Genomic DNA, 288358 nt, shown 5'->3' with positions numbered 1-288358 from the left:
GGCGAGGTTGTCCAGAAGGGTGGTGGAGTTGTGGTCGTTGTCCTTTTCAGGGTGAAAATTGAGGTCTCCCAGAAGGATGTAATCTTTGGAAGGGAGCGCGTGTGGAGTGATGAAGTCTGTGATGTCCTCACTAAATTGTGCGCGGGGTCCTGGGGGTCTGTAAAGGAGGGTGCCTCTGAGTGTGGTCTTAGGGTCGATGTGGATCTGGAAATGAAGGTGTTCAGAGTTGGCGAGATTGACGTCAGAGCTGGTTGAGATGTGGATGGTTTTCTTATGGACGATAGCGATTCCTCCTCCTGTGTGGCCGGTACGGTCCTTGCGTATGATCTTATAATCTTCTGGGATGGCAATGGTGATGTCTGGGGCGGAAGAGGCGTTCATCCATGTTTCTGTTAGGAAGGCGACGTCCGGACAGATGGTGTCTAGTAGATTCTATAGGTCAATGGCGTGCCTGTGGATCGAGCGGGTGTTGAGCAAGATGCAATGTAGGTGGCTGGGGTCGGGAATCTGTGGTGTGATCGTAGCGGAGTTGTAGTCTTTTGTAGTTCGGACTGGACTGTTCCCATGGGGCACAGGGTCAGAGCTGATTTGCATATCGCCATTGTCTAACCCAGGGTGGTGTGGAGTGCAAAAAAACGATGGATTTGGGCCCAGATCTTTGGACTGGGGTGAATGTGTGACATTGATCCACATTCTGTCCATCACCTGTTTTGTTTGCAATACCGCCATAAGTGCGCTGGGGATGCTCAGACGTGGGTCCCAGGCACTCCACACCACTGGAGTCAAGCTAGCCGGGCTGATGAGAGGTGTTACCTCGAAACCGGTCCGGTCAAAGGACATGGCTTTTGTAGTTCGGACGGGACTGTTCCCATGGGGCACAGGGTCAGAGCTGATTTGCATATCGCCATTGTGTAACCCAGGGTGGTGTGGAGTGCAAAAAAACGATGGATTTGGGCCCAGATCTTTGGACTGGGGTGAATGTGTGACATTGATCCACATTCTGTCCATCACCTGTTTTGTTTGCAATACCGCCATAAGTGCGCTGGGGATGCTCAGACGTGGGTCCCAGGCACTCCACACCACTGGAGTCAAGCTAGCCGGGCTGATGAGAGGTGTTACCTCGAAACCGGTCCGGTCCTCGGATGCTTGATTCCGTTCTGGGAAGGACATGGCTTTTGTAGTTCGGACTGGACTGTTCCCATGGGGCACAGGGTCAGAGCTGATTTGCATATCGCCATTGTCTAACCCAGGGTGGTGTGGAGTGCAAAAAAACGATGGATTTGGGCCCAGATCTTTGGACTGGGGTGAATGTGTGACATTGATCCACATTCTGTCCATCACCTGTTTTGTTTGCAATACCGCCATAAGTGCGCTGGGGATGCTCAGACGTGGGTCCCAGGCACTCCACACCACTGGAGTCAAGCTAGCCGGGCTGATGAGAGGTGTTACCTCGAAACCGGTCCGGTCCTCGGATGCTTGATTCCGTTCTGGGAAGGACATGGCTTTTGTAGTTCTGACTGGACTGTTCCCATGGGGCACAGGGTCAGAGCTTATTTGCATATCGCCATTGTCTAACCCAGGGTGGTGTGGAGTGCAAAAAAACGATGGATTTGGGCCCAGATCTTTGGACTGGGGTGAATGTGTGACATTGATCCACATTCTGTCCATCACCTGTTTTGTTTGCAATACCGCCATAAGTGCGCTGGGGATGCTCAGACGTGGGTCCCAGGCACTCCACACCACTGGAGTCAAGCTAGCCGGGCTGATGAGAGGTGTTACCTCGAAACCGGTCCGGTCCTCGGATGCTTGATTCCGTTCTGGGAAGGACATGGCTTTTGTAGTTCGGAATGGACTGTTCCCATGGGGCACAAGGTCAGAGCTGATTTGCATATCGCCATTGTCTAACCCAGGGTGGTGTGGAGTGCAAAAAAACGATGGATTTGGGCCCAGATCTTTGGACTGGGGTGAATGTGTGACATTGATCCACATTCTGTCCATCACCTGTTTTGTTTGCAATACCGCCATAAGTGCGCTGGGGATGCTCAGACGTGGGTCCCAGGCACTCCACACCACTGGAGTCAAGCTAGCCGGGCTGATGAGAGGTGTTACCTCGAAACCGGTCCGGTCCTCGGATGCTTGATTCCGTTCTGGGAAGGACATGGCTTTTGTAGTTCGGACTGGACTGTTCCCATGGGGCACAGGGTCAGAGCTGATTTGCATATCGCCATTGTCTAACCCAGGGTGGTGTGGAGTGCAAAAAAACGATGGATTTGGGCCCAGATCTTTGGACTGGGGTGAATGTGTGACATTGATCCACATTCTGTCCATCACCTGTTTTGTTTGCAATACCGCCATAAGTGCGCTGGGGATGCTCAGACGTGGGTCCCAGGCACTCCACACCACTGGAGTCAAGCTAGCCGGGCTGATGAGAGGTGTTACCTCGAAACCGGTCCGGTCCTCGGATGCTTGATTCCGTTCTGGGAAGGCCATGGCTTTTGTAGTTCGGACTGGACTGTTCCCATGGGGCACAGGGTCAGAGCTTATTTGCATATCGCCATTGTCTAACCCAGGGTGGTGTGGAGTGCAAAAAAACGATGGATTTGGGCCCAGATCTTTGGACTGGGGTGAATGTGTGACATTGATCCACATTCTGTCCATCACCTGTTTTGTTTGCATTACCGCCATAAGTGCGCTGGGGATGCTCAGACGTGGGTCCCAGGCACTCCACACCACTGGTGTCAACCTAGCCGGGCTGATGAGAGGTGTTACCTCGAAACCGGTCCGGTCCTCGGATGCTTGATTCCGTTCTGGGAAGGACATCGCTTTTGTAGTTCGGACTGGACTGTTCCCATGGGGCACAGGGTCAGAGCTGATTTGTATATCGCCATTGTCTAACCCAGGGTGGTGTGGAGTGCAAAAAAACGATGGATTTGGGCCCAGATCTTTGGACTGGGGTGAATGTGTGACATTGATCCACATTCTGTCCGTCACCTGTTTTGTTTGCAATACCGCCATAAGTGCGCTGGGGATGCTCAGACGTGGGTCCCAGGCACTCCACACCACTGGAGTCAAGCTAGCCGGGCTGATGAGAGGTGTTACCTCGAAACCGGTCCGGTCCTCGGATGCTTGATTCCGTTCTGGGAAGGACATGGCTTTTGTAGTTCGGAATGGACTGTTCCCATGGGGCACAAGGTCAGAGCTGATTTGCATATCGCCATTGTCTAACCCAGGGTGGTGTGGAGTGCAAAAAAACGATGGATTTGGGCCCAGATCTTTGGACTGGGGTGAATGTGTGACATTGATCCACATTCTGTCCATCACCTGTTTTGTTTGCAATACCGCCATAAGTGCGCTGGGGATGCTCAGACGTGGGTCCCAGGCACTCCACACCACTGGAGTCAAGCTAGCCGGGCTGATGAGAGGTGTTACCTCGAAACCGGTCCAGTCCTCGGATGCTTGATTCCGTTCTGGGAAGGACATGGCTTTTGTAGTTCGGACTGGACTGTTCCCATGGGGCACAAGGTCAGAGCTGATTTGCATATCGCCATTGTCCAACCCAGGGTGGTGTGGAGTGCAAAAAAACGATGGATTTGGGTCCAAATCTTTGGACTAGGGTGAATGTGTGACATTGCTCCACATTCTGTCCATCACCTGTTTTGTTTGCAATACCGCCATAAGTGCGCTGGGGATGCTCAGACGTGGGTCCCAGGCACTCCACACCACTGGAGTCAAGCTAGCCGGGCTGATGAGAGGTGTTACCTCGAAACCGGTTCGGTCCTCGGATGCTTGATTCCGTTCTGGGAAGGACATGGCTTTTGTAGTTCGGACTGGACTGTTCCCATGGGGCACAGGGTCAGAGCTGATTTGCATATCGCCATTGTCTAACCCAGGGTGGTGTGGAGTGCAAAAAAACGATGGATTTGGGCCCAGATCCTTGGACTGGGGTGAATGTGTGACATTGATCCACATTCTGTCCATCACCTGTTTTGTTTGCAATACCGCCATAAGTGCGCTGGGGATGCTCAGACGTGGGTCCCAGGCACTCCACACCACTGGAGTCAAGCTAGCCGGGCTGATGAGAGGTGTTACCTCGAAACCGGTCCGGTCCTCGGATGCTTGATTCCGTTCTGGGAAGGACATGGCTTTTGTAGTTCGGATTAGACTGTTCCCATGGGGCACAGGGTCAGAGCTGATTTGCATATCGCCATTGTCTAACCCAGGGTGGTGTGGAGTGCAAATAAACGATGGATTTGGGCCCAGATCTTTGGACTGGGGTGAATGTGTGACATTGATCCACATTCTGTCCATCACCTGTTTTGTTTGCAATACCGCCATAAGTGCGCTGGGGATGCTCAGACGTGGGTCCCAGGCACTCCACACCACTGGAGTCAAGCTAGCCGGGCTGATGAGAGGTGTTACCTCGAAACCGGTCCGGTCCTCGGATGCTTGATTCCGTTCTGGGAAGGACATGGCTTTTGTAGTTCGGACTGGACTGTTCCCATGGGGCACAGGGTCAGAGCTGATTTTCATATCGCCATTGTCTAACCCAGGGTGGTGTGGAGTGCAAAAAAACGATGGATTTGGGCCCAGATCTTTGGACTGGGGTGAATGTGTGACATTGATCCACATTCTGTCCATCACCTGTTTTGTTTGCAATACCGCCATAAGTGCGCTGGGGATGCTCAGACGTGGGTCCCAGGCACTCCACACCACTGGAGTCAAGCTAGCCGGGCTGATGAGAGGTGTTACCTCGAAACCAGTCCGGTCAAAGGACATGGCTTTTGTAGTTCGGACTGGACTGTTCCCATGGGGCACAGGGTCAGAGCTGGTTTGCATATCGCCATTGTCTAACCCAGGGTGGTGTGGAGTGCAAAAAAACGATGGATTTGGGCCCAGATCTTTGGACTGGGGTGAATGTGTGACATTGATCCACATTCTGTCCATCACCTGTTTTGTTTGCAATACCGCCATAAGTGCGCTGGGGATGCTCAGATGTGGGTCCCAGGCACTCCACACCACTGGAGTCAAGCTAGCCGGGCTGATGAGAGGTGTTACCTCGAAACCGGTCCGGTCCTTGGATGCTTGATTCCGTTCTGGGAAGGACATGGCTTTTGTAGTTCGGACTGGACTGTTCCCATGGGGCACAGGGTCAGAGCTGATTTGCATATCGCCATTGTCTAACCCAGGGTGGTGTGGAGTGCAAAAAAACGATGGATTTGGGCCCAGATCTTTGGGCTGAGGTGAATGTGTGACATTGATCCACATTCTGTCCATCACCTGTTTTGTTTGCAATACCGCCATAAGTGCGCTGGGGATGCTCAGATGTGGGTCCCAGGCACTCCACACCACTGGAGTCAAGCTAGCCGGGCTGATGAGAGGTGTTACCTCGAAACCGGTCCGGTCCTCGGATGCTTGATTCCGTTCTGGGAAGGACATGGCTTTTGTAGTTCGGAATGGACTGTTCCCATGGGGCACAAGGTCAGAGCTGATTTGCATATCGCCATTGTCTAACCCAGGGTGGTGTGGAGTGCAAAAAAACGATGGATTTGGGCCCAGATCTTTGGACTGGGGTGAATGTGTGACATTGATCCACATTCTGTCCATCACCTGTTTTGTTTGCAATACCGCCATAAGTGCGCTGGGGATGCTCAGACGTGGGTCCCAGGCACTCCACACCACTGGAGTCAAGCTAGCCGGGCTGATGAGAGGTGTTACCTCGAAACCGGTCCGGTCCTCGGATGCTTGATTCCGTTCTGGGAAGGACATGGCTTTTGTAGTTCGGACTGGACGGTTCCCATGGGGCACAGGGTCAGAGCTGATTTGCATATCGCCATTGTCTAACCCAGGGTGGTGTGGAGTGCAAAAAAACGATGGATTTGGGCCCAGATCTTTGGACTGGGGTGAATGTGTGACATTGATCCACATTTTGTCCATCACCTGTTTTGTTTGCAATACCGCCATAAGTGCGCTGGGGATGCTCAGACGTGGGTCCCAGGCACTCCACACCACTGGAGTCAAGCTAGCGGGGCTGATGAGAGGTGTTACCTCGAAACCGGTCCGGTCCTCGGATGCTTGATTCCGTTCTGGGAAGGACATGGCTTTTGTAGTTCGGAATGGACTGTTCCCATGGGGCAAAAGGTCAGAGCTGATTTGCATATCGCCATTGTCTAACCCAGGGTGGTGTGGAGAGCAAAAAAACGATGGATTTGGGCCCAGATCTTTGGACTGGGGTGAATGTGTGACATTGATCCACATTCTGTCCATCACCTGTTTTGTTTGCAATACCGCCATAAGTGCGCTGGGGATGCTCAGACGTGGGTCCCAGGCACTCCACATCACTGGAGTCAAGCTAGCCGGGCTGATGAGAGGTGTTACCTCGAAACCGGTCCGGTCCTCGGATGCTTGATTCCGTTCTGGGAAGGACATGGCTTTTGTAGTTCGGACTGGACTGTTCCCATGGGGCACAGGGTCAGAGCTGATTTGCATATCGCCATTGTCCAACCCAGGGTGGTGTGGAGTGCAAAAAAACGATGGATTTGGGCCCAGATCTTTGGACTGGGGTGAATGTGTGACATTGATCCACATTCTGTCCATCACCTGTTTTGTTTGCAATACCGCCATAAGTGCGCTGGGGATGCTCAGACGTGGGTCCCAGGCACTCCACACCACTGGAGTCAAGCTAGCCGGGCTGATGAGAGGTGTTACCTCGAAACCGGTCCGGTCCTCGGATGCTTGATTCCGTTCTGGGAAGGACATGGCTTTTGTAGTTCGGAATGGACTGCCTGGACCCTCATTCAGTCCGGTTGCTCCCCCACGCCACAGCTGAGCTACACGCTGGTATCGTCTGTATTCCTGCATTTCAGCTCCTAACGCTGCATTGTCCTTTATTTATTTAATTGCTAGCGCTGCACTGTCGCTCCATAGCGCTGAACTGTACTCTCTGAATTGCGCTGCACTGTCGCTTTAATTATTTATATGTGCCGCACTCTCGCCTTATTTATTTAATTAGCAGCGCGACGTCTCTGAGGCAGTAACTCAGACTTTTCAGCTGTTTTGTGCGTGTAAGACTCGTTTCACGCTGTGCATTTGCTGCCCCTGGCCTTTGACCCTCCATTTTGTGTTGTGGTTTTTCCCCTGGTCCGCCCCTATTCCCGCCACCGCCTCCTCCCAGCTGCTGCCCCTCCCACCCACGAGTAATACCCTTCCTCGCTCCCGAGCTCCCTGTGACCGCCTGGACCCTCATTCAGTCCGGTTGCTCCCCCACGCCACAGCTGAGCTACACGCTGGTATCGTCTGTATTCCTGCATTTCAGCTCCTAACGCTGCATTGTCCTTTATTTATTTAATTGCTAGCGCTGCACTGTCGCTCCATAGCGCTGAACTGTACTCTCTGAATTGCGCTGCACTGTCGCTTTAATTATTTATATGTGCCGCACTGTCGCCTTATTTATTTAATTAGCAGCGCGACGTCTCTGAGGCAGTAACTCAGACTTTTCAGCTGTTTTGTGCGTGTAAGACTCGTTTCACGCTGTGCATTTGCTGCCCCTGGCCTTTGACCCTCCATTTTGTGTTGTGGTTTTTCCCCTGGTCCGCCCCTCCTCCCGCCACCGCCTCCTCCCAGCTGCTGCCCCTCCCACGCTCCGCCCCCTCCACCATCCATTTATGACCAATGACCTAACGCGCAGCGTCCACGCGCAGCGACCGCGCCCAATCCGCGCCGAAGGTGCGCCAAAGGTAAGCCCGTCTACGCCCGTCCGCGCCTGGACCGCGCCTAGCGCCATACCCCCCGCCCCTCGCGCTGCCCAGCCTTCCCGCATTACCTACAATGCCGCCACCCTCCTAGCCCTTAACCCCGGTCGCGCCCCCAACTGTGTCCAAGCCGCCCCTGGACAAACCCATGGACCTTTCTCCTGCTACTCCTGCAAATTCAGCGGCACCGACAACATCTCCGCTACGACCACACCACTGACTCCCGACCCCAACCACCTACAATGCATCCTTCTCAACACCCGCTCGGTCCACAGACACGCCATTGACCTATGGAATCTACTAGACACCATCTCTCCAGACGTCGCCTTCCTAACGGAAACTTGGATGAACGCCTCCTCCGCCCCTGACATCACCATTGCCATCCCTGAAGACTATAAGATCACTCGCAAGGACCGTACCGGCCACACAGGAGGAGGAATCGCTATCGTCCACAAGAAATCAATCCGCATCTCAACCAGCTCTGACGCCAACCTCGCCAACTCCGAACACCTTCACTTCCAGATCCACACCGACCCCAAAACCACACTCAGAGGCACCCTCCTCTACAGACCACCAGGACCCCGCGCAAAATTCAGTGAAGACATCACGGACTTCATCACTCCACACGCGCTCCCCTCCAAAGAATACATCCTTCTGGGAGACCTCAAGTTTCACCTAGAAAAGATCAACGACCGTAACACCACCACCCTCCTGGACAACCTCGCCAACCTCGGACTTAAACAACTGGTCACTTCCCCCACCCACATCGCAGGTCACACACTCGACCCCATCTTCACCTCCAGCAATCATGTCTCCTTCAGCCACACTACGGATCTCCTCTGGACTGACCACAGCTGCGTCCACTTCACCTACAACAGGCCCAAACCCACCAACCACCTCCAACCAACTCTGCAAAGAAACTGGAACAAAATCACCACCGACCAGATCTCCTCATCGCTCCTTCTAAACACCCCAGCCCACTCCTCGGACCCAAACCTAGCCGCCGCCAACTTCACCCTATGGTTATCCAACACCGCCGACACCTTAGCACCACTGAAAAAACGTCAAAGCAAACCTGGCAACAAGAAGGCCTCATGGTTCAACGATGATCTTAAGAAGTCCAAGAAACTCTGCCGCACCCTTGAAAAAGCGTAGAAAAAAACCCAACCACCAGCACCAAGGACGCCTTCAAAAACGCCACCCGCACTCACCACCAACTAATCCGAAAGGCCAAGAAAACAGCATTCAAGGATCGACTTGACAACAACGCCCACAACAGCAAGGAACTTTTCAACATCGTCAAGGAATTTTCCAATCCCTCGGCCAACTCCAACGACATCACCCCCTCTCAAGCCCTCTGCGACTCCCTAGCCTCATTCTTCCACAACAAGATTGCAGACATCCACAACAGCTTCGACAACCAACCCGGAGCCCAACCCACCCAACCACATGCTGAACACTCTCCCCCCGCGAACACCCTTAACGACTGGAACCCAATCTCCACTGAGGACACCATCCGCCTAATGAACTCCATCCACTCAGGATCCCCCACAGACCCATGCCCTCACCACATCTTCAACAAAGCAGACTCCGTCATAGCACCGCACCTCCGAGACGTCATCAACTGCTCCTTCAACTCCGCCACCTTTCCGGAAAACTGGAAACACGCTGAACTCACCGCCCTTCTGAAAAAACCCACAGCGGACCCCACCGAACTCAAAAATTACCGCCCCATCTCGCTCCTCCCATTCCCGGCCAAAGTAATCGAGAAAGCTGTCAACAACCAGCTCGCCGCTTTCCTCGAAGCCAACAAATCCCTCGACTCCTCACAATCTGGCTTCCGAGCAAAACACAGCACTGAGACCGCCCTCATCTCAGCAACAGACGACATTCGAACTCTACTGGACAATGGAGACACAGTCGCCCTCATCCTCCTCGACCTCTCTGCAGCATTCGACACAGTCTGCCACAGCACCCTTTTACAACGCCTCACCAACATCGGAATACATGGAAAAGCACTTGAATGGATCACTTCGTTCCTCACCGGAAGAACCCAGAGAGTCCGCCTTCCACCATTCAAGTCCGAGGCCACCGAAGTCATCTGTGGCGTACCACAAGGATCCTCTCTCAGCCCCACCCTCTTCAACGTATACATGAGCCCCCTCGCGACCATCGCCCGCCAACACAACCTCAACATCATCTCTTACGCGGATGACACTCAACTGATCCTTTCTCTCACCAAGGACCCCAGCACCGCCAAAACTAACCTACACGAAGGAATGAAAGAAGTTGCTGAATGGATGAAACACAGCCGTCTGAAACTGAACTCAGATAAAACAGAAGTCCTCATCCTAGGTACATCCCCCTCTGCATGGGATGACTCTTGGTGGCCGGAAGCCCTTGGAAAAGCACCCATCCCGACAGACCACGCACGGAACCTAGGCGTTATCCTGGATTCTTCCCTTTCAATGAACAGACAAGTCAGCGCCGTATCCTCATCCTGCTTCAACATTCTTTGCATGCTCAAAAAAACATTTCGATGGATCCCCACCGAAACCAGGAAAACAGTCACCCATGCTCTGGTCACGAGCCGACTGGACTACGGAAACACCCTCTACGCAGGCACTACCGCTAAACTCCAAAAGAAACTCCAACGAATCCAAAACGCCTCAGCCAGAATCATATTAGACATCCCACGCAACGAACACATCTCTGGTCACCTGAAAGACCTCCACTGGCTACCCGTCAATAAGAGAATCACTTTCCGACTGCTAACCCACGCACACAAATCACTCTACGACATCGGACCAGAATGCCTCAACTCAAGACTGTCCTTCTACACCCCCTCCCGCCAACTACGTTCCTCCAGCCAAGCCCTCGCCACTGTACCTCGCATCAACAAGACCACCATGGGAGGCAGATCCTTCTCTTACCTGGCTGCTAAAACATGGAACTCACTCCCCACTCACCTTCGCCTTACACAGAACCACCTAGCTTTCAGAAATCAACTTAAAACGTGGATATTTGACAAGTAATCCTCCCCCCCTCCTTAGCGCCTTGAGACCCTCTGGGTATGTAGTGCGCTATATAAATTCTCTGACTTGACTTGACTTGACATGGGGCACAAGGTCAGAGCTGATTTGCATATCGCCATTGTCTAACCCAGGGTGGTGTGGAGTGCAAAAAAACGATGGATTTGGGCCCCGATCTTTGGACTGGGGTGAATGTGTGACATTGATCCACATTCTGTCCATCACCTGTTTTGTTTGCAATGCAGCCAGGCGTTGAAGCACAACCAGGCGGCACTCGGCTGCCTGGTTGGACCCCGATGATGAAGCATGACACCAACTAGGTTGGTGTGTGAGGGGTTTTTAAACAAAGACTGCTTGTGCCCAGCTGATACAGCTACACAGACAAGTGACATGGAACACTGACCAGGTTCCAATACTTCCTTCTTGTACGGGCCAGTCCTCATTGTTTTTCTCAAGTTTACCTCAGGGGTAGGGACTCGCCCCCACGACACCCTTGCTCTCTAACTTTGTTTCTTCCACAAAAATTCACTGTCAACCAGACCCTTTCAAGCGCAACCGACAATACTATAGGAGTCCCACAAGGTTCAACGCTATCTCCATCACTCTTTAATCTATACGTAGAACCTCTTACGGAAATACTTTGAAAAGCTAATGATAGCGCGCGGGATTACCTTAACCGGTTTCACCTAGGCCCCTGGCGAAAAACGACTAGATATCCCTATTACTTTAGTTACCTAAGTATAATATGCGCCATCAGGGGTTCTCTATTTTTAGGATTTTCACTTTGGGTCATTACCTCACTTTAGTAAAACCCTAAGGATCTAAGTAGTCATTTGTAAAGGAATAAAATAAGGCTAACATTTCATCATTTTATTCGGAATAAGACACCACACTTTTGCAGCTTAACGCTTTTTATCTAAAAAAGATTATATGAGTAAATGCAGTTTCACACCAATCGGTTAATTATGATATGTACAACAAATTATAAACATTTCCTGGGAGGAAGCAAAATTTGGTTAAGCACATACACCTGAAAACAAAAAAAACATATAGTTAACTCCCTATCTATCATAATTACCCAGTTCAGCTTCGGGAACAGCTTCAATCATGGGTACGTTCAGATTCGGGGACCAGACTCCGGTAAGGGCACATCTACACGGGACACTGCATGGAACTGCTACCAGGACGGGACAGGATACCACCCTCAATGGGACCGGGACTTCTCCAGGATAACGACTGCTACACTCGCGTAAGTTGCGTTAACCAGCAAAGCTTCTTCCGTCGATATTCAGTCAGGAAATCTATGGGAACTGCCAAGCCAACCATCTTTTTCTACAGCTGGAGCTTAGGACTTTCCTAGGACCTCGTACCTTCACCAGGGATTTTTAACTAGATGATTGTGCTCCGCTGGGCATTTCTTCTTGGCAGATATTTCAGGCAACCCTTGAGGTACCCAAGAGACCCCTAGATTCGATTAGCTTAGGCTAAGGGTGTTGCATGGCTCCTCCATGGGTTTCAACCTGAATTTAGGACTAACGGAAAAGTTACTTTCCGCCACTACAGGGATTACCACAGGGAATCATTAGAAAATTGCTGATACACCGACAAAGTGCTCCGCCTGCACTTAGTTCTCTGGGACCTCGACCAGGGCCATCAGTCAGAGTCCAGAGCCCTTCATCGACACTTAGTCTCCTGAGACCTCGACCAGGGTCCTCAGGTAAAGTGACAGAGTGCTCCACTACATCTGTTCTATTGGGCCTATAGGAGAGTCGTTGGGTCAGTGTCAAGTCAGCTAATCGGACCAGACGGACAATTAACATTGTGTGCACTGACTTTTATACTATTTTCTGGGGACCAGGTACCACCCATCCATGTGACACCACTAACTTTCTAGGCTTCCTATTGGCCCAAAACTAGGTCAGGTGTACGTCCCACCAAGACTTGTAACAATTTGGTTCCTCCCAGGTGCCCACTGAGTGTCACATATTCAAGTCCAGTGACACCACTACGCATGCGCAAAATCAAGAAGGTCACTGTAAGTTTCCCAGGGATGCGACTCCAGGGCATCTTTTGGACAACAGCCAGCATCTGGACCCAAGGTCGGTATCTCTCGGCTAGTCCAGGCCCGCGCAGCCGCAGTTCTCCCCAGTCGCCATCCTAACCTTGCTCTCAGCACATGGCGCAGCACATAGAAGAAACGGAAAGAAACAACAATGTTTAGACACATTTAAATGTACAGTTTTCCCCGACTTTGTAAGTTTATAGCATTTGTTAAGCAGACTATTATTCGTTCGCAAGCAACCTAGCAAGCAGCAAGAAGTTATTGTGTTATAAGCACATTCAAGCGAGCCCCCCCTACTGGGTGACTATAAACACGTGATTATGACTGACGCATGCGCAGGCTAAATCCCGCTCATTTGTCGGCCATTTTAGCTGTAAGCTTCACACACATTCAAACTACATGAGCAAGCGCCCGATTTGCAAAGGATCCGACATACAAAGGATCCTTTCAAATGGGAATTTTCATTAGTACTTTTTAATAGCTACTAACGAGAGGTTTCATGAAGCAAGCCGACTAGTTATTTCCAAACTTGCTTCATCACTAACTTGCTTTCCATATGTATGCTGATGACACTCAGCTATACATTAAGATTGCCTCGACTGATGATATAAAGACAATGAACCTAGCTCTAACAGGAACACTTCAATGGCTAACCAAGAACCACCTAAAACTAAATGCTCAAAAAAATGAATTCCTTCTGATTACCCCTAAAAAAAGAAAAACATCGATGGCAGGATGGTCCAACCTCATCACTGCTCTAAAGTGCACTCCGAAGATTGTGGAGTCAACTAAATCTCTGGGTATCATTCTGGACAAAAACCTTAATATGTCTGCACATATCAACACAATGGCAAAACAAAAACAGATTCTACTTGAGTTACTTACGAAAACTAAAACCTTTTTTAAATAAAGCAGACCTCAAGACAGCAGTTCAATCATTGGTCATCTCAAGGATAGAATATGGTTGCACAACCTTAGCTGGACTCCCTAAGATCTCAACAGCCCCGTTGAAAGCATGTCTTAATGCAGCCACAAGACTCATAACGGGATCCAAAAAAGTCGACCATATCTCCCCCCACTTAAAAGCTCTCAACTAGCTTCCTTTCGAAGCACAAATTCAGTTCAAAGTGGCATGCATCAACCACAAAGCAACACAAACAAGACTCCAGTCTACCTCGCCCAGAAACTTACGCTGTCGGGAGGGTCACGTTCCTCCAGGAGCAAGGCTTATCTACTATTGAAACTTGCGCGCTTCCATAAGAAAAGAACGTGTGACCGAGCATTCTCAGGGGCCGCACCGAGAATTTGGAACGCCCTCCCCCGACTTGAGAAGAATTCCAACCATCGCAAAATTAGAAAAAGAAGCAACATCGTTCTATATGAGGAAATTTCTCCCTTAATTCCTTAAAACTGTTCTTTATTTATTTCATCCTGCCTGGCGGGCACAATTTTCATACTACCAGCTTCACTGTACAATGTTGGTCTTTTATACCCGTTTTTATCTCATTGTTTTTAAAAAAATGTCTAAGACTTTATGGTAATCTATCAGTGAACTTTTTAGCCCCTTGGAATGACAATTACTGCAAACACTTATGTCTAGTAATATGTAAAGTTAGGATTGTTGTTTAAATGCTTTTGTAAAGAGCTCATGTTCGCGCTATAGAAAACACTAAAAATAAATTTTAAAAATAAAAATTTCAGATAAACCATTAGCTTGAGTTTACCTGGACCACTGCGGTCCCTTACAGAGGGATGGCAACTATAAATATATCATGATCGCAGTGGATTTGTGTTCAAGATTCATTTGGATGTGGCCTCGGCGCTCGGCTGACGCTCCAACTGTTATAAAAGATTTGCAAGTCTTTATCGGCCAATACGCAGTCGGCACGCTACATTCTGACCAGAGTCCTGAGTTTAGTTCTCGGGCTTACAAGGAGGCCATGGCCAATCGGGGCATTGCATTGCGGTACTCTAGTCCATCCCATCCTGAGGGAAATTCGGTAGTGGAGAGAAAAAACCGGGACATAAAGCAATCTATAACTGCTAGGGTATTAGGATCGGGTGACGGGTAGGTGACGGGTAGGTTAAACATCTAATAATTGTCCAACATAGTCTTAACAATCTGCCAAGAAGTTCTCTAGAGGGTATCACTCCATAGGAAGTCCTTTTTGGGACCAGAATGTTAGTAGCGGACCTCGATTGTCAGACTTCAATGGTAGACCAAAAACTCTTTGATATCAAAGATAGTTTGGCTGTCTTACAGGACTTAAATGAAATAAGAAGGAAACAAAGTAACGTGTTCCTGAAGCCAACCACCACTGAAGAGAAACTGACCGTCCCAACAAGGCCTGTCTGGATCCCAATGCTCGGTGATCTGGTCAGAGAAAAGATCGTGGACAAGAAGGAATTTGGGCATTCTTACTGACAACCAGTACCTGTCCTAGCAATCCACGGATCAAGAACAGTATTACTGCCGCCCCTTGCTGGAAAAAAGGAGAACAGGTTTGTGTCTATCAACCTGGTCATACCACCTCATGTGGCCGATCATAAGCAGTAGGCCAAGTGGACTCTGCCAATGTAGCAGACGCCCAGCTCTGGCTACTATCCAAGAGGTTCAAACTGAGAGACTCATCACCTTTGAAGAATCTGCAGTGCGAAATGAAGGACTAAGCAACAAAGCTATGGAACTTGTACCTCTTGAAACCCAAATAACGGTTCGTCAAGAAACGCCTGTCTACAATAAAGTAGCACCTGACTACACAAATGTTACAAGTAATCCTGAGGTTCCGGCGATTTTAACGAATCCCGATGCAATGTCAACAATTGACAGAACTGCCTTTGGCTATTTCATTAACTGTGATACATTTTCCGAGGATCCAAGCGAGCCTAAAACTGTGCCAGTGAAAAGATCTTTGGAAGAACAAGCAACAGACCCTTTTCATCACTTGGAAAAGACTTATTTGGTTTCACCATGGATTGTTGGGTGTGCTTTTTCTTCTACTTTGGTTGACTCTGGTAATAACTTTGGGAATTCTGATAAATGGAAGATATGTCACAATGGACACAGCAAGTAAGAACATCAACTTACTTCTCAAGCCACACAAATCATCCCATCGTGAACAAAGAGACTTGTCATCAGTGAACATCACAGCCGTTCCTATACCAGGGAGTATAGCTTGGGACAGAACTAATTATGACATGTTTGGCTCGTCAGAGCTGTTGAAGATTCTACACCAGTTCAAGATTTCCTTGAATGACTTAGTTTCATCTATTACCTTTTCTGATGATTGGGACTTCGAGACTGTTAATAATATGATGTCAGACTTTACAAATCATGAATACTTAGAAGGTTCATCAGATTTAATCACCATGGTCATCATTTCTTGCACAAATCTGCAAATCCTAGAAATGTATTAATGTATAACCAAAGGGTAGCTCCAAAAAGTTTTTTTGAAAATGTCCGTACTTTTCAGGGTTCAATGTATCCAATCCGGAATCATTTTACTTTAAAAATCTAAACAAAAACAGGAATGAAAGGTATGTTAACAAATATCAAGCAAATTTATTCTACAGTATTTTATGCTCAACTGTCTTCACTAGGTTTCGAATCTTGGAAAGACAACATTGGGACAAAAACTGTCTGGGGCACAAAAGATTGGCAAGTGCAGGGGATAGAAGCTTTATTTAGAGCCTGCTTCATCCCTGAGCAAATTAGGTTTTTGAATGACACTGTCCAACAGATGTCTTGTCTTGGGTTAGCAAAGATAAAAGACTTGAACAATCCATCTATACCTACACCTACACCTGTTAGTGATAACACTTCAATGGGGGGAGTCGACGTACATTCTATTTTGCATCACAACAGAACAGATCCAGATTGGAATAAATGGTTGATCTGGCCCACAGATACAAACAACTGTCAAGATAGATTCCTGAGTAAAACAAAGGGGTTTACATTCATTTGGCCAGAACCAAGATATATTCAAAGACAGCATCCAGGAATAGTAACAACATACAGTGTAGGGAAACTTTGCCTTGATTGGATACATAGATCTACAGTTAAGGATGTAAAGCAACACTTATCTTTACTTAAAGATGGCGCTGATCCTAGGGAATTGTTGCTAGGACCAAGAACACCGCGTCATAAACTTTTTATATATGCCGGTATCTTTGCTGATTATAATGAAGCGTGGAAAATTACGCAAGCAGAGACTGCAGAACAAATACGAGAAGTTGATCGTATTAATTTTGAAAAATCTCTCTCTGTGGTTGACAATGGGTTAACGACTCTGTGGTCCAGGATATATTCTTTATGTAGCATAGTGTCTTCTGCCATAGACATCATAGACCAGGACTTGCCATCTTGGTGGACCGTCTAGCCGCGGCAGGGATAGCTGGAAACGTGTTAGGCTGGCTAAAAAGCTTTTTAGCAAATAGGCGACAAGTGGTCACCTTAGGTCAATTTAGGTCAGAAGAAAAATGGCTCAGTTCAGGAGTGCCTTAGGGCTCCTGCCTGAGCCCGACACTTTTCAATGTATATATGGCCCCCCTGATTACTCTCATATCATCCTTTAATATCAATACCATCTCGTTTGCGGATGATACGCAGCTCATCCTGGTGATGGAGGATGACACAGGTGAGGCTGAAATGAAGCTCAAAAACTGCCTAAAAGCCATGTTCCAATGGATGAGCGTGAATCATCTCAAATGCAATTCAGGAAAAACTGAGATCTTGCCGTATGGAAAAGGTAATCTGTTTAACCCCACGTTATGGTGGCCGGAGGACGCCACCGTCCCCCCAAACACTGCTCGATCAGTCCGAAATTTAGGGATCAGATTTGATTCCTCTCTGAATTTTAAACAACAAGCAGTGGCCGTGGCAGGAACATGTTTCGGCATCATAAAGGGGCTCAGAAAATTCTTTGACCTAATACCACTCCCAGGTCGGAAAATGGGTGCAGTAGCACTTATGACATCACGCCTCGACTACTGCAACAGCCTATATGCAGGGACAAATAGGATGGTCTGCCATAAGCTGCAAATGGTGCAACATGCAGCGGCAAGACTGGTGCTGGGATGGAATAGGAGGACGTCAGCCACAGCAGCAATGGATATTTTACATTGGCTGCCGATTCATAAACGGGTTCTTTTCAAAGTTCTCCTAATTACCTTTAGGGCCTTCTATGGAAAAGGACCTAACTACATTCAGAACATGTTCAGACACTACGCTCCCACGCGTAGTTTGAGATCCAAAAAGGCTAACCTTCTCACCATCCCTAATTTCAGACTGAAAACGAGAGAAGGAAAGGCCCTGGCAGTTTTGGGTTCCAAAGCGTGGAACATACTCCCACCGTCCCTACGTCAAATTGCATCAGAAACAATCTTCAGAAAGACCGCTCAAAACATGGATATACAATCTATCCGATACCCTATGCAAAAACCTAATTTGAATACGCAGACCATTCTTCTACCATCAGCAAGGCTCGTCATTTTCTGCCTTTCCCTTCTAAAGCGCCAAGATGCTCCCTGGAGTGAAGGCTGCGCTATATAAGAGCTTTTTACATTTACATTTACTTGGTCATGTTGCAACATGGTCACTCGCAATTACGTTCTATCATGCTATTAGGCTGGATGTTGCAAAACCTTCATTCAGGCTATGTGCTGTGACGTTTAATCAATACTACTTCACTGTTTTCAGAATTCAATCTCACTGATAAACAGATCAAATTGGCACAAAGGGGAGCAGACAATACGGGGCTGAGCATTGAAAAACTGGAAAGATTGCCATTTACTGCCGCAGAAAAGCCAGTTATGGAATGGATTATAAATGGAACAATCACTCTGCCTGTTAGACTTTTCTATTTTCAATATTGCCTACAACATATACCAGCAGGCACATATAAAAGGTTGGGTAAAGAATACATCAAGACATCCTGGGAATTGCCGTACACATACAGATGTTGGAGTGGGGGTAGTGAAGTGTTTCTTAGCGGGGAAAATTGTGAAAACGAACTAAGCGGTTCTCTCCTTTGTCAGGGTATAAACTTACATGGGGCCTGCGATAGTTCTTCTAAAAACGTTTCCTGCCACCTGCAAGGTACACCAGCCGCAGTGATTGATCCAATTTTTGGACAACTCTCGAATGGGAGTTACCTTACATTGAATGATCGCAGCTGCTGTGGCATGTTGCCAGGAATACCATATCTAGTAACTGTGTCAGCCAGGGTCACTTGCTGTATGCAAGTATTGTTTCCTAAAACCAAGACAGCCAAGAGTCGGCACTTTGGCCTTTACTGAACATCTCTTCTATACGAATTGATACTTTAAGCAGAATGAAAGCCATTCTTTTGCAAAAAACTGTGCCACTGAACTCGGCCAAAGAAACCTATGATCTGCCAAGTCGCAAGGACTTCTGCAGAGTTACATGCCCTCGTAACTACAAATTGCCCTATACATTTCTCAGAAATGGTAAGTCGTATCTTAAACATGTCTGATACGATTGGTATTGTACATGTATTTAAGACCGTATTTTCTGGACTGTTAGCACCTTTTGAAGCAGTCCTAGTAATATTTCCAAACTTTGTGCACTCTGTGTTTGGCGGATTGCCTCTAATTTTTGGACTCGCTGCAGGAATACTATTTTTGCTCCTATGCTGCGATATGGCAAGTCATTTCACAAACGACACCTAGTTCTCCATGGAGACAAATCTACTAGCAATGAAGTGTCGTGAGCGCATCATCCAAATGTTGGGACTACCTCGTCTAAAAGAATTAAATACCACATGGTTTCTGTCATTCAGACCAATTTGGCAAGATTGCATCCTACCTGTTCTACGCTGCCTGCTATGCGGAGAAGAATGTGTGTTAGACACATGTTTCACACTCCCATCAGTCATGCCAATGGATGTTGATACTTTGCTTGATTCAGTAACGGCCCATGCACTGTGTTGTCCTCAGCGGCTACCGATTCTGATAACGGCATTCATTGAGATCTCACAGACGCAAAATGCTACTACTGTAATTCATGAATTTTTTCCCCGCGAGGTCATGAGCGATCGCGGAACGAACTTTATCTCCAAATACATGACGTCCGTGTGGCAACAGTGTGGAGTGTCCTACAAGTTTACCACCCAGTACCATCCCCAAGGAAATGGCCTAGTAGAGCGGTTTAACCAGACTCTGAAGGGGTTGATTGCGGGCCTAGAAGAGCCCCTCCGGCGTAAATGGGACGTCCTGCTCCCCTGCCTCTTGTTCGCCTACCGGGAGGTCCCCCAGAAATCCTTGGGGTTCAGCCCGTTCGAGTTACTCTACGGACATCCCGTCCGGGGGCCCCTCAGCCTAGTCAAGGAAGGTTGGGAGACGGCGCCCCGAGATCCCCCCCGGATGTGTTCCGATACATTCTGACCCTCCGAAACCAGACTAGGAAGTTTCGAGAACTGGCCGAGGCCAACCTGGAGGCGAGCCAGGAGGAAATGAAGCGCTGGTACGACCAGAATGCCACTCTGGTTGAGTTCCAGCCGGGCCAGCAGGTATGGGTCATGGCCCCAGTAAAACCTTGCGCCCTCCAAGACAAGTGGACAGGGCCCTTCAAGGTCATCGAGCGAAAGAGCCAGGTTACGTACTTGGTGGACGTCCAGTTCCCTCGGGACACCCTTCGGGTCCTTCACGTGAACCGCCTCAAGCCTCACTTCGTGCGGACGGAGTTGAGTTTACTGTTGGCCACCGATGACAGGGCGGAAGAGGAGTCAGATCCTCTCCCCGACCTCCTGTGTACCAAGGAGAAGGATGGCTCAGTGGAAGGAGTGAACCTCTCTCCATCCCTCACTCCCCAGCAACGCGAGAATTGCTGCCAGCTCTTGGGGCAGTTCTCCGACTTGTTCTCCCTTGTCCCCCAAGTCACCGGCTGGTGTGTCCACGACCTGGACACCGGAGACAGCCCGCCGGTGAAGCACAGAGCCTACCGAGTCCCTGATTGAGTCCGGTCCTGCATCCAGGCCGAGGTCTCGAAGATGTTAGCCCTGGGGGTGATCGAACCCTCAGACAGCCCCTGGGCCAGCCCAGTAGTGCTGGTCCCGAAAGCAGCTGCCCCTGGTGCCGCCCCAGAACTAAGGTTCTGCGTGGACTACCGGGGGCTCAATGAAGTCACCCGAGCCGACGCTCAACCCCTTACCCGAGCAGACGAGCTCATTGACCGTCTCGGGTCTGCTCATTTCCTCAGTCACTTCGACTTGACCTGCGGATACTGGCAAATTGCGCTCACAGAGGGAGCCAAGGAGTGGTCCGCCTTCTCCATCCCGGATGGGCACTATCGCTTTCGTGTAATGCCCTTCGGGATGAAAAATGCCCCTGCCACTTTTCAGCAACTAGCAAATAGAGTCCTGGCCGGGTTGGAAGAGTTCAGTGCCGCATATCTGGACGATATTGCGGTGTTCAGTTCAGAATGGGACGAGCACCTCCGGCACCTCCGGAGAGTGTTGATGGCCCTGCGCCAGGCAGGCCTCACAGTGAAAGCCAGCAAGTGTCAGATTGGGCAAGGTTCGGTGGTCTACCTGGTGGTCTACCTGGGGCACCAGGTCAGAAGTGGGCAGGTCGCCCCTCTGCAGCCTAAGATCGACGCCATCTTAGCCTGGGAACCACCCACCACCCAAACCGAGGTCCAAGCCTTTCTGGGCCTCACCGGCTACTACCGGAGATTCATCCGAGGGTACGGCAGCCTCGTAGCTCCCCTCATGGAACTCACAACCAAAAAGCACCCCAAGAAGGTGCAGTGGACCCCTGCCTGCCAGGAGGCGTTCAACGCCATGAAAGTAGCCATGTGCACCGCCCCCGTGCTCCAAGCCCCCGACTAATCCAAGGAGTTCGTGGTGCAAACCAATGCTTCCGAGCATGGCATTGGAGCCGTCCTATCACAAGTAAATGACCATGGCCTAGACCAGCCCGTAGCCTTCCTCAGCCGACGGCTATTGCCCAGAGAACAGAGATGGAGCACCATTGAACGCGAGGCGTTCAAAGTAGACTGGGCGCTCAAGAAACTGCGACCCTACCTGTTCGGTACCCATTTCAGAGTCCAAACCGACCATCGCCCCCTGCGATGGCTCATGCAGATGCGGGGGGAAAACCCCAAACTACTGCGATGGTCAATCTCCCTCCAGGGGATGGATTTCACCGTAGAGCATCGCCCCGGTACAGACCACGCCAACGCTGACGGCCTCTCTAGGTCCTTCCGCCTCAGCGAAGAGAACCCCCAAGAGGATGGGTAGTTCTCTCCGGCTTTCAGCTGGGGGGGACGCGTGTTAGACCCGGCCTCATGGCGTGGCCGTCCCTGACCCATAGCCACACACCCTGACCCGTGCACATCACTCAACCCCCGAGTTACACGGCTTAGCCGACCCTTCCCTCCCGGGGCACACACACACGACCCCGGGCCTCCCCATCCATGCCCTCCATTTTCCCCGGCACCACAAGGCCCGTGTGCCCACTTTCGTGCACTAATGGCGCCACCCAGACTGGAAGACAGCGCGCTCCATCGAGTGAGAGAGAGAGGAGCAGTTTCCCTCGCACCTCCAACCTCCCCTTGGGAGATGGGCTCCACGCCTGCTGTGTGTCTGGGACTCCTCCCGAACCTGCCCTGAAAGGATCAAAGGATGACATGGCTGGAAACCCCAACAAGCGACCCCCAGGTGCCAAGACCCCTGCCCGGACAGACTCCGGACATCAAAGAGGAGTTGGACTATAAAAGGGGTGCTCTGGGAATATCTGGCAGATTCGACTCTGGAACGACGAGAGCCCTACTGACGTAGTCACGGCTCCCCTTGGTAGAGAAGGACTTCTGCCGAACCACCTGAGCCCTGCTGAGTGACTCACGGCTCCCTTGCAACCTTGGAATACCTGAGCCCTGCTGAGTGACTCGCGGCTCCCCTGAAGATCGTAAGACCTCCGACATCGTGCTTGAGCCCTGCTGAGTGACTCGCGGCTCCCCTGAAGATCGTAAGACCTCCGACATCGTGCTTGAGCCCTGCTGAGTGACTCGCAGCTCCTAAGACTCTCTCGGTCCGGCTGGATCCCAAAGACCGCAACGTATCCCCCGGCTCGAAGATTGTGAGCTGTGCGCCGGATACACACCTGCATTGACTCTGATCCACAAAGACTGTCCCGCTACCCCTATCCCTACCGAGACTCTTGAGCCCTTGCGCTCTCTTGTATATTGCAACCTTACCGATCATAAAGATCCCACGATATTGATAGATAAAGATCTGTTCTTAAGAACCTACAGTGTGGTGTCTCTTTTTTGTGTGGTGCTTGTGCAGCGTGTACGATCCTAGATTCGAGACTCTTCCCCCTGAGGAGTCTCCCGCCAGTGCTCAGCTACGATACTTCGAGGGTGGGTCCCAGGGTGACCAGGTACATTTCCTGTCTCCCCTGAGGCCACCTTCTAACAACTAGGGGATTCAAAAAACTTTAGTCGGTTTTATAAATGGAAAAAACCATAAAAGTCATACATAGGACGCTTTTTTGCAGCATGCTGCTGGGGTTCTGGACAAGGAGATTGAATTGGCTATTAGAAGATAATCTCGCTCACTTTCTCACCGTTCCCTAGTGGTTTCTTCTGTTGCTCCGTATGCCGGTTCCCATACTCAGCCTCAGTCCCCTCAAGTAGGCTTGGTGGACATACCTCAAAAAATGCCTCAAGACCAGGCTGGGGGTATCGTCCCCCTTACACTAGTTGTTGTCACACGGGTCGGTGCCCAGTCGCCAATTTTTAAGTTAGCCACTGACATGACCCCTGGCAATGGGTTGGGCCCAGGAGGCGCTAAGAGTTAGTGCCCCTCGTTTGGGGGCCCTTATAAACTCAAAAAGAACATTGGCTCATAGTCATCTTCAGCAGTCCACCCAGTGCCTAACCTGGAAGCTATTTTGTTAGACATGCTCAAAGCAGCCTTGCTGTCAGCACTTGGAACTAAATTGGACCCCATCCTACTCCGACTTTCTACACTGGAGAGCAACTTGTCTGCACTGATAGCTGCTTGCAAAGGGACTGTGCCCTTCTCTCCACAAGTATCCCTCCTACAAGGCCTACGATCTCGACCACCATTTCCAGTCCCAGTAGTAATGGCACAGGAGCAGGAGACAGAGCAGTGTCTATCACGAAGCCGCCTAGTCACATGGTAGGTGATACAACACCACCTATTATGCCCAGGACTGATCCTTAGGACCGTCCAGCCAACCGGAGTGGGGAGGGGGGCACCCTGAGCCCATTATCTTTTCAATCTCTGCAATCTCAGGGTTTCAAAGTGGGCGGATTGTACAGTTTCGATGACAGTTTCTTCTGCCCTAAAGGAGGAGGCCTGGATCGATCTAGTGGAGTCTAGTACACTGTGTAATAGCTCAAAGTTCTGGGGCATTATTAACAGCCCATTTGTATCTGGAAATAATGCTAATTTACTAGATGCCCATATCACAGATGATGATTGGGTACATTATTTCGAGGGTATCTTCCAGGCGGATACCCCGCCAACTGAGGGCCAGGAAAGGGTGGAAGGCAAGTCGGAACTTATTTTCACCACGCAAGAGGTGAGAGGCGGTATTCTGAGTCCGTCTAAAAACAAGGCCCCCGCGTCAGATGGAATCCTGCCAGATCTCTACATCGCCCACATAGAAACCTGGGTGCCTGTCCTCACAGCTGTCATCAATACTGCAGTCCAGGTTGGACGCCCAGATTCTTGGGCTTTATCAATTATAGTCCGGCATTTAAAAAGGGAGATCGGGACAGTACCTATTGTTATAGGCCCATTTCTCTTCTGGACTCTGTGGTGAAGGTGGTGGGCCGCATGGTATTTAACACACTTGTATCCTGGGTTGATTAAAACATTTTTTATTTTGGATTTCCAAAACAGCTTTCGCCCAAGTTGTTCCACTGTGGAACAGTGTTTAAACCTGTACATGGTTCTGAACGAATACACTGTGGTTCATTCCAGCCCCATATACCTAGCCTTCATGGACCTGTCCTCAGCATTCGACTGTGTCATTAGGTTCAAACTCTGGCCGTTGATGTCCTCCATTGTCATTGACAGTAACATTGTTTTATTTCTGAGAGATCTTCACCGTGATTCAACCGCGGTTGTCCGCTATTCAAAGGACCTGAAAGTGTCAGCTTGACATGAAGAGAGGGATGCGCCATGGGTGAAGAAGTGTGGCTCATTGGTTAGAAGCAGGCAGACCCTGAAGCAGAGATCAGGCCCGGGACCAGGGTTCAATTCCCGACGCGGCAGGATCTGGGCAAAATGTCCGCGGACTCGATAATTCTCGCCTCGGCGCCTACTCTAATCATGGGTCCCACGCTGCAACTCTGGGCAATAGCTTGCTTAATCTCCACAACGGCCTTAACAGCGCTGGGATGCCTGGCTTCACCTTGGGGGTGCCCAGGAGGGGCATCTCACAGGGAGAGCCAGGAAGGTTTCCACAGCGGTATACAGCGCCGGGACGCCCCGTTGCTGGGGCAGCTGTGCACTTTACAAGTATACTACATTTACATTTTAGCACCCTTTCTTTTTAACCTATATATTAATTCCTTAGAAAAGGGCCTTTTGGCCACAAATGCGGATTGTCCCCAGGTAGGCAAGCATAGCCTACCAGTCCTTCTCTACGCAGACGACGCAGTCCTCTTGGCGAGGACAGCTAGGGGCCTTCTCGTAAAGCTAAGCAGTCCACTTTTAAACTCGGACTTTTGTCAATACCGAAGACTAGGCGTGGGCGGAATTTGCGTGAATCTCTGCGAAACGTTAAAAAAACTCAGCAAACACGCAGAAATTCCGCGAACACGAAGAATTCCATGTTTTCGATGCTTTTTTACTGTTTGCAATCGCTGTTTGCGCACCGGGGGGGGGGAAATATCTCACGAACACGTATTTTGAGAACGGTAACAAGCAAAATATTTTGCGAAGTCGCGGAACACGGAATTTTGTGCAATTTCACGTTCTCTGTGGAACGCAAAATTACCCAAATTCCACGAGCGAAACGGAATTTACCACCCAGGCCTACCGAAGACCAATGTTTTCTCCTATTTTGGAGTTTTGTTTGACGATTTCTTGAGTTGGTGCCCTTTGCTTACTTGGAAGAAAGGGGATCTTGTGAAAGCTTTTGCAGCTGTCTTTAACTTTGCCAGCAGAGTGGGAGGGAAGCCAATAGGGCCTCTTTTGAAGATATATGAAGCTAAATATATCTCAAAGGTTAGTTATGGGAGTGAGATATTGGGCCACATTGGGGTAGGGGCAGTGCAAAGTGCTGAAAACTCTTTCCTGCGATGGGCCTTTCAGTCCCACAAAGCACCCCATTTTATGTCGTGCACGAAGAGATGGGGATGCCTTTCCTCTCAGATGTACTGACTTTCCGTACCCTAGCATTGTGGCTTAATATTTGGGCAAGGCAAGAAAATACACTTCGCAAAGACGTCCTACGGGAATGCCTTTCACCGGACCATGTCTCAAGCATCCGATGGCTCCAGTATATAAGAGTTGGCCTTACCAGGGTAGGTGTGAACTATTAGCTAGCCCTGAGCGCATATGTTAGAGGGACCTTTCTCTGGTCAAAGAGTGTTCTTTAAGAATGAGCCGCTGTGATAGAGAGGGAAATGAGCTGTGTTAGCCTAGTGTGCATAAGTACATTGTGTCAAAAACTGTACCAAACAACAAACCTTATCTTCTTGGGCTTTAAAGCATCCACAAATGTTTTCTATTGACCCGGTTTCGGCCCAACCTCTTCCATTACCTCTTGGCACACCCTCGTGGCTCCCAGAGGCCAGTGCCTCATGCCCTGTGGCTGCAACAGTGAGTCTCCTCAGGACATGATGCACTTTATAATGTTTTGTAGTTTTTATGCTGCCCCTAGAAAGTTATTGATTACTCCCCTTTTTAAAAAAGGGGGTTTTAGGCAGGTGAGACCAGCTCTGATCTTTTAACAACTACTCTCTAATTACACTGTTTTGCATACGCTTAACTTTTTACTGGTCGCTGTTAGACTCAGGTCAAGCTGAGATGAACTTCTGTACTGTAATTCATGAATTTTTATCTTGTGTTTTGATTAACTTAGACATATTATATTTGTCAATTTGTAACTTGGAAGATGTTTTATCATTTTATATATGACTTTTATCGTTTTCTTTTATAAAACCGAATAAGGTTTGTTGATAATCACTAGGGGATTCATTTACAGTGTAGCATGGTATCCCTCACAATAACTCCAGAAGTCACAGTCCACACAATGTACATGCTTTGTTTCCCCTACTTCCAACCTTACATATAGCCCCAATCACCTGCCGAAACCTCTCCCTGCTGATGCCAATGTCGTCCTCCGTCATCCAGCAGACTATATTTTTGGCCCCTTTGAAAGTGCCCATTACAATAAAAATGCTGCAGTTGTAAATACATATCAATTACCATTTGTTGTGTTTGAAACATTTGATTTAATAATAAAACCTAATAAACATAAGCCGATTATTAAAGCAAAACAAAACATCAGTTGCTATACACATAAAGAGACAAAAGTTGTACATAAAAATCAAAACACTGTAACACAGCAAAGTTATGTAGAGCACAATTCTTAATTTTGGGTAATCTTTAAAGTTCAACAATAGAAACGTTCATATAGAACAAGAAATACTAATTATTTCCTTAAGCAATAAAGTCTGCACACTAAAATACTCCGAGAAATATATTGAACAATGAACATTTCATGTGTAATTTGAATTCAATTTGAATATTTTAACATCCCCAGCATTATTTGACTCATGATTACAACCTGAATGCTTTCTGGAAAGGAACCGCCTTATGGGGTTCAAAATCACATCTTTTCCAACAATAGGATTCAAATGATAAACTTAAATTTCAATTCAATGTATTGATTTAGGCCTTTTTGGAGATCAACAATTTTAAATATATACAGAATCCCTACATTTTTCTGAAATTGTCACCTAAACTTCAATTCAATCCACTTTTTGATTAAACACTTCCCATTCCAGCAAGCATCACAAGACCACTTGTTGTTATCTTTCTAATTAGTGATATTTTTTCGGATGGCGACAACAATAAATATGTTTAGAATTTCACCTCCGAAAGCAAAAACATACAATTTCTGAATCATGGTGCACAATAAAATGTAGGAACAGAAGGGCATATTTTGGTGTAGCATTCATTAAGGTTTGACCAGGCTTGAAACTAGAATTCCTGAACTTTTGGACATTTAAATGTCATATTTCAAAAGGGTTCCAACAGACCCAGCACGAGCTCCGCGAAAAATAGAAGATGAGTGAAAATGTGCTGATTACTAATCTATTGATGTAAAATACAGTGGTCAGGCAATGCTTGTGGATCTAATCTATTCAGATTTTAACTCTATAGTTTGTTCAATAAATTGACTGAGCATAATACTTGAAGGTCCATCTCTCAGATCAGTTCTATTATCTTTGGTGTTTGTCTGTACTAAGCGAGTGACAGAGTTAGTGGAGTGTTTATTGCTCTCGGTCACTCTACTTCTAAGCACCTAATACAGCTTGTAAAGTGGTTACTGTCATCTGCTCACCTACAATATGCTTAATATAAATAGTGCACAATTTGGGCGTTTGTGTCTGTCTACAACGTGGACCTGATACAAATAGCAGTACCCACAAGGTGGATGTTACAATTCAACAAGAGTCTAATACTTCCGCACAACTGACTTTGACTCTCAGAAAGTCGCACTGGGTGCCTTCTCCTCCAAACCAAAACGCCTGTGGTGTGGCGTCCCTCAGGGGTCGGCACTCAGCCCGCTCCTTTTTAATGTCTATCTAACCCCTCTTTTCACCCTGATTGCCAAATGGGGGGTCAAGGCAATCTGATATGCCGACGACACACAACTAGTTTTTCCCTATGTTGAGGTATCAGAGGCAGCTTTTAGACAAATAAGGGACTGCCTTCAAGATGTGGCCAAGTGGATGAATACCAACAAACTTAAGCTGAATGCATCCAAAACAGAGGTTTTATTTTTTGGGAAAAATACGCATCCTCCTTCAGACCTATGGTGGCCCTCCGAAATGGGTCCTGCCCCAGCCCCTGGTACCAATGCGAAGAACCTGGGAGTAAGATGGGACGTGAATCTCTCTTTCTCGTCGCACGTTCAGCAGGTTACTACTGGATGTTTTCACAAACTCAAGAACCTCCGGAAATTTCTGACTCTCCTTCCTGCTGAATGTCGCAAGACGGTGGTACATGCAACGATCACGTCCAGACTGGACTATGCAAATGGCCTTTACCTTGGCCTGCCCAAATATTTGGTGCAGCGCTTACAGATCGTGCAGAATGCGGCTGCGAGATTAATAAAACCAATCCCTTTCAGACATCATATCTCTCCGCACCTGCGCGAACTGCACTGGCTTCCAATAGCAAGCCGAGTAAAATTCAAAGTTCTTACCTTGGCGTTTAGAGCTTTGAAAGGTACCTGTCCTACTTACTTAAAACTCAGACTCCCCCGTTACCATCAGGAGAGACATCTACGCTCTAATTCTCGGCTTCAGCTAACCATTCCACGAGTTAGGAAGGCCAGACTTGGGGGCAGATCTTTCTCAGCTGGCACGGCGAAACTTTGGAACACCCGCCTCTGGCCATTCAGTCTGCCTCAACAGAAGCAAGTTTTAAGAAGCTCTTAAAGACCTGGCTTTTTGTGCAATAAACTTACACCATCCCACCTAGCTTCCTCCCAAATGAATGCACTCTCTTAGCGCCGGGACACCTCCTTGAGAGGTAGCTGTTCGCGCTCTACAAGCATCTGTATTATTATTATTATTATCAACATTACGGGGCATCAGTCTTGCTGGCAAGCCAACTAAAAACTTATCAGTATTGTATATATTATTATCAGAGACTATACTTGTCTCTTGGATACAACTTTACAACGGAATTTTATTAAATTTCGTACAGTTGTGTGTATATAATAAAACCTACCCACCATAATTGATCTATCTACTAATCTTTTTGGGTTCTGGAGTAGCATGCTACTCGCGGAAAATCGCTTCAACACTCCAGGGGTAGCAAGCGCTATATAAATACAAACCCTTCCCTCTTCTATCCCTCCACTATCTTTTTGAACCCAACTAACAGACCAACATGTCCAGCTCTCAAATTAATTTTATATTTCCTTATACTAATTTATCACTAACCATTTTTGGATCCTGGAGTAGCGTGCTAGTCGCCGAAAAAGCGCCTCAATGTTTGTCAGGGGTAGTTAGCATTATATAAATGTCAATACATTACAATTTCTGTTTACATCGTGCTGCACTAACAAGAGGATAGAAGTAGCGAGTGGCTTAGAGTTGATCTGCCCAGAACGAAGCATACTACAGAAAGTGTTTGAACAGTCTATATGTTGTGCTTATTAGGAAAGGAGGAGGCCTGGCGGTGATCTATCATGAATCAATCAGGGCTGCCTTTCAGCCTATCTCAATGGAAATGTGTGAGGCCCTGTCTAGTAATCTCAGGCTATATGACCATCACTCTTTTAAAGGGAGTTTAGTGTACAGGTCACCGGGAACAAGGACCTCCTTTCTGGTCTCCGTTGGCAAATTACTTGAAGAGGGTGTTTGCTCAGAGACCTATACCATCATGGGTGATTTCAATTTTTATTTGGAAATACCTACTGATCATGACAGTGATTTTGAACGATCTGATAGATAGTGCTGACTTGAAGCAGAGGGTAGTTGGTCCCACCCATGCGGCGGGACAAACCTTGGATGGTATTTTTTCCAATTATCCGAGTCTCCAATTCATGGATCTTGTACCAGTAGTATGGTCTGATCATGTAGCTATTCATTTTGAATTAAGACTGACAGAGCATTACATAAAAGATCAAGGCCCAAAAGACGTATAAGAACCAGAGCTTGGAATAAAATGGAGGGGACAGCACTGCAGGAGGTTCTTACCTCCACAGCGAATCAACTGCCACTGGGAGTGGAGGAGGCGAGCTTGGCATACACAGAATGACTGGAACAAGCTTATGAAATAATAGCTCCAATAAAATCTATGTGCCCCAATAGATCACAACCTACCACTCCTTGGTTCACGGATGAGTTAAGAAATCAAAAACTCATCTGCAAACGGCGTGAGCGGAGCTGGAGGAGAAGTTATAAGGAAGGAGAGGAAAAACTTTATTAACTCAGCCTGCAGCATTATAAACAATTCATTTCTGCCGCCAAACAAAAATTTTATGTAACTTGTATCAAAGCAACAAAAAATTCAGTTAAAGAGTTGTTTAGAACAGTTGCTGCCCTAGCCTTACCCAGGCCGGCTACAGTTCAACCAAGCCAGGAACTATGCGAAGAAATTGCTAGTTTCTTTCTGTCTAAGGTTGAATCCATGTTTTTGTCATTTAATATGCCAAAATCAGATGGGATAAGTATGGCTATGGAAAGCGCAAAGCCCATGAGAGATCACGCCTCCATTCTAGAGAACTTCTCGCCGGTGAATCCAGATGACATACAAAAATGCCTCAAGGACGTTAATTCAGGGTCACCTTATGACCCATGTCTGGTTGTGGTGGTTAAATTGGCATTAGATCCGATCATCATATCACTGTCATCAATATTTAATGCTATGTTTACATCCAGACATTTTCCAACACAATGGAAATTGGCTTCCATTTTGCCACTTCCCAAGAAGCCAAGCCTGGACCCTAAGGATTCAAACAATTTTCGCCCTATCTCAAGGCTCCCTCACCCAGAAAAATTGATTGAAAAACTTATGAACAGACAGCTAAGTTCCTTTTTGGCTGAGACTCAAGCTTTGGATCCCTCACAATACGGTTTTAGAGAGGAACACAACACTGATTCTGCTCTCATTAAAACCACTGAGGAGATTAGGGAAGCCGTTGACCAAGGAGGTAGGGCAGCATTGATCTTATTAGATTTGTCCTCTGCCTTTGATACGGTCCTTATTAGAAAAAACAGTGGCCCAAACCGGGATTGATTATTAGCTAAATAAATCATGTGCTCACAGTTGATCATTTCTCATGACTGGATGAGTATTAGAATTAATCTCCTCTGTAGATCTAATCAATAGAATTTGTTGAACAAAAAGCAACCACCTGAAAAAACTTTGTTTATTCCAAAAAGGAGTTTTAATAAATTACTCCAACACAGCGAAAGATAAATATATACATTTGTACATCATTCAAGAACGAACGGTAAAAAGGGGAGCAACTTGCTTCTAAAAGGGGTGCCGGAAAAAGAAGGAAAAAAGTGGTTTAAGGAAAAGGGTGTAAGCCTCAACAGAAAAGTGACATAGGGTTCGGGTAAATTGAAAAAACAAAGCTGCAAAAATTCAGCTGAGCAGCATATCTCATTAATCAACACCCCAACAAGTGATGTCCTTACGAGAACACCTAAAGTAACGGACGATGCCTTGTCTGTGAGCTGTATCTACTACCTCTGGTGTCACCACTTGATTAATTGTGTGGAACGCCCACGACCACTAAATTGGAGTTGGACTGTGGTCAAATACTTTTAACGTACATCCAGGTGTAGGAGGACCGTGATCATCCCATTAAAAAGGAATTTTGGGTCCACAGCTTTAAAACCACGGTATGAAGGTTGTGTCACACACGTCCTGAGGAAGACCCGCAGGTCGAGGTTCTCAGTTACCCCTGTACCCCAAGACGGGTCGAAACGTCGACGCTCCTTTCCATAAACAAATAGGACCACTGTTTTTCTATCATTATACATGCCAGTTGAGACTGTATAAATGACTAAAATGTAACAAGTAATCAGTGGCCTTATTGCATAATTAGCTGAATTTTTGCAGCTTTGTTTTTTCAATTTACCCGAACCCTATGTCACTTTTCTGTTGAGGCTTACACCCTTTTCCTTAAACCACTTTTTTCCTTCTTTTTCCGGCACCCCTTTTAGAAGCAAGTTGCTCCCCTTTTTACCGTTCGTTCTTGAATGATGTACAAATGTATATATTTATCTTTCGCTGTGTTGGAGTAATTTATTAAAACTCCTTTTTGGAATAAACAAAGTTTTTTCAGGTGGTTGCTTTTCGTTCAACAAATTCTATTGATTAGATCTACAGAGGAGATTAATTCTAATACTCATCCAGTCATGAGAAATGATCAACTGTGAGCACATGATTTATTGAGCTAATAATCAATCCCGGTTTGGGCCACTGTTTTTTCCAATAATATCGATTACCCAGGTCCAACAACCGTTTTGGGTTACCCCATTTTTATAATGGTTTGATACGGTCCATCATGTCATATTGATGGACCATTTAAAGGTTTATGGGATCTGCGGGAAAGCCTGGGATCTAGTAAGATCTCTTTTGATGGACAGAAGACAAACTGTTGCACTGGGAGACTACCAGTCCAAATCTTTTGCCCTGGACTGTGGGGTCCCACAAGGGTCTTCGCTCAGCCCAACGCTTTTTTAATGTTTATGTTTCTTCTCTAGCCCCAGTCATTAGTTCATTCGGGTCGATCTCACCTCCTACGCGGATGACTCCCAAATTGTGGTGTCTGTGTCACAAGGGAAGGAGGTGGGAATTGAAGGACGCTTCCAGGTCTGCATGTGGCAGTAGGAGGTTGGATGGCGGAGAACTGCCTAAAATTTAACACGGGCAAAACAGAGGTGATATTGTTCGGCAACAATACCAATTTTTGGACACCAAATTGGTGGCCGGACTCGATGGGTGATCTCCCGGTTCAGTCAAAAAAGGTAAACAAGCATTTGCAATGCAAAAGGTCTCGCATTAATTAAGTTTGAGCTAAATTTTGCAACACCAATTGCAACAAAAGTCTATAAATTGTAGGTCATAAAAATGTGTCTTTATTTTTGTAGCAATGGTGGCATGCTGAGCTTTAGATTGTTGTGTTTTAAAGGAAGGGGCGACCTACTGCGATTGCTACAATAGTTAATTGTGGATGCGCTAACAGCTGATGTGTGCACTGGTGGCTGGTGGTGTGTGTGCCTGTAGAAATTGTGCATTGATGGCTGGTGGTGTGCATGCCTAGTGGAAGTGTGCACTGCCGGCTGGTGGTATGTGTGCCTAGTGGAAGCGTGCACTGACGGCTGGTGATGTGTGTGCCTGGTGAAAGCGTGCACTGATGGCTGGTGGTGTGTGCCTGGTGAAAGCGTGCACTGATGGCTGGTGGTGTGTGTGTGCCAGGGGAAAGCATGCACTGACGGCTGGTGGTGTGTGTGTGCCTGGTGAAAGCGTGCACTGATGTCTGGTGGCATACTTTTCCTTTTTGATCGAATGACTGACTGCTTTTTCAGAGTTCAAATCAGTCACAATTGTCCCTTATTTATTTTCAATGCTAGAAGGTGAGCATCATTCAGCAAAATCAAAAACCAAAACATTGGCAAAGTCAGTAGCTCTCACCTATGCGAGTGCGGTTAGCTTTGTGTTGTGTGTTTAGCCGTGTTGTATAGCAGTATGCCGCATGGCTGAAAGTAAAGGGGGGAAAAGGAGCTATAAATGCATCATAGCGCTGCTATAAAATTTGGATAAAACACTGACAAACCCAACAGCTGTCAAATAGGCGGGGCCTATTGGCTTACCAATGCTTCTATTTTTTTTATTAGCTTCTTTAATTGCATTGGATTGTCAGCAAAAAAATTAGGAATATTTGGGACCATCTACAATTTAAAAAAGCCTCAAAGTAAAAAGATCACTTTATCCATGCACAGACTTTACGTCTCTGATCGGCACAAAGTAAAATACGATGCACACTGGTTCCATCAAAGAGCGCCATGAGGCCCCCAGTAGGCAATGTCTGAGCTTCATGTATAAAATGGGAAATCTTCAAAACGTGGGCACAAAACTGCTAAACGCCGAAGCTGCTGCCCGAAACTTCCAGATCGGAATCAATCCCTCTTCCTGCAGCTCCCTCGGACACATCGGAAAGCTCTGTCATTTATCGGAAATTGTTTTAGCAAACAATCAGTCTCCGTGGATAGTGGGGAGTCATTTAAAGCAATTAGAAGCAGCTATTTTAGGATTACTCACTGGCCACCTGGAATATCTTATTAAGTGGAGCGCAAATGTTCAAAACAATCACACGTCCCATCCCCAATCAATCCCCAAGCTCGCGTTAGGCCATTCCTCTTGGCTGACACTGGACACTGATGCAAGGTGGCTGGGCAAACACGGGATAGTCCGTCTGTAGACTACCGCTTTCGGCCCTCTTTCTGCACCACAAGCGGGTAAAGTGGCACGAGGGAGAGAACAGGCATGCTATGGGGCAGCAGAAACTGCAGATCACGGACATCACAAGTTTACTCTCAAACATTTAGGGAAAATGCATAAATAAGAGTCTCAACGCCTCACCATGGGCACGGAAAATCTTAGTCTGAAATCACTAGCCACAGGCCCGCACAAAGAGGACATTTAATGGTTAAGACAATTTACGAATTTTATATAAAGTTTTATTATTTATTACAAACCGTAAAACATAATCACAAAACGAGTTTGAATAAAAATATACAAAAAAAAAAAGCTGAGGATCGCTGGCCGCGAAACTGAAAGCGCGAAGGGAGCACACGAGACGCCGTTGCCGTGAGCGTGCACATCAGCTGTCCCGGCGCAGGTGAAAGCTGAAGATCGCCGGAGTAGACACGCCGAGCTCCGTGTCTGAATTGGAGCCTGCTGCCAAGACTGACCTGCTGCGGAGGGAGAGGGACACGCAGAAAGAGCCCAGTGAGTGGGGGGGGGCAGTGAGGTGGAGAGGGAGGGGATGTGTGTGTTTGTGTGTGCGCGTGTGTGCTTGTGTGTGTGTCTGTGAGTGCGTGCGTGTGTGCCTGCGTATGTGTGTGCATGCGTGTCTGTGTGTGTGTGTGTGAACAGCCTGCCGGAATCGGAGCGCGTGTTCGCGCGAGCGACCCGCTCCGATCCAATTCCTGAAGATGCTTGTGGCCATCTCTTGTCTCCTGGGAAGGTGGCAGGAGCTTTGTCCACGGTGCAGCAAAAGCTGCCGTTCCATCTAAGAAATACCACAGAACCTTTGGCCATTAGGAGGGGCTTAAAAACTTGGCTGTTCTCCCAATAAATGTATTCCCACAATTCCGCTCTCTCGACTTTAGGCTAGAAGGAGACCTAGATAGCGCCAGGACACCTCCGGGTAATCAATGCGCTTTAAAAATGTCATTAATATAACATAACATAACTGGATTATCTCACAGCTTTGAGTTAATTTTTAAATAACAACAAGGTCATATTTTCCTTTTAAAGTTAAGGGAAGGCTGTGATTATTTTATATTATTATCATCAGACTGCAGCTAGCAGAGTCTGATAATGTTAATGTTAATTTTTTAACCAAGTGCACGATTACCAAAAAGGCATCTTGGCACTAGTGTCATTTGAAACCTGACAGTACGGGATATAAAATACTTAGACATTTGCCTAGCAGTTAGATGCGAACATTAAACTATGGGCTGAAAAGAAACGTCTTAAGTTCCTTCCTTTTTTTTTAAAAACTTTTTTATTTGACAGACAAGTCACAAGTAAATAAGAAAAAAAAATATAACATACTTTAGAGTGACATCAGGGAAAACATCCATAAGTTAGTTAGAACAGCAGTCTTTAAATGTTACAACTTAGCCGAACAAAAAGACATTTATAAGAAAATGAAAAGCAAGTAAATTCATCTCAAAAAAACACTTAATATTTATACAAAGTTAACCCAAATCTTTTCCATTCTATCTACCGTTTTCCGGCTCCTATTCTTAGCAAGGGCCTTCTCCATAGTGTATATTTCATGAAGTAATATTAGCCATTCCGTCTGAGGTGGATTCGGTGAAATCCAGGCTCTAGCTACTACCAGTCTAGCACAAGAAATCGCTATGTCTAGCCAACTTCTATTATCATGGCCCCTCTCATGTATATAAAGTAAAACCATAGATGAGGTAAGTGGGGAGCTGATCAGTTGTTTTTCATATAAAGTAGTTTCTATTTCTCGCCAGAACAAGTTCAGTACTGGACAAGAATAGATCATATGAATAAGATCAGCTGCTTTCAAATCGCATTTAGGGCATTTGGTACGTTCATTATTTTGTGACCATTTGGAAATTTTCTGAGGGGTATGATAAAGTTGACTGACCGTTCTGTATAGTTGAAGTTTTAAACATGAGGAATGTATTGTTTTGTTAAGAATTGTGAAAGCATTTGAGATATTCTGGGGAGTCACATTAGTTCCCAATTCAACCGTCCATTTTTGAGAGAGTCGGGGACAATCATCCGAGTTATGCTGGGTTAACTGTTTATATCCTATGCTGATTATTGATTTCTCTTTAGAGCTATACAAAACTTCCCAAATATCCGAGCTGGTAATTTTTTTTAAGTTCATTTTCCGCATAAGATAGTCCCTTACTTGCAAATATTTAAGTGTCATTTCACTTGGTAACGAGTAAATTAATTGTAAAGTAGAAAACTGTAGAAACCCCTCGTGGCCATATAAGTCTCCCAATCTCTTAATCCCATAGTCGGCCCATTCTCTCCCAATTTTATCATTAAAAATACCTGGTAGCCCTGGGTTATCCCATAGTGGTAAGTCAGAGTGAAAAAAAGAAGTGTCACAAAACTTCATGACTAAATTAAACATCCCTACCGTGTCCCTTGCTGTCTTGAATTTGACTCGTTTGAAGAAGTTCGGGTCTTGTATTCTTGTTAAAAATTGAGATGAGTTTATACCTAACATAAATTGATGAAAAAAAAAGGTTTTATTCTTATTTAATAAGCTTCTGAAACGCCCTATAAAAGATGCAAAATAATAAGACTTAAAGTCCGGGAAATCCAATCCACCCTTCTCTAAAGGTAGTTTTAGTATCGCTATTGACCTCCTAGGTTTTTTATAGCTCCAGATAAAGCTGCTGCAAATTCCTTCCAGCTTCTTAAAAAAGATATTATTAACTCGAAGGGGAATAGAACGAAAGAAATATAAAAACTTGGGCAAAATGTTCATTTTTATCAAATTAATTCTTCCCAAAATATTCAGCGGAATTTTGTGCCATTTTTTAAGCATCACAGTAACTTGTTTAAGTAAAGGTTCGTAGTTCAGTTTGATTATTTCATTTATTTTAGAAGATATAGTCACCCCTAAGTAAACAGCCGAGTTGCAAAGCCCAGTAACTGATTGATTAGCTTGGTAGTTCATGATGGTTTGAGTTTTATTAAAGTTTAATTTGTAACCGGAAATATCTCCAAACTTTTCCGCTTCGTCTGTAATTCCTGCTAGAGCGTCTATAACATTAGTGGTAAATATGGCTAGATCATCGGCATATGCAGTGATTTTAAGAATTTTATGTTCATGCTCTACCGGAGTTATCTTCTCTTGGTTCTGCAGGGCATTTATAAAGGGCTCCATAGAGAGGGCAAACAGCAGGGGTGAAAGTGGACACCCCTGTCGAGTCCCCCTAGATATAGCGAACGTTGAGGAAAGTGCTCCCGCATAACTAATTTTAGCGTTAGGATCCCTGTATATAGCCTGTATACCTCTAAGGAAACGATCCTTAAACCCGTACTGCATTAACACTTTCCACAAATAATCCCACCCCACTCGGTCAAACGCTTTTTCTGCATCCAGTAATATCATACCGAGTGGGGTGAGATTAGTTGCAGCAATATCAAATGCTGTAATCGCCATATTAATGTGGGCGGTGGTATCCCTTCCCTCTATGAAGCCATGTTGTTCATCATTAACTAATTGCGGCATAATAGATGCCAATCGCCTTGATATTAGTTTAGAATAGGCCTTAGCATCGGCATTTATTAAAGAAATAGGCCGATATGACCTGCATTCCATTGGAGGTTTATTTTTTTTAAAAAAAAACATAATTTTCGCCGTTTTCCAAGATTCCGGAGCCTTGCCAGATGTGCCTATAGAGTTCACCACTGAGCAGAGCAGAGGAAGTAGCTCTTCGGCGCAGATCTTATATAATTCAATCGGGATCGTGTCCTCACCTGCCGCTTTATTAGAAGGAAGCGAGAACACCGCAAAGCGTAATTCTTCTAATGTATAATTAAGTTCCAAGTTATCCAAAATCTCCTGGTCTAAAAAGTGTCCCAAGGGGAGATTATCATTTAAGTAAGATTGGATCTGCTCTGGCCTAGCCCTACTCTCAGGAGTGTATAGTTCTTCATAGTATGAAGCAAATTGCTCCATTATATCTCCAGGCTGTGTATAAATAATACCATTAGGGCCTTTTATAGCTTTAATTAATGTAGAAGCTCGGTCTTCGGCTACCTTGTATGCCAAGAGCTTTCCTATTCGATCTCCAGATTCATACTGTGATAATCTGTATTTAAGTATCTTGCCACTGTTTTTTTCCTTAAAAGAGCTTTTCATGCCTGTACGTATATTTATAAGTCTACTTTCCAAAAGTGATATATCTCTGCTATTCCGATCCCCATCTCTAAGCTTGTCTGCCAGTAGTTTTTCAATATGTGAAATATTATCTGTCATTAACTTTGTTTCTCTTTTCCTTGTTGCATTTTGTTTAAATATATATTGTTGAGTTGTTCCTCTAATAAAGGACTTACAGGCATCCCAAACTGACAGCATACTAGCAGTATCTTTATTATATGTAATGAACTCCTCTATCTGTTTTTTAAGCATGGTTACAAAGACCTCATCTGAGAGTAGTATCTTGGAAAAGAAAAAGAGTGTCCTTTTTTTATGCCTGAGGCCAAATCAAATATAAATATTATAGGATTGTGGTCCGATGAAATTTTTGGCATGACCTTCATATCTCCTCTACTCAATAAATCGTCTGAGGCCCAAGCTAGATCAATCCTAGAGCAGAGTTTATGAGGAGCTGAGTAGTACGTAAATCCAGGTAGGCCTGGATATAAGCTACGCCAAATGTCTTTTATATTGTGTATTTTAGCTAGTTCCAGTATTGCTGCTCTTGTTTGACGCATACGTAGCCCTACTCCTTTTTTAGTTGTATCCTGTTGATAATTCAAAACACAGTTAAAATCTCCCATTAGAATAAGTTCTCCTGACCAAGATAATAATTCAATATTCAGCAAATCAAATAACCGTGGCTCATCTTTGTTGGGGCCATACACTGAACAAAAAACATATAAAGTGCCCTCCAGTCTTATTTGCATTATTGCCCAACGCCCTCCCTTATCTGCTGCTGTTTTAACAACTTCCCCTTGCCAATATCTTTTCTTTAAGATAGCCACACCTCTTATTGGTACATTTAAGGTTGTGCAAATCACCAATTCGTATCCCAAATGACTCAACAATTTTTTATCTTTATAACATATATGGGTTTCTGTAAGCATTATTATCTGTGCATCATACATTTTAAGTTCTTGATAGATTACATTTCTTTTAGTCTTATTGTTCAGACCAGATACGTTCCAGGCAAGACACCTGCAGTACGTCATTTTATATACAATAAATCAAAAGCCGCTTCCCTTTTCTTATTGCTCCATAAAGCTCTCTTTCTTGTTAAGTACATTATAGCTTCGCCTTGGCTTGTCTTGTCATTTTTGTTTTCCCCCCCCTCATTTCCCCCCCCCCGTACCAAAGAAAAACACCCCCCCTTTATACCTGCTGCCTTTTGGTAGGGCAGCCTCTCAGCGGTGCAGCCACCCGCCACTTTCCACCACCCTCATTAAGTATGCCATTTTTGCTAAGTTTAACTTATCTTATATCCCTTATCCTCAATTTTATCCTTAAGATTGTCACATTAATCAAACCTTTTCCACTAACAATCCCCTGAGGTATAGTATTATATAGCTTACACTTTAGTAAGCTTATCTAACACAATTTCTGCCTCCTTGACCTGATTGAAATAGTACGTATGCCCGGCTTTTATAACCTTTAAACATGCAGGTTCTTGGAGGAAAACCTGAGCCCCTGCGGTCTTGAAAGAGTCAATTAGTTGGCGCAGATTCCATCGTCTCTCCATAGTAGATTTACACAAATCGGAGCGAACAAAGAAAGTCACATCTTCCGTAGTAATCGGAGAATTAGGTTTAGCTTTTAAGGAAACAGCTTGTCTCAACAGAAAATTTCCAAAATAAATCAAAAAAGGACGAGGAAACTTATTGTCTCTGTTTCTATTAACTAAAGGCAGCCTGTGGGCTCTTTGAATCTGAGAATCCCAGTCCCAGTCCGCGAGATCTGGGAAAGCACGTTGGCATAGTCTGACTATATAGGCCCTGGGGTCCGCCCCTTCAGCCCCCTCCGGGATCCCAAAAAGTCTGAGATTCTGCCTTCTTTGCCTATTTTCCAAATCCTCCATCTTGGATTGTAAGGCCCGGATTTCTTCCTCGTGTCCAGTACTTTTCTGATTGTGCTTGGCCGAAGTCTCCTCTATTTGTGCCACCCGTTGCTGAAGTTCCTCCACTTCTTGGGTTACTTTGTTCATTTTGCCATTGACTTCAAGCAAGTATGACTGAATTTTAGAATTATCCTCCTTTAGTTGTGAAAAATGTTGTTGTGCCTCTTGTCTCTGTTCGGTCAGCATATGCAAAATTAGAGCCATAGAAGGGGTCTCCAAGGAGGAGACTTCCTGGTGTATTTCCTTCGTGATTTGCATGGCCTGATCAGTTTCTTCCTCTGTTGTGGCAATAATTTCGTTCACATTTAGGGCCATCTCAATACCATCCTCCCTTAAAGTAGAGTCTAGTTGTATATCTTGTACTCCTTTAGGATCGGCTACTATCAATTGGTTTGTAGAGGTGGGCGAGTCATCAGTACCGATATCTTGGATATCTTGAATATCTTGATTAGTTAGCAACGGAGTTGAAGGCCCCATGGAACTATTAACAACAAAGGGTGTCCAGGAGTCGCCATTCAATGTTTTTACTCGAGACCTTTCAACCAGTGACTATATAAGTTAGACTGTGTGTGCTCAGATGTGAAGAGACAATCAACTACTCATATATACGACATGCAACATGGGTAGGAATTTTTCCCATCAGTTGCCGTTCTGTACCACCATTATCACATCATATGGGTTCTCCTTACCCAGGAGTTAGTACACAAGATCAATCACACTCTAACAGGTGTGAGGACTAGGTAAGTAGGGAGACCGATGTCAATTGTGTATGTGATGGTATCAAATATGGTGTTTGAACAAATAGTTGTACACCTGAGGAGAAGCAGTGCAGTGAGTGTAAAGTGAGAAGTGAATAAAATTGGGTGAGACTGAGTAGAAAAGTGATTTATTAGTTTCTCTCAGACCCCAAGGTTAAAAACAAGTGAAAGTAGATTTGACAGAATATCTACCGGCAAGTGGTCAACATGTTTCTGCATACCAACGGAAGATTTTCCTATGCATTCGTCAGGACCTAGATGGTGCTACTGCTTGCATTTAAATAAGTGAAGATAAAAGGGAAAAATTTCACCTGAAAAGCAGGGGTAGAATCTCCACCACAGTCCAAAACTTGTGGGGATGGCGCCTCACCTCACCTGGCAGCAGCTCAGGTAGAATAGGAGCACCGCTCTGTTTTGCAAAATATAATCACAGGGACACTCAACCGATTCCGTTAAAACAAGGCAAAAGAACAATCATGTGTATCTCTGTTAGCGTGAGAGACAACCTTTATGCGTTAAAAGTATCACTGGTGCCGTACCGGAAAAGTTTTATGAGTACGGGCTTCTAACACTATAAGGCTACGGACTCGTAGCGGACAGGGCTACCTATCTAGATTACGTAACCGCACTCTTACCTCTCCGTCGGTGTCTCCAAGCGTCCCTCTGGGCTGTTCTGGGGAGGCACCGAACAAGAGAAAAGGGCGGGTATATGACTGAAGCCAGTGTGGTGCATGTTGGGAGTCGTAGTTTTTCAGATGACAAGGAAAACATGGAAAAGATGGAAAATGGCTCAATGATCTTATAATGACATCCACGGTATTGGTTCATTCAGGCCATCCTTGTCACTGTTTAGTTTATAGACCCATTTCTGCTCTATTTTGAACAAAAACTTTCCGACATCTGGGCAATGATCAGGTATCGTCGGCTGTTCGAGTATTGTCCACTTGAACTCACTAGGACCGTGGCCTTTTTCCAGAAAGTGAGCTGTTAAGCGAGTTGCTTGTTTTCGACAGCGAACTGTGCTCTTGTGCTCGCCAATTCTTATTTTGGTTTTTCGGGTTGTCATCCCCACATATCTCTTTCCACACGGACAAGTGATCATGTAAATTGTGTTCTCGCTATTACAGTTAGTGAACTTACGCTGTTGCCATGGGCGCATAGTTCCGATGTCCACACTGGTGGACTTAGTGGTTTGTGGACATGCTGAGCAGCTACCACACGGGTGATGTCCTTGTACCGGCGGCAGGTCCCAAAGTGCCCCCACCTGTCTAGATTGTTTGGTTTTTGGTCGAGTGTGGACTAGGTGGTCTTTTGTGTTAGGTCCACGTTTAAAGGCAAAAAGTGGCGGTGGCAGAGTTTCTCCACTGGAGTTCAAAATGGACCAGTGTTTAGTTATTATTTTTGACAGTTCCATGGATCTACTTGTGTCCTTTGACGTAGAGTCTCTGTACACGTCAATCCCTCAAACAGAGACCCTGGAAGTGGTGGGCAATATCCTTCAAGAAAGGGACCTACAGACAACAACTCCAGTCTCCTTCATTATGGAACTAGCTGAACTGGCAATGAAAGATAATTACTTCAAATTCGAGGATACCATCTACCTCCAGACCTCTGGCACCAGTATGGGCAGTGTTTTTGCGCCTAGTTTGGCGAATCTTTATGTTCATGTACTAGAACAAACAAAAATACTGCACCAAGACAACCCACACTATGTATCGCTTCGCCTTTGGAAGCGATACATAGACGATATCTTTGTCATATGGAGAGGATCTGAGGCCAGTCTGTTAGAGTTCCACAATTGGCTTAACAACTGTAATGAATTTCTGAACTTTACTCTAGAGTTCAGTAGAAAGGAACTACCGTTTTTAGATCTCTTGATAGTGGTCACAGAAGACAGCTTGAAAACAGAGTTGTACAGGAAACCCATGGCACGCAACGCTCTTCTGAGTTACGAAAGTTGCCACCCTCGGGCGCTCAGGGATAACTTGCCCTTTGGGCAATTCCTGAGACTCAGGAGAAATTGTTCGACCAAAGAGTCATTCGAAAAACACTCTGAGACACTCTCGGAATATCTACGAGAAAAGAAATATCCAGCCAAAATCATCCGCCAATCGAAGAAAAGGGCCTCCAACAATAACAGAGACGCCCTATTGGAGACTATTCCGAAAGAAAGATCTAACAGAATGACCTTTGTGAACACCTTTCACACAAGATCCAATGAGGTACGGAAAATAATAACTAAACACTGGTCCATTTTGAACTCCAGTGGAGAAACTCTGCCACCGCCACTTTTTGCCTTTAAACGTGGACCTAACACAAAAGACCACCTAGTCCACACTCGACCAAAAACCAAACAATCTAGACAGGTGGGGGCACTTTGGGACCTGCCGCCGGTACAAGGACATCACCCGTGTGGTAGCTGCTCAGCATGTCCACAAACCACTAAGTCCACCAGTGTGGACATCGGAACTATGCGCCCATGGCAACAGCGTAAGTTCACTAAGTGTAATAGCGAGAACACAATTTACATGATCACTTGTCCGTGTGGAAAGAGATATGTGGGGATGACAACCCGAAAAACCAAAATAAGAATTGGCGAGCACAAGAGCACAGTTCGCTGTCGAAAACAAGCAACTCGCTTAACAGCTCACTTTCTGGAAAAAGGCCACGGTCCTAGTGAGTTCAAGTGGACAATACTCGAACAGCCGACGATACCTGATCATTGCCCTGATGTCGGAAAGTTTTTGTTCAAAATAGAGCAGAAATGGGTCTATAAACTAAACAGTGACAAGGATGGCCTGAATGAACCAATACCGTGGATGTCATTATAAGATCATTGAGCCATTTTCCATCTTTTCCATGTTTTCCTTGTCATCTGAAAAACTACGACTCCCAACATGCACCACACTGGCTTCAGTCATATACCCGCCCTTTTCTCTTGTTCGGTGCCTCCCCAGAACAGCCCAGAGGGACGCTTGGAGACACCGACGGAGAGGTAAGAGTGCGGTTACGTAATCTAGATAGGTAGCCCTGTCCGCTACGAGTCCGTAGCCTTATAGTGTTAGAAGCCCGTACTCATAAAACTTTTCCGGTACGGCACCAGTGATACTTTTAACGCATAAAGGTTGTCTCTCACGCTAACAGAGATACACATGATTGTTATTTTGCCTTGTTTTAACGGAATCGGTTGAGTGTCCCTGTGATTATATTTTGCAAAACAGAGCGGTGCTCCTATTCTACCTGAGCTGCTGCCAGGTGAGGTGAGGCGCCATCCCCACAAGTTTTGGACTGTGGTGGAGATTCTACACCTGCTTTTCAGGTGAAATTTTTCCCTTTTATCTTCACTTATTTAAATGCAAGCAGTAGCACCATCTAGGTCCTGACGAATGCATAGGAAAATCTTCCGTTGGTATGCAGAAACATGTTGACCACTTGCCGGTAGATATTCTGTCAAATCTACTTTTCACTTGTTTTTAACCTTGGGGTCTGAGAGAAACTAATAAATCACTTTTCTACTCAGTCTCACCCAATTTTATTCACTTCTCACTTTACACTCACTGCACTGCTTCTCCTCAGGTGTACAACTATTTGTTCAAACACCATATTTGATACCATCACATACACAATTGACATCGGTCTCCCTACTTACCTAGTCCTCACACCTGTTAGAGTGTGATTGATCTTGTGTACTAACTCCTGGGTAAGGAGAACCCATATGATGTGATAATGGTGGTACAGAACGGCAACTGATGGGAAAAATTCCTACCCATGTTGCATGTCGTATATATGAGTAGTTGATTGTCTCTTCACATCTGAGCACACACAGTCTAACTTATATAGTCACTGGTTGAAAGGTCTCGAGTAAAAACATTGAATGGCGACTCCTGGACACCCTTTGTTGTTATAAGTTTTGTAGGGGCATGTGTCCAGTTTCGAGTCGTAAAACTTGCCCTTAGACCCTCCGTTAAATAGTGTGTTTTGTGCCCATGGAACTATTGCCTGATAAGCGTAAAGCCATTGTTTTTACTCCTCCCTTAGCTTTCATCCACTTACGTAATGGACTATCATCAATAATAGGTTTTCCACGGTTATTAGCCTGATTTATTGTAGAGGAAAGAGTAGACTGATTAGTATTTTTCTTGCTCCTTATTTTATTTTTAGCTTTCCCTCTTCCTTTTTTCCGTGTCACTGTTTTCCAGTTATCCTGTGGAGAACTCTCCATATTGTCCTCCTCCTCATCGATTAATTCCTCATATTCATCATTCGGCTCTACTTGTATTCCGTTGCTCTCTTCTACATTATCTTTAGAGGTTCTAATAGCTGGGACTAAGTTTTGAGTATCAGTTGCCTCGACTGGTGTAACTTCGCAGCTCATCTGGGTCAGGCCGACACCAGCGGAGTCACTTCTAATGTCAGAGTCTGGGGTTTGTGCCAGTGTCTGCACATGTGGCATCAGCTCGGCTGCTCCCTTTTCAATATCCATATCTTTCTCCTTATCCATATCAATATCCTTTTGAGCAACTGTATTGTCTTGTACCACCATCTCAGTCTCAGTCTCAGTCTCAGTCTCGGTTACACAAACCTCCTTTCCTGAAGCCCTCTGGAGATCCCTCCTCAAATCTATATCAGTGTCACCATTCTCAATTATTATCTGCTCAGTCTCTTTACTGACCCCTGCAGGCGCTGGATTTACAACTAATTTAACTCCTTTATCTTTGGCAGCATTATCTTTATTGCTAGCAGCTAGCATTAATGATCGCAATGATTGTTGCTTACCAGCCAAGTTTGCTGCTTTCTCCTGGCTCCCGGTATTGAGCAAATTCTTAACAGCATTAACAGCGGTAATCACCACCTCTGTTCCGTGAGGCTTAACTGGTGTTTTAGCTTTAGCTGCCGCCACCGCCGCCTTCTTCTCTGCTACTCCATTGACTGCAGCTGAGGCGGCATTCTCCTCGGAGTTTCCTGCTCCTTTCGTCCTGGTGCTCCTCGCATGAGTCTTGGGAGCCATGTCTGTTCTCCCTGCCTCCGACTCAATAATGCTCTCCGCAGACAAAGCAGCTCTCAGATCCCGCTTGTCCGGACAGCTGGCTAAACTCCTGACATCGGCGATTCCGATGATTCCCCTTGATCCTGGACCCGCGGAGCCAAGCCAAGTCAGCAAGGTCCAGCGAGCCCAGCATGCGCAGCCTGTCTCCGCTACTCGCTCGCGGACACCGCCGCAGCTGCAGCCGCTCACAAACAATAGCCGCATCCAGCCCTCCTGCGCTCTCTGAGGCTCGTGCAGTCCGTGGCAAGTCTCAGGTGAATCGTTCCGTTACTTTCCGCTCCGTTAGCTTTCCGCCCGTTGTGAAAAAAGCATCCGTTAATCCGCTATCCGTGAGGTGGTGGGAGCGGCGTTCTCAAGCTGCACCCGGCGGCACCTTCAATCTGCCATCCGACCAATCCATACCCATCCATCGCCTTTGACAGCGAGGGTGAGTGCAACTAGCGTTTTCCAGCGCTTTTTATGTAATGTCATTGTGTGTAGTAATGTCTCAGTCCAGCCAATGTTTTTCATGTCCATTTGTACCTTAGGAAACACTGCACTGATGGCTTTGTGTTTTCCTTTTTTCCTCCAGTACTCGAGAGCACGTTTGGACGGCTTTCAAAAACTCAATTGATTTTTCGCATATGGCACACCATTAAAGGGTGAGTGCCTTTGGAGTACTGACAATCAGTTCTGACCTTCATGTTGTTGGTTTGAAATACTTAGCCCTCACATTTGTTGTTACAGGTGTCCGCCCACACCGCTGGGGTTACATGAATGTAATGTAACTTAGCTCCCTCCCTTCACCTTCCCGACCTGATGAAGACCCGTCCATGAGGATATCAATTGCCCTTCGTATCCTTGGGTCGAAACGTCGACAATCTCCCCCTCTTCTTGGAGCCTGCATCTTTTGTGCCCCTGCCCACTCACCCCTCTGAAAATACGAAGCAACGAGCAAATTGATCGCCGCAAAGACAGCAAAAAAGATTGACATTTTTTTGCAAAAACTATTGAGGGCAGGCTCTTGTTGAACCACGCCAAGGATTATCTTAACCTTGGACTCAAAGAATTTGAATTTGAATTTGAATTTGAATTTAAAAATACTTATATAGCGCTCTTCTACCACGCGGTTTCTTGGCGCTTTTAGACTGCGAGGGGTGACAGGAGCACAGAGGGATCAGACCTTGTAGGCTTGGGAAAAGAGCAGAGTTTTGAGACCCTTCCGAAACTTAGTGTAGGAGGATGTCGTCCGGAGTTCTGTCGGAAGGGAGTTCCAGAACGCAGGAGCGAGAACTGCAAATTTAGTTCCTCCGGCCTTTTTCTTTCGGAAACGGGGGATGGTTAGCAGGGCCTGGTTGGTAGATCGAAGCTCTCTGCCAGGTATATAGGATTTGATGGCGGAGCAGATAAACTCCGGAGCGGTGCCCATTTTGGCCTGGAAGGTGGTGCAGCCAAGTTTAAACAAGGCTCGCTCTTTTACCGGCAGCCAGTGCAGTGCCTGCATTAAAGGGGTAACTCGATGGAATTTGGGCAGGCCGTGGATCAGGCGAGCTGCCTGATTCTGCACTAGCTGCAAACGGTGAATGGCGTAGGCTGGAGCGCCATTGTAGATGATGTTGCCGTAATCAAGGCGCGAGAGCACCATAGCCATCACTATGATTTTTAACGCAGGCAGAGAGAAGAAGCGAGAAATCTTCCTGATAGTTCTCAGGGAAAAAAAACAAGAGGAAACAACTGAGGTGATCTGTGAGTGGACAGAGAGTGAAGAATGGAGAAATATATCAAGGGTTTTGACCTTGGGGACTGGGAGCGGGGGGGCACCAAGTGAGGAGGGCCAGTGGGAAGGGGACCAGGGACTGCAACCACCTCCGGTCAAGACTAACTCAGTCTTGTCTGGATTGAGTTTGAGGTGGTTGCAGTTCATCCAGTCTTGGATGAACAACATGACAGACTGGACGTTCTGGGAGGAGGAGGAGGAGTGGGAAAGATTGAAAATTAGCTGGAGGTCATCGGCGTAATTAAACACCGTGACCTCGAGCTGCTGTAACATAAAAATGAGAGGGTAGATGTATAAATTAAAAAGAAGAGGGGAAAGTGAGGAACCTTGGGGGACTCCGCATACAACCTTACGAGGGGCAGCGGTGAAGCCAGCTAGGTGAACCGCCTGAGCCCTATCGCTCAGGAAGGACTCAAGCCAGGCGAGGGCCAGGCCCTCGATGCCCGCCGCCTTGACACGGGTGAGAAGGATGGAATGGTCCACCGTGTCAAAAGCGGCGGACAGGTCTAAAAGGATGAGGGCCTGCGGATAATTAGTGTCAATGCCCTCGCGTAGGCTGTCCATCACTGAGGTCACCACCCTCTCAGTTGAGTGGAGCGGGCAAAAGCCGGCCTGCCTGGAGGAGAGGCAGTGGTTGGTCTCCACGTAGGTGCTCAGGGTACTGGTCACGTGGGTTTCTAGGACCTTGCCCAGGTAAGGCAGAAGGGAGATGGGACGGCAATTGGAAGGGGAAGAAGGGTCAGCACCGGGTTTTTTTAAAATGGGGATGATAGCCGCAAATTTGTGGGCAGTAGGGACCGTTCCGTTGCTGAGCGAGTCGTTCAAGAGTGTGAGGGAAGGAGTGGGGCAGTTCAGGAAGATTTCTCTTAGGATGTGAGCGGGGGCAAAGTCAAGGGGAGAGCCTGACTTTACCTTTTGAAGCAGGGGGGAGAGCGTGGCCTTGGTTAAGGGAGGGATGGAAGTGAGTTTGGACGTGACAACGGGCAGGGAGGGGTTGGTAAATGTGGGGGAAGGGAGAGGAATATTGGCTTTGATCTTTGCGACCTTGTCAATGAAAAAATCATTGAGTGAGTCGCAAAGCGGTTGGGAAGGGGGAATTGAAGCCGCAGCCCTGTTGGACGAAGCAAGTTCATGTACTGTAGCGAAGATCTCCTTAGTTTGGGATTCCGCTGCCAGTATCCTGTTGGAATAAAACAGGGTCTTAGCATCAAGGATACCTTGCTTGTATGCCTTGAGCGCGGAGAGATAGATGTTTTTTTTTAAGGGGCAATATTCTCTTCTCCATGCACGCTCTGCTCTACGAGCGGCCAGTTTCTTTACCTTGAGGTCAGGAGTGAACCAACGGTTACCAGCATGAACTCGCTTGACCGTGATCCGCCTCAAGGGGGGGAAGTCTTCGCCAGCCCGGGTCAACCACCCATCGATAGTGGCCAGCTGATCCGAGGCGGCGAGGCCAGAGAGATCAGGGCAGGAGTTGGCTAGGGATGAGTGGAAAGATGACATGTCTGCCTTACCCCATTTCCTAACCCAGGTGTTCTTGGGAAGGGGGGGTTTAACCACTGGGGCTAAGGCAAGGGAAAACGAAACTAAAAAGTGGTCCGACCAGGGGCAAGGAGAAATGATAGGAGAGGAGGTGGGGATGTTCAGGGTCCAGACCTGGTCGAGTGAGTGGCCGTGCACGTGGGTAGGACTGTGAACATGGGGGGTGAAATTGAGGCTGGTCATAAGATCAGTGTGTAATTCATAAGACATAAGACATTGTGTAATTCATCGCCCCCTGACCATCTTGGTCCTTTTCTATCTTACACAAGCACAAATTTCTCACTCTATGCACTTTACCCTTTGGTAACCCCCTGTTCTACAAAAACTGCATATTTGTGTACTGTAGCTTGAGGAGGAATTTTATTGAGAATAAACAGTAGAGTCTTCTCTCCTCTACTTTTAAAACGATTGAAAAATTCCTTTTTTGTGTGTGTTGGACATCTGTTTGTTTTGGGCTATTATGTTTTCTCTCTTATGTTTCCAAAATTCTTCATTGCAGGATTAATTTCGCATGTGGAATAAGAATTGAACAAAGTTCTTTTGAAATAATATCAATAATTGTGTGTGGAGTTTACGTCTAGGACCACCATATCTGTAGCACTCAATACCCAGGTCCTAGGACTTTCTTTGGGTTACCCCGTATATAATAACGTCTGCCATAACACTGCCCTCTATCCTGCCACCCCCACCCAAACTGACCCCTACCCTCAAAACCCTACATGGCTACACTAAGATCTCTTTTCTGAGTATAACGTTTCTGGCTTTCCCCTCCTGTATAAGGCTTTAGTCCAGTGTGAATTCTCTCATGTGAAATGACATTGTATTCATGGACTAAACCTTATCTGACATTCAGAACACACATAAGGATTTTTTCCCCGTGTGAGTAAGCTCATGTCAAGTGAGAAGTAATTTGTAACGAAAACCCTGCTTGCATTTCGAGCACTCATAAGGTTTTTCCCCAGAGTGGGATCTCTCATGAAGCATAACTCTGTCTTTCAGATTCAAGCTTCTATGGCATAAGGATTTTCTCCAGTGTGGAGTTTCTCATGGTGAAATAGCGTTTTTCTCTGCAGCTTTCTGGCATTCAGAGCACTCATAAGGTTTTTCATCAGTATGGAGTCGCTTATGGTTAGTGAGGCTGTGCCAATCAAATAGGAATTTCTGGCATTCACAGCATTGATGATGTTTTTTCCCTGTGTGCGTCTGCTCATGTAGAGTGAGATTGCGTTTAAAATTGATGCTTTTCTGGCACTTGGAGCACTGAATTATTTTGATGGTGTGTTTTCTTATGACGCTTGTAACCATCTCTACCTCTGAATCTTGTCTGACATTTAGAGCACTGATAATTTTTTTTCTCCAGTGTGGATTCTCATATGTTTAGTGAGATTAGATTTAAGGCGGAAACATTTTTGACATTCGGAGCACTGATAAGGCTTTTCCCCAGTGTGGGTTCTTATATGCCGAGCGAGAGTATTTCTTTCACTGAAACATTTGTGGCATTCAGAGCACTGATAAGGTTTTTCCCCAGTATGGGTTCTTATATGCAGAGTGAGACTACTTTTTATACTGAAACATTTCTGGCATTCAGAGCACTGATAAGGTTTTTCCCCAGTGTGGGTTCTTATATGATGAATGAGACTGTATTTTTGACTGAAACATTTCTGGCATTCAGAGCACTGATAAGGTTTTTCCCTAGTGTGGGTTCTTATATGATCAATGAAACTCCTTTTTGCACTGAAACATTTGTCGCATTCAGAGCACCGATAACGTTTTACCCTAGTGTGGAATCTGACATGTGCAGTTAGAAGTGATTTAAGTTTGAAATCTTTTAGGCATTCAGAGCACTGATAAGGTTTTTCCCCAGTGTGGGTTATTGTATGTTGAGAAAGACTTCTTTTGTCTCGGAAATATTTCTGGCATTCAGAACACTGATAGGGGTTTTCCCCAGTGTGGGTCATTATATGCAGCGTGAGATATCTTTTTTCACTGAAACATTTCTGGCATTCAGAGCACTGATAATCTTTTTCCCCAGTGTGGGTTCTTGTATGCCGTGTGAGACTACTTTTTTTACTGAAACATTTCTGGCATTCAGAGCACTGATAACGTTTTCCCCAAGCGTGGATCTTTGTATGCAGTGTGAGACTACTTTTTATACTGAAACATTTCTGGCATTCAGAGCACTGATAAGGTTTTTCCCCAGTGTGGGTTTGTATATGCTGCGTGAGTTGTCTTTTTTCACTGAAACATTTCTGACATTCAGAGCACTGATAAGGTTTTTCCCCAGTGTGGAATCTCAAATGTGCAGTTAAAAGGTATTTACGGTGGAAACGTTTTGGGCATTCAGAGCACTGATAAGGGTTTTCCCCAGAGTGGATTCTTGTATGTTCAGTGAGTCTGCTTTTGAAACTGAAACATTTCTGGCATTCAGAGCACTGAAAAGGTTTATCCCCAGTGTGGGTTCTTCTATGCTGAGTGAGACTGTTTTTGTAAATAAAACATTTTTGGCAATCCGTGCACTGATAAGGTTTTTCCCGAGTGTGGGTTCTTCTTGTATGGCGCGTGAGTTCGCTTTTGTTACAAAAACTTTTCTGGCATTCAGAGCACTGATAAGGTTTTTCCCCAGAGTGGGTTAATGCATGTCGATATAGACTCGGTTTGATACTAAACCTTTTGTGGCATTCAGAGCACTGATAAGGTTTTTCCCCAGTGTGGATTCTCATATGCTCAGTGAGATAAGATTTACGCCTGAAACTTTTTTGGCATACTTTGCACTGAGAGTGGTTTTCCTCTGTGTGCATTCTGTCAAATTCTGTGAGATAAGATTTATGGCTGTATCTTGTTTGGCACAAGTAACTTTTTTCCCCAACTTGGATTATTTTCCCTCGATTGAGGCGGGTTTGAACAATGAATTTGTTCTCACAGTCCGTGTTTTTATAAGGTGTATTCTCTACATTTAGTTTTCTCTTGCTTATATGGCAAGAGTGTACATGATTTTAGAGTTGGGCTTGTTTAGATAATGTTCAGCATTTATCTCTAAAAGAAATTGTGTGTAATCTTCTTAACACTTGAATTGAGCAAAATATGTCTGAAAGCAGCCCTGTCACACCTGTCGAAATGTTTCTAGCAGATAATAGTCTTTAGGTAATAGCCTCTCCGGCAGCAACTTATTTTGTGACTGAAGTTTTTCTCAAATCTATTTGTATAGGTTCTTAGCAATGCAGTAATAAGGTGTTAGTCTGATATTTAATGATTAAACTGATAAGTACCTTTTTGCACTGACGTAATGGCAGTAACTGAGGGCATTAGAACATGCACAGTACTATTGTGGATCATTAGTCGCAGAACATCAGTTCCTTCTACCCTTTCTATGTTTGGTGTAAGGTTAAGGTTTGTAGTTCTGAAGATGAGGATTTATTTACATTAGCTGTAGCGCAACTGTGCTCCTTTAATCCATTTTTATACTTAACAGTTTTACATATCACTCATGCACAACAGATAATGTTGAGGTGATTTACATAGAATTACAGAACAGTACACAATAAAAAGGAAACAATCTGAGATGGTCATGAACACAATAAAGTGGTGAATTTTTAAGGTTTTCGCAAGAGTGAGCAGAGTGGGCCGTGGTGTTCTATCCAGAGGCAGATAGTCTCAAACTTGCGTAACAGGTTAAAAACCGTTGTTGAACAAAGGTGATTTTCCAATCTTTTGGTTGTTAACGTGTCAGCTTTGGAGTCTTCTTTCAGTGTCTTTTCTTTGATGGTCTCCAGAAGAACCTTTTGCTGTAACTTTCTTTTATGCAGTGTGTGTTTCCTCTCTGGAATTACATGATGCTTTAGATGAACGTTATTCTGTCATGCTGAGGCAATTTGTCTTTCTGATAATATTTCAGATGAGGATGCTGAAATGATCTTTCTATATTATTTCTGATGCTGTGTGCACAGATATGGCTTTGCTCTTGGTTAATGAAATGCAAAATTACAGACTTCGCTTACAGGTATAGTACTTTCCTCGCCACACTTAGATTTTTGGAAATTGTTTAAACGTAGAATGCTGGATGTCCTTCAGTTTTTTTAAATAATCCTTCTTATGGTACTGACATTCAGTTGCTTAGTGCTAAATCTTGCTTTCTTCGTCCGTAATTGCAATCACCTATAGTATTAAAATTAAATAGTTAATACATGTACAGTTCCAAAAATATAATTTACAAGCCAAATCAATGCAGAATTTTGAAAATGTTGAGCTGTTTTTCAGACAGAGCAGAGTGTAGAATGGTAGCCTGAGAGTACTTGGATGTAGGAATGAGGATTTGTAGAATTTTCAAAATTTTATTAAGCTCACAAAGGATACATGTCCCCTCTGGAGTTGTAACACAGAATCCCAAAGGTAGATATTAAAGTCATATGGACTGGCAGCAAACAGATATTAAAAAAATATATACTATTAATTAATTTGTAATGAAGATTTCTGGGATGGGAATGACTCCTCCACGGACAACAGGCGTTTTCCTCTGCCCTGAGTTACCACCTACTTGTATCTGGTTTCCTGACTTTTGGCCTCTGCCTCAAGCAAATCTATTGTGTGCTGCGAGGACTATGCCTAGACCTATCCCTCAAATATGGTCCAGAGTATGAATCAAGGGCAATGAAATTAAGCAGTACCTTCATGTGTTCATTTTATTCCACCTGATTATCAGTTGTTAGGTTTTTTTGCACCTGGATTTACTGGGTGCAGAAAACCAGGACACCATTTTTTTCCAGACAGAAAAATGAGACTGAAAAGGCGCATAAGACGCTGAGTGCAGCAGAAGCAGCCAAGACTTATGCTATGTTTTTTTACTAACTGGGGGAAACACAAAATTCTTCCCTCTGCTGGTGTTCACTGCCGTTGTCGGCCTGTGATACTGCGTTGAGTGCAGAGCGTATCGAGTAGAGCTGAGGGGCCGAGCCAAGCCGAGGAGGAGTTGACGAGGAAGCGGAGCAGAGCAGAGCGGAGCCTGAGACGACTGCCCGGCTTTGTTTTGTGACCGGTTCCCCCTCCCGAAGGTTTCTTCCGCTTCACCCGCGTCCTGTTATACGGGTGCTTTAAGTTCTACGGATCTGCAGGAACGGCCGCTGCCGGCACCGCGGTGCTAAGGCGCTGCTTGTGTGGCAGGCGCTGCTTGTGCGGCGGCCGCTGCAGGGTCAAAGGAGACTTGGCCTACGGTGCTGCTGATGCTGCGGCTGCTGCAGGGCACAGAGGCACAGAGGAGCACAGAGGAGCCTTGGCCTGCCGCCTGATTTTACGTATATACCAAGCATTGAGCAGGCCAGAGCTGAGGATTGGAGAGAAGTGCTTACATCTGCCGTCTGTAGTGGGACTGGCTCTGGATCCCGCTCATGTTCCTGAACGATTGCCAGCATTCTTTCTTGTACTCTTGACAGCGATGAATAGCAACGAACAAGCAATGAACAGTGAGTAGCGAGTGACAAGTGGCAAGAGGTGTGTTGCGTGTTGCGAGTAGGTAAGGTTGATCGGTCCGTAAGTCACGGAGCCATTGGAGTCTGTAATAAGTCTGTAATACAAAATCTGAGAAATTATGCAAAGGGGAAAGTGATATAGACTTTGACCCTGTTGAAGCACCCCTCGACCCCTGAATTACTCTGCATGCCTAGACTACAGCCCTACCGGGAGCCCGGATATTAATCAATTGATTGAATAATTAATTAATTAATTAAATAAGTTACCACTAGTACCGGCGGATTCTGTACTGAGGTGTGCTTTGGGGTGTTTTCCCTTGGAGGTGTTTGGAGGTGGTTTTGTACCATCAAAGCACCCCTTGGTCTTGTCACTGGCCCGTTTGATTCTCTGAAAGAAGCAAGACTTCTTCACCTTAGAGGGTGTATTATGAGGTCAGGAAAGGAGCAGCCACCAATAAAACAGACAGGTGACATATAGTCCTTTAAATCATCTAAGGTCAATCCGCTTCCTAGCAGCAAAACTATGGAATGCTTTACCAGCCTACAACAGTGAAGTGGAAGGTCTGCTAGACTTCAGGAAAGCTATCAAAACATATCTATTTCCCCTTAACTAGATTTCTCTGTATGCCTGCCTTGCAATCCCCTACTTTCTTCTTTAAGCTGGAATCAGCGCCGGGACGCCCCTTTGCTGGGGCAGCTGAGGGCTTTACAAGATTATGTAACAGAACATAACATTTAGAAAACTGGGAAAGTCACTGTGAAAGTTTGATTTTATGAAAGATCCAGCTGGTGCTATGCTAACTAATCCATGTGATCTTCAATTTCCAATTAAACCACTGAGTAGAACAAATAGGATATCCCCTAAGCAAATTAATGAATAAGGACGAATACAAAAGCAACTCAGAATCTCTGCAGCGTTGAAATACTCTGTATCAAAAAGACGTTTTGAATAGTAGTCCACAATTCATGAATTCTTGGCGAGGGACATGATTTTCAAGGACAACAAAAAGAGGAGTATAAGGACCTATCATTCATAAATGGGCAACACCATAGCCCAGGTACTCAGGTACCAGGAAGTGGGAACGAGGGAGCAATTTGGGATTTATTCTTTAAAACCTCGCAATTAATTCTGGAAGCTTTAACATATCAGTCCAACAAAAAGGAGGTCCAAATAGATCTCGAGCGCTATGGCATCCTCTGTTACCGGAATTGATCAGAAGATAACAATGGAAAATAATCTAATAGTAAGGGCACAATCCCAGCCAATATCTACGTATTATGAGTGTTGTTGTGCCCCACTAATTAACAAACTAGCTACCTTTCGGGATGTAAAAGGCAATTTTCCTAAAGTGGGAATTCAACCCATCAAGACCGACTGCCCCTCTAAAGATACAATAAAATGTAAAGACAATGTTGTTGTTGTTAAAGAAAAAATAGATGATAAAACAAAAGATCAAGAAGTGATAAACCTATGCTCGACACAATCAACAATGACAGACGCAGTTCCGGAAGTTCATTTATCAAAAAGAGAGAGGAAAAAACAACGGAAAGCAAGAAATAAAGCTTCTAAAGGTATAAAAAATACAAATGCATCAGATATAGTGAGATTGAACACTGGAAACAACCATGACCAAATATCATATGAGGGTAAACAAATGTCTCCAACAAAACCCTTTTACCCTCTATTTAATAAGGATCTATCGGAGGTACAAGCAGTTATGAAAAATAAATGCCTAAACAATCAAGATGATAGTATAAAAATGATAGAGAATGGGAAAATTCAGTCCTTAGAAATGCTGCAAGTGGAGGAAAGTAATAACAAGCATTTACAATGCAATGGGCTCGGCATCATTAAAGGTAGCGCTATTGGCATTGCTCATGACATTTCTTTTTTTTTTTTAAATCATCAATGTCATTGTCATTTACAATGCCAATAGCTACACCCTACACAGAACCACCCTCACACAGACACACTCAACAGCATCCTGCACTCTGTACTCAACAGCACTCTGCACTCTGTACTCAACAGCACACAGCACTCTGTACTCAACAGCACACAGAACTCTGTACTCAACAGCACACAGCACTCTGCACTCAACAGCACACAGCACACTGCACTCAACAGCACACAGCACTGTACAGCACTCTGCACTCAACAGCACTCTGCACTCAACAGCACACACCACTCTGCACTCAACAGCACTCTGCACTCAACAGCACTATGCACTGAACAGCACACAGCACTCAAAAGCACACAGCACTCTGCACTGTGCACTCTACAGCACACAGCACTCTGCACTCAAAGGCACACAGCACTCTACAGCACACTGCACTCAACTGCACTCAACTGCACTCAACAGCACTCTGCACTCAACAGCACTCTGCACTCAACTGCACTCAACAGCACACAGCACTCTGCACTCAACTGCACTCTGCACTGTACAGCACTCTACACTCAACTGTACTCTGCACTCAACTGCACTTTGCACTCTACAGCACACATCACTCTACAGCACATAGCACTCTACAGCACATAGCACTCTACAGTGTGTGTGTGGTGTGTGTGTGGTGTATGGGTGTGTGGTGTGTGTGGGTTGGTCTGTGGTTTTGTGTATGTGTGTGGTGAACGTACTTTTAGTGGTTGTATACTGTTTGTCTCTTGCACCGTTACACAGTGTCCCTACACACATACTCTGCTGACTCTGCACATCCACACTGTTCATTGGCATAGTCACACACTGTTCATCCTGGACACTCTCACACTTTTCACCCTGCACACTTACACACTGTTCACCCTGCATACTCACATACGCACACACTCTGCACTCACTCTGCACCTGCACTCACTGTACATGCACTCTGCACTGACACTTAATCAGCACTCACTGTACACTCCCATTCAGTATGCACTCACTCTGTACTCACTGTCACTCTCGCACTCACTCTGCACTCACTGTCACTATGCACTCAGTCTGCACTCACACTCACTCTGCACTCAATGGCACTTGCACTCACTTTGCACTCACTGTCACTCTGCACTCAGTCTGCACTCTGCACTCACTCTGCACTCACTGTCACTCTGCACTCACTCTGCACTCAGTCTGCACTCACACTCACTCTGCACTCACTGGCACTTGCACTCACTTTGCACTCACTGTCACTCTGCACTCAGTCTGCACTCTGCACTCAGTCTGCACTCACTGTCACTCTCGCACTCACTCTGCACTCACTGTCACTCTCGCACTCACTCTGCACTCACTGTCACTATGCACTCACTCTGCACTCACCGACACTCTTCACTCACTCTGCACACACTGTCACTCTCACACTCACTCTGCACTCACTGTCACTATGCACTCACTCTGCACTCACTGTCACTCTGCACCCAGTCTGCACTCTGTACTCACTCTGCACTCACTGTCACTCTGCACACACTCTGCACTCAGTCTGCACTCACACTCACTCTGCACTCACTGGCACTTGCACTCACTCTGCACTCACTGTCACTCTGCACTCAGTCTGCACTCTGCACTCAGTCTGCACTCACTGTCACTCTTGCACTCACTCTGCACTCACCGTCACTATGCACTCACTCTGCACTCACTGTCACTCTGCACTCACTCTGCACTCACTGTCGCTCGGGCACTCACTCTGCACACACTCACTGTTGGACCCAGCCTCGTGGCGTGGTCCTCTCTGATACCCGCAACCCAAGAACTACTGGTCGACCCGACCCCAGCCCGCCCAGAACTGTACACGACCCCTCTACACCGGACCTGAACCGATCTTCCGACTGCGTGCCTTCACCCGTGCACGTGACCCTCCGACTCCATGTTTGGCCACACCGGCCGCCCGGCCGCCTTCTTCCATTTCGGCAGCCCCTGGCTGACCCTGGTTGCAGAGAGGTGTGCGCGTCCTGACCCGCCCGGGGGGTAGAAGACCCACCAAGTACCCGAAACCAAGACTTCAATCACACCTCCGGCCTCCTCCCGAGAGACTGGTTCCCCTCACACCTCTGAACTATCCCTGGGGGATGGTTTCGATCACACCTTTGGCCTCCTAGCGAGCTGGCTCCAGACCTTGATGGGCGTCTAGGAATCCCTGGACGCACGGTCCAAAGCATCAAAGAACCAGCCTGTTAGACGGACCGGGAGGGTCGGCCGAGGATAAGGGGAGAGGTCTCCGGGGAGAGCCGCCTCCAGCGATCGTACAGACAAGTAACTTCCCCCCCACAGACGGACACCACACAAGGGTAAAGTTCAACGAGACTTTATAGGCAATTCTTTAAGTACGATGGAATGGTACAAGGAGGTCTGGACTCAGGGGTCCCCTCGATTCTGGTCTCTGGTTTGGGAAAAGGGTAGCGGGACAGTCTTGTTACCAAAAGGTGGAAATAGCTCTCAATCCTCGAGCTCGGCGTTCTAGATGATCGGGCCGCGGCGGAGCCAGCAGGTCCCGAGATGGACGAAGGAAACGACGGTCCGCGGCGGAGCCAGCAGGTCCCGATGAGATGATGGTTGCAAACGGTCCGCGGCCACGCCAGCAGGTCCCGACGACGATGAAGGATCGGAAGGTTACGAAGGTTGCGGCAGCGCCAGCAGGCAAGACGAAGGTGCACAAGGCAGAGCTACGGCAGCGCCAGTAGTCCGTCAAGGATGAGTTCTTCTTTGCGTCTCTCGACTCCAAGATACAACTGCCCTCCTGCTCTGGAGCTGCCCCAGTTATAGGGCTGATGTTCTTTGATGTCCGGACCCTCGCACCTGGAGGTCGGGAGGTCCGGGATGAGGGTGTCCCGACACCCAGCAGGGGGGTGGAGCCAGCGCCCGGGGAGGCGATGGCCGAGCGGCACTTGGCGGGGGAGAGCCATCGACACCTCTTTCTCCCATTGACTTGCCAAGTAGCCCGCTCACCTCCTGGGTGGATGGTGGTGCCGGGATGTCTGAGGCCTGGCTAGGCCCAGGGTTGAGGTCGATCGGGGGCCAGGCGGCCTCGTGGTGGAGTGTCCAAGATGGCGTCCCGGATGGGCGCGCGGGCCAGCAGTGGATCGGGCCCACGAGGTCGATATGTTCGAAGGCAGGGGTCCCTGAGGGGACGGAGGACGTGCAATGGTGGTGGGTGGTATTTGCGTGACCGGGCTCGGGCCTGGTCGGGCCGGGGGAGAGCGGCCCTTCATGTGGCCTGTCCAACATGCGTCCCCCCCAGCTGAAGGCGGGGAGAGTTACCCATCCTCTTGGGGACTCTCCTCGTCGAGGCGGAAAAACCGGGACAGGCCATCTGCGTTGGCGTGATCTGGCCCAGGCCGGTGTTCAACAGTGAAGTCCATCCCTTGTAGGGAGATGGACCAACGTAGTAACTTCGGGTTTTCCCCCCGCATCTGCATCAGCCACTGCAGGGGTCGGTGGTCGGTCTGCACCCGAAAGTGTGTGCCAAAGAGGTAGGGCCGGTGGCGGATAGGGGGGCTGTCCCCCGTGTCCACATCGTGCACACACCAGGAAGTGACACCTGGGGTGAGGGAGAACAGGCTGGCGAACTGTGATAGGAGGACTCGACACTCCTGGCGTTGCTCTTGGGTGAGGGCCTCTGAGAGTCGGACCCCATCCACGGAGCCGTCTTTCTCCCGAGTCCGTAGGAGGTCAGGGAGGGGCTCGGAGTCTTCTTCAGCCCCATTGTCTGTGGCCATCAGGAGGCTGAGTTCTGAACGCACAAAGTGGGGCTTCAGTCTGTTAGCGTGGAGGACCCGGAGGGGGTTCCGGGAAGATTCCATGTCGATGAGATAGGTGGCAGGACCCTTGCGCTCGACTACTTTGAAGGGCCCCGTCCACTTGTCTTGCAGGGCGCAGGGTTCGGTGGGGGACATCACCCATACCTGTTGCCCAGGTTCAAATTCGATGGAGGAGGCATTCCGGTCATACCACTTTGTCATGTCCTCTTGACTGGCCTCTAGGTTGGCTTTTGCCAGCTCTCTGAACCGCCGGGTCTGGTTGCGGAGGGTTAGGAGGTACCGGAAGACATCTGGTGGGTTCTTGAGAGGGGGCATCTCCCAGCCTTCCTTGACTAGGCTGAGCGGCCCCCGTACTGGGTGTCCATACAGCAGTTCAAACGGGCTGAAGCCCAGGGACTTCTGGGGGACCTCTCGATATGCGAAGAGGAGGCACGGCAGCAGCACATCCCACTGGCGACGGAGGGGCTCTTCCAACCCCCCGATCATCCCTTTGAGCGTGCGGTTGAACCGCTCAACGAGTCCGTTTCCTTGAGGGTGATAGGGGGTCGTGAATCGGTAGGTAACCCCGCACTGTTGCCAGAGGGACTTCATATATTTAGAAATAAAGTTCGTGCCTCTGTCGCTGACGACTTCTCGGGGGAAGCCCACACGGGAGAAGATCCCCATTAGGGCCCGGCCGACTACCGGGGCTGTCACAGTTCGCAGGGGAACAGCCTCGGGGTAGCGGGTGGCGTGGTCCACTAGCACCAGGATGAATCGATGGCCTTGTTTTGTACGCGGGTCCAGGGGCCCCACGATGTCGCTCCCGACCCTCTCGAACGGGGTGGTGACCACGGGAAAAGGTTGCAGGGGGGGTTTTAGTTTGCGGCCGCTCTTTCCACTGGCTTGGCACGTGGGGCAAGATCGGCAATGCTGGTGTACATCGTTCCTCATTTTGGGCCAGAAGAAGTGGGTCACCAGACGACTGTAGGCTTTATCTTGACCCAGGTGTCCCGCCAGGGGGACATCGTGGGCCAGGTTTAGCAGAAAGTCTCTAAAACGGAGGGGCACCACTAGTACTCGGCTGGCCCCCAGCTCCGCGATTCTTTGCTCACTGTACAGCAGATCATTGTCCCAGTAGCTCCAGTGTGTTCCGGAGGTATCCCCTGCGCTTTGGGCGAGCGCTTGCTGGCGGAGTCCCTCGAGGGAGGGACAGGTCTTCTGTTCTTGGCGAAATTGTTCTTGCGTGGGCCCCCCCTCTTGAGGCCACTGGTCGAGGTTAGCGAGGTCTGGGGGGACGTCACGGTCGGTGGTTTCGGCCGGGGCGACCGGAGGCGGCGGCGCCGGCCATTCGGGTTCCTCTGGGCGGGGGTTGGCACGGGCGGCCATGGACCGGGTGGTGACACACGCCCAGTCCGGGACGCCTAACATCCCCAGGTGTTCTCTTCGTTCTACGGCTGCCCACGGAGAGCTTTCAAGGTCATTCCCCAGGAGGCAGTCTACGGGGGCATCGTCTCGGACCGTTACCTTCAACATGCCGGTGACCCCTCCCCATTCGAAGGGGACGCAGGCCATCCGGCACAGACTTTCCGAGTTATCGGCGGAACGTACAGGGCAGAGAATGTTTGGTAGATACTGTTCTGGGGTCACCAGGTGACAGCGGACGGCTGTTACACTGGCCCCGGTGTCACGAAGGGCTTCGGCCCGGCGTCCATTGATGCTCACCCATTGGCTGTACTTCTGGGTGTTAGCGGGTAGGGGGACCCGCGGGACCATGTCTTTCCCCCCTAAGCAGGCTAGAGCCATGGCGGCTGGCTCCCATTCTTGATGTTCCTGTTCATATTCCTCTTGTTCCTCTGAGATCTGTTCCTCCCCCAGAGCAGCAGCTGCTACTTGGCGGGGTCTTGGGCTCTGGTACTGGGGGCAGTTTGGGTCGTTTGCATAGTGGCCGACTCGTTGGCATCGATGGCACGTAACATTGGCTCGGTATCCCGGTCGCGCCGGGGTGCTGCCCCGGTTGGCCGGGGGGGTGGTGCTGGTAGCGGGGGCGACCGGGGCGTTGTCTCTTCCTCGTCCTTGGCCCCCTCCTCCTCCTCGGGGACGGTGCTGACCGTTGTTGTTCCGGTTCTGTTCGTAGGACCCATTCCGGCCCACTCTGGTGATTTCCCACCGGTCAGCTTCGGCTGCGAGCTGCCGGGGATCCGTTAACTTGCTGTCGAGGAGGTGCTGGCGGAGTTCAATGAAGCAATTGTTCGACAGGTGCTCCCATACCATAAGATTGAACAGTTGTTCGTAGGTTGTGACCTTGCTTCCTTTGATCCAGCCCTCGAAGGCTCGGCTAAAGTAGTTTACATAGTCCACCCAAGTTGTACCCGGGATGCGGGTGCAGTCTCGGAACCTCTGACGGTACATCTCGGGTGTGAGGCCATAGCGAGTGAGGAGTGCAGCTTTCATATGGTCATAGGAGGTCATCTGGTGGTCCGGGAGCTGTAGCAGGGCGTCGCGGCCCTCATTGAGGAATCTCCCCCATAGACCGGCTCCCCAATCGCTTCTATCGATCCGGTGTGCAGTCATAGCGATTTCATAGGCCTTAAACCATTGCTGGATGTCGTCCTCTCGGAAGTATTCTCGAACGACATCCTTGGGGATGTGTACCTTTTTCTCTGTTGCCCCTGGGGTGTGGAGTTGCTCGGACACCCCTACTTCTTTATTCTGCTTGCGTAGGTCGATCTCAGCTAGTTTTCGCTCGTGTTCATATGCCAGTCTCTTTTCCTCGAGCTCCCTTTGTCTCTGTTTCTCCTCTCTTTCTTCTCGGAGACGCAGGTGCTCTAAGTTGATTTTTTGTTCGGCCAACTTAAGTTCAATGTCCATTTTGAGCCGGGCCATTTCCAGCTCGTGTAGTCTGGTTTTTTCTCGTTCCTGGATCTCGTCTTGCGAGAGACCCGTTCTTCGCTCTTCAGGGGCCGTGGTGGTTTTTGCTGCGATGCTTTGATCAGGGGTTCCGGCCGCCCCGGTTTCTGCCCAAGATTCCAGGGCATGCTTAAAATCGTCTTTGGTACTTAGTCCGGTGGTAGCGATACCTAGTTCGATGCAGAATTGTTTTAGTTCACGATGGCTGTACTCGTCCAATTTCTCCATCTGGAATTTCTCGGTTGCTCCGCTTTCTTTAGTCGTCATCGTGATTTCGTCGTGGGGTAAGCTACTCTCTGTACGATTATGCGGTGATTCGGATCGCGCCGCTGGCCACCAATGTTAGACGGACCGGGAGGGTCGGCCGAGGATAAGGGGAGAGGTCTCCGGGGAGAGCCGCCTCCAGCGATCGTACAGACAAGTAACTTCCCCCCCACAGACGGACACCACACAAGGGTAAAGTTCAACGAGACTTTATAGGCAATTCTTTAAGTACGATGGAATGGTACAAGGAGGTCTGGACTCAGGGGTCCCCTCGATTCTGGTCTCTGGTTTGGGAAAAGGGTAGCGGGACAGTCTTGTTACCAAAAGGTGGAAATAGCTCTCAATCCTCGAGCTCGGCGTTCTAGATGATCGGGCCGCGGCGGAGCCAGCAGGTCCCGAGATGGACGAAGGAAACGACGGTCCGCGGCGGAGCCAGCAGGTCCCGATGAGATGATGGTTGCAAACGGTCCGCGGCCACGCCAGCAGGTCCCGACGACGATGAAGGATCGGAAGGTTACGAAGGTTGCGGCAGCGCCAGCAGGCAAGACGAAGGTGCACAAGGCAGAGCTACGGCAGCGCCAGTAGTCCGTCAAGGATGAGTTCTTCTTTGCGTCTCTCGACTCCAAGATACAACTGCCCTCCTGCTCTGGAGCTGCCCCAGTTATAGGGCTGATGTTCTTTGATGTCCGGACCCTCGCACCTGGAGGTCGGGAGGTCCGGGATGAGGGTGTCCCGACACCCAGCAGGGGGGTGGAGCCAGCGCCCGGGGAGGCGATGGCCGAGCGGCACTTGGCGGGGGAGAGCCATCGACACCTCTTTCTCCCATTGACTTGCCAAGTAGCCCGCTCACCTCCTGGGTGGATGGTGGTGCCGGGATGTCTGAGGCCTGGCTAGGCCCAGGGTTGAGGTCGATCGGGGGCCAGGCGGCCTCGTGGTGGAGTGTCCAAGATGGCGTCCCGGATGGGCGCGCGGGCCAGCAGTGGATCGGGCCCACGAGGTCGATATGTTCGAAGGCAGGGGTCCCTGAGGGGACGGAGGACGTGCAATGGTGGTGGGTGGTATTTGCGTGACCGGGCTCGGGCCTGGTCGGGCCGGGGGAGAGCGGCCCTTCATGTGGCCTGTCCAACACAGCCGCCCAGACAATCGGCCGCCTGGCCCTCGGACCACCAGCCCCCTGCCTATGAGGGTCCGGACATCAAAGGGACCCTGAACTATAAGACAGCCTACCTCACATCCAGCAGGTAGTTGTATCCTGGACAAGAAAGCCCTGCTGATCTGATCGCGGCTGACCTTGTGGAGAAACTCTGAAACACCGAGCCCTGCTGACGCTGTCGCGGCTCTTCTTCGAAGCTACGGAACTGAATCACCGAGCCCTGGTGATGCTGTCGCGGCTCATCCTCGAAGCTACGGAACTGAACCACCGCGCCCTGCTGACGCTGTTTCGGCTCCCTCTCGAAGAGAAAGACTTGAACCACCGGAGCCCGGCTGACCTCGTCGCGCCCCACTCTTCAGAACGAGAGACTCTTGCTTCCGCCCTGAGCCCTGCTGACGCTGTCACGGCTCCGCTTGAACTACGGTGTAATCCAGATCGAGCCCTGCTGACCTCGTTGCGGCTCGAGGAGTCCTCTGGTGCGGCTGGACCATCGACGCTACCATCACGACAACTTCGAACCGAAGTGAGTAGGACAGCCCATACTATCGCCAGCCTCCGTACCCCCCAGTTCGAGGATTGAGAACTGTGCGCAGGGTACGCTATGTACTGGCCTACCATTGAGACTGTCCCGCTTCCCTGTTCCCTTGTGCTACAAGACTCTTACGATCCTCCGATCGTTGTAAATTGCTACCTTTTTACTTGTGATAAAGATTCTTGATAAAGATCCACGGTGTGGTGTCCGTTCGTAAGTGTGGTGTGCCAGCAGTGTGTACGGTCAGTCCTCCCCGGTGGGGACTCCCCTCGATAAGACTCAGCAGGAATTGGTGGAATGGAGGGTCTCGGCTGATTAGGAGAGTAATCCTGACCCCGGGGGTCGCCCCTTCCAACACTCACTCTGCACTCAGTCTGCACTCACACTCACTCTGCACTGTCACTTGCACTCACTGTCACTCTGCACTCACTCTGCACTCAGTCTGCACTCACACTCACTCTGCACTCACTGTCACTCTGCACTCACTGTTACTCACCACTCAATAAATCAATCAATCAATCAAAACATTTATATAGCGCACTACTCACCTGGAGGGTCTCAAGGCGCTGGGGAGTGGGGGGTCCGCTACTGCTCGAACAGCCAGGTCTTGAGCTGCTTCCTGAAGGCGAGGTGGTCTTGGGTCAGGCGGAGGTGGGTCGGGAGGGAGTTCCAAGTCTTGGCGGCCAGGTAGGAGAAGGACCTTCCTCCTGTTGTGGCTCTTCGGATGCGGTGGCGAGAGCGTGGCTGGTCGATCGAAGCTGGCGGGTGGGAGTGTAGCAGTTGAGGCGGCTGTTGAGGTATCTTGGGCCTTGGTTGTGTAGGGCTTTGTGAGCGTGGGTGAGGAGATGGAAGGTGATTCTCTTGTTGACCGGGAGCCAGTGCAGGTCTCTCAGGTGTCCGGAGATGTGGCTGTGTCGGGGGATGTCGAGGATGAGTCTTGCTGAGGCGTTCTGGATCCGCTGGAGTCTCTTCTGGAGCTTGGCGGTGGTTCCGGCGTAGAGGGCGTTGCTGTAGTCCAGTCGGCTGGTCACGAGGGCCTGGGTGACCGTCTTCCTGGTCTCGGTGGGGATCCACCTGAAGATCTTACGTAGCATGCGCAGTATATTGAAGCAAGACAAGGAGACGGCGTTGACTTGTCTGGTCATGGAGAGGGAGGAGTCCAGGATGAAGCCCAGGTTGCGTGCGTGGTCTGTCGGTTTGGGTGTGCTGCCCAGGGCGGGGGGCCACCAGGAGTTGTCCCAGGCGGAGGGTGAGGAGCCCAGGATGAGAACTTCCGTCTTGTCTGAGTTCAGTTTCAGGCGGCTGGTCGTCATCCACTCGGCTACGTCTGTCATCCCTTCATGTAGGTTGGCTCTGGCAGTGGCGGGGTCGTTGGTGAGGGAGAGGATCAGCTGAGTGTCGTCGGTGTAGGAGATGATGTTGAGGTTGTGTTGGCGTGCGATGGCCGCAAGGGGGCTCATGTAGACATTGAAGAGGGTGGGGCTGAGCGAAGAGCCCTGAGGAACGCCGCAGATGACTTCGGTGGCTTCTGATCTGAACGGGGGAAGGTGGACTCTCTGTGTCCTTCCGGCAAGGAAGGAGATGATCCACTCCAGTGCCTTCTCCTGGATTCCGACGTTGCTGAGGCGCTGCACTAGGGTGCGGTGGCAGACAGTGTCGAATGCCGCGGAGAGGTTCAGGAGGATGAGGGCCGCTGTTTCTCCGTTGTCGAGCAGGGCTCGGATGTCATCGGTGGCAGTGATGAGGGCGGTCTCGGTGCTGTGGTTGGCCCGGAAGCCAGACTGCAAGAGGTCGAGGGATCCATTCGTCTCGAGGAAGGCGGCCAGTTGTCTGTTGACGGTCTTCTCGATGACTTCGGCTGGAAACGGGAGGAGCGAGATGGGGCGGTAGTTTTTTAGTTCGGTGGGGTCCGCTGATGGTTTCTTCAGTAGAGCGCTGAGTTCGGCGTTCTTCCAGCTCTCAGGGAAGGTAGGGGTGTCGAAGGAGGTGTTGATGATGTCCCGCAGGTGGGGTGCGATGACAGCGTCGGCCTTGTTGAAGACGTGGTGGGGGCACGGGTCGGTTGGAGAGCCGGAGTGGATGGTGTTCATCGTGCGGATGGTGTCTTCGGTGCTGATCGGGGTCCAGGCGCGGAGGGTGGTGGTGGGGGGCGTAGTTGCGGTCGTGGGGAGCGTTGGTTGTGTGCTGAAGCTGTTGTGAATGTCAGCGATCTTGTTGTGGAAGTAGGAGGCGAGGGAGTTGCAGAGGTCTTGAGATGGGGTGATGTCGTTGTTTCCGGCGTTAGGGTTGGAGAGCTCTTTGACGATGTTGAAGAGTTCCATGCTGTTGTGTGCGTTGTTGTCCAGTCGTTCCTTGAATGCAGTTTTCTTGGTGGCGTAGATCAGTTGATGGTGTTTTCGGGTGGCGAGCTTGAGGGTGGTCATGTTGTCTGGTGTAGGGTCTCTGCGCCAGGCTCTCTCGAGGGCTCGGCAGTTCTTCTTGGAGACTGCAGTAACTCACACTATGTACTCATTTACCCTAATTTTGCAGTAAATGTACTTTACATTTGCACTTATTCTGCACTTACTTCTGTCATTCTGCAATAACTCGCACTCTGCACTCACTAGATGGATGTGCTTTGACAGTGTGTGTGTGTCATTGTGGCCGCCCGGCCAAACCAGTAAAGCTGCAGGACACGCAGACTATCTATCCGAACGCAGTGAGATAGTTCGTGGGGGTAATGCGCCTGCCCATGAAACACGTACACCATCTCTCCACGGTAGTCTGCGGTTGCCAAAGACCTCACTTTCACATCCAATGCATTAGCAGATTAAGAAAATAAGCCGGTTTGTTATTGGTTTTATGCTGCAGTGGACACATAACGTTTCTCAGGTGGCGTGCATGACAGATAATGAATTTGGTCCTGTAGAGGCAGCATACTAAGACACGCAGACAATCTATCCAAATGCAGTGAGATAGTTCAAGGGGTTAATGCGCCTGCTCATGAAACACGTACAACATCTCTCCAGGGTGGTCTGCGATTGCCAAAGACCTCACTTTGACAGACAATCTATTAGCAGCATAGAAATAAGCCGATTTTTTTCCTGTTTTAAACTGCAGTCGACACATCACGTTTCTCATGTGTATGTGATACTGGCCGCACGGCCAAGCCAGTAAAGCAACATAGTTAGTGGGGTTAATGCGCATGCCCATGAAATCTGCATGTTAGTGTCTTTTATAGAAAGGCAGTGATATACTTTGTAAGCCAGTGAAAATAGTACGCAGTGACATAGTTCATGGCCACGTACACTATCTGTCCAGGGTGATCTGCAGTTGCCAAAGACCTCACCTTCACATACAATACTATTAGCAGCAAAGGAAAAAAAGCTGATTTTTTATCGGTTTAATGCTGGAGTGGACACATAACGTTTCTCAGGTGGCGTACTCTCGTGTCTGCTTTTTTTAATAACTCATTTAACCACACACGCTAGATGGATGTGCTTTGACAGTGTGTGTGTGTCATTGTGGCTGCCAGGCCAAACCAGTAAAGCTGCAGGACACGCAGACTATCTATCCAAACACAGTGAGATAGTTCGTGGGGGTAATGCGCCTGGCCATGAAACACGTACACTATCTCTCCAGGGTGCTCTGCGCTTGCCAAACACTTCACTTTCACATTCAATGTATTAGTGGAATAGATAAATAAGGCGTCTTTTTTTCGGGTCTATGCTGCAGTCGACACATCACGTTTCTCACGTGTGTGTGATACTGGCCACACGGCCAAGCCAGTGAAGCAACATAGTTAGTGGGGTTAATGCGCCTGCCCATGAAACCTGCATGTTAGTGTCTTTAATAGAAAGGCAGTGATATACTTCGTAAGCCAGTGAAAACATTACGTTTCGTACCTGAACGTTACTGTCTCCAATACAAATGCACTTACATACTTTGTGGGGTAATGAAGACTGTGTGTCTCATTGTCGGCGTACGACCAAGCCAGCTCTTCAAAAGCCAGCACTTACACATGAAAGGATGCAGACGAACGCGCGCCCACCAAACTCACTGCAGACTGGTGAACGCGCCCCGAACATCTGGCCTCAATTACCGCTGCACCCTGACAGCACATAATTGACAATTTATTGAACTCCCCTGCGCGTAACCGCACAGAATATGCAGGAAGTGCACAAACTGAAATCCATATGGCCTATTGCGTGAAGGCTACTAGAAACACAGCACTGCGAGGACCAATTAGCACGCAGATGCCAAAATAAACTACGGAAAAATCTCGAGCACTGAGAAATTTTTACTTCACTATTCTGAGCCCCGTAACAAAACGGCTCGGAGCTCCGCCCCACTTCTGACAAAGTGGTGACGTAGGCCGAGCCCTAAAAAGGTGCAAAATAAGCAATCACTATTGGAAACAAATAGACCAAACAGGGAGAGTATCAGAGGGGATGAAACGAATAGAGATTTGTTAAAAATCTGGAAGGATATTAAATTACCACAAGATCTGGGAACCGAAACGAAGCAGTAACATAAACATCGACAATCATGGTCTCAAACTGTTAGTAATCATAATGGAAGGTTAATTGAGCATGCTCAAGTTAAAATAGCCTGCAACAAATTAAATTAAATAACCCAGATCAAAAAGAAGTGGTGCAGGTAATTTTTACACCGAAATATAAATCTAGGGGTAATAATGAAACAACCTGCAAACATACGGACCCAACACAAGATGGCAGGAGTATGCAAAGCATGTGCATCTACAACATACATGCCTCGAACAGAGGATTAATGGTCCCAAATCCCTGCCGTGGTATCTTGTCATGTTGTGGCTGAGTGTGCCATGTGATGTGGCAGGCTATACCGCTTGGTGGGATTTGGTCATTTTTGACAAGATGGAGGCAAATTTTGATTTTCTTTGTTTTTGGGATCGTGTGTGTTGGACCCGGTCTCATGGCGTGGTCCTCTCTGATCCCCGCAACCCAAGAACCACTGGTCGACCTCACCCCAGCCCGCCCAGAACTGTACACGACCCCTCTACACCGGACCTGAACCGATCTCCCGACCGCGTGCCTACACCCGTGCACGTGACCCTCCGACTCCATGTTTGGCCACACCGGCCGCCCGGCCGCCTTCTTCCATTTCGGCAGCTCCTGGCTGACCCTGGCTGCAGAAAGGCGTGCGCGTACGGTGTGCCCTGACCCGCCCGGGGGGTAGAAGACCCACCAAGTACCCGAAACCACGACTTCAATCACACCTCCGGCCTCCTCCCGAGAGACTGGTTCCCCTCACACCTCTGAACTATCCCTGGGGGCTGGTTTTGAACACACCTTTGGCCTCCTAGCCAGCTGGCTCCAGACCTTGATGGGCATCTGGGAATCCCTGGACGCACGGCCCCAAAACATCAAAGAACCAGCCGCCCAGACAATCGGCCGCCTGGCCCTCGGACCACCGGCCCCCTGTCCATGAGGGTCCGGACATCAAAGGGCCCTGGAACTATAAGACAGCCTGCCTCACATCCAGCAGGCAGTTGTATCCTGGACAAGAAAGCCCTGCTGATCTGATCGCGGCCCCAAGGGTCTTCCCGCCATAGGGGAGGGGGAGGTCGAGGTAAACAGCAAGGACCTCAGTCAGGGCCCCAGCGTAGCCCTCCCAGAAACCAGACCCCCCGTTCTCCTCCCACGACGAGAACGCCCCCGATAGTGAGTAAACCGGGGCTCTGCCCCAGCATAGCCTGCTTTAAATGCCAGCAGCCAGGGCACTTTGCCAGTGATCCCCAGTGCCCATGTTCCAGATATCCAACCCCACTGGCTCCTCCACCAGGCAGATATCCTCGGTAGCCCTAGAAGAGGAAGAGGTAGAAGAGCAGGGGGAGTGGGAGCCCGCAGCCATGGTCTTAGTCTCCCTAGGGAATAGCAAGATGGTTCCGGGAGACTACCTGCCCGACAACACAGAAAAGTACCGCCAGACAGTTAAGGTTAACGGGCGCAGCATAGGAGCCCTTAGAGACACAGAAGCCAGCATCACGTCAGTCAGGTACACGTTAGTCCCTGAGTCCCTGATCATCCCTCACGCCTCCTGCAGAGTGATAGCAGCCGACAACTCCGTCCGCACATGCAAGATAGCCCAGGTTCTGTTTGAGTGGGAGGGAGTCTCTGCCGACCTACGGATAGCAGTCCGCATGGACATGCCCGTGGACTGCCTCCTGGGGAATGACCTGGAGAGCTCGAAGTGGAAGGATGTAGAAAGGAGGACCCATCTAGCGATGTTGGGCCTGCCCCACTGGGCCTGTGTGAGCACCCGCGCCATGACGGCCAGAATGACCACCCCCGGGGACGAAGAGTCCGAGGTCCCTAGTGCAACCCCTGACGCCCCGGAGGAAGGCGAACGACCCGAGGTCTTCGACTGACCCTCCAGCGAAGAAAGCAACTCGACGACGGTCCCCACGGACCCTCCGTCGATCAGATCCCAACCCTGACCGATCTCCCCAAGCTGGCCCAGTGGGGAGGACCATCCCGAGAAGAGTTCTGCCAGGAACAGACCTCCTGCCCTTGAGGGGCCCCGGCGACAGGCCGCGACCCAGGCCGCCGGAGACCAGTCCGGCTCCCACTACCTTTACTGGGAAAACGGCCTACTCTACAGCGAACAGAAGACCGCCGAACTAGGGTCAGCATGAGTGCTGGTGGTACCCCTACGTTTCCGCGGCCTCCTCCTGAACCTGGCTCATGATGTGCCCCTGGCGGGACACTTGGGCCAGGATAAAACCTACCAACGACTCGTGACCCATTTCTACTGGCCCCGTATAAGTGCCGATGTGGAAACCCACTGTAAGTCCTGCCCCACGTGCCAGGCTAGCGGCAAGAGCGGAGGAAAGCGCAAGGCTCCCCTCCAACCCTTCCCAGTTGTCAGTACCCACTTTGAGAGGGTGGGAATAGACATCGTAGGACCCCCGGACCTCCTTAGGTCACCGGTTCATTCTTGTCCTGGTAGATCACGCCACCCGATACCCCGAAGCCATTCCCCTCCGGACGGTGACGGCCCCGGTCGTGGGCCGGGCCCTCATGGGGATCTTCTCCCGGGTGGGATTCCCGCGAGGAGTGGTGAGCGCTCGAGGCACCAACTTTATTTCCCGGTACATGAAGTCCCTTTGGCAGCAGTGTGGGGTGACGTACAAGTTCACCACCCCATACCACCCTCAAGGTAACGGCCTAGTTGAGCGGTTCAACCGCACCCTGAAAGGAATGATCATGGGTCTCGAGGAGCCCCTACGACTAAGCATGGGCGAATTTTGCGAATCTCGCTTTCGCGAATTTTGCGGATTTGCAAACTCAAAATCCGCGAAATTTTTTTTTTGGGTGTTTGCCGCTCTCTGTCACCACTGCCACTCTCTGACTACTCATGCCACCCTCTGGCCCACCCATGCCACCCTCTGTTTCATCACAGCACCCTCTGGTTGTCCAGTCAGTGTACATTATTGTGGCAAAGCAAAGCACACCTTCCCTGCCTCAAGTGACCTGAATTAATTTGGGGCTGATTAATGTGTCACAGAATATTTTTTTAGCTGGCACCTGCTTCCTTAGTGCTTCCTGATTAGTGATCTTTTGCACTTGCTAAGTGCTTTCATTGTTGCAAAATTAGTTACAACACCTGCCCTGCCCCAACTGACAATAATGAATTAGGGGCTGATTAATGGATTTGAACTTCCAGCCTGGCTCCTGCTTGTCTCCCTTAGCTGTAATTCAGGACCTTTGTGGCATATGTGTAACTATTCTGAGGTTCAGAGCAGGGTCACATAATAGTTGCAACTGGCAACTGAACTCTGGAGGGGCCCCTCAGGAAGCACTACAGGAAATGGCTACTAATGATGAGCCTGAACTTTTGAACCTGGTAAGTAGTTTCTGTTTTGCTAAGATCGTATTTCTGCAATTTAGCGCTTATTCGCGGGGCGCGAAGTTGTACTGGGAAGCCGCGAACTCACGCGAACAGTGCGAGCAAGCCATAAAATCCGCTGCTCGCGGATTTGCGGATTTTGCGGGAGATTCGCGAATCTCGCGGATTGCGAATTTACCGAAAATCCGCAAAATCCGCGAGCGAAACGGATTTTCCGCCCATGCTTACCTACGACGCAAGTGGGACGTCCTCCAGCCCTGCCTCCTGTTCGCATACAGGGAAGTCCCCCAGAAATCCTTGGGGTTCAGCCCCTTCGAGCTGCTCTACGGGCACCCCTCCGGGGTCCCCTCAGCCTGGTCAAGGAAGGCTGGGAGACAGCCCCCCCGAGCACCCCCCCGACGTGTTCTCCTATGTCCTGGCCCTCCGGAACCAGACGCGACGGTTCCGCGAGTTGGCCGAGGCCAACCTGGAGGCCAGCCAAGAAGAGATGAAACGCTGGTACGACCAGAATGCCACTCTGGTCGAGTTTCAGCCCGGCCAACAGGTTTGGGTCATGTCCCCAGTGGAACCTTGTGCCCTTCAGGACAAGTGGACCGGACCCTTTAAAGTCATAGAGCGCAAGAGCCAGGTCACATATCTCGTTGATACGCAATCGGCCAGGAATGCATTGAAGGTTCTCCACGTGAACCAGCTCAAACCCCACTTTGTGCGTACCGAGTTGGGATTACTCCTTGTCACTGGTGACGGAGAAGAAGAGGAAACGGACCCTCTACCTGATCTCCTGTGTGCGAAGGACCAGGATGGCTCCGTAGAGGGAGTGAGTCTCTCCTCCTCCCTCTCCCCCGTGCAGCGGGAAGACTGTCACCGGTTGTTGGGACAGTTTTCTGACCTCTTCTCCCTCACCCCCGGCGTCACCAGTTGGTGCGTCCACGACGTGGACACCGGGGACAGCCCTCCAGTACAGCACAGAACCTACCGGGTCCCAGACCGAGTTTGAGCCTGCATCAAGGCCGAAGTTGACAAGATGTTGGCCCTAGGAGTGGTCGAGGCCTTCGACAGCCCATGGGCTAGCCCAGTGGTCCTGGTTCCGAAGGCCGCCGCTCCAGGCACGGCTCCTGAGCTGAGGTTCTGCGTGGACTACCGCGGACTCAGCGCAGTCACCCGAACCAACGCACATCCCATCCCCCGAGCTGACGAACTCATCGACCGCCTAGGGTCGGCTCAGTACCTCAGTACCTTCGATCTAACCAGTGGCTACTGGCAGATCGGCCTCACGGAGAGGGCCCAAGAAAGGTCTGCGTTCTCCACTCATGATGGCCACTTCCACTTCAGAGTAATGCCTTTTCGGCATGAAAAATGCCCCCGCCACCTTCCAGAGACTCGTCAACCAAGACCTCAACGACATCGCCGTGTTCAGTGCCCACTGGCCCGAGCATCTGCAACACCTCTGGGAAGTATTGGAAGCCCTGCGCCTCGCAGGCCTCACCATTAAAGCTAGCAAGTGCCAAATAGGACAGAGCTCCATGGTCTACCTCGGGCACCAGGTCGGCAGCGGCCTCGTAGCCCCCCTCCAACCCAAAATAGACGCGATCAATTGGGAAAAAATGGGAAAAGGGGTTTAAGCACAATTGCACCTATCCTGTATACTGCCTAGTTTTTTTGTATGGTGCCACAGATCGGAGATTCTTTTCCCTAGATCTCCCAAAACAAGAAACTTGTTCTAACAAACAATTTTTTCAACAAATGATCCAGCACACAAATCAATGTATTAGGAATCTGTACAATAATAGTCATTGAACACAGGTCAAAAAAGCTAAAAGAGTTCAGTAGCAGAGTCTTCAGATGTTTTTTTGAAGTTTCTTCAATCATGTAGCCAACGCGTTTCGTCCTCCACGGACTTCTTCAGGGCAATTGGGGTGAACTCTTCTTAATATTGAGTAAATAACTGTACTTCCATCCGGAAAAAACTGCAGTGTATATTTAGATTTGTTTGTTTATTAGGTGAAAAGACATTCCAATTCCATTAGGTGAGAAGATAAGGGTCAGATACCCCAGTGTGACAGGAATTTGTAAATGTAGATCAGGCCGGCACCATCGCGTGGCGTCTTCTCTTGTGATTGCTCTCCTAACCACCCGAGACCCTCCTCTCCCACAATTCCTGAAGAGTCTTATCGAGGGAAGTCCCCACCGGGGAGGACTGATCGTACACACTGTTGACACGCCATACTTATGAACGGACACCACACCGTGGATCTTTATCAAGTATAAATCTTTATCAAGATGAAAAGATAGTAATTTACAACGATCGAGGGATCGTAATTGTCTCGGAGCACAAGGGAACGGGGAAGCGGGACAGTCTCAAGGGCAGGCCAGTACGTAGCGTACCCGGCGCACAGTTCTCAATCCTCGAACTGGAGGGTACATAGGCTGGCGATGGTACGTGCTGTCCTACTCACTTATCGGTTGAAGTACTTGTGAAGGTAGCGTCGATGGCCCAGCCGGACCAGAGGACTCCTCGAGGAGCGACGAGGTCAGCAGGGCTCAATCCGGAGGGCACCGGGGTGCTCGGAGTTCAGGAGGAGCCGCAACAGCGTCAGCAGGGCTCAGGATCGTAGCAAGAGTCTCTTCTTGAGAGGGAGCCGCGACAGCGTCAGCAGGGCTCGGTGATTCAGTTCCCTTAGCTTCAGGGCAGAGCCGCGACAACGTCAGCAGGGCTCGGTGGTACGGTTCCTTAGCTTCAGGGCAGAGCCGCAACAGCGTCAGCAAGGCTCGGTGGTACGGTTCCTTAGCTTCAGGGCAGAGGCGCGACAGCGTCAGCAGGGCTCGGTGGTACAGTTCCTTGGTTTCAGGGCAGAGCCACGATAGCGTCAGCAGGGCTCGGTGGTTCAGAGTTTCTCCTCCATTTCGGCAGCTCCTGGCTGACCCTGGCTGCAGAGAGGCGTGCGCGTACGGCGCGCCCTGACCCGCCCGGGGGGTAGAAGACCCACCAAGTACCCGAAACCAAGACTTCAATCACACCTCCGGCCTCCTCCCGAGAGACTGGTTCCCCTCACATCTCTGAACTATCCCTAGGGACTGGTTTCGATCACACCTTTGGCCTCCTAGCGAGCTGGCTCCAGACCTTGATGGGCGTCTGGGAATCCCTGGATGCACGGCCCTAAAGCATCAAAGAACCAGCCGCCCAGACAATCGGCCGCCTGGCCCTCGGACCACCTGCCCCCTGCCTGTGAGGGTCCGGACATCAAAGGGCCCCTGAACGATAAGACAGCCTGCCTCACATCCAGCAGGCAGTTGTATCCTGGACAAGAAAGCCCTGCTGATCTGATCGCGGCTGACCTTGAGGAGAAACTCTGAACCACCGAGCCCTGCTGACGCTGTCGCGGCTCTGCCCTGAAAGCAAGGAACTGTACCACCGAGCCCTGCTGACGCTGTCGCGGCTCTGCCCTGAATCTAAGGGACCGTACCACCGAGCCCTGCTGGCGCTGTTGCGGCTCTGCCCTGAAGCTAAGGAACCGTACCACCGAGCCCTGCTGACGCTGTCGCGGCTCTGCCCTGAAGCTAAGGGAACTGAATCACCGAGCCCTGCTGACGCTGTCACGGCTCCCTCTCAAGAAGAGACTCTTGCTACCATCCTGAGCCCTGGTGACGCTGTCACGGCTCCTCCTGAACTCCAAGCACCCCGGTGCCCTCCGGATCAAGCCCTGGTGACCTCGTCGCGGCTCGAGGAGTCCTCTGGTTCGGCTGGACCATCGACGCTACCTTCACAAGTACTTCAACCGATAAGTGAGTAGGACAGCACGTACCATCGCCAGCCTCCGTACCCCCCAGTTCGAGGATTGACAACTGTGCGCCGGGTACGCTACGTACTGGCCTGCCCTTGTCCCGCTTCCCCGTTCCCTTGTGCTCCGAGACAATTACGATCCCTCGATCGTTGTAAATTGCTATCTTTTCATCTTGACAAAGATTTATACTTGATAAAGATCCACGGTGTGGTGTCCGTTCATAAGTGTGGCGTGTCAACAGTGTGTACGATCAGTCCTCCCCGGTGGGGTCTCCCCTCGATAAGACTCGGCAGGAATTGTGGGAGAGGAGGGTCTCGGGTGGTTAGGAGAGCAATCTTGAAAACGGGGGTCGCCCCTTCCAACAGTGTGATATAGTGCGGTACCTATGATGTAAATAAATTACATTACTAATATACCATAAGGATGTTGGGTGAGTGTTATTAGGGCCGAAGCCTTGCTGATTATATGCAGAATAACAGGTCTGGGAGGTCACTACTGACTAAGGCAGGTTAGCAGCTGCACAGGCTTTGGGCATTGATCCTATTGAGGATAATATGTGACGTGCCACTGGTGACTGGAGCTGGCTAGCAACAACGCTGGCCTCTGGTATTCATTAAAGACAGGGTAACAATACATGTCAATATTGACTGGAACTGGTTGGCAGTAGATTTGACCTCTGGTTTTGAATATTTGCAGGATTTAAGGTACAGGGGTCACTACTGACTGGAGTTACTTAGCAGGATAATAGGTCTCAGGGGGCCAATACTGACTGGAGCCGGCTAAAAGAATAACAGGCCCAAGGGTGGTGGGGGTGCGAGTGGCACCAGTGACCGGAGTTGGCTAGAAGCATTGACAACCTTTGGTATTGATTAAATACAGGATTCCAGGTCACAGGAGGCACTGCTGAATACAGCTGGATAGCAGCAGTGGTGGCCTCTAGGAAGAAGGAATGGAGAAAGCATAACTGGATATACTGGTTTCTTCAATACCGATAATTGGTTACACATGAAAGCCACAACATGCATTGATATATTACATTACCAAATTACAATATTCTTATAATTATTTAATGTGTCTGTTCGCCTTAATATGCCTGCAAAGTTACATGATTCCATTAGGGCCCAGAACCATTTTATTTAGTGAAGTCCATCTGCACACTTTCCTGTATCTTGTAGTAAATTGAACATTGACAAACAGAAGTGTTATTTCCAGAAACAGTGAATTCTGCAGCTTGTCTGTGTATCTTTTATCTGCACCTCACGGACTCCTCACATTCCTCTCGAGAGAAGATCCTGCCTCCTACTCATTAGTGTTATTTCAGTAACTGTTTCTATCACCTGTTCATGTTTCGTTGACTTGTATTAGGAGAAAAGTGTATAAAAATACATTGTGTAGCATTAGCATTATATACTCCAACTTGCTATAGGGTGGATGCTCTCGTCTTTTGCAAAGACAATAGTCACTTCTTAGTTAGCTTGGCCTTTTGCTATTTTTGCATTAAATTTATGATAGATTTGTTGGCCTCCTGGTGTGTTGTGTTTTATTTTACATATCACAAGAGATGACGAGGAAAATGACAGTCCAGTAAACACATTCTTCATATAAATCAACTCACAGTATACTGTTCTGGAGGTTCAGTCCCACAGACATTATCTCTAACTGAACGCAGGCACCCTAGGAAGCATGTGCTTTTCAAGCAAGTTGCCCTCTGATGCGGCGTCCTCGCTATTAGATAAGTCAGTGTGTCCTGAATTTTAGGAGGGTTACCGTATGTAGTGCACTCTGTTAGACAGCGCTCACCTGTGGTAGTAAGATGGTAATAGGCACCTTATCACCTATGCACGGTGCAGGGCTTTGAGTTACAGAGCTCCTCACGCTGTGGAGAAGATTAGGTCACATTTACCCATTTTCCCATATTTGGTCCTGATGAAATGCCAACAGATTGCTCCATGACTACACAAGGCATGAAAAAAGTTGACCTGAAGTATAGACCCCAGCTTACCAGCAGGTCCATAGGTGTTCGATACTTTCACACAGAGATAGGGGCCATTAGTTATTCAATTTCTCTGCCACTGTTTTTAATCTACACATGGACCAGGAAGATCACATTAACTATATTGTGGCAACTGATTGATGGTTGATCTTATATTCAGGCTTTCACCTATCTCACATCTTATGACACAACATCCTCTGTCCTACTATGCTCATCCGGCGTACTTAATAAAAGATCTGCAACAAAGTGCCCTCTTGTGGTGCCTGCCAGGCACTGTGGTACAAAAGGGGGTGGTGATGGACGGAGCATCTGAGTCAATCAAACTCACACCCAGTCAAAAGATCTGGGTTTAATCCATCACCGTTCTTTAGCCCACTCTGCCACCCCAGTTCAGACATGGCCATATGTAAATCAGTCTGACCCTGTGCTTCATGGGAACAGTCCAGCCCGAACTGCCAAGCCATGTCTTCCCTGGACCGGAAACAAGCTTCCGAGGACCGGTTTCTGGCATTCCAGCCGTCTTCAGCCCGGCTTGCTTGAATCCAGTGGCAAAGTGAGCAAGGGACTCACGTCTGAGCATACCCTGCCACACTTATGGCGGCCAAAAGTGGTACAAAAGGGGGTGGTGATGCACTGTAGGAGTATAGCCCAGTGATGACGCATGTCACCTTCAGGTGAGTGATCGCTAGTTGCCTTAAAAGCACATGCTTCCTAGGGTGTCTGCGTTCAGTTACAGATAAAGTCGCTGGGACTCAACCTCTGGAACAGTATACTGAGATTTGACTGTTAAATTTTAACAAATGTACGTAGCAGATATTGGCCCTTCCTTGTTTCACAAAAATGATCGGATACCTGCCTCGGAGCGCATTTCTTACAGACGAGTATGGGGTTATCATGTTGCTGCGACAAGCTCCTTACCTGTGCGAGTTATCGGGAACGATGCAGGGGCAGACCCAAATCAGCCACACATGGAGATCAATGACAAATACTGAAGAATTAACTGAGCTTCCAAGCTGGTGACCATCACTTAATTGACCTTGAGAATAAAAGACACGTTTTTAGTATTCTGGTGACTCATGACCATAAAAAAGAAAGGTTATAAATTCAATATTGTGTGAAATACTTAAAAAATGGAACTGGATGTGCTGAATCGGATGTAGCCCCAGGTCATGCGTGACACCTTCCACCACTATTGTTTACGGGACTTGTAGTTTTGTAGTTTTGTTTTTCTCATTAAAAGGATGGGTTCTAAAGTCCCAGTGATCTAAGCGATGTTAGTTAAAATCAGAGGCCTGAGTGAGGGTGAAGCATGACACTGCTCTGTTTAGCAGTGAGATGAATGACAGTTCCCCAGCCCTTCCATTCTTTGACCTACAGAGGCTCGTTGGCCATTCATATTTTTTTGCAACGACAAAGAAACTTTTATTGTAGCTTCTGTCAACTGAAGAGATAAAACCCCTGGGCGTGTTTCATTAACTACTGACAAACATGAACAATCAAGAACATGAGTTTCTGGAAAACTATCAAGCACCCAATCAGAATCAGCCGCCCTTCACATCCAGGAATTCTAGAGGCTTCGGAGAGGATGAATTGCACGTGGTATAAGAGGAACACTACATGACTCAAAGCTCACTTCTCAGGGATGTACTGAAATGCCAGCCTCATGGCACACTTAGCCAGCTCTTCACCTCCTCCTCCTCAAACTGTTGACCAGCTAACAGGGCAAATGAGGCTGCAGCAAAGCATCGCTGGCTTGGTTCCACACCGGACCAGGCAAGGTGGTCAACTCCATACTCCTCCAAGTCAGCAAGCACTCTGGTCGAGCCAGTCCTAACCCTACATGAATGTTCCCCATCACAACTATTTTAATGGTACTAAGTTATGTTTCTGCCAAATGATTGAGTCAAAAATTGAAAGGTTTTACTATGAAGTGCTGAAAGAGAAATCATGAAGTTTTTCAATATTTCTGAGTCTGCCACAGTACACAGGAGCATTATTTCTTTACAGCAGCATATCATGTATGTGCCCTGTAGAAAGCACGTTTGAATGAAACAGGGAATGCATTGCAGCCAGAAATCCATGCAACAACATAGAGTGCAATATAACTTGTGCTATTATTCCAGCAGAACGAAATGCTATCCCTAATGTGTACGTCATTTTAAAGACAGAGCCAGGAAATGTATGGTCAAGTGTTGTTCTTCTGCCTGTTAAACGACAATCTCCATTAATGTGTCAGGAAATAAAACACTATGAGAAATCCTACTCTATGGCAGGGTGCTGCCTGCCACTATATTGCAGGTTACTTCCAACATAATCGGATTTATACATACATACACCAGGGTGCTGCCAGCTATCGGGTCTGCACACAGCAGTCTGGAGCCACTCAGGAAGGAGGTAGGCTCTACATTTCATCTTAAGCCCTTAGGTTACATTCACAGCCTGATAGGTCCGGAGAACTTTATCCGCGCTCTAACTACACCGAGCAGATAGACGTAGCCCATCATAGGCTGTGTTGTGTGCTGGGTGATGCCTGGCATCTTATTATCGTTGGCGGGAGGATGAAGCTCTGATAGGAGCTGCTACAAGAAGAGCAGAGAAACAGGACCACAGATCGCCACAGAGCGACAACTGCCCAGAAGCTGAAGAAAGAACTCTTGAACAGCAAACCTCCTACACCCTGGAGATTCTCCAGGGTAAGCAAATGATGGTAATGAAATGCAAACTGCAGCATTAAGGTCACACACTACAACATCTTTCCCTTTAAACCGAAGATAACAGCCTACAATAAAAAAACGAACCAAAAAGCAAAAAAACTAGAAAATACACTTCCAAATGCTTCAAAAGAGAAACAGTTAATACGAATGAACAATATTAAACTTTGTTGGTACCTTAGTAATGTGCTTACTTCTGGGCTTCACTCCATCTGCAGCAATAACGCTCTGAAAGGAGAAATTACTGCTGTGAGTCTCAGAGTCTACAGTGTTACTGGTCTCAGTCACGAAGACTGCGATGTCGGAAGATAACTTTCTCTTATTTGGCTTTATAGTTCCATCAGTCACGTCATCGCTTTTAGCAGACATGCTACTGTTAGCAGCATCATAACTTCAGGCAGACCAGCAATGCGGATATCGCCACTCACATTGGGTGAACAGACTCGTCTCTGCTACATACATCCACTCTGTTCTCAAATTTGCTTGGGGTGTCAAAATGCAAAGAGCTGCAATATATTCGTCACACTTTCCTGACTACCTTGTTTTAAAAAGTTGTGACATTCAAGCGTGATTCTTGGTTCATCTGCAAGCTGAATTTTTTTGGAGGTTCTATTGCCACACAATACTCGTCCCATATTCCAATTTGTCCACAGGGTGTTTCAACCCTGGTAGGTTATCAACGGCCTGTTTTGCAGATAATTTCAGATCGTTTCTGTAAGAAACTGAATTTTTATTTGTGGTAGATGAGGAACAATCACAACCGTTGTCAGAGTGAACTTTCAAAGCCGTTCAATTAATCTAGGATCAACCCCCTGGTACCTAATCACGAACAGGCAGGCTTAACTTAAGGTAATATGTAAAACATTTATGCAGAAACCAAACAAGTAAAAGTCAAAATGCAAAACAATAAAAAACCCAAACCGAAATAGAAAAATAAAGGAAAATGTATTGAACAAAATGACACTAAAATGACAAAATCCAATAAGGGGAATTAGATATGAACTATAACACTGTAAGAATCACAAGGTGCCAATGAATGAGGGGCCCGGGCATGGAGTAGTCTCTCTGGAGCTGACTGCCAAGTCAGAGGAAACCGGAGGCCACGGCCAGCAAGCACATAGTGCAGGAATTAGCCACAGTGGTCCAAAAAGACATCTAGTGCTCCAGGATCAGATAGGGCTGCTGGCCTACAGGGGGATTCACTACAGGTTCGGGCGCAAAGTGCTTAGAAAATTGAGAACAAGCAGCAGATGCCCAGCAGGGCAATAGCAGACGATTGAAGGCAGCAAGGCCCGGAAGAGACTGAAAGGGAGTGACAACTCTGGCCCTCACCATCATGCAACAGCGTAGTGGAGCTCAGCTGGAGGACAACCCGGTGACAGCCACCCATTGGGGCTGGGACCCCCATGACAAGGCAAGCCGGTCTGTGATGTGGTAAGATATATAGCAGCCATGTTCTCAGCGAGAAGCAAGAAGGATTAGAATCTAAAAAAGATGCTGACCAAGCTACCGATGACCGGCAGCGGAGAAGGGACGCTCTCCCCAACGACACAAATCAGCCAAGATGCAGACACCTCTGAAGCCCCAGTTACCCACGCCTTTTTAGAGTCGCTATTCGGTGTATTACGAGGCGACTTGCAGACGCTTGCAGACGCTGAAAAGGGAAATAGCGGGGGAAAAGAAGGAGATAACCGATGGAGGCCACACGTTCCCAAACGGCATCAACGTCCCGCCTCCATTGAGGATCAGGGGCAAGCCCAGGAAGAGGAGGTGGAGCATCTACAGAAAGAGATACTCCAGCTCAAGGCTCAACAGAGCGATCTCCAGGCACACACAGAAGACCTGGAGAATCGGTCTTGGCGAAACAACATCTGCGTTAAGGGAGTTTCACCTAAAGAAGAAGGGCCAGACATCACACAATACCTGCAGGGTCTCTTCAGGAGCACACTGGGCGCCCTCACCGGATATTTTGGCTTACATTCCAGACTTTTAACTAAAAGAGTGTACACTACGTACTGCCAGGGACAAGCAACCACTAAGATATCAGGACCACTCCATAGCTTTGTACCAGGACCTGGCTCTAATACCCCTTCAAAAGTGTTGGGTGTTCCGAGTGACAACCACGTGTCTTTGAAATCAAGGAATACCGTATTCTTTGGGTGACCCTTTCTGGCTGATTTTCATATGGCAGGGCAAACTCCTCCAGCTCAGATCCATGCAGGACATTTGCCAGGTTCTGGGCATCGAGAGTCCAATCCAGGAGGAGACAGAGGGCCCACAGAATAAAACTCCGTGAGAAAGATGGCATAAGGTCTACGGGAGGCGTAGCATAGAGCGAGCAACGAGACCGGACCCCAAGACCATGGCACAAGAAAGACTGGCAGTTCTGAAGACATTGTCGAAGGAGACATTCCCCCATGATGACACCGTGAACGACTGAGGGACAGATAAGTGGCATTTGCAAGGCTTGGTAGGCGGCGAAGAAGTCTGCGGGGAGCGTAGAGACACGGGGAGTATAGAGACATGTGGAACAGGCCACACACATTTCCAACTATTCCGACTTCCAAGGATGCGCACGTACGAATGGCGGGTCCTAGACAATTTGAGGTTAATGGGTTTCTAAGTTGGGGTTAGGGAGGGGAGGGTGGAGAACTGATATGCAGGTTAAAGGCATTGAAGAGAGGATCACGGGGCAATGGAGACCGGGCAGACGTTGGGAGCTCAGGGATAAGAGGGATCACAGGGACCCAAATACAGGCAAAAGCTGGTGCACTCACTATGACACAATATTTCCCAGCCCACACTGAAAATTCTCACTCTCAATGCGAGAGGTCTCAACAATCCCAATAAAAGGAGATCCATCCTTTCCTACCTGGATAACATGGAGGCATATGTGTGCCTCCTCCAAAAGACACAGCTCCTCTCCAAAGATTGGCACAGAATGAGGTCACAACTCTTTCCCCAGCTGTTCTCTTCATCTACCTTGGATAAGAAGGCGGGTGGCTATTTTAGTAGCCAAACATTTTAAGGGGACAGTGGGGGAAAAGGTGGCCGAAATCAAAGAGGTTGATGGGAGCAGGGCCATCGATAGTGTAGGTGTTGGTATGAGTATTTTTGATGCCGAAATTGTGTTGCAAACCGCCAGAGTTACTGCTCCCGCAATCACCCTTCACCCGATATACGATCAATCCAGGGGCTGCCTCAATTGCCCATAGATAGGAATGGGTCCCCCCACACCCTTATACCAATAACCATTTCAAATACAAGGGATGGTGCTAATAGTTTAAACAGGCCCAATGGCTCAAATCAGAACAGGCTGTCTAGTACCTTGTGCATTAATGTTCCTGCCGCCCCAAGTATGAATGGCTAATCAGGATGTCCTGAGTCTGCCGCCCGCTGCTTGCCCTTATGTGTTGGTACTGGCAGGAGTACCTACTTTAGAGAGGGATCAGCATGAGTCATGGGACCAGCTACGCAATAAATGGGCAGACTGGCTATCAAGGCATAGAAGCTTCCATATATCCGAAATATAGGATATTAATATGCCATGCAGGCTTGGGTGAGTCAGTGCATCTACAAAAAATATCAAAAGGTAAAGTATTCTAATTAACTTTCACAGACCTTCTTTAGTGAGACACCTACTAAGGTGTTGCGAATTCATAACACCTAATAGCACTAACATAAGCGCACTCCCCCTTGGTTATTTCTACAAACCAAGTCATGCTCCTTTCACCAACTATTCCTCTTGAATTACTACCTCTAATAGGGTCCAGGCCTTATCTGGATTAGAGACCCAAGACTGACTATCAACTTTTGGGGAAAATACTGATCCTGAGATTAGGTTACCTCATGCCCTGCCAGTAACTGAGTGTACTATTCCTACAACCCACTTATCCCCCCTATGCAAACGAAGGCCTCAGCAAGTTCAGACCTCCTCATCTTAAGCTGGAATGTTGCAAGGTTGTACTCTAAACTGGTTAGTGGAAACATGAATCTTATTAACATCTGTTTAGAGGCCCTGTTTGCACACCCAGTGGTTATCAGCGCCTTTACCAAACTCAGTGGAGCCATTAAATCCTTGCTGTCGAACCCATTCGTACAGTACTGCGCGAACCTAGATGGTTCAATCAGGAGTGCTCAATTGTCAACAGGAAGCTCCGCAAGGCCCTATCTCAAAGCCCTAGGTGTAGTTTAGTTTAGTTTATTGCTTGATTAATTAAAATTCTAGCAGTACACACAACAATATAAAATTTGTAAACGAATACATATATATGACATAATTTCATTTTGTCTTAAAAAGCGCAATGGATATACTTTAAAATCAAACGATATTCTGGTTAAAAAGTTCATACAGTTTGTTTTGCAGTGAAGGTATAAAGTTGAAGTAAGGCTAAGGGTGTGTCCCCGTCTGGGGGTGACGCCAATGTCCGTAAATCTAATAGTCTATTGTGAGGGCATGAACAACTGACTCAGAGTCAGAACGTAGTGGAAGTCTAAGGGAGTTGCCGGTTAAAAGAGCTTGGGTGTGCGCTACTGTGCTCAGGCAGTGGCAAAAAGCTTTATTTGGGCGGTTTTCATAAAGCGGACGAAGCTGCAGGTTAGTTTTACATTGGCCCCGCTGAAGCATGCCTTCACTGCCTGTCTGCACGTCCGAATGTGCATTTCATTTATATGCGGTTTTAACAGTTCTCTCCTCTCCCGGTCTAGGCCCTTACATATGCATAGGAGATGCAGCATATCTTCTTTGGTTTCTCCGCATAATCTGCATTGGTTAGATGTAAATGAACGTTTCCAGGGGGGCAAATGGGGTCTAACAGGAAGAATCCCCATCCTCAGGGCCAAGAAGCCTTCCTTAGATGGCCCAGGCCCTAGGTGTAATGATTTGGTCAAGCCCTTATGGTTAACATATAAGCAGGCTATTGCTAAAAGGAAGGAACAGTTATTAGGTGAGCACTGGGATGCGCTCATTAATGCTGCCAGCTTAAATAATGGGAATATATTTTGGACTACCATTAAAGAGTTAAGATCAATGGGACAACCGTTAACTGCCATCAGCTGCAACATAATGAGCGCTACCTGGGAAAGTCACTTTTTCACTATTTACCAAGAGCCTGCTTTTTAATCCGAACCTTTTATTAACAGGGTGCCCCTGGAGTCTCATTATCAATAAACGAGGTTGAGGAGGCTATACGTCAGAGTGCGGGCAATAAAACTCCAGGCCCTTATGGGTTGTCCATCGATCTTATTAAATATAAACCAGATTTTTGGGCCCCACTGTTGTTAAATATTTTTAATATTCTAACCAATGCCCAACTGCCTAAGACATGGTGTACCAGCACAATCGTTCCCATTTTTAAAAAGGGCGATTGCACACAACCTTGTTGCTGTAGACCGATCTCCCTCATAGATAACACCCTTAAAATTGTAGGCAGAGTTTTATACACAAAAATTTTAACCTGGACAGAGGACAATCAGATTGTAGAACAATTAATTAATTAATTCATTGTGTGCTTATATAGCGCAGGACTCACTCCCGAAGGGGTACCTCCGCGCTTCGACCGCTGCGAAACCCTTCCTGGCTTCCCTGAGAGATGGTCCCTTAATGGGTATCTCCAGGGTGAGACCAGGCATCCCCGGCGGTCTGGTGGGGCCGTTAGTCAAGATGAGGCAAGCTAGTGCCCAGAGTTGCCGAGTGTGATCGCTGATCAGAGTGGGCACCGAGGCGAGAGAATTATCGAGTCCGCTGACCCTGGTCCGGAAACCAACTAGGTTTCAGGGGTAACGTTTGGACAAACGAGCAAAGTCTTAATCTTAATTTGATGATAGGGAAGTACACTATTGCACAGCACTCGCCACTTTACTTAGCTTTTATAGACCAGTCCTCAGCTTTCGATGTTGTCAATAGGTCCCGTCTTTGGTCCATCCTTTCAGAATATGGACTGGATGAGGCCCTTGTTCATTTTTTTGGCCTATCTCCATACGGACCTGAAAACGCGGGTCAGGATTGGTGGTGGGGAGAAGTTTCCAATTACATCAGTGTAGATAGAGGGGTCAGACACTTATAAGGTCCCAAAGGCGAGACCTACTGGCTATGCCAATGCTTGGTCACCTGATGGGCATTGGCTGACCGCTACCTGGTTACTGAGGGCCTAGGGAGGTTGAGACATATTAGGGGGAGTTTTAGCCACATCAGATGATGCTGTGCACGCCCAAGCCTAGGTAGCAATGAGGCACAGTCGGTAGTGCTAACTGTGAGTGTGTTCTTTCACTTTCAATTGACGGGGCTGCCCCCCTTTAGTCTGGTGAAAGGCAAAAACAGAATCCAAGTCGATCTTCTCATCACACAGACTTTTCAGGTGAAAAAATTGTCAATGTTTGCCGAGGCCCTTCAAAATAGTTACCCAGCTCCAAAAATGAGGGTCAATGAACATTCATTGCAAAGACAGTTTTGGTGAGATGCACACCTTTTTTGTTGTTCGCTTCTAGCTTTCTCCATATTCATTCATTTTCAACCTTTGTTCGGCGTGCAAGCTTGCTCCGCGCTCCGCCCAATTGCGCTGCAATTGTGAAATCAAACTGAAGAGGAGCCAATTATGACCCCGTCAAGCTGCACAGCCGTGCCTTCAAATAAGTCCAATAAATCACTCATGTTATACCATATTTACTCCATTTTTATCAATCTTTTTATCCTTTGTTTTCTTCGATTTATTTTACTCATTTAATTTCTTTGTCAACGTCTTTTCACAACAACACAGGAGAAACGTGTTTCCACAGGTCACAATTTATTCAAGAACACCCAATGCATTTCGGGATTACCCTTCGTCAGGGGTTTACCTGGGAAAAAATATATACACAACTATCAATAAAATCCAACTTCTAAGTTTCTGTACATAAGCATCAAGCCAAGTGTAAAGCGTCATTTATCAGTGCTATCTACTACAACAGTCAAACAGTGTGCAACATTTCATTGCTCATTTTTCAAACTCCACAGCTCGGTCACAATACCCTCCTCAATTTAATACATCATGGAGCTCCCTTTTTGATGTGGAAAACTAAACCGTTAATATAATTTACATATTAGTGGATTGGCAATCGCATCCTTTGGGGAAACTTTAAAGTACATCAAGACCCCCAGTTTCCCCCTGAGCCCTCCATCTAAACTCTGTTCCAGTTTAAGCAATCGAATAATTAAACCCCATACTCCGCTTACCGTGACTAGTGTTCGTTGGCTATTTAAAAGCATCATTATAATCCGCTTTACGTGTTTTATCAGAACTTTCCCGTACCATCTCACGGTCTATCTGCGGTTACCCCCGCACTCCTTTACAATCAGTGTCATGATCAGTGGTGTCCATAGATAGAGGGCTCAATCAATCAATCAATCAAGACATTTGTAGAGCGCACTACTTACCCGGAGGGTCTCAAGGCGCTTGGGGGGGGGGGGGGGGGCTGCTACTGCTCGAACAGCCAGGTCTTGAGCTTCTTCCTGAAGGAGAGGTGGTCCTGGGTCAGGCGCACGTCGGACGGGAGGGAGTTCCAGGTCTTGGCGGCCAGGTAGGAGAAGGACCTTCCTCCTGTTGTCATTCTTCGGATGCGGGGGACGGCGGCGAGGGCGTGACTGGCTGATCGGAGATGGCGTTTGGGAGCGTAGAAGTTGATGCGGTTGTTGAGGTAGCTCGGGCCTTGATCGTGTAGGGCTTTGTGTGCGTGGGTGAGGAGACGGAAGGTGATTCTTTTGTTGACGGGGAGCCAATGCAGGTTTCTCAGATGTCCGGAGATGTGGCTGTGTCGTGGGATGTCGAGGATAAGTCTGGCTGAGGTGTTCTGGATCCGCTGGAGTCTCTTCTGGAGCTTGGCGGTGGTTCCGGCGTAGAGGGTGTTGCCGTAGTCCAGACGGCTGGTGACGAGGGCCTGGGTGACCGTCTTCCTGGTCTCGGTGGGGATCCACCGGAAGATCTTCCGTAGCATGCGCAGGATGTTGAAGCACGACGAGGAGACGGCGTTGACTTGTCTGGTCATGGAGAGGGAGGAGTCCAGGATGAAGCCCAGGTTGCGTGCGTGGTCTGTCGGTTTGGGTGCGGTGCCCAGGGCGGGGGGCCACCAGGAGTCGTCCCAGGCGGAGGGCGAGGAGCCCAGGATGAGGACTTCCGTCTTGTCTGAGTTCAGTTTCAGGCGGCTGGTCGTCATCCACTCGGCTACGTTTTTCATCCCTTCGTGAAGTTCGGCTTTGGCGGCGGCGGGGTCGTTGGTCAGGGAGAGGATCAGCTGGGTGTCGTCAGCATAGGAGATGATGTTGAGGTTGTGTTGGCGTGCGATGGCCGCGAGGGGGCTCATGTAGACGTTGAAGAGGGTGGGGCTCAGCGAGGATCCTTGAGGGACGCCGCAGATGACTTCGGTGGCTTCTGACTTGTACGGTGGTAGACGGACTCTCTGTGTCCTTCCGTCGAGGAAGGAGATGATCCATTCCAGTGCCTTCTCCTGGATTCCGACGTTGCTGAGGCGCTGCACTAGGGTGCGGTGGCAGACAGTGTCGAATGCCGCGGAGAGGTCTAGGAGGTTGGGGGCCGCTGTTTCTCCGTTGTCCATCAGGGCTCGGATGTCATCGGTGGCAGCGATGAGGGCGGTCTCGGTGCTGTGGTTGGCTCGGAAGCCAGACTGTGAGCGGTCGAGGGATCCATTCGTCTCGAGGAAGGCGGCCAGCTGTTTGTTGACGGTCTTCTCGATGACTTTGGCTGGAAACGGGAGGAGCGAGATGAGGCGGTAATTCTTGAGTTCAGTAGGCCCGCTGTGGGTTTCTTGAGTAGGGCGCTGAGTTCGGCGTGCTTCCAGCTCTCCGGGAAGGTGGCGGTGTCGAAGGAGGTGTTGATGATGTCCCGCAGGTGAGGTGCGATGACAGCGTCGGCCTTGTTGAAGACGTGGTGAGGGCAGGGGTCGGTTGGAGATCCGGAGTGGATGGAGTTCATCATGCGGACGGTGTCTTCGGTGCTGATCGGAGTCCAGGCGCGGAGGGTGGTGGTGGGGGGCGGTGGTTCGGTCGTGGCGTGCGTCGGTTGAGTGCTGAAGCTGTTGTGTATGTCCGCGATCTTGTTGTGGAAGTAGGAGGCGAGGGAGTTGCAGAGGTCTTGCGACGGGGTGATGTCGTTGATTCCGGCGTTGGGGTTGGAGAGCTCTTTCACGATGTTGAAGAGTTCCTTGCAGTTGTGTGCGTTGTTGTCCAGCCGGTCCTTGAATGCAGTTTTCTTGGTGGCGCGGATCAGTTGGTGGTGCTTCCGGGTGGCAAGCTTGAGGGTGGTCATGTTGTCCGGTGTTGGTTCCCTTCTCCAGGCTTTCTCGAGGGCTCTGCAGTTCTTCTTGGAGCTCTTGAGTTCGTCGGTGAACCATGGGGCCTTCTTGCTGCCGGGTCTGTTGGGCGGGGTCCTCAGTGGGGCGAGTTCGTCCGCGCAGTTGCTGATCCACTTCGTGAGGTTGTCGGCGGCCTGGCTGGGGTTCGCTGAGCTGGCGGTAGGGTGCTGGCTCAGGGAAGCGGCGAGCTGGTCGGCTGTGATCTTGTTCCAGCTTCTTCGAGCAACCTGTTGCTGGTGGTGGTGGATCGTCGTTCTTTTGAAGGTGATGTGGACGCAGCTGTGATCCGTCCAGTGGAGTCCGGTGGCGTGGCTGAAGGCGATGTCTTTGCTGGATGAGAAGACGGCGTTGAGTGTGTGTCCGGCGAGGTGGGTGGGGGTAGACACCAGCTGCTTGAGACCGAGGTTGGCGAGGTTGTCGAGCAGGGTGGTGGTGTTGCGGTCGTTGTTGTTCTCCAGGTGGAAGTTGATGTCCCCCAGGAGGATGTAGTCAGCGGAGGGGAGGGCATGCGGGCTGATGAAGTCGGCGATGTCCTCGCTGAATTGTGTGCGTGGTCCGGGGGTCGGTAGATCAGGGTGCCAATGAGGGTGGTTTTGGGGTCCGTGTGGATCTGGAAGTGCAGGTGTTCGGCGGTTGTCAGGGTGTCGTCGGTGTAGGTCTTGATGCGGATGGTGTCCCTGTAGATGATGGCGATGCCTCCTCCAGTCTGGTTGTCGCGGTCTCTTCGGGTGATCTTGTAGCCCTCTGGGATGGCGATGGCGATGTCGGGCGCTGAGGAGTCGTTCATCCAGGTTTCCGTGAGGAAGGCGACGTCAGGAGCTGTGTTGTCGAGGAGGTTCCAGAGTTCGATGGCGTGTCTGTGGACGGAGCGGGTGTTGAGGAGGATGCACTTCAGGTGGTTGCTGCTGGTGTTCGGCTTGGCGGGTGCTGGTGCGGGGCAGGTCCGGATGCAGGTGAACTTGCAGGCGTGGCAGCTGAAGGGTCCGTGGGTTCGTCTCGGGGTGGCTCGGTAGCATCCCGGGATTCGGCCGGTGTTGAGTGCGGCGGCATCGTAAGTCCGGCGGGTGGGCTGGTGTCTGCGGGGCCCAGGGGTCCTGGCACTGGGCGCGGTCCAGGCGCGGACGGGCGCAGACGGGCTTACCTTTGGCGCACCTTCGGCGCTCAGTCGGTGCTCCCGCTGCGCGCGTCCGCTGCGCGGTCGCTGGGGGGGCGTCATAAGTGAGGAGCCGGGCGGGCGGGTCAGCTGGGTGGCGGGAGCGGGGCGGCCAATGGGCAGGAGGGGGGCGTAGACGCCGGGGGGGCAGTGGCGGGAAGGAGGGCGGCTCGAGGGAGCGCACAGGAGGGGGAGGGCAGCACAAGGGGTACAGAAGGAGAGAAGGGGGTGGCAAGTTTAGCAAATGCGAGGGGGGGATAGGTTAAGGACTGGGGGAAACAGGAGAAGAGCAAGGGAGGCAAGAGATATAGCGGGGGGAGCAGGTGAGGAGGCGAGTGGGGCAAGAAAACAGAACGGGCGGAAACGGGATAAAATTACCAGGGGAGCTAGTGGGCAGTGCAAGCAGCAGGCGCACAGTAGCACCGGGGGAAAGCAGGCACGCCGCAGCAGACAAACAGCGGCTGGAACGGGGGTGTGCGAAGGCAGTGCGCGGCACTCAGCAGGGCAGCAGGGCAGGGTCCTGGCCACGGCAGGCAGGAGCAGTGGAGGTGGGGCGACCTCACCTGGGACAGGCTCGAGCGGTCGCTCACAAATTCGTATTGGTAAAGAGCCAGGTCTTCAAGGCCTTACGGAATGAGGAATGAGTTTCCAGAATCGAAATTGAAGGAGGAAGGGAGTTCAACAAATTGCCCGCAGCAAGCGAAAAGGACCTCCCCCCATCTAGATTTTCTGAATCTAGGCACAGTCACCGAATTACTTTAAACTCAATTCTCAGACCTAAAGGAAGCCAAGGAAGGCTATTGATGGTAGCCGCAACAGAGTGGAATTTAGGAAGGCCCATCACCAGCCTGGCAGCAGCATTCTGCACAAGTTGGAGTCGGTGTAGGAGACCCTTATTTATCCCTACATAAAGGGCATTGCAGTAATCCAATCTGGACAATACAAGGGCCACCACTGCCTGTTTCCGCGTGGAGGGGGAGAGAAATCGACATATCTTTCTGAGGGTTCTTATCACTCCAAAGCAGGTGGAGACTTCTATTTATTTGGGGGCCCAAGGAGAGGGAGGTATCAACTATTATGCCTTTATTTTTGGCTCTGAGGCCAGGGCGATGGCAAGATCCAAGCGTATCTGACCTCCAGGCCCTGGACAAAATCTCCTGATTGACTCCGAAAATTAAAATCTCAGTTTTATCCCCATTGAGTCTTAGATAGTTCTCTGCCATCCATGCAGCTACCGCCAGCATGCAGCTTTTAACATTTGCTACTGATGCTTCAACACTCTCAGGGATGGTAATCATGATTTGAGTGTCATCAGCATAGGATAAAATTGTAGGCCAAAAGATCTTACAACCCTGGCAAGCGGGGCTACATAAAGGTTAAAAGGGTGGGACGCAATGAGGATCCCGGGGAACTCTGCAGAACAGCCGTTTAGGAGCAGAAAGGAATTGACCCATCGTAACTCTTTGAGCCTGTTCCATGAGGAAAGATGAAAGCAAATTAAGGGCGGAGCCCTCAATCCTTATTTCCCGGAGCCCCCCAGCCAATCTAAGGGGAGAGATGGTATCGAAGGCTGCCGTTAGGTCCAGAAGGGTCAGCAAGGTGGTGTGACCTGCGTTGACCTGTTGTCGAAAGGTTAACGCAGTCTCGGTACTGTGCTCACTTCTGAACCCATGCTGCGAGCCATCGAGCAACTGATGGTCCTCCAGATAGGTGCTAAGATGGAGGTTCAGGTGTTTCCCCAAGATTTTAGCTGGGACGGGCAACAGGGAATTGAACTGTAGTTCTTTAGTTCCGCAGGATCCAGAGAGAGCTTCTTTAAGAGAGGTTTAACCACAGCAGTTTTCCAGGCAGTGGGGGTACTGGCCAGAAGTAATAATGGCTTTAAGAACTACGGTCAAAGTAGGAACAATAGCCTCCATTCCTAGTTTCAGGATCTTCAGGGGACAGGGCTCCATAGGGGAGCCGGATCTAATTCCCCTTAACATCCGCTCCGTGTCTTCTTGAAGTATAGGGGGAAAGGCGCTCAAGCGGCAATCCTTTGGAGGAGCTACCAGAGAATCCGAAGGACGATCGGCCTCTGACCCTCCGACATTGGATATCTCCAGGGAGGAATACATGTCCTTGATTTTGTCAGTATAAAAGCATGCCCTTTTATCACATAGCTCCTGGGAGACCCCGGTGTTGGCAGAGGCCGAGGGGGCTAGGAGGGAATTAATCACAGTGAAGAGTTCCCTGTGGGATTTGATGGATTCCGTCATCTTGGAACAGTAGATAATCTTTTCCTCATTAATAGCTAGCCTATATTCCTTCAATCTGAGTTTATGCAGGTCCCTTTCTCACGGCGCCATATTCTTTCCTGCTGTCGGCATACCTGCCTAAGGTTTCTCAACCTTTCAGAGAATCAGGGCGCCAAAGGGTGCTTTCTGGCCACATAATGCTCCTTAAGAGGGGCAAGAGAGTCCAGAGTGTCAGGTGTCAGTAGCGCCAACAATACTTAGCCACTAACCTTCAGGACGGCCAGCAGGAACGATGTCGTGAAGAGTAGTTCCCAATGTCCCCTAAACACTCCACCCACCACAGTGTAGTAGCGCACTATGGGTAGCGAAGTATTCCAAGGAAAAGGGGAAGGGACAAAATAATAAAGTAGCCTGTTCCGTCACAGGAATGTGCACCTTTCTAATCTCCCTCAGGAATCCCTGCATATAGAAGACAACAAGAACAGTAATGAGTAATACCGCAATCACTCCCCCTCTAGTTTATGAAAAAGCACACTCCGTTCCACTCACTTGAACAGGTCAAGGATCTCTAGTCCAAGAAGGCTCGTTGGGAAGCAGGGAGCTTTGGGAGGAAGGTTCCGTGGAGCGCTGGTCCCTGCGTGAGGCAAGCAAGAAATATGGACTGCGCTGGCTCCGCCTCTCCGGTTGCGCTCCTCTAGCCGGAGCTAAGTCACCAGACAGGGGGCTCACTTTGTCCTGTGGGTTCACAGGCCAATCCGAAGTGAAATGACCAAAATAATAATCACCAGAAACAAAGTGCAAGAAGGTCCTTCAGTTCGGTTCCAGAACCAGGACGTAGGAAGGAGGTGTTTCCGTGGAAACACAGTTCTGCTTGCAGGGAGGTTTAACTTCACTCTCCCAACAAGCGCGAAGGCATAGGCGTCTCCCGTTCCGCTCCTGGGAACAGAGACGCGGCTCTCTCTCTCTTTTCCGCGGAGTTCTGCGAACAAAGCAGGCAAGCTCGGCAAGCGCTCTTGCGCTTCAGGACCAAAGTTCCTCCTGATCCAGACAGAAACGCGAGAGGAAACACTCAGGAAACGGCAGCAATCCGAAACGGCAATCTGCAATCCGCTCAGTAGGCAGTTTGTCAAGCACTGTCTCTATTGGAGGCGGGGCTTAAATAGGAGTATTCTCCATCCTGTCGGCTTGCTCTTTGCCCCTTGGCCTTATGGGAGTTGTAGTCCCTACCACATTCGTACGTGTCATTCGCCACCGAGAAAGGTGAGGGTTGGGGGCTGTATGCTGACCCGTGATCATGACACAGAGCCGCTAAGAACCAGGTGTGGGAGACAGCAATAATTAGAAGACCCTCCTTATTTATGCGGCTACGGTTCCTCTTCATCTCCACCCTGTTCTTAAAATTGGGATCTGGGTGGGATTCTGCAATTCGCATAAAAAATGGAATGGCGTTTGATCAGACCAAGAGAGTGGGATGGGATCTTTCACCTCCATCCTTGGATCGTTAGAGAAGATCCCGTCCAGAATGTGTCCGCCGTATGAGAGGGGCTCCTCACCAGCTGAGGAAGGCTTCAGGAGTCCATAGTTTCCAAGAAAACCTGCGTTTCAGAGCACAGAGTTTTCTCCAAATGGAAGTTAAAATCACCCAAAAGAGTGACAGTGGATCTAGCCAAATAAGGCTCAATCCGATTGCTGAAGTCCTGATTAAACATTCCTCTGGGTCCGGGAGGCCGGTAACTGACACCTCCCACAAAACTATCAGTGGGTAGGATCTTCAAGGAGAAATATAGGGCCTGATAGGGATCTGAGGGAGTGGTGAGGGCCTCAGTGAAGCACGAGAAGGTGTCTTTATAAAGTACTCCCAAACCCCCCCTATCAAGTCTGAACAGAACATACCCTGAGGGGATGGCCTCCACCAGGACAGGCTCTGAGCAATCTCTAGCCCAGGTTTCAGTAGTAAATACCCAATCAGGACTACAGGAGGAGACAAAATCATTAAATTCTGCTCCATGTTTAATCAGAGATCAGAAGATACCCCGAAAAGGACTGTTTCATGGGTAAGGGTAGGGCTGACACGTATCCCCTTGGGGTTTCTTAGCTACCGCAAATGGAATGACTGTCTTACAGTTAACACACTCATATGCAGTGCACATCCTTCTGTCCTTGAAGCTCCAAGAGCTGTCCTCTCGGGTAAACAAGGGGCTTACCAGGGTCTACAATAAAAAGGACAGCGTCCCTGGTACAAGGCGTAAACTTGGCACAGATGGACACAGACAGGCGTGCCTTTGGCGCGCCTGCTGCGTGCGTGCACTGCGCGTCCAGCCCGGCATTCAGATTAAATGGCTGGGCCAGTCAGGAACAACTAGAGCGCTGCCCATCGATCTGGGACAGGAAGTGGAGTAGAAAAGCAAGAGTGAAACACTCACTTCCCTCTACACAATTGGCGAGCCGTGGAGGACCGGGGAAGGAGCAAAAGACCCCCACAAGCCCCCCACCTCTCTCCTCGAGATGAAGCAAAAACCAGAAGAGTGCCTGGAAAGAATGCAGTAACCGCACACAGGTAAGCAATTAAAATAGATTTTAAAACATTTCCCCCATTAGAACGAACACAATGATTCAATAAAATCTTAAAATCGCAGTCACTTTCTAAACGCAGTAACAGCGCAACAGCGTGGCAACTCTAATCAGGGTGAACCACCATCACGTGATGTAGAGGAGGAGAATAAAATGTGATAATAGTTAAGGAACTGCTGGGCAAAACTGACCTAAAAAGGAACTGGGCCTGCAGTGCACCCCCCAACATGTGGCTCCATCATATTATTATCAGAAGTTTGATAACAACAAGAATAGTGCACAGAGAGAGTCAAAAGTTGAAGTAAAGAGACAAAAAAAAACAGAGATCAAGAAAGGGAAGAGAGAAAGAAGAAACAGGGGAAAAGGAAACATAGAGTTATAGGAATCCTTACCTGACAATTATTTGTTTTGTTTCCCCAAGGGTGGCAGCCACGCTGCACTGCCTGTCATCCCAGAATACCTTGAAAGGAAGTAAAGAAATAATTTTGCATCAGACGACAAGCACACTTCATCACATTTTATAAATAACCGTCCTGGATTTACAAAACAACCGAGCCCAGGGAGAACCAGAGTCTGACTTTAGCCTCCTATCACAGCTATTGCTGTGAATGTTCCACAATTAACCACTGTGGTCCTGCATGCGGCTGTTAACTGTTCAAGTTTCACAGCAACAGCTTTGAAACAAAGGTTTCAGAGTACCGGAGGTGTTTCAACCCCCTCGGTCTCTGGGACACTGTTGTTTTATTGATTAACACATTCTGCCCTCATGGGGCAAACAGTGTAATGGCCATACAGTCAGCCTTAGCAGGCAGTACAGCCCCTTAAAGGACCGCTCCCTTGGTAAAGGCCCTTGCCTTTGGAGCTACAACAAGCTTCAAAGCTATATTTAAGGTTTCAAATAATTACTGAAGGCATAAACATGGTTACTCAGTCAGAGAAATAATTATCATAATATTTGCAGGAGAATCACAGAAAGGTAACCTCTAAAGTATATGAAAAGCCAGAATCAGAAATAACTCCAGCTGTAAAGTCAATAGACAGACCACCACAACAAATGTGTGCTTAGAAATAAGAAAACATTTTTATTATAATATCAAATAGCAAACTGATATAGAATCTGCTCAGTTAACAATCAAGGAAAAGTTCTTAAGTTTTTAGACAGAGAGAACACATTATTGACATGGTTCACGATGAGGTAAAAATGACAGCAATCAATGAATGTTCATGAAAACATGGCACAACAAAATGTAGTTTAATAAACCACACCCACAAAATGAATAATTAATTGTGACTCTTCCCCAAAAAGCCACAAGTCATTTTACAAGGTTATTCCTTAACATAATAACTGTATCTTAATCACAGTTTAAGTTTGTGGCCATTCATCATTGACCCAATTTGTACGGGAACATTTGCTGGCAGCTTATCAGTTGTTTATTAGAAATGCCTACAACTTGGACTACTTTCCCAAGAGGGGTGGGTTGGGAGCTCCCGTCAGTCTGACTGTGGAAGGGGAGGCACATTTATTGATTAAAAGAGATGCTGGATTCCCATTTACTTCTTCTACAAAAGGGCCACTCTGGGTGACCTCTAGGACTGGCCCAAGCATGCAATCCTTCTCCCGTCTCAGGCACCGTCATTGAGTCTGATTCAGTCCCGTAGAAACTCCTAGTGTAGATGCAAGAAGTGGAAAATCCTTATTAATCACTGAAGAATTTTGTTGAAATCCTGAATTTATTGAGAATTTGGCGTTCTATTCTGCACTGGGCTGTGGGACCATCGGGACTGAAGGCATGTTCCAATATATCTGCCTTTGATTCTGCATGCTCGGCAGAGAGGCCAGTTGGGCTGCGACCATTGACTGTGACATCCCATTCTGGCCATCTGATTCATGTTCCAGTTTCACAGCTTCCTGCAAACATCGCAAGGAGCGTGTCTTATTCTGCACACTACTAGTGTTTGAGGTATTTAAATTGCCACTGTCAGTAAAACCTACACCCTGAGCGGGGCCGGACTGGCCGTAACGGGCTTCGGGTATTTCCCCAAGAGGCTGGAAGAGTGGGGGCTGATTCTTCAGTGCTGGGAAACGTATTTGTTACTGGGGGCTGGTTTTGCTGTGGTGCTGCTATATCACCCCCAGCAACAAAAGAGGCAGGGGGCTGGTCCGTCAAAATTGTCAGGCCTGGTTTGGGCTCCCGGTCTGGCCCTGACCCAGAGGAACAACATTTCCTCCTTGCACATACTGAACATCATTACTCTGCACACCAACGCCGTGCATATCCAAATTCACACCAGCAACAAACCCAGAATCAAAACGAGAATACAATCCGTGAGAACCACTTTCGTCACCCGTTTGGAAAATTTTTGTCTGAGCGCTCATTATTTTTTCTTTGATATTTTTCTGCTTAGTAACAAAATTCTCACTACAGAACTTTGCGTAAAACAAAATCTCTTCCGGAATGTTATTCTGCAGCCCCTCACATTTTGCTGGATATGTGAACTAACCTCTGGATGCAACGCTAAAAGATGCGTCCTCTTTTACCCGGTCTTTGCCTTTGCAATATTGTCTGTAAATCTGCATTGATCTCTTTAATATATAATAAAATATTTTGAGGCGCTTCACTCTGTGGCTCTTCAATTGGCCAGTTTGCAAGCAACTTACACTCATTCCACAAATCTCTTAGGACAACAATGAACAAACTTAAACTCAGCTCTCGACCACCCCGCCTGGACAAACAGGCTTCATCTCCACTGCATCCCTCCTGGAGAGGCCCCACCTCCTTTGAACCACCCAAACACAGGACAGGCCTCACCTCCTCTACACCCCCCTGGACAGGCCTCATTCACCTCCTCTGAGCACCCTGACAGGCCTTGCTTCCTCTGCATCCCCCCCGACAGGTCTCGCCTCCTCTGCACCTATCTCCAAACAGGCCTCACCCCCTCTACATCGCATGGACAGTCCTCCCCTCCTCTTCACCTGCTGGACAGGCCTCACCTTCTTTGGGCCTCCCCCTGGACAGGCTTCGCCTCTTCTAACCTCCCCCCGACAGGACAGGTCTCACCTCCTCTGCCCCGACCCCCTCTCCACAGGTCTCACCTCCTTTGCCCCTCACCCCCTCTCCACAGGTCTCACCTTCTCTGTACCACCTGGACAGGTCTCACCTAGGCTGCACCCCCCTGGACAGAACAGGCCTTACCTCCTCTGCACCCATGGACCGGTCTAACCTCCTCTGCACCCCTGGACAGGCCTCACCTCCTCTGCACCCTTGGACAGGCCTCGCCTCCTCTGCACCCCTGGACAGACCTCCCCTCCACTGCACCCCCCTGGACAGGCCTCACCTACAATGCAGCTCCCTGGACAGGCACCACCTCCTCTGCATCCCTGGACAGACCTCACCTCTTTTGCACCCTTTGGACATTCCTAACCTCCTCTGCACCCCACTAGACAGGCCTCACCTATTCTGCACCCCCCAGCTCTGGACAGGCCTCACCTCCTCTGCACTACCTTGGACAGGCCTCGCCTGCAGCACCCCCTTCCCTGACAGGCCTCACCTCTTCTGCACCCCTGGACAGGCCTCACCTTCTCTGCACCCCTGGACAGGCCTCTCCTCATCAGCAGGAAGAGCTGATCTCTCCTGACGTCACTGTGAATGGGGGCGAGGAGGGAATCTGATCCATGGATTTATAAATTGCAGCCAAGTAAGTTAGCAGCTCTACTACCTGAGCAGAAACCTGTCCAGGCTCTCTCCTCCTCCTGGGGGGCAGATCTGGGGTGAGGGTGGCAGGGGGCAGATCTGGGGTCAGAGGGGGTCTGTGAGGGTCTGTAGATGAAGGTATCTGCAGACAGGGATCCTGCCTCCTCTGCAGCAGGCTGGACATACTAGGAGAGGCCGGAAATGATGTCAGCACCGCTGCTGATGCTGTCTCTGCCACCACTGACCCGGAAGAGGAAACTCTTCTTCCTTTCATCCAATGTGCAGCTCAGTGGGTTTCATCGTAGGTGAGGAGCGCCCTCTGGTGGCCGCTGACGGAACCGCCGTCTCCAGGCTCCAGCAGTGCCTACATTTCACACAAACAAGCATTTATACCTGTAAAGACCTGGGATTTCAGATGTCACAGACGTGAATGGTTTTAAGGGTGAAACAGTTCAAGTACAGGGCCTCAAACTTGGCTGCTGCTGTAAAAAAGTATTTATAGCTTCACTTCAGATGAGCATCTTCAAAACACTGATGTAAATGAAAGAGTATTTACAGAAAGGTGACAACTGGAAGTGACAGTCTATTTCAATGAATACATCTGTATTTTAATGAAGATATCTGTATTTCAATAAATATATCTGAATTTAAATGAATATATCTGTATTTCAATGAATATATCTGTATTTCGAAGAATATATCTGTATTTTAATGAATATATCTGTATTTCAATGAATATATCTGTATTTCAATGAATATATCGGTATTTTAATGAATATATGAGTATTTCGGTCACTTTTGCAATTAAACTGGGCAGCTTATTTATTCTTTTAAATAATTACTTGCAGTTTTTCAAATCCACAACTTGCTAGATAGCAAAGTAAACAGAGGTAAATACCATGGAGTTTTATACACCATATCAGTGACAATGAGGCATAGGTCATGTGTCAAAGTGACAATTGAAGGAACAGCTTATTTCTAATTTTCCTGTGTCTGTGGCTTATTCCTTATATTTGATAAGGTTTTATATCCTCGAACAAGACTGAATTGTAGGTTCTAATTAGGTTTTGAGTTTCTGGTTTAAGAGCACAACAGTCTCCTAAAATATTAAGATAGCGGCCTCTTCCAAGCTTTGTTGTTTTGCTTATAGTAACCACCCTCCTCTCTCAACAAAGATTCACTGACAAAAAATAAAGCAATTTATCTTTGAAAGAAGTAATTCCTTAGACAGAGCTATCAAGTATGAACCAGAAATGTTGCACACAGTTTGCATTGTATCATAAAATGAGTGGGTGTTACTAGTCTGAGGAACAGGGAACTGTCACTACTCGAAAATATTCTACTCCTTCACATAGGCCCCCATATCATAGTACCCTCGTCATCAATACACCATTGATTACTGACTGAGTCAACTCTTTGTAGCATTGTCATGCAAGCAGTCATGGGTGCCTCGACAGCGACATTAGTTCGGACATGCATACATCAGAGCCCTTAAACCTCACTCATCACGAGTGACACTCACACATTTGGAGGTTGGGCTGAAGTGTCACTCAAACCTGGCTCGTTCTTCCAAAATATGGGGATTAGCTAGAATTTCACACATGAGTATTCGGCACAGAGCAGACCCTCTGTCCCACATTTTAATGGCAAAACTTTTCCTATATTTCACCATGAGTATTGCACACAGTTCAGTGGAATGTTAAATTGAATGTCAATTTTAGTGAGACTTGGTTGTTAATTTTATCATTTTACATTTGTTCTGATCATGTCTATAAATTCAGTAATGTCTCTTCCTTTGGAATTGTCAAAGTCAAATGTTAAGTGACACCACTCCCTGTGTCTTTTTTAAGTATCTATTTTTTTATTGACTTTTCATACACAATGAGCATATAACAGGGATTGAAGTTTATCAATTCAGCAGAGTCCAAGATACTGTGTAAACTAGAACTGTTGAGACGACATTGATAACAGGAAAAATGATAAATAAAATAACATCTCCAGATAGAGGTGATGTGTCCTAGAAGATCCCGCAGAAGATCAGGGAAGGAGGATGAGGGGGAACAGGAGGGGAAGGGACATGGAAACAGGAGAGAAAAGTCAGGGTACCAAGCCCCATGGTCGCCCCCCAAAAAAACAACTCCCACTACGAAGGCCGTAGCCAGCTTACTCTTACCATGGGGAGTTAAATTCTGGAATATTGACATTTTGTGAAGCAAGGTCAGACAGGCCATGAATTGCAGTGCTACCCCATGGTTGGTCATTAAGTTATCCCAAACGGAGCCCAGTAGCACAAAGTACTGTACAGTCCACAGGAAATGCAAAATGTCACAGGCGAGTGCGCTACACCATCAGCACCTCCAGTACTGGAATCGTGTGCCATATGTGCTTTATAGATCCACTCCTGCGTCCAGTGCCAGTGGTGTAGGAACTTGAAATAACTGATTTCAACCTGACCTCCTGAGGTATACTGCCATGATCTTTCCAAAGGTCATGGGAGTCCTGCTCAGAGAGTGAGAGGCCCAGCCTCTGCTCCAGCAAACAGCATAGATTGTAGGCAGCAGTGCTTTAAAAAAGGCTGTCCACAGCTGTAACATACAATCTCACCTTAGGGCCTGATTCTGATGTGGTTAGGAAGGCCTCCAAACGGCATTTGCTATGTCCAAATCGGATCGGGAACGTGTCTTACCAATTGAGGGCCCTATTACGATGCGATTAGGAAAGCATTCCCACCTCGGCCCGATTAAGATGAGGTTAGGAACATAGGCTCCCATTGACGTCAATGGGAGTCCAACCAAATCATATCTGGAAGCATCCCGACGCATCATGCTCGGTTGGTTGGACTCTCCCGATCCGATTTAGTTGGAAACCATTCCCAAACCCATTTGGTCGGGAAGCTTTCCACACCGCATCAGAATCGAGCCCATACTGTCCCTGAATCCTTTCCACATCAGAGTATAACTCAACATTGGGGCAGTCTTAAGATCATAAGGGGGAGCACCCAGCATGTGCGCAGGCTACGCATAGGCTGTCGATACTGTCAGTGATGCTATTGTGGCAGCCCATAATCACGCATGAGAGTAGCTAAGGGGGCCAATTCAACGTCCCCTACTATATCGTCAACAGAGCGTATCCCTCTGGCCCTCCACTGTGTAATGGGAGTTCAGGTCATACTTGGCTCCAAGCAGCTCCTTGAGAAGAGCAGGGGTCAGCAGTGCGTTATACGTCTGAGCCAGGTGAAACGCAAGGTCAGTCAACCAACACTGTTATGCCTCACGGTAGCATTTATAGGCAGCCAAATCGTTCATCGGCCTTCCTGCCCTCTCACAGCACCTGTGCAGAGGAGATGGACCCAACGTTCTCCTCCAAGTACTGGCTCAGATATTGGAACCGTCTGTGTTTGTTTTCAGGGGCTTTATACCATGCTGTATACATACGCCAAGGGGCCTGAGGGGTTTTCAACAATCAAAGTTTATGGTCGAGTAGCAGAAGATCATGATCAGAGGTACTGTTTGGGAGGATCAAGGCGCAAACGTTTACAATGGGCGCAGGAGGTAAAAGTATAGTCCTCGTCCCTCAGGTGCGTCAATCACCATGGATCCATCAAGGCATGATCATCAATAATGTCAGAGAGGATGAACCGGTCTCAGGGCTGCCTGGTCGTATGGTTTCTGGACATGTCAAGGTATCATATTCCAGCACCCCCCCTCATGAATACCCTGGCTGTCCAAAGGAGAGCAGGAGTTTGGTCAGCCGCTGAGGCATAGATAGAGCCCAAACACAAAGACGCATTGAGAATCTGAACCTTAACAAAAATATATCTGCCCAGGGTGGTCCCGCCATGTCTGCAGTGTGCAAACCCCCAGGGATTTGTGAAAACAGATACCCAACCCACTCTCCCCATGTTCCAAAGGAGTAGGTGGGTATGTAAGGGTAGTCTGGATCCTGCTGGCATGTAGTACCGTACTCATCCAATCCCTTCTGAATGTATCATGTTCACTAGGTGACAGGTGTGTGTCCTGGAGCAATGCTACATCAAGGCGGTGCATCTACTGAAATGAGAGGATTTTCTGTCTCTTGAAAAAATAGGTCAGGCTGTTGACATTAAGGGGCATATTTACAAGGAAGTGGTGGAGCACGGAGTTGGCCTCCTTGGCTTAACGTCACGCTCTTCCCTTCTGAAATGCAGGACTACACCGTATTTACAAGAATACGGTGCAGCCCTGCATTTCACCCTGTGCTGGTGCTAAAATTAGCTGGCTAGCGCCAATGCAGGCAGCCTTGCACCATACTGCAAGGGTGCCTGCGTTGAGGGGAGCAGGCCTGCCAAGTACCGTGCATCAGGGGTAGACTAACACATTTCAATGTGGTGGTCCGCATCACTGTAATGAAATGCAAAGACACACATTTTTATGGCTTCCTGAGCTGTCAAGTGCTGAAGCGCTACTACAATAATTAGAAGTCAAACTGAGCAAAGCTGGCAGCGCACATTTAGGGGTTCTGGTTTAGCTACATTCAGGCATGTTATGTATGTTGTTATGTTAAGTTAATTTCTATAGCGCATGACTCACCCGGGGGCATCTCAGCGCACGCCTAGAAATTTGGCCCGAGGACTGAAAGTTAGAACAGAGTTCGAACAGGAATGCTTTTAGTTGTTTCCTAAAGGTGCTGTATATGGAAATTGTGTTTAGGGACAGCAGTAGTTTATTCCAGTATCTTGGGGCCAGATGCGAAAATGCTTTTCCACCAGTCTGACTCAAACGTATACGAGGAACCTGTAGAAGGCCTAGAGTACTGGATCTGAGATTTCTGTTCGGTGTATGAAAGGTGAGTTTATTTTGTAGATAGTAAGGGCCTCTGCCATTCAGCGCATTGTAAGTGAGACAACAGATTTTGAAAAAGGATCTCTTCCTTACAGGTAACCAATGCAGCTCTCTCAGCAAGGGAGCAGAAGGGGAGCCAGCAGGGCGGCTCAGTAACCAATGCAGCTCTCTCAGCAAGGGAGCAGAAGGGGAGCCAGCAGGGCGGCTCAGTAACCAATGCAGCTCTCTCAGCAAGGGAGCAGAAGGGGAGCCAGCAGGGCGGTTCAGTAACCAATGCAGCTCTCTCAGCAAGGGAGCAGAAGGGGCGCCAGCAGGGCGGCTCAGTAACCAATGCAGCTCTCTCAGCAAGGGAGCAGAAGGGGAGCCAGCAGGGCGGCTCAGTAACCAATGCAGCTCTCTCAGCAAGGGAGCAGAAGGGGAGCCAGCAGGGCGGCTCAGTAACCAATGCAGCTCTCTCAGCAAGGGAGCAGAAGGGGACCCAGCAGGGCGGCTCAGTAACCAATGCAGCTCTCTCAGCAAGGGAGCAGAAGGGGAGCCAGCAGGGCGGCTCAGTAACCAATGCAGCTCTCTCAGCAAGGGAGTAGAAGGGGAGCCAGCAGGGCGGTTCAGTAACCAATGCAGCGCTCTCAGCAAGGGAGCAGAAGGGGAGCCAGCAGGGCGGCTCAGTAACCAATGCAGCTCTCTCAGCAAGGGAGCAGAAGGGGAGCCAGCAGGGCGGGTAAGTAACCAATGCAGCTCTCTCAGCAAGGGAGCAGAAGGGGAGCCAGCAGGGCGGGTCAGTAACCAATGCAGCTCTCTCAGCAAGGGAGCAGAAGGGGAGCCAGCAGGGCGGTTCAGTAACCAATGCAGCTCTCTCAGCAAGAGAGCAGAAGGGGCACCAGCAGGGCGGCTCAGTAACCAATGCAGCTCTCTCAGCAAGGGAGCAGAAGGGGAGCCAGCAGGGCGGTTCAGTAACCAATGCAGCTCTCTCAGCAAGAGAGCAGAAGGGGCACCAGCAGGGCGGTTCAGTAACCAATGCAGCTCTCTCAGCAAGGGAGCAGAAGGGGAGCCAGCAGGGCGGTTCAGTAACCAATGCAGCTCTCTCAGCAAGGGAGCAGAAGGGGAGCCAGCAGGGCGGCTCAGTAACCAATGCAGCTCTCTCAGCAAGGGAGCAGAAGGGGCGCCAGCAGGGCGGCTCAGTAACCAATGCAGCTCTCTCAGCAAGGGAGCAGAAGGGGAGCCAGCAGGGCGGGTCAGTAACCAATGCAGCTCTCTCAGCAAGGGAGCAGAAGGGGCGCCAGCAGGGCGGTTCAGTAACCAATGCAGCTCTCTCAACAAGGGAGCAGAAGGGGCGCCAGCAGGGCGGTTCAGTAACCAATGCAGCTCTCTCAACAAGGGAGCAGAAAGGGAGCCAGCAGGGCGGCTCAGTAACCAATGCAGCTCTCTCAGCAAGAGAGCAGAAGGGGAGCCAGCAGGGCGGTTCAGTAACCAATGCAGCTCTCTCATCAAGGGAGCAGAAGGGGAGCCAGCAGGGCGGCTCAGTAACCAATGCAGCTCTCTCAGCAAGGGAGCAGAAGGGGAGCCAGCAGGGCGGCTCAGTAACCAATGCAGCTCTCTCAGCAAGGGAGCAGAAGGGGAGCCAGCAGGGCGGTTCAGTAACCAATGCAGCTCTCTCAGCAAGGGAGCAGAACGGGAGCCAGCAGGGCGGTTCAGTAATCAATGCAGCTCTCTCAGCAAGGGAGCAGAAGGGGAGCCAGCAGGGCGGCTCAGTAACCAATGCAGCTCTCTCAGCAAGGGAGCAGAAGGGACGCCAGCAGGGCGGTTCAGTAACCAATGCAGCTCTCTCAGCAAGGGAGCAGAAGGGGAGCCAGCAGGGCGGCTCAGTAACCAATGCAGCTCTCTCAGCAAGGGAGCAGAAGGGGCGCCAGCAGGGCGGCTCAGTAACCAATGCAGCTCTCTCAGCAAGGGAGCAGAAGGGGAGCCAGCAGGGCGGCTCAGTAACCAATGCAGCTCTCTCAGCAAGGGAGCAGAAGGGGAGCCAGCAGGGCGGCTCAGTAACCAATGCAGCTCTCTCAGAAAGGGAGCAGAAGGGGAGCCAGCAGGGCGGTTCAGTAACCAATGCAGCTCTCTCAGCAAGGGAGCAGAAGGGGAGCCAGCAGGGCGGCTCAGTAACCAATGCAGCTCTCTCAGCAAGGGAGCAGAAGGGGCGCTAGCAGGGCGGCTCAGTAACCAATGCAGCTCTCAGCAGGGGAGCAGAAGGGGCGCCAGCAGGGCGGCTCAGTAACCAATACAGCTCTCTCAGCAAGGGAGCAGAAGGGTAGCCAGCAGGGCGGCTCAGTAACCAATGCAGCTCTCTCAGCAAGGGAGCAGAAGGGGCGCCAGCAGGGCGGCTCAGTAACCAATGCAGCTCTCTCAGCAAGGGAGCAGAAGGGGAGCCAGCAGGGCGGCTCAGTAACCAATGCAGCTCTCTCAACAAGGGAGCAGAAGGGGCGCCAGCAGGGCGGCTCAGTAACCAATGCAGCTCTCTCAGCAAGGGAGCAGAAGGGGAGCCAGCAGGGCGGTTCAGTAACCAATGCAGCTCTCTCAGCAAGGGAGCAGAAGGGGAGCCAGCAGGGCGGGTCAGTAACCAATGCAGCTCTCTCAGCAAGGGAGCAGAAGGGGCGCCAGCAGGGCGGTTCAGTAACCAATGCAGCTCTCTCAGCAAGGGAGCAGAAGGGGCGCCAGCAGGGCGGGTCAGTAACCAATGCAGCTCTCTCAGCAAGGGAGCAGAAGGGGCGCCAGCAGGGCGGCTCAGTAACCAATGCAGCGCTCTCAGCAAGGGAGCAGAAGGGGAGCCAGCAGGGCGGTTCAGTAACCAATGCAGCTCTCTCAGCAAGGGAGCAGAAGGGGCGCCAGCAGGGCGGCTCAGTAACCAATGCAGCTCTCTTAGCAAGGGAGCAGAAGGGGCGCCAGCAGGGCGGCTCAGTAACCAATGCAGCTCTCTCAGCAAGGGAGCAGTAGGGGAGCCAGCAGGGCGGCTCAGTAACCAATGCAGCTCTCTCAGCAAGGGAGCAGAAGGGGAGCCAGCAGGGCGGTTCAGTAACCAATGCAGCTCTCTCAGCAAGGGAGCAGTAGGGGAGCCAGCAGGGCGGCTCAGTAACCAATGCAGCTCTCTCAGCAAGGGAGCAGAAGGGGAGCCAGCAGGGCGGTTCAGTAACCAATGCAGCTCTCTCAGCAAGGGAGCAGTAGGGGAGCCAGCAGGGCGGCTCAGTAACCAATGCAGCTCTCTCAGCAAGGGAGCAGAAGGGGAGCCAGCAGGGCGGTTCAGTAACCAATGCAGCTCTCTCAGCAAGGGAGCAGAAGGGGAGCCAGCAGGGCGGCTCAGTAACCTATGCAGCTCTCTCATCAAGGGAGCAGAAGGGGCGCCAGCAGGGCGGCTCAGTAACCAATGCAGCTCTCTCAGCAGGGAGCAGAAGGGGCGCCAGCAGGGCGGTTCAGTAACCAATGCAGCTCTCTCAGCAAGGGAGCAGAAGGGGCGCCAGCAGGGCGGTTCAGTAACCAATGCAGCTCTCTCAGCAAGGGAGCAGAAGGGGAGCCAGCAGGGCGGGTCAGTAACCAATGCAGCTCTCTCAGCAAGGGAGCAGAAGGGGAGCCAGCAGGGGGTTCAGTAACCAATGCAGCTCTCTCAGCAAGGGAGCAGAAGGGGCGCCAGCAGGGCGGGTCTGTAACCAATGCAGCTCTCACTGCAAGGGAGCAGAAGAGGAGCCAGCAGGGCGGTTCAGTAACCAATGCAGCTCTCTCAGCAAGGGAGCAGAAGGGGAGCCAGCAGGGCGGGTCAGTAACCAATGCAGCTCTCTCAGCAAGGGAGCAGAAGGGGCGCCAGCAGGGCGGGTCAGTAACCAATGCAGCTCTCTCAGCAAGGGAGCAGAAGGGGCGCCAGCAGGGCAGGTCAGTAACCAATGCAGCTCTCTCAGCAAGGGAGCAGAAGAGGCGCCAGCAGGGCGGGTCAGTAACCAATGCAGCTCTCTCAGCAAGGGAGCAGAAGGGGCGCCAGCGGGGCGGCTCAGTAACCAATGCAGCTCTCTCAGCAAGGGAGCAGAAGGGGAGCCAGCAGGGCGGCTCAGTAACCAATGCAGCTCTCTCAGCAAGGGAGCAGAAGGGGAGCCAGCAGGGCGGCTCAGTAACCAATGCAGCTCTCTCAGCAAGGGAGCAGAAGGGGAGCCAGCAGGGCGGTTCAGTAACCAATGCAGCTCTCTCAGCAAGGGAGCAGAAGGGGAGCCAGCAGGGCGGCTCAGTAACCAATGCAACTCTCTCAGCAAGGGAGCAGAAGGGGCGCCAGCAGGGCGGCTCAGTAACCAATGCAGCTCTCTCAGCAGGGAGCAGAAGGGGAGCCAGCAGGGGGTTCAGTAACCAATGCAGCTCTCTCAGCAAGGGAGCAGAAGGGGCGCCAGCAGGGCGGGTCAGTAACCAATGCAGCTCTCTCAGCAAGGGAGCAGAAGGGGAGCCAGCAGGGCGGGTCAGTAACCAATGCAACTCTCTCAGCAAGGGAGCAGAAGGGGAGCCAGCAGGGCGGCTCAGTAACCAATGCAGCTCTCTCAGCAAGGGAGCAGAAGGGGAGCCAGCAGGGCGGGTCAGTAACCAATGCAGCTCTCCCAGCAAGGGAGCAGAAGGGGCGCCAGCAGGGCGGCTCAGTAACCAATGCAGCTCTCTCAGCAGGGAGCAGAAGGGGAGCCAGCAGGGGGTTCAGTAACCAATGCAGCTCTCTCAGCAAGGGAGCAGAAGGGGCGCCAGCAGGGCGGGTCAGTAACCAATGCAGCTCTCTCAGCAAGGGAGCAGAAGGGGAGCCAGCAGGGCGGGTCAGTAACCAATGCAGCTCTCTCAGCAAGGGAGCAGAAGGGGAGCCAGCAGGGCGGCTCAGTAACCAATGCAGCGCTCTCAGCAAGGGAGCAGAAGGGGAGCCAGCAGGGCGGCTCAGTAACCAATGCAGCTCTCTCAGCAAGGGAGCAGAAGGGGAGCCAGCAGGGCGGGTCAGTAACCAATGCAACTCTCTCAGCAAGGGAGCAGAAGGGGCACCAGCAGGGCGGCTCAGTAACCAATGCAGCTCTCTCAGCAGGGAGCAGAAGGGGAGCCAGCAGGGGGTTCAGTAACCAATGCAGCTCTCTCAGCAAGGGAGCAGAAGGGGCGCCAGCAGGGCGGGTCAGTAACCAATGCAGCTCTCTCAGCAAGGGAGCAGAAGGGGAGCCAGCAGGGCGGCTCAGTAACCAATGCAACTCTCTCAGCAAGGGAGCAGAAGGGGAGCCAGCAGGGCGGCTCAGTAACCAATGCAGCTCTCTCAGCAAGGGAGCAGAAGGGGAGCCAGCAGGGCGGGTCAGTAACCAATGCAGCTCTCTCAGCAAGGGAGCAGAAGGGGCGCCAGCAGGGCGGTTCAGTAACATTCTGGCCGCCGTGTTCTGAATCACTTGAATTTAGTAAGCAGGGTCTCTCCCACTTCCGCCAACAGAGCATTACCATAGTCTAATTGGCGGATGACCAAGGCTTGAACTAAGGTTCTGCGGTGATTAGTGGGCAAGTAGGGAAGAATTTTGCGGAGTAAACGCATACTATAGTAGCAGGAGCTAGTAGTGGCAGCAATGTGGTCTTTCATGGTTAATGACTGATCTAATTTTAGGCCTAGATTTTTAACACATTATTTAGGAACAGGAGCTGGTCCCAATTGTGAGGGCCACCATTCATCAGACCAGCTAGCTAAGGCTTTCTCCGTTAGCATGACCTCTGTTTTTCCAGGATTCAACTGGAGGCAGTTCTGTGTCCTCCAGCTAGAGATTACAAGATTCCGCCGGAGAACCGCAATTTCTCTGCTTCTATCTTTGGGCCAATAGTAAATATAAGCTGAGTATCACCAGCATATGAAATTATCTCAAAACCTAGCTGTTCTACAAATTTTTCTGACAGATATGGCCCTAGCATGATAGTTTGCGTTCTGTCTGACAAAGTTCTGCAACCACTTCAAGGCTGTCCCTTGAATGCCACAGGAAGCTAGTCTCTCCGCGAGCACTAAATGTGAGATGGTATCAAGAGCCGCGGAGAGATCTAGAAGGATCAGTATCCTCCAATGTCTATTTTCTGTCTGAGCGAGGAAGTTACAGCGAGCATGGCAGTCTCGGTACTGAAGCCCGGTTGAAACCCGGATTGTGATTGATCCAGAATTTCGTTGTCTCCAGGCATAGACTTAGTTGCTTGTTAATTATACTTTCCAGCAGCTTGCCCAATAAGGGTACCAAAGAAATAGGGCGGTAGTTGCTGAGTTCTCGAGGATCCGCAGTTGGCTTCTTCAATATTGGACGTACGAATGCTTCCTTCCATGTTATTGGAATGGTACCTGATTGTATTGAATAATTATTGATATTTAGAATTGCTGGCACGCAACGAGTGGCTAATAGGGCCATTGTCTTTGGAGGACAAAGATCTTGGGGTGAGCCAGATTTTGAGAAGGAGAGAGCATTGGAAACTTCCTCAAGCGTGGTTAACTCGAAACAATCTAAGGTCCTAGCTGCCATTTTTTCCAAGGTCTTGAGAGGTGATCGATGAAAAGTTAGCATAAATATCAATTATCTTTTCTTGAAAATAGATTGCTAACGAATTACAAAAATCTTGTGTTTCCATAGGCAATTGTCTACAGACATGAAGAGATACGAAGTCTTTTACTATATTAAAAAGGGCCTTTGGGATGTTACTGGCACGTTCGATTTGATTAATAATAAATAGACGTCTGGCTGATTTTAAATTCAGATTACAGCTAGATAAGAATTGTTTAAACCGTAGTTTGTTTTGTGGGTCTTTACTAACTCGCCAAAGTCTCTCCAATCTCTTGCATTTGGATTTTTCAATCTTTAGCTCCGAAGTGCACCAGGGAGCTGATGGTGGACATTGGGGAGAATCCAAATCTGTCACAAAGGCGGTATTGAAATGAAATGAAATGAAAAATTCCACTTATATAGCGCTTAACCACCCGGAGGCCTCGCAGCGCTTTAGACTGATTACTGTGTCGGGCTACTGGGTGAATTAGTACGCTTTTGAAAACAAGTAGGTTTTTAGATCTCTCCTAAATGACATTCGGTTGTTATTTTGTCTGAGGGTTAGAGGCAGAGAGTTCCATAGTTTTGCCGCTGTGTGAGTGAAAGAGCGGCCGCCCCAGCGGGCTTTCTTGATTTTTGACATGGTTGCCAGATGCAATGAAGCCGAGCGAAGGTCTCTGGATGGTGAGTAAGGTAGCACTAGGGGGTACAGAACTGCCGGGCCAGTTCGATGGAAAGATTTGTGCAAAATGCACATGGCCTTAAACTGTGTTCTGGCAGCCACTGGGAGCCAATGGAGTTCTTTTAAGGCATTCCTCGCTGATTGCCAACGGGGGATGTTGAACAATAGTCGGGCGGCACAGTTTTTGGTGACTTGGAGTCTTTTAGTCACTGCTGCCAGGGCTCCTAGATATAGAACGTTTCCATAGTCCAGGCGAGAGAGTATCAGGGCCTGAACCATGACCCTTCTCGCCTGGAATGGAAGTAGGGGGAGCACTTTGCGGAGCATTTTCATTAGCCCCACACAAGTGGAGGCAGTTTTGGTAGCTTGGACTGAGAAATCCAGCGCTCTATCAAGCCAGATTCCTAGGCTCTTTATCTGGTCTTTAGGAGGAGGGGGGACACCGAGGCATTGGGGAGGGGTTACCTAGTAATATGATCTCAGTCTTCTCCCCGTTGAGTTTGAGGTGGGAGAGTTGCATCCACTTAGCGACAGCCTCCAGACAAGGGCCCAAGGTGTTAGACGAACCCTCATTGTGGTCCAGAGAGAACACAAGTTGGGTATCGTCTGCGTAGGTGACAATCCGCACACCAAAAGGGAGGACTATCTTCTCTAGAGGCTGCATATAGATATTAAAAAGTGTGGGGCTCAAGGAGGAACCCTGCGGAACCCCACAGCTAAGCAGATGCTTTGATGATGCCACCTCGCCCTCAAACACCTGAAAAAAGTGTTCCTCTAGGAAGAAAGTCAGCCAAGTCAAGGCCGCGCCCGACACCCCCATGCCCTTCAAACGGTGTAATAGTGTGGCATGGTTAACAGTGTCGAACGCGGCACTGAGGTCAAGAAGTATAATGGCTGTTTTTCCTCCCTGGTCCATTGTAGCTCTAGCTGCCTCTGTCACTGCCAGAAGGGCAGTTTCGGTGCCATGCTGGGGACGAAACCCCGTCTGGGAGACCTGTAGAAGATTGTTGGACTCTAAATAGTCCCCTAAGATTTTATTGATGTGTCTCTCCAACAATTTGCTCATCCATGGAAGCAGCGAGATAGGGCGGAAGTTGGACAGATTGTTCTGGTCCAAGTTCGGCTTTTTCAGCAGTGCCATTACCATCGCGCACTTCCATGTGGCTGGGACAGAGTTGGAGGTAATAGAGGTGTTAAGAGCCTCCAGAATGAACGGGCGAATAGTATCAATCACTTTCACTAAGGTCTGAGGAGGGGCTGGATCGTTTGGAGATCCTAAGGTGACTTTATGGACCAGTATATCTAAAATGCTGGGATCCAGAGGTGGAAAAGTGACTAATGAGCAGGATACAGGCAGATCAGAGTCCAAAGTAACGGAGGAAGCCATATCATTACTACCAGTTGAGAGTTGGGAATAAATGGCCTGAATCTTCTGGGAGAAGAAGGTGGCCAGATTCTCACAACGGACCTGTGCACCTTCTGATGGCAGGATCTCAGAAGGAGGGGAAATTGAAGATTTTGCAATTTTGAAAATTTCCCTAGGGGAGTTAGCTGCCATATTGATTTTGGTTTCATAGAACTCAGCTTGAGCAAGTTTTATTTCATTCTTGTATTGCCTTATTGCCACTCTATACCCCAATTTCTTCAGTTGAGAGCGGTCTTTCCTCCAGGCTCTCTCCGCTTTACGGCAGACTTGTTTCAACGACCTGAGGGCAGGAGAATACCAAGGTGCAACTTTAGATCTTTTTATCATTTGCAGGGAGCCCTTCGGGAGAACTTGATCTAATGTAGTGGAAATCCAGCTGTCAAAATTGAAAGCTGCTGTGTCGGAATTCCTGGTTTTTTGGGGTGGCTGTTCAGAGAGAGCCTGTTCCCATTTAAGAAGCGGAAGAGAGCTCCATTTCCTGCCCCAGTGCCTGTCATGAGTTTGTGGGGTAGAGGGAGTGTTAGTGGACCAAATAAGAGGAATTAAAAAATGGTCGGTCCAGGGTAGTGGTAGTGGTACTTCTACCGATAAGTTGTCTAAATTGCTATAGACGTGAACTAAAAGATGACCTTTATTGTGTGTCGCCTGAAAACCCTTTTGGGACAAATCGATGGCCTGAAGATTTGACCGAAGATTGTTAGCGGCAACATCAAGGGGATAGTCTAAATGCAAGTTTAAGTCACCTAGCAGAGTGAGATTAGCTGAGGTGAGCGGCTAAGTCTGTTATATCAGCGATGAAGTTGCTGAGAGAGCCCGGTGGTCGATAAACCAAAATACCAGAAAAGGTACTTGTGGGGGAGAACTCAAGGGAAAAGTGTAGACTCTCGCATGCTGAAGTGGACAAGGAGGTAGCACGACATCTATAGATATCTTTATAAATGATGGCCAATCCTCCACCCCTACCTGAAATTCTTCCAACGTCGTAGGAGCATCCTTATCCTTCTTTGGTGAAAATCCTCACTAAAGACTTCTACAGAAAGATTTCGCCAAGGTCTTGCGCCACTTGATTTTTCCCTGCACTTAAGTCTGAGCTCTTAGGGCATGGCTGATGGATAGAGAACTTAATCATTGAATAATCGGTCCAAGTGAGAGAATTTGGGAGGTTACAGGTGTAATGAACCAGATGGGATCAGCTCCTTGGAGCACCTCTAACCCAGCCGAAACGTAACCACCTCCCTCCTCAGGACCCATCTATCCAGGCACCTGGGTACCTACCTGAGTATGGGAACTCGCAATATACAAGCTCATATCATTAGAAACACCACTAAATCTATAGGGATTACTAAGAATACTCACTGATTACTAAGGACGTCCATGGTCTACACCACACTCATACCTCATAGTCTCGCGACCACATGGGTCCAGACTAATCTACCCTGGGGCAGTTCTGATTATGTACCATTACACACTGATCACCCTCAGTGCTCACTCGACACGCAATCCGGCGTGCCATACACACTGATCACCCTCAGTGCTCACTTGACACGCAATCCGGCATGCCATACACACTGAGCTACAGCCCCAGTGCTCTCTTTTTATCCGGTCCACAATCCGGCGAACCTACACACTGACCACAATCAGTGCTCTCACTAACGCCACTTTCCCTAGAGGCGATCTCATTACACACCGTATCCCCCCGGTGCTCTCTCAAGCCACAATCATGTGGGTATACACACTGACCACAATCAGTGCTCTCACTAACGCCGCTACACAACGACGATCACTTTCCTATGAATACCTTCAGCTCTCTCTCTCTCTATGTTGGGAAGTCTCTCTCACTATTCACTAAGGGTTCGCTACTACAATAATATTATGGGATGGCCGAATCACTTAGTGTCAATAATTCCCTAGCTCAAGGGCTCCTCTCTCTCCCTAATTAATCGGTGGCTACTTACCGAATCAGGGGTAGCATCTGTTCTGGCTGTAACACCTGACTAGAAGGAAAGGTTACCTGTGCTTTAAGAACAATAGACACACACTGTATGCAAGTGTTATTCCCTGATTTAAACGCTCCTATTTCCTTTTGATCCATCAGTTGCTAAAGCATCTGGTTAGAAGAAAGGCTAGCTTTATCATAAGAATAACACATGCACACTGGTTCACTAAGAACCGGGGTATCTTTATTACAATAACAATTGAATACACATACACAAATCTGCGGGGTCTCTATAACTAACAGGAACTTTAACACACCGCTGAAAGAAAAGGGATTAGACATATAATATAAGGACAAGGTTAATATTTGAAAAGTAAGGAACAATATCACCTAGGGAGTATGAAGTCTTGCTCTAGCTGTCAACTGGGCTTCTCTCTCGTCTGTGCCTTAGCTCGTCGTAGATTCTCTCCTGCACTCTTGGACACACATCTGCGCTGATCACTTTGCACTGGACTCCTCTACCCCACGAACTCTCTCCACCTTCCAACTTCAGTCTAATGGTTTCTGCCTCTCTGATAATCGTTCGCTCCACTAGCTTCTTCACTCTATCTGATTGTCTCCATGCCAATGTCCAATTCACTCCAGCTGCTCCCACAGATTAATCCACAATATAACTTCAGTCTCTTCTAAAAGGCATTACTTCAGACTCCAGCTATTCACAACTCCTCCTGATAAGTAACTGCTTCTGACTGCTTCCTTCAGTTCCAGCTCACTGACTGTCTGTCTGTCTTCTCTCTTTTCCAAGCATCTTCTGTCTCTTCTCCTCCTGCAACTCCACTCCTCTCCTCTTCTCCAATTCAACATAAACTCTTTCTGATTCTCCACTCCTTCTGCAACTCCACTCCTCTCCTCTGCTTCAATCCAACTCAACTGCTTTCAGCTCAAACTCTTTCCGCTCCTCCAACTCAACTCACTGACTCCGCCTCTGCACTTCACTATTATGGAATGCTGTTTCCTCATGGAAAGTTCCAGCCATCAGCCTCCTCCCACCAGGTCCATGCACCAGGCTCCTTGCTCTAGACGCTCCCACAGTGATCAACTGCTTGTTTCGTCTAGAGACCTGAGCCCAGGGACACTTCTTGATTAGATTCAGCTCTTGCCGGTTCTCTCCGGTTCGCTTAGGACGAACAACAGCTCAAAACCAAAATATTACCTTTCCCCTTCAAGCATCTCAGCCCTGCAGGGACAGAAAGCAAAATGGAGTCTCTCTAGTTCTGGGCCTTGTAGGCCTGAGAAGGATGAAATAACCCTTAGCTCTGTCAGAGTACCTACACAAACCATACTAATGTGTAATATAAAGTCAGGACCACAGGATCTACCCTCTACTATAGGCAAGATAGTGAAAGGACACATAATTATGTCAAAGCCAATAGGCAATAGATGGATTAGAGTCAAGAATAAGGGATCTATCATCATATAAAGCAGCTATCCTCTTCTAGGTCTGGAAAAAGGGCTTAAAAGGGCCAACACAAGGTAAGAATACAGATCCTAGATGTGAGCAAGCTTAAAGTCTTTATCACTCCGAAATAGAGCCAAAAAACCTGTCAAGACATTCCACCCTAGACTTTATCTTGCGAACATCTATAAACAACAAAAAAACTAATAAACAAACATCATCACAATCTATTAACAAAACCAAAAACCAAAAAACTCTCTAAAATAAATGACAACTGAAGGAAATTCCACCTAAAACTTGATGTAGGGAATACAAATCTAACAACCAACTGAAAACAAATCAAAGCACCCTTGACCTGAATGCTGAAATGTAACTAAGCTAAATGAGCCTCAACTTCTAGTGATAACTGATGAAATCTATTGATATAGGGACATGTTTGTAGAATGAAAACAGCAAAGGGCCTAAATGAGGCCTACCTACTTTGGTCAATTTAAGAACTAAATGTGCTTCAACTCCTAGTGATAACTCATGAAATCCATTGGTGTAGGGCCATGTTTGTGGAACGAAAATAACAATGGGCCTAAATGAGGCCTACCAACTTTGGTCAACTTAAGAAAGGATTTGGTGAAATCTAACAAATAAACATGACAAAGGGTCCTCAAGGTCTGGGCAAACAGTACTAATAGATGTAGGACATAACCTTACTAAAAGACACACCTCCCCGGACAACTTAAAGTCTAGTCAATAGTGATTTCCTGCTGCCTGCCTGTCTGCCGCTTTGCGTGTTTTGCACTGTTATTAATTATATACTGCTGTTTTTCATTGTGCTCGCGCGTCTGCCTCTAGCGCTCCGCTGTGCTCTCCCCTCCGCCTCCATTTTAATTGTTGTTGTCGTCCTCGTGTACCCGCCCCGCCTCCCAGCTGAGACGCCCTCCCACTGTCCTGAAATAGCGCTCCCCTGCTTGAGAGCGCCGTGACTCGCTCCTCTCTTTGAGCTGAGTGGTCGCTCCCAGTGTCCCCTGCTGGTACCTGGTATCGTAGCGCTGCTTTGCATCTGAAATTGACAATAGTGATTTCCTGCTGCCTGCCTGTCTGCCGCTTTGCGTGTTTTGCACTGTTATTAATTATATACTGCTGTTTTTCATTGTACCTGGTATCGTAGCGCCGCTTTGCATCTGAAATTGACAATAGTGATTTCCTGCTGCCTGCCTGTCTGCCGCTTTGCGTGTTTTGCACTGTTATTAATTATATACTGCTGTTTTTCATTGTGCTCGCGCGTCTGCCTCTAGCGCTCCGCTGTGCTCCCCCCTCCGCCTCCATTTTAATTGTTGTTGTCGTCCTCGTGTACCCGCCCCGCCTCCCAGCTAAGACGCCCTCGCCCCTCCCCCTCCACTATCCATATATGACTGTAGTTCCCGCGCGCAGCGTTTACGCGCAGCGACCGCGCCCAACCCGCGCCGAAGGAGCACCAAAGGTAAGCCCGTCTACGCCCGTCCGCGCCTGGACCGTGCCCAGCGCCAGACCCCCTGCCCCTCGCGCTGCCCAGCCCTCCTGCATTACCTACGATGCCGCCACCCTCCTAGCCCTCAACCCCGGTCGCGCCCCCAACTGCGTCCAAGCCGCTCTTGGACACACTCATGGACCTTTCTCCTGCTACTCCTGCAAATTCAGCGGCACCGACTACATCTCCGTTACGACCACACCACTGACTCCCGAACCCAACCACCTACAATGCATCCTTCTCAACACCCGATCAGTCCACAGACACGCCATTGACCTATGGAATCTACTAGACACCATTTCTCCAGACATCGCCTTCCTAACAGAAACATGGATGAATGCTTCCTCCGCACCAGACATCACCATTGCCATCCCGGAAGACTATAAGATCACTCGCAAAGACCGTACCAGCCACACAGGAGGAGGAATCGCTATCGTCCATAAGAAATCAATCCGCATCTCAACCAGCTCTGACGCCAACCTCGCCAACTCCGAACACCTTCACTTCCAGATCCACATCGACCCCAAAACCACACTCAGAGGCACCCTCCTCTACAGACCACCAGGACCCCGCGCAAAATTCAGTGAAGACATCACGGACTTCATCACTCCACACGCGCTCCCTTCTAAAGAATACATCCTTCTGGGAGACCTCAACTTTCACCTTGAAAAGATCAACGACCGCAACACCACCACCCTCCTGGACAACCTCGCCAACCTCGGACTTAAACAACTGGTCACTTCCCCCACCCATATCGCAGGTCACACACTCGACCCCATCTTCACCTCCAGCAATCATATCTCCTTCAGCCACACTACGGATCTCCTCTGGACTGACCACAGCTGCGTTCACTTCACCTACAACAAGCCCAAACCCACCAACCACCTCCAACCAACTCTGCAAAGAAACTGGAACAAAATCTCCACCGACCAGATCTCCTCTTCGCTCCCTCTAAACACCCCAGCCTACTCCTCGGACCCAAACCTAGCCGCCGCCAACTTCACCCGATGGTTATCCAACACCGCCGACACCTTAGCACCACTGAAAAAACGTCAAAGCAAACCTGGCAACAAGAAGGCCTCATGGTTCAACGATGATCTTAAGAAGTCCAAGAAACTCTGCCGCACCCTTGAAAAAGCGTGGAAAAAAGACCCAACCACCAGCACCAAGGACGCCTTCAAAAACGCCACCCGCACTCACCACCAACTAATCCGAAAGGCCAAGAAAACAGCATTCAAGGATCGACTTGACAACAACGCCCACAACAGCAAGGAACTTTTCAACATCGTCAAGGAGTTTTCCAACCCCTCGGCCAACTCCAACGACATCACCCCCTCTCAAGCCCTCTGCGACTCCCTAGCCTCATTCTTCCACAACAAGATTGCAGACATCCACAACAGCTTCGACAACCAACCCGGAGCCCAACCCACCCAACCACATGCTGAACACTCTCCCCCCGCGAACACCCTTAACGACTGGAACCCAATCTTCACTGAGGACACCATCCGCCTGATGAACTCCATCCACTCAGGATCCCCCACAGACCCATGCCCTCACCACATCTTCAACAAAGCAGACTCCGTCATAGCACCGCACCTCCGAGACGTCATCAATTGCTCCTTCAACTCCGCCACCTTTCCGGAAAACTGGAAACACGCTGAACTCACCGCCCTTCTGAAAAAACCCACAGCGGACCCCACCAAACTCAAAAATTACTGCCCCATCTTGCTCCTTCCATTCCCGGCCAAAGTTATCGAGAAAGCTGTCAACAACCAGCTCGCTGCTTTCCTCGAAGCCAACAAATCCCTCGACTCCTCACAATCTGGCTTCCGAGCAAAACACAGCACTGAGACCGCCCTCATCGCAGCAACAGACGACATTCGAACTCTACTGGACAATGGAGACACAGTCGCCCTCATCCTCCTCGACCTCTCTGCAGCATTCGACACAGTCTGCCACAGCACCCTTTTACAACGCCTCAGCAACATCGGAATACATGGGAAAGCACTTGAATGGATCACCTCGTTCCTCACCGGAAGAACCCAGAGAGTCCGCCTTCCACCATTCAAGTCCGAAGCCACCGAAGTCATCTGTGGCGTACCACAAGGTTCCTCTCTCAGCCCCACCCTCTTCAACGTATACATGAGCCCCCTCGCGACCATCGCCCGCCAACACAACCTCAACATCATCTCTTACGCGGATGACACTCAACTGATCCTTTCTCTCACCAAGGACCCCAGCACCGCCAAAACTAACCTACACGAAGGAATGAAAGAAGTTGCTGAATGGATGAAACACAGCCGTCTGAAACTGAACTCAGATAAAACAGAAGTCCTCATCCTAGGTACATCCCCCTCTGCATGGGACGACTCTTGGTGGCCGGAAGCCCTTGGAAAAGCACCCATCCCGACAGACCACGCACGGAACCTAGGCATTATCCTGGATTCTTCACTTTCAATGAACAGACAAGTCAGCGCCGTATCCTCATCCTGCTTCAACATTCTTCGGATGCTCAAAAAAACATTTCGCTGGATCCCCACCGAAACCAGGAAAACAGTCACCCATGCTCTGGTCACGAGCCGACTGGACTACGGAAACACCCTCTACGCAGGCACTACCGCTAAACTCCAAAAGAAACTCCAACGAATCCAAAACGCCTCAGCCAGAATCATATTAGACATCCCACGCAAAGAACACATCTCTGGTCACCTGAAAGACCTCCACTGGCTACCCGTCAAGAAGAGAATCACTTTCCGACTACTAACCCACGCACACAAATCACTCTACGACATCGGACCAGAATGCCTCAACTCAAGACTGTCCTTCTACACCCCCTCCCACCAGCTACGCTCCTCCAGCCAAGCCCTCGCCACTGTACCTCGCATCAACAAGACCACAATGGGAGGTAGATCCTTCTCTTACCTGGCTGCTAAAACATGGAACTCACTCCCCACTCACCTTCGCCTTACCCAGAACCACCTAGCTTTCAGAAAGCAACTTAAAACGTGGATATTTGACAAGTAATCCTCCTCCCCCTCCTTAGCGCCATGAGACCCTCTGGGTATGTAGTGCGCTATACAAATTCTCTGACTTGACTTGACTTGACTAGGGTAACCACCCTTGGAAGTAATCCCACTGTTCTAATTAAGAGTTGATGAATCAAAGTGAAAGTGTAATAACAGGAAAATAAGGATAACCCCATTCCTACAAAATAGCTGGTGTAGCACTATGCATATCAAGCAATAAAATCAAAGAAAATTATCTAAGTGTGGTGCATATATTGTTTAGCACCTAGTTCCTCACTGTATCACACTGTGGAACACATGTGTGCACCATCATTTCTTTCTCTTCCATTGGCAAGACTGTTTTGCAGAAAACAGGAAAACTATGAAATAGGTGAAAGATAAACAAGTGTATCAATAATGAAATGGCATAGCATACTAAAAGCAAAATAAATATGAACTATTTCATTCATGTGGCACTGCATAAACATCAAAACCATGAACAGAACTGTGAGACTCTTTTTTTTTTAAGTGGGGCCTGTATATGGTAACTGCAAAAGTGGCATAATGTCCATCTGAAATAGAAACATGGGAAAAAATGCAATGCTCAAAAACGCAGGCCAAGAATTATATTTCAGCATTTCATCATTAGGGATCATAGCACATGACTCGTGCAATACTGTAATTTAGGGTTCAAAAATATATATATTTTTTTTAAATTCAGTTCACTTTTTAAAAGATATTACTTTTGGCTTTATCAAAAAAAAGTTCGGGAAATCCAGATCATCGAAATTCTGTCAAGGCAGTCAACTGTGGAAAGACAGTCTGTTGATTCATCAGTGTAGGTCACCACCCTCCATCTTAACCTGTATCCTGTGCCAAGGAAGCACTTCCTCCGATCTGGTCATTAGTCACCAGCTTCCGCCGTTCATCCGCCACCATCCGGTCTGGTCTTGTTCCATATTCCAAAAACAACAAACTAACATAAAAATAAAAACAATAAACTAAAATAACAAAGGGAGTGGGAGGGGGGTGGGCCGACGCACACACCAAACACCACAACCCAACAACCTGAAACGAAAAAACAAGTATCATTAATCTAGCAAAAATACATTTTCCATTTAAAAAGCACCCCAAGTGCTTTTTATTGTCGAAAGAAACCTCCTAATTTATAAAAGAATTCTTCTAAATTCAAGGAATAATTTAAATCATATTCTTTTAAATTTGTTTGTGCAAAATCCAATCTTGTCATACACAGCCAGAAGGGCTGGGGCCTAGCTACTCCTAACTCATCTGAGAAACAGCCCCTCCCTTCAGAAAGATGTTCGCGCTCTGAGTTTTGAATCCGCTCCAATCAAAATAAGCAGAAGCCGGGCTACAGTGCGATGTAATTTTGAATCACTGCCAAATGCTGATCTCATTGCAGGAGCAAGCTACTGCCAACCATTCTGTCCAAGCATCTCTAATCTCTAGTCAGGGAAGCCTACTGGGCCGACTGTATTTATCTAACTCCAAGGGCCAAGCGTCTGCCAATTATTCTGCATGTGCAAGGATCCCTTATCTGAAGTCAATGAAGCTGTCTGCGCCGACAGCAAGGAAGAGCGACTTGACCCCCCCTTACATAAACATTTCTCCGCGGAAAGAAATTGAAACATAGCCAAGAATAACAAGCTATCTCTCTCTGCTCTCAGAAGTTACTTTGCTTCCACCCTTTCAAAAGTCAGAGCGCGAACAGATGCAGGGCTCATATCAGTCAAGGTCAAAGCAAATGCCTTGAAACTGAAAACATTACAGCCTTTCCCAGGGCAGAAGCACTGACCATTATTTTCCAACTAACTGAAGCAGATTTAAACGTGGTAAAAAGCAAATTAATAAAGACATATTTTTTGCAAGTAAGTCACACATGCTAGCATTTTAAAATAAATCTATCATAAAAACAGCTACTGGCTGAAAGGGAAAAATATTAGACCAACATTGCATGCAAACACATTACATTTTTTCTTTTCGAAAATAACATGTGAAATATTATCAAATTAAAACAAGGGGCAACATGTAATTTTGCATTTCATAACCAAGAATTCATAATTTAGTGTGCAAGCTTTTCTATTCTACCTATGAAAAGGGCCAGATTCATCATCATTTTTTTTTTAAATAGCCATGTTTTCTAACTGAGTGGGTTAACTTTCACATGCTATGCTAAAGGGCAGCTTGCATTGGAAAAATAATAATGTATATTTTCTAGAACACATTTTTTTAAAAAGCACACGGTTGCATTTCACTAATTAAAAGCACATTCTATGATGGGTCTGTTTTATTTTGTTCTCAACCGCGAAAGCATCAATTAAAGCACCCTCCGTGCAAACCCTTATCTCAATCCGACTGGTTGATTTATAACTTACCGACCTCCGAGAGTCAGACACATTAAATCATGTGTTCCAAGGCAAACCCACACACATTCGTGGACACATTTCAAATAGAATGTTAAATGAACACAGCTTTTCTCTCCATGCAAGATGTTACCATCCTGTCAGCAAGCTGACAAAGCACATAGGCAGAACCCAGCAACCAATGAAAGTCAAATCAAACCACCATTCATCTAAACACTCACTGACTTTTAGTGTCAGCTCACATAACCATGCATGTTAAACAGCATGTTAAAATAAATACTGCCGTCACAATCCAAGATATTAACCCTTTGGCAGCTCAAACACAATCATTCTCCAATGTCTGCAGTACAAGGGAAATTCAAGAACTTATCACTCCACGTTTTCAAATAACACGCGCGCACATCTACAAAACAATTACCCCAAGCATTTGAAAGAGATCCAGCTCTCTCCTGCCTAACGCAACAATAGCATGCTCTGTACAAGCCATATCCACATGGCGCTATTCACAAGCCATATTTACAAGAAAGTCAACAAGTCCAAAAAATTACATGCTCTTCACAAGGAATATATTCAAGGCGCAATTCACAAGGAACACAGCAAGTCAAAATGAGAACATGCTCCTCACAAGCCACATTTACATGGCGCTATTTACAAGCCATATTTACAAGAAACTCAACAAGTCCAAAAAATGACATGCTCTTCACAAGGAACATAATTAAGGCGCAATTCACAAGGAACACAGCAAGTCAAAATGAGAACATGCTCCTCACAAGCCATATTTACATGGCGCTATTTACAAGGAACTCCACAAGTCATATTACATTGAACACATTTCACATTGCACAGCATAAGCAAACGCAGCAAGCAATTTAATGGGAAATTTAAAAGCATTTTTCACACACATTTATACAATTGCATCATCACAAAGATGTAATTGGCTCCCTCATGTAATGTCACCCTTCAAGCCTGACAGTTCAAACACCAAGATGAAAAGCATTTCTTCCACCCTGCATAAGTCAAATGCCATGATGTACTGCAATCTCCGTACACTCCAACTGTTCAAGCCCATAGGTCAGGCACTACACCTCACCATGCAAGTCACAGACTGTTCCCAGATGTCAAATGTAAACGGTTTCAAGTTCAAATACATGACCAGGGCACCCTCCTCTGCGCAACATGTGCGAAGCTGTCGACTACGCCAGATGTAACTGGCGATTAGGGCACTCCCCCACAACTTATGGGAAACCATCCAAACACATGCCAAGGGCTCCCTCCTCTGTGCTTAATTCAAAACTGCCTGACTACGCCAGATGTAACTGGCGTTTAGGGCACTCCCCCACAACTTATGGGAAACTAACCAAACACAAGCCAAGGGCTCGCACCTCTGCGCATCTTGTGTGAAGCTGCCGACTACGCCAGATGTAACGACCGGGTTCTCAAACCAGATGGGATCAGCTCCTTGGAGCACCTCCAACCCAGCCGAAACGTAACCACCTCCCTCCTCAGGACCCATCTATCCAGGCACCTGGGTACCTACCTGAGGATGGGGAACTCGCAATATACAAGCTCATATCATTAGAAACACCACTAAATCTATAGGGATTACTAAGAATACTCACTGATTACTAAGGACGTCCATGCCCTACACCACACTCATACCTAATAGTCTCGCGACCACATGGGTCCAGACTAATCTACCCTGGGGCAGTTCTGATTATGTACCATTACACACTGATCACCCTCAGTGCTCACTCGACACGCAATCCGGCGTGCCATACACACTGATCACCCTCAGTGCTCACTCGACACGCAATCCGGCATGCCATACACACTGAGCTGCAGCCCCAGTGCTCTCTTTTTATCCGGTCCACAATCCGGCGAACCTACACACTGACCACAATCAGTGCTCTCACTAACGCCACTTTCCCTAGAGGCGATCTCATTACACACCGTATCCCCCCGGTGCTCTCTCAAGCCACAATCATGTGGGTATACACACTGACCACAATCAGTGCTCTCACTAACGCCGCTACACAACGACGATCACTTTCCTATGAATACCTTCAGCTCTCTCTCTCTCTATGTTGGGAAGTCTCTCTCACTATTCACTAAGGGTTTGCTACTACAATAATATTATGGGATGTCCGAATCACTTAGTGTCAATAATTCCCTAGCTCAAGGGCTTCTCTCTCTCCCTAATTATTCAGTGGCTACTTACCGGATCAGGGGCAGCATCTGTTCTGGCTGTAACACCTGACTAGAAGGAAAGGTTACCTGTGCTTTAAGAACAATAGACACACACTGTATGCAAGAGTTATTCCCTGATTTAAACACTCCTATTTCCTTTTGATCCATCAGTTGCTAAAGCATCTGGTTAGAAGAAAGGCTAGCTTTATCATAAGAATAACACATGCACACTGGTTCACTAAGAACTGGGGTATCTTTATTACAATAACAATAGAATACACATACACAAATCTGCGGGGTCTCTATAACTAACAGGAACTTTAACACACCGCTGAAAGAAAAGGGATTAGACATATAATATAAGGACAAGGTTAATATTTGAAAAGTAAGGAACAATATCACCTAGGGAGTATGAAGTCTTGCTCTAGCTGTCATCTGGGCTTCTCTCTCGTCTGTGCCTTAGCTCGTCTTAGATTCTCTCCTGCACTCTTGGACACACATCTGCGCTGATCACTTTGCACTGGACTCCTCTCCCCCACGAACTCTCTCCACCTTCCAACTTCAGTCTAATGGTTTCTGCCGCTCTGATAATCGTTCGCTCCACTAGCTTCTTCACTCTATCTGATTGTCTCCATGCCAATGTCCAATTCACTCCAGCTGCTCCCACAGATTAATCCACAATATAACTTCAGTCTCGTCTAAAAGGCATTACTTCAGACTCCAGCTATTCACAACTCCTCCTGATAAGTAACTGCTTCTGACTGCTTCCTTCAGTTCTAGCTCACTGACTGTCTGTCTGTCTTCTCTCTGTTCCAAGCATCTTCTGTCTCTTCTCCTCCTGCAACTCCACTCCTCTCCTCTGCTCCAATTCAACATAAACTCTTTCTGATTCTCCACTCCTTCTGCAACTCCACTCCTCTCCTCTGCTTCAATCCAACTCAACTGCTTTCAGCTCAAACTCTTTCCGCTCCTCCAACTCAACTTACTGACTCCGCCTCTGCACTTCACTATTATGGAATGCTGTTTCCTCATGGAAAGTTCCAGCCATCAGCCTCCTCCCACCAGGTCCATGCACCAGGCTCCTTGCTCTAGACGCTCCCACAGTGATCAACTGCTTGTTTAGTCTAGAGATCTGAGCCCAGGGACACTTCTTGATTAGATTCAGCTCTGGGCGGTTCTCTCCGGTTCGCTTAGGACGAACAACAGCTCAAAACCAAAATATTACCTTTCCCCTTCAAGCATCTCAGCCCTGCAGGGACAGAAAGCAAAATGGAGTCTCTCTAGTTCTGGGCCTTGTAGGCCTGAGAAGGATGAAATAACCCTTAGCTCTGTCAGAGTACCTACACAAACCATACCAATGTGTAATATAAAGTCAGGACCACAGGATCCATCCTCTACTATAGGCAAGATAGTGAAAGGACACATAATTATGTCAAAGCCAATAGGCAATAGATGGATTAGAGTCAAGAATAAGGGATCTATCATCATATAAAGAAGCTATCCTCTTCTAGGTCTGGAAAAAGGGCTTAAAAGGGCCAACACAAGGTAAGAATACAGATCCTAGATGTGAGCAAGCTTAAAGTCTTTATCACTCCAAAATAGAGCCAAAAAACCTGTCAAGACAACAGGTTAGATGATCAATATTAGAAAAGATTAGGTCTAGCGAGGGGCCAGCTGGATGAGTTGGGCCTGTAACTCTTTGGGTGAGTTCAATCATGTCAAGAGTAGAGAGGAGTTTATTAACCTCAGGGTTCGTATGATTTTCACCATGAAAATTAAAATCCCCCAACAAAAGAAATGTATTTGAGGAGAGCACAGGTATAGCAATTAGATCGATCAGTTGATCCGTGAAATTGGTGTTAGGAGAGCTCTTCCGGGGAACCCTCCCTGCTCCCGGGACCGACGTTACAGAGCCTAACAGCAACCTAGGTCTGATGCCGATGCCAGACACAATTCTGCCCTCCTGCTGCTGGGCCATGGCCGAGCAGGAGAAGGTAGTACAATAGGTTTCCTGTCACAGGGAGGTCGCTCCCCACACTGCAACAGCACCACCTGTCTGCCCGTGTCTCCCAGCTCGCTGCTGTTGCCTCGGACAGTTCAAGGCCCTCCTCCACCCGCAGGCTACCACCTGTGCCTCATCCCTGGTGGCCAGTGGTCGGTTGCTTTGTGTAATTGTATTGCTTGTTGTATTGTTTATTTTGTTTGCTTCATTCCCCCTGTTACCTCTTGCGCTACTTCGGTGCCCTTCTGCCTTCTAGCCGTTCCTCCTGTGGTTTCCCTGCTGCTGCGTCCCCAGCGGCCCTGCCCCCCACTCGCTACATTTCACCTTAGTGTATTTTGTATTGCATTTTGTTGGATTGTTCGTTGTTTTCCTTTCCATTCCTCCTTTTCCTCTTGTGCCATTTCTGTGCCTTTTTTGCCTTCTGCACCCTCGCCGTTCCCCATTTTCCCACCGCTGCGCCCCCTGCGGCCCCAACCCCCTGCTCGCCCATTCATGTGCCCTCACCTCCCAGATGCTCCTCCCTCCCATCTTCCCTTCTTATGGCGGCTGCTGCACGGTGAGGAAAACGACCCTTGACCCTTTCACAGGCAGGTGGCTCCCCACGCCGCAACAGCACCACCTGTCTGCCCGTGTCTCCCAGCTCGCTGCAGCTGCCTTGGACGCGAGTTCGGGCCCTCCTCCACCTGCAGGCTACCACCTGTGCCCCATCCCTTGTGGCCAGTGGTAGGTTGCGTTGTGTAATTGTATTGCTTGTTGTATTGTTTATTTTGTTTGTTTCATTCCCCCTGTTGCCTCTTGTGCTACTTCTGTGCCCAGTGCCCTTCTGCCTTCTCGCCGTTCTTCCCATGGTTTCTCCGTCGCTGCGTCCCCTCCGGCCCGCCCCCCCACTTGCTACACTTCGCCTTAGTGTATTTTGTATTGCATTTTGTTGGATTGTTAGTTGTTTTCCTTCCCATTCCTCCTTCTCCTCTTGTGCCATTTCTGTGCCCTTTCTGCCTTCTGTACCCTCGCCGTTCCTCCCCAGTTTTCCCGTCGCTGCACCCCCGCTCCCCCGCTCGCCCATTCGTCTGCCCCCACCACCCAGCTGCTCCTCCCCTCCACCGCCCCTTCTTATGGCGTCCGCGCCTGGACCGCACCCAGAGCCAGAACACCTGGCCCCAGTGAACGCCACGACGCCCGTCTCTGCAACTACTTTAGCTCCCTCCACGCACTCAACCCTGGACAATCATGCACCTGCTGCCTTGCTGCCCCGCAACGCACCCAAGGACCCTCTCTTGCCGGAACTGCAGCTTCACTGGCATCCGGCCCGCCAACCCTCCTACCAGGAAAGATCCCAACTACCTTAGATGCATTCATCTCAACAATCGCAACACTAGAAAGCATGTTAAGACTCACTTACCAGCCGGGAGGAGATGAAAACTGTGGATAAATGTTTTGTCTACGGGGCAAAGTAACATAATTAGGAACATTAGTTAAATTAGGATTGCTATATAAGATACAGTGCCAAAGTTCATAATGCCATCTTTGATGTAATCTTTCCCAGTTTTTCAGTGCAGGGCAATAGAAAAACGAATTTGCAGGAAGTTGCGCTGAGTGTGGCAATTCTTTACGATCCCAAAGAGATTCTATAAGGACAGTATCCACTTGTCCTAGCTCAAATTTACATTTTGTTACAATCAGTCAGGGAGCTTAGAGTCAAAGAACTTAAAGTATAAGTAAAAGATTCATATATTCATTTGAAATTTCAATGCTCCACGTTCGATTTCTGAAGAACGAATAAATCATTGTGGCTTCTCTACGTGCTTCTGGTTAACGAAACACGGCAGAGAACATAAACGGGATGCAGCTGGCAGCCGCAGCATGTACATGCAGTGTTCAAAGGCCTCGTGTAAGATGGCCGATCAGTTGAGTGGCGGTTTAGCTGCCGTTTGCTGTATGGTACAAGTGGGATGATACGAAGTATGCATCTAAGACTACCCAAGGTTTCAGTCCTGTTTTTCTATTACAAACTTACTTCAAATGTTTTGTTTGATTTAAGTTATTCCTGTAACTGTTCAAAACAAAGAGATTGATCTTGCGAACACAATTTGTCACAAGGGTAGGCTGAGAATTAAGAAAAACTACAAATCTCCTGGTTTTATAGATGCCATCTTGTTTTTTAGTGGATGTCACTGTCTGTGATGGTGAGACCGGGACTGTTCTTATCATGGAAATGCCATTGAGTGCGAGCTGCCCAGACCTTGAATAGAGAGTTCTCAACCACAATATTTTGGCAAAGAGGTGAAGCCACAAATAAATGAGTGAGGTTTGTGGCCGCCCAAATCAGTGAACGCCTTGTTGGGGGGGGGGTGGGGGGGGAGATTCACAAGGATTTTTTTAAAGCACTTGCGCTACTTTAACAGAGCCAGTTTCCAAGCACTCAAAGTGTTTACCGATAAGGGACTAAGGGCCAGATGCTGGAAGCTAAATACCGGTCGGTAATGGCCAAAAATCTGTGAATTTTCCGTTACAGACCGGTATTTAGCCCTTTCCAATGTATGAGGCTGTAAATAAGGATTCGGTAATTTTCCCGATTCGTTATTTTAAGGAATTAGTAAAATACTTATTCCTTATTTTAAGGAATCAGTAAATTACCGAATCCTTAAAACCTATGTAGGTAGTACTTAAGTGAGTGCATTTTTGCTTTAAGGATTCTCTATTTACCCCCAACTACAAGTTGGTGGTAAATAACCAATACCTTTAAAAAGCAATTATTTGCTTTTTTCAAAGTGCCATGTGGCAGACATACATGCCCTTAGGGCATGTATGTGAGCCACATGTGCACACATGCACGATTCAGGGGTGTAACAGGGTGTCAATGTGACACCCTGCCACCCTTGAATATGCTCCCACTATTACAGATTCGGTATTTACCGAATCGGTAATAGTGAATGGCGTCCTATTCATTCCAGGGCCATAGGAATAAATGGGAAGGTATTCCTCATTACCGAATCGGTATTACTGATTCGGTAATAAGGAATATTACCGAATCGGTAAATTTTACCTATTTTTTACCTACATCATATTTACAGATTCTAAAATACCGAATCAGTAAAATTCGGTATTTAAGAATCAGTAAATTGAGATTACCTACATCAGGCCCTAAAGGTATAATAAGGTGATAGCGATGCCGAAGATTTTATTTCATACCAATCAAGTTACTTCCTGTGTAGACTTGGCTCACCAAGTGCAGCAATAGCAGGCAGAAAAGGCTTACTTTAAGGTCCAGTACTGTCTAATCTATGTTTCTTCTAAACACTCGGGGATTCAAAACTTTATTCGGTTTTATAAATGGAAAAAACCATAAAAGTCATAGATAGGATGCTTTTTTGCAGCATGCTGCTGGGGTTCTGGACAAGGAGATTGAACTGGCTATTAGACAATTATCTCGCTCACCTTTCCACCCTTCCCTAGGGGTTTCTTCTGTTGCTCCATATGGTGGTTCCCATGCTCAGTCCCCTCAAGTAGGCTTGGTGGACATACCTCAAGATATGCCTCAAGACCAGGCTGGGGGTATCGTCCCCCTTAAACCAGTTGTTGTCACACGGGTCGGTGCCCAGTCTCCAATTTTTAGGTCAGCCCCTGACATGACCCCTGGCAATGGGAGGAAGCACCCCTCAGTTGGGGGCCCTTGTAAACGCAAAAAGAACATTGGATCACAGTCATCTTCAGCAGTCCACCCAGAAGTGCCTAACATGGATGCTATTTCATTAGACACCCTCAAAGCAGCCTTGCTGTCAGCATTTGGAACTACATTGGACCCCACCCTACTCTGACTTTCTGAACTGGAAAGCAACCTGTCTGCATTGATAGCTACTTGCAAAGGGACCGTGCCCTTCTCTCCACAAGTATCCCTCCTACAAGGCCCACGATCTTGACCACCATTTCCAGTCCCAGTGGTAGTGGCACAAAAGCAGGAGACAGAGCAGTGTCAATCACGAAGCAGCCTTTTCATATGGTAGGAGATACAATGGAACCTATTGCCCAGGACTGACCCTCAGCACCGTCCAGCCAACCGGAGGGGTGTGGGGGCACCCAGAACCCAGTACCTTTTCAGTCTCTGCAATCTCAGGGTTTCAAAGTGGGTGGATTGTGCAGTTCCGATGATAGGTGCGAAGGGCTGGAAGCCATGCTGTGGTACTGAAAATTCTGGACCCGTGTTATAAACATCGTCGTATCATGATGATTTTGGTATCGGCAGACCGGAAATGACGAGTACGCTACATACGCGCATTTTTCGGTATGTTCGAGCATTGGGATCACCCTTAAACCAGAGTTTCTGTTTCAGACCCTCGGGTTCCATTTTGTGAACGGCAGCCATTTTGTGATTGCCCTCACATAGCCAAAAAACTAAAGGCCAAACCCGAGTCCGAAGGACCCGTACACCTTTGCTGACTCCTCTGTGACCTGGGCAAGCTGACTCCACTGCCTAAAGCCAAACCTGTTCGGCCAGTGGCCGAGCGAGATTAGTATCAAGGCACAACATGTCATAAACCTTTCATCGCGCACAAACCATGCCTAATCTTACACGCACCTGTCCCTGTTTTCTTCTTTATGACTCGCTTTACGAGGAGGAGGTTCCCGTTTTTATTGGGGGTCCGCCGATATCTGATGGAAATACTGGACCTTGCAGGGAAATTGATTATGGGTTGGAGTTAATGAAATGTGGGCTTGTCCTCATGACTCTGCTTTTCCTTTGCAGTGAAAATATTTGAATGGTCTAACTGTAAAATAAGGAATTTGTGCCTAAAGCATGATATTTTGTATAAAAAGAGAAGGCTGGCTTAAACGTTCGAGCAGTCTCCTGAGAACCTACATGCTGTTGTACTTCTAGGATACCTGTTACTGGTTGCAACCAATAAATACGATCTTTGACTTCACCTAGAAGACTCTATGTTTCTGTAGTCCGAAACAGGAAGGACTCGAGGTCTTCGGGTGTGGTCCCCTGGCACCGCTGGGTTCCGAAAAACGCAGTACCTCAGTGCCCCCGGGGACTAGAATAACTATTATCCTAGTTTGGGCTCTGTTCATCTCTTACCAGTGTTCACGACGCTTGTTGTGGTGTTAGCTAGAGTACCATGCCTCAACCCCGGGACCAGGGAAGACTTTTACCAGCTGAACAATAAGGTGGTTCACTGGCTCAATTCCAACACTGACCCTGGGCTTAGGGTGGAAAACCAAATTCTCATGGTGCGCCAGACACAGTGGGTTGGTAGCGCCAAGAAATCCTGTATGGGGGACTGCATTATCATCAATTTTAACAATCCAGTCAAGGTAAACTGAATCTTAAGCACGTTTGCACAGTCTAACTACAGATGTTGGAACTCAGCAATCTTGACACTCCCGCTGGGATACTTCTACAGACCCAATTATTACCAACTACGGTCCCAGCGCGAGCGGCTTCAAGAGGTGGGCCATAGGGGTCGTGCAGAAGGGATTATAGTGGTAAGCACAGCAAATAGGTTTACTCCTATGAGCTTATAGGAAGATTGCAATTGACGATGTGAGGGTCCCTCGGACCCTGTGGCCCCCGCATCCCAGGGAAATGTATCGCCTCCAGAACAGGTATCGAGTGTGAATGGAGGGTGTAAATTTCTTTCTTGGAATATCGTGGGGCTGGAGAGTAAGATTGGGCACACCGAATGGTTGGCCCTTGTTAAGAGTTTTGATGTGATATGCCTCCAGGAAACTTGGGCTGGAGACAATAATTAGCACCTGGATGGCTATAAAACCCTCTTTGTTCCAGCTACCCCATCCAGGTCAGGGAGAGCCAAGAGGGGGCTTATCACCTTTGTTTCTCTAGCTGTCCTTGGCATCTCCGCTCCCTGTAGGAAGGAAAATGCTACTTACTAGTGTGCGTCTGTTCTTGGCATGTAGAGCTGCAGAGATTCACACTCTATGCATAGATCGCCATCTGGTGTGGGGCTCGGATGCTTGCACCTTGTTGTTGTCTTGGAAATAGTCTTTTTAGTCACAAGATAGGGGACTTCTCCTTTGGAGGATAGTGCGCATGGGCATCAACTCCATCCTCAGATTGTTTTTGGCCATGAAGGGAAATGATGGAGTTTGTAAGAAACAGAGATGTCCATGAGAATGTATCTAAGAAAACACTGGAACAGTTACAGGTTCTGGGGAGGGGGGGGGCGTGACTCTGCAGCTATACATGCCAAGAACAGATGCATACTGGGAAGTAGCATTTTCCGTTCGAGGCATATGAGTCGCAGAATTCACACTCTGTGCATATACTGTACAGCCAAGTCTCCCCTAGGGGTGGTTGCCTGCATCTGTTGCAGTGGTTTGAAAAAGTGTTTGCCTGCACATCTACACAATAGTGTTTGGTGAAGGTGTATGTAGTAGAACATGTTGCTGCCTTACAAATGTCTTCTAGGGGAATGTTCCCTAAGAATGCCATGGAAGCCCCTAGTTGGCGTGTTGAGTGCGCTCTAGGGGGAATTGTTAACATGCATTTTGCTTTCTGATAGCATATTTGAATGCATTTTACTATCCACCTGGCAATTCCAGCATTGAAAATTGGGTTGCCTTTATGAGGTGGTGAAAAAGCCACAAACAGTTGTTTTGTTTTTCTAAAGGGGTTAGTCCTGTCTATGTAAAAAAATAAAGCTCTTTTGACATCAAGCGTGTGAAGACCTCTTTCCGCTACAGAATCAGGGTTTTGGAAAAATACTGGTAACTCTACTGAATGATTAAGATGGAATGGAGAAATCACCTTTGGAAGAAATGTTCTAAGAACCACTTTGTTGGGATGTATTTGTAAAAATGGTTCCTGTACGGTTAAAGCCGGAAGCTCACTTACTCTCCTCAGAGAAGTGATTGCGACAAGGAAAACTACTTCCCATGTAAGGAATTGTAATTCGCATTTGTGTAAAGGCTCAAACGGGGGACCCATGAGCCTAGTAAGAACAATGTTTAGGTTCCACACTGGAGATGGTGGCAGTCTGGTTGGAATTATTCTTTTAAGGCCTTCCATGAAGGCTTTGATAGCAGGTACCCTAACAATGACAAATGTTGCCTGTTTTGTAAGTAGGCTGCAAGAACAGCTAGATGTAATCTGATTGATGAGTATGCAAGATTTCATCTTTGTAGATGTAGTAAATAGCAAATAATGTTCTGAATTGAAGCATCTAATGGGTCAATTTTGTTGTTATTGTAGTAAATGACAAATCTTTTCCATTTAGCTGCATAGCAAGCTCTAGTAGTCGGGCGTTTGGCTTCTTTAATAATATTCATACAGTCCGTGGGAGGTTCAGGTAACCGAACTCTAAGATTTCAGGAGCCAGATTGCTAGATTCAGTTGTGCTGGATCTGGGTGCCTTATCTCTCCATGGTTCTGTGTCAGCAGTTTTGGGGACAGATGTAGTTTTTGGTGTGGAATTATTGAGAGTTCGAGGAGTGTTGTGAACCATGGTTGCCGTGCCCATGTGGGAGCAACCAGGGTCATCTTGAGAGATGGCTGTTTGAGCTTGCGTACTACTAGTGGGATGAGTGGGAGTGGCGGAAAAGCGTACGCAAATCTCCCTGACCAGTTCATCCATATTGCATTGCCCTTGGACAACGGGTTTGGGAACCTGGCAGCGAAGGTGTGGCATTTTGCGTTTGAGTGTGTGGCGAACAGATCTATGTCTGATTGGCCCCACATTTGGAAGAAAGGTTGAAGGACTTGTGGATGAAGTTCCCATTCGTGTATTTGTTGAGTCTGACGACTTAACAGATCCGCTATCTGATTGTTTATTCCTGGAAGATGTTCTTCCAGGAGATATATGTTTTGTGTAATGGCCCACCTCCTTATACTTTGCGCTACATGAGACAGCTGCAAAGAATGTGTTCCTCCTTGCTTTTGTATGTAGTACATTGCTGTCATATTGTCCATCCGGACTAAGGCAGCCTTGTTGAGAAGATGTACTTGGAACTAGACATATTGCCAGTGGTTCTAGGTGATTGATGTGGAGCGCTTTTTGTTGAGTGGTCCACTTGCCCTGAATTGTGTGATTTGGGAGATGGGCTCCCCAGCCGGTGAGTGATGCGTCTGTTGTTAGCACTATTTGTGAAACTGGCTCTAGGAACGGCTGTCCTTTGGAAAGGTTTTGTGTGTTCAACCACTGCAGAGAGCGATGTGTTTGGCTGTCTGCCAACATCAGATCTGTAAGTTGTCCCTGAGCCTGATTCCAATGACATGCCAAACATGCTTGCAAAGGGCGCATCTGAAGTCTTGTGTGAGGTACAATGAAAATGCAAGAGGCCATCACGCCTATTAGATGCATAAACACTTGTGCTGGGAGAGAGTGTTGAGGCTGAAACTTGGTGATGAGGGTTTGCATGCTGGCTATCCTGGCTGGATTGGGGTATGCTAGAGCTTTGCAAGTGTCTATTGTAGCTCCTAGATACTGATGTACGTATGAGGGTTGAAGGTGTGACTTGGTGTAGTTTAGTGTGATCCCTAAGTTGTGTAATAGCTGGATCATTTGATAAGTGTGATGAACACACTGACATATGACTTGGCTTTTAGGAGCCAGTCTTCCAGGTATGGAAATGCTTGGATTTGCTGCCTTCTTAAGTGCGCTGCTACTACTGCAAGGCACTTTGTGACCACCCTGAGTGTTGTGGTCACCCCAAATGGAAGGACCTTGAACTGATAATGCTAGCCGTCCACTGTGAATCTTAGGTATTTCCTGTGAGCAGGGTGAATGGGAATTTGGAAGTAAGAGTCGTTGAGATCTAGTGTGGCAAGGAAGTCGCCTCTTTGAAGGATCTGCTGAAGAGTGATCCTGTGAAAATGATCTGATTGAACGTAGAAATTGAGAGGTCTAAGGTCCAGTATTGGTCTTAGTGTCCCGTCTTTTTTGGGGATTAGGAATTACAGGGAGTAAACTCCTGTTCATTGATGTTGTATTGGAACTGGTTCTATTGCGTGCTGTTGAAGCAGTGAAAGAATTTCTTGTTTGAGGAGTGTTAGATGTTCCCCGGACATTGGACGCTGTTTGGGTGGGAAGTTGAGGGGAGTAGCAGAAAGTTCCAGGCAGTAGCCATACTGGATAATATGTCTTACCCACTTGTCCAGTGATGGAATTCCAGACAGGTAGGAACTGTAATAGTCTCCCTCTGACCAGAGTGGAATGGGCTGGAGGGAAGTCACTGCTTACTAGCGGGGGAGGTGCGAGTGTTGTTTTTACCTCGACCTCTCCCTATGTTGTTACTTTCCCTGTGTCCGCCTCTAAAATATCCCCTACTGGGAGATATGTGTGTGGTGTTTTTGTATGAAGATGTAAATGTAAATGTATGAAGCTTATATAGCGCATGACTTACCCTGGGGCATCTCCGCGCTTGCTTAGGGAACCCGTACTGGTATTCCCCTGTGAGATAACCCTGGCAGGGTATCCACACGGTGAAAGCCAGGCATCCCACCGCGAGGGGCCGATGTGGAGATTAAGCAAGCTATTGCCCAGAGTCGCAGAGTGTGAACCCGTGAGTCGAGAAGGCACCGGAGCGAGAATTAACGAGTCCGTGGAATTATTGCGCCCAAGACCCGCCGAGGCGGGGAACTGAACCCTGGTCCAGGGCCGAACTCAAGCTCCAGGTCTGCCGCCTCTAACCCCTGAGCCACACTTCTCCACTGGAAGAGGAAGTAGTGTCTCTACCAATGGTCTTGGATTATCATCTGTAGAAGGAGCGGCGAAAGGAACCACGTGTGGATGGAGACTGTAATGCTCCCATAGATTTAGCAGTCTCCGTGTCCTTTTTTTAATTTCTTGGTGTCTACAGCCGGTCCAAAAAGGTGTTGCTGATTATACACCTGGTTGAGGATAGTTGTTTGTACCTCCTGTTTGTAGACAGAAATGTGCAACCAAGCATGTTGTCTGAGTAACACGCTAGTGTTAAAGGCCCTAGTGGCGGTCTCTGCTGCATCAAGGGCACACTTGATTGATGCATTGGTTATTAGTTTACCTTCTTGGATGAGATCATTGGCCTTGGTCTTGTATTGATCTGGTAAATGTTGCAATAGGGTTTCTAGTTGGTCATAGTGAGCCCTATCTTACCTAGCAAGCAATGCTTGTGTGTTGGCTATCCGCCAGTGATTAGCTGCTTGAGCAGCAACTCGTTTGCCGGAAGCATCTAATAATTTATACTTCTTGCCGGAGATGGTGCCTCACCAGAGGTCTGAGAATTAGCCCGTTTTCTAGCATTAGCTACCACCAGGGAATCTTAAGGGAGTTGACTTTTGATATAGGCGGGATCATTGAGAGGAGGTTTACATTTTTTGTCAATTATCAGATTGAGAATTCTAGCCCTAACAGGGTCTTTAAATATGTCAGGGGCATGTTTAATGACACCTTTTAACATTGGCAGGGTTTGTACAGTATTTAGTGTAGCTCAAAAGTGTCTGAATGCATTGAAACACCATGGTATGTAGCTGCCCTATTTGCCAACTTACTAAACATCTGGGGAGATGGCGTTGTTGGGTATGCCTGGGGATCAGGGAGGTCTGGAGGGTCGACCGAGTCATCATAATCGTCCCAGTCGTCCTGTGGTACATCTGTTGGTATCAGGGTCTGTAAAAGGGTCATTGTTGCCTCACCCATCCCCTAAATCATCATCGACCTGTGGTAATGGTGAGTTTGGTGGAAGTATAGGAGAGTGTGGAGGAGAGCTAGGATTGGTAGGAAGAAAAGGAGAAGAGTGTTGTATAGGTTTAGTAGCACCGTTTCTTTTCTTAACAGGCACTGCAGGAATGCCTGGTGTATCCAGTTTCCTCTTCTTGTGGGGATCAGTAGACACATGTCCGGTTTTAGGGTCTATGTGGAGTGTTTTTTTATTCGGATCGATAGGATCCGGTCGAAAAAGTTCTTCCTCTTCGGTAGACTTTTCGGTGCTGATCTTTTCGGGTCCAAGCGAGGTTTGGATTTCTGCTCCGGAGCCTTGGAAGGTATTTTTGGAACCTTTGGCTTCGATGTGGAGGCGGAATTTTTTTTCGGTTCCGAATGTGCTGATTTCGGATCAGATGCCTTTTCTTTCGCCGTCGATGCTGATTTCTTTCTGGGAGTAGGCTGTGCTCCCGACTTCAGTGCCGATGGAGCCTGTGGGACACTAACATGCGGCTTGCTCTGTCACGAGCTGCCTGAAGGCTTGTCCTTTGTCTTTGGAGCTGAGCCCGGGGGCGGGGCTTCTGAATATTGTTTTTGGTCAACAGACAAAGTCTTGACCAGGGCCTTCTTTTTTGTAGGTGGGGTTGGGGTTGTGGCAGTGGTACTCACTCGTTGATCTGGAGGGATGGGTGGTCTGAGTTGGAGTCGTCTGTTTCGGACACGATTTCCAGTTCCTCCGAATCTTCCTCCGGGACAGCGGGCCTTCATCAAAAATGTCCACCGGCACCAGAGCTGCTTGCTGCGCCATGATGTGTCGTCGGGCCCGGCAATCACGGATTGTCTTTTTGGATCAAAAGGAGGCGCAGGCATGGCAATTATTCTCGTTGTGCTCTGTCGAGAGACCCAGATTACAGACCTTGTGGTGGTCACTGTGTGGAGTCCTTTCCATGAGCCGTAGGCCCGAATGGCGTCGATAGGCCAAGCGGCCCGTGTCGACGACCGGAATGGGATATTTGAGGAGCGCGTCGAAGGTCACGCGATCAAGAAACAATACCGTCGAATGTTATGATGGTTTGCACGTCGAAAAGGTTTGGTGATATGGTGCCGAACCGGAAAGCAGAAGTTACATCCGAACCCGATGGTAGAAAAAAACAATCTGAGGATGGAGTCGATGCCCATGCACACTATCGTCCAAGGGAGGAGTCACCTATCTCGTGACTACAAAAGACTTCTTCAAAGACAATAAGGTGCAAGCATCCAAATCCAACACCAGATGGCGATCTATGCACAGAGTGTAGATTCTGCAGCTCAAATGCCTCGAACAGTGGATTTCTGTTGCAGTAACTTGGTGCTGAACAAAGTGAAGAGTCGACATGGCACACATCCTTGTGAGCCATGCCCACAAACCACTGCCCTGGCATACATGTCAAGTCAAGTCAAGTCATAAAATTTGTATAGCGCACTACATACCCAGAGGGTTTCAAGGCGCTTAGGAAGGGGAGGAGGATTATTTGTCAAATATCCACGTTTTAAGCTGCTTTCTGAACGCTAGGTGGTTCTGGGTGAGGCGAAGGTAAGCGGGGAGTGAGTTCCATGTTTTAGCAGCCAGGTATGAAAAGGATCTGCCTCCCATGGTGGTCTTGTTGATGCGAGGTACAGTGGCGAAGGCTTGGCTGGAAGAGCGTAGTTGGCGGGAGGGGGTGTAGAAGGACAGTCGAGAGTTGAGGCAATCTGGTCCGATGTCGTAGAGTGATCTGTGTGCGTGGGTAAGCAGTCGGAAAGTGATCCTCTTATTGACGGGTAGCCAGTGGAGGTCTTTAAGGTGACCGGAGATGTGTTCGTTGCGTGGGATGTCTAATATGAGCCTGGCTGAGGCGTTTTGGATTCGTTGGAGTTTCTTCTGGAGTTTAGCGGTGGTACCTGCGTAGAGGGTGTTTCCGTAGTCCAGTCGGCTCGTGACCAGAGCGTGGGTGACTGTTTTCCTTGTTTCGGAGGGGATCCAGCGAAATGTTTTTCTGAGCATGCGAAGAATGTTGAAGCAGGAAGAGGATACGGCGTTGACTTGTCTGTTCATTGAGAGTGAAGAGTCCAGGATGACGCCAAGGTTCCGTGCATGGTCTGTCGGAATGGGTGCTTTTCCGAGGGCTTCCGGCCACCAGGAGTCGTCCCAAGCAGAGGGGGATGTGCCTAAGATGAGGACTTCTGTTTTATCTGAGTTCAGTTTCAGACGGCTTTGTTTCATCCATTCAGCGACTTCTTTCATTCCTTCGTGTAGGTTAGTTTTGGCGGTGCTGGGGTCCTTGGTGAGAGAAAGGATCAGTTGAGTGTCGTCCGCGTAAGAGATGATGTTGAGGTTGTGTTGGCGGGCGATGGCCGTGAGGGGGCTCATGTATACGTTGAAGAGGGTGGGGCTGAGTGATGATCCTTGAGGCACGCCGCAGATGACTTCAGAGGCCTCGGACTTGAATGGAGGAAGGCGGACTCTCTGGGTTCTTCCGGTGAGGAACGAGGTGATCCATTCAAGTGCTTTTCCTTGGATTCCGATGTTATTGAGGCGTTGTAGAAGGGTGCTGTGGCAGACTGTGTCGAATGCTGCAGAGAGGTCGAGGAGGATGAGGGCGACTGTGTCTCCATTGTCCAGTAGAGTTCGAATGTCGTCTGTTGCTGCGATGAGGGCGGTTTCAGTGCTGTGTTTAGCTCGGAAGCCAGATTGTGAGGGGTCGAGTGATTTGTTGGCTTCGAGGAAGGCGGCGAGCTGGTTGTTGACGGCTTTCTCGATGACTTTGGCCGGGAATGGGAGAAGCGAGATGGGGCGGTAATTTTTGAGTTCGGTGGGGTCCGCTGTGGGTTTTTTCAGAAGGGCGGTGAGTTCAGCGTGTTTCCAGTCTTCTGGGAAGGTCGCGGATATCAAGGAGCAGTTGATGACGTCTCGGAGGTGCGGTGCTATGACGGAGTCTGCTTTGTTGAAGATGTGGTGAGGGCATGGGTCTGTGGGGGATCCAGAGTGAATGGAATTCATCAGGCGGATGGTTTCCTCAGTGGAGATTGGGTTCCAGGCGTTAAGGGTGTTTACGGGGGGAAGATGGTCAACAGATGGTGGGGTGGGTTGGTTTCCGGGTTGGTTGTCAAAGCTGTTGTCGATGTCTGCAATCTTGTTGTGGAAGAAGGAGGCTAGGGAGTCGCAGAGGGTTTGAGAGGGGGTGATGTCGTTGGAGTTGGCCGAGGGGTTGGAAAATTCCTTGACGATGTTGAAAAGTTCCTTGCTGTTGTGGGCGTTGTTGTCAAGTCGATCCTTGAATGCTGTTTTCTTGGCTTTTCGGATCAGTTGGTGGTGAGTGCGGGTGGCGCTTTTGAAGGCGTCCTTGGTGCTGGTGGATGGGTCTTTTTTCCAGGCTTTTTCAAGGGAGCGGCAGAGTTTCTTGGATTTCTTAAGAACATCGTTGAACCATGAGGCCTTCTTGCTGCCAGGTTTGCTTTGACGTTTTTTCAGTGGTGCTAAGGTGTCAGCGGTGTTGGATAGCCATAGGGTGAGGTTGGCTGCGGCTTCGTTGGCGTTAGAAGAGAGGGCTGGGGAGTTTCGAAGGAGCGATGCGGAGATTTGGTCCGTGGTGATTTTCTTCCAGTTTCTTTGCAGGGTAGGTTGGGGGTGGTTGATGGGTTTCGGCTTGTTGTAGGTGAAGTGAACGCAGCTGTGGTCGGTCCATAGGAGGTCCGTAGTGTGGCTGAAGGAGACATGATTGCTGGAAGTGAAGATGGGGTCGAGTGTGTGACCTGCGATGTGGGTTGGGGAAGTGACTAGTTGTTTAAGTCCAAGGTTGGCGAGGTTGTCCACGAGGGTGGCGGTGTTGTGGTCGTTTATCTTTTCAAGGTGAAAGTTGAAGTCTCCTAGAAGAATATAGTCTTTGGAGGGGAGCGCGTGTGGAGAGATGAAGTCCGTGATGTCTTCACTGAATTTTGCGCGGGGTCCTGGTGGTCTGTAGAGGAGAGTGCCTCTGAGAGTGGTTTTGGGGTCGATGTGGATCTGGAAGTGAAGGTGTTCGGAGTTGGCGAGGTTGGTGTCAGAGCTGGTTGAGATGTGGATAGATTTCTTATGGACGATGGCGATTCCTCCTCCTGTGTGGCTGGTACGGTCTTTGTGAGTGATCTTATAGTCTTCAGGGATGGCAATGGTGATGTCTGGTGCGGAGGAAGCGTTCATCCATGTTTCCGTTAGGAAGGCGACGTCTGGAGAGAGGGTGTCTAGAAGGTTCCATAGGTCAATGGCGTGTCTGTGCACCGAGCGGGTGTTGGGAAGGATGCATTGTAGGTGGTTGGGGTTGGGAATCTGTGGTGTAGTCGTATCGGAGATGTTGTCGGTGCCGCTGAATTTGCAGGAGTAGCAGGAGAAAGGTCCATGGGTGTGTCCAGGAGCGGCTTGGACGTAGTTGGGGGCGCGACCGGGGTTAAGGGCTAGGAGGGAGGCGGCATCATAGGTAACGCGGGGGGGCTGGGCAGCGCGAGGGGCAGGGGGTCTGGCGCTGGGCGCGGTCCAGGCGCGGACGGGCGTAGACGGGCTTACCTTTGGCGCACCTTCGGCGTGGCCGTAGCGCGTGGACGCTGCGCGTGGGGGCATTGGCCATAAATGGATGGTGGAGGGGGCGGAGCGTGGGAGGGGCAGCAGCTGGGAGGCGGTAGCAGGGAGGAGGGGCGGGCCAGGGGACACACAACAAGATGGAGGGTCACAGGGCACCGGGGGCTAAAGGCTAAATTTATTAAACCAACACAGCGCGAGGCTGAAATCAGTAAATGAACACACCGCAAGGCGGAATTAATTAAATAAGTGCAGCGCGAGGCGGAATAAAAATAAATAAACACAACGCAAGGCGGAATTAATTAAATAAGTGCAGCGCGAGGCGGAATGAAAATAAATAAACACACCGCAAGGCGGAATTAATTAAATAAATGCAGTTACAGCTCTGTAGTCTCGGCCAGATCGTCAACAGGAGCTGGGATCAGGGAGCATGGGGGGAGCGACCGTGCTGGAGGAGGTCCAGGTGATCACATCAGTCACCTCTCTAGCTGGGTGCCCTATGCCAATGGTGAGTGTACAGGTGCATGAGCCCTATATCCCTACAGTGCCCAAGTCTATTCCTGGGCATTGTAAGTGCAGTGCTGCCATTAAGAATATATGGTGCTGGGAGCTTGTCATTACGAACTCCACAGCATCATAATGGCTACACTGAAGACTGGGAAGTTTGGTATCAAACCTCTCAGCACATTAAACCCACACTGATGCCAGGGTGGTATTTAATGTAAAATGCACAACAGATGGCATCTTAGAGATGCCCCCTGAAACTCGACCAACTCCTAGTGACCTGACTGAGTGGCTGCTTAGGCTGCCACCACCAGACATGTTTCTGGACGCCTGGGTCGAGAGCTTGCTGCTCTCGGGGGCCTGAAACAATGCACATCCTGGGAAGAGGTGCCAAGCTTCCTCCCCCAGGACAGGCAGGGTTTACGAAGGGGCAGCTTCAAAGGCATGCCACCTTTGTGAGACTCTCCAGATCATTTGCCGCTTTCAGCAATGGGTACCCACTGGTTCTACCCCCCACTTTGGGCAGGAGAACCGGCAGGAAAAACAAGTGCCGAAGAGAGGTGTGCCCACCTCTGCCAACTCCACCCCTAAGGTGGGGGAGGCGAGGTGAAGCACAACCTCCAGTCCCCACCATCTTGAGGATTGGGGGACCCAGCCAACCAGGGACAGGCTTCTGCCCCCCTCCCACTGGAGAGTCACAGAATAAGGGTTGTACCCACCCCAGGGAAGGGACCCATTGGTCCCTGCCCTTTGCATACCTGTAACACCCCTAAATTTAGTATTTAGTGGCAGCCTGAACCTTCCTTCCTGCGATCCAGCAACAACAAGAAAAGAAGAGAAGAAGGATGAGAAGCCGTGCAGAGTTAACAAGAGGACGAAGTCCACTGACTTGGCCCCAGCCCTACAGGCCTGTCTCCCCTTGAACCTGCTCCTGCGAAACCACAGCCTTTCCAGCAGCCAGCACCCTCACAGACCCCAGAGGACCTGCCTGCCTTCACTTTCAAGACTGTTTCTCGTGTGAACACCTGACGTATTTAAACTGCAGAGTCGGGTGCCAGCCAGAAACCGAGAATCCAGCCCACTCCACACGAGCCGAACCCGACCCAAGCTCGAGTGGAAAAACACCACAAGGAGGTCCCCCCGGTGATCCTGAACCGAGATCCGGCAACCCATGACTTGCCTCAAGCCTCCAGAAGACGGCTGTAGCCTCATTCCAAAGGACTACCCCTACCAGGACCGGAGTGGGTAAGAAAATCCGATGTACAAAGGCACCCCTACACCCGACGCCCCACGGCCTTGTGTGCCCAACCCAGCGGTGCCTAACCAACCTATAAGATCCCAACTTACCACTCAAAGTGGTGGTCAATCCTGGAAGATCCTCGTCCACAAGCCTGCAGTGTTTCCTTGTCCCGGAGAATCTCCATTGAAATTAACAGGGCACCCAACCTCAAAACAGCCCCTGCGCCCGGCCGCCCTAGTGCCGCTGAGGGTGCATCTTTGGTCCCCAACTTGCCCTGAGCTAAACCCTAGGAGCTCTGCTCCCACAATCCTGTGGCCTGCTTGCCAGCCGCCACCAAACGAAGCCCCCCTATCCTCCATAGGATAACATTGGGCCTCAACACTCTGCACCCGGCTGTCCCAGTGCCGCTGAGGGTGCAACAACAGTGCATCACTGACCCTGGGAGGCCCCCTGAGTCTAACCCCAGAACCTTAACTACCACAGTCAATTACTTACCTTAGATCTCTTAACCTGTTTTCCCTCCATAGGATAACATAGACACTTTTTCTCTAAAATGTTTCGAAGTGTGGCGTTTTGAAATCTAAAAATATTTCTTTTAATTGCACAAATAACCAAAACTGGTTTACTTACCTGTTTCAAGGGAATGTCCCAGTGCTGAATCTAGGTATCCAAAGCGATACAAAATGGGGATGATGGACGGAGCGGTTGAGCAAATCAAACACTCACCCCCAGTCAACTGATCTGGGTTTAATCCATCACCATTCTTTAGCTCACTCTGCCACCCCAGTTCAGACATAGCCATATGCAAATCAGTCTGACCCTGTGCCTCATGGGAACAGTCCAGACCGAACTGCCAAGCCATGTCTTCCCTGGACCGGAAACAAGCATCCTGGGACCGCTTTCGAGTTCATAACCCTCATCAGCCAGGCTATCTTGAATCCAGTGGCAAAGTGAGCAAGGGATTCACGTCTGAGCATATCCTGCCAACTTAGGGTGAACAACGAAATACACAAGGGGATGATGGACGGAGCATTTGAGCAAACCAAACACTCACCCCCAGTCAACTGATCTGGGTTTAATCCATCACCATTCTTTAGCTCACTCTGCCACCCCAGTTCAGACATGGCCATATGCAAATCAGTCTGACCCTGTGCCTCATGGGAACAGTCCAGCCCGATCTTGAATCAAGTAGCAAAGTGAGCAAGGGACGTCTCAGCATACCCTGCCAATTTAGGGCGAAGAAAGCGGTACAAAAGGGGATGATGGACGGAATCTAGGTATCCAGCACTGAGTTAGAAAAGTTACACGAAAAGTAACTTACATGCAATTTATTGTAGAAGCCCATTCATTTCAATGTACTGCTCCAAAAAGTGTGGAGTTTTGAAAACTGAAAATATTCTTTAGAAATCATGCGAATAACCAAAACGTAATTACTTACCTGTTTCTAGGAAATGTACCAGTGCTGAATCTAGGTATCCAGCCCTGAGTTAGAAAAGTAAAGCAAAAAGTAACTTACCTGCAATTTAGTGAAAAAGCCAATTCATATCAATGTACTGTATTTGCTAAGTGTTGCATACTACTTATCCCCTGAAATCAAACAATTTCCACTGAATAATTGAACTGTGTTCATACAAGTAAATGATTACCGCAAAGTATTTTTATGCTTTCCTGTGCCAGGCTTGCTTGGTTCTAGAAATAAAACAACAGTATATTTTTTTATACAAAAACAATTGGCCTAGAGTTCAGTTCTTGAGTGTGTGAATACATTTGCTGACTGAGTGTGAACATCAAATGCTTAACACTGTCCTCTGATACTGCCTTACTGCTCGACCAAGCTACCACTTTAGAGAGTAAGGTTCTATCTAACTTTAACCTCTGTCTACCTCTGGAGACCCTTGGACTCTATACACACTATACCTCACTTTGGTGCAGTATACAGAGCCAGTTTCTTACAAAACCTCACTCTATGTCTCTCTCAATTTACATGCGATGCTGTTGCCCAGTGGAAGGAGCAAGCTGCTCTGGTAACTTTTTCAACGCTGGAGTTACACACCCGGATGAGAGAAATATAACTCTGCTGGGGTCTGTACTTCAGCATAGCATCTTGAAAAGTCAGAGTTAACACTACATTTTTTTAACAGGGGATTTTAACACTCATGTGTAGGGACATCATGCAAGGAGGAGTGGAGGCTATGGGCTGTGCATGACAAGCAGTCTTACACATGGAACATACTCCCCAGGCTGTTGAGCTTAACTCCATTTTGCTTGAATTTGATCTAACATCTGTAATAAATAAGCTGCCTCCGGGGAATAACAGACATTACTCCCACCTTTATTGGGAGAGGGTGTGAGATTGTTATTGATTTCACCTTTGTATATACCCCCTTTTACTCTCAGGTTACCGATTTTTCTGTGCAAGCGAGTGAATGCAGTGACCACAACCCCATTTGTGTCTCAACTGGCTGGACCCGAACACTCGGACACACCAAGGTGGGCGGGGGGCTGGTGTCCCCCTTAAAGAGGTGGAAGCGGGAAGGAGCATAAAGTGGGGGTGTATTGTCCCAGAGCTACTCCACGAGTCCCTTTTAACTCGGTGTCGCAGCAAGTTTGGCACCTGTCTCGACGATGAGGCAAGTGCTACGGACATCATAGGTGCATTTGGATCCATGTCTACTGTCATAAGGAACTTTCTTTGGGGCCTGTTAGCAACCAGGTTCACGATGGTTTGACTCGGCGTGCTCCCAGGCTTCCAGGAACCTGAGACAGGCCTTGGGTGTTAAGCCCCGAGACCGGGTGGCGGTCAAAGGACGACGAAGAGCATATAAGGCTGCTCTGGCAACTCGAGAATCTGTCCTGAAGGAGGAGGCCTGGATCAATTTAGTGGAGGCTAGTACACTGCGTAATAGCTCAAAGTTCTGGGGCATTATTAACAGCCCTTTTCTATCGGGAAATAATGCTAATTTACTGGATGCCCAAATCACAGAGGACGATTGGGTACATCATTTCGAGGGTATCTTCCAGGTGGATACCCCTCCAATTGAGGGGCAGGAAAGGGTGGAAGGCAAGTCGGAACTTACTTTCACCACGCAAGAGGTGAGTGCCGGTATTCTGGGTCTATCTAAAAACAAGGCCCCCGCGCCAGATGGGATCCCGCCATATCCCTACATCGCCCACTTAAAAACCTGGGTACCTGTCCTCACAGCCGTCATCAATACTGCAGTCCAGATTTGCCGCACAGATTCTTGGGCTTTATCAATTATAGTCCCGGCATTTAAAAAGGGATAACGGGACAGTACCTATTGTTATAGGCCCATTTCTCTGCTGGACTCTGTGGTGAAGATGGTGGGCCGCATGGTACTTGACACACTTGTATCATGGGTTGAGGAAAACAACTTTTTATCCGATATCCAAAACAGCTTTCGTCCAGGTCGTTCCACTGTGGAACAGTGTCTAAACTTGTACATGGTTCTGAACAAATACACTGCGGCTCGTTCCGGCCCCATATACCTAGCCTTCATGGACCTGTCCTCAACATTTAACTGTGTTAATAGGTCCAAGCTGTGGCATTTGCTGTCCTCCATTGGCATTAACAGTAACATCATTTTATTCACCGTGATTAAACTGCGGTCGTCCGCTATTCAAAGGACCTGAACGTGTCCTGTCAGCTTGACATCAAGAGAGGGGTGCATCAGGGGTCCTCTTGGCGAGGACAGCTAGGGGCCTACAACTTCTTCTGAATTCTTTTGCCCTTTTTATGGAGGACTTGGACCTGTTGTTTCATCATGCCAAGTCGTTCATTATGCAGGTGGGACCTCGTAAAGCTAAGCAGTTCACTTTTAAACTCTGACTTTCATCAATACCGAAGACCAATGTTTTCTCCTATTTGGGAGTTGTGTTTGACGATTCCTTGAGTTGGTGCCCTTTGCTTACTTGGAAGAAAGGGGATCTAGTGAAAGCTTTTGCAGCTGTTTTTAATTTTGCCAGCAGAGGGGGAGGGAAGCCAATAGGGGCTCTTTTAAAGACATATGAAGAAAAATATATCTCAAAGGTTAGTTATGGGAGTGAGATTTTGGGCCACATTGGGGTAGGAGTAGTGCAAAGTACTGAAAACTCTTTTCTCCAAAGGGCCCTTTCTGTCCCACAAAGCACTTTGTTTTATGTCGTGCACAAAGAGTTGGGAATACCTTTCCTCTAAAATGTACTGGATTTCCGCCCCCTGGCTTTAAGGCTTAATATTTGGGGTAAGCAAGAAAATACACTTAGCAAAGACATCCTACGGGAATGTCTTTCACTTGACCGTGTCTCACCCATTCCATGCCTCCAGTGTATAAGAGTTGGCCTCTCCATGGTAGGTAGGAACTATTCGCTAACCCTGAGGGCAGATGTAAGAGTGACTTTTTTCTGGTCAAAGAGTGTTTTTAGGAATGAGCCACTGTGATAGAGAGGGAACAGCGAACCTTATCTTCTAGGGCTTAAAAACATCCATAATCATTTTCAATGACCCGGTTTCGGCTCAACCTTTTCCATTACCTCATGGCACACCCTCGCGGCTTCCACAGAGGCCAGTACCTCATGCCCTGTAGCTGCAACAGTAAGTCTCGTCAGGACATGATGCACTTTATAATGTATAATGTTTTGTAGTTATTATGCTGTCCCTAGAAAGTTATTTATTATTCCCATTCTAAAAAAACAGGTTTTAGGAGGGTGAGACCAGCTCTTATCTTTTTACAACTCTTCTCTAAAGACACTGTTTTGCATACGCTTTACTTTTGTATGGTTCGCTGTTAGACTCAGGTCAAGCTGTGATTAACATCTGTACTGTAATTTATGAATTTTTATCTTGTGTTTTGATTAACTTTTACATATTATATTTGTCAATTTGTAACTTGGAAAATGTTTTATCATTTTATGTATGACTTTTATGGTTTTCTTTTATAAAACCAAATAAAGTTTGTTGCTAATAATCAATAGGGGATTCATTTACAGGGTAGCATGGTATCCCTCACAATAACTCTAGGAGTCACAGTCCACACAATGTATATGCATTGTTCTCCCTACTTCCAACTTTACATGTATCCCCAATCACCTGCCCAAACCTCTCCCTGCTGATGCCAATGTGGTCCTCCGTCAACCCGCAGACCATATTTTTGGTCCCTTTGAAAGTGCCCATACAATAAAAATGCTGCAGTTGTAAATACATATCAACTACCATTTGTTGTGTTTGAAACATTTTATTGAATAATAAAACCTAATAAACATAAGCTGATTATTAAAGCAAAACAGAACATCAGTTGCCATACACATAAGAGACGAAAGTTGTACATAAAAATCAACAAACTGTAACTTAGCAAAGTTATGTAGAGCACAATTCTTAATTTTGGGCAGTCTTTAAAGTTCAACAATAGAAAAATTCATAAAGAACAGGAAAGGAAAGAAAGAAGGTGGGATACAGTGGTTTCATTAATGCAATGCTTCCTACATATAGAAAAACAAATACTAATTATTTTCCTTAAGCAATAAAGTCCTCACGTTAAAATACTAAAAGAAATATATTGAACAATGAACATTTCAAGTGTAATTAGAATTCAATTTGAATATTTTAACCTTCTCAGCATTATTTGACTCATGATTACAACCTGAATGCTTTCTGGAAAGGAACCGCCTCATGGGGTTCAAAATCACATCTTTTCCAACAAAAGGATTAAAATGATAAACTTGAATTTCAATTTGATTTATTGATTTAGGCCTTTTGGAGATCAACAATTTTAAATATATACAAAATCCATACACTTTTGTAAAATTATCACATAAACTTGAATTCAATCCACCTTTTGAATAAACACTTCCCATTCCAGCAAGCATCACAGGACCACTTGTTGTTATCTTCCTGATTAGTGATAATATTTCAGATGGCAACAACAATAAATATGTTTAGAATGTTACTTCCGATAGCAAAAACATGCCATTTCTGAATCATGGTGCACAATAAAATGTAGGAACAGAAGGGCATCTTTAGGTATAGCATTCATTAAGGTTTGACCAGGCTTGAAACTAGAATTCCTGAACTTTTGGACATTTAAATGTCATATTTTAAAACAATTCACACAGACCCAGCATGAGCTCGGTGAAAAATTGAAGATGAGTGAATTGTACTCACACAACATGTGTTGATTAGTAATCTATTGATGTATAATACAGTGGTCCGGCAATGCTTGTGGATCTAATCTATTCAGATTTTAACTCCATAGTTTGTTCAATAAATTGACTGAGCATAATACTTGAAGGTCCATCTCTCAGATCAGTTCTATTACAGTTTTATTTGTGATAACACTAAAAGAGATCAATGATAAATAGGTTTTAAAAGCCATGGGTGGAATTGATCCTTGGTCTAAATCTAGATTATTGTCTGCAATAGAAACCAGTACAAACAGATCAAATCTAAACGCATTGAACATTTTATTATAGAGGTTTAGAGTAAACACAGATGACACACATTGTTCCTGAAACTCAGAAAATGTAACGAAAGATTATGATTACAACCTATTTTATGTCCAGAGACATTTGCAAATATATTTAACAAAACATTAAAGCTGGATCTCAGAAATTCAGCCTTTAAGCATTTTGTAAGAGTTATGTGTGATGGTTTTTATTTGATCGGAAGCAACACTAACACTAAAATAGGTACGAGCACCGGTTATCATTCAACTAACATTATTAACAAACCTAATTTGGAAGGAATTGAGAAAATTTGACTCATGCACCAAGGGTTTTATTGTTCAAAAATGCACTGGTTTGGTAATTCACAGAGTTTGCAAATGCTTAACCCCTTTTTGAAATGTACTAAGCCCATTTAACTATTAAGAATTTGGAAGGGGAATGTTAATAGTGTACCTTCTAAATACGTAATACATTCTTGAGGTATGTATTAAGCTTTGAAACAATACGTGGGCTGAAAAACAGTAACAGGAGGTAGTAACCCAAGGGGACATTTGTGAATCTGAAAGTAAAATGGGGTGCATTAAAAATGCCTTTATTTAAAAGCCATCACAGACACAGTAGTGTGCCGACTCCACAAGCAACCACTTTTACCAAATGGATTATTAATACATGAACCTCAGCATTTCCTATACATTGCTGAAATGTAGTCTCTCCTAATTTTTGTCATGTGGTGTAAATATTTGTTTCTATTATTTTATTTCCCATTTCAATATTGTCATGAAATGTACCTATTCTTTTTGTCTAACATATTGAAATATCTTTATCACAATTTTTGGGGCATTCTAAAAAAAATTTTCACTCTCTAACTTAAAGCTTCCTAAGAAAAATACAGATGCGTAGTCCTGGTTTCTCCTAGATCATTTAGCTTTCTCACTAAACCAAGCACAATATTCAGTCAGTCATAAGCTTTTATTCGATATGCAAGATATCTTATAAGCACATTTACAATACAATCATTACAGTATACAAAAAAAAACATAGCTATAAGAAGTCAGTATAAGAACTCATTAAAAAAGATAAAAGGACATGATGTGCCCGTTAATAATTTAGCTAAAAAAGGGATTAAACTGCTACTGACAATCTCTTACAACGAATAAGCCAAAACTGTTTTAAAATTTTTGCTGTTCCGCACACAATAGAGGGGGAAGTGTCCGTAGATAGGATACGCAAGGCTTCTAGGTGGCTACGTGTGCCCATATTTCGGCAAAGAGGTTTCAACCAAAAACTCCTAGGCCTTGCATAATCCGGGCATTCAAATAGGAAATGCGCGATGGACTCAACCCTACTCGGGCAACATGCACAATTGGGGGAAGTACGGGCCGCTGATGTCCATTTTGATACCACAGCACCCAGCGGGAGGGTTCCAACTCTAAATTTAAAATAAAGGGCTCGGTCAAAGGGGAGGGTGATCAGGTCTAGGTAGGGTTCAAAGGCCACAATATCTTTGATTTGTAAGAAGGACTTGCAGTGGTTCGAGTTTGTAATGAGGCGCTCCGCAGTCCATTTCCAGAAAAGCGCCTTGACAACTTCTTTTGGAGGGGCTGAGCGTGATGACCAACAGTCCCCTAGTCCGATCTTTTCCAAAAGCTTTTTAGTTTCTCTTAACCATCTTATCTTAGCCCAACCCCCCAGACTCATTATTTCCCCCAGGCCGTCAGCGTAGGATTTTAGCTCTTCACCCCTCCAGATTCGTGTCCATAGCAGGAGCGGGCGAAGCTGGGCTTGATCTTTGATGTTTTTACAGCCCGTATCCAACACTGGTACAGATGGTGTGCTCAGTGGAATAGAGATAAAGGATTTTAGCAGCTTACTCTCCGCTATCGCTAGGGCATCCAAACGGCAGTGGCCCCATAGTTCTGCCCCATACAAGGCTGATGTCACTACTTTGGCCTTGTAGATGTCGATTACTGGGGTAAGTGATCTCCTAGGTGAGGCCCGGAACTCCCTCATGAGAGCTCCTCCTACTCTCCTATGGTTGAGGACCATTTTATCGATGTGATTTGCCCAAGACATCCTATCCGTAATCCGAATACCGATGTAATCGAATTCGGCCACTTTCTCTAGGGGAACCGAGTTAAGTGTAGGTGGGCAGCCCAGTTTCCTAGGTGGGTTTAGGACTAGGTATTTTGTTTTGTCCACATTTATTATTAAACCTTTAGCAGCACAAAACTCCTGGAAACGCGTTAGCAATTTCTGTAGGCCTTGGGGGGTCTTCGAGATTAGAAGCGTGTCGTCACACTTTGGGATTTGTGCTTAACTGCCTCAACTAACTTTGCCTTATGAACCCTACATGTTTGGGTGTACCAACCAACAACTGGTTTTTTAATTTCTTTGTTACCCGACTTGTTAGGGTGTGAGGTAAACACGTTAGTTAAGGCTTCTACCAAGGAGACAAATAGCCCACTGACACTACCCGCCCCTTCTGGGGATGTTCCGAGGGTTGTTACCGCATGATTTAAGAGGGTTTGAATTTCCCCTACCTTTGCCTCGGAGAGTACCAATTTCGCCCATTTTATACGTCTGCCACAGGGGGAGACTTCAGACTCATCCGGGGGTGCGGCTACCGGGTTAATGTTGTCCTTCCTTAAAGGGCGCCACCACTGGCCCATACTTAAAGAGAGTGAGTTGAGGTCACTTTCAGTCATGGGGACCACCTGCATGTCCCTTACATAAGACCATAGGTATACGTCTATTAGGAAATAATCTAACCTAGAGGTGTGTCCTGGTCTATTGAACGTGTGGGCACCCCCCCTATCCGAGGGTGTCCTCCCATTAGCTGCCCTTAAGTTAAATTCGAGGCTCAGGGAATATATCTGGAGCGCCACTTCTGTCCACCTTCTAATCGGTGGGATTTCCAGTACCGGGATCCCCAACCTGGTGTCCTCCTCGTCTTGGTCGAGGGAGACGTCCGAGCCCAAGGGCTCGAACGTACAGTTCATGTCGCCCGCAACCAAAGTACGAGTCTTATATGGGGTGTTATTTAACAAGGTCTCGAGGAGAGATATTACAGGAGACTTTCTCCCGCCCTTGGTTCCCCGGGCATAAACATTATAAACATTTAAGACAATTCTACCCCTTTGATCTATTAGGGTGATGTTTTGTATGTCCGGGCAACCTGTGGGGGACTCCACTACTCTGCAGTCTAGAGAGGCTGCGACCCAAATGAGGAGGCCACCCGAAGGTCGCCCCCTCCCTGTTTCCGAGACTTGCGCAGGGGAGGAATAGGAAGAAAATCCCACCCTATGAACCGGCACCAAGCTCCATGTCTCTTGGAAAAGGCACAGGGAGTGCTCATCAACCCAAGCAGTGAAATCCGGTAGAGCCAGTTTTCTTGCAATCCCTGCGATATTCCAGCTGAAAACCTTAAAGGCTAGGTACGTCACAGCTGGAGTGTCGCTGGGCGCTAGAATACCCCTGTCTGTGGTCCTCCTCGAAGGTATCTGAGGGTAGCAGGGATCTTGGGGGTGGCTATAGAGGCTACTATCCCACTTGCAAGATTTGTTTGGGTGGGTGGTACTCCTGCTGGCTCTTCTCTACTCCCGATTTCCAGTCAGCAAGGCCCTAGTGCCCACAATTGGTTCTCCCTTGTACCCCCCGTAACCCCGGCCCAGTTTTGACTGAAAACAGGGGAATTTAAGCTTCCTCTAGTTGGGCTAACAATTTGCCTGGGGTAAAAATAAGAAAGATCAACCACTTTAACCCCCGGGGCCCCCATACTTTTAATAGGAGTACAAATCGAGGGGACTACTCTAGGGTCTTGAAAATTTATAATTATACAATCCCCCTCCTGAGTTTTTTTCCCCTGCCCTACCCACCCCACTCTACGGACACTTAGAATGATACCATCCACACCCAACGGGATTGGCTTATTTGCCTTCAGCCAATGGATACACTTATTCTTAAGTGACTGGTGGTTTTCCGACTGGCCTTCCTTTAAAGGGGGCACGTTAACCATAACAGCAACAAAAGGCTGACAGTCTGGTGGAAGGTTTACTGGAGGGATCCTTCGTGCTGGATTACTAGGGGCCGGTAAGGTGGTAGATGGGGCAGTGGGTTGGGATACAGATCTAGGGGCTTTCCCTATCGCTAAACCGTTGGATTTGTTGCGTGTGCCTACATTTTGGGAGTCTTCCGTTTTGCCACTAGCTATCTGTGGCTGCTTTGGTGGAAGAGACTTAGGCTTATTTTTGTCAGGCTCTAAGTGTGTTGGTAGCCCCTTATGTTTTGGCCCTGCTTTGAGACGGGGAGGAGATTTAGGAGCAGGGATTAATGGACTATTAGAAACAACTTTATTTAGACATATTGGGGGCTTAGGGTCTCTCTGGGATGGTGGTTCTTTCCCCTTTGTGCCCGTGTCCTTGTTTTCACTCACTCTAGTTATTTGTTTAAATGTGGTTTTGAGTGAGTGGAACCCGTCAAGGGTTGATTGCTCTAATTTATCTATCCTCTCCCCTAGACCCTTGACCTGTGTTAATAGCGGTTTCAAGAGACTATATACCTTCTCGAAGATATTTTCAACTGTTACTGAATCAGTTAGCTTAGAGACCTTGGGAGTGTTAGCTTCTGAGTGTAGCCCCTTGGGAGAGATCAGCACATCCCCTTCTATGTCAACTTCATTCACTATAGACCTACCCCTTGTGTTTCTCATACCAGATCCAGAGGGCTTTCTTACTCTTTGATAAAGAGCGGCCTGTCTCACTAGCCTACCCTTTTTGCGTTTTCTTGGCTTTTTACTTAAGGGCCTATTCTCCTGCCTAGTTTCGGGAGTTTGGATGATGAGGGAAACCCTATCTGACTCCCCTTCTGGTATAACTAAGGAGGGGGTGAGCGGTTTTGGAGGCAGAGGATCGCTGGTAGCTTCATTTGGGAGATTAGGTGATAATGGTGAAGACAGTTTACTAAGGCCACCATCTTCCACAGTAACTATAGGGAGAAGTGCGGCCAGATTTTCCAGCCTATCTATAGTTTGCTCTATACCAGCCAAATGGGGGGGGGGGGTCTGTGGAAACACCAGGGACACTAGGTGGGGTAACAGAGTGAACCCGGACACTGGCCGGTGTAAGCGACTGGGCAGCAGCCCCCAAGGATGAGCGTCTTGAGGGGAGGTAGACCTCGGATAGACGCCGTTCAGACATAGCAATCTCCTTTTCAATCACCGCCGCCACCCTGGTGATAAAGCGGTCAATAGTTCCTATAACAGGGCTCGCGGCATTGGACCCCCTTTCGCCTTCACTCCTAAGAAGCTTTCCAGAGCGGGTAGACATGATTGTGGGGAGCAGCAAGGGAACTCACACTGGGCGTATGTACTCACTGCTGGTGGAAAGGAAAGGAAAGGGACGTGGCCCAGCCCAGCCTTGACAGCCCCTGACTGCCACAGACTGCTCGCCCTTTGCTCGGGCTTCGCTCGGCGTCCCGCTCGGCGTCCCGCCAAGCCTCGAGCTGATCTATAAGTAAGTAAGGGGCGTTGCAGGCGGGGGCGTGTCTGAAGGTGGGCGCGTCCGCCTGTGCAGCTGGGGAAGCAGGGACTCCTGGTCTTCCGAGTCCCTGCTCAGCGCCGACCCGCTGGTCCTTCCAGGCGCCTCCCAGCAACCAGCACTTAGTCCTCGCTTCTCCCTCCTCCTCCAAGCCGCGAAGCGGCACCCGCGGAGGGGGTGCGGCGAGAGGCAGCGGCAACACGGGCAACACAGGAGAGCCCAGGGAGACGGGCCCAAGAGCACAGGGTCTAGCAGCAACCTCCACAGCGTCCAGGTGTGTCCCCACAATATTGCTTTGAGAGAGGTGGTTATTGTAGGCATACGCACTGGGGTTAGTTTAGAAAAGACAAATATAGAACTTCCTTTATCTTTAGAAATAATACTTGCAAAAGTTTATGTCCAATAATTTTAGATAATTTACTGATAAAGATATCAGATAAAGATCCCCTAATTTCTTATACCTTGTGGTATCAAAAATCTGCTAGAATTAACAGACTTCTCTTCTAGATAAATCCAGGTATAGAAGGTATTAAATGCAATTATCAACTTTCTGTTATTTTAACACATTTTCTCAGTGCACAGAGTATATTTCCTACATTGATCACAACATTTCAAGCAATGGTCTGTGCTTAAACGTACAATGAAGGGGTAAAAATGTATTTCTACCACAATCAAGAAATCCTTGGGTCTATGAGGATTACTGTTGCAAATGAAGACCTAGCTAAGATGAAATATCCCTTTAAAGGGAAGATTTCCCTCATCCACCATAGTTGGCATGCTTCCTCATTCGGAATCTCCTCCCACCGTTATACCTAGTTACAGTACAGGGTACAGCCCCCTCACTGAGAGGGAGGAGTTCAGGCATGTATGTACGAATGGTATACGAAATACCACAAACATTTGCTCAGGGTAGTAGGGGCAGCAGGGTGAAAGTTAATAAGAGGTCAACATGTTTCAGCCTATTAACCCTCCAAAGAGGTTTTTGCGGCTTTCTTCAGGACCTAATAAAAAGTGCTGCTGCTCATTGTACTCAAATAATAACAAGCATTGGCATAGCCAATAGGTCTCGCCTTTGGGACCTTATAAGTGTTTAGCCATGCTGATCCAGTAACAATGTGAAATAATTTCTCTTAAAAAAGAAGACTATAAACTAACTAAGCTAGACGCGACTTTATAACTGGTTAATCAAACGTCAAATGGGCAGACCCATAAGCAGAGGACGGCCCGGGACCAGGGTTCGATTCCTGGCGCGGCAGGGTCGTGGACCAGGGTCAGCGGGCTCGATAATTTACGCCTCGGTGCCTACTCCAGTCAGGGACCACACTCGGCAACTCTGGGCATTAGCTTGCCTCATCTTCACAACGGCCCCCCCAGACCGCCGGGGATGCTTGGTTGCACCTTAGAGATACCCATTAGGGACCATCTCTCAGGGTGAGCCAGGATGTATTCCCCAGCAGTCCAAGCGCGGAGATACTCCTCCGGGAGTCGATTCTAGCGCTATATAAACCCACAATTAAATTAAATTAAAATTAAATTAAATTTCTGGAGGTTTAGTATATATAAAGAACTCCTTTTTCTATGGAGTGTCATATACAATTGATGCTCTAAATTTTGGTAAGAGTACACAATGTCAAAAAATGCAATACTGCTTTTATATCAATTTAATTTTGAAAGCTTGAAGTGAAAGAAAATTCTAAATGTCATTTGCTTATGAGTAGGTGCTAATGACTATTTCCAGATGACAATGTAGTTAGCAATTTTTTGTAAAAGATGTGTTAGAAGTATGGGTAGGGAAAATGGCTATTTTGGCCAAAGGCTCCCCTTTTTTTATGCATGCTAGTTATAATTTGTACACAGAATCACAATTTTTTTATGTGGTACACTGTAATGTTAGATGAATCTGTTTTACCCTTTTGATAAGCAACAGGTGACGATGAACCATTTTTTCGTCCCTGGTTTTAAATGGATTCAGGTTGGAACAGACAAGGTGTTGGTTGATTGCCTCAGAAAATAGTTGTTTCTCACATGCTGCTTTCATGCGACTTAAATCCCTTCAGTCGAAGAGGCGGCTGCATGCCTGCAGATATGGCCAGATCAGTACTTGGCTGGTTCAGTTCACCAGTGGGGCTAGAATAGAAGCTGTTAAGGGCAGGGGCTTAGCTTCCCATTGGTGCAGCAGGTGCAATGGCACCAGGTCCTAAATGCCTTAAAGGCCCACTGAACTCTGATATCTGCTGTTTGTCACAGTTAAAACAAAGGCCTGAGGGGCCCGCAGAACAATGATTATTGCTGTTTTCCACAGTCCAAACAGAGGGCAGGTGTCATATTTCCTTTCTTGCCTTAGGGCCCAGGGCACACTGGCTAGGCCACTGGTTAAGGATGCAGTGGGGAAGAGTTGGGGAGACAGGTGGATTATTTAAATAGCTTGACGATGACTTCATGCCTGGGTATTAATAAATATTAAGTATTAATTGCAATTAAGGACTGAAGCAGGAATAGATCTCATAATATAGGGAGGCCTACTTACAAATGCAGCTAGATAAGCGGCTGCTTTTTAACATCTCACTTATCACCTCTCCTAATTTACATTTGTATTTTAGATGCAGACTTAAATGTGACCTAAGAATATGTTTCTCTATCTTTAGGTTTCAAATGGCCCATCTTTCCATATGCAAGTATCAGACAGATCGGGAACGCCCAATGGCTCTCAACTTCATAAAGCCACATTAACCACTGGTCTTGAAATGCAAATGGCAGCATTAGGCACGCAGAGGTGTAATCTACGTAATCTCATTATGTTCAGGGTACAGGAGCGTGTTTAGGGCATTATGTTCAGAATTACAGGGAAGATGCACTGCCCCAGACTACACAACGGTGAAGTCTTCAGCGGGTGCTGTCATGTCACACAGGGGGAGTACACCAGATTATGCTGGAAAAAGCAGGTGGTGCCCCAACGTAGGTACAGTTGTAAACCACCAGTCTACTTATAAAGTAAAACATCTGGCAGCTATTAAACGAGGTGGCACGTTTCCCATGAAGGTGGTTGGGGTCTGTCACCATCCTGTCAGGTGGGGGTATAGAATCAGTGTGCCTCCTAACTGCTTGTTTGCCTTTTCGCCCATGTCAATAATACAGTGCAGTCGCAAGACAAAAGGTTTTCCATTTGAATGTGGCCATGCCCAATACAAAGGAAAGCATGCCCGCTGAGAATCTCTCCTACGTGATCCACACTACATACAGGGCTATGGAAGTGTCTGCAGCCTCTTCTGTAGAACAAAAGCCAAAATGACCATGGGACGCAGAAAGAGGATGCACTCTGATGCTTCGATAAATGTCATGAAGTTGTCAGACATGACGGCCGCTACAATCTTTAATCAGGTGGCATAAAGGTTGGGACGATAGCCACGCTTCTGCCATTATATTTAGGAGCAACACATCATTGGGCCATATGGACAGATATAGGATATCAAAACGAATGGGAGATAAAAGCTAATGAGACATAGGTTTGTACCCCGAGCCTGCACTGATTTTGTGACATAAAAAGTGGGCCATACCGCTTTATTTAGGGTAGCTCTCTCTACACTCTATAGGCCTATAGATTGTGTACTGTAGCGGGGTCCAACTGCTGAATTTACTGATATTGGACAAGAATAGTGGCTCTTTATTTTTTGTCCCCTGGGCAAGTGTGTTTGTGTAATCTGGAAGAGGTCCTGAAGAAGGTGGCTTTTACCACCGAAACGCACGTCGACCAAGTGCGGAATCTCATACTGTGGTTTGAGATTTATCTACTGGCAGAGATTTCTTTGCCAACTAGATCCAGCCCTTGTACGGATTTTGTTTGTATGTGTGTAGTGAGGGTATGATTGTGTGAGATTGATTGATGCTGAGTGGTGTTATCCAGGGGTGAAATTGTTTTATGATATGTAATCTTTTTTGTACATTGTTGTGTTTTTCATTATGTGTATATTTAAATGCTTATCTTTGAATCTGTAATGAAATTTTATGTTCAATATATATGAATTATTTATGAACATAGACACAAGGTGGTATAAACCTCTATGAAAAAAGAAAGAAGAATAAATGATATATGAAAAGAAATAAAAGAGAACATCTTGTGAAAGAAAAAATTAATAAAAGTTTATAAAAAAGATAAGGGAATATTGTGTGTTTGTCACCCATGTTCTGTTCAAATGAATGTTATAAAGTAAATGAGAATTATATCTTTGCTAAATCATTGTGGTCAATGAGGGAAATGTGTTTTTCTTGTGTTTCTTCACTCCCCTCTTTCCCTGACCTGCTGTAGTTTTGAGGGGGTCCCATTAATTTTGCTACTTGCACTCTGATGCTTCATCATGTACGAGGGCCTTTGGTGTTCGTCTGTACTAAGCGAGTGACAGAGATAGTGGAGTGTTTATTGCCCTCTATGTCACTCTACTTCTAAGCACCTAATACAGCTTGTACAGTGCTTACTGTCATCTGTTCAAATAATAAAATAATGCAGGGCTTAAGAGCAGACACAAAAGTATACTTTGCAGAAAATATAGGCCCAGTGCAGTCAGGAGTTGTTGTGTGGGAAGCATACAAGACAGTGCTCCGAGATAGGGCTCAAAACCGGATATCCTCGGGGAAACGGAAAGCCCAAGAGGAACTTCATAACCTGGAAACCCAAATAATAGACCTAGAACAATGGTATCTCTCAGGAAGGGACCCACAGGTGCTATGGCGCCTGACTGATATTTAACAGCAGTATAAAGCCTTAGTGATGAACAAAGCAAAAGCATAGGCACTTGTGACCCTGCGTAGGTTGTATGATGATGGGGACAAGTCCGGAAAGCTCTTGGCATGGCTGAGCCGTAAGGAAAGGGACGACAGATGGGTTGAAGGTGTGGTTGAAGGACGGTTGCAGAGGGGGGACCTCCAGATCGTCCAGGTGTTTGCTTCCTACTTCCAGGAATTCTATAAAGCCAGGGAACTGGGCGGCTCGGCCGAAATTGCCACCTCCTTGTCTAATGTTCACACTCCGACCTTAACGTACGAAGACAAGGAGACCCTTGAGGCTGACATATCGGTCGCGGAAACTAGATGGGCGATAACCAGGCTCTGGCCAGGGAAGTCCCCGGGTCCAAATGGACTCTCGGCTGAATTTTTAAAAAAAGGTGCTGATCTGTTGACGGCCCGCCTCCTGGCGCTCTTTAAGGACGCTGCCCAAGATGGTATCCTCCCATCTGACCTGCGTATGCCCACGATCGTGCCTATATATAGACAGGGCAGGGCCCCTGAGGACTGCGCATCTTACAGACCGATCTCCTTCCTGATCTGGAGGCTAAGCTTCTGGCGACGATCTTGGCTCTTCGCCTGCGCCAGATGATTTCAGGCCTGGTACACCAGGACCAGACGGGTTTCCTGCCAGACAGGATGACTAGGCAAAATCTAAGACGGACACATAACTGGCTCATGGAGGTGCAGGGACGGGAGGATCTGCTGAAAAAGCGTTTGACGCGGTCCACTGGCCCTTTCTGGAGGCGGCCCTTATTAAATACGGTGTCGGCCCCAACTTTAGGAAATGGGTGGGACTTCTATATGCGGAGCCCAGGTTAAGGTGAACGGGATACTATCTGAAGACTTTCCCATGAGGAGGGGGACCTGGCAGAGATGCCCCCTGTTCCCACTGCTATTTGCCGTCACTATTGAAATTGTGGCTTGTGAGGTCCGCCAGACAGACGAGATACGGGGATTTCATATATCAGAGGCCGACTTGCAGGAGGAGAAAATGTTGCTCTATGCAGATGATATCCTGCTGTATGTGGCCCAACCAGCCACTACAGTCTCTGCACTCTTCAAACTCCTGGACAGGTATGGCTCCTTCTCGGGATACATGAACAACTGGCATAAATCGGTCGTATATAGCCCACGTCGGGAGGAGGAATGGCCCCCTCTACCGGGCGCCCTCCAGGTCACTCAGACGGGGTTCGCATACCTGGGAATCTACCTGACTACAGACAAACACATTTCCTATCTAACAAACATCCAACGAGTGCTAGGGAATTTTATAGATGATGCCCTTAGATGGAAGACCCTCCCTCTCACGATATTAGGCCGAGCCGCAATGTTTAGGATGATCACATTTCCCTGCTTCCTGTATGCCCTACAGAATGAATACTTCCCCCTTCCCAGACAGACGTTTAAGGTGATCAATGCAGAACTACGCGCTTTGCTGTGGTTAGGGAAACAACCAAGAATAGCTCTGGATACGCTTGAGAGATATCAGTACAATGGAGGGACCTCCCTCCCGGATGTTGAAGCATATTATTGGGCTGAACACTTGGCGCCGATAAAGGAGTGGCTCCATGCACCTGCGGATCACCGGATGTATAGACTGGAAAGGCCCACCATGGCACACCGTACCAGCCTACACTATTTATATGGGGGGTCGGAAAGAGCAGGTTACTCCCAGCCACGCCGACAACTCTAGAGGTCTGGGATAGGGTGACTAGGATGATGGGGTGGTCGCATAAGCCGACCAAGCAGACGCCAATATAGACCTGCACGTGGTTGAAGGAACTCCACAAACTCACGGGTTTTAGAGGGTGGGATGCTATGGGGATCTCAACGTTGGGGGACCTGGAGGCAAGGGGAGAGCTTAAAACATATGGGACCCTGGCGGTGAAGTATGGACTATGTCCTGCGCAGTTCCTCAAATATACGTAGCTGCGCCATGCCCCGGAAGGCTGAGGCATCGCTCACCTCCCCATTGCCAGAATATGCCCCGTTAGAGGGCCGTTTGTTACAAGAACAGGTACCTAATAAATTAGTATCTTTGACATATAAGACCCTGAATAATAACAAGCCAGATAGATTAGGGAAACTGAGAGCAGTATGGGAACAGGACATGGGCGATATGGACACAATAGATTGGACTGATGCACCATAGAGAAGTCGGGATTAAATTCCTGCTGCGCCTCATCCAATATAAGATACTCCACAGGGTCTCCTACGACAGGACCAGGTTGCATCGCATGGGCAGAGCCAGTGACCCCTGTTGTCTCGGATGTGGACACCTACAGGGGACCTTGTATCATATCATCTGGGACTGCCCCATTTTTCACACTTATTGGACACAGATACTGGGAGAACTGAGAAGGTTTTTTCGAGGCAACGCTCGCAGTGGACCCAAAATTTGTTTTATTTGGGATAACTACTGATGTGGATTTGAGCCGCCCACATCTGATCTTTGTGGTGGCAAAAAGGGAGCTAGCACGAGCGTGGGGGGCACCATCACCTCCACTAGTGGGAGACTGAGGAGGGGGATGGATATGTACATGGCGGCTGAAAGGGTCACCTACAAAGCCATGGGTTCTCCCCGGAAATTCCGCAGAGTATGGGAAAAATGGAGAAAGTAGCATGTTTTCGATGGGGGTCTGGGACCAGATTGACGCACTGAGAGTCCTGCTGCTTGAGGCTAAGTTTCATATTGCTGGAAGGCCGGCTGTGGGACCTAGACCTATGGAGCATTCTTGGGGGATGGCTGGATCTTGTTGACTTGCTGTTCATGACGTTGTCACTACGGATGGTGGGTGGAGGAGCGGGGGACGCCTGGGAGTGTGGATAACTAACTGTGACTTGCCAACTGTGTTTATGTTGATTATAAATGCAAATAAAAAAATATATTTTTAAAAGTATACATTATTATCAGAGACTATACTTGCCTCTTGGATACAACTTTACAACAGAATTTTATACATTTTCCTACAGTTGTGTGATCATAATAAAACAACCTACCCACCATAATTGATCTGTCTATTCATCTTTTTAGGTTCTGGAGTAGCATGCTACTCGCCGAAAAGCACTTCAACACTTCATCAGGGGTAGCAAGCGCTATATAAATGCAAAACCTTCCCTCTTCTATCCCTCCACTATCTTTTTTAACCCAACTAACAGACCAACATGTCTAGCTCTCAAATACATTTTATATTTCCCTATACTAATCCACCACTACTCATTTTTGGATCCTGGAGTAGCTTGCTACTCGCCGAAAAAGCGTTTCATAGTTTGTCAGGGGTAGTAAGCGTTATGTAAATCTAAATACATTACAATTACAGTTTACATCGGGCTGCACTAACGCCAGGATAGAAGTAGAGTGGGGATTAGAGTTTATCTGCCCAGAACTAAGCATACTACAGAAAGTGTGAGATCAGTCTATATGTGGTGCGCCTGGCAGGTAAAAACACAGCATACAATATTTATTAAAGAGTCTATTGGCTCAGTCAAGGCTTCTATTTTTAATACAATTCATGTTTGCAAGCACAAGGATAGGAAAAAAGCTTTCTAAATATACAAAAGTAAATTGGATGAGTTTGAAAAACGTTTCGGCCACACCCATCTCCCATATAGCAGGAAGGATACACTGTGAATGCAATATCCTCTGTGGAAATGTGCGCCTTTACAGGAGTTACATTTGAATTATCAGAAACATACCTCCTCCCAAAAAGAAAATGTTACTGGGAAAACTGGAAAGTAAATGTAAAGGAATAAATAAGCATTGTATCAATACAGACATTTGAACAACTGTGCTAGCGTTACATTTCAAAGCTATTCAGTCCAGAACATACAAAACCGTCTGAATGGGACACAACCATATACTGTATAGTCAATGTCTGTTATTCTTAGTATAGGAGAAAAATAAAATAATTTTAGACAAGATTCACTACAATAACAATATACTGTAGAAGGGTTAATCCGCTGATGTCGGGAAATGTTCCTCAACTCACCGTGGCATGCAGCTTAGGGTGACTCTCCGCCCTATAAAATATTTATAGGAAGGTGAGCATGGTAAGAAAATAAGTCTTCTGGAAGGCTGTAACAGTTCTAGGCATTTCACAAACAAGTGTAAAGATAAAGTGTGCCCATGTAGAATAAAAACCGTCCAAATACTTATAGGCGGTTTCTGCAATAGTGATTGAGGTCTTTTCGTATGGCTGTGAAGTAGGCCAGCAGTAAGACAGCAAACCACAATAGGTTCCTAATAGGTTCCCCAAGCATTTATTGAGATGTCACTAAGGTCTATCGAGACAAGTTGGCAGCATAATGGTGTTGAACACTAGGGGGAGACACGCCAAGACCGCAGAGGCAGTCTTGTGTCTGCCTTGAAGTTTGTGTATCAATGCATTTGATGGGAAGGTTTTTCCCCAGTGTGGGTTCTTATATGCAGAATGAGACATCTTTTTAAACTGAAACATTTTTGGCATTCAATGCACTGATAAGGTTTTTCTCCAGTGTGGGTTCTTATATGCTGAGTGAGATTGCGTTTTTCACTGAAACATTTGTCGCATTCAATGCACTGATAGGGATTTTCCCCAGTGTGGGTCCAAGTATGTTTAGTGATACTTCTTTTGTCATAGAAACATTTCTGGCATTCAGAGCACTGATAAGGTTTTTCCCCAGTGTGGTTTCTTATATGACGAGTGAGACGGCTTTTATCACTGAAACATTTGTTGCATTCAATGCACTGATACGGTTTTTCCCCAGTGTGGGTTCTTATATGCAGAATGAGACATCTTTTGAAATAGAAACATTTCTGGCATTCAGAGCACTGATAAGGTTTTTCTCCAGTGTGGGTTCTTGTATGCACTGTCAGCCTGTTTTTGTCAATGAAACATTTCTGGCATTCAGAGCACTGATAAGGTTTTTCCCCAGTGTGGAATCTCAAATGTGCAGTTAGAAGTGATTTACGTTTGAAATGTTTTGGGCATTCAGAGCACTGATAAGGATTTTCCACAGAGTGAGTTAATGCATGTCGATACAGACTCGCTTTGAAACTAAACCTTTCCTGGCATTCAGAGCACTGATAAGGTTTTTCCCCAGTGTGGATTCTCATATGTTCAGTGAGATAAGATTTGCTGCTGAAACTTTTTGGGCATTCAGAGCACTGGTACGGTTTTTCCCCAGTGTGGATTCTCATATGTTCAGTGAGATAAGATTTACTGCTGAAACTTTTTGGGCACACTGAGCACTGGTAAGGTTTTTCCACAGAGTGGGTTAATGCATGTCGATAAAGAAGTGCTTTGATACTAAACCTTTTCTGGCATTCAGAGCACTGATAAGGTTTTTCCCCAGTGTGGATTCTCATATGTACAGTGAGATGAGATTTACAGCTGAAACTTTTTGGGCATTCAGAGCACTGATGCGTTTCCCCAGTGTGGATTCTCACATGTGCAGTGAGACTAGATTTAAGGCTGAAACATTTTTGGCATTCAGAGCACTGATAAGGTTTTTCCCCAGTGTGGGTTCTTATATGCTCAGTGAGATAATATTTATTGCTGAAACTTTTTTGGCATTCAGAGCACTGAGAGAGGTTTTTCTCAGTGTGCATACTCTCAAATTCAGTGGGATGAGATTGATGGCAGAATCTTTTTTGGCACAGATAACTTATTTCCCCAACTTGGGTTATTTTGCTTTGATTGAGTACGGGTTTGAACACTGAATTTGTTCTCACAGCCCGTGTTTTTATAAGGTGTATTCCTAGAGTTACATTTAGTTTTCTCTTGCTTATATGCTACGGTACGAGTGAACCCGATTTTAGAGTTGGGCTTGTTTAGATAATGTTCAGTATTTATCTCTAAAAGAAATTGTGTGTAATCTTCTTAACACTTGAATTGAGAAAAATATGTCTGGATGCAGCCCTGTAACACCTGTCGAAATGTTTTCCGCAGATAATAGTCTTTTGTTTATAGCCTCTCCGGCAGCAACTTATTTTGTGACTGAAGTTTTTCTCAAATCTATTTGTATGGGTTCTTACCAATGCAGTGATAAGGCGTTAGTCTGATATTTAATGATTAAACTGAGAAGTACCTTTTGCACTGACGTAATGGCAGTAACTGAGAACATTAGAACATGCACAGTACTATTGTGGCTCACCAGTCACAGAACATCAGTTAATTTTACCATTTCTATGTTTGGTGTAAGGTGTAGTTCTGAAGACGAGGATTTATTTACATTAGCTATAGCCCAACGGTGCTCATTTAATCAGTTTTTACATATCACTCCTGCACAACAGATAATGTTGAGGCGATTTACATAGAATTACAGAACAGTACACATTAAAAAGGAAACAATCTGAGATGGTCATGAAAACAACAAAGTGGTGGATTTTTAAGGTTTTCGCCAGAGTGAGCAGAGTGGGTCGAGGTGTTATATCCCCAGGCAGATAGTCTCAAACTTGTGTAACTGGTTAAAAACGGTTGTTGAACAAAGGCGATTTTCCAATCTTTTGGTTGTTAACGTGTCAGCTTCGGAGTCTTCTTTCAGAGTCTTTTCTTAGATGGTTTGCAGAAGAAACCTTTTGTTGTATCTTTTTTTATGCAGTGTGTGCTTCCTCTCTGAAATAACATGATGCTTTAGATGAACGTTATTCTGTCATGCTGAGGCAATTTGTCTTTCTGATAATAGTTCAGAGGAGCATGCTGTGATTGGTCTTTCTGGGATTATTTCTGATGCTGTGTGCACAGATATGGCTTTGCTCTGGGTTAATGAAATGCTAAATTTGAGACTTCACTTACAGGTATAGTACTTTCCTCAGCTCCCACTTCCTCGCCACACCTAGATTTTGGAAATTGTTTAAACTTAGGATGCTGGATGTCCTTCAGTTTTTCAAAATAATCCTTCTTATATCACTAACATTCAGTTGCCTGATGCTAAATCTTGCTTTCTTCGTCCGTCATTTCAATCACCTATAATATTAAAATTAAATAGTTAATACATGTAAATTTCCCCAAAAATAATTTACAAGCCATATCAATGCAGAATTGCAGAATTTTGAAAACGTTGAGCTGTTCTTCAGACAGAGCAGAGTGTAGAATGGTAGCCTGAGAGTGCTTGGATGTAGGAGTGAGGATTTGTAGAATTTCCAACATTTTATTAAGCGCAGAAAGGATACATGTACCCTAGGGACTTGTAAAATAGAATCCCAAAGCAGAAATTAAAGTCATATGGAGTGGCACCAAACAGATATTTAAAAAAGAATACTATTAATTTTTAATGTAGATTTTTGAGATGGGAATTTCCCCTCCACGCACAACAGGTGTTTTCCCCTGCCTTGAGTTACCACCTACTTGTAGCTGGTATCTTGACTTTTGCGCTCTGGCCTCTGCCGCACGTAAATCTATTGTGTGTTGCAAGGACTATGCCTAGACCTATCCCTCAACTATGGCCCAGAGTATGAATCTAGGGCAAAGAAATTAAGGCGTACTTTCATGTGTTCATTTTATTCCACCTGATTATCAGTTGTTAGGTTTTTCTGCACCTGGATGTACCGGGTGCAGAAAAACAGGACACCATTTTTTTCCAGACAGAAAAATTAGACTGAAAAGACGCACAAGACTCTGGGTGCAGCAAAAACAGCCAAGATTTATCCTGTTTTTTTTACTAACTGGGGGAAACACACAATTCTTCCCTCTGTTAGAAAATACTTTCCTCTTCCCTCCCCTGCTTCACCCATATCCCCCAACCAACCACATGCATATATATATATACCACCTGCTTAAAACAAGTGGTAAATAAAAGCAGAAAAACACTATGAAAAACACTATGAAATAGTGAATGGCATGTGGTATGACAGGCAGGAGAATCTGTTCCTCGTGGCAACTCCCCAGTCCATAGCGCCAAACTAGTTACTGCTCGTAACTAGGGAAAATGTACCACAAAACAATTACATGAGACTTTTCAGCCACCCCAGTACTGTGCAACTTCTAACAAGGGACTATGAGAGGTCTTGGACCGGTCCTGTGACCTGGAGGGTCACACCAAGTGTGCCCTTATTTAAGGCAGAGGACTGTCATGGGTTTACCAGATAGAGCGGTGGTGGCAATACACCCTGTTGTAAGGATCAATAGCCTGATGAGATCTTTGCATCAGTGGAGGGGCTTTCTACTGACACACCCATGTAATGCTCCATTTCTATGCCTGTGCCCAGACGTTGCGCTAACATCAAGTGCATGTTTAGGGTGTTGGGTGTGTGTAGCATAAATGCAATGTGAGAGTGCAACAGAGTAAACCGCATCTCCTGCCTGCCAGTTGTGTATACAAGTGGGACCATCTAACCCTCTTTTATACCCTAGTTCAAAGTCCTCTGTTACCAAGGAATAATGTGCTCTACAAAGTACTCAGGTGCCTGCTGTGCCACCAGGGATGGTGTCAGCCTGACAGTCTATCTAAGTTGAAGGGACATCACCTGCAGGCTGAATTACTTAATGGAGAAGCTGTGTACCTGTCCTGAAGAGCCTAGAAGTCTGCCTAGAAGCCTGCCTGTCTGGTAAGAAAGGGAAGGGAGTTTGACTATCCAGCAGGAGGACAAGGCTGTCCTGGAAGAAGCAAGGTCCAACAAATCCCCGTTATCTGTAAGGCGGGCCGGAAAGCCATCCAGCAGGACCAGCTAGTCTGAGGGTCTTCCCTCCCCCGCCAATACTCTCCCAACAGTTCAAGGCAGAAAATAAAACTTTACGACAACGTGATTGTTGAGGCCCAGTAGGACGATTGTGTGCTGCCAACAGGCCCATTCAAGGTTGCATTTGCCAAATTCCTAACACAACAGAGTCTGAATCTACTGACTTCCTGGAGAGCCTTGTTGGGCTTTTAGCTGCTGAATTTCTGACTACTCTGTGTCAGAGGTCCATGAGGGACTACAACTACTCCAGTGTCGAACACCCTGTCTGAGCTTACGCCTGTGGTCCAACCGGCCACAATGTGGGCTCAATTGCTGATGGTCAGGCCTCCAGAGGGGGCTGCACTTACAGACAGGCCAGCTGTGACTGCTACCTTGGGACTGCTGATCTTCAGGCAACTGCAAAGAAAAGACAGAGTGGGTTCCCTACTGAATGCAGCCCTACACCCAGGACAAAAGCACTCCACAAAAGCCTGCTGGCGGGTCACTGCTCTCTCGAGTCTTTGGGCATGCCATTCAAGTGTCGGGAAACAGGAAAGAAACCCAGACAAGACTGACTCATCCTGTGAAAGGGTAAGACGCTTACGACAGAGCATATACGCATTGGGGTGACTGTAGTGACAGAACTGCACCTTTACTATATTCATGATACTCCTAAATGCCCCTAGAGGGGAAGAGGTGATCAGAACCGGACGCACCTGTCTGCAGCACATGGTAGTCTGGCATGCCTGCACTATCTTTTCACCCAGACTGTCCATAAAGATGATTTTAGAGCTGCTACGCATATAGCAGTGGGATCACAGACCATTCGCTGGTGGAGGTGCAACTCGATGGTCCGGTTGTGGACTTCATGCTACCCCCAAGTGTTGATCCATGATGTTTAAAAGACAAGACGTTCAAAGCTCGTATGAGAGATGGAGCAGACTTCTATTTTAAGGAGAACAGGCTGCCTGTTGAATCAGCTTGCGTGCTATAGGATGAATTCAAGCCAGTGATCCTTGAGGACACTGACAACAAGGGGACGGAAATACTGGGAGAGACTTCCTGAAAGACCTGACCCTGCCAATGCTAACGAATGAGGACCGAGACGCACTAGAGCAAGACCTGACAGTAGACTAAATAAATAAGACAATAAGAACCTTGCAAACAGGGCCTAATGAGCCCCCCATAGAATTATATACAAGCATGATGGATAAATTCAGTGAGTACCTCCAGAGTAGATTTCAGACTGCCTGAAAATAAGGGTGTCTCCCAGAGGACCAAAGAATGTCTGAGGTGGTGGTCATCCCAAAAAAGGAAGAACCAGCAACTGAGTTTGGGTCTCATAGACCTATCACTCTGCTTAATTTTGAGACTAAGGTCCTTGCGTAGGCCCTGGCGATCTGCCTGCGGACAGTAGCTTTATACCACACCAGGGAACGCGCTTAAATCTCCGACACCTTAATGGAGTACCACATGCAACAGGGGATTCCTTTGCTCTTGTATGTGGCCCTCTAGTGTGCATGCACGCCAATAACACAGTCACCCGAGTCTTTGCCGTCCAACAGGGATGTTCCTTGTCTCCTATGCTCTTCACACGTGCGTAGGTTCGCCAGGACCTCTCATAAGGGGTATTCCAGTTGAACAGGAGTGGGATGAGAGAATCTCCCTCTATGCTGACGTTTTGCTGTAGGACACGTAATCAGCCTTCTCGAGTGAACAAACCCTACACATTTTTCACATATTTGGAGAATATTCAGGATATAAGATCAATTGGAAGAAGTCCTTAATATTCCTGCTGGAGGCAGGGACCCTGCGGCTGCACTCTAGGTGCACAGTTCGGTGGCACTACATGGCTTTAAATATTTGGTTGTGTTCATTGCAAGAGAACCACAGGCAGGAACATACTCTCGAAATTAGACTGGCTTCGCAGGGATGCCCCACAATTGCGGGCGCTCCAGCTCTCCTTATTGGGCCGGGTGGCCCTATTTAAAGTGATGACCCTCCAGGGCCTCATGTACATCATACAAAAAACGTCCTTTAAGATCCCACCAGACATTTTCTTTCAAAAGATAGGCTGAGAACTTTTGCTCCTGTTGTGGGATGGTGGCACGTCACGCTGAGTAAGGTGAAGAGGGGAGTTTATTAAGGTGGGCTGGCGGTCCGGAGCATTCTCAAGTATTACTGGCCCACGCAGCTGGTGGCAGTCAACAACTGGGTTTTTGCGGACTGTGAGGAACCTGCTTACCGGGTAGATAGATTGGCCATGGGCAAGAGAGGTTACCCCACCCCGGTGTTGTATCGAAGAAAGCTTGAGGGCACCCTACCTACTCGTAGCCAAACAGTGGTAAGGGTGTGGAGAGAGGCCACCAACCTTCGGAGAAGAGGGAGCGTCCGAAGACGAATCAGCGATTCGACGCCTGTCCGGCACCGTAGAGTCCGCCGCCTAAGGCAGGATGTCATCACCATCGGCACCAAAGGAGACGCCGGACAGGGTTCCTCCAAGTCACGCAGCGCCGGGGACCGGAGCCAAAGTGGCTAAGGGGCGGTGCCAGAACGGCACCAACTCGACCTCTGACGAGGCAGCCGCCTGCGTGGAGGGACGAAAGGGACCAGGGGAGTGACAAGAAACCGTCCACCAGCCTCGACCCAGAATGGGACGTAGGTGGTCTGCTGACCCATACGGCGCCACCAGGGTCGATTAAACCTCCAACTCGACCTCCGACAGCCACCTGCATGGAGGGCCGAGAGGAGCCCGGAGGGGGACGAAGGGTCCCCGTCCAGCCTCTACACAGAGCAGGACGAGGAGGTCTACCGACCCCTGTGGCGCCGCCTGGGCCAACAGGCACCGGCGCCGTAGTGGCGTCAGCTCAGCCATGGACAAGGCTGTTGCCTGTCTAGAGGGCCGAACAGGGCTCAAGGATGTGACCCGAGCCCCGCTGACCTCCCGCGACACCACAGGGACTCCCGCAGGAGTTTACGGTGAGGCAGAGGCGCCGTGGTCCGAAGGAGGGAAACCCAAAGGGCCAAACCCCAACAGCACCACATCCTCCAAGCCTGGAGATGTGCCAGGCGGTGCTGAGGTGCCACGGAGGGCCTCGCACAATGCAAGGGATCCACTGGTGTCCTAGGAAAGGAAGGAGAAGGAGACGCCAGCGAGGCCTGCAAAGCCGCCACATATGTCTCCATCTGGGCTCTCGACGCTCCCTCACAGTTAAACGGTGGATAGGAGGACGACACGGGGCTGCATTACCCGCGGAGAGCCCATGCCCCGGCAGGCCGAACACCAGACCCCGGGGACAAGCTGCAACACTTACCCACTGGGGAGCGACGCTCGTGCGACATCGGAGAGGGATGAGGACGGCCGCTTCTGATCCATCTGCAGAGGCTGATCGAGGAGATGAAGCCGATCTTGAGAGACGCGCCGAGAGTAGTTTCTTCCGGCGCTCCCGTCGCGACTTTGGCTTCAACTGTTGGCACGACAACGTAATTCTACGTTAAGGAATCTGCGGCAAGTAGTCTCTATCCAATACTGAGGCTTGTGTGCCTAGTACAGGTTTAATCTTACGGTGTGTGTGTGGGTTTATTTGAACCTTGTGGTTTAATCTGCACTTGTTGTTTATGCGGTGTTGTCACATCCTTGTAATTATAAAAGGTATGTTACTAGGTGTCTCTTGCCCGTGACTTCTGAGAAAGTAATGGTTCACAGTAAACAGCAGCAACATTCGAAAGTGTCAAGAGCCTGATTTACAGTTCGCTGGCCAGGTTATTCAGACACAAACGTGACGGATATCCTGGCCGCCGTATTACAAGCACTACTGAATATAATAAAGGGGAGCCTTGTTTCTTTCTATTGTTTTTATTATCTTTATTTTACTATTTTTGTTCTCTTTCTTACTCCTTTTTCTGTTTCTCTCTATTCCTGGTTTATCTTTCTTTCATTTGTTAATTTAAGAGTGCTCTGCCTCCTAAAGCATTTTATTCATTCATTTGAATTTCTTCTTTCCTGTCACGGGGATGACTGCACAGATATCCTTATAAGTAGGATCTTATGAATTCTGCATGAACCTTTTTACTAATGGTCCTAGTTGAAGGTGTCATTTAGAAGTTAAATACATGTGTCTGATGTGAGGTAGGGTGGGTATTTGTGAGAATGTGTGTGAGAGAGAGGGACAGAGAGAGAGTATGTGTGTCTGTCTGTCTATGTCTGAGTGTGTGTGAGTACTTGAGGGTGGGGAGCCGGCTCTCACTATACTATGCCAAAAAGAGGTATAGTGTGCAGAGAGTCCAGTGGATCCCCAGAGATTTTACAGAGGCTAAAGTAGATAATAATAATGCTCTTTTGTGGTAGTGTGGGGGAGCAGTTAGACAAAAACAAGCCTAGTTTTAAGCATTTGGTGTACACACAGTGGCAATAAATGACACACACTCAATGAATAAATCTGAGACCAACTTATAGAATGACACTTGGGTAGATTTATTTTGCGGAACCACAGAATTTCATCTTGAATAAATATGTTGTGCAATAGAAATTCTGTTCAATATAAAAAGTGGACAATTAGTGCAATTTCCGGGCTTTGCAATGTTAACCTACGGGGTGAAGAAAACATTCAACATATGTATAGGCAACATCTACTTAAAAGACCATTCTTCGGAAGTTAAGGTTAGTATTGGACAAGGTCAGTTCAGAACCAACAGTGCACCACCAGCGGCACAGGGGAGCTTAGGTGCAAGTGCAAGTTCAAGGTTGGAAACCCAATACAAACTAAGGGGGACTGGGGCAATCGGACAGAGGCTGCTTACAGGTAAGTAACAGCGGCTTGGGGGAACTAGTCTCTGGGGGTTGAGGCCAACACTGGACATGGCCCAAGGCAGCCCCATGACAACACCACACCACCAGCGGCACAGGGACACAGGGTGCAAGATGCCAACACAGCATCAAAGACAGGCCAAGTTGGAAAAGGTCTGCAGGCTCAGGCCAGGAGGCCGGTCAAAGGAAACCAAAAGCTGTCATGGTAAGTTTCGAATCTCGGGAACATAGCAACACCCTTTGTCCTCTTCACCAAAGCCCAGGACGGATGGTTGCAGCGGTGCCTTTTGGTGTCAGAAAAGGCATACCAGAGCACATCAAGGTTGAGGGGTCTCCTTGCAGAGGCTGCTGGTAACGTCAAGGAGTCCAGACGACGTCCGCTCATGGTGGACGCTCGCTCTAGACTGACTGGGAGCGATCCCCTAGAAAGGAGCTAATCTAACTAAGGGCTGAGCCCTGAATGCCAGCCTCCTTGACATGGTCCACCAAGATATATGAGATAACAAGGACCCCCTGACAAAGTAAGGAAATCATAGGACAGGGTAAAGCACGGTGTAGATATCTTCCTAGACAGACAAGGTTGCTAAACGTCTATGATTAATTTGTCATTCCAAAGGAGAGAAAATGCAATGTCAAGCAAGTAGGGTTTATATATAAAAAGATCTATGTTTATTAAAAAATAGAAGAGTAAAAACACAGTAAATGCAACAATTAATTTTTGACACAAAATATACAATCAATCAAAATCACAGTTAAAAATAAGGGGATGTCTTTATCTAATCCAATAAACAGTAATATGGCGAGATTGATTGGGGTTAATTCCGACGCGCGTTTCGGCGCTTTAGCAGCGCCTTCTTCTGGGAATCAAGCCACAGATTCCTGTATTTATAAGGACCAGCGGTCTACGTGTTGTAGAGCTGGTACTTCTTTTTTATATGGAAATCTTTTCAATACTTGTGATTTAGAGGATTTTATATTGTACGTTTCGATATGATTTCAATATTCTTGATATATACATCCTTTCGATGAGGGTCTCTGATGCTATAATTTAGTAATGCAGGAACACTTCACGGAGAAGAAGGCCTTGATAACTCTTATGTGATAAATAAGGTGATTCACTACAGGGTATTCCTTTTATGGCTTAATAAATTCCATGAATCAATTAAGTATGAAACGCCTAATCTCCGGACAAAAGTTCTGTTCCTGGCTGCAGCCAGGAACAGAACTTTTGTCCGGAGATTAGGCGTACTTACATCCTTACATCAGGAACGCCAGTATTGACTATTCTCACATGATTTGATTCGTGGAATTTATTAAGTCTGTGGAATGACAAATTAATCATAGACGTTTAGCACCCTTGACTGTCTAGGAAGATATCTACACCATGGCTAATCAAGATACCATGGTCGACAGTGTCAAAGGCGACTGAGAGATCCATTAGCACCAGGGCCTGAGGAGTACCCCTGTCAGCCTTCTCTTGCAGGGAGTCCAATACCGCCAGTATTACTGTCTCCGTTGAGTGAGCAGGCAAAAACCAGCTTGGTGTGAGTCGAGATAGTTGGATTGTTCAATAAAATTGGACAGGCACTTCACCACATGAGCCTCCAGTACCCTTGCCAGGTGTGGGAGCAAAGAGATTGGGCGGTAATTCAACAGGATCTGGGGGTCTGCCCCTGATTTCTTCAGAAAGGGAACCACAATTGCCTCTTTAAAGGCCTTAGGGTCACAACCCTAGAATAGGGACTCATTCAGAAGAGAGAGGGCTGGACCCGGGAGGCCGGTGAAGGATTCTTTTAGGATGTGTGGTGGGCAGCGGTCCGTAGGGGATCCAGATTTTACTTTAGACAAAGGGTCCTGGAACACCTGTGTACAGGAGTTCTCTGTAATCTTCTCTTCTGGTGCAGATCGGTAGTGCCCGGCTCTTCTTAGGTCGTCCGGAACTGAAGCTCATGGACTGGGGATGCCACCTAAAAACTAGATTTAAGGGCGTTACAAGGGAGGGACGGGTAGTGTTCAATGGGCCCTTTGCGTGGGGTGTCTAGGCCGTCTAACATGCCCACATTCTGTGAGAGGAGGACACAGTCCTATCCCTAAGTGGATAAGTCCCATCATCTTCAAGGTGGTGGGCACTGAAAAGTGTACTTGACCTAGCCTCCAACACCCGAGGGGTGTAGTTGGCAGAGGGGGGCACATCTCCTATTCTACCAAAGGTTTCCGGCCTGTCCTGTCACCAAAAAGGGGGTAAGGACAGGATGGAGGCCAGCTCCTTCGAACAGGAGAGGCTGGGGTCGCATTACAAAGGGGGCAAGACCTCTGAAGCTCCCCATCACGGATGGCTCTTCCTGTCCAGTGGGAGATGTGAACACCTCCACCCAGGAAAGACATTGTTCTCAGCTTCAGAGTGCGTAGACACTCTCCCCTGAGGTCAGAACACACTCTGGTGGTAGCAGGCTGGCTCAAGCCAGTCAATGATCACACTAAGGATTGGTAGGTTTCAGGGGGCCCGTCTAAGGGGCCCTCTGTGTGCAATTTATAGTAAAATCTACACTGGAATCAGTGCAAGTTTATTATGTTGAGATGCTTGGTGCCAAACATCACATATTTCAGTGAAGCCGTCATGGAGCTGCAAACTCATAATGACGAGTGTCCAGCCTATGTACGTACTATGACTTCCCTGGTCACTCACAATATCCAGGAATCGACTAGGATATAGCAGGGGCATCAGGGACATTTAATGCAGATATGCCCTCACAGGGGGGAGGGGATGTGGTGCAGCAGCGAGAGCTGCTGACTCGGGAACTGGAGATCCGGTTTCGAGTCTCTGCTTCAGCGCAACATCCTGTGATTCTGGGCAAATCACTTTATCACCCCGTGACCATAGACAGAGTCTGGAAACCATGACAGGTGATGAGCGGCACAATATAAATCTGTGAACTTTAACTCACTGCCTAAGATATGGGTAAGAACCCCTCTAGCAGTGTTCATGGGAATGGTACACAGGGATGTGTGCCAGGTCGGCTCTTCAGTTTTGTCAGTAGGTGATGGAGTCTGAATTTAATAAGTGTCCCACTCAGTAAGCAGGGATCTATCACCCACTCCCCTTCTTCTCTGTCGTCAGTTGTGTGCGCGTCCTCCGGTTGATGAGACATCGATGCCACGGAGGGGGCGGCCTGATGATCGATGAAGGCAGAGGAAGAGGCATCTGTAGGACAGATGAGGCCGACTCCGAGGGAGGAAATCGGCGGTAGTAGTCATCAAGCACATGTTGCAAATTAGTGATGAGAGACATAGACTCTTCTCTATATATAAGGAACTCACGATTCCAACGAGGCTGGAAGCTCAAGATATCCACTCGAAAGAACTGTGTGACTCCATTGCTGACTTCTTCATGAACAAGATAGATAAAATCCATGCTACCTTCATGAAGGATGAAGCCAGCTCGAGTAAACTTGGAATAGCCAATACAAGCAAAATGGGGACTCCTGGTCTCACGTGTTTTGTGACACCGGAGAAACAGGAGTTACTGTGCATCGCAAAAAGCATACAATCTGGCTCTCCAAGCGATGTGTGCCCGCCGACTCGCTGTTTAGGAGTCATGGAGACCACAATAATTGATTATATTAGTCTTATTGTGTCGCTCTCCTTTCAAGAATGCCAGGTATTAGATGCTTGGAAAACAGCCCAAGTAATCCCCCTTAAGAAGAAGGCCAACATCCACATCTCCCAATTTCAAAACCTTCGCCCTATATCCCTCCTCACTTTCTGCGCTAAACTTGTGGAAAAAGTAGTTAACAGACAGATCATGAGCTATCTGAAAGAACACTCTCTCTTGCACCCCACACAATCTGGGTTCAGAGCGGGGCACTCTACGGAGTCTGCCCTACTTTTTTCCACTGAAAGTCTGAGGCACATAGTGGACGACGGAGAGACAGCAGCGTTGGTACTTTTAGATCTTAGTGCAGCCTTCGACACCGTGCTGCACTCAACGCTGCTGTCTCGGCTATCTGACATGGGAGTAAAGGGGCACGCCCTTGCGTGGATGGAGTCCTTCTTGGTTAACAGGAACTTCCAGTTGCACTGCCCCCCCTTTAAGTCTTCCCTCAGGAAGGCGAGTCATGGGGTTCCTCAGGGTCCAAGTTTGAGCCCGACTTTATTTAATATCTATATGGAACCCCTGGCTCGCATGGTGGAGGCTTATGGGGTGGGCATTGTCAGTTACGCTGATGACACCCAGTTGATGTTCAAGCTCACACCCGACTGCAGAGAGGACGCCACCAATTTCTCCAACTGTCTCTATTTTGTGGCTGTTTGGATGAATAATAACTGTCTCCGCCTTAATGGCGACAAAACCGAGCTGTTGGTGGTAGGAAAATCCTCTTCCGCATGGTCCCATATGTGGTGGCCTGCGGAATTAGGCAGCCTGCCCTGTCCTGCAGTCGTGGTGCGGAACTTGGGCATAACTCTTGACTCTAATCTTTCTTACATGCCTCATGTCAGCAAAGTCACAGCGAGGTGCTTCAGCGTTCTGAAGGTTCTCCGGAAGGTATTAGATCTTCTCCCCATGGACTCTAGAAAGACCATTGTCCATGCCCTAGTGACTCCCCATTTGGACTATGGGAATGCCCTGCTACTAGGTTTGAGCAAAAAAGGACTTTACCAACTTCAGCGTGTTCAGAATGCCGCAGCACTTCTGGTGCTCAAGCTTCCTCGTAGAGCCTCAGGGAAATCTGCCTTGTCCAAACTTCACTGGCTCCCCATTGAGGAACGAATTAAATTTAAGTCCTTATGCTTTGCCCATCGTATCGCCTATGGCACGGGGCCAGAATATCTAAAAGGCCTTCTCATAACACATCGCCCCACCAGAAATCTGAGATCTTCTGGAGCTATGTTGTTTAAAATTCCTAAAATCACCAGAGCCAGGATGGGCGGCCGTTCGTTCAGATATCTGGCTGCTAAATGCTGGAACGAGCTCCCACTTGAGATCCGCATGGAACCCTCTGAAATCAGGTTTCGGGGAAAACTTAAAACGTTTCTTTTTCCACGTACTTAATCCCCATCTTCATGTATGAATTGGCATACCCGTGCTCCCTTCTCTGGCATCTTTTCAGTATTCAGTGCGGGGACACTCTGTTTCTGAGTAACCAGGCGCTTTACTAATGGCTTTAAATTAAATTAAATTAAATAGACATCTGCACAGTTGGATTCTCAAGTGGTGGTTGAGTATTAGGCTCAAGGTAATTATCATATCCTTGGTCATCATCAATATCTTGTCATTTGATGAGAAGCTCGGAAGGAGTACGAGCAGCACGGAACCGGTCATCCTCTTCCGAAACCTCCTCATTAGCCCCATAGTCAAAAAGCTCCACAGAAAGATTTGGAGATGGTTGAATTGGCAATAGATCCAAAGAAGAGTTCCTACGTTAACATTGAAGTAGGAAAACATCCGTCGTTCCTGGAGGCGGCAAAAGTGTTGCTGAAGATTTCAAGGGGACTAGAGACATCAAAGCTGAAGGTGGAACCAAGGATGCCGCCGCCGACTCAGCGGTCGACGACGAAGGGCGTGGTTGAAGTTCCGTAAGTAAAGGCGTCTGTGCTGTCGACGAGGCAACCGTCGACGAGGCAACCATCGATGAAGCAGGTGGAGCCTTGAGAGCCATCGACCGAATCGTCAGCGACCAGAGACAGACCTCTTTTTTGTCGACGACGAAGTGAGGGAGGTGGCAGACGAGTAAGGCTTCACCGACATCATGACAAACGTCGACAGAGAGGACGCTGACGACATAATCATTGTAGGTTGAGGAGAAGAGAAGGTGGAAGTGGTCGTTGTAGAAGTGGCGACGGAAGTCATTGTCGACGAGGAACTCATTTTTTAGGTAAATTTGTTGCAGGAATAGACTAAGACGCCTGAGACTTAGAGGCAGATCTCGGAGGCATAGAGGGCATAAGTAGTCCCTTAGAAGGAGCAGGAGCCCTTTTTGAGGAGGAAGTCTGGCCTTCATGAGTAGAGGTGTGGACTTCCTTGAGCACCTTAGCCTTAGCAGATACTGTCTCCGCCTCACAAGCCCTCTTCTTAGAGATGACAGTCCTGAGAGCGGAATCACTCTCAACATCTGATAAGGGATCATCCTTGGTCTTGAGTTTCTGTAACCACAGAAGTAGACGTCCCTCTCTGTCTCTTAAAGTCTTTTGAGGAAAAGTCCTTTAGATTTTACAATCTCTCACCGGATGTTCAGGGTGGAGGCAGTAGATACACTTTTTGTGGGGGTCTTCGGAATGAAGCCGGAGTTTCCCACAAGACTCACAGTGTCTGATGAGTGACCTCTTTGTAGTAGACAAAGCAGTGAAGATATTCTGACGAGTTTCTGAAGGGAAAAGGTAGAGATACTGAGCAGAGCTCAGGGAGGCTCCCTTCACACGACGTGCGGTAGAAAATCTGAGAGCCTGAGCCTCTGAGGAGAAGGTTCCAGAGGGTGCTGTCGCCTGATTGGCTGGAGTTTGGACCATATCTAATGACTTGGACAAGTTATTAAAGTGGCAACTACCCATTGTCTGTATCTACTCGGGTCCAGAGATATATCCACACTCAGGATCTTAGGTCTTCCCATTTGAATCCCCTAGCTACTTTGTCCTTTAAACGCTGAAATTGGGGGGACTAAGATTTGCGGTCCTGGCCCCTCAATTTTGGAATTCTCTCCCTCAGGACATTAGATCGATGATATCATAACCTCAATTTTGGAAACTATTAAAGACCTGGCTCTTTCACCAGGCTTATGAATGAATCACTTAGCGGCAGGACTCCCTTGTCCGCAGCGCCATGAAACCTTGTGGTGTGCACGCGCTTTATAAGTATTTTTAACATAACATAACATTTAACATCGTCTAAATGGGACAAGCTGGAAAGTCCATCTGCATTGGCAGTCCCAGGTCTCTGTTTCACTTCAAAGTATTTTCCCTGTAGGGAGATGGAATACTTTAGCCATTTGGGATTTCCACCTTTCATTTGCATTAACCATCGGAGAGGCCTGTGGTCGGTTTGAACTAGGAAGTGAGAGCCAAACAGGTTTGACATAAACTTCTCAAGGGACCAAACCACAGCAAAGGCGTCCATCTAAATGGCAGTTCAATGCTGCTCCCAGGGGATTAGCCTTCTACTGATGAAAGCCACTGGCTGATCTTGCCCTTGGTCATGTTTTTGGGATAGCACTGCTCCTATGTTCAGAGGCATCAGTCTTTACAATGAATTGCTTGACTGACATAATCTGCAGATTTCAGAACAGCTGCAGAGCACATCGCTTCCTTCAGCGTATCAAGAGCCTTTAGACAGCTCACAGTCCAGTTCACTATTTGTCGGCATTCTTTTGGAAGTCAGTCTGTGAGGGGTGCCACAATGGTGCCATAATCTCTCAAACCTCCTATAGTACCTGGGAAGCCAAGGAAGGTCCTCACTTGAGTCTGGGTAGTTGGAGCCACCCAGTCCAGAATGGTCTAGATCTTGGGTTGTAAGGGTTGAACCTGGTCTCCACTCACAAGGTGATCCAAGTATGCAACCTTTTCCTGCCCTATCTGACACTTGCAGGCCTTGATAATGAGGCCTGCACTTCTCAGAGCCTCCAGTACTTTCCTAAGGTGGATCAGGTGCTCCTGCCAGGTGGAGCTAAAGACAGCAATATTGTGTAGAAATGCTGCACTCAATGATTCCAATCCAGCAAGGGCTTAGTTCACCAACCTTTGAAAAGTGACAGGTGCATTTTTCAAACCAAAGGGCATTACTGTGAACTGGTAATACCCATCTAGGGTTAAAAATGCAGATATTTCTTTTGCTCCTACAGTCGTCAGACCTATCAGCCAGTACTCTGGTGTGAGAACAAACATACTCAGATACTTGGCTGCTCCCAACCTGTCAATAAGTTCATCTGCCCATGGAGTTTGGTATGCATCGCTTTTGGTCACATCATTCACGCCCCAATAGTACTCACAAAACCTCATTTCTTTCTTACCATCCTGGCTATGAGGCTTGGGGATTAAGACAACTGGGCAGGTCCAGGGGCTCTCAGAAGGCTTTAGAACTCCCAATTTCAGCATCATGCTTACTTCAGCTTTGATGCTCTCTTTCACATGTTCAGTCTACCTGTATGTTTTATTCTCGACAGGTAGCCTTTCATCGGCATCTACATCATGGATACACCAGCGAGACTGGCGGGAGGTCAAAAAGAAGAGCTCAGCAAACTGATTTAGGACTTGCCTGCAATCAGCCTCCTGATGGGCAGGTAGGGTGTCTGACAAGACCACACCTTCCACTGACCCATCTTTTGGAGTGTTGGACAGGTCAGGGGCAGGTTCACTCTTTGCTTCCTGATCATCTGGAACCATGAGCATGGTCACATCTGCCATGTCATAGTAGGGTGTGAGGCAGTTGACATGGATGACCCTCTTATGATTCCTATTAGAGCCAGGGTCTACCAGGTAGGTGACCGCCCCTTTTCTTTCTAGGATAGGGTAGGGTCCACTCACCTTACCTAGCAGAGCCCTAGGAGCCACAGGACCTAAACCCCACACCATCTGCCCAGGCTGGAACTCAACCATAGCAGCCTTTTGGCATTACCAGAGCTTCTGGAGCAAAAGCCAAGCACAGAGTCCACTATATCTGCTAAGGTTCTACAAGAGGTTTCTCCAATCCCTCCTTCACAAGGCACAGTGGTCCCGACAGGAAACCCAAACAGAAGCTAAAATAAGGAGGACCCCACTCCCTTCTGTGGCCCTTCCCTATAGGCAAACAGCAGGCATGGAAGTGAGACATCCCATCTTCTTTTGAGTTTTTCAGGAAGTCCACCGATCATGCCCTTCATGGCCTTGTTAAATCTTTCAACAAGGCCATTAGACATAGCAGAGTGGCTTTGGCCACACTGAACAGGACTTATGCAGCCGGGGGGTTGGAGGTCCCACATTTGGACCCCTAATATTTTGCCGTTCAATTGCAACATGCAGCTCGATGGCTCAACACAGACCCTAGTTGGGAAATGCGGCTCTTGGCGGGAATGGTGGACGCTGGTTGTCTTCCAGAGCTGTTAATGGATGGAATCGGGAACACCGAGAGATACTCCATATATTGTGCGACAGACGGCCAGAGTATGGCAATGGTTTGTAGTGAGAGTACTTAAGCGCGCACCATTCCACAGGGAGCTCCCAATCTGGATATTAAAACCAATCAGGCAGATGGCGCTCAGTATGTCCTTCCAGGCATGGAGGGAGGGGGGCTGCGAGCAATAGGGTGAATTGTACCCAGATGAGACTTATCCCCTTTAAACATGCCCGCAAAGAGTTTGGTCTAAGCCTGAGGCAATTTTAACAACATGTGGTGCTTGGCAGACACAACTAAGCACCCCTGGCCATGCTATCCGACAGCTCCGCCGCATACTCAAACCCTTGAGATACTGCTAACGTATGGAGCGTGTTGACACCTAATTATGCATCTTTACAGAACAATGTGATCAAGTACAGTAGGCACCACACACAGGCCTTACATTCCAATGGAAGATCAAGACTGGCAGCGGGCCTATGAACTAATACGCATGGTTTCTAGTAATGCCTATTTTCGACTGATACATTATAATTTTCTGCAAAGAACCTACTTAACGCCACAACACCTTCATCGAATGGTGGGGTCTTGCCCAGATATATGCTTGCGCTGCAACACTGTGGGGTCTGATTTCTTACATTAAACATGGTCCTGCGATGAAATACACTCCTTCTGGCAACTAGCTGTCGAAGAAATGGTTCATGCCACATAATAAGTATTGAGCTGACACCCACATACTGTTTATTAGGCCTCTTTAGATGCCAGAAGGGCGCAAGATAACCTATACATTTGGTCAGTTGCCTATGAAACTGGCATGACGTAGAATTGCATTCACAGTGCTGCCCCAGATTGCCCCAACGATTGCGCCCTGGCATAGAGATGGGCCTCTTCTTCTATGGCAGACGCTTCCATCTCGGCTTATTCAGATTCTTCCCCGAAGATATCCAGAGTGTGTTGAATGCTTTGACGCTGCCTCTCTCGTCATCGAGTCTGGGTATAGTTGTCTTGGACCAAAACGACTTACAAGCGACGCAGGCTTCCTTCTTGTGCTCTGAGAGAGGCACAGGTTACAAACTTGATGTACGTCGGTGCGAGGGTACTTGTCGTGGCACCCAGGACAGAAATGGAATGGAGTCCGTTCCATTTGCAGATGGCTGGCCCAAAGCAGCATGGCCCGACGGTTGCCCACGAGGTTTTCTATCAAAAATGGAGAGTTTGCCGATCAATTTGAAATGCGGAGAACACGGAAACGCGTACTGAAACAATACCGTTGAGGGTAGAGTGGACTGCGGGGAACCCAAAGAGCGGTTTAGGAGCCCAGCAATACACATCCGAACCCGTTTGGGGTAAAAAATAATCTAACAATGGAGTTGATACCCATGCGCACTATCACCGAAAGGAGGAGTCACCTTACCTCGTGACTGGAAAGACTTCTTCAAAGAAGAACAACTTGCAAACATCCAGACCCAACACAAGATGGCAGGAGTATGTACAGCATGTGCATCTACAGCACACAAGCCTTGAACAGAGGATTAATGGCCCCAAATCCCTGCCGTGGTATCTTGTCATGTTGTGGCTGAGTGTGCCATGTGATGTGGTAGGCTATAGTGCTTGGTGTGATTTGGTCATTTTTGACAAGGTGAAGTGCTGAACGGTTAGGCAAATTTTGATTTTCTTTGTTTTTGGGATCGCGTGATATAGTGCGGTACCTACCGTATGATGTAAATAAAGTACATTGCTAATATACCATAAGGATGTGGGGGTGAGTGTTATTAGGGCCGAAGCCTTGCTGATTATATGCAGAATAACAGGTCTGGGAGGTCACTACTGACTAGGGCAGGTTAGCAGCTGCACAGGCCTTGGGCATTGATCCTATTGAGGATAATATGTGACGGGCCACTGGTGACTGGAGCTGGCTGAAAGAATAAGAGACCCAAGGGTGGTGGGGTGCGAGTGGCACCAGTGACCGGAGTTGGCTAGCAGCATTGACAACATTTGGTATTGATTAAATACAGGATTCCAGGTCACAGGAGGCACTGCTGAATACGGATGGCTAGCAGCAGTGGTGGCCTCTAGGAAGAAGGAATTGAGAAAGCATAACTGGATATACTGGTTTCTTTAATACCGATAATTGGTTACACATGAATGCCACTCCGTGCATTGATATATTAAATTACCAAATTACAATATTCTTATATTAATTTGATGTGACTGTTCGCCTTAATATGCCTGCAAAGTTACATGATTCTATTAGGACTCAGAACCATTTTATTTTGTGATGGCCATCTGCACACTTTCCTGCATCTTGTAGTAAATTGAATATTGACAAACAGAAGTGTTATTTCCAGAAACAGTGAATTCTGCAGCTTGTCTGTGTATCTTTTATCTGCACCTCACAGACTCCTCACATTCCTCTCGAGAGAAGATCCTGCCTCCTACTCATTAGTGTTGTTTCAGTAACTGTTTCTATCACGTGTTCATGTTTCATTGACTTGTATTAGGAGAAAAGTGTATAAAAATACATTGTGTAGCATTAGCATTATATACTCAAACTTGCTTTAGGGTGGATGCTCTCGTCCATTGCAAAGACAATTGTCACTTGTTAGTTTACTTGGCCTTTTGCTATTTTTGCATTAAATGTATGATAGATTTGTTGGCCTCCAGGTGTGTTGTGGTTATATATCACAAGAGATGACGAGGAAAATGGCAGTCCAGTATACACATTCTTCATATAAATCAACTCACAGTATACTGTTCTGGAGGTTCAGTCCCACAGACATTATCTCTAACTGAACACCCTAGGAAGCATGTGCTTTTCAAACCAGTTGCCCTCTGATGCGGCGTCCTCGCTATTGGATAAGTCAATATGTCCTGAATTTTATGAGGGTTACCGTATCTAGTGCACTCTGTTAGACGGTGCTCACCTGTGGCAGTAAGATGGTAATAGGCACCTTATCACCTATGCACGGTGCAGGGCTTTGAGTTACAGAGCTCCTCACGCTGTGGAGAAGATTAGGTCACATTTACCCATTTTCCCATATTGGGTCCTGATGAAATGGCAACAGATTGCTCCAGGACTACACAAGGCATGAAAAAAGTTGACCTGAAGTATAGACCCCAGCTTACCAGCAGGTCCATAGGTGATCGACACTTTCACACAGTGATAGGGGCCATTGGTTCCTCCATTTCTCTGCCACTGTTTTTAATCTCAACATGGACGAGGAAGATCACATTAACTATATTGTGTCAACTGGTCGATAGTTGATCTTATATTCAGACTTTCACCAATCTCACATCTTATGACACAGCATCCTCTGTCCTACTATGCGCATCCGGAGTACTTAATAAAAGATCTCAGACAAAGTGCCCTCTTGTGGTGCCCGCCAGGCATTGTAGCGCCGGGCTGGTGAGGAGTATAGCCCAATGATGAAGCATGTCACCTTCAGGTGAGTGAACGCAACTTGCCTTAAAAGCACATGCTTCCTAGGGTGTCTGCGTTCAGTTACAGATAATGTCCCTGGGACTGCACCTTCGGAACAGTATACTGTGATTTGACTGTGTTTTATTTTAACAAATGTACATAGCAGATATTGGCGCTTGCTCGTTTCAACAAAAATGATCGGATACCTGCCTCAGAGCGCACTTCTTACAGACGAGTATGGGGTTATCATGTTGCTGCTACAAGCTCCTTACCTGTGCGAGTTATCGGGAAAGATGCGGGGGGCAGACCCAAACCAGCCACACATGGAGATCAATGACAAATACTGAAGAATTAACAGAGCTTCCAAGTGACCATTACTTATTTGACCTTGAGGATAAAAGACACGTTTTTAGTATTCTGGTGACTCATGACCATAAAAAACAAAGGTTATAAATTCAATATTGTGTCAAATACTTTAAAAATGGAACTGGATGTGTTGAATCGGACGTTGTCCCAGGTCATGCAGGACAGACACCTTCCACCACTATTGCTTATGGGACTTGTAGTTTTGTTTTTCTCATTAAAAGGATGGGCTCTAAAGTCCCAGTGGCCAAAATCAGAGGCCTGACGGAGGATGAAGCATGACTACTCTGCTTAGCAGTGAGATGACTGACAGTTCCCCAGCCCTTCCATTCTTTGACCTACAGAGGCTCGTCGGCCATTCATATTTTTTTGCAACGACAAAGAAATGTTTATTGCAGCTTGTGTCACTGAAGAGATAAAACCCCTGGGCGTGTTTCATTAACTACTGACAAACATGAACAATCAAGAACATGAGTTTCTGGAAAACTATCAAGCACCCAATCAGAATCAGACGCCCTTCACACCCAGGAATTCTTGAGGCTTTGGAAAGAGTGAATTGCACGTGGTATAAGAGGAACACTACATGACTCAAAGCTCACTTCTCAGGGATGTACTGAAATGTATGTATGTATGTATGTGTGTTCTTATATAGCGCTCCACTTACCCTAGGGCATCTCGGCGCTTGCATTGGGAACCCGTCCTGGCTTTTCCCTGTGAGATAACCCGTACTGGGCATCCCCAAGGTGAAAGCTAGGCATCCCGCTGCGGGGGGGGGCTGTTGTGGAGATTAAGCAAGCTAATGCCCAGAGTTGCAGAGTGTGAACCCGTGATTAGAGTGGGCACCGAAGCGAGAATTATCGAGTCCGGGACACTTGGGCTCAGACCCTGCCGCGTCGGGAATTGAACCCTGGTCCCGGGTCTGACCTCTGCTTCAGGGTATGCCTCCTCTAACCAGTGAGCCACACTTCTCCATCAAATGCCAGCCTCATGGTACACTTAGCCAGCTCTTCACCTCCTCCTCCTCAAACTGTTGACCAGCTATCAGGGCAAATGAGCCTGCAGCAAAGCATCGCTGGCTTGGTTCCACACCGGACCAGGCACGGTGGTCAACTCCATACTCCTCCAAGTCAGCAAGCACTCTGGTCGAGCCAGTCCTAACACCACATGAATGTTCCCCATCACAACTATTTTAATGGTACCAAGTTATGTTTCTGCCAAATGTATGAGTCAAAAAATGAAAGGCTTTACTATGAAGTGCTGAAAGAGAAATCATGAAGTATTTCAATATTTCTGAGTCTGCCACAGTACACAGGAGCATTATTTCTCTACAGCAGCAAATCATATATGTGCCCTGTAGAAAGCATGTTTGAATGAAACATGGAAGCATTGCAGCCAAAGATCTGTGCAACATCATAGCAGAGTGCAAGATAACTTGTGTTATTATTCCAGCAGAACGAAATGCTATCCCTAATGTGTACGTCATTTTAAAGACAGTGCCAGGAAATGTATGGTCAGTGTTGTTCTTCTGCCAGTTAAAAGACTAACTCCATTAATGTGCCAGGAAATAAAATACTATGGGAAATCCTACTTGTTGGCAGGGTGCTGCCTGCCAGTATATTGCAGGTTACTTCCAACATAATCTGATTTATACAAACTCCAGGGTGCTGCCTGCCGCTGTGTCGCAGTTTACTTATAACATAATCTATAATGTAATTATACATGGATACTCCAGGGTACTGCCAGCTATCGGGTCTGCACATAGCAGTCTGGAGCCACTCAGGAAGGAGGTAAGCTCTTCATTTCATCTTAAGCCCTTAGGTTACATTCACATCCTGATAGATCCGGATAACTTTATCCTCGCTCTAACTGTGCTAAGCGGATAGACGCAGCCCTTCATAGGCTGTGTTGTGTGCTGGGTGATGCCTGGCATCATTTTATCATTGGCGGGAGGATGAAGCTCTTATAGGAGCTACTACAAAAAGAGCAGAGGAACAGGACCACAGATCGCCGCAGAGTCACAACTGCCCAGAAGCTGAAGAAAGAACTCTGGAACAGCAAACCTCCTACACCCTAGAGATTCTCCAGGGTAAGCAAATGATGGGGGCACTAGGTGGCGCCCGAGCGGAATGGCCTCACCTCTGTGAGGCTCCCGCAGTCCGACGGAATAAACTTTATTTATCCTGTTTAAACTATCCTCTGCTGTGCTGTTCCTCATCTCCCCTGCATGTCTATTGTAAGGGGCATCTGCTGGCGAAAAAGAATTGGCATTGCTGCAGTCATTGTGAAGCTGGGAGCGGGTGGAGCCTGACCGCGAGAGGACACTGGGAGCTGACCCCGGCACGGGACCGTGCAGAGCAGTTACGCGAGTGCCGTGTCTTCCACGTGGGCGGTTGGCCGCACAGTAACGGAAGAAGCGCATCGCAAACCGGACAGTGTTGCGGCGTGAAGACAACAGCGGTGAGTCGCTCCAAATAACGTTACCCCTTCTGAGCGGTTGGACATAAACCCCGAGGCCAAGACTGACTGAGGGGCTGTGTGCTCCACTCAGGAAGCGCGATCCCGGGAGGCGGCCATTTCTTTTGCGAGCGCTGGAAGTAAGCCCTGAAATCGGGAAAATAGTGGTGGCTGCTGAAGATACCAGGGACACATTAGAAGGGGGAAACTGCGGACAACCACGGCATCCACTGCAACATTGCAAGGGTTACTGGCCAATGAACTGCGAGCCTCAAAGGGCGGATATATCAGTGGCGGCAGGCGTGGGCTACGCAATAACCGGTGCTTGCAGGTACTTTGTAGCCCGTGACTGCAATGAACATTAATTGATTGCGGAGAACTGCTGCGCACATCCACTCTGCCTGTGTGCAATTGTGCAGTTGTCAGCTACAGTAACATGGAATTGGTGTCCTAAAAGGACCGACAAAAAGCACAACACTGCAAATCAGGCTGGCCCTAGGCGGATATGGGCAAAGTGCATCTAGAACGTGGGTGACCATCGGAGCTGTGACGCCCTAACAGTGCATGAATTGCGGTATACATCTTTTGAGTTGCGGGCTGTAAACAACAGACTGGCAGGAAATATTGTACATGGGAAGAGGTCTGAAGACCGGCACGGGTGGTGATAGCGCGGAGTGGTGATTTGGGCCTAACTTGTTAGGGTTCCCCCTCTGAACGTTGCTGTGCGTGGAAGCAAACTAGCCACTGATAACTGCGGCACACATACAGAGAAATTGGGCGATCTGCACAGTGATTGAACACGGGATACGATAACTGGTGGTTGATGCACAAATACTACTGAACGCCTACAAATCGACCCGCGCATGGTGGGCAGCTAGATTTCCAAATATTTGTGGTGCCGGAAGAGAAGTCTAGTGCGCTGTAAGTGCCTCCCAGAACACAGTGTGAGGTGCAACGATTAATACAGGCGGTAGAGGGGGGAAAAAAATAAACGCACTGTGAGACGGCTGGGCGCAGAGAAGCCATACGAGAAGGGTGGAGGCATGGGGCGACCAGACGCAAGGCAACCTCGCCTCAACTTTGAGGCAACAAAGACCAACTCCAAACAAGCATTTACAATGCAATGGTTTCGCCTTTGTTAAAGTTAGAGCTATTGGCATTGCTCTTGACATTATTTTTATTTATGTATTTTTTAACATAAATAAATGGCATTGTCATTTACAATGCCACTAGCTTTATCTCTCGCAAATGACACACACAGAGCCCCCCCCACACACACAGCCACACAAAGCTCCCCACACACACAGCCGCACAAAGCTCCCCACACACACAGCCGCACAAAGCTCCCCACACACACAGCCACACAAAGCTCCCCACACACACAGCCACACAAAGCTCCCCACACACACAGCCACACAGAGCCCTCCACACACACCCACATGGCACAAGCAGGCAACAGGGGCACACTGAGGCACAAGCAGGCAACAGGGGCACACGGACGCACAAGCAGGCAACAGGGGCACACTGAGGCACAAGCAGGCAACAGGGGCACACGGAGGCACAAGCAGGCAACAGGGGCACACGGAGGCACAAGCAGGCAACAGGGGCACAAGCAGGCAACAAGGGCACACGGAGGCACAAGCAGGCAACAGGGGCACACGGAGGCACAAGCAGGCAACAGGGGCGCACAAGCAGGCAACAGGGGCACGAAAACTGAGGCACAAGCAGGCGACAGGGGCACACGGAGGCACAAGCAGGCAACAGGGGCACACGGAGGCACAAGCAGGCAACAGGGGCCCACATGTCAGCTGTTGGTTTATATAGCTGGATGCAAGAACAGAAAGCACAGCAAAAACCAAAATACTGGTTGGGTGATACAACCCCCCGCTGGAAGTTGACAGGAGTTGGGAAGAAATTGTTGAAGGAACTAGCACAAAGCTCTGAGCAGCAGAAAAGGTATCCATATTACCACAATACACAGAAAATTCAGGCTGACGGCATGAAATGAAGGAGACCAACTAACCACCACTACCGAAGATTTTACAGGAAGGGGTGAGGGGATAGTAAAAGTTGCAAGTTGAGGGAACCCAATGCGAAGGTAGGAGAAACAGGAGAAGGAGGTAAATTGACAACTATTCAGATTCAGAATTCGAGGCTACAGGGGATAAATCTCCGGCAAAGTGCCACTCAAAATGATTACAAATTTGGATTTCTAGAGACACGTATTTTGTGTATTGAAACAGAGGAATTTAATTATTCGACTGAACTGTCATATAAAAATCCATCTACGCGACTACAAAATTATGCCTTTAAACAGCAACATAAAGAAAAAGACTATTCCCTATAGTGTCTGGAAGAAAAAAATGTATTAAATCTTTCATTTTTTGTAAAACAGGTTTAACTATTCCAGGAAGAGTACAGAAAAAGGATAACGCGCTACATACAGATAAATAACCCAGCTAATTGTTCCTCTTTTAGACAAATAGTACAGTTCAGTGGATTTAAGCCTCTGATGCATCAATCTGTCGTACACAAGTTTGAATCTCAGTAGACAACAGGTGATTTTCATCATTCCCAAGTCACAAATTACCACAACTGGCTAACAGTAAGAACTACTTTCAGCACTAGGGAAACGTCACCCTGTAGCAGAAAGTGCAAAAAAGTGAAAAATTGACATTACTCATACCTGTACATCACAATTCAAACTTACTTCGTGATAGAACTTACCATCACCTATGTGCCTATTTTTCTCAATTCAAACCAATTTCTAAGAACCCACAGCTCCTGTCGTACTCTGCACTGACATGTCGTAGAAAATTAGGGTGGTGGTGGCGAGGGTAGGTTGGCACAGGTTCCTGTCACTAGGGGGCATGTTGCTCCTGAACGGGGTGGTGATGGTGGCGAGGGTAGGGTGGCAGAGGTCCCTGTCGCTAGGGGGCAGCTGCTCCTGCAAGGGGGGGGGGGGGTGGTGGCGAGGGTAGGTTGGCAGAGGTTCCTGTCACTAGGGGGCATGCTGCTCCTGCACGGGGTGGTGATGGTGGCGAGGGTAGGGTGGCAGAGGTCCCTGTCACTAGTGGGCATGCTGATGGTGGCGAGGGTTGGTTGGCAGAGGTCCCTGTCACTAGGGGGCATGCTGATGGTGGCGAGGGTTGGTTGGCAGAGGTCCCTGTCACTAGGGGGCATGCTGCTCCTGCACGGGGTGGTGATGGTGGCGAGGGTAAGGTGGCAGAGGTTCCTGTCACTAGGGGGCATGCTGCTCCTGCACGGGGTGGCGAGGGTAGGGTGGCAGAGGTCCCTGTCACTAGTGGGCATGCTGATGGTGGCGAGGGTTGGTTGGCAGAGGTCCCTGTCACTAGGGGGCATGCTGATGGTGGCGAGGGTTGGTTGGCAGAGGTCCCTGTCACTAGGGGGCATGCTGATCCTGCACGGGGTGGTGATGGTGGCGAGGGTAGGGTGGCAGAGGTTCCTGTCACTAGGGGGCATGCTGCTCCTGCACGAGGTGGTGATGGTGGCGAGGGTAGGGTGGCAGAGGTCCCTGTCACTAGTGGGCATGCTGATGGTGGCGAGGGTAGGGTGGCAGAGGTCCCTGTCGCTAGGGGACAGCTGCTTCGGCACAGCTGTAGTTGGAGAGGGGTTGGCAGCGTTCTCTCAAGCTAGAGGCCTGCTGCTCCTCCAGGGGGCAGGCAGTGGCGGGATAGGGGCTTCGGTGAGGTCCCCGTCACTAGCCCGCTGCTCCTGCCTCTGGAGAGCACCGTTCACCGCCACGAGGGGGCTGATGCTGCAACTAGGAGGCTGCACTGACAAAGCGCACGAGGCTGAAACTGGTTTGGGGCCGCCTGTTCTCCCTTCTAAAAAAGGCCTGATCGGGCAGTTTGGACCAACTGTTCCACCTGGAGCTGGATTAAGTGTGCTTTGCATATGGCTGGTCTTTGTCTGGAGTGACACAGTGGACGAAAAACCGAGGGACTGGGATGGGGGCTCGCTGCAATTACTAGTGGCGGAGATTAATTCAGGCACACTAGACTGCCCGGGACTTTTGGTTTTCTTCGTGTTGTTGTGGGTGTCGATAGAATGTTTTCTAGGTGCGAGCACAGAAAGCTTCAGCGTTCAAGACCTATTGCTAGCACTCAACACATGCGCACACACCAAACACTTACTCAGAAAGGGGCTTTTTTCCTGAAGGGGAAAATAAACCCTGGGCCTGCAGCTACAAGCAATGCAGGCTGAGACACAAGACCTCCATGAAAGATCAAGCTACTGACAGTTGATTGATTGCAGTTAGGAGTGTACGCTGTGCAAAATACACGGAGGCCTTCCTGGGGTCACAAGAGCGTCAGGGAAAAAGGAGACACAGGCACAAACGTCAGTCTCGACACTGCCTCAAGACAACGGGTCCTGGTCTTGGTACTGGATTCCTGCCTGCAGGCCCTAGGCAGATCTCGGGGCTGCCTGGGTGCAGAGGGCGGCAGTTCAATAGTTGGTATGTGGGCGGGGGCAGGATGCAGCCAATGGGAGCATCCCTCAGTGTCCCTCCTGCCCAAGAAATGGCCTCCTTCACACCGTGTCCCTTTGCACTGTGCGACAAGACACTCGCGAGGAATGTAAACACTCGAGTCTCTGGCCTGATCGAAACTAGAGGGTTCAAGGTGTGCGCGCATGCGCAAGAGCCTGCGTGACGCACAGAGGTGAGAACAAGGAGCATTCCAACACACTCAATTACCAGAAAGGGACCATATATCTAAAACCAACTAAACCAAGCACATTTTTGATGAAATACCCCACGATTAGCACTAGTGCAAACCATTTGCAATAGCTTACCGCTATATACGGGTTTTTGCTGACTCTTTGTGCACTGAACACAAAAAAACCTACCCGATTTTAAAATGGTTTGTCGCAGACGCACCATCGTCCTATTAAAGCGATTCAGGTGAGATATCGCGGCAAGATGCTCGCTTCTAGCCGCCTCGAGTATCTTCAAAGCTGCTAGGACCCACCCCTTCCAACTGACTTTCTGCTGTTCCCTAACACATTAAAGCTGCTATGCGCCACGTCATAGCAGTTTCTAGCCGCCTTGTCATTCTGCTGAGCTGCTGGGCCGCACGCCTAGCCATCCATCCATCATGCTTGCAGCGAAACCATTGAGTGCTTGAACACAAAAAAACCTACCCGATTTTAAAATGGTTTGTCGCAGACGCACCATCGTCCTATTAAAGCGATTCAGGTGAGATATCGCGGCAAGATGCTCGCTTCTAGCCGCCTCGAGTATCTTCAAAGCTGCTAGGACCCACCCCTTCCAACTGACTTTCTGCTGTTCCCTAACACATTAAAGCTGCTATGCGCCACGTCATAGCAGTTTCTAGCCGCCTTGTCATTCTGCTGAGCTGCTGGGCCGCACGCCTAGCCATCCATCCATCATGCTTGCAGCGAAACCATTGAGTGCTTCCCAGCCGCTTTGAGGACAATCACCGGGCTTCTAGGCGCCTCGATATCTTCCCAATTGTTTTGGCCAGATAGGGGCGGGATGCCCTCAGCAGAGGGCAAGGGAGAGTTAAGGGTCCATCAGGAGGCCTGAGCGCACAACAGCCTTAATCCCCTGCTCCTCAATAGAATGATTGACGGGCAATCAGTGCTCTAAGCGCTAAGGTGACGGAGGGCTTGGCAAAGTGCGGCCTTTCTATTGATGACGTCACCTCTCGTCGGGTTCCCCCCCGTTCTCATTCAACACATCATGAACTCAATTCGGGTCAGAGTTCAGCGGTTGGGCGCTTGCTGACGGTTGTAGAGGACCCGCCTCCCACGTGCACGTAACTGAGCGCCGAACCGGCCTTCCTAACCTTGATGAATTAAGTACATGTACACTTAAAAAAAAACTACATCACCACCAGCTTCGAAACAGCAGACACCATTTCAAACAAACATTGGCAAACTGGGGCGCGGTTTCCTTTTTTTAATGGAAAATGTATTGGTAGCACGTCCCGAATAAAGAAAGAGAGAAATGCTTCCGCCTGAGCAGAACAATCCATGACTTGCAAAAGAAAGTTCCATTAAAAAAAATGCATATAATATGAAAAGAACGGGTGGGTGGGGGTGGGGTCAGGCAGGGATACTAAAATGTTAGAACAGATCGCAACACTTGCCCGGCAACGTCCTCCGCTTCTTCCGGGGCTCCCTCCAGGCAGGCCACGGGAGCCCCGCGTGGGCCGCCATACTTCCTGTGGGCCGCCGTCTTCCTTCTTCCCCTGGGCGGCGGGGGGGCGGGCACTTCCGGCCGGCCGCGCTAGGATTGGCCGGCCGGCCAGTCACGGGGCGGGAAACGGGAAGAAGAGACGCAGTAGTGCCGGCAATGCCGGACCAGACACGGGGGCGTTCCCGGCGTCCCGTGACGTCGGCAAAAGCCAAAGAATGTCGGGAACGCCCCCGTGTCTGGTCCGGCATTGACGGACAGGCCCCTCGTCCAATGGCAAGGCTCCGTTTACGGAGCCAGCCAATCAAGGACGAGGGCCGAACCAAGCCACACTACAGATCTCAACAGGATTTCGCCTGCGCCGAAAAGATGCGCAGAGCGCATCTCTTCGCAGGCGAAACCTAAAAAGCACCAACAGAGGAAGAGGGTGGAGCACCTGAGGCGATGGGAGAATGTGACCCGGGCACAGCCAATGACCTCCACACCATATTAACTGAAATGAGACAAGGGTTTGCAACGATTGCTGGCAAAGTCAACACACTAACAACACGCATGGATAATATAGCACGCAAATTGGGCCATTACGATACGAGGCTGAAGGAAGCTGAACAGCGCATATTGGATTCGGAAGATGTCTCAGAACAATTAAAAACAGCAATGGTACAAATGGATAAACTTATGCACATCATAGATGCGAAGAACGAGGACATTGAAGCTCGCAGTCCAACAATGTGCGCATCCTAGGCGTGCCAGAAAGCACTAATACTGGGCGCCTGGAACTCTATGTTGAAAAAATGCTGACGACTATTGCTGGAGAAGGAACCCTTTCCGCACAATTCATAGTGGAAAGGGCACATAGATCGCTTGGGCCAAGACCGCGACCAGGAGCAACTCCGCGTACCATAATTGCACGCCTGTTAAACTACAGTGACAGGGATGTGGTGTTAAGGATTGCCAGAGAAAAGAAACAACTAAACTACGAGGGAGTGGCCTTCACCATCTTTCCTGATTTTACGGTGCGGGTACAAGAGGAACGGAAAAAGTTTAATGTTATAAAGCAGAAACTGAGACAGGAGGAGGTGGACTACGCTCTACTGTACCCAGCACGACTACGAATCACATATCAGGGCCAACAAGTCATACATACATCGCCACAGTCGGTGGAAAAATTCCTTAAAACGTTGAAGCGCAGGAAGACGGAGTCTTCGGCACAGGAGGAGCTGGAAGAAACATTGATGTCAGACGTTGAATGGATATGGATCAAACCAGAACACAATGTACTGCACAGTGGAGAATGCTGGATCAACGCTATGAGAAAAGAATGGAGGGGCATATACTGCGGCCGATAGTAAAGTATGACAAATGATATGCAGGGCGAGTAGATGTATGGTATTAAGGAATATTTCTGCGGGGGAGAGATGGATGTAGCATGTGAAATAATTCTCTAAGTTACTTGTTTCATTACTGATTTGACAGTCGGACGCCCGCGCTGGTTCTGGGGTACAAGTGGTCCCCGGCGTCACAGCAGGGTGTAAGGTGTGCCACCTGGGGAGATTGCCCTGATGGGAATACCCCAATTGTTTCATGACTCGGGACTGTTCGGGGAGGGGGAGAGGGTTGGGAGGGGACGGTCTGACATGATTGGGATATGTCAGTGGGAGGGGGGAGGGAAGGGGGGGTCTTGTTATGGCATTGTACGAGTTCCGTTACAGGTACATTTCTCTAGACAGGTACAAGATGTGGGAGACGAGGCAATGTTTGGCCTTTTGTTACTGCTATGTTATAACATGTCAGAAAACAATGCCAAATGATGATGAGGCATCGAAGATATCCGTATTATCTTGGAATATACGAGGTCTGAATGATGCTAGGAAAGGCAGGAACATGTTAGCGTATTTAGATCGGCACCAAGTGCAAATAGCGTTACTGCAAGAAACGCATCTACATCCACGCTCCAGTCACACATTCCCGAGCAGGTGGGCATCAATTAGGAAGTTCTGTTCTTACTCCTCATATGCTAGAGGTACAGCTGTGCTGATTAAAAAATCAGTGCACTTCAAGGTACTTGGATATATGCTGGACTCTGAGGGGCGATTTGTTGTAATATGGGGCAGACTCGGCACTGACACGGTTACGATTGTAAATTGCTATGCTCCAAACGTAGACATGCCTGAATTCTTTACAGTACTATGGGGAAAGATGGTAAACATAGGGTCAATGCATATTATATGGGGAGGGGATTTCAATGTAGCTATGGTACCAGGGATAGATAGATCTGATGAATGTACACAATACAACAGACGGGCCAGGGATGTGTTGCAAGGAATTATGGATGAGGGTGGGCTGATTGACAGCTGGCAGTTTGTTCACCCTATGCACAGAGAAGGGACGCATTTCACGACATATTCTAGCACATGGGCTCACCTCGATTACTGCTTATTATCTCGGGGTCTGAGTGCAGATCTGGGGAAAGTTGTACATTTGGCCAGAACATATTCAGATCACTGTCCAGTTTTGGTACAATTACGTATGCCTGGCTATGGTAGACCATGACCCACATGGCGTCTTCAGCCCGCAGCACTGTTAGACAAAGTCTTTATAACAGAATTAGGCGAGGAGATTGCAGCATTCTTTCCTAGGAACAAAGGATTAGTAGACAGTGTAGAAACGGTCTGGGAATACTGCATTTCTAAAAGCTTCGGGGTTCTGAGGGACATTCAAGGTACTATACGGAAGTTAGAGCGGGAATTGAGAGGGTTAGAGGCACAGATGACATGGGGAGCTGGTGAGAGGATACATAAAGACTTTAGGGACAAGTTGTCGCAATATGAAGAAGAGGCCGCTGGGGAGGCAAAATTCAGGGGAAAGCATTGGATTGCACAAAGATATTGTGAGGGGGAGAGACCGGGCCGAGCATTAGCAGAAATCACAAGGAATCCACGATTTGGTACACACATATTGGAGATTGATAAATCAGATGTCAGGATATGTCAAGACACTGAGGGAATTCTAGAAATGTTTATGGCGCATTATGGGAAACGGTACACTATGCAACAAGCAGGGGAAGTAAGATTCGGAGATTTCCAGGATGATGTTGCACTGTGTTGGTTAAGTGACGTGCATAGAACATTTCTTAGTGCTCCATTGGAGTTGGACGAGATAAGGGAAGCTATCATGTCACTAAATAATGGAAAAGAAACTGGGCTTGATGGGCTGCCTGCCGAGTTTTACAAATGTTACATAGACATTATGGCCCCTGTGTTGAAAGAAGTGTTTGACGAGTCGTTGGAGATAGGGGTATTGCCTTGCTCGATGCGCGAGGTAGTGATCACCTCCCTTTTAAAACCTGGAAAGGATCCCACAGAGTGTGATTCCTACCGCCCACTGTCGCTTATTAATTGTGATGCAAACATTTTAGCTAAGGTGCTGGCGACCCGGCTTTCTCTCCTAATGACAAAGATAGTGCTCCCAGATCAGGCTGGGTTTGTCCCTGGCAGCTCCACCAATCATAACCTACGCACCTTTTTTTTCCTAATCCAAACTATAGCCCCGGAGTTTACAGTAGCCGCCATATTCCTGGATGCTACGAAAGCATTTGATTCAGTTGAATGGAATTACCTCTTTACCGTCCTACACAGAATGGGGTTCCCCAAACTATTTATAGCATGGATCGAGTTGCTTTATACCAGACCCACTTCCAGAGTGCTTATCAATGGTGGATTGTCTACCCAGCTATCCATCACCAGGGGCACCAGACAGGGGTGCCCTCTTTCTCCACTGCTCTTCGCCATTGCGATCGAGCCATTAGCATGTCAAATCCGACAACTACATAGGGCAAGTGCGTTCAATTGTTTCCAACGACAAATTGGGGTATCATTATATGCGGATGATTTAACATTACATGTCCCAGATCCTCAGTCCAATCTTAATCCACTGTTGCGGGAATTTCTGGTGTTCGGGCACCTATCGGGCATACAAATAAATTGGAACAAATCGCAGTTTTTCCCACTAACCCCTGCAGTGTCACGGTTCCAGTTGGATTACCTGCTGAAATGGTGCAGCTCAGACCTCCGCTATCTGGGAATCCAGGTATCTATGGAGAGGGCAGAGACTATCAGATTGAATTATGGTACAGCAATTACCAAACTGTTTGATAATGTAACACGCTGGATATCATTGCCACTGTCCATGGCGGGCAGAGCGTCGCTTATTAAAATGGTGATACTGCCTCGTTTTTTGTACCTCTTCCAAAATGTCCCATATTATCCAGGTGCTTATTTTTTTTAAAACGTTGCGATCGGAACCGGCTGAATTGGTCCGTCATCACTCAGCTATATGATAAAGGGGGCTTCGATGTACCTGATTTTTAAATATATTATATGAGTGCGCAGGCGCACTACGCCTATCACTGGACTGCGCCAACACCATTTATGCCGCATTTGGCTGTTGAAGACTGGGTTGCACAACCCCTTTCTCTAAATGGCCTTATCCATGGCCCTGTAGAGGCTCTGGAGACACCGTTTATCATGGTGTCATGCACAATAGACGCCTGGAGAAGGATTGCAAAAATACTGAACCTACTATATTCGCCATGCATGCCACTTGCATATCATCCCCAAATAGAGCTGCTGCAGGAAACAGGTTTTCACATAATGTGTAGGCGCCTTAAGATCACCAAACGGGGAGATCTGTTTCTGGACGGGCAATTTCGAACTCGGGAACAGATGTTCCAGGAAGTGCAACCCACACCGTTAGAAATGTTCTACTATGTTAGTTTAAGACTGTAGTACCACAATTTCCGGAAGAACCGGAGACAGTGATGCCGCTACATGCCATGCTAACCTCATCAGATGGGCGACAGATAGTCTCCAGAATATACAGCAATATTAGGAGGCAACGCAAAGGCATCGAGAGTAATGCTTGCAGACACTGGAGTGCAGATACAGGCAATGACATTTCTGAAGCGCAATGGAGCTCCTGTTGCGGTATCACTGCCAACATTTCGTCCAGCTGCAGACTCAAGATCATTCATTTTAAATTCCTGCAGAGGCTCGATTACACACCAGTTAAAAAACTGAGATTTAAATTGACAGACAATGATAGATGTGAAAGGTGTAATGCAGAAGGAGCGGGATTTATGCACTTGGCGTGGGAATGCCCAGGGGGATATGAATACTGGACCCAGGTGCATGCAGCCTTAAAAGATCATGTTGGAGGGTACGCTCGATAGAAAGCCACTCATTATGCTCCTAGGATACACGATGCAGACACCCAAGCCCACGAGGACATTTCTTGATATCGCTCTATTGCTTGCGAAACGCAGGGTTGCATGTCGCTGGGGGAGAGGGAGAGCACCGAAAATGTAAGGATTGGTTAAATGATATAATATATTGCCAAGAACAGAACACTGCATATGCTGAAACACAGCCCATAACGAGTAGGCCTAGAGATATATGGGGCTCATTGCAAGTGTACCTATTAGCCAACTCGGAACAGCAAGGCAGTGATAAGATGGATGGCGGTGATGATGCTATAGGGTTATAGATTTGAATGTAATATGTATCCGCTTCACAAATGAGGTGTGGCGACATTGGAGCTGATGATGTGCCATGTAGCTTGTAATTAAGGACTAATGTACCTATATGCATGTACATTCTGCTAACGATTAATTACCGATGTATTGATACTACTGCAAGGTGATACAATTAGGATTGCACCCTGGAATATGAACACTGAACTTTGGACTCGCTAAGTGATGTAATGTAATGTGAGGTGTACTGCTGAAAGCTGGCATTTGCCGCCTCCGAAGCTTAACTGTCATATCGCTAATTTTACTTCTGTCTTTTAAATATATGAGATTGTACCTGTGTTGAAATTGAAAAATGAAATAAACAAAGTTACAAAAAAAAAAAGTAAGCAAATGATGGTAATGAAATGCAAACTGCAGCATTAAGGTCACACACTACAACATCTTTCCCTTTAAACCAAAGGTAACAGCCTACAAGAAAAAACTAAACAAAAAGCATCACAACTAGAAAATGCATTTTCAAATGCTGCAAAAGAGGAACAGTTAATACAAATGAAAAACATTAATCTCTGTTGGTACCTTAGTAATGTGCTTACTTCTTGGCTTCACTCCATCTGCAGCAATAACACTCTGAAAGGAGAAATTACTGCTGTGAGTCTCAGAGGCTTCAGTGTTACTGGTCTCAGTCACGAAGACTGCGGTGTCGGAAGATAACTTTCTCTTATTTGGCTCTATAGTTCTACCAGCCACGCCACCGCTTTTAGCAGACACGCTACTGTCGGCAGCATCATAACTTCTGGCAGACCAGTAATTCGGATCTCACCACTCGCATTGGATGAATATTCAACAAGCACGGTCTCGGCTTACCAAGCAGCACAAAAGTATCGGGTCTCATAACCATACTCAGAGGCACAGCTAGCTCTGCCGCCACTTGAGCACACCCAAACACCTCAGCACTTAAGAACCAGTCCCAGGGGAGACCATCTGTGAAGTCCTTGTTAACTTGCACCTCTCCTGGGTGAGCACAAGCAGCATCATGGACAGCGTCTAACACCGCTGCCACAAACATTCATCAACATCCAAATCCTCGTCACCCAAACTACCCAAAAGTGGCTTTCTAGATAAGCAGCCAGCCCTGTAGTGTCTGTCTCTGTGCACTAATTTGATGCCAAAGTTGTAATTTTAAAAACAGCCTTTGTTACATTACAGGGGCTTGACTGACACCATTATTGGGCATTCTGCAGATTAAAACAGCATCCTCTTAGCTTGCAATAATGTCCATGTTTCGCCAAACACTGGCAGCATGGAAGAATGGCAACAACTGTTGTCGCACTTGAGTTTGATTTTTAAAGTCACGCCCCAATGTGCGTATGCACGCTAAGCATTGTGGTTCATGCAGTTCAGCCTTATCACAGCCATAGTGAATGCCGCTTATACTTCCCAGAATTCAATTGTTAGAAAAGTGCATTAAGCAGCTTTTGTAGGTGATGTTAAGCTCTGCATTATTTTTCGCCTCACCCCAAACGGACACGCCGTTCCACACGCACCTTTCAAGTTTCTAGGCACGGACCTGCATGTTTGCAGTGGGACGCCTTCCTGGCCGGAGCAGGCCATATATATTCCATATGAAGGTGCCCCAAAGTGAAGGGGCCACACACGACGTCGGTTTATCCTTTTATTGGGCAGACTGCAGATTAAAACACCATCCTCGTAGCTTGCAATATTGTCCATGTTTCGCCAAACGCATTTCGGGTAAGTACCCTTGACCTCTGTGTGTGCTGCTGTCTGCCATTAAAAGGTTAAATTGGAAGATTGGCCTCTTATCGCCCATTAGCACTCCTCAACACTGACTACAAAGTTTTTGCATCACTATTGGCAAGGCGTCAATCTCCCGTAGTGAAAACATTGGTATACTCTGACCAAAACGGGTTTGTTCCAGTCTGGTGCACTTCTCTTAATATTCGTAGATTTTTTAGGATACAGCAATATGCAACGCATAGTTAGCCTAGGTCGGGTTGCTTAGTTCTTGTCCTGGAGAAAGCCTTTGACTCTCTTGAATGGCCTTATCTGGCGGCAGTCTAAGGCAAATTTGAACTGGGAGATCACTTTTTAAATATGGTTCACCTATTGTATAAGCTCCCCACTGACCGAGTCCGCACCTGTAGGTTGATCTCGGACCCAATCAGGGTTAGACGTGAGACACGCCAGGGCTGACCCTTGTTCTCGTTGCTATTCTCCCTAGCAATGGAGGCACTGGTGATTATGCTCCGAGGAGAAGGGGAGGCATGAGGCATTCCGTTAGGGGATGGGCTACATACTATTTGCCTGTGCGCGGATGACCTATTATTATATCTTCGGAATATCACTGCGATCCCGACGTCCATTGCAGATATACTGAGAGCTTTTGAGGAAATGTCTGGACTCCGGGTTAACTGGACCAAGTCGGAGATGTATCCCTTCAGCGCTGCCACAGCAGAGGAAGCTGTGATCTTAAATGGCTCACCTCTCACATGGTACCCCACCACGTTTAGATACCTTGGGATCTTTGTATATTGGATGCCTGACGACCTGTTTGAGGGTAACCTGATGAGAGCAATCTCGGCACTCTGGGCTCTGGTGCGCTTCTGGAAGACACTTCCCCTAAATGTTATGAGTCTATTGCGCTGTTGAAAATTATTGTGTTGCCTAAGCTGCTGTATTATTTTTCAAATCTCCCGCTCTATGTTCCGCCCAAGCTATCGAGAGTTAGAATAGCTCCTCCGGGATTTCATATGGAATAACGGGAGGCCGCGAGTGGCTCCGTGTAAATTGCACGCTCACACTGGCTGGGGAGGACTGGCTGTCCCTAATATGGCACTGTATTATTTGGCTGCCCAACTCCAATGGGCAACAAAATGGCTTGCTGGTCAGAATCTGGAGGACACGGCGGCCATGGCACGGCCCTGGACCCACTCTCAGATCTGCCATCTGTTTCACCCCGTTGCGAAACTTCCAAGGCCAAAACAACTACATCTCGGATTGGCAATACAATGTTATAGGAGAAGCTTATATATCACCCATGCGACCCTCCCATATGCCCCTATATTTCCGCTGCTCGGTACATGACGTGGCAGGCTGGGTACATCAGAAACATCTCTGATGATCTGGCACGCTGCGGGTTTGACCACGCTGGGTGATCTTTACAGCGACAGTGGGCTATTGCCGTTTGCGACACTAGCTGAAGACGCTGAGTTGCCGGCAGGTCAATTCCTTTTACACGCCTCCTTCTAAAAGCACTATCAGCTGTCTGGGGGGACTTAACGGTGGAACCACCGACACACTTGCTACTTCAATACCTGCATGTAATGGGGGAAGGATCCTACGTGGTGCACTGGTTAGTGGAAGCGCTCCTCATGCACACACTCAAGCCCATGTTGCGACTTCGTGTTAGTTGGGAAACAGATAGAGGTCAGCCATGGACTGATAAGGAATGGGATGCTGTGTTAGCAAGCTCCAGGCACATACCAAGAAACTCCAGATTCAAACTTGTACAGATGTTTATCTTCCAGAGGGCGTATCTCTCGCCTGATAAGATAAATAGATATTTCCACATTGCCACCTCTGCATGCCCACGCTGCTAACAACCAGACGCGGATTTACTACACATCTTTTGGGCATGCCCATCCCGGCAGCAATATTGGCGGGGGTAGTTACTACGCTAGCCTTATGCACAGGCACGCCCTTACCGCTGTCTTGGGAGATTTACCTTTTAGGACTCTATGCCAGATCAAAATACAATAAAATCACCTCAAGTTTCCGGGATCTGGGTTTAATTGCGGCAAAAAGACTAATAACCAAAAAATGGAAATATGCGGAGAGATGGTTGGCTGGAAAAGTTCACTTGTAACATGGGCACAGGTGGAGAGCACGGCGCTACATAGGGAGGAAACGGCAGGGCTTCGTAAATACCCTATAGCGCAGGACTGGGACTCTATGCTAGCTGCCCTTCGAAGCGGTGCCGCGGTGAACGATGAAGGGGTGCAACCTGTTGATCTGCAATAGACATGATAGTACCCAGTGTCATGATTACAGGACGATGTTGTGCCCAGCCATGAAGACAATCATGTATTCATAAAATCCCTGGTACATCAGTAGTAACCATCAAGGTCCGGCACACTTTTGGGAGGGGAGGTGCTAGCCATTCTCATTATGGCTGTACTTAGGCACATGCCTTTGTTTAGCCCCTGCATAGGCGAACCATAAGATAATAAGGTGCTGATAATTAATCATTTCATTTCAAAAATCTTTATTTCGATCACAGATCATAAAAGATGCATAGTATTTATACACAGTAAAAAATGATTAAACATAGTGTGATCCGATGATTAAGAACATTTTAAGAAAAAGGGAACATAGGGTACAGTAAAAGCAGTAAAATTTTCAGGGGTACTGTTATATCAGTCTTTTCAGCGCTCGATTCCGGATGAACCACATAGAGGTCAAAAATTTTGAAAGGGCGAAAACCACAATGGGAGAGAGGTCTGACTTTAAAATTCTATAGGCAGGTTGAAAAGATCTGAAGCCCAAGTTTTTAAGTAGCGGGACTAGCCAGTATCTCCTACTCCTCTCGTAGCCCTTGCAGAAGAAGACGGCATGAACATCGTCTTCTTTCTGATGAGCACACACTGGGCAGAGTTCTGTGGTGGATCGTGATTGCCATGACGCTGTGAATGAAGCTAGAGGGAGGCATCCATACCTCCACTGTAGAAGTAATTTTCTCGTTAGTGTGGGGGAGATTGAGTCAAGAGCACTTTCAAGATTATAAGAGTCTTTCACTTTGAGGAACGAATGTGTCAAGGATCCTTCTCTCATGGCATCGATAGCTTTTGTCAACATCAATTCATAATATGCTCTCACGAGTGCTTTCTTTGGAGTCTTTACACAAAAGTTTAGGGGATCCCTCCATAGTTCCGGGAAACCCATCTCCTCAAGCATTGCCCTGACATAAATCAACCACGGAATTCGTTTGGCGTTCCTTAGCTCTAGAAATTCCTGTAATTCCTCTCTGTAGCTTATAAGGTCTGGGCTACACCACAGGCGTCTCCAAAAGGTTAGCGGTTTGAGTCCCAGCTCTTCTGTTATAGATCGAATTCCCAGGTCTAGTCTGAGGGGGAGTAGGGGGGTGCTCTGAGGTAGAGCGACAACCTGTCTCAGGAACTTGTTTTCAATTAGCTGTAGTTTTGGGAGTTTGGAATGCCCCCACAATTCACCCCCATATGTGACACCCGCCCGGGCCTGGGTTTTGTAAATATGAATAATTGGGGTTAGTGGGCGATAAGAAGATTTATTCGCCAGACGCATCGTGCCACCCGCCAACTGAGCCAGTTTGATGGTCACTTTGGTCTGGTGAGTCGTCCAAGTTAGATGTTCGTTTAGAGTAATCCCCAAGTATTCAATATTATGCACACGTTCTAATTGGACAGTGCCTAGCCTGGGTGGGGCTCGATTATGGGGGTTTGGATTTAAGATCATAAATTTAGTTTTTTGTGGGTTGATCTCCAATCCACGTTCGGAGCAAAACGCCAGAAAGCCATCCAAAATGCGTTGAATTCCCATAGGGGATTTAGACAGCAGCAGGGTGTCATCTGCAAACATAATTGCAGGCACCCTGCTGCCTGTCAACTTTGGAGCATCGGTGTTGGCAATCCTGTTTAGGTGGGCAACAACCCCGTTCACAAAGAGGCAAAACAGGGTCGGTGCGAGGACGCAGCCCTGTCTCACCCCTCTGCGAACGGGGAACCTTTCGGTTAGCTTGCCACCTTTGCCACACCTTACGCGGGCATAGTTGTTGCAGTGGAGTCTCATCAGGATTGCCAAAATATCCCCAGGGACGTTTAGCTCTTCCATGACCCTCCACAGCCTTGCTCTGGGTACCAAATCGAAGGCGGCACGTAAGTCTACAAAGATGGTATATAGAGTGCCGCCCTCGATTACAGCTGTTCTCCAGTAGAGTAGGTTTAACCTGAAGATTTGATCTATGGTCGAGACACCCTGCCTGAAACCTGCCTGATAGGGGGACAGGATGTCCATCTCTTCTATCCAGGCCTGTAGACGATTCAAGATCAGTCTACCAAAGAGTTTCTGGGATATGTCGATGAGGCTAATAGGTCGATAGTTCGAGGGAAGCAGAGGGGATCCCTTTTTATAAATTGGAACCACCTCAGCTCCCCTCCAAGTATCGGGCACCTCCATTCCCCCCAAGATGGCATTGAATATCATTGTGAGGTAAGGTGCCCATATCCCAGGTTCTTGTTTGAACAAGTCCCCTGGCACCCCGTCTAGTCCCGGGGCTTTCCCTGCAGCTAAACCTTTTATGGCATCTCTCACTTCTTTTTCATTGAAGGGAGCTCCAGTGGCGCTGGATGTGTATTTTATTATATCAGTGTTTTGATCCCCCCCTCCCTCCGCATACAGGGCTTCAAAATGACTGTGCCACACCAGAGGGGATATATTGGGCTCTATTGCGGAGGATAGGTCCTCCGTGCCATTCGCGACTATACGCCAAAATTTGCGGGAATCTCTTGTTGTTAGTGCTTTGGTGAGATTTTCCCAATAGTCATGGTCCCATTCGGCCCGGGCGTTCTCCAGGAGAGTTTTATAGATTTTTCTCCTGGCACGGATTTCTTCTCTGTTAAGGCGTTCTTTTATGGCATGTAGCAAGAGGGTTTTAGCTTCCCTACAGGTGGCGTTGTACCAAGACATCTTGGGCCTTGGACCTTTCCTTTTCCCGGAGGAAAAAAATAAGTCCTCTTCTAAGGAATTAAGCATATTGGCATGTATTTGTGCAAGCTTGTCTCTGCTAGCATTGTCTTGAACCTCATTCCCAACCTGGAAGGCAATCTCTAAGAAGGGGATGATCCGTTCATATAGCCGGGGTATCCTGTCTATACTGTTGGCCAGTTTCTCCCACTTGACTTTCCTCCGATTGTTTTCTAGTAGGAGGCCCTCCTTATCTTTGCCTGATCCGTGGGGTGTAACCTCACCCCCGGGCAGGGAAAGGGTCAATTCCAGTGCGTTATGGTCACTATCCATTCTTTCAGTGACTTCGAAGTCGACTATTGCTGGCCACATAAATAATTTAATCATTATGTAGTCCAGTCTAGATTCACTGCCAGTTTTGTTATAAGTATAAAGGCTGGGTATATCTGATCTACAACGGCCATTGCAGGCCCTTAGACCTAGATTGAGGGTAAGGGCAGTTATCTGCAGGGCCAGGGGAGTCCAAGCCCTCGGAGGTGGTGCCACCGTCTCTGGGATGAGCCAGCATGAGTCTTCCTCATGGGAGGGACCATCACGCAGTCCAGGCAGGGGTTCGTAGTGGCAGTTAAAATCCCCTCCTACCACGCATGCAAGTTCACAAGGGATGTCTTCTAAAAGCCCTGCTAGCTCATCTATAGTACCTGATTCTTTGTGCATTGGTACTGGCCTTGAGTATATATTGATAACTAGCAGCTTCGTGGAGTCAGGCCACTCAAGTAGAACAGCCAGTAAGTCGTCCGAGGCGGTTTCTAGATAAGAGGCCTGACATCCTAGGTCCGTAGCTACCCATGTCGTGAGTCCCCCTGATGGCCTGCCATTTCCCCCCCATTTGGCAGCTTTAGAAAAGGAGGCAAAGCCCGGGAAGGATATTTCCTCACGCGCCCAGGTCTCTTGAAAGAGAAGTATGTTTTTAGAGCTAATATAAGAGCCCCACTCTGTGCAGTCAATTTTACTAGCAAGGCCTGCCACATTCCAAGAGGTCACTATTATTTGCGCTAGAGCAGTGGTTGCTTGACCAGGAATGGCGGAGTTATTGGAAGTAAGCTCAATGGGCGCCTGTTGGATTGTAGGGGGATAATTCATGCCCGTAGGCTTATTGACAGTGGGTGTAATTAGGTTCGTCGTACCACGAACTTGACTAAGTTCAACTATGCTGGGTGCATCGGGAGGTGTCCTACTCTCGTTCGTGGGAACTGCCATTAGAGCATTCCGCTCCTCAACCTCCTGTCAGTCCACTGTTTCTAGGCTACTATATCTGTTGTGCGTAGCGAGATAGGCAGGGTAGTGTATTCTATAAGGCCCAGGGATTCCTCTCATGTGGGCACCACCTCCCCCCCTCCTTCTCGGGACAGTTTCCCAGCCAGCCTCATTACCGTATGAAGAAAACTGTTCTAATGGTCTTCCTCTGTGTTGCTGATGGTCCAATCTCTCCCTGTAACAGTTTTCCCTACCCTCCAACAGCTCTTGATGATACCCCCATCTGTAGTCCTCTGTGTTGTAGAGATTGGAGGGGTAGAAAAATGAAAGAGGGAGTGGTTGAACTACGGTACCAGAGTCCTCATCGGGAGCCCAAGTGCAAATGTACGCGGCAGTGTTCGGGTCTCTAAAAGTGACCAGAATACAGTCTCCCCCGATTGATTTCTCTGTATAGCCCACCCACGGTACCCTCCTAGCCATAGAAATATCACTAGTTGTTCCTCTCGGAAGTGGTCTGTTTTCCGAGAGCCAGTTAATGACTTTGTTCTTCAGTGAAGTCATAGATTCGAAGGTGGAGTGGTTTAATTCCGGTACCCCTGCCAGAACTAGGGTGTAAGGTGCTACCTCAGGAGGGAGATTTATAGGCTTAGATCTACGTTTGGGGTTCAGTTTCTCTCTAGTCTGTGGTGGATTACCTTTGGTGTTAGTCGGTGGCAAGGCCTTATCTTTTACTGCCGAGTTTATTTTTGGACTGGCAGTCGCAGTCTGTGGTGTTAAGATAGGGGCCTTGTTGGCCTCAGGTGGTCGCAAAGTATTATTAGATATGGATTGAGCTGGTTTGGGGTTTGTAAGGGGGGGCTTATTGTTTGTTACTGTGGGGGGTCCATTGCCCCTAGGGGGTTTAGGACACGACCCCTCTTTCGCTATCTTTGTCCCATTGTTATCAGTTTTCCTAGAGTCGGCCAATTGCACTGTGGCCTTTTCGATGGTGACTAATCTCGCTTCGATTTTGATCAGTCTAGCCTCGAGGGGACTTAGCAAGGACCTAAGGAGAGTGCCTATGTCCTCTAGTGTAATGTCATCAGAGGTAGTATCTAGTTGCACATTGTTGGTGGACTGTGGTAGTGTGGTTTGGTTGACAGTGCTGGGGGAAGTAAGCATTGCTGATCTTTCTAGCATTGGTGCAGAGGTGGCCCCCTTCCCCCCTTTACCTCTAGGCTTTTTAGGTGTGGGTGCTTTGATCTTATCATTGTCTATGTTTGGTGTACCCTGCTTCCTTTTTTTTGGTATGGCCCCCTCTCTAGTCCCCCTATTTCTATCTTTATTAGGTTCTGTGACTTTGGCTGCGTCTGTGTTCTCTGTTAGGAGCGGTTGGATGGTTTGGGAATTAGGTAGAGCCATAAGGCTCATATCCTCAAGATCGCTTGGAGCCTCAATGGTAAACTCTGGGTTATTAGTTGTGGAATTGGATAGTGAGCGGGTTACCTGGTCAATGCTGTTACTAGTAGGTAAACCCGATCTATCTTCCGGTGTTCTAGCTTGAGCCATCGGGCCCATTGAAGATCTCCTTACCCAGTCTATTTCTTGGGAGATTCTTCGCTCGAGGACCTCAATTTCTTCAATCAGGAGAGAACCCGCTTTGGCAAAGTAGGTGTCGATAGGGCCTTTGACCACTCCCGCCGCCGCCAGGGAAGATGTTTTACTCCTAGTTTCCCTTGTAGTCATATTGGTAATGTTTCAGACACCTCGGTATGGCAGGCAAGAGACAGGGCCCGGACCGGACTCTCTCGTACTCGAACGGCCTCAAACGGCCCGCTCTTTGCCCGGTCTTCGCCCCGGCCTGCGTCCCGCGTGCGTCCCGCGGTGCGGGAGTGCACGAGTCAGAATATACGAGGAGGTTGGGGGCGTGGCCGCCGGGGGAAGAGGCACCAGCTGTGTAGAGCAGAGGCTGCTGGACCTCGCAGTCCCCCGGCAGGCTCAACGCGTTGCTGGCACTTTTAGTTAGCTCACCCGGCCTGTCCTTTACTGGGAGCGCATGTGCTCTCTGCCGACCGCAGAGCCGCTCACACCAGCAGGAGACCGGCCCGGGGAACAGCTGAGCGGCACCCGCGCAGCGGGTGTCGCGAAAGGTGAAGGGCGAGGAAGAAGGGCAGTCAGGCAGGAACCACCGTCTCTGGCAATCCTTGGCGCAGTGAAGAGTCCGCTGAAAAGCACCCACCACAGCCGATGGAAGCAGCGATTGAAATGCTGAAGGCTGGGGGCGTGGCCGCCGGGGGAAGAGGCACCAGCTGTGTAGAGCAGAGGCTGCTGGACCTCGCAGTCCCCCGGCAGGCTCAACGCGTTGCTGGCACTTTTAGTTAGCTCACCCGGCCTGTCCTTTACTGGGAGCGCGTGTGCTCTCTGCCGACCGCAGAGCCGCTCACACCAGCAGGAGACCGGCCCGGGGAACAGCTGAGCGGCACCCGCACAGCGGGTGTCGCGAAAGGTGAAGGGCGAGGAAGAAGGGCAGTCAGGCAGGAACCACCGTCTCTGGCAATCCTTGGCGCAGTGAAGAGTCCGCTGAAAAGCACCCACCACAGCCGATGGAAGCAGCGATTGAAATGCTGGAGGCTGGGGGCGTGGCCGCCGGGGGAAGAGGCACCAGCTGTGTAGAGCAGAGGCTGCTGGACCTCGCAGTCCCCCGGCAGGCTCAACGCGTTGCTGGCACTTTTAGTTAGCTCACCCGGCCTGTCCTTTACTGGGAGCGCGTGTGCTCTCTGCCGACCGCAGAGCCGCTCACACCAGCAGGAGACCGGCCCGGGGAACAGCTGAGCGGCACCCGTGCAGCGGGTGTCGCGAAAGGTGAAGGGCGAGGAAGAAGGGCAGTCAGGCAGGAACCACCGTCTCTGGCAATCCTTGGCGCAGTGAAGAGTCCGCTGAAAAGCACCCACCACAGCCGATGGAAGCAGCGATTGAAATGCTGGAGGCTGGGGGCGTGGCCGCCGGGGGAAGAGGCACCAGCTGTGTAGAGCAGAGGCTGCTGGACCTCGCAGTCCCCCGGCAGGCTCAACGCGTTGCTGGCACTTTTAGTTAGCTCACCCGGCCTGTCCTTTACTGGGAGCGCGTGTGCTCTCTGCCGACCGCAGAGCCGCTCACACCAGCAGGAGACCGGCCCGGGGAACAGCTGAGCGGCACCCGCGCAGCGGGTGTCGCGAAAGGTGAAGGGCGAGGAAGAAGGGCAGTCAGGCAGGAACCACCGTCTCTGGCAATCCTTGGCGCAGTGAAGAGTCCGCTGAAAAGCACCCACCACCATCATTATGCTCAGATATGAAACGGCGACCCGACTTACATAGTTTAGATGGCAGTTAGTAGTACTGTACGTTTCAGTTTTGATTATATGCTTATTGGATGTACAGGTCTTATTGGTATCCACGAGTGACTACCTACTGCGAAATGCCAATCTATATTATTTCCCTTATATTGTTGTTCAAGTCCGAACAACAGGTTATTTTTCTGTGTTAGGATAGAATGTACATCAGATATTGTAGTACTGGCCCGATAAGATATGTAAGGATTATGCTATGTATGGCCTTGTTTCTGATTCATAGACCAAGAAGTAGCAGCACCGGCGAGTAAAAGCACACTGAGATTTTTCCATATGTGTCCAACATAATGCATGTATCTGGCAGCAGGACTGCAGTGTTGGTTTTATGTTCTTATCCTTGAGACTTGCACCATTGAATGTCACAGGGGTTCTATAATTTTGCGGTGGGCAACAGAAAGTACTGTATAAAACTATGATGCCAGGTATGATAAAATCAGAAAATACCAATAAAGATATTTAAACAAAAATAAGCATATAATAAGGCCACCTTCATCAGGACCCACAGATTATCACACAAAAAAGTTCTCAAACACCCTGGGAAGACCTGGAAAAAACATGTATGGAAACGTCCATTGGTTACTAGCCCAAGGCGACACAAAACCTTTATATATAGACATTGATTGGACGGAACACATGCAAAGTGTGATACAGAACACACGCGCCACCTTATACCCAGAAAAGATAGTGTCATCAAACATCAAGGTCATCCTAATGTGTTCATCCTATAAGGCTCACTAAGGCACAAAATAACACACAAATTGTTAATCTGTGCCACCATAATCCCTAGAGTTATAAAAAAGCAAAGGGGGGAAAACCAAGAGCTTACCCCATTTGTCCTCAGATACTCACTGTAATGTATCATGTATCAAAGAGCACACGGCTCATCACTTAAAGGTTAGTGTGCCCCAATACTCTGTAAACGTTCAAAGGTCTGCCTGGTTCCTAGCAGGGAGAAGAGCACACTGCTCATCACTTAAAGGTTAGTGTGCCCCAATACTCTGTAAACGTTCACAGGTCTGCCTGGTTCCTAGCAGGGAGAAGAGCACACTGTTCATCACTTAAAGGTTAGTGTGCCCCAATACTCTGTAAAAGTTCAAAGGTCTGCCTGGTTCCTAGCAGGGAGAAGAGCACACTGCTCATCACTTAAAGGTGTGTGTCCCCAATACTCTGTCAACGTTCAAAGGTCTGCCTGGTTCCTATCAGGGAGAAGAGCACACTGCTCATCACTTAAAGGTTAGTGTGCCCCAATACTCTGTAAACGTTCAAAGGTCTGCCTGGTTCCTAGCAGGGAGAAGAGCACACTGCTCATCACTTAAAGGTTAGTGTGCCCCAATACTCTGTAAACGTTCACAGGTCTGCCTGGTTCCTAGCAGGGAGAAGAGCACACTGCTCATCACTTAAAGGTTAGTGTGCCCCAATACTCTGTAAAAGTTCAAAGGTCTGCCTGGTTCCTATCAGGGAGAAGAGCACACTGCTCATCACTTAAAGGTTAGTGTGCCCCAATACTCTGTAAACGTTCAAAAGGTCTGCCTGGCTCCTAGCAGGGAGAAGAGCACACTGCTCATCACTTAAAGGTTAGTGTGCCCCAATACTCTGTAAACGTTCAAAGGTCTGCCTGGTTCCTAGCAGGGAGAAGAGCGCACTGCTCATCACTTAAAGGTTAGTGTGCCCCAATACTCTGTAAACGTTCAAAGGTCTGCCGGGTTCCTAGCAGGGAGAAGAGCGCACTGCTCATCACTCAAAGGTTAGTGTGCCCCAATACTCTGTAAACGTTCAAAGGTCTGCCGGGTTCCTAGCAGGGAGAAGAGCGCACTGCTCATCACTCAAAGGTTAGTGTGCCCCAATACTCTGTAAACGTTCAAAGGTCTGCCGGGTTCCTAGCAGGGAGAAGATCACACTGCTCATCAATTAAAGGATAGTGTGCCCCAATACTCTGTAAACGTTCAAAGGTCTGCCTGGTTCCGAGCAGGGAGAAGAGCACACTGCTCATCACTTAAAGGTTAGTGTGCCCCCATACTCTGTAAACGTTCAAAGGTCTGCCTGGTTCCTAGCAGGGAGAAGAGCGCACGGCTCATCACTTAAAGGTTAGTGTGGGCCAATACTCTGTAAACGTTCAAAGGTCTGCCTGGTTCCTAGCAGGGAGAAGAGCACACGGCTCATCACTTAAAGGTTAGTGTGCCCCAATACTCTGTAAACATTCAAAGGTCTGCCTGGTTCCTAGCAGGGAGAAGGAGGTGATCTATCACGGTCAGATAATTTTAAACCTACGTATAACCCATCTCACCCATCAATAGACAGCTTTCTTACCAACAATATTATATTTTTTTTCCCATAGTTCCTTTGATATAAATTTGGCACCTACGGAACACCCTGTCGTAACATCGGGTTTCCGCCTAGAAAACGACAACTTGTCCGAGGATTTCATTAGACCAAGGCATCCTTTTATAGAGTGGTTAAAAGGATTCTCAATTAAGGACTTAGGGCAGTACAAAATACCTTGAATAAATGGAGGTACTCCCAACAGGAAGATCTTCTAAGAGTAGCGTCTCTGTGTACACACACAGCCGGAGGTCCAGAATCTTGGCTCCTTTTGTAACTTAGTTTTGATACTGTCAAAGAAAATAAAAATAAAAGAGGAGGAAAGTAATATCTAACCAAGCGTGGGACCCAGTCACATACCAAAATACACTAAGATCTAGGACTCAGGCATTGAAATGTAAACCAGCCCTTCAGATATTCCTATATGTCTACTACTCCTATAGCAAGACTGAATCAATAATAATGTTTGTCATCCCACTTTCTCAAACTGCATAGTGGTTAACCCATCCAGCAGGTATGTCGTAGAGTGGTTACCCATATTAAACCACCAAATAGGTGGTAGTGTTTGATAACATCCTCAAGACTCTAGTATGTTTCTTATACCGAACATGTCCCACGGGTTTTAAAAGGCAAGCTAGTAATCTGCCCTCCATGCCGGTAGTGATTTGCGACAGTTTACTATCCTCCGCTAGACTGTACATACGGGCTGGCCTCCCATAGATTTTGCCCCTGTCGTACCGCTTCCCATTTTTTTATTCATACAACACATTTGCCTGTTTTACCTCTGACTGCCCCCACCTTACACGGAGCATTCATGAAACCCCCCCAAAAATACGATACCGAAACTGACTGGATAACCCACGGCCCAAACTCACCTTCAACAGTGACTTGAGTCTCATCCAAAATAGCGTGGCAGATCTGGGGTCTGAAGGGGGCAGATCTGGGTTCTGAAGGGGGCAGATCTAGGGTCTGGGGGGGCAGATCTGGGGTCTGAGGGGGCAGATCTGGGGTCTGAAGAGGGGCAGATCTGGGTTCTGAGGGGGGCAGATCTGGAGTCTGAAGGGGGGCAGATCTGGGGTCTGGGGGGCAGATCTGGGGTATGATGGGGCAGATCTGGGTTCTGAAGGGGGGCAGATCTGGGGTCTGGGGGCAGATCTGGGGTCTAGGGGGCAGATCTGGGTTCTGAAGGGGGGCAGATCTGGAGTCTGAAGGGGGCAGATCTGGGGTCTGGGGGCAGATCTGGGGTCTAGGGGGCAGATCTGGGGTCTGAGGGGGCAGATCTGGGCTCTGAAGGGGGGCAGATCTGGGATCTGGGGGGGCAGATCTGGGTTCTGAGGGGGGGCAGATCTGGAGTCTGAAAGGGGTAGATCTGGGGTCTGAGGGGCAAATCTGGAGTCTGGGGGGCAGGGGGAGATCTGGGGGGCAGTTATGGGGGGTCTGTGGGGTCTGAAGATGAAGGTAACTGCCCAGACAGACAGAGCTCCTTCCTCCTCTTCAGCAGGCTGGACACACCAGGAGAGGCCGGAAGTGATGTCAGCAGCGCTGCTGGTGCTGTCTCTGCCGCCGCTGACCTCCTGAATGTCATGTATGTTCCTTTGCAGAAGTTTAAAAAATGAATACATTGCTGGTATTTCACTGAGGGAGGGGGCAGAGCTGGCATGAGGGGCTGAATCTGAGACTCCTCAAGAGCACACCAAGCAAGGGTGAGGACTTGGACTGTGAGTGTCTTAAAAACACCCATGTCTTTGTCTTTACAGGCGCCAATGCTTGTTTCCCTGCCGGTGCCTGGAGGCGGCGGTTCCGTCAGAGGCCACCAGACGGCGCTCCTCTCCTGCAGATGAACCCACCTGAACTGCTCATGAGATGGGAGAAGAAGGGTTTCCTCTTCCGGGTCAGCGGTGGCAGAGACAGCGCCAGCAGCGGTGCTGACATCACTTCCGGCCTCTCCTTGTGTGTCCAGCCTGCTGCAGAGGAGGAAGGAACCATTGTCTGTCTGTGCAGTTACCTTCATCTACAGTCCCCCCTCAGACTCCAGATCTGCCCCCCTCAGACTCCAGATCTGCCCCCCCTTCAGACTCCAGATCTGCCCCCCTTCAGACCCCAGATCCCCCCCCCCACACCAGATCTGCCCCCCTCATACCCCAGATCTGCCCCCCAGACCTGTCCCCCCCATACCCCAGATCTGCCCCCTTCAGACCCCAGATCTGCCCCCCTCAGATCCCAGATCTGCCCCCCTCAGACCCCAGATCTGCCCCCTTCAGGCTCCAGATCTGCCCCCCTCAGACCCCAGATCTGCCCCCCTCAGACTCCAGATCTGCCCCCTTCAGGCTCCAGATCTGCCCCCCAGACCCCAGATCTGCCCCCCTCAGACCCCAGATCTGCCCCCCTCAGACACCAGATCTGCCCCCCCAGACCTTAGATCTGCCCCCCTCAGACCCCAGATCTGCCCCCTCAGACCCCAGGTCTGCCCCCCTTCAGACCCTAGATCTGCCCCCTTCAGAACCCAGATCTGCCCCCTTCAGACCCCAGATCTGCCCCCCAGACCCTAGATCTGCCCCCTTCAGAACCCAGATCTGCCCCCTTCAGACCCCAGATCTGCCACGCTATTTTGGATGAGACACAAGTCGTTGTTGAAGGTGAGTTTTTGAAGTGGGTTATTCAGTCAGTTTCGGTAGCACATTTTTGGGGGGGTTTCATGAATGCTCCGTGTAACTTGGAGGCAGTCAGAGGTAAAAAAGGCAAATGTGTTTATGTATGAATAAAAAATGGGAAGTGGTACGACAGGGGCAAAACCCATGGGAGTCCAGCCCGTATGTACAGTCTAGTGGAGGATAGTAAACTCACAAATTACTACCGGCATGGAGGGCAGATATTACTAGCTTGCCTTTTAAAACCCGTGGGACATGTTCCGTATAAGAAACATACTAGAGTCTTGAGGATGTTATCAAACACTACCACCTATTTGGTGTTTAATATGGGTAACCAGTCTCCGACATACCCGCTGGATGTGTTAACCACTATGCAGTTTGAGACAGTGGGATGACAAACATTATTATTGATTCAGTCTTGCTATAGGAGTAGTAGACATATAGGAATATCTGAAGGGCTGGTTTACATTTCAATGCCTGAGTCCTAGATCTTAGTGTATTTTGGTATGCGACTGGGTCCCAAGCTTGGTTAGATATTACTTTCCTCCTCTTTTATTTTTTTTTTCTTTGACAGTATCAAAACTAAGTTACAAAAGGAGCCAAGATTCTGGACCTCCGGCTGTGTGTGTACACAGAGACGCTATTCTTAGAAGATCTTCCTGTTGGGAGTACCTCCATTTATTCAAGGTATTTTGTCCTGCCCTAAGTCCTTAAATGGGAATCCTTTTAACCACTCTATAAAAGGATGCCTTAGTCTAATAAAATCCTCGGACAAGTTGTCGTTTTCTAGGCGGAAACCCGATGGTACGACAGGATGTTCCGTAGATGCCAAACTCATGTCAAAGGAACTATGGGAAAAGAAATATAATATTGTTGGTAAGAAAGCTGTCTCTTGAAGGGTGAGATGGGTTATAAGTAGGTTTAAAATTATCTGACCGTGATAGATCACCTCCTTCTCCCTGCTAGGAGCCAGGCAGACCTTTTGAACGTTTACAGAGTTTTGGGGCACACTAACTTTTAAGTGATGAGCCGTGCGCTCTTCTCCCTGCTAGGAACCAGGCAGACCTTTGAACGTTTACAGAGTATTGGGGCACACTAACCTTTAAGTGATGAGCAGTGTGCTCTTCTCCCTGCTAGGAACCAGGCAGACCTTTGAACGTTTACAGAGTATTGGGGCACACTAACCTTTAAGTGATGAGCAGTGTGCTCTTCTCCCTGCTAGGAACCAGGCAGACCTTTGAACGTTTACAGAGTATTGGGGCACACTAACCTTTAAGTGATGAGCAGTGTGCTCTTCTCCCTGTAGGAACCAGGCAGACCTTTGAACGTTTACAGAGTATTGGGGCACACTAACCTTTGGGTGATGAGCAGTGTGCTCTTCTCCCTGCTAGGAACCAGGCAGACCTTTGAACGTTTACAGAGTATTGGGGCACACTAACCTGTAAGTGATGAGCAGTGTGCTCTTCTCCCTGCTAGGAACCAGGCAGACCTTTGAACGTTTACAGAGTATTGGGGCACACTAACCTGTAAGTGATGAGCAGTGTGCTCTTCTCCCTGCTAGGAACCAGGCAGACCTTTGAACGTTTACAGAGTATTGGGGCACACTAACCTGTAAGTGATGAGCAGTGTGCTCTTCTCCCTGCTAGGAACCAGGCAGACCTTTGAACGTTTACAGAGTATTGGGGCAAACTAACCTTTAAGTGATGAGCAGTGTGCTCTTCTCCCTGCTCGGAACCAGGCAGACCTTTTGAACGTTTACAGAGTATTGGGGCACACTAACCTTTGGGTGATGAGCAGTGTGCTCTTCTCCCTGCTAGGAACCAGGCAGACCTTTGAACGTTTACAGAGTATTGGGGCACACTAACCTTTAAGTGATGAGCAGTGTGCTCTTCTCCCTGCTAGGAGCCAGGCAGACCTTTGAACGTTTACAGAGTATTGGGGCACACTAACCTTTAAGTGATGAGCAGTGTGCTCTTCTCCCTGCTCGGAACCAGGCAGACCTTTTGAACGTTTACAGAGTATTGGGGCACACTAACCTTTAAGTGATGAGCAGTGTGCTCTTCTCCCTGCTAGGAACCAGGCAGACCTTTGAACGTGTACAGAGTATTGGGGCACACTAACCTTTAAGTGATGAGCAGTGTGCTCTTCTCCCTGCTAGGAGCCAGGCAGACCTTTGAACGTTTACAGAGTATTGGGGCACACTAACCTTTAAGTGAGGAGCAGTGTGCTCTTTGATACATGATACATTACAGTGAGTATCTGAGGACAAATGGAGTAAGCTCTTGGTTTTCCCCCTTTGCTTTTTTATAACTCTAGGGATTATGGTGGCACAGATTAACAATGTGCCTTAGTGAGCCTTATAGGATGAACACATTAGGATGACCTTGATGTTTGACGACACTATCTTTTCTGGGTATAAGGTGGCATGTGTGTACTGTATCACACTTTGCATGTGTTCGGTCCAATCAATGTCTATATATAAAGAGTTTGTGTCGCCCCGGGCTAGTAACCGATGGACGTTTCCATACATGTTCTTTCCAGGTCTTCCCAGGGTGTTTGAGAACTTTTTGGTGTGATAATCTGCGGGTCCTGATGAAGGTGGCCTTATTATATGCTTATATTTGTTTAAATATCTTTATTGGTATTTTCTGATTTTATAATAATTGGCATCATATTTTTTTACAGTACTTTCTGTTGCCCACCGCAAAATTATTTAACCCCTGTGACATTCAATAGTGCAAGTGTCAACAATGAGAACATAAAACCAACACTGCAGTCCTGCTGCCAGATACATGCATTATGTTGGACACATATGGAAAAATCTCAGTGTGCTATTACTCGCCGGTGCTGCTACTTTATGGTCTATGAATCAGAAACAAGCCCATACATAGCATAATCCTTACATATCTTATCGGGGCCAGTACTACAATATCTGATGTACATTCTATCCTAACACACAAAAATAACCTGTTGTTCGGACTTGAACAACAATATAAGGGAAATAATATAGATTGGCATTTCGCAGTAGGTAGTCACTCGTGGATACCAATAAGACCTGTACCTCCAATAAGCATATAATCAAAACTGAAATGTACAGTACTACTAACTGCCATCTAAACTATGTAAGTCGGGTTGCCGTTGCATATCTGAGCATAATGATTCATTATCTGCACCTTATTATCTTTTGGCTCGCCTATGCAGGGGCTAAACAAAGGCATGTGCCTACGTACAGCCATAAAGACAACGGCTAGCATCTCCCCTCCCAAAAGTGTGCAGGACCTTGATGGTTACTACTGATGTACCAGGGATCTTATGAATACGTGATTGTCAATCAATCAATCAATACATTTATAGAGCGCGCTACTCACCCGTGAGGGTCTCAAGGCGCTGAAGGGGGGAGGGGGGTCACTAACTGCTCGAATAGCCAGGTCTTGAGGTGTCTCCTGAAGGTGAGATGGTCCTGGGTCAGTCGTAGGTGTGCCGGGAGGGAGTTCCATGTTTTGGCTGCCAGGTAGGAAAACGATCTTCCTCTGGTGGTGGTTCTGCGGATTCGTGGGACGGTGGCGAAGGTCGAGGTTGGCGTAGCAGAGCTGGCGGGTGGGGGTATAGAACGAGAGGCGGCTGTTGAGGTATTCGGGGCCTTTGTCGTGGAGCGCTTTGTGTGTGTGGGTGAGGAGCCTGAACGTGATCCTCTTGTTGATGGGGAGCCAGTGCAGGTTTCTCAGGTGGGCGGATATGTGGCTGTGGCGGGGGATGTCGAGAAAGAGTCGTGCGGAGGCGATCTGTATGCGCTGTAGTCGTTTCTGAAGTTTGGCTGTGGTTCCTTCGTATAGGGCGTTTCCGTAGTCTAGTCGGCTGGTAATGAGGGCTTGGGTGACGGTCTTTCTGGTTTTCGTGGGGATCCACCAGAAGATTTTTCGGAGCATGCGCAGGGTGTTGAAGCAAGATGATGAGATGGCGTTGACTTGCTTGGTCATCGTGAGGGAGGAGTCCAGGATGAATCCCAGGTTGCGTGCGTGGTCCGTGGGTGTTGGTGCGGAGCCCAGTGCTGTGGGCCACCAGGTGTCGTCCCAGGCCGATGGGGATTGTCCGAGGATAAGGACCTCCGTCTTGTCTGAGTTCAGTTTCAGGAGACTGAGCTTCATCCATTCTGCGACGTCTTTCATTCCGTCCTGGAGGTTGATTTTGGCTATGGCTGGGTCTTTGGTGAGGGAGAGTATCAGTTGGGTGTCGTCGGCGTAAGAGATGATGTTGATGTTGTGTTTGCGTGCGATGACAGCGAGGGAGCTCATGTAGATATTGAAGAGGGTTGGGCTGAGCGAGGAGCCTTGGGGTGCGCCGCAGATGATCTTGTTGGCTTCTGAGCGGAAGGGAAGGAGGCGGACTCTCTGGGTTCTGTCGGAGAGGAATGAGGTAATCCAGTTGGATCCCGGTGTGGAAGAGGCGGGTTATTAGGGTGCGATGGCAGACTGTGTCGAAGGCTGCCGAGAGGTCTAGGAGGATGAGAGTCATTGTTTCTCCTTTGTCCATCATGGTCCTGATGTCGTCTGTGGCTGCGTTGAGGGCGGTCTCGGTGCTGTGGTTGGCTCGAAATCCGGACTGGCATGGGTAGAGCGAGTTGTTTGCCTCGAGGAACGCAGTCAGCTGTTTGTTGGCGGTCTTCTCGATGACTTTAGCCGGGAAGGGAAGAAGAGAGATGGGGCGGAAGTTCTTGAGGTCTATGGGGTCTGCTGTAGGTTTCTTTAGGAGGGCGTCGATTTCTGCATGCTTCCAGCTCTCAGGGAAAGTGGCTGACGTGAAGGATTTGTTTATGACGTTCCAGAGATGGGGTGCGATGATGGTGTTGGCTTTGTTGAAGATATGGTGGGGGCATTGTTCAGAGGGGGAGCCGGAGTGGATGTAGTTCATGACGTTGGTGGTGTCTTCGGTGCTGGTGGGGATCCAGGCGCTGAAGGTGTTGGTGGGGGTTGTTGGTTCGGTGACTGGAGGTGGAGTGTGGGGTCCGAAGCTGTTGTGTATATCTACGATCTTCCGGTGGAAGAACGTTGCAAGGAAGTTGCAGAGGTCTTGCGACGGTGTGATGTCGTTGTTGCTGGCGCTGGGGTTGGAAAGCTCTTTGACGATGTTGAAGAGTTCCTTGCTGTTGTGGGTGTTGTTGTCCAGCCGCTCTTTGAACTGTGTCTTTTTGGTGGTGCGGATCAGCTGGTGGTGTTCGCGAGTGGCGTTCTTGAGGGCTGTCATGTTTTCTGTTGTCCGTTCTTGGCGCCAGGTTTTTTCGAGGGTGCGGCAGGATTTCTTTGAGTCTTTGAGGGCATCTGTGAACCACGGGGTTTTCCTGTTTCCGGTTTTGCCTGGGTGGTTCTTCAGTGGAGCGAGGTCGTTGGCGCATTTGGTAATCCACTGTCAGAGGTAGTGGGCATCGAAGTTGATGTCGGCGGTGTCAGTTGGCGGGTTCTGTTTCAGTCATGCGAGTAGCTGGTCTGTGGTGATTTTGCTCCAGCATCTGCTGGGGATTTGTTGCGTGCGGTGGTGGGATGTAGTCTTTTTGAAGGTGAGGTGGATGCATCTGTGGTCGGTCCAGTGTAGTCCGGTGGAGTGGCTGAAGGAGACGTGGTTGCTGGCGGAGAAGATGGGATCAAGCATGTGGCTAGCGAGGTGGGTGGGGGTGTTCACCAGTTGTTTGAGTCCGAGGTTGGCAAGGTTGTCGAGCAGGGTGGTGGAGTTGTTGTCGTCTTTTTTCTCCAGGTGGAAGTTCAGGTCCCCTAAGAGGATGTATTCTGGTGAGGCTAGGGCGTGCGGGGTGACGAAGTCGGCGATGGTTTCGCTGAATTGTGTGCGTGGGCCCGGGGGTCTGTAGATGAGCTTTTCTCTGAGGGTGGTCTTGAGGTCGGTGTGAATCTGGAAGTGTAAGTGTTCGGCGGCAGGGAGTGTGTCTTCGGCGTTGGTCGTGATGTTGATGGTGTTTTTGTAGATGATGGCGATTCCTCCTCCGGTTTGCTTGATGCGGTCCTTCCGGATGATCTTGTAGCCGTCCGGGATGGCTATGGCGATGTCGGGGGCCGAGGAAGCGTTCATCCAGGTTTCCGTGAGGAACGCGACGTCTGGTGCTGTTGGGTCGAGGAGGTCCCAGATTTCGATGGCGTGCTTGTGGAGGGAGCGGGTGTTGAGGAGGATGCACTTGAGGTGGTTGTTGTTGATGTTAGGTCCGGGCGGTGGTCTGCAGGTTCGGAGGCAGGTGAATTTGCAGGCTTGACAGGTGAAGGTTCCGTGTGTTCGCTTCGGGGTGGCTTGGTAGCAGGCGGGTGGTCGTCCGATGTTGAGTGCATTGAGGGTGGTGGTGTCGTATCTCAGTCGAGGTCCTCTGCTCCGTCCGGGGCCAGGGGTTCTGGCGTTGGACGCAGTCCAGGAGCGGACAGGGGCAGACGGGCTTGCTTTAGGCGCGCCTTCGGTGCGCCGGCGGCGCGCCCGCTGCCCGGCCTCCATATGAGGGGCTGTGGGAGGGAGGAGCAGCTGAGAGGCAGGAGCGGGGTGGCGAATGGGAACAGCGGGGGCGGCCGCAGGGGCACAGTGGCGGGAAAATAGCACAGAGGGAGGTGGGGGGGAGAAAGGGCACAGAAGCAAAAAATGGGGAAGGGGGCTCAAGGGCACAGAAAGCAAAAACGAAGGGAAGGGGGCACAGGACACAGAAGCAAAAAACAAGGGAAGTGGGGGCTCAAGGGCACAGAAAGCAAAAACGAAGGGAGGGGGGCACAGGTCACAGAAGCAAAACGAGGGAACGGGGCTCAAGGACACAACACAGCAGTACAGGGGAAAAAGCGAGATGCAGTTGGCAAGGGCTCACGCAGCAACAGGCAGCGGGAGCAGGCTACAGTGTCACTGGAGGTCCGTGTGGCGGCTGGGGGGCAGCCTACCTGTGGACAGGACAAGGGTCTGCATGTCTGGGCACAACATCGACCTGTAATCATGACACTGGGTACTATCATGTCTATTGCAGATCAACAGGTTGCACACCTTCATCGTTCACCGCGGCACCGCTTCAAAGGGCAGCTAGCATAGAGTCCCAGTCCGGCGCTATAGGGTATTTACGAAGCCCTGCCGTTTCCTCCCTATGTAGCGCCGTGTTCTCCGCCTGTACCCATGTTACAAGTGAACTTTTCCAGTCAACCATCTCTGGTGGCTCTGCATGTTTCCATTTTTTGGTTATTAGTCGTTTTGCCGTGATTAAACCCAGATCCCGGAATCTTGAGGTGATTTTATTGTGTTTTGATCTGGCATAGAGTCCTAAAAGGCAAATCTCCCAAGACAGCGGTAAGGGCGTGCCTGTGCATAAGGCTAGCGTAGTAACTACCCCCGCCGATATTGCTGCAGGGATGGGCAGGCCCAAAGCATGTGTAGTAAATCCGCGTCTGGTTGTTAGCAGCGTGGGCATGCAGAGGTGGCAATGTGGCAATATCTATTTATCTTATCAGGCGAGAGATACGCCCTCTGGAAGATAAACATCTGTATAAGTTTGAATCTTGAGTTTCTTGGTATGTGTCTGGAGCTTGCTAACACAGCATCCCATTCCTTATCAGTCCATGGCCGACATCTATCTGTTTCCCAACTAACACGAAGTCGCAACATGGGCTTGAGTGTGTGCATGAGGAGCGCTTCCACTAACCAGTGCACCACATGGGAGCCTTCCCCCATTACATGCAGGTATTGAAGTAGCAAATGTGTCTGTGGTGCCACCGTAAAGTCCCCCCAGACAGCTGATAGTGCTTTCAGAAGGGAGGCGTGTAAAAGGAATTGGCCTGCCGACAACTCAGCGTCTTCAGCTAGTGTCGCAAATGGCAATAGCCCACCGTCACTGTAAAGATCACCCAGCGAGGTCAAACCTGCAGCGTGCTAGATCATCAGAGCTGTTTCTGATGTACCCAGCCCGCCACGTCATGTACCGAGCAGTGGAAATATAGGGGCATATGGGAGGGTCGCATGGGTAATATATAAGCTTCTCCTATAACATTGTATTGCCAATCCGAGATGTAGTTGTTTTGGCCTTGGAAGTTTTGCAACGGGGTGAAACAGATGGCAGATCTGAGAGTGGGTCCAGTGCCGTGCCATGGCCGCCGTGTCCTCCAGATTCTGACCAGCAAGCCATTTTGTTGCCCATTGGAGTTGGGCAGCCAAATAATACAGTTCCATATTAGGGACAGCCAGTCCTCCCCAACCAGTGTGAGCGTGCAGTTTACACAGAGCCACTCGTGGCCTCCCGTTATTCCATATGAAATCCCGGAGGAGCTATTCTAACTCTCGATAGCTTGGGCGGAACATAGAGCGGGAGATTTGAAAAATAATACAGCAGCTTAGGCAACACAATAATTTTCAACAGCGCATTACGACTCATAACATTTAGGGGAAGTGTCTTCCAGAAGCGCACCTGAGCCCGGAGTGCCGAGATTGCTCTCATCAGGTTACCCTCAAACAGGTCGTCAGGCATCCGATATACAAAGATCCCAAGGTATCTAAACGTGGTGGCGTACCATGTGAGAGGTGAGCCATGTAAGATGACAGCTTCCTCTGCTGTCTGCTGTGGCAGCGCTGAAGGGATACATCTCTGACTTGGTCCAGTTAACCCGGAGTCCAGACATTTCCTCAAAAGCTCTCAGTATATCTGCAATGGACGTCGGGATCGCAGTGATATTCCGAAGATATAATAATAGGTCATCCGCGCACAGGGAAATAGTATGTAGCCCATCCCCTAACGGAATGCCTCATGCCTCCCCATCTCCTCGGAGCATCATCACCAGTGGTTCCATTGCTAGGGAGAATAGCAACGGAAACAAGGGACAGCCCTGGCGTGTCCCACGTCTCACCCTGATTGGGTCCGAGATCAACCTACCGGTGCGGACCCGGACAGTGGGGTGCTGATACAATAGGTGAACCATATTTAAAAAGTGATCTCCCAGTTCAAATGCGCCTAAGACTGCTGCCAGATAAGGCCATTCCAGAGAGTCACACGCTTTCTCCAGGTCAAGAACTAAGCAACCCGACCTAGGCCAACTATGTGTTGCATATTGCTGTATTCTAAAAAATTACTAATATTAAGAGAAGTGCACCGGGCTGGAACAAACCCGTTTTGGTCAGGGTGTACCAGTGTTTTCACTGCGGAAGATAGACGCCTTGCCAATAGTGATGCAAAAACTTTGTAGTCAGTGTTGAGGAGTGCTAATGGGCGATAAGAGCCCAATCCTCCAATTTAACCTTTTAATGGCAGACAGCAGCACACACAGAGGTCAAGGGTACTTACCCGAAATGCGTTTGGCGAAACATGGACAATATTGCAAACTAAGAGGATGGTGTTTTAATCTGCAATCTGCCCAATAAAAGGATAAACCGACGTCGTGTGTGGCCCCTTCACTTTTGAGCACCTTCTTGTGGAATATATATGGCGTGCTCTGGCCAGGAAGGCGTCCCACTGCAAACATGCGGTCCACGCCTAGAAACTTGAAAGGTGTGTGTGAAACGGTGTGTCCGTTTGGGGTGAGGCGAAAAATAATGCAGAGCTTAACATCATCTACAAAAGCTGCTTAATTAATCTAACAATTTTAATTTTGGGAAGTATAAGCGGCATTCACTATGGTTGTGATAAGGCTGAACTGCATGAACCACAATGCTTAGCGCGCATACGCCCATTGGGTCGTGACTTTAAAAATCAAACTCGAGTGCGACAACAGTTGTTGCCATTCTTCCATGCTGCCAGTGTTTGGCGAAACATGGACAATATTGCAAGCTAAGAGGATGATGTTTAATCTGCAGAATGCCCAATAATGGTGTCAGTCAGGCTCCTGTAATGTAACGAAGGCTGTTTTTAAAATTACAACTTTGGCATCAAATTAGTGCACAGAGACAGACACTACAGGGCTGGCTGCTTATCTAGAAAGCCCCTTTGGGTAGTTTGGGTGACGAGGATTTGGATGTTGATGAATGTTTGTGGCAGCGGTGTTAGACGCTGGCCATGATGCTGCTTGTGCTGACCCAGGAGTGGTGCAAGTCAACAAGGACTTCACCGATGTCTCCCCTGGGACTGGTTCTTAAGTGCTGAGGTGTTTGGGTGTGCTCAAGTGGCGGCAGAGCTAACTGTGGCTCGGGGCATGGTTATGAGACCCGATACTTTTGTGCTGCTTGGTAAGCCGAGACCGTGCTTGTTGAATATTCAACCAATATGAGTGCTGATATCCGAATTGCTGGTCTGCCTGAAGTTGTGATGCTGCCGACAGTAGCGTGTCTGCTAAAAGCGATGGCATGACTTGTGGATCTATAAAGTCAAATAAGAGAAAGTTATCTTCCGAGACTGCAGTCTTCGTGACTGAGACCAGTAATACTGAAGACTCTGAGACTCACAGCAGTAATTTCTCCTTTCAGAGCGTTATTGCTGCAGATGGAGTGAAGCCCAGAAGAAAGCACATTACTAAGGTACGAACAAAGATTAATGTTTTCATTTGAATTAATTGTTCCTCTTTTGCAGCATTTGGAAATGCATTTTCTAGTTGTGATGCTTTTTGTTTAGTTTTTTCTTGTAGGCTGCTACCTTTGGTTTAAAGGGAAAAATGTTGTAGTGTGTGACCTTAATGCTGCAGTTTGCATTTCATTACCATCATTTGCTTACCCTGGAGAATCTCCAGGGTGTAGGAGGTTTGCTGTTCCAGAGTTCTTTCTTCAGCTTCTGGGCAGTTGTCGCTCTGTGGCGATCTGTGGCCCTGTTTCTCTGCTCTTCTTGTAGCAGCTCCTATCAGAGCTTCATCCTCCCGCCAACGATAATATGATGCCAGGCATCACCCAGCACACAACACAGCCTATGTTGGGCTACGTCTATCTGCTCGGCGCAGTAAGAGCGCGGATAAAGTGCTCCGGACCCATCAGGCTGTGAATGTAACCTAAGGGCTTAAGATGAAATGAAGAGCTTACCTCCTTCCTGAGTGGCTCTAGACTGCTGTGTGCAGACCCGATAGCTGGCAGCACCCTGCAGTATGTATGTATAAATCTGATTATGTTGGAAGTAACCTGCAATATAGTGGCAGGCAGCACCCTGCCATAGGGTAGGATTTCTCATAGTATTTTATTTCCTGACACATTAATGGAGATTGTCTTTTAACAGGCAGAAGAACAACACTGACCATACATTTTCCTGGTTTTGTCTTTAAAATGACGTACACATTAGGAATGGCATTTCTTTCTGCTGGAATAATAACACAAGTTATCTTGTACTCTGCTATGATGTTGCACAGATCTTTGGGTGCAATACTTCCATGTTTCATTCAAACATGCTTTCTACAGGGCGCATACATGATTTGCTGCTGTAGAGAAATAATGCTCCTGTGTACTGTGGCAGACTCAGAAATATTGAAAAACTTCATGATTTTTCTTTCAGCACTTCAAAGTAAAACCTTTCACTTTTTGACTCAGTCATTTGGCAGAAACAGAACTTAGTACCATTAAAATAGTTGTGATGGGGAACATTCATGTGGGGTTAGGACTGGCTCGACCAGAGTGCTTGCTGACTTGGAGGAGTATGGAGTTAACCACATTGCCTGGTCCGGTGAGGAACCAAGCCAGCGATGCTTTGCTGCAGGCTCATTTGCCCTGATAGCTGGTCAACAGTTTGAGGAGGAGGAGGCGAAGAGCTGGCTAAGTGTGCCATGAGGCTGGCAGTTCAGTACATCCCTGAGAAGTAAGCTTTGAGTCGATGTGGTGTTCCTCTTATACCACATGCAATTCATCCTCTCCTCTGCCTCAAGAATTCCTGGGTGTGAAGGGCGGCTGATTCTGATTGGGTGCTTGATGGTTTACCAGAAACTCATGTTTTTGATTGTTCATGTTTGTCAGTAGTTAACTAAACACGCCCAGGGGTTTTATCTCTTTAATGACACAAGCTGCAATAAACGTTTCTTTGTTGTTGCAAAATAATATGAACGGCCAACGAGCCTCTGTCGGTCAAAGAATGGAAGGGCTGGGGAACTGTCAGTCATCTCACTGCTAAGCAGAGCCGTGTCATCCTTCACCCTCACTCAGGCCTCTGATTTTGACCACTGGGACTTCAGAGCCCATCCTTTTAATGAGAAAAACAAAACTACAAGTCCCATAAGCAATAGTGGTGGAAGGTGTCACACATGACCTGGGACAACATCCGATTCAGCACATCCAGTTCAATTTTTTAAGTATTTGACACAATATTAAATGTATAACCTTTGTCTTTTTATGGTCATGAGTCACCAGAATACTAAAAACGTGTCTTTTATTTTCAAGGTCAAATAAGTAATGGTCACCAGCTTGGAAGCTCTGTTAATTCTTCAATATTTGTCATTGATCTCCACATGTGGCTGGTTTGGGTCTGCCTCCTGCATCTTTCCTGATAACTCGCACAGGTAAGGAGCTTTTAGCAGCAACATGATAACCCCATAACCCCATACTCGTCTGTAAGAAGTGCGCTCCGAGGCAGGTATCCGATCATTTTTGTGAAACAAGGAAGGGCCAATATCTGCTATGTACATTTGTTAAAATAAAACAGTCAAATCACAGTATACTGTTCCGGAGGTTCAGTCCCAGCGACATTATCTGTAACTGAACGCAGACACCCTAGGAAGCATGTGCTTTTAAGACAAGTTGTGTTCAGTCAAGTCAAAGATTTATATAGCGCGCTACATACCCGGAGGGTCTCAAGGCGCTTGAAGAAGGATGGGGAATTACTTGTCGAATATCCAAGTTTTAAGTTGCTTTCTGAATGCTAGGTGGTTCTGAGTGAGACGAAGGTGAGTGGGGAGTGAGTTCCAAGTTTTAGCTGCGAGGTAGGAGAAGGATCTACCTCCCATGGTGGTTTTATTGATGTGAGGTACGGTAGCAAGCGCTTTGTTGGAGGATCGTAGTTGGTGGGAGGGGGTGTAGAAGGAAAGTCGTGTGTTGAGGCATTCGGGTCCAAGTTCGTAAAGTGCTTTGTGTGCGTGGGTTAGGAGGCGGAAAGTAATCCTCTTATTGACGGGGAGCCAGTGGAGGTTTTTCAGGTGACTAGAGATGTGGTCTTTACGTGGGATGTCTAGTATGAGTCTGGCTGATGCGTTCTGGATGCGTTGGAGTTTTTTCTGGAGTTTTGCAGTGATACCGGCGTATAGGGTGTTTCCGTAGTCCAGGCGGCTGGTGACCAGTGCATGGGTGACCGTTTTTCTGGTTTCGGTGGGGATCCAGCGAAATGTTTTTTTGAGCATGCGAAGAATGTTGAAGCAAGATGATGAAACGGCGTTGACTTGTCTGTTCATAGAGAGTGAGGAGTCCAGGATGACGCCCAGGTTCCGTGCGTGTTCCGTCGGGATAGGTGCTTTTCCAAGGGCTTCTGGCCACCAAGAGTCATCCCAGGCGGAGGGGGAGGTACCTAAGATAAGGACTTCTGTTTTGTCTGAGTTAAGTTTCAGACGGCTGTGTTTCATCCACTCGGCTACATCTTTTATTCCTTCACGTAGGTTGGTTTTGGCAGTGTTAGGGTCTTTGGTGAGTGAAAGGATCAGTTGAGTGTCATCCACGTAAGAGATGATGTTGAGGTTGTGGTGGCGTGCGATGGTCGCGAGGGGGCTCATGTATACGTTGAAGAGGGTGGGACTGAGTGAGGACCCTTGTGGTACGCCGCAGATGACTTCAGTGGCCTCTTAGTGGAATGGTGGGAGGCGGACTCTCTGGGTTCTTCCGGTGAGGAACGAGGTGATCCATTGCAGTGCTTTCCCTTGGATTCCGATGTTTCTGAGGCGCTGTAGAAGGGTGCTATGGCAGACTGTGTCGAAGGCAGCGGAGAGGTCGAGGAGGATGAGGGCGACTGTGTCTCCATTGTCCAGTAGTGTTCGAATGTCATCTGTTGCTGCGATGAGGGCGGTCTCCGTGCTGTGTTTGGCTCGGAAGCCGGATTGTGATGGATCGAGGGATTTGTTGGCTTCGAGGAAGGCGGCGAGCTGGTTGTTGAAAGCTTTTTCGATGACTTTGGCCGGGAATGGTAGGAGCGAAATGGGGCGGTAGTTTTTGAGTTCGGTGGGATCAGCTGTGGGTTTTTTCAGGAGGGCGCTGAGTTCGGCGTGTTTCCAGCTTTCCGGGAAGGTGGCGGAGTTGAGGGAGCAGTTGATGACGTCTCGGAGGTGTGGTGCTATGATGGAGTCTGCTTTGTTGAAGATGTGGTGAGGACATGGGTCTGTGGGGGATCCTGAGTGGATGGAGTTCATCAGGCGAATGATGTCCTCAGTGGAGATTGGGTTCCAGTCATTAAGGATGTTCAAGGGGGGTGCAGGTCCTGCAGAAGGTTGGGTGGGCTGGTCTCCGGGTCGGTTGTCGAAGCTGTTGTGGATGTCTGCGATTTTGTTGTGGAAGAAGGAGGCTAGGGAGTCGCAGAGGGCTTGAGAGGGGGTGATGTCGTTGGAGTTGGAAGTGCGCTCTGAGGCTGGTATCTGATAATTTTTGTGAAACGAGCAAGCGCCAATATCTGCTATGTACATTTGTTAAAATAAAACAGTCAAATCACGGAATATTGTTCCAGAGGTTCAGTCCCAGAGTCATTATCTGTAACTGAACGCAGACACCCTAGGAAGCATGTGCTCTTATGGCAAGTTGCGTTCACTCACCTGACGGTGACATGCTTCATCATTGGGCTACACTCCTCACCAGGCCGGCGCTACAATGCCTGGCGAGCACCACCAGAGGGCACTTTGTTGGAGCTCTTTTATTAAGTACGCCGGATGAGCATAGTAGGACAGAGGATGTTGTGTATAAGATGTGAGATTGGTGAAAGTCTGAATATAAGATCAACTATCGACCAGTTGACGCAATATAGTTAATGTGATCTTCCTGGTCCATGTTGAGATTAAAAACAGTGGCAGAGAAATTGAGCAACTAATGGCCCCTATCACTGTGTGAAAGTATCGATCACCTATGGACCTGCTGGTAAGCTGGGGTCTGTACTTCAGGTCAACCTTTTTCATGCCCTGTGTAGTCATGGAGCAATCTGTTGGCATTTCATCCGGACCAAATATGGGAAAATGGGTAAATGTGACCTAATCTTCTCCACAGCGTGAGGAGCTCTGTAACTCAAAGCCTTGCACTGTGCATAGGTGATAAGGTGCCTTACTACCACAGGTGAGCACTTTCTAACATAGTGCACTAGTTACGGTAACCCTCCTAAAATTCAGGACATACTGACTTATCCAATAGCGAGGACGCCGCATCAGAGGGCAACTGGTTTGAAAAGCACATGCTTCCTAGAGTGTTCAGTTAGAGATAATGTCTGTGGGACTGAACCTCCAGAACAGTGTACTGAGAGTTGATTTATATAAAGAATGTGTATACTGGACTGTCATTTTCCTCGTCATCTCTTGTGATATGTAAAATAAAACACAACACACCGGGAGGCCAACAAATCTATCATACATTAAATGCAAAAATAGCAAAAGGCCAAGCAAACTAACAAGTGACAATTGTCTTTGCAATGGACGAGAGCATCCACCCTAAAGCAAGTTGGAGTATATAATGTTAATGCTACACAATGTATTTTTATACACTTTTCTCCTAATACAAGTCAATGAAACATGAACACGTGATAGAAACAGTTACTGAAACAACACTAATGAGTAGGAGGCAGGATCTTCTCTCGAGAGGAATGTGAGGAGTCCATGAGGTGCAGATAAAAGATGCAGAAGTCACTGTTTCTGGAAATAACACTTCTGTTTGTCAATATTCAATTTACTACAAGATGCAGGAAGGTGTGCAGATGGACATCACTAAATAAAAAGGTTCTGGCCCCTAATAGAATCATGTAACTTTGCAGGCATATTAAGGCGAACAGTCACATCAAATTAATATAAGAATATTGTAATTTGGTAATGTAATATATCAATGCACGTTGTGGCATTGATGTGTATGATGTGTAAACAATTATCGGTATTAAAGAAACCAGTATATCCAGTTATGCTTTCTCAATTCCTTCTTCCTAGAGGCCACCACTGCTGCCATCCAGCTGTATTCAGCAGTGCCTCCTGTGACCTGGAATCCTGTATTTAATCAACACCAAAGGTCGTCAATGCTTCTAGCCAACTCCGATCACTGGTGCCACTCGCACCCCCACCACCCTTGGGCCTGTTATTCTTTTAGCCAGCTCCCGTCAGTAGTGGCCCCTTGGGCCTGTATGTAAGCCTACTAGCCAGCTCCTGTTAGTACTGGCCCCCTGGGACCTGTTATCATTCTAGCCAACTTGAGTCATTAGTAGCAGCTTGGGACTAGTGATCATACTAACCAGCTTCAGTCAGTATTGCCCCCCTGAGACCTATTATCCTGCTAAGTAACTCCAGTCAGTAGTGACCCCTGTACCTTAAATCCTGCAAATATTCAAAACCAGAGGTCATCTCTACTGCCAACCAGTTCTAGTCAATATTGACATGCATTGTTACCCTGCCTGTAATGAATACCAGAGGCCAGCGTTGTTGCTAGCCAGCTCCAGTCACCAGTGCCCGTCACATATTATCCTCAATAGGATCAATGCCCAAGGCCTGTGCAGCTGCTAACCTGCTCTAGTCAATAGGGATATTTTAACTATCACCTAGAACTGTTAGACAACCTAGACTCCTCCAAACTACTAGACACCCTAGAGGCGTACGGGTTTAGTCAAATAGTCACAGGATCGACTCACAAGGCAGGCCATACTTTAGATGGCATTTTCACCAACAATCCTGACCTTAAGTTCCGAGACATAAGGCCTTTGACTTGGACGGATCACAAGGATATCTATTTTATTCTCAGAAACACAAATCCGGGCCGAGAGCCTGTGACGAACCCTGGTAAAATCAAGGTTCGAGGTTGGAAAAAGGTGCAGGGCAGTGTTTTTGAGACCGCTCTGAATACGGGCCCTGACCTACTCATATCTGATATTGAAGCCGCGGCCTCTGCATTCAACGAATGGATTGATAGGGCAGCTAAACAGGTAGCCCCTGTGAAAGAGATAGCCTTAAGGAAGCCAAGGATATCTTCTCCTTGGTATAGTCCTCAGCTTAAGGCTCTAAAGGTTGAATGTAGAAGAGCGGAAAGCCGGTGGAGACAAGATTATAGTGAGAGTAGCAAAATAATGTACAATCTTGAATTGCAGAAATATAAAAATGAGATCATCTCTGCAAAAGAGCATGCATTATTTTTCCACCAAAATTAGAAATGCGGCCGATTGTAGTAAAGAACTTTTTAAAGTAGTTAACTCTTTGGCAAAACCTCAGCAGAACAATGCTTTTAAGGCTGATCAGGAGATATGTAACAATCTGGCCCTTTTCTTTCAAAATAAGGTACAGATGATATATGATGATCTTCTACAAGCTCAGGGACTCCAGTATACTATCATACGCAATGCAGAGGATGCCTGGCCGGCGACGCAATGTAAACTCTCCTGTTTCCCTGAACTGGTAAACAAGGAGGTGCAAGAGCTGCTCCTCTCTATAAAATCAGGTTCTCCAAGTGACCCTTGCCCCCCTGCCATCATGCATCTAGCCCCCAAGAAGATTTGCGAAAAGTTGACGCCCCTTATCAACCAAGCACTGACAACGGGATTATATCCGGCTCGGTGGAAACAAGCGGCCATTAGGCCCTTACTAAAAAAAAACCAACCTAAACCCAGAGGTTTTAAAGAACTACCGCCCGATTACCGATGGTGGCGAAGGTCATTGAGAAATCAATGAACAAATTGCTGGGTGATTATTTAAATGCTAACAAGCTATTAGACCCTACTCAACATGGTTTTCGCGCCTGCCATTCCACTGAATCGGCTCTGGTTGTTGCAACTGAGAAAATTCGACGGGTGGTCGAAGAAGGGGGTAGAGCAGCCCTCATACTCCTAGACCTATCGGCTGCATTTGACACCGTGAATCACATAGTGTTAGTGCAACAGCTGAAGGATCTGGGGTTAGGGACACTGCCCTTTCCTTGCTCACCTCCTTCTTGGAGGGGTCCAAATGTGTGACCTCCAATTCCCCACTGCATACATCCTGGTCAGTGTGGCCAAAGCCACTCTGCTATGTGTAATGGCCGTGTTGAAAGACTTAACAAGACCATAAAGGGCATGATCGGTGGACTTCCTGAAAAACTCAAAAGAAGATGGGATGTCTTACTTCCATGCCCACTTTTTGCCTATTGGGAAGGGCCATAGATGGGAGTGGGGGTCCTCCTTATTTTAGCTTCTGTTTGGGTTTCCTGTCAGGACCTCTGTGCCGTGTGAAGGAGGGATTGGAGAAACCTCTTGTTGAACCTTAGCAAGATATAGTGGACCATGTGCTTGGCGTTTGCTCCAGGATGTATGAGTACATGCAAAAAGCAAGCAAAAACGTTGCGGCCAGCCTAGAGCTCCAGAAGCTTTGGTAATGCCAAAAGGCTGCTATGGTTGAGTTCCAGCCAGGGCAGATGGTGTGGTATTTGGGGCCTGTGGCTCCTAGGGCTCTGCAAGGTGTGTGGAGTGGACCCTACCCTGTCCTAGAAAGAAAAGGGGTGGTCACCTACCTGGTAGACCCTGGCTCTGACAGGAATCATAAGAGGGTCATCCATGTCAACCGCCTTACACCCTACTATGACATGGCAGATGTGACCGTGCTCATGGTTCCAGATGAGGATCGGGAAGCAAAGAGCGAACCTGCCCCTGACCTGTCCGACAATCCAAAAGATGGGTCGGTGGAAGGTGTGGTCTTGTCAGACACCCCACCTGCCCTTCAGGAGACTGATTGCAGGCAAGTCCTAAATCAGTCTGCTGTGCTCTTCTTTTTGACCTCTCGCCAGACTCGCTGGTGTGTCCATGATGTGGACGCTGATGAAAGCCTACCTGTCGAGAATAAAACATACAGGCAGACTGAACATGTGAAAGAGAGCATCAAAGCTGAAGTAAGCATGATGCTGGAATTGGGAGTTCTAAAGCCTTCTGAGAGCCCCTGGGCCTGCCCAGTTGTCTTAATCCCCAAGCCTCATAACCAGGATGGTAAGAAAGAATGAGGTTTTGTGTGGACTATTGGGGCGTGAATGCTGTGACCAAAAGCGATGCATACCAAACTCCATGGGCAGATGAACTTATTGACAGGTTGGGAGCAGCCAAGTATCTGAGTATGTTCGATCTCACATCAGAGTACTGGCAGAGTACTGGCAGATAGGACTGACGACTCTAGGAGCAAAAGAAATATCTGCATTTTTAACCCTAGATGGGTATTACCAGTTCACAGTAATGCCCTTTGGTTTGAAAAATGCATCTGCCACTTTTCAAAGGTTGGTGAACTAAGCCTTGCTGGATTGGAATCTTTGAGTGTAGCATTTCAACACAACATTGCTGTCTTTAGCTCCACCTGGCAGGATCACCCGATCCACCTTAGGAAAGTACTGTGGGCTCTGAGAAGTGCAGGCCTCGTTATCAAGGCATTCAAGTGCCAGATAGGGCAGGGAAAGGTTGCATACTTGGGTCACCTTGTGAGTGGAGGCCAGGTTCAACCCTTACAACCCAAGATCTAGACCATTCTGGACTGGGTGGCTCCAACGACCCAGACTCAAGTGAGGGCCTTCCTTGGCTTCCCTGGTACTATATGAGGTTTGTGAGGGATTATGGCACCATTGTGGCACCCCTCACAGAACTGACTTCCAAAAGAATGCCACAAATAGTGAACTGGACTGTGAGCTGTCTAAAGGCTCTTGACACGCTGAAGGAAGCGATGTGCTCTGCAGCTGTTCTGAAATCTGCAGATTATGTCAAGCAATTCATTGTAAAGACTGATGCCTCTGAACATAGGAGCAGTGCTATCCCAAAAACATGACCAAGGGAAAGATCAGCCAGTGGCTTTCATCAGTAGAAGGCTAATGCCCAGGGATCAGCGTTGAAGTGCCATTTAGATGGACGCCTTTGCTGTGGTTTGGTCCCTTGAGAAGTTTAGGTCAAACCTCTTTGACTCTCACTTCCTAGTTCAAACCGACCACAGGCCTCTCCGAGGGTTAATGCAAATGAAAGGTGGAAATCCCAATTGGCTAAAGTAGTCCATCTCCCTACAGGGAATAGACTTTGAAGAGAAACAGAGACCTGGGACTGCCAATGCAGATGGACTTTCCAGGTTGTCCCATTTAGACGATGTTAAATGTTACGTTATGTTAAAAATACTTATAAAGCGTTGGCACACCACAAGGTTTCATGGTGCTGTGGACAAGGGAGTCCTGCCGCTAAGTGATTAATTCATAAGCCTGGCGAAAGAGCCAGGTCTTTAAGAGTTTCCAAAATTGAGGATATGATATCATCAATCTAATGTCCTGAGGGAGAGTATTCCAAAATTGAGGGGCCAGGACCGCAAATCTTAGTCCCCCCAATTTCTAGCGTTTAAAGGACGGAGTAGCTAGGGGATTCAAATGTGAAGACCTAAGATCCTGAATGCGGATATATCTCTGGACCCGAGTAGATACAGACAATGGGCAGTTGCCACTTTAATAACTTGTCCAAGTCATTAGATATGGTACAAACTCCAGCCAATCCGGCGACAGCACCCTCTGGAACCTTCTCCTCAGAGGCTCAGGCTCTCAGATTTTCTACCGCACGTCGTGTGAAGGGAGTCTCCCTGAGCTCTGCTCAGTACCTCTACCATTTCTCTTCAGAAACTCTTCAGAATATCTTCACTGCTTTGTCTACTACAAAGAGGTCACTCATCAGACACTGTGAGTCTTGTGGGAAATTTCGGCGTCATTCCGAAGACCCCACAAAAAGTGTATCTACTGCCTCCACCCTGAACATCAGGTGAGAGATTGTAAAATCTGCAGGACTTTTCATCAAAAGACTTTAAGAGACAGAGAGGGACGTCTACTTCTGTGGTTACAGAAACTCAAGACCAAGGATAATCCCTTATCAGATGTTGAGAGTGATTCCTCTCTCGGGACTGTCATCTCTAAGAAGAGGGCTTGTGAGGCGGAGACGGTATCTGCTAAGGTTAAGATGCTCAAGAAACACCACACCTCTACTCATGAAGGCCAGACTTCCTCCTCAAAAAGGGCTCCTGCTCCTTCTACTACTTATGCCCTCTACGCCTCCAAGATCTGCCTCTAAGTCTCAGACGTCTTAGTCTATTCCTGCAACAAATTTGCCTAAAAATTGAGTTCCTCGTCGACAATGACTTCCATCGCCACTTCTACTACGACGACTTCCACCTTCTCTTCTCCTCAACCTACAATGATTATGTCGTCAGCGTCCTCTCCGTCGACGTTTGTCATGGTGTCGGTGAAGCCTCGCTCATCTGCCACCTGCCTCACTTCGTCGTTGACATAAAAGAGGTCTGTCTCCAGTCAGTCATCGACGGATGCCTCCTCGCTGATGAGACGGTCGATGGCTCTCAAGGCTCCACCTGCCTCATCGACGGTTGCCTCGTTGACAGCACAGACGCCTTTCCTTACGGAACTTCAACCACGCTATTCGTCGTCGACCGCTGAGCTTTGATGTCTCTAGTCCCCTTGAAATCTTTAGCAACACTTTTGCCGCCTTCAGGAACGACGGATGTTTCCCTACTTCAATGTCAACGTAGGAACTCTTCTTTGGATCTATTGCCATTTCAACCATCTCCAAATCTTTCTGTTGAGCCTTTTGACTATGGGGCTAATGAGGAGGTTTCGGAAGAGGATGGCTAAGATGGCGGCTTGAGCGGAGGTGTTTCGCGTGGCTCCCCAGCCCCGGCCCTAACCCCGAAAATCCCGAGTAATAGCTGGGAAATCCCCCTGAAACTCCTCCACGCCACCGCGACAGGGCTGGGCCACAAAGCAACGCACTTTTCGCCGACTTCTGCAACGGCGGCGGGTGCCTTCACACCGTAGAAGCCAAGACCTGCGGGACCGGCGCAATGCCCAGCGGAGCCCGCGGCCTGGCAATGATCCGCTGGAGTGGGATCCTGTCTTGCCGGGGACCTTAAGGGGCAACTGGACCGCCGGCGCAGCGGGAGGCCAAACCTGGGCGATCGACGGGTACAACGGGCCCGAGCACCACCTACGGCCCCGGCCGGCCTCCACTACCTGAGGCCCCGGCGTTGGGCCTAGCCTGGACATCTGTGGGACTCGACCCCAGGTGAGTGCCGAACCGGAGCCCCCCACTCAGCATCCCTTGGCGGACACAGCCCGCAGATTGCACCGACGCAAGGACCCGCGCCCAGACACAGACGAGGGGTCCCTCCTGGCAGATAGGGGCCAATTGAGACCCCGGCGCCAGGCCTAGTCGGGAGGCGGGAGAACATAGCCGGCCAGGCGGCCTCCAGCTGTACCCGAGCGCACAGACGGGCCTACACCTGTACACTGGCATCGCACCACTAGCCTACGGCTGGCAGTGACTCCCGGCCCAGCGACGCCCCGATGGGCTATCGGACCCGGTCCTGATGAAGTCAGGCCCACACTTCCCTGGCCCCCCAGCTCAGGTCAGTGCAGCGGCGCCTTGGCGCACCCCCAATACCGCAGGAGGCACGGCCTTGGGAGCTTGACCCTAAGCAGCCCAAAGCGGCGTATTGAGAGCGGTTGACCGGACCTCGGAGCCTGCGGCCTCGGACCCACACAGTGGCAATCACAGGGAATAAGCTCAGGGCGCCTAAGCGAACTACGCCTTGCCGAGGACCCTGCCATCGCTGAGCTGAGCCAAGCCTTGCCGGTGTCCCGCTGCCACTGGGCTGACCCTGCCGGACCTGGCCCGACTGCGCAAGGAATAAAAGACGAGACCCAGACACCCGGAGAGGCCTACACCATAGGAGAGGGGGACACTCAAGCACCGATAGAACCACCCCACCGGCCCCCATTGCCTGCAGCCGCACGCAGCACCCCAAGGAACACCGGACTGGGCGGTGAGTGGAAGATACCTCGGGCCCTAACCCGCTGCACAGCACCATCCTGGACTGGCTGACGTAGTCCCCCCAAAGCGTCACCTCTGCACCCACTTGCACCCAGCTTCACTCAGTGAGACTCTGGGAAACTCTCTGCCTTTGGAGCCCTCCTGATCCACCCCGGTGACTGGGGTTATGGCAAACACAAGTCGCAGAGCAGGCCGCACAATACCGGACATGCTAGCCAAGACCGCCACGAAAGGAGATAAGGCCCGCACACCCCCATCGCCTACCACCCAGGCCACCGCTACACCGCAGGATGATGGTAGCGCCCCAATCACGAAGGCGTTCTTGGAAACTCTATTCAATACCCTGCGGGACGACTTTACGGCCCTGAAACAGGATCTGGCCGGGGAACAACGAGAATTGCGCAGATACGTGGACAGCCTGGGTGAACGGGTGGAGGCAGTGGAGACCACAGACCAAGCTCGCAGCGAATAAGTTGAATTCTTGCGGCAAGAGGTGCTCCAGCTCCGAGAAGAACAGGTAGACCTTCAGGCGCACGCGGAGGACCTCGAAAACCGTTCCCGGAGGAACAACATCCGCGTGCGGGGAATTCCATTAAAAGCCGAGGGGAACAGCGTGACATGCTACCTACAAGAGCTCTTCAGGGAGATCCTTGGGGAACCAGCCGACTTTGAGGTCCGCATTGACCGAGCACACAGAGTGGGGCCGAACAGACGGGGCCCTGCCCCTCCACCAGACGTTCTGGCCTTCCTCCCCGATTTCCCGCTGAAAGAACGTAACCTGAGGGAGGCACGCCAGAAGCAGCATCTCACCTTCCGAGGCCACTCGGTGGCCTTATTCCAGGACCTCTCGGCCATCACACTACAAAACGGAAATCCTTCCGAACTGTCATGACCTTTCTCCAAGAGAAAGGGATACCATATTCATGGGGCCATCCTTTTCGAATAATCTTCAAGTGGCAGGGTGCCCTACACCAGATGAGATCCTTCGTTGACACCTGTACCTTGCTGGGCCTCGACGCTGAGGAGGAGGAGCCGCCTGGGGGACTGTCGCAGAGGCGGCGAGGCGGGGGTCCCTCCTCATCGGAAGCTGATGGATGGCAGCAAGTAAGGAGACGACGCCACCCTAAGAAAGGCCTCAAACCAGACCCTGAAACAGTAGCCCAGGAACAGGCTGCTGCTATCCAGGAGGTGGTCAAGGACACGACGAGCCCGGACTGACGGAATGAGGTTTGGGGGTTGATTTAATGCATCAAATTCACAGAAGGGGGGGACCGGGGAGCCATGGGAGCTAATATTGCCGCGCTCCTCTACATTGAACCTTCATTTACTGACTCTACAGGCCTGTCTGACTCTGGATAGGCCTGGGACTATGACTCAAATTTGGGACTCACAAGTTGAGGTTGGGGGGTGAGAGGGCGGAGCGGGCAGTTGGGGAGAGGTTAGGGGGGTTCTCTCTGGCTATTGGAGGAAGCAGCGTTGGGAAGTTGGGGTTAGGGTGGGATCCAGGGGTGTTGGGGGGTGGGGGTGTTGGGGTGTAATGGGTGGGGCGGGCCCTCCTTGTCCAAGGCCATTTTATTTTGAAGTTCCAAGTCCTGTTCGGCGGGACGCGCTACTTGGCACAGGCCACTCTAACCAGTTAGAATATCCCGCCCACTGACTATTCTTTCCCTCAATGTAAGAGGGCTCAATAACCCCATTAAGCGCCGAGCGATACTCTCCCGCCTGGAATATATACTGCAGCCGATATATGCCTTCTACAGGAGACGCATCTGCTGCCAAAGGACCACCACCGCCTTAAATCCCGAGCCTTCCCCTTGCAGTTTTTCTCCTCAGCAGCTAAGAAAGTGGCAGGAGTAGCAATATTGGTGTCCAGGTCCTTTCCCGGTCAGGCCCTACAGAAGGAAGCAGAGCTAAAGGGTAGGCTGCTAGTACACCGCTTTCTGATGGGGGACACGCATTCCTAATAGGTTCCATATACGCACCTAATGAGGGCCCGGAGAAATGTCTTCACGCAGCACTAGAGTCAGCCACCGCCAACACGCACCCACACCTGCTCCTAGGCGGAGATCTCAACATAGTGTTCCACAACACAGCTGACCGCTCTAACCAGCGATACGGGCAAGTAGGGGCACTCTCTGAGGCAGCTCGCACACACCTGGCTGACCTGGGTTTGACAGATTTATGGAGACACCTTCATCCTCAAACCACGGCATACACATACTACTCGGCAGCTCATAAGACATACGCGAGACTTGATTATTTTTTATGCTCCCCACAAGATGTCGACATCCTACCGACCTCACTATCGGACCATTCCCCGATGCTGGCATCCTTTCTCTTCCCGAGCACACCCGGCCCGCAACGGCACTGGCGCCTTCGGGACAATCTGCTCCAGAGCCCTACTAACGTTAAACAGATAGAGTCCGCCATCTCTCAATTCCTCACTCATAACGCTAATGAAGACAATACCAAAGCCACCCAATGGGCTGCGCTTAAAGCAGTTCTTAGGGGAGAATTTATCTCCATAGCCTCGGCCAACAATAAGGAACGGGCTCAGAAACGGGCTGAAATAGCCCAGCGGGTTAAGGAGCGGGAGCAGATGCATCAACGCACGGGGGCGGCGCGAGCATGGCGCCAACTCTGCGTAGAGAGGAAGCTGTTGGCGGCCCTAGACCAGGGTGTGGCAGAATACGCCGCACTATGTCTTCGGCACGCTTACTACACTGGAGGGAACAGATGTGGGAAATTACTAGCGAGCAAGCTACGAGAGCAGCGCCAAAGGCAGGGTATCCGCGCGCTTAGGACAGATCAGGGCGAGCAGATCACGGATGATGCGGCCATTGCCGCGACATTCGGTGACTTCTATGCCGACCTATACACGGCAGATGCACCCGATATGCTAGCGAGCCAGGGATACCTGGACAGAGTGTCTCTCCCAGCGTTGAACGACGCATAGGCGGAGCTCCTGGATCGGCCCATCGGACTGGAGGTGGTGATATCAGCGATATCCCGCCTCAAACTAGGGAAATCACCGGGCCCTGATGGCTACCCAGCGGCCTTCTATAAGACACTCTGCCATCAGGTGGCCCCGATTCTGCGAGACCTCTTCAACACCTTTGATCAAGCAGGGGCGATCCCGGGGGATTTGTTGGAGGCGGCGATATCAGTTATACCCAAACCAGGCCGTGACCCTACCCGATGTAGCTCTTATAGGCCGATTTCCCTCCTGAACATTGACCTTAAGCTCTACACGGGCATTCTCGCAAATAGACTGGCACCATATATGCAGCAACTATTGGAGCCTGACCAGGCGGGCTTTATACCCCAGCGCCAGACCAGTGACAACACCAAACAAGTCCTTCATCTCATAGAGGCAGGATCTCGGGCACGGCCGGACTGCATGCTGCTCACGATCGATGCAGAAAAGGCCTTCGATAGGGTACATTGGCCCTACCTAGAGCTCGTACTGCGGTGATTTGGTCTGGGAGAGACGCTCTGTAACCGCATATTCAACTGCTATCGCCATCCTAACGCTACGGTTCGAGTCAACGGCCACACATCCCCGAGATTCCCGATAGGCAGAGGCACCAGACAAGGGTGCCCCCTTTCCCCGATCCTATTTGCGCTCTATATGGAGCCGCTGAAGCAGCGGATCAGGCACCACGACCTCATCAAAGGGATCAAATTTGGCGGGGACATTCACAAGTTTACCCTTTATGCTGATGACGTCCTGCTTTCTCTGACCGAACCGATGCAATCCCTTAGGGCCCTTTTTATTGAGCTCCATGCCTTCGGAGCGGCATCAGGTTTTAAAGTCAACATTGAGAAATCAGAAGACTTAAACATATCCCTATCTGCAGAAGTGCTCGCCGACCCCAAAGGAGAATTTGACCTGAAATGGTCCGACTCCACGATCCCGTATCTGGGAGTCCTCTTGGGCTCGACCCTGCAAGCTACCACGGAGGCGAACTACACCAGGCTCCGCTCCCGTTTCACAGACGAACTCAGGAAGTGGAAGCGGCATTCACTTTCCTGGTTGGGTCGGATAGCGGCCGTCAAAATGACCCTGTTGCCACAATTTCTGTATGTGTTCCAGACACTCCAGCTGCGCCCCCCAGTGGGCTAGCTTTAACGAGCACAGACAGATCTGGCACGTTTCATATGGAACGGCCGCTGTCCACGATTTAAGCACACGATCACAGCACTTCCCCCTGAACACTGAGGTGTGGGGGTTCCTGATCTCACTCTGTATTTCCAAGCAACACAACTCTGCACCTTGGTTGAATGGCATCAGCTAGAGTCAGGCAAAACCTGGCTCTTCCAAGACCATACGGTGGCAGCTAAGCCTATACAGGGCATCCCGTTTCTGCCTAAGGGACATAGACCACCTAACCTCTATGCGTCCCACATCACGAGCACAGTCCTGTAGATATGGGACAAGGTGGCGGTCCGGCGTGAACTGGCCTCATTCCCCTCACCGATGACCCTGCTCTTTGGTAACCCCGACTTTACTCCGGGCCTGGACCCCAGGGCATTCACGGATTAGAGACGCACTCCCTGCAGGGAACTAGGACACATGTTTGATTTAAATGGGATCCTACCCTTTCAGAAAGTAAAAGAGGATTATGGCATTACGGAAGAGGATCGTCTGCCCTACCTACAAGTACAGCATTGGGCCTTACAACCCACGGTCAGACCTGGTGCACAACGCTTCCTCACCGCATACGAGAAGTGGCTCCTGACGCGCTCCTCAGATAAGAAACTGATCTCAGACTTATACCGACAACTCCTCCTCACCAACAAATTCACACACAACGCGGGGAGGGTCCGGTGGGAGAGAGACTTAGGAAGGCAGCTCACACACAAGGAGTGGGGGGGGTTTATATCACAGGGCCAGACACTCAGCTTACCACACAGGCCTCACAGAAACTCTGACTAAGGTAGCCACCTATTGGTACCACACACCAGAACGTCTACACCAATGGGACTACCGTGTTAGTGACTAGTGCTGGAGGGGCTGTGGAGAACAGGGCACATTGGAGCACCTACTATGGAGCTGCGACTGCTTGCAGCCCTACTGGAAATCCATTCTAGACGAGATAGACTCCCACCTAGACACTCAACTTCCCAGATTCCCAGCATATGTCTTGCTCGGCCTCCCTAACACGCTAATGTACCCATTGAAGTCCAGGAGAGGGCGACTCATAGCAATAGCATTGGGGGCAGCTGTACAGAACATTGTGGCACACTGGCGGTCTGCTCGACCGCCCCGGCACACTGGCTGGCTACACAGACTCTGGACAATATTGGGGATGGAAAAGTTATCTCTAGCAAAGACGGGACAGAGCGAAGAGTTTGCTGCTCTTTGGCGGCCGTTCCTGAATCTGCTTACTGGTGAATTCAGGGAACTAAGTTGCCCCCGTTACTTGCGCTTACTGCGACTGGCTGACACCCCAATTGAGGAAGTAGACGCCCGGCCACGGAAGCGCGAGTCCATACCCAGGGTTTAAGATACATCCCCATACCCGAGATGGAGGACTATCTCCCTGCACTTGGTTTTTCTTTTTCCTTTTTATGGCTTTGCCTTACTGGACAAGGAGGGGACGAGGGAGGGAGTGGGAGGGGGCGGAAATCGAGACCCAAGCTTCCCACGACAGGGGCCCTGTTCCAGGGAAGCCGCTTGTATTTCTTTTGCATTCCATATGATAGAAGCTCCCTGTATGTGGCTCAGTACTGATATACCAATTGACAACTGTGGTCTCTTTGTTTTTTCTGTTCTGATGAAAATAATAAAAGATTTAAACCATAAAGTAAAACCTGGATCCCCTATGGACTGCTGCCCACTACACGTCCTAAAAGAAGCCTTCACCGGCCTCCCGGGTCCAGCCCGCTCTCTTCTGAATGAGTCCCTAGTCCAGGGTTGCGTCCCTAAGGCCTTTAAAGAGGCAATTGTGGTTCCCCTTCTGAAGAAATATGGGGCAGACCCCAGATCCTGTTGAATTACCGCCCATTCTCCTTGCTGCCGTACTTTGCATAGGTACTGGAGGCTCATGTGGTAATGTAATGTAATGCAATGGACACTTGCATAGCTCAGCTGTCACCCAAAGGGTATCCTGGCGCTTAAAGATTACCAACAAGCAGGGACAGAGCAGAATTGTCCAAGATCCCTTTTCTGGGGAAAAGTCTAGTTTTCAGTGCCTTCCTGAGCCGGGACAGGGCATTCAGTTGCCTAAGTTCCAGGGGTAGATCATTCCACAGCCTGGCTGCTGTAAAGCTGAAAGATCTTCCACCCATTCGAACCTTTTTTGCTCGGGGGGCATAGACCAGATTCGCAGAGGAAGGGTGCAGGGATCTGGCGGGGGCATACCATACAAATTTCCTTTGTACGATTTTAGGCCCAGTTTTGTGTACACCCCTGTGGACAATACAGAGTGCCTTAACGTGTACTCTCTGTACAACAGGCAGCCAGTGGAGATCTTTTAAGGCCAAAGAGGCCGAGGCTCCACGTGGCCGGGTCAATGCCAATTTATCCGCCACAGTCTGTATTCTTTGTAAGTTCTTTAACAAGGAGCCTGGAGCACCCAGTAGGAGTGCATTACAATAGTCTATTCTGCTCAGGACAATACTCCGTACCACTAAAGGTCAAGCAGAAGTGGGTGGTGAAGTGCCTGTCCAATTTTATTGAACAATCCAACTATCGCGACTCACATTAAGCTGGGTTTCGGCCTGCCCACTCAATGGAGACCGTAATTCTGGCGTTATTGGACTCCTTGCGAGAGAAGGCTGACAGGGGTACTCCTCAGGCCCTGGTGCTGTTGGATCTCTCGGCCGCCTTTGACACGGTCGACCATGGTATCTTGGTGGATCGTGTCAAATAGGCTGGCATTCAGGGCTCAGCCCTTAGCTGGATTAGCTCCTTTCTAGAGGATCGATCCCAAGCAGTCTAGAGCGAGAGTCCACCATGAGCTGATCTCTTATAGACTCCTCAACGTTACCTGCAGCCTCTGCAAGGAGACCCCCTCAACCGTGACCTGCTTTGGTATGCCTTTTCTGACACCAAAAGGCACCCCTGCAACCACACGTCCTGGGCTTCGGTGAAGAGGACAAAGGGTGTTGCTACGTCCCAGAGAATCAAAACTTACCATGACAGCTTTTGGTTTCCTTCGACCGGCCTCCTGGCCTAAGCCGGTAGATATTTTCCAATTTGGCCTGTCTTTGATGCTGTGTTGGCATCTTGCACCCGGGCGTCCCCGTACCGCTGGTGGTGTGGTGTAGTCATGGTGCTGCCTTGGGCCATGTCCAGTGTTGGCCTCAACCCCCAGAGACTAGTTACCCCAAGCCGCTGTTACTTACCTGTAAGCAGCCTCTGTCCGATTGCCCCAGTCCCCCTAAGTTTGTATTGGGTTTATAACCTTGAACTTGCACCTGCAGCCGGGCGCCCACGTGCTGCTGGTGGTGCACTGTAGGTTCTGAACTGAACCTTGTCCAATACTAACTTTAACTTCCGAAGAATGGTCTTGTAAGTAGATGTTGCCTGTACGTATGTTGAATGTTTTTTTCACCCCATAGGTTAACATTACAAAGTCTGGAAAATGCACTAATTGTCCACTTTTTATATTTAAGAGAATTTCTATTGCAAAACGTATTTATTCAAGATAAAATGCTGGTGTTCCGCAAAATAAATGTAACCAAGTGTCATTTTATAAATTGGTCTCAAATTTATTCATGAGTGTGTGTTATTTATTGCCCCTTTGTGTACAACACTGTGTGTCATTTATTGCCACTGTGTGTACAACAAATGCTTAACACTACCCTCGGATACGTCTAACTGTTCCCCAACACTACCACAAAGGAGCATTAGTATTATCTACTTAAGCCTCCGTAAAACCTCTGGGGATCCACTGGACTCTCTGCACACTATACCTCTTTTTGGTATAGTGTAGTGAGAGCCGGCTCCCCACGCTCAAGTACTCACACTCAGACATAGACAGACAGATACAGACACACACACTCTCTCTGTCTGTCTCTCTCACACACATTCTCACACATACCCTCCCTACCTCATATCAGAAACATATGTTTAGCTTCTAAATGACACCTTCAACTAGGACCATTAGTAAATAGGTTCAATCAGAATGCAGAAGATCCTACGAGTAAGGATATCTGTGCAGTCATCCCCATGACAGGAAAGAAGAAATGGAAATGAATTAATAAAATGCTTCAGGAGGCTGAGCATTCTTAAACTAAGAAATGAATGAAAGATAAACCAGGAATAGAGAGAAACAGAAAAAGAAATAAGAAACAGAAAAAAGATTAAAATAAAGATAATAAAAACAAGGGAAATAGAAAGTACGAAAGAAAGAAATGAGGCTCCCATGTATTATATTCAGTGGTGCTTGTAATACGGCGGCCAGGATATCCGTCACATTTGTGTCTGAGTAACCCGGCCAGCGAACTCTAAATCAGGCTCTTGACACTTTGCAATGTTGCTGCTATTAACTGTGCACACTTACTTCCTCAGAAGTCACGGGCAAGAGACACCTGGTCGCCTGTAACATACTTTTTATAATTACAAGGGTGTGACAACACCACATAACACCGCATAAACAACAAGTGCAGATTAAACCACAGGGTTCAAATAAACCCCCCCACACACACCGTAAGATTAAACCACACAAGCCTCAGTAACAGGTAGATAATACAAAGACTGATGGACATAATGAAGCAGAGCTAGAGATACATGCATAGCACAGAAAGGAAAAAGGTCTTGATTTAGAGTTTGATGAGCAGGGTACTCCTTCACAAGCGTGGTGGAGTATCCTGTCCAACAAACGGATGGTCTGCCTGATCTAGTGCAAGTCAGGTGGATTGTCATGTGTCCAGCTTTCTTCGGTGGCGTCGGAATAGATACATCGGACGCCATTCCTTTTCAGATCACGCAGTCTGAAGTATTTTTCTCTTATTCAGGACCACCAGAGAATACTTGGCAGTCGTGATGAGAATTTCTTATTAAACGAACCTCACTTCCTGGGGGAAAATTAATCAGGGAGAAAGTTCCAAGGGTGTGAGGGTGATAAGTTATTGGTTTTTAAAAACAAACTCCAGCGTTGGAAGCTTGTTTTTGAAAAACACAAAAGTTGGTGAATAGTCGCCTGAAACATGGCAGCCGCTCACCACCCCTGCGGTGCCTTCAGAGGAGCCACCATGGCTGCTGCTCCTCTGAAGGGACAGAGAGCGCCACAGGGCCAGCAGAGATCTCTAACAAATCGGGTGATCCTTTGGACTTTAAATCAAAACCATAGCCTTGACAATTGATAAATAGAGAAAAGAGAGAGTTAATTAGAATGCTGCCTATATGTAATTACTTGTATGTGAATAAGTAAATGACAATGCGCTGCTGTGTTCCTTATCTTAACGCTGCCTTTTTAAAAACAAATCTGCTATATAAGTCTCATTGGTTTATCTCTGCAATGTCAGCTTAACAAGTTACTGGTTATGTTAAATCATGTCATACTGGAAAAGGATAAATAAAGCAAAAAATAAAATAAAATGTCTAGAAAACATAAAAGGACCAAACTTCAGCGTGACAAAGCAACCGAGTTTCAGTCCCGCCTCTATGTTCAATCCAGTTCCGGGGCCATGGGATAGGCAGGGGCTACTGCATTGAGGTCACTTTCCTTTGATGTCACAAGACCTGTCCTAGTAAGGCTGTACAAACTGACCAAGTAAACCCTTATCTGAAAGAAACAGGTTAGTGTTAGATTCCTTTCCTTAGAATATCCCTAGGCGTAAGGCTGGATCTGGAAATTTTTCGTCAGCAGTACCCCTGCACATCGCTAAGCGTCGTCTGCGGCTCCGCGCCCGTCGTCGGCGTCGTGATCCCCAGGATGACGTCATGGGAGTACTTAGACGCCGCTCTCGCGTGCTGACGTCAGTTCTTCTTTTTTCCACGCCAGCATGCACAGATCCGAGAAGAGCAGTACTCTAGTCATTTTTTGACTAACTTTTTGATCTGTTTTGATCACTTTTTCGAATCGACTTTGACTCGCAGTGCCAATAGGGATGCCTGGGTTTAAGCCTTGTGACGCCTGTCACCTCCTGATGACGGTGACCGACCCACACCATCGGTGCCATTACTGCCTCGGGCTCGACCACGATGACAAGTCGTGCCCCGACTGCCGGGCCTTGACCTCGAAGGCTAAACGGGAGCGGTCCTGTAAGCTGCTCGAGCTCCTGTAGTCTGCTCCACGTCGCTCGAGGTCCCGTTCGAGGAGGAAGTCGAGGGACTGGTCGCGGAGCCGCAGTCATCGCCGCTCGTCGAGTTACCACTACTCGTCGGGCTCCAAGTCCTCCGGTAAGTCGAGGCATTCGAAAAAGAAGTCGAAGAGACGTCATCGCTCTTCCGACTCCCCCTGACACTCGCGTGATGCGGCGTGGGGTTCAGGCGACACCCCCGACGCCGCAGGGCACCGCAGGACCTAGGCCTGAATCTGCGTTGTCACCAGTCGACCTCACGACTCCTCCTCTGGCGCCGACCCTGAGGGTGTCGCTCCCGGTGCTGTCTTCGGACAACACCATCCACGGTTTCAGCTCAGGCACCAATGGGTGACCAATTCACCTACAACCCGGCTCCATAATTTTAGCCTGGTTTCCAGGACATGGATGACGGGGAGGACTGGGAGGGGACTGAGGACCCTCTGGCACAGCAGTGCCAGTTAAGCCAGGACTGGGCAGATAAGCTAGGGGAGGCCAGTGGTCTTTACACTTCACCTGACACTGGATTTGTCTCTCCTCCTTCCGTGGCCTCGGAGGAGGCTTCTACTTATAGCGTGGTATTTAACAGGGCAGCTAAGGCCTTGGCTCATGAGCTCCCTGTCGTGGCCGTGAGGACTAACCTCCTCACTGAGATGCTCAAACCGCAGGCATGCTCCTCGGAGCCTCTGCTGCAGTTTAACGATGCCCTCACTGATGTTCTGATGGGCACCTGGTCCAAGCCCTCTACAGGCCTCCCTGTGGATCGGAACGTGGCCCGACGCCACCGCCCGGTTCCGGGCGACCTCTGCTTTCTGTTCTCCGGATCGGGAATGCAAAAGGTACGATCAGTTTGGAAAGAAATTGTTCTCCTCTCTGAGTTTGAGGCTGTGGTCTGTCAACATCGCCTGCCTTTTGGGGCGTTACACCCACTCTCTGTGGGATACGGTTGCGCACGTGCTGCCACAGTGTCCGGAAGAGGCCCGGACACGGCTCGCCCAATCCCTGGTGGGTGGGCAGGATGCGGCACGGTACTCCATCAGGTGTGGACTCGCGGACTCGCTGGGCAGGGCGATTTCCATGACGGTGGCGATTCGTCGCCATGCCTGGCTGAGGTCTGCCAATTTCTGGGGAGAGGTCCAGGCCACGCTCATGGACATGCCCTTCGATGGCCGTTGCCTCTTTGGTGACAAAGCGGATAGTGCGCTAGAGCATTTCAAGGACTCCAGGGCTAAGGCCAAGTCCTTGGGCCTAGGCCAGCGCCAGCAAACTTCCGCTTTTCGTACCTTTTGTGGCCAAGGAAGTGTCGCAATACACATCCAGCCAGCCACAGGCCGCAGAACCAACCTCAACGCTTTTGTGGATGTGGTAACCGCTGTGGCGGTGCAGGGGGACAATGGCAGGGTCAGTCCACATCCACTCCCGCAGCATCTGCCTCAAAGCCTTCCTAGTCCGGCATTTCAGGCCCATTCGACGCAAGTGGGGGGACAGGGTTCGCCATCACCTCCTCCACTGGTGTACCATCACGTCGGACAGGTGGGAGCTGCAAATCGTCCGAAGGGGCTACTCCCTCTCCTTCGAGGCGACCCCTCCAGCCATGCCACCGCAGTACCACCGCATGTCGGGGGATCACTTGCAACTTCTGCAAGAGGAAGTTACGGCCCTCTTGGCCAAGGGGGCTGTCGAGCTCATTCCTAATGTAATGTAATGTAATTTGACTTATATAGCGCACAAATCACCCGAAGGTCTCAGGGCGCTTGCTTAGGGAACCCATCCTGGTATTCCCATGTGAGATACCCCGGCAGGGTATCCACAAGGTGAAAGCCAGGCATCCCACCGCGAGGGGCCGTAGTGGAGATTAAGCAAGCTATTGCCCAGAGTCGCAGAGTGTGACCCCGTGAGTTGAGTAGGCACCGGCGCGAGAATTATCGAGTCCGTGGAATTTTTGAGCCCGAGACCCTGCCGCGTCGGGAATCGAACCCTGGTCCACGGCCGCTCTCAGCCTCCGGGTCTGCCGCCTCTAACCACTGAGCCACACTTCTCCACTCCTGGGCCAGAAGTAGGGAGTGGTTGTTATTCCCACTACTTTCTGGTTCCCAAGAAGGACAAAGGAGGCCTACACCCTATCTTGGACCTACGGAACGTCAACAGCTTCCTCCGGAAGGAGAAGTTCAAGATGCTGACATTGGCTCAGGTCTTAGCTGCCCTAGGCCCTGGAGACTGGATGGTGGCGTTGGAGTTGCAGGACGCTTATTTCCACATCCCCGTCCTGCCTGCCGACCGGCGCTACCTGCAGTTCACGGTAGGCCACGAGCACTTTTAGTTTACCGTGCTTACCTTCGGCCTTACCAGCGCCCCTTGGGTGTTCACGAAAGTGATGCTGGTGGTCGCAGCTCATCTGCGCAGATCAGGGGTTCCAGTCTTTCCTATCTCGACGACTGGTTGTTGAAGGCGGGCTAGTCCCAGACAGTCATCTCCCACCTTCAGACTACGGCCGACCTCTTGCACCTGCTGGGGTTCTCCATCAACGTACCGAAGTCACACCTGTGCCCCTCTCAGAAGCTCCTCTACATCGGAGCGGTTCTGGACTTGGCGCAGTTTCGGGTTTATCCTCCTGAACAGCAGGTTCGGGATATTCAGGCTCTGATTCCGATCTTTCAGCCTTTATCCCGGGTCTCGGTCAGGTTGACTCTGCGGCTGCAGGGGCTGATAGCCTCCTGCATCCTACTGATGCATCACGCCAGGTGGCGGATGCGGGCTCTGCAGTGGGACCTGAAGTTTCAGTGGGCACAGCATCAGGGCAACCTGTCTGACCACGTCCTGATCTCGGAGGGCACTGCGAGACAGTTGCAGTGGTGGCTCACGCACCGCGATTGGGTCAGCGGCAGATCCCTCTCCCTTCTTCAACCGGAGCACGTAGTGGTGACGGATGCATCCCTCCTGGGATGGGCGGGCCACATGGGAGAGGAGGAGATCAGATGCCTCTGGTCTCAGGCGGAGTCCCGGCTTCATTCAACCTTCTGGAGCAGTGGGCGATCCGGCTTGCACTGAAGGCATTCCTTTCCTCTGTCCGGGGTAGTGTAGTGCTGGTGTTCACGGACAACACCACCGCCATGTGGTACTGCAACAAACAGGGCAGGGTGGGGTCGTGGACCCTTTGTCAGGAGGCTCTGCGCCTCTGGACATGGCTGGAACGCTAGGGCATCACCCTGGTGCTTCAACACCTGGCAGGTTCCCTTAACGCCAGGGCGGACAAACGCAGCCGTCGGTGCATGATGGATCAAGAATGTCGTCTGAACTCGGACGTGGCGCAAGGTCTCTTTCGGCAGTGGGGAAAGCTTTGGTTAGATCTATTCGCCACCGAAGAGAACGTGCAATATCATCCGTCCTGCGTGTTGGAATTTCCAAGACAGCACTCGCTCGGAGACGCTTTTCGTCGTGAGTGGCGCTACGGTCTGTTGTACGCCTTACCGCCTATACCACTTCTGTCCAGAGTGCTGAAGAAGATCAGGCGAGACCAAGCCCAAGTCATCCTTGTGGCTCCGGACTGGGCACGAAGATACTGGTATCCCGAGCTACTCAGCATGTCAGTCGATCCCCCGATTCGTCTCTTCAGGAGGACCTTCTGTCGCAGCAGCAGGGGACGGTCCTCCACCCAAACCTGTCCAGTCTCCACCTACATGCTTGGAGATTGAGCGGCAACAGTTGAGGCCATTTGACTTGATTCCTGAAGTCTGTAATGTGATTCTGGCAGCCAGGCGTCGCTCCACAAAATCAGTATACGCCTGCAGGTGGAACAATTTTGTGGCTTGGTGCACAGCAAAGGCTGTGGATCTACTTTCTGCCCCCTTTCATAGGTTCTCCTCTTCCTTCTTTCTCTTGCCCAACAGGGCTCTGCTCTGGGCACTATCAAAGGCTATCTCTCTGCCTTTTTAGCCTTCTTGAGGCTTCCTGATCAGCCTTCTCTTTTCAAGTCCCCAGTTGTAAATAGGTTCTTGAAAGGCATTACTCACATGTTCCCTCCTGTTCCTTTCGTGATGCCTCAGTGGGACTTGACCCTTGTTCTAACCTATTTGATGTGCGCTCCTTTCGAGCCACTTCACAATTGCTCTCTTCATCTTCTGACTCTTAAGACTGCATTCCTGGTTGCCATCACCTCTGCCAGGAGAGTGAGTGAGCTCCAGGCTCTATCTTCTAAGCCTCCTTTCCTCTCTGTCCATCCGGACAAAGTTGTTTTGAGAACTCGTCCTTCTTTCCTGCCCAAGGTGGTTGCAGCCTTTCATATCGGGCAGTCTATCAGCTTGCCCACCTTCTATCCGCCTCCGTATCCCTCGAAAGAGGAAGAGAGGCTCCTCCATCTGTACCCAAAACGTGCTCTCTCGTTCTTTCTAGAACGCACACGCCAGTTCTGGGTGGACGACCAGCACTTTGTTGGTTACGCGGGCGCTAAGAAGGGACGGGCGGTGCACAAGCGAACCATCTCACGGTGAGTCGTGTTGTGCATCAAGGTCTGTTACTCCTTGGCGAAAAAGGAGCCTCCTGTTGGGCTGAGGACCCATTTCACTCGGGCCATGGCGGCTACTACTGCCTTGGTCGGGGAGTACCCTTACACGACATGTCAGGCAGCTACTTGGTACTCACTGCACACGATTGCTTAGCACTACTGCCTGGACAGCCAAGTCCGAAGAGATGGCTTTTTCGGCCGTTCTGTTCTCCGGGACATTCTGGTGTGATATTGGTTCGCAGACCCACCACCGGGCTTGGTATTGCTGGGGTATCTATTCTAAGGTAACGAATCTAACACTAACCTGTTTCTTTCAGATGCACAAGTTACTTACCTTTGGTAACGATATATCTGTAAGAAACAGTAGTTGCCCCCTCCCTGGCACCCTTGGCAAATCTTGAGGAAATCGCCCATTTTGCCATCTTAGACGTCTGGTTTCTAATTCTTATACAAGAGTCTTGCCGATGTTTTCATTCTTATGTTCCCTCATACCCATTGTTGATGAAAAACTTGGAATTGACCATAAGTAATTTTGCCATTGTATTTCAACATCTCTATCGTAAGACCATAGCATATTCATGTTATAATCACCGGTAATAATAATCTCAGGTTGGGTGTCATTGTCCAGTTGCTGCAATATCATAATTATCAAATTGGTCGCCATTGTTATTCGTAATTATATACGTTGATTACTACAAGAGATGTAATTATATTTTGTTCCTTGTATCGTATTTTGACAATTAGATAATCCTTTTGACTTGGGACGTCCATTTCACTTTCCATTTTTAGCTCAGTTGATATAAAAATAGCCAAACCCCCACAAGGTCTGCCATAGTTACTTGTTCTCTTAGCTAATGAGAATAACCCTATACCCTTCCAATCTAAAAAGAACTAAAGCCCAAGTCTCTTGTAAACAAATGATTTGAAAACAGCACAAAGTAGCGAGTTGATTATTCTGAATCTTTGCTTGAACCCCATTTACATTCCACGAACATAATCCCAATAAACCCTTTTATTCATAATTGTTGGCCCCCTCAAAGAAACTTCAGATTGTAGATGTCAGTCCTGCCTGACATTATGGAGGGCTGCTGTTAGCCAACCTAATTTGACAGTGTCAAATAATAGGTCTACTTTTTTCACCTCTAATAATTTTAAAAGATGCCCGTTGGTCATACCTGTGGATTTTTTAATATTGAGTATTTCTTATTATTATTGGTTCTCATTGGTTATGATTTTGTAATTTTGGTAAAACAAAAGGACTAGGATAGGAAAGTTGCAGGGGAGTTGTTATTTTTATTCCCCAGTCCTGAAAGAGATAATGTTCTTGCATAATAAGGCTGGCGGCAGTAGAAGATGTCCAAATTACTAATGTTGCTTTGCGATTATTATTCTTGATGTGTGGAATTCAATTGAGTCGGTACATTTAATTTTCTTTAATGAGGGTACTGCATTTTAATATGTTCCCACGAGTCATGATATCATTATTACCCCAAGATTTATATACCGGCGTAGAAATTATCTGCACCACTCCTTCTTTTTGATCTGGGTTATTTTATTTAATGTGTTGCAGGCTATTTTCACCTTGAGCATGCTTAATTAACCTTCCATTATGATTATTAACAGTTTGAGACCATGATTGTCGATGTTTATGTAACTGCTTCGTTTTGGTTCCCAGATCTTGTGGTAATTTAATATCCTTCCAGGTTTTTAACAAATTTCTATTCGTTTCATCCCCTCTGATACTCTCACTCTTTGCTCTATTTGTTTCCAATTGTGATGGCTTATTCTCCACCTGTTTAATACATTCCTCCACTTGCAGCATTTCTAAGGACTGAATTTTCCCATACTCATAACTACTTGTACCTCCGATAGATCTTTATTAAATAGAGGGTAAAAGGGTTTTGTTGGAGATATTTGTTTACCCTCACCTTCACAATATGATATTTGGTCGTGGTTGTTTCCAGTGTTCAATCTCACTATATCTGATGCATTTGTATTTTTTTTATACTTTTAGAAGCTTTATTTCTTGCTTTCCATTGTTTTTTCCTCTGACTTTTTGATAGTTAAACTTCCGGAGCTGCGTCTGTCATTGTTGATTGTGTCGAGCATAGGTTTATCACTTCTTGATCTTTTGTTGTATCATCTATTTTATCTTTAACAACAACAGTATTGTCTTTACATTTTATTGTATCTTTAGAGGGGCAGTCTGTCTTGATGGGTTGAATTCCCACATTAGGAAAATTTCCTTTTACATTGTCAATTATTGTTTTTAAGCCAGTTTGTTAATTAGTGGGGCACAACTACACTCTGAATATGTAGATATTGACTGAGATTGTGCCCTTACTATTATATTATTTTGTGTTGTTATCTTCTGCTCAGTTCCGGCAACAGAGGATGCCGTAGCACTCAAGAGATCTATTTGGACCTCCTTTTTGTTGGACTTATATGTTAAAGCTTCCAGAGTTCATTGTGAGGTTTTGAAGAATAAATGAGTAATTTCCTAATTGACACAAAGGAAAGTTTCAATTCTATTAAGGACGCGGAGGCGAGGATTTTGCTTGTCCTTTCTCCATTTTATTGGACAGCACATTAAAAGTATAAGAAAAAAACATCAACCATGAACTACCCTAACCAACATGGCAGCGGTAGTCATGGTAATACAGTAACCAATCATAGTCCACACAACAGCATAAAGGTATCCCACGTCGGTAGTCCTTCCTCTTTCATTACTGCCGTAGGAAAGAAGTCCTCTATACTCTAGTCCGTTTTCTGATCGGATCCTAGGGAAGAGAAATAATAATAATATCTTGTCCAGAACAATGTTGAAAATAAATCTGACACATTGCAATGGATATGGTCAAAGATAAATTGCAGTAAGAGAAGATATACCAAGTAAAACACATTAAACAAATGTATACATCAATACATATGGAAATATTACTTCCCTCGTATGAAGAAACAAGTACTGGAATCCATTGTGTTGGGAGGGAAGGCTAGATAAGCCAGGGTGGGAAAATCCTCGCCTCTGCGTCCTTAATAGAATTGAAACTTTCCTTTGTGTCAACTAGGAAATTTCTCATTCTATGTCAGGAAGCGTAGGCGAGGATTTTGCTTGTTCAAAGCTTACTTACCACCAGAGAAGCAGCTTCATGGATTGGCTTAAAATAAAACTTTTTGAAAGTTGAATCTGAAGACCAATCCGCTGCGTTCATAATATCTTCTAATCTGCCTCCAACTTGGACAGCCTTGGAAGCCATGGCGCCTCTAGTAGAGTGAGCGCCGAAGTTCGTAATGTTGATACCGGCCTCAGACATAATCCACCTGACCCATCTGGCAATGGTGGGGGATGAACCTGCCTTGAAAGGCTTCTTTATCGCAATTAACAATTGTCTTTCGCCCGGTGGGCGGACTTCCAAGGTCATATTTTCATATGATTTGAGGCAACGGACAACGCACAGTTTGGGTGAATCCAGAAAACCTGGATAAGATACTGACCTGGTATTACACTTAGTTCTCCTGGAAATGGTAAATGTGACCCCTTCAGGGGTAAAAACTCTGGCAGAAATGTGAAGAGCACGGACATCGGAAGCCCTTTTGCAGGAAATAAGACAAAGTAGAATAGCCAATTTTGCTGAAATTTCTTTGCGTGAAAGATAATCATTATCCTGCCAGGACAGAAGGAAACGTAAAACCACATTCACATCCCAAAGACTGAAATATCGAGGTTCTGGGGGACGTGAAAGACGAATACCTTTGAGGAGTTTGCAAACCCAAGGGTGCTCTCCAACAGGGGAACCATCCACAAGGGCATGACCCGCAGAAATTGCTGATCTGAAAGAATTGATAGTACAATAAGCCAGTTTATCATGGAAAAGTTTAGCGAGGAAATTTACTACCTCCGTCACAGGAGAGCCCACGGGATCCAGGTGTTTTGCCACACACCAACGAACCCATCTGTTCCATGCAGATCGGTATCGTTTAGTGGTACCAGGGGCCCATGCTCGCTGAATGAGGAGTTCAGCGTCTCTTGAAAGTGAGTCGTTAGACCAACGTCCCCTGAAATCCTCCAGGCCATGAGACGTAGATGGCCTTGGAGAACCAGAGGGTGTGGATGACCCAGAGGATCCGTTAGAATGAGGTTGAAGAACGGCAACTGTAGAGGTTTGTCCCAAGATAACTCCAGAAGGAACCGGAACCAGCACTGAGCCTTCCAGATCGGGGTGATCAAGATTAGAGAGGCTCGTTGCCTGCGGACCTGGGCTGCTACTCTCTGAATGAATAGGAACGGGGGAAATGCATAAGCTGGGAACCCGGACCAATCCTGTAGGAAGGCATCTACTGCTTCTGCACCCGGGTCCGGTTTCCAGCTGTAGAATCGAGGAAGTTGGGCGTTCCATCTGGACTCAAACAAGTCCAACACTGGAAGGCCCCAACGATCCGTAATCTTCTGAAAAACTAAAAGGATCCAGTTTCCAATCGCTGGCATTCTGAAAATTCCTGGATTGCCAGTCCGCCACAGAGTTCAGGTCGCCGGGGAGATACTCCGCCATGACAGAAATCTGACGTAGGAGGCAATAGTTCCAGAAATCCTTCGGAAGCTCTGCTAGGACTTTGGAATGGGTGCCGCCCAGGCGATTGATATACCTGACCGCCGTCGTGTTGTCCATCCGAAGAAGAACACAACAAGAGACCTTGTTCGTGGTGAACGATCGGATGGCAAAAGAACCCGCCAGGAGTTCCAAGCAATTGATGTGGAGATGAAGTTCTTCCTCCGTCCATCTGCCACCTATCAAGAGGGAGCAACACTGAGCTCCCCACCCCTGGCGACTGGCATCTGATTCGATCACAAGATCCGGACGGGAGCCGAAGATCGCCTCCGCATTCCAAGCATCCATGTGATCTAACCACCAAAGGAGTTCTGATCTGGCATCCGCAGACAAGGAAATGAGTTCCGAGTACGTGAGACCCTTGCGGAGGTGAAACGCTTTTAGTCTCTGGAGAGCCCTGTAATGAAGTGGGCCTGGAAAAATGGCCTGAATCGACAATGACAGAAGACCCACAATCTTGGCCAGTTGACGGAGAGAAATTTGGTCCCGACGAAGGACTTTGCGAATCTCCTTTTTGATCTTGGTGATCTTTTGAGAAGGAAGGTGAAGCGTCGCGTCCGACGTCCGTATCAGGAACCCGAGGAAAGTCATTTCCTGCTGAGGGACTAAGTCTGATTTTTGGGAGTTGATGATGAACCCCAGATTCTGGAGGAGAGAGATGGTAATCTGAAGATGATGGAGAAGCAGATCTTTGGGCTGACTCATCAATAGAATATCGTCCAGGTAAATTATCAGACGAATTCCCATGGTGCGAAGATGTTCTACAACAGGTCTCAGGAGTTTGGTAAAACACCATGGAGCTGAGGAAAGACCGAAGGGGAGAGTGCGAAACTCGTAGACTTGATCTCTCCAGAGGGATTGAAGGAATCGACAATGTGGAGGGTATATTGGAACTGAAAGATAAGCATCCTTCAGATCCAATCGTACCAACCAATCGTTCTGAAGAAGAAGATCCCTCAATAGATGGATGCCCTCCATCTTGAAGTGTCTGTAAATCAACCATTCGTTGAAAGAACGAAGATTGATGACTGGTCGAAAGCCCTTGTCTTTCTTCTCGACCAGAAAGATGTTGCTGAGGAAACCGTTTGGATGAAGGGAAGCTTGAATAATGGCGCCTTTTTGGAGCATAGCCTATACCTCTAAGTCTATGAGCTCCTGCTCTTCGAGAGAAAAAACTAAAGGGCGAGGTTGTGTTAGTTGAACGGGGGAGCCGTAAAACTCTATGTGGAATCCCTGCATGGTTTCTAGAACCCAAGGGTCTGACGTGAGGGCTGACCAAGCTTGATGAAACATAGCAATTCTTCCCCCAGACGAACTGGAGCAATGATGGAAAAACTTACCGTTGAACCCTTTGGAGTTGTATTGGTTGCCACCACGTCCTCGGCCTTGGTTTTTGCCTCCACGGGAGGGATAGAAGGAACCCTGGCGTCAGTCGTTCCAACCATTGTTTCTTCGTGGCTGAGTCTTATTGGGGCCTTGTTGGAACTGGCGGCCGGAAGAGCGACCCCTGCCTCTGCCGGACCCGCCAAAAACCTTTTTCGGAAACATCTTTTTCATCGAAGCTTGAGCCTTGTCTAAGGCGGAAAAAGTCGCCACAAACTTTCCAAGTTCCTTCACGAAAGGATCACCAAACAAGGCACCTTGCGCCACAGAGCTTGCCTCAGATGAGGATAATTCTCCAAGCTTGGGGTCAATCTTTAACAAGAGTGACCGCCGACGTTCAGCCGAGAGAGCACAGTTGGCATTGCCAAGGAGGCAGATTGCCCTCTGTGCCCAACCCGCAACGTCGTCAACAGAGAGTGGCATACCAGATTCCTTAGAACGTTGAGCAAGCTCAATGATTTTTGTCAGGGGGCCAACCACATCCAATAACTTGCCCTGACAAGCCTTCCAGGACCTATTGATCCCTTTCTTAGGGTCCTTGACGTATTTAGCGAAGAATGTGCAGAGTTTTGGGTCAATCTCAGGATTGGCCGCAACCCTATTAGGAAGGGACGGTCGAGGACACTCCGAGTGGAGCCGCAAACGCACATCTTGAGAGAGCGGTTGCCTTAGTTTAGCGACCACATAGCCGCGGTAGATTTATCTGGAGTCCACTAAGAAGAGCGGGGTCTGAAGATAGTGGTAGGGTCAAACATGTCAGGGGGAACCTGGTCACCTTCACCACAATCAGAGACATTAGATTTAGGGCGCCAAGACCTACTAACATCTGACATATCCTCAGAGGATCCATCCTCATCATCATCCATATAGTCATCCTCGTCGTCCATTCCCTCTAGGGGAAACCCTTCTTCCGGGTCAAGGTCTTGGGTGGATGTACCACCAATATCACCGGGTGAGTCGTCCCCCCGGAAGGGTGCGCTTCTTAGCGTGCGCGCACTCTTATGAAAAGCCTCCGCAAGTTTGCTGAAGCCTTCCAGGTGCCCTGCGTCACGCTTCTTGGCCGTGCGTGGAGGAACAGAAATTACTCCACTGGGCCCAGCCCCGCTGTCCCCCAAAATCCCTGAACCAGTTTTAAAAACATGGGCGGACAGTTTATTGACGCTGTCCTGCAGGGGGGCCAGAGCCTCAGCAATAGCCGACGATAGGAGTCTGTCCACCTCTGCAGGAGGGCGCAATAAGGGCTGAGGAGGCTGTTCAGCATCAACAGCTACATAATCGTGTTCCTGACGAGACTGCATTTGCGCAGAAGACTGGGCACCCATAAAACAAAATACGCCCCAAACTAAATAATAGGGGAGTTCCCCAGCACAGGTACCCAAAAGGTCACAGGAAAAAACAAACTGTCTCAAAACTGAAGAGTTTTATACAACAGAAAGTGACTGACAGAGTTATTTTAAAGAAAAAAATTTCAGTCACAAGATCAATTCTTGCCGCTAACAGGCAGCGTCAGTGTGGGGAAACGAGGCCAGATAATTAAAGCGAAGCGCAAAGCCTCTTCGCGTGTTCGCCACAAGCGCAGAGAAAGCGCTGTGGAGAAGTCGGTCAGCGTCTGAGGAGACGACGCTCGAGACAGCGCACGTGCCAAAACAAAACGCTCGGGCCAGAAGCCTACCGCATCAGAAACAGATGACAAACAGGTTGTAGAGCCTGACAATACCAAGATAAATACAGCGATAAACTAACAAGAGCTGTCACAATACATTTCTCAAACTGCCACGCCACAAGAATAAGCTGAGTAGAAAACGGTGACTTATCTTGACGCAGCAGCAATGGAGAAAGAGGAAGGACTACCGACGTGGGATACCTTTATGCTGTTGTGTGGACTATTGCAAAAAACACACACACGGGCTGATGAGAGGTGTTACCTCGAAACCGGTCTGGTCCTCGGATGCTTGATTCCGGTCTGGGAAAGATATGGCTGTTGTAGTTCGGACTGGACTGTTCCCATGGGGCACAGGGTCAGAGCTGATTTGCATAAAGCCATTATCTAACCCAGGGTGGTGTGGAGTGCAAAAAACGATGGATTTAGGCCCAGATCCTTGTACTGGGGTGAATGTAAGACAATGATCTACATTCTGTCCATCAAATTGTTTTTTGTAATTTTCTCCCTGAGTGTACTGGGGTAGCTCAGACGTGGGTCCCAGAGCCTCCACACCACTGGAGTCAAGCTAGCCGGGCTGATGAGAGGTGTTACCTCGAAACCGGTCCGGTCCTCGGATGCTTGATTCCGGTCTGGGAAAGATATGGCTGTTGTAGTTCGGACTGGACTGTTCCCATGGGGCACAGGGTCAGAGCTGATTTGCATAAAGCCATTATCTAACCCAGGGTGGTGTGGAGTGCAAAAAACGATGGATTTAGGCCCAGATCCTTGTACTGGGGTGAATGTAAGACAATGATCTACATTCTGTCCATCAAATTGTTTTTTGTAATTTTCTCCCTGAGTGTACTGGGGTAGCTCAGACGTGGGTCCCAGAGCCTCCACACCACTGGAGTCAAGCTAGCCGGACTGATGAGAGGTGTTACCTCGAAACCGGTCCGGTCCTCTGATGCTTGATTCCGGTCTGGGAAAGATATGGCTGTTGTAGTTCGGACTGGACTGTTCCCATGGGGCACAGGGTCAGAGCTGATTTGCATAAAGCCATTATCTAACCCAGGGTGGTGCGGAGTGCAAAAAACGATGGATTTAGGCCCAGATCCTTGTACTGGGGTGAATGTAAGACAATGATCTACATTCTGTCCATCAAATTGTTTTTTGTAATTTTCTCCCTGAGTGTACTGGGGTAGCTCAGACGTGGGTCCCAGAGCCTCCACACCACTGGAGTCAAGCTAGCCTGGCTGATGAGAGGTGTTACCTCGAAACCGGTCCGGTCCTCGGATGCTTGATTCCGGTCTGGGAAAGATATGGCTGTTGTAGTTCGGACTGGACTGTTCCCATGGGGCACAGGGTCAGAGCTGATTTGCATAAAGCCATTATCTAACCCATGGTGGTGTGGAGTGCAAAAAACGATGGATTTAGGCCCAGATCCTTGTACTGGGGTGAATGTAAGACAATGATCTACATTCAGTCCATCAAATTGTTTTTTGTAATTTTCTCCCTGAGTGTACTGGGGTAGCTCAGACGTGGGTCCCAGAGCCTCCACACCACTGGAGTCAAGCTAGCCGGGCTGATGAGAGGTGTTACCTCGAAACCGGTCCGGTCCTCGGATGCTTGATTCCGGTCTGGGAAAGATATGGCTGTTGTAGTTCGGACTGGACTGTTCCCATGGGGCACAGGGTCAGAGCTGATTTGCATAAAGCCATTATCTAACCCAGGGTGGTGTGGAGTGCAAAAAACGACGGATTTAGGCCCAGATCCTTGTACTGGGGTGAATGTAAGACAATGATCTACATTCTGTCCATCAAATTGTTTTTTGTAATTTTCTCCCTGAGTGTACTGGGGTAGTTCAGACGTGGGTCCCAGAGCCTCCACACCACTGGAGTCAAGCTAGCCGGGCTGATGAGAGGTGTTACCTCGAAACCGGTCCGGTCCTCGGATGCTTGATTCCGGTCTGGGAAAGATATGGCTGTTGTAGTTCGGACTGGACTGTTCCCATGGGGCACAGGGTCAGAGCTGATTTGCATAAAGCCATTATCTAACCCAGGGTGGTGTGGAGTGCAAAAAACAATGGATTTAGGCCCAGATCCTTGTACTGGGGTGAATGTAAGACAATGATCTACATTCTGTCCATCAAATTGTTTTTTGTAATTTTCTCCCCGTTGTGTGGACTATGATTGGTTACTGTATTACCATGACTACCGCTGCCATGTTGGTTAGGGTAGTTCATGGTTGATGTTTTTTTCTTATACTGTTAATGTGCTGTCCAATAAAATGGAGAAAGGACAAGCAAAATCCTCGCCTCCGCTTCCTGACATAGAATCCCAAATTGCTCCTGCGTTCCCACTTCCTGGTACCTGAGTACCTGGGTTATGGTGTTGCCCATTTATGAATGATAGGTCCTTATACTCCTCTTTTTGTAGTCCTTGAAAATCGTGTCCCTCGTCACAAGAATTAATGAATTGTGGACTACTATTCAAAATATCTTTTTGATACGGAGTACCCCAACGCTGCAGAGTTTCTGGGTTGCTGTTGTATTCGTCCTAATTAATTTGAGATCCGTTATTTTGATTACATTTCGGCTGGTCCTGTTTTTTAACTGAATTTATTTTAGACAGAGTAAAATCCGATTTCAGTGGGGTATTGGCTTCCCTTATGATTTTCACCCCACTATTTAGTTCATTTGGAGCTTCTTGCTCTCGTTGATTTATTTGACCCAAATTAGATGGTTCCCGTATCCCGTTAGCTGTTCTGATTTTTACTTGCACTTCTATTGGCATTGGATGCCTAGTTGGTAGTTATTGCTGAGTATCTCCCATTGTTAGATTTGTGCATTTTGCATCCTCTTGTTGTGAACAACCAGTAAGTGGAATAGTTAACATCTCTAGGTCCGTTATTTGACCCCAATGGTTGACTTGGTCCTTAGTTGAATTTGACATTCGTTCGTCTTCAGCTTCAGACTCAGGGTGGCCTGGCTCACTTACTCCTTGCTTAGGGGATATAATATTTTTTCTACTCAGTGGTTTAATCGGAGTTTGAAGATCACATGGGTTAGTTAGCAATGTTAGAATAGCACCAGTTAGATCTTTCATAAAATCAAACTTTGACGGCGACTTTCCCAGTTTCCCAAATGTATGGACCTTAGATGATTTAAAGGACTGTATGTCACCTGCCTGTTTTATTTTAAACGTATCTAATGTTAGTGTTTGTTGTATTTTTCTTTTCCTTTTGATAGGAGGGAAAGGTGGCCGCTCTTTTCCTGACCTCATAATACACCCTCTAAGGTGAAGAAGTCTTGCTTCTTTCAGAGAATCAAACCAAATGGTACTTTGATTGGACAAAAACACCTCCTAACACCTCCAAGGGAAAACACCCCCAAAGCACACCTCAGTACAGAATCCGCCAGTGCTGCTGGTTACTTATTTAATTAACTAATTCATTAATCAATTGATTAATATCCGGGCTCCAGGTAGGGCTGTAGTCTAGACATGCATAGTAATTCAGGGGTCGAGGAAGCTATAGATAAATGAGATCATCCCTTTCATGTTAGCAGTCTTGGTGGAAAGGCCTCAAATTTTGTGAGAGGTCGAGTGGCAGCCTCCCGTATCTGAGGTGTGAGGGCCCAGTGCATTAATTGGATATACTGATATCTTTCCGTGTTCTTCAATACAAAGTCCCTTTGACATTGATCAAAAGTAAGGGGATCAAAATTGTGGAACAAATGTATTAGAGCTAAGCAGCCTCCCCTTCTCCAGGCATCAAAGGGTCCCTCATGTTGGGCTGGGGGGAAAGCTGGATTGAAATGGATTGGAGTGAATGGGGATGGAAAAGAATTCCACCTGTTGTCGCCTGAAATTGAGTCCCATACTTTAAGAGTGGTGCGTGTGAGGCAGCTGAGGTCACCTCGGCAGCCGCCTGGAAGAGAAGGGAGGCTCCAGCTATATCCCTATGGCACTCTCGTCTTTGGAGACTGCTTGGCTGATATTTTCAGGGATAATGATAAGAATTTCGAATTTAAATGGGGCCTCCTTGTCTCCTTCCTCTCCCAGGGCCGTCCGTCTGTGGTGTGCCCCTCCACCATCAGAGCCCGCCATCTCTTCCAGTTTTGATCACAATCCCAGTGTCGACCAACCTCTCGTTAGTATGAACACGCCGCCATCATGGGTGGGTTAAGAAGTGTTTTTTTGGGGTTTTTTTTTTTTACATTTTCAAAAACCTTTATTGTGTCAAGACAGTTTCATACAGGCAGTAAAATCGTACAGCTAATCAATTGGTTTTAGCATTGGTGACATAAAGCCCAATAAGCAGAGTACAGTACATAGGTACATGTGATGATTATTTAGGAACTACTTCAGTTACAATAAAGGCTAGCCAGTGGTATCATCACACATCAGCTGTACGTGTGTAACTGTCATGCCTTGCTATTGCATGCCAAGCCCTTTCGTGTACATGTGTAGTTAGGGACTGACTTCTGGGGAAGGGATCTGTAAAGGAGGTTCACATATGTTCCCACGGAATTCGTTCCATTTACCCCATATTTTGGTCCATTTCTTGGGACAGCCCCTGTGCGTGTAAACCGCCCTCTCAGCCACCATCGCAATATCCATGTCTCGTTCCCATTGTGTACGTGTAGGTGTTATCGCGGAGCCCCAGTATTTTGCTATGTTTCGCTTCGCGATTGTCGCCCCCAATGTAGCCCAGTTCTGTAAGGCTAGGTTTAAGTCGGTGGGCTACCAGATATTGAGGAGGCAACATCTCGGATCCCAGGGAACTTCTGTCGCAGGGATTCCGTGCTCAGGCAGAACTGTGCATAGAGACTTGGAACCTCAGTGAATTAGGATGTCCCAAAACTCACCTTAGTACCCAAAAATCCCCTACCAGACTAGCTACAGTGTCTCATTGGTCATCATAAACTCCCAATGCTTAAACAAACCAGAACATAAACTTAGTACACCTCAGGTAACGTGGAACACATGAACACTCTTTCGTTAAACAATCATTTCAATCCAGAACAAGGAGTAAAAGAGGATACATGCATATTTGAAATGTTTATTTACTAATGCAGTGCTCTCAAGCGCAGTATCTTAGCTAATACAAGCAAACATATTATAAGAAACAAAGTAATCGGCATAGTCACTAGTCCATAGAACACAAACGGTGCAAGCATAGTATTATGCTAAAATGAATAGGGTTTAACAAAACCTAATTCTCACTCTCCCTTGCTAGTATATTATATTATATCTAAGATGGTCTCTTGTGGGTTTTAGCAGAGTGGCCCCATACCTCAAGATCCAAGTAGTAAGGGATCACATCATCAGCAACCAGCTCTCTGCATGCGAAGCACCATCAAGTGTGTGTTATGCTCTTGTGCAAAGCAATATAAAACGCGCCTAAAGCCAGAACTTGGCTGCAGCTGCATGTATGTTATGTCTAGGGATGTGCGAAGATCAGTGCTCATAACAACTACTGTGTTGAGATATCCTTGAAGGTTTCAGCACTCACTGTACAGACACAGCTCTCCAAGCAAGGCTGATATCAGTGTAACAACATATTATTCTCGTATGAATCGAATTTTTTTTACTAGGCTCAAAGCTAAAGCAGCAGATGTGTGTCGTGTGCAAAAATCAGCAGAAAGGAAAAATGGCGTTTAATCTCACAAAAAGTTCATGCTAACTTAACACAGTAATCAGGCTGCATCAATCCATATATCACCCTCCCTTGATCCAAGCACGTATCAGATAAGATAAGATAAGATAAGATAAGAAAAGGGACTCAATCGTTGAAAGCAGAGTTCAATAAAAAGCTCAGTTCAACATCGAGTAGGTGAGGAAAAAAATGTTGTCTGCTTAAAAATCCGAACTCTCACCAGCGTGACATTGTAATGTCCACTGTTAGTAAAGCCAATAGGTCTCTTTAAATAATGTCCATAAAAATTCGCAAAAATTTTGAGAGAAGAAAAAAATCATGACATCAATGGCTTCAATAGGAGTCACCCTAAAACTGAGTAAGCGAAATAAGCAGCAACCGCTTCCAAAAGGAAGTCACTGTTATCATCCGAAAACAACTCAGCCATCCAATTTAATAGAGAGAAAGAACATACATGCTCTTCAATTACCGGAGCCTCAAGTACCATCAGAGGACAACTCGGTGGGTTCTCAATGAAGCTGTGTGCCAAGAAATCTTGGGCCGCTGCGAATATATTCCAACGACCCAGAACTCCATGCATCGTTGCAAAGGCCATAATCCCTCCGTCAGAACAAAGCAAGAGCAACTAAGGGACTCATGAGATGATCACAATCCACTTCAGGAGACACCAAATTGCAGAGACACAAATCCAGGGCCCACATGAAATCACAGCTCAAGCAATGAAATACAGGCTGTACACAGGTGAAATAGGAAAATCGAAACGATAATCCATATGACGCACTCAAAGTGGCAAGTGGCAGCACACCATAGTATTCAAGCATCCTGTTGCGAAACAGTGCTAACTGCTCCTGTGTCAGGACCCAAACCCTGGGTTCTATCCTTAGTGACGCAAAAGTGAGGCGAGTTGGAGAAGGAGTCTCTGCCAGACACGCCTGGACAAAGAAGGTGCAGATTTGGAGGAACGAGATGGCCGCTGCAGGAGCCACAGCAGAGGATGAGTAGACGTTCTAGTCCCTCGGGTCACAGCTGCAGTGAACCCAAGGAGCAGCGCAAGTGCATAACGGAATGCGCACTTTACCACAGATTCAGCCCGGAGCAGTTCGTTTTTTGAGGAAGCGCTTAGTTTAGATTCAGAGAAGAAATTCAGTTACGGAAAGCATAGAATTGATTTAATCTATTTCAGGACAAGGATTCAAAGGCACTCGGCGCATCCAGTCAAGCGCGAGTTGCCGAGTTCAAGTTTAAATGTTAATTCCTGAACGCCAGACGCCCCTGTGAAGTAAACAGGAGAAAGGAGAGTGCGTTTGACATTTCGGAAGACCAGAGCCAAGTCGTTCGAGTAATCTACTCGAATTGAAGCAGTGTCATTTGAATGCTGAGAGGTTTTCACCAGCGAGAGAACAGCTGAAACGCATTAAGCTAAGTAAAATAATAAACGTGTAAATAGACAGTTACAGAGTTGCCAAGACGTAAAAAACAGACTGTTATTGAGCTTGTAATGTAATTATTCACTTACCAGATCTGAAATGTTCACTGAATTCCCACGAACCTGAAAGACACAGAAAGCAGACAAGATTATAACTTGGACAGAATGTTAAAAACTGAGTGAAGGAATTTTATGAAATGTAAATACGGTGATTACTCACCTGAAGTTGAGAAAAGAGGTTATCCAGTCGACCTGCAAAGACATAATTAACTGGGTTAAATAAGTTGAGAAGGTGCAAGCAGGATACAAGGATAACAGACCCCCGATATAGAAGAACTCCACTAATTAGTGAAGTAAGTGCACTTACTCTTTAGAAAGACAATAAGAATAGCCAAAGTCAAGTTTAGGAAATAACTAAAATGGTTATTCTTTTATCTTTTATACTTAGTGACGACTAACTAGAAGAGAATAGAATCACAATTTAATAACAGAAGAGGAGCTAAGTCCAGAAGCATAAGGGTGGGTAAGAAAGATAACAGCGTAGAACAGAAATAGATTGAAGGCCATATATGGCGACCGTGTGACGCAGGTGAGTGTGTCCTAGCTCTAGGACACTCCCGCGCCGCACGGCCACCAGCTGCTGCGTGTGCCACCCCCTTCCTCTGTGCCTCGCTGCCCGTCTGCCGCCTCGTAGCCACGCCCCCTCCTTCGAGCGGCGTGGTCCGGGATCGGCGCTCTTCTCCCTGTGCCCCTGGCGTTTTTCTGTGCTTGATTGTTTAATTTGCCCCTGGTGTTTTTACTGTATTTACTGTTTTATTTGTGTTGTTATCAATTTTCACTGCTGTTTCCCCCGCTGTATTGCCTGTCTCTCCCTGCCTGTCGCCGCCCTCCGTCTTCCCTCCCCGCTCCCCGCTTCCCGCCACCACCGCTGACCCCGCCCCTTTTTTCCTTCTGTTCCCTCCCCGCTCACGGCTCCCAGCTGTTCCGCCCACCCGGCGAATTTCGCCATATATGGCGACCGTGCGAACGCGCAGCGGTCACGCGCAGCGGGCGCGCCGATTGTGCGCCGAAGGCGCGCCAAAGGTAAGCCCGTCCGCGCCTGGACCGCGCCCAGTGCCAGGACCCCTGGCCCTCGAGGACCCCGACCGACCCGCCTGACGTACACCGCCGCCACCCTCATCGCACTCAACACCGGCCGAGTCCCGGGATGCTGCAGAGCCACCCCACGACGCATCCACGGACCCTTCAGCTGCAACACCTGCAAGTTCACCTGCATCCGGACCTGCCCGACACCAGCACCTGCCATGCCGAACTCCAGCAGCAACCACCTCAAGTGCATCCTGCTCAACACCCGCTCCGTCCACAGACACGCCATCGAACTCTGGAACCTCCTAGACACCACAGCCCCTGACGTTGCCTTCATCACGGAGACCTGGATGAACGCCTCCTCAGCGCCCGACATCGCCATCGCCATCCCAGAAGGATACAAGATCACCCGGAGGGACCGCAACGCCAACCAGGTGGGAGGAGGCATCGCCATCATCCACAAGAACACCATCCGCATCACGACCGGCACCGACAACACCCCACCCTCCGCCGAACACCTTCACTTCCAGATCCACACCGACCCGAAGACCACCCTCAGAGGCACCCTGATCTACCGACCTCCGGGACCACGCACTCAATTCAGCGAGGACATCGCCGACTTCGTCAGCCCGCACGCCCTCCCCTCCGCTGACTACATACTCCTGGGGGACTTCAACTTCCACCTGAAGAACAACAACGACTGCAACACCAGCACCCTGCTCGACAACCTCGCCAACCTTGGACTCAAGCAGCTGGTGTCCACCCCCACCCACCTCGCCGGACACACTCTCGACGCCATCTTCTCATCCAGCAAAGACATCGCCTTCAGCCACGCCACAGAACTCCACTGGACGGATCACAGATGCATCCACTTCACCTTCAGAAGAACGACGATCCACCACCACCAGCAACAGGTTGCCCGAAGAAGCTGGAACAAGATCACAGCCGACCAGCTCGCCGCCTCCCTGAGCCAGCACCCTCCGGCCAGCTCAGCGAACCCCAGCCAGGCCGCCGACAACCTCACGAAGTGGATCAGTAACTGCGCGGACGAACTCGCCCCACTGAGGATCCCGCCCAGCAGACCCGGCAGTAAGAGAGCCCCATGGTTCACCGACGAACTCAAGAGCTGCAAGAAGAACTGCCGAGCCCTCGAGAAAGCCTGGAGAAGGGAACCCACGCCGGACAACAGGACCACCCTCAAGCTCGCCACCCGGAAACACCACCAACTGATCCGCATCGCCAAGAAAACGGCTTTCAAGAACCGACTGGACAACAACGCACACAACTGCAAGGAACTCTTCAACATCGTGAAAAAGCTCTCCAACCCCAACGCCGGAAACAACGACATCACCCCTTCGCAAGACCTCTGCAACTCCCTCGCCTCCTACTTCCACAACAAGATCGCGGACATACACTACAGCTTCAGCACTCAACCGACGCTCGCCACAACCGCAGCAACGCCACCCACCACCACCCTCCGCGCCTGGACCCCGGTCAACACCGAAGACACCGTCCACACGATGAACTCCGTCCACTCCGGATCTCCGACCGACCCCTGCCTTCACCACGTCTTCAACAAAGCCGACGCTGTCATCGCACCCCACCTGCGGGACATCATCAACACCTCATTCGACACCGCCACCTTCCCCGAGAGCTGGAAGCACGCCGAACTCAGCGTTCTACTGAAGAAACCTACAGCAGACCCCACCGAACTCAAGAATTACCGCCCCATCTCTCTACTCCCGTTTCCAGCCAAAGTCATCGAGAAGACCGTCAACAAACAGCTGTCCGCCTTCCTCGAGACGAATGGATCCCTCGACCCATCGCAGTCCGGATTCCGCGCCAACCACAGCACCGAGACCGCCCTCATCGCCGCCACTGACGACATCCGAGCCCTGATGGACAACGGGGAAACAGCGGCCCTCATCCTCCTAGACCTCTCCGCGGCTTTCGACACGGTCTGCCACCGCACCCTAGTACAGCGCCTCAGCAACGTTGGAATCCAGGAGAAGGCGCTGGAATGGATCGTCTCCTTTCTCGACGGAAGAACACAAAGAGTCCGCCTACCACCGTACAAGTCAGAGGCCACCAAAGTCATCTGCGGCGTCCCTCAAGGATCCTCGCTGAGCCCGACTCTCTTCAACGTCTACATGAGCCCCCTCGCGGCCATCGCACGCCAACACAACCTCAACATCATCTCCTACGCCGACGACACCCAGCTGATCCTCTCCCTGACCAACGACCCCGCCGCCGCCAGAGCCAACCTACACGAAGGGATGAGAGAGGTAGCCGAGTGGATGACGACGAGCCGCCTGAAGCTGAACTCAGATAAGACGGAGGTCCTCATCCTGGGCTCCTCGCCCTCCGCCTGGGACGACTCCTGGTGGCCCCCCGCCCTGGGCACCGCACCCAAACCGACGGACCACGCACGCAACCTGGGTTTCATCCTGGACTCTTCCCTCTCCATGACCAGGCAAGTCAACGCCGTCTCCTCGTCGTGCTTCAACATCCTGCGCCTGCTTCGGAAGATCTTCTGGTGGATCCCCACAGAGACCAGGAAGACCGTCACCCAGGCCCTCGTCACCAGCCGACTGGACTACGGCAACGCCCTCTACGCCGGAACCACCGCCAAGCTCCAGAAGAGACTCCAGCGCATCCAGAACGCCTCAGCCAGACTCATCCTCGACATCCCACGACACAGCCACATCTCTGGACACCTAAGAGACCTGCACTGGCTCCCAGTCAACAAGAGAATCACCTTCCGCCTCCTTACCCACGCACACAAAGCCCTCCACGACCAAGGCCCGAGCTACCTCAACAACCGAATCAACTTCTACGCTCCCAAACGCCACCTCCGATCCGCCAGCCACGCGCTCGCCGCCGTCCCACGCATCCGCAGAGCCACTACAGGAGGAAGGTCCTTCTCCTACCTGGCCGCCAAGACCTGGAACTCCCTCCCGGCTGACCTGCGCCTGACCCAAGACCACCTCTCCTTCAGGAAGAAGCTCAAGACCTGGCTGTTCGAGCAGTAGCGGCACCCCCCCCCCCCAAGCGCCTCGAGACCCTACGGGTAGGTAGTGCGCTCTATAAATGTCTTTGATTGATTGATTGAAGGGGGCCAGAATTGTGATAATGTGTATTTGTTTCTAGGTTTCTTAGCGCAAGACCGCGACAGAAGGTAGCAGAACAAAGGACCCTTACAGGACCAGTCTCTTCTCTTCTCTTTTGTTATTTTATCCAATTCTCCCTTCCCCCGAGGTAATGTAAGCAGGCTCTGATAAAAGACCTGCTGGCATTGCTGAGAGGGATTTGGGTACAAGCATCTCTGTTCCCGTGCAAGAACTGGTAAGCCTAAGTGAAACAGTTCTGACATCCTGCTCATTTGCGAAGACAGGACGGACATCCATTTTGCAATAAACAAAATAGTAACAAAAAACCAGCAGCCAGTGCCAGCAAAACAGGAAGTCCACCAAACAGACCGGAGAATATCGAGTGAAGGAAAGCAGGAATGACTCCAAATATTTTCTGGACAGAAGTCACTAAGCCACCGCTTATTACTTTAAAAAGTGGAGGATGCGTTAAAGATTGTGTGAATCAGCTCACCAAAATGTAAAGGAAGGTCACTATTTAATAAGGCATGCACTTCTGTGCGGGTGTTAACTACGTGAAGGACAAATGTTTCGCGAGCAGATGTCAGGGCAACTTCTTTTTGTGACATTAAGGCTCTTATTCTGCTCATCTTATTGAACTCTGACTTCAAGGCCGGAATTCTCTGCCAGATGGAAACATCCAGGTCCCCATGCGGGGGTGGATAAAGCACATTCTTACAGCAAACGAGACGCTTACTCACTGTTACAACGTAAGCTATGCCTTTTAATAAACCACAACAATCCTCATTGTTTAAAAGTAAATAACTCCTGTTAACTAATAAGGTAAAAGCCGGGACTATATGTACCTTTTAAAACACATGCTAAATTAGGGCGGTTCTGGTTACATGAACCATGCAATTGGATGTGTCTACACATCAACGAGTGATCTGGTCTTTCTGTACACTCATCTCCATTCAGATAAACCTCATTTCCGTCCTTAAGGCATCTATAAGTAAAAGGGAGCGACCAGGCTTCATGTAAGTAGGAGGTACCGAGCCACTCGTATCTGCCTATGGCAAAATACTTCATGCAATTTGAAAACTGGAAAAGCGCGAAAGGTAAAGTAATCAATCCGTGGATTAGCCACGTTGCAGCCGTGGCCTCTGCCACCGAAAAGGGTAAAGACTCTAAGCGTTCAATGTGTAACATTGAAAAAGAAGCATCTCTCATGGAAAGCAAACGTTTTTCAGTCAAATTAAAAGGTGCAAACAGAGATGTGACATTAACACAGGTCCAAGTCACTTTACCATTTTGCAGCGTCTGTAAGGTCCACGCAAATTGCATAACAGAACGCAATTGATTTTGACCATGGTACAAAACAGACACCTCATCATGTACAATTTCAACAACAGAAACAATATTATCTAATGTGTAAATTCGGGAGGAAAGGGTATTAATGCTGTTGTCCTCTACTGCGAGCACTTTTTCTAAATTAGCTTGGTCAATAGCCCTTAGGCGGGTAGGCGCTTCATTCTGTGATGTTTTCCAGAGTTCATTATAAATGGTATAGATCCATCTTTTAGATCGACCGTTCGCCTGGCCCTTTATGAAATCATTCAAGTCAACCTCGTCGGTCAGTTTAGATAAATGCAATTTAATTGACTCCAATGTAGAGTGCTTGAGCCAATTCTGACATAATTTGCCTACAGAATAAGTGGTAACAGAATGGTCACTCTCAAAACGGGGATCTACACTGACTTGTGTAAAACCCTCAGCTAGGCCCAAAAAACGATGCTGGCACGAGTCTGCACTTCGGTGCCACATTAACCAACCCTTGGGTTCCAAACTGGAAATGTTAAATGATGAATTCAGCAAATGGTCTTGCAATTCTTTAATTGAAAATGTTGTCGAATTTTCCAAACCTGAATATTCCTCCAAATTCGGGAAGGAAGGAGAATTTAATTTTTTAGAAGTAGCCAATCCAAAGCATGTTGTCTGTGAGATAGTAGAATTCAAAAACAACATGTGATTTGGGATGAGACATGCACGGTGCAAAGCCTCAGTGCCTTGTACCTGCCAACTTTTAGAACCCCAAACTGATTTAAGGTCAATAGTTTCCTTCCACAACTCGTAGCCACCAACAGCCAGTTGGTCTAGAAAGGACTTCGAATACAGTAACTTAGTATTGGTAAGTCTAACTTTGGAATTGGATTTGTCTGTCATTTTAAAATAAAATGACGCGGCATTAGACTGATTAAAATCACTAAAATATGTATACTTTTTCAAAAATTTATCTGAGCTGCCTCTCAAAGGAGCTGGGCAATGTTCCCACTGGGTATAATTCACAGTACCCCTCCTAGAATTAGTTTTGTGCAAGTAGTGATTGCCAAAATGTTGGTAACAAAACAAATCACCATAATTAGCAGATTCTAAATATAAATCTTCAGCATCAAAGGCAGCATAATATTTCAAATCAGCAAACAAAGCCTCTACGGCCCGAACTTCCCAATCATCAGAACGTATATTTTGTTGAACCACATCCCCCATATTAACTCTAAGTACAATAGGAACATTAACAACTTCAGTCGGGCCATGGATTTGAAATTTAACTGCATCCCAGACTGTTCCATCCAGGACAGGCCACGCGGTGATGTTAACAAAGGCCGAGTCTCTCTTCAACCTGTGTGCTGAATGTGATGAGTGGGGAGCTAAAGTTCCATTCAGATGTTTAATGCATGTTCTCTCCTCGACATAATGTCCATTGACAAATCGGAAAAAATAAAACACAAAACTAATTGACATAAAAATATAGAGAGCAAAAAGCCCCAACCAAATGTAAGTCCAAGGGGGTATCAAAAAATGTTTTTAACACAAAGTTGCATAGGCTCTCAGCCTTGTGGGCTTCTCTGATGTACGTGAAACAGTGTCAAATGAAAATCTGGATTCTGTGGCTAAACGAGCTTGCAAATGAGGCATCGATAAGTCAGTTGGGTAGGTGTAATCTGTATCATCAAGGTGAGCACCAGGCAAAGCACTCAATAAAGGACTGGAAACTGCAGGCATCTCGGGGACCAACTCCGGTGCACAATCCGAAGCAGTGGCCAAAACAGAATTTCTCACCATCGAAGGACATGAGACTGCCGGTGTCATGCTAAGAAGAATCGGCCACTCTGTGTAGTTTGACATTATCAATGGAGATATACCTGTTTTCTTTACGACCTGGAAGTGGTGGTAAAATGACTGTTCATGTGCCCTTCACTCCAAGCACGGGAACCGGAGCACGGTATGAGTGACCAAATTCCTTTTTGTTATCGATCTTCTCCTGAACTAGTTCTCCAACTTGGGGTAGCCAGCCAACTACCGGGATCTGCAAGGCATCATCCGAGGTGGAGGGCAAGTGTTCTTTTGCGAGACTGTCTCTGGTCTCTTGTAGAGTCTGTAAAACATTGCAGTGTTCATCTACGTCAAAGTAGACAGCCGAACCGACCGCGTCTAGACGGTCAAGGTCCGGGATATACATCTTGATACCAAAGAGCATTTTGTATGGGGTCCGCCCACCCAGAGACCTTCTAGGGAGATTATTAAGGGCACGCTATTAAGATGGGTCAACCAGTTTCTGCCAGTGCCTATAACTCGAGCTGTCAGTGATTGCTTTGATTCACGGTTCATTCGTTCCACAACACGATTACCCTCAGGCCGGTATAAAGACAAAAACTTGACTTGGACCTCCATCGAAGCCATGGCATCCCTATACGCCTTAGAGGCGAAAGCAGGACCCTGATCCGAATGGAAGGTAGCACAGGCAAAAATCCCTACAAAGACACGCAAATCCCTGATGACTGTCCGTGAATCAGCTCTGCGATGAGGCCAGACCCAAACAAAGCGTGTGCATGAATCAACTGCTACCAAGATGTACTTGTATGCAGTATCAGAAGACAAAGGACCGCAGTGATCTAAATAAACACAACCAAACGGTTTATTAGAAATGAACAACTGTGTTTGGGGTGGACGTGTAGCAGTTGAAGGCTTAATCTGCTGGCAAATGTCACATTGAAGGACATAGTCATGCATCTGTTTGTACAGTCCCCGCCACCAAAAACATTGTTGTAACTGAGACACAGTAGCAGAAACGCCCGCATGCGCAGACGCAACCCCTTCATGGGCCGCTGTGATCAGTGTATACCTGCGATCAGAGTTCGGAATCAACCTCTCCCCAACTTCTGGAATTTTCACATAAGGAACCTTATCTGGACTTAAGTGGTATATGTACTTCGAAGGGAACCCCGTAGGATATTTGTCCCCCTTCTCAGTGGCAGCAACAGCCGCCAAGATATCATTATCAACCTTACTCTTGGACCGTCTGACTGCTGCAACCAAATATGTCGATACCGCTGATTTCGCTGCTTCATCAGCAACGAGTTGCCAGCAGCGTGATCTCCCACGCGCTGGTGACAGAGAGTATGAATTATAAACACGAGTGCCAACTGCTCTTTAAGCTCAGCCACTCGGACCCAGATCATTTTATGTTTTATTGTGCTACCCTTGGAATCACGAAAATCATTCTTAATCCAAAAGAACAAGTTTTCATTGTAAGACTCAACACAGTAGTAAGAATCACTTACGATTAGTGTTGTCACACTAGGATCAGCGTACTCCAATGCAAGCATCAGAGCACGGAGCTCTGCTAATTGTGCGGTGCAGTCCCCTAGAGTCTGCGTGTGCACGACTCTGGACTTGAACTCATTGTTCACCATGGCACCTACCACAATGGCGCATGCGAAAACGTAGGCGTGTTTATAACCATGCGCAACCTGCGCCCAACCATCAGTGTATATGATGCAATGGAAATCCTCCAAAGGCCGCATAGCCAAAGGTGCAGGATGAACAAACTCATATCGCAAAAACTCCTGCAACCGCAAGGAGGCGTCAAAAACGAACATGACATCCGGAGACGTCAATGACGCAGCCCATTGTATCCACCGAGGGTGCAAAGCTTTAGAAATCGGTACACTAGCTTTCGTAACTGCCTCCAAAGCAGGACACGGGGTAACTACCAACATGCGTTTTCCCTGTGACAGAGCGCGTTCCTTAAGAATCGCCATCTGCACAGCCGTCAAAACTTTCTCCACAGTGGAAAATCGCATTTCAGCCGAAGTGTACAAATGTGACTTGTAAGCAATAGGTACTGTATCTCCCTCATTAAAAGTAAGGTAAGTGAAACCCACTGTCCCAGGGATGATTCTTATCACCAGGTTGGTGTGATTATCACGAGTCAATAAGTATTTAGAAGCGAGCAGATCAGCCTGCAAAGATTGCAGTATAGCTGAGTGCTCAGGCAGCCAGTTTGATTTTGTAAAATTTGGTTGTATCAAAGCATACAAAGGCTTGGTACGCTGGGCATATTCAGGTATGTAAGTCCGCCCGAAATTTAAAAATCCCAGCAAAGACTTTAATTTTTTCAGAGTTGTCGGAGCGCGCAATAACACCCTGATATTCTAATTGTTCAAGGATTTCCGCAACGGAAGCCTTTGCTTCACGCTTTATAGGATATTGAGGTTGAGGCTGTGGCATAGACCGTAAAGGAATTTCGTGGTGTGGGGAAAATTTATCCAACCCACAGTGTGTACGATACAGAGCCGGCGTAAGAGCCTTAGCCCACTCTTCCCAAAAATTCAGCGCATGCTCCTTCGAGACTGTGTGCACGAAACTAGGGAGGATTACCTCCTCCCCTCTCGGAGCTGCGAGCACAAAAGGTGGGGTCCAGTCAGCCTCCGCTAACAAAATGTCATAGGTAGTCGTAAGGCTCTCCCAAAATACCCCTTCTATAGTGCGTTGAATGTCACCCTCAATGAATAAGACAATTTCATAGATCCTGTCAGGGGGAGCTACTCTAGTGTTAGCTGTCTCAACAACAACATAACGGTCAGTCGCTGTCACCTTCAGTAGTGGACGCAGGGCCTCTCGCACTATGGTAATCTCCGCTGCGCTGTCCAGCAAGGTCAGAGCCCATGTCTGATTCCGAAGCTGGGTTCTCACTATCTGTGGCATATCTGTGTGCTGTTAAAGCAGCGACTTTCTTCTTCTGAAACTGGGGTCTCTTCAGTGAAGAATCGTCCTGTTTGCCCTTGCCGTCTTTTGGGCGGGGCTGGTCACGTCCTTGTTGGCCACCCCGGCCCCTGCCTACTCCTCCACCACCGGTCGAAAGGGCAGATATTTCCTGAAAAGAACGAGGAGAGCGTTGGTCAGGAACCTGAAAACGATCAGGTGACTTTATCATCGCGCAAGTCATAAACACGTTCTGTGGGCGCAGGCATTGGAGACACAGGACGAGACTCCTGTTTCTGCTGTTGCTGTTGTTTTCCCTGTTTCTGTTTTTTAGGCCAATTTTGTTTTTTGGACTTGGGCTGGTCGTCGCTTTCCGACTTCTGCCCTTGGGGTTGTTTTTTCTCTTTAGTAGAAAAAGGCATGAGGCCCCTACTATTGCCGCCCACTGTTTTATAAGCCGCCACAATAATTTTCGCCAACTGTCGGGGTTTATCGTCATCGGGAACCGCCTGCAAAGCATTGGCAACCTGAAAGTTCACTGCATCCCCCTTGGCATTAGCAAGTATGAGATCGGAAACCACATCAAAGGAGCCAGAGAGGCGCATACCCAATTCAACCGCAGCCTCCGGTCCGTGGTCATCCTGAACACGTTTAAGGACCGTCGGCAGGACAGTCATAGACGGAGTGCCGTAACACCTCGCGTAGACCGCTGCAAATGTTTTACCCCAGGTCTCACAGTCACCGATTTCGGGGGTCAAATCCTTTGGCAAGCTAATTGTCAGAATCCTGTGTTTCTCACCAGGAGACGTGTTAGGAAATACTGCTTCCAGCTGGTCAAACTTCTCGGCAAGCCAGAAAGGAAAATCATCCTGTTCCTGTGGACGCCTGCCCATCACAGCGTTGACAATAAGGGGACTGAGTTTCATACCGCCCTGTCCGGCAGGAAGCGCCGCACCATCCGGGGCCCCGCCCGGGAAATTGCGGGTGATGTATTGCACTAACGAACTAATCACGCTAATTGCGACTACATGTAGCCGTCTGATCTCAGCCACGGGACATGCCCCGTGCTGAGGATGAGGTGTAAATCTAGCCAAGACAGGCCAAGTTGCGCCTGGAATGGACAAAGGACCTAACCCCAGGGCTGCTAATGAATGGGGTAGGACGCCATTAAACTAAACGCGGTGCTGCCAAGTATCAATAGGAATTTCTTGTGCCCTATACGGAGTATACTCATTTGGCACAGCAGTGGGGGTGTACGTATGGAACGCACCTGAAGTTCCGTCCACCGCCGGGAAGGTCACCCACGAATAAAAGATTTCGTAAGGGTAAGCCACCTCTGCACTCACCACCATAATTACTGCCATGCCATCCACGGGAACATTATAATTTTGCAAATGATTGCGCACCGCAATACGACTATGCTGCGGAATGTCCACCGCGGCCATAGCGACACAGAAAGAAAAAGGTACAAAGTCAACCCTGTAGCATAACTGGTTAGTAATTCAAGGAAACCGTTTAGAAAGATTCAAGCTTCAAAAGACCTATACTAATACAGGTAGGTTTGTCTGACACCACCGTTAACCGGAAACAATAGTGAAGGTGTTAAGGACTGAAAGATGTACTACTCAAGTATCACGCTATAAGACCACCAACGATTGGGCGCCATGTCGCAGGGATTCCGTGCTCAGACAGAACTGTGCATAGAGGCTTGGAACCTCAGTGAATTAGGATGTCCCAAAACTCACCTTAGTACCCAAAAATCCCCTACCAGACTAGCTACTGTGTCTTATTGGAACACATGAACACTCTTTCGTTATACAATAATTTCAATCCAGAACAAGGAGTAAAAGAGGACACGTGCATATTTGAAATGTTTATTCACTAATGCAGTGCTCTCAAGCGCAGTATCTTAGCTAATACAAGCAAACATATTATAAGAAACAAAAGTAATCAGCATAGTCACTAGCCCATATAACACAAACGGTGCAAGCACAGTATTATGCTAAAATGAATAGGGTTTAACAAAACCTAATTATCACCCTCCCTAGCTAGTATATTATATTAGATCTAAGAAGGTCTCTTGTGGGTTTTAGCAGAGCGGCCCCAAACCTCAAGATCCTAGTGGTAAGGGATCACATCATCAGCATCCAGCTCTCTGCATGCGAAGCACCATCAAGTGTGTGTTATGCTCTTGTGCAAAGCAATATAAAACGCGCCTAAAGCCAGAACTTGGCTGCAGCTGCATGTATGTTTTGTCTAGGGACGTGCGAAGATCAGTGCTCATAACATTTACTGTGTTGAGATATCCTTGAAGGTTTCAGCACTCCCTGTACAGACATAGCTCTCCAAGCAAGGCTGATATTAGTGTAACAACATATTATTCTCGTATGAACCGAAAACATTTTACCAGGCTCAAAGCTAAAGCAGCAGATGTGTGTCGTGTGCAGAAAGCAACAGAAAGGAAAAATGGCGTTTAAACTCACAAAAAGCTCATGCTAACTTAACACAGTAATCAGGCTACATCAATCCATATATCACTTCTGCTCCTCCCACCTCTGAAATTATCGCTAATACTCTTGGTAAAATGTTCCAATACCTCCACACCCTCTGAGGCAAAGGTGATCTGGTGTCTGTCCCAGTTTAAATATCGTGGTGTGAGGATAATATGTTCGGTGTAATATTTTCAGTTGAATGAGTTTAAGTCGGGATGGGATCGCTGCCTCTCGGGCTGAGGCTAGGGCGTCCATCCAATCAGTTTCCTCGATATCTCCCAATTCAGTCTCCCATTTTCCCTTTAGTGCTATCATTGGGTCTGGTTGATTATTGATCAGTTTCTTGTATGTGTAGGAGGTTGCCTTTTTTTCCATGTAGTCCGTGAGGAGCCTATCCTCCAGAGGGGAGGATTCCACCAATTTGGTCTCTGGGGGAATTGCACTTTGTAATGCGTGTCGTATCTGTATGTAACGGAATCATTCCGAGTCTGCCATCTTATACCTCGCTTGCAAGTTTTCAAATGATATTATCTCTCCTTTCGCCCATAGGTCGCCTATTTTAGAGATACCAATTAGGTCCCGATCTTTGAATCTCTTTGTGTTCGCCAGTATGCCCAGTTTTCTCGTGTCCCAGAGGGGAGTGGCTTGTATCAACACTCCCTCCCATCCCAAGGCCCTCTGTGCGGCGTGCCATATTTTAATTGTGTGTGCCGTTGGTCCTGTAAGTCCTTCCGGATTTCCGTAGGTGTAAAGCGCCCTCATCAGTCTTTCTGCCGGCAGGAGGCTCCGGTCCAACCTGTATGCTCGTTCGTCCTGTGGGACGTGCAACCATTGATTTATTGTCATCAGTTGTGATGCCCAGTAGTAGAGTTTAACATTCGGTAGAGCAATGCCACTGTCATACCAACTCCGGACCAGTTTGTGTTGTGCTATCCGGGGGGGTTTAAAGTCCCACAATAGGGTTGTTACTTCTGCTTCAATGGATTTGAAATACTTAGGGGGGACAGGAAATAGGGTATTTTGTAGGGCATATAAGGAATCTTGGAAGGGCTAGCATTTTAAATAGTGCAGCTTTACCCAGGAGCGTCAGCGGGAGGGATCTCCAGTGTTTTGCGTTCGCTCTGAGTCGTTCCAGAGGACTCATTCAATTTTCTTCCATGAATATGGACTCTGATGGGGTGACATATATTGCTAAGTACTTGAAATCTCTGGTCACGGTCTGCAGTTCGCATCCCGCCGGGATTTTGGGTGTAGGCCCGTGCAATACATAGAATAGCGATTTCGTCCAGTTAATAGTGTAGCCGGATACTTTCTCGTATGCAGTAAAAATGTCTAGTAGGAACACTAAAGATCTCGCCGGGGATGTTAAATATACAAGCACGTCGTCAGCATATAGCGAGATATGGTCCTCCTCCCATCTCATTCCATGAATGGAGACGTCCTGCCTGATCCATGCAGTGAGCGGTACCAGCACTAGGGCGAATAGCAGCTGCGACAGCGGACATCCCTGCCTGGTACCCCTTCCTAGTTTTAATTCTCTTGATATTCTTCCGTTTGCTACTACTTGCGCGAGGGGTTCCGTTTATAAAAGTTGTATCCATGCACAGAATTTCGGGCCAAGTCCCAGCTTCCGAAGTACCGCAAAGAGGAACGGCCATTCCACTAAATCGAAGGCCATAGTGGCGTCCAAGGAAAGGATGGCTGCATCTTTCTGTATCTCTGGTGTACAGGCCATAACGGCATGCACCCTCCGTAGATTAAGGGAGGTGTTACGTCCCGGCATGAACCCTGATTGGTCCGGGTGAACCAAGTCCTTGAGGTGTGGCTGTAGTCGGAGTGCCAACGCTTTGGCCAGTATTTTGGCTTCCGTATTCATTAGCGATATTGGGTGGTAAGAGGCTGCCATATGCGCAGGTTTGCCCGGTTTGTGCACTGCCACAATTGTGGCTATTCGCTGATCCCGTGGCAGCCTGCCATCCTCCAGGCAGTCATTGTACATGTTAAGTAAGTGAGGTGGGGGGGCGCTAGAGGGCGCACTGCGAGATGGCTGACTACTAAGTCGGCTCCGCCGGACGGGCGCGTCTCCTCGGAACCCTTGGCCCTAAATCTGTCCCGATTCCAGCGGAAAACGGCGCAATGGACGGCTGATGGACTCGCCTCCACACTGTGGCGACCTCGGCCGGGAGAAAAAACGCACGCCGAAGAAATCGGCATGACCTCTCACGGAGCGGACCGGCTACCCAAAATGGCGGCGCGCGGCCGTAATGACCGCGGATAAAACCAAGCGATGCCGCCCTCGGACAGCCACAGGACAAACCCCCTCTCAACGCGCTAGCTGTGGGGCGCTAGAACCAGCGACTTTCAGGTACGATGTGCCTGTGAAACATGCGAAAATCTCGGCGGACAGTGTGCGTTCCACGGCGGCCAAAATGGCGGCGGCGGTGAAACGCAAACTCGGCGACCCTGCGCCAGACGCTGCCAGCTCCCTATAGTGATACACCAGCGTGCCACCAGGCGTGGAAATATCACTTGGTGCAGCTACTGCGGCGCATTGGGAGGAGGAACGACTGGAGGTGAGCTGGGAAGAGCGCGCAAGTTGGGAGCTGCTCGCCACTGCTGACCGCTGCCCTGACGGCGCGAACTAGACCCGCCATCGCAAGCGGGACCGCCCCACACGGCCTGGGAGGTACAGGGACACGGCAGGCACCCTACACCATATGCACCGGCACAGGACACTCCTGCACAGCGCACTGGGCTGACCTGCACCTCTGTAGAGCTCAGTGCATGGCCCAATGAGTAGGGCTTCAACGCGGAGGGCGACTGGAACACGGCTGCGACGCACACGGACAACGACTAAGGCAGCAATCCCAACGAGCCCACCAGTCACTAGCCCAGCTGGCCCCCCGGGCACGATGGGTAAGCCGGACAAGCAGCAGTCGAAGCTGCCCTTTGAAGCAAGGAAGCAAGCGACGAAAACGGGCGCTGCCCAGGACACTGACGGAGACCAGGTACTGGAAGAAGGCGCCGGCATGGAGGCGGTACTAAGGGCTATCCAGCAGAGTCTACATGACATGAATGGCAAGATGGACAGTGTCGTGGCGCGGGTGGACTCCCTATCTAACAAGCTAGAAAACCACGAGGGGAGGCTGGTGGAGGCGGAGCGCAGGATCTCCTCGGTGGAGGATCACTCCAGAGACATCGAAAAAACACACAGCGCCCTGGAGAGGACCCTGGAAACCCTGAAGGCGAAGGTGGAGG

The 288358-nt window shown here is 48.4% G+C and overlaps 1 protein-coding gene and 2 long non-coding RNA genes across 3 annotated transcripts; 1 reads left to right on the top strand and 2 right to left on the bottom strand.

Annotated features, from left to right (window-relative positions):
• Positions 1 to 51491: 51491 nt before the first annotated feature.
• LOC147737676 (uncharacterized) lies at positions 51492 to 170202 on the bottom strand. Its single transcript, XM_086939866.1, has 3 exons — positions 167710 to 170202; positions 162814 to 162826; positions 51492 to 52906 (listed from the first exon to the last, which is right to left on the bottom strand). The coding sequence occupies exons 1-3, from the start codon at positions 168848 to 168850 to the stop codon at positions 51589 to 51591; spliced, it is 2472 nt and encodes an 823-aa protein (XP_086795992.1). The 5' UTR covers positions 168851 to 170202; the 3' UTR covers positions 51492 to 51588.
• Positions 53684 to 101865, bottom strand: LOC147737677 (uncharacterized). The gene is made up of 5 exons (XR_015299346.1): positions 101652 to 101865; positions 98327 to 98394; positions 82809 to 82859; positions 80839 to 80956; positions 53684 to 54409 (listed from the first exon to the last, which is right to left on the bottom strand). It is a non-coding gene; the product is annotated as an uncharacterized LOC147737677 (long non-coding RNA).
• Positions 170203 to 219894: 49692 nt separating the features above from the next.
• Positions 219895 to 232461, top strand: LOC147737675 (uncharacterized). The gene is made up of 4 exons (XR_015299344.1): positions 219895 to 220044; positions 220631 to 220743; positions 230461 to 230511; positions 232342 to 232461. It is a non-coding gene; the product is annotated as an uncharacterized LOC147737675 (long non-coding RNA).
• The last annotated feature ends 55897 nt before the right edge of the window (positions 232462 to 288358 follow it).

This window comes from Lissotriton vulgaris, chromosome 1_1, assembly GCF_964263255.1.
Source record: "Lissotriton vulgaris chromosome 1_1, aLisVul1.2, whole genome shotgun sequence".
NCBI lineage: Eukaryota > Metazoa > Chordata > Amphibia > Caudata > Salamandridae > Lissotriton > Lissotriton vulgaris.
This window is presented reverse-complemented; position numbering and strand designations above follow the sequence as displayed.

What these genes read in the sequence shown, in the direction of transcription:
- LOC147737676 (XM_086939866.1), bottom strand. Translation starts at nt 168,850, where the DNA reads ATGCACACTGAGAAAAACCTCTCTCAGTGCTCTGAATGCCAAAAAAGT.